This window comes from Lucilia sericata, unplaced genomic scaffold (assembly GCF_015586225.1).
Source record: "Lucilia sericata isolate MDLA Ls3-8-SP2 unplaced genomic scaffold, ASM1558622v1 Contig000010F_arrow, whole genome shotgun sequence".
NCBI lineage: Eukaryota > Metazoa > Arthropoda > Insecta > Diptera > Calliphoridae > Lucilia > Lucilia sericata.
This window is the reverse complement of record NW_023994050.1, coordinates 339,419-627,776: the sequence shown is the minus strand read 5'-3', so window position 1 is coordinate 627,776 and position 288,358 is coordinate 339,419. Positions and strand designations below refer to the sequence as shown.

The following is a 288,358-nucleotide window of genomic DNA, read 5'->3' as shown; positions in this document are numbered from 1 at the left end:
TCTACTTCAGCCGCAGCTTCGGCTAATTTAAATCGTCAAGTCTTCCATATTTCATAAGTTCGTCTGTGTTATTGTTATTGCTGTCATATTCTACGAATGTAACGATTACCTTTGGTCTAAACTGCGCCCCATATTTGGCAATTAGAACTTTGTTACAATTGGCAGGTGATTGTGAACAGAACTTCACATTGGCTTCGAGGATTTTAAGGGAAGGAATGTATGTCGATGATGTACTGAGACCAATTGGTCACGGCGTTGTTGTCGGCTGGATTCGAACTGAGGAAATGGACTTCGAATGATAAGTCAATCTTGAACGGTTTGCCAACTGAACACTTAGTTGACGCCAAGCTATTAACATTTATGGAGTCAAGTTGTTCGGAAATGTTAGGCATATATTGGAACGCTCAGATAGACACTTTTTATTTTAAAGTATGTCCTTTAGCAGTGATAACCTCTTATACGGAAAGAGAGGTATTATCGACCATTGCTAAGTTTTTTGATTCAGTTGGTTAGTTAAGTCCAGTCATTGTCATAGCCAAGATAATAATGCAACGCATCTGGCTTGACAGAATAGGATGTGATGATGTACTACCAACCCCGACTAGGGAATAGTGGTTGAAATTTGTAAAGCTATTTGACCAGGTTAATCTTTTCAAGATTTCAAGAATGGTTACCTATTTCAAAGATTCGGCTGCAGAACTTCATATATTCTCTGATTCCTCCGAAAGGGATTACACTTAAGTAATATATATTCGTATAGAGTCATCTTATGGCGAAATTAGTACTAATTTATTATGCTCCAAGACTAAGGTAGCCCCATTGAAATCTATTTCATTACCTCGAATTGAATTGTGTGGATCAGTATTAGCGTCGGAATTGTTTAAGAATATTGTTAGTGACATTCACATCCCCATTAAACGCCTTTATTGTTGGACTCACTCAACAATAGTATTGGCATGGTTAGGAAAACCCCCTTGTATATGGAGCCATTGTCGAATCCAGGAAACAACTGGTAATCATAATTGGTTTCACGTTCGTTTGGAGGATAATCCGTAGGTAGTAGATCCCCTTTCTTTGCCTCGAAGCGAATTGTGGTGGCATGGTCCTTCGTGGTTAAATCAGGATAAATCCAAATGGGAATCAATATGAATATGAATACTGATCTAGAAGCACGAAAGGTGAACGTGAATGTTACCTTCTTTATACAATATCAAGACGTCTTGGAAAGGTTCTCATCGCTTACTAGAGCTTTACGTGTTATAGCCTACATAATGAGATTTTCCAACTCATGTTATCCTGTAAAAAAAAGGACAATTTACTTATGAAACAAGACAAATTTAAACAAAATAAATGGTGAAGCTTTGTTTAGTTATTGTAGCTCAGAAGGCTTTTAATGCCGAAGAATATGGTTGTCTCTTGGAAAGAAACCCTTACCTTCAAAGAGTTCATTGAATACATTCGTCGATGAAAAGTAGGTGATGCGATTAAATGGTAGATTAGTCAAATCGCCTTAATTATCTTATCGGGAGCAATACCCCATTATTCTACCTTACGGGTGTCGGTTTGCGAGACTTAACGCAGAACTAGTTCATCAGATAACGATTCATGGCAGAAACGAGTTGATGCTAAGAATATACCGACGTGAATATTCGGTCCTCGATTGCGAACTTTGATACGCACAGTAGTTCATCATTGCAAACGCTTTATGATTGATCGAAAACGTTCATGCAGTCAAATTACGCCGGCGGTCCCTCAGGAGCGTACTAATATCGATAGACCATTTACAACCACTGGGGTTGATTTTGCAGGTCCGTTCGATGTAAAAGCCTTTACGGGTATATCTAGGCTATCCACTTTTACGGAGAGGTTATCCTCAAACAATATTTTCGGATAACGGAACTAACTTCGTTGGGGCATCAAATGAGATTTTAAGAAATTTTAAGACTTTTCTGAAGGAATGCACAGTGGGGCAGAATGGAAATTTTTTGGAAATAAATCTGGCATTTCTAAACGGCTGATCCGATCGGGATAAAATTTGGCGTGAGCGTAGCCAAGGAGTATTCGAGTTTAAGTTTTGAAGATGAACCCTGCAGATGCCCCAGGGACGGCGCTGTGGCGGCTCAAAGTAGGGTACCTACGACATGTAAAATTTTTAAACTCGTGCCATTTTTTTGTTTTTCACCTAAATACAAAGATTTTTATATTTTGTGAAAGCGCTCGTCGAGATCTTGAAAAAACATGCTTGGACATACTACTTATCTCTTATAATATCCGAGTTATAGGCATTTAAAAATTTAGTGATACAAAATTTACCATACCTTGGTCCGCCTTTTTTTGAATACCGGGCGTAATTTTGGACCAAATGGACTCAATTTTTTCTTGTTAGTTAGACAACAAAATTTCCAATAATATACAAAAAATTTCAGATCAATATCATTTACTGATCCAAAAATATACGTTTTTTAATTTAAAAATTCAAAAAATTTTAGATTTTTGGCGTTTTTTTTGCCAAAAATGTGTCTTAACTCTTTTATTAATAAAATAAAATTTTCTTTAAGAACATATAACAATTTTATAGTTTCCTAAAAGGTATCTTTACGCAGAACGCTTTGGCGTAAAAAACTTGTCCTATTTTTTGAAAATGTTGCCACTGCGTCCTTCCGAATGTGACCTATTTTTTATCAAAACTTCAACTTTGGGCGACATGTTCTAAAATCCCAAAGCTGGGATCAGAAAACTGAAAGCACTTTTGGAAACCTCAATATGTTTTCTATTTACTCCAAAAGTATTTTCCCAGCCCTGAAAGAAATGTGGACCCTATGGGCAAAAAAGTAAAAAATCCCATTTTTGGGATTTTCATTCCTATTTTTGGGAATTGCGGGATGCCCTTTGACCTTATCAATTTTTTTTTTGCATTTTCTTATTTTAAATGACAAATTTAACAAGCGTTGAAAATTTCATTGAGTTTTGTTCATAAATAAAGATTTTGTCATATATTACATATTTGTTTAATTTCTAAAACTATGATTTATATCAAAATTTTAATAGGATCGCAGATAGCTACAACAATTTAGTCCATATTTATCCCTTAATATCATTTTTTAGTTAGATATGGAAATTCTCGACCCTTTACAAAAAATTTCAAGCCAATATCTCAATTACATTCAAAAATATGTTCATTTAAACCTGTGTCCTTTAATTTCATCTTTTTCATATTTTAGTATTAAGTATGACAGAACATATTTAAATCTTATATTTACCTATTTTCTATTTGTTTGCTTATCCTTATAATTGAACTATTTTTTACCTAAATTTTTTCGACAGATCATTTCGTTCTGTTTCGTTTATGATCATGTAGGTAAAAGTATACAGGTAATGATAATTTCGATTCATTCACTAATAAGAAATATCAATGACTGAATTACAGGTTATAGTAATATAGTCCTAAATGTTAATAGGTAGACAATTTGTAATTTTTTACTTTGAAATACCTGTATCGGAAATGACAAGAATTGGTATATAAGTAAACTTCTTAGATTTTAAGTACCATATTTAATAAATCTACAATGAAGATTACATTAAACGAAGAGTTGTGTTCCGTTTTATGGAATGTATCTTCAAAAGGGCCAGAAAGAATTGAAGACATTTCAAATTATATAAAAACTACATATAGTAGAAAAGAAGACAAAACAGGCATATCAAAAATTGAAAACTTTTTGATGTAAAAAGTAAGTCTGTGGATGGAAATCAAAAGAAATTTCTATTAAAATTTTGTAGTTGGATGGAAACTACTACGGAAATCTCAACTTACAACACATCAACAGGAGCGCCTTGCAAGTCATACGAAGACTTATGTTCAAGGTCAAAAAAAAAAAAAAAGAGGGTCACACAAAAACTTTTTTCAATCTCAAATGAGGAAATTGCTGATACATTTAACGAAATGCTGAAAAAGGAAAACCAACCTATGGATGTCGTACATATTGCAACTATTCTTCCTAATGCATCACCAAAACGACTTAAGCGAATTGTGGAAAGTATACCAACTCCAACATCACAATCAAATTTTACTGAAGAGGAAGCAATAGCGCTTATGTTGGAACTGGGTCTCAGTCGAAATAAGTACCAAATATTAAGGAAAGCTCTGCATGAAAAAGGACACAATATATTACCATCATACAAGGCGATCCAGGAAAAAAAAAAACAAACTATCCTACTAAATCAACAAAAAATAATGAAGAATTGAAAGAACTGAGAGCTGCGGAAAAAAGCAGAATCCAAGAAGAATTTAAAGTTCAGATGGGATTAAACATCGACAAACCACTTTCAAGTTGCGGTAGTACAAATGATGGTAATACGGCGAGAAGGTTTTTTCGTGATTTTGAAATTACTTCAAAAATAACTGGAATCGACAAGGAGTTGCTTCGAAGAGTTAAAACTATTTTAATGGCACTGAATAGTAAACATAAAATTAATGAAAATCGATTTGGGTAATACACATCTGAAATTTCAAAATTACTTGTATCTCTGTATCCATGGAGGGAACTAACACCAACAGTACACAAAGTATTGTGTCATGGTCAAATAATAATTGAATCGAATATTCTTCCACTTGGAGAGTTAACAGAAGAAGCCCAGGAAGCGAGGAATCGAGATTTTAAGCATGTTCAACTATTCAGCTCAAGAAAATGCTCCAGGCAATCACAGAATGAAGATATTTTTAATAGTTTACTTCTATCTTCTGATCCTGTTCTTTCAACTATGCGAAAAAGATGGATTTGTTATGAAACTCTATCATCTCAAAACAAGGAAGATTTAAAGGACTTATATTACCTTCTGGATATGTATACCGATATGACAGATTATTTTATAGAAAATAAGTAGTGCTAGGAATTAACTATATAAGTAGGTTTAAGACAAACAGTTCAAATAAAAAAAGCTATTATACTAACTGATGATATTGTATTAAATTGTGTTTTATATTTCGGTGGGCGGGAAAGGTAATTTGTGTGGGGTGATTTAGGTGTTGTTGTGCGTGGCTCATAATACAATTATAATTTTTTTTATTTTATATACAATATTATAATAAAATAATTAACTAAATAATTTTTAAAAATTGTCCAAATATTTTATTCAACACCAAATGTATGTTCTGTCATACTTAATACTAAAATATGAAAAAGATGAAATTAAAGGACACAGGTTTAAATGAACATATTTTTGAATGTAATTGAGATATTGGCTTGAAATTTTTTGTAAAGGGTCGAGAATTTCCATATCTAACTAAAAAATGATATTAAGGGATAAATATGGACTAAATTGTTGTAGCTATCTGCGATCCTATTAAAATTTTGATATAAATCATAGTTTTAGAAATTAAACAAATATGTAATATATGACAAAATCTTTATTTATGAACAAAACTCAATGAAATTTTCAACGCTTGTTAAATTAGTCATTTAAAATAAGAAAATGCAAAAAAAAATTGAAAAGGTCAAAGGGCATCCCGCAATTCCCAAAAATAGGAATGAAAATCCCAAAAATGGGATTTTTTACTTTTTTGCCCATAGGGTCCACATTTCTTTCAGGGCTGGGAAAATACTTTTGGAGTAAATAGAAAACATATTGAGGTTTCCAAAAGTGCTTTCAGTTTTCTGATCCCAGCTTTGGGATTTTAGAACATGTCGCCCAAAGTTGAAGTTTTGATAAAAAATAGGTCACATTCGGAAGGACGCAGTGGCAACATTTTCAAAAAATAGGACAAGTTTTTTACGCCAAAGCGTTCTGCGTAAAGATACCTTTTAGGAAACTATAAAATTGTTATATGTTCTTAAAGAAAATTTTATTTTATTAATAAAAGAGTTAAGACACATTTTTGGCAAAAAAACGCCAAAAATCTAAAATTTTTTGAATTTTTAAATTAAAAAACGTATATTTTTGGATCAGTAAATGATATTGATCTGAAATTTTTTGTATATTATTGGAAATTTAGTTGTCTAACTAACAAGAAAAAATTGAGTCCATTTGGTCCAAAATTACGCCCGGTATTCAAAAAAAGGCGGACCAAGGTATGGTAAATTTTGTATCACTAAATTTTTAAATGCCTATAACTCGGATATTATAAGAGATAAGTAGTATGTTTTTTCAAGATCTCGACGAGCGCTTTCACAAAATATAAAAATCTTTGTATTTGGGTGAAAAACAAAAAAATGGCACGAGTTTAAAAATTTTACATGTCGTAGGTACCCTACTTTGAGCCGCCACAGCGCCGTCCCTGGGGCATCTGCAGGGTTCATCTTCAAAACTTAAACTCGAATACTCCTTGGCTACGCTCACGCCAAATTTTATCCAGATCGGATCAGCCGTTTAGAAATGCCAGATTTATTTCCAAAAAATTTCCATTCTGCCCCACTGTGGAATGTCAAGCTAGCTTGCGTCCCATGCCAGACAATCCAAGCGAACCCATTGCGCTCACATCGGGCCATTTTTAATAGGTTCCGCAATATTGGCACCGCAAGAACCGACTATTCATGAAAGTTTGATTAGTATTGTAAATCGATATCGGAAACTGAAAGCACTTATTTAACAATTTTGCAAAAGATGGAAAGAAGAATATTTAGTGACTTTACACATGATTTAGTGGTTTTGAGAAATGTACAATTACCTGCTACTGCATGGAAAATAGGTAAAGTAGTAAAAGTTTACAATGGTACTGATGGTCACGTTCGCGTCGTCGACGTTTGGACGTCGAATGGAATTCTTAATAGACCAATAACCAAACTTGTTGTTTTGCCAAATTAATTACTTATCACTTTATGTCAATTTCTTTTTACAAACTTTTCTTTTTCCTAGAATAATGGACTCTGTTAGACAACTTAACGATTTGTTAGAAGATCGACTTCTTAATGAAGACCTAAAAGATGTCACCAGCTCATTGTTTTTAAATGTTGATGCTCTAAAAAAAATCAGTGATAAATTTGAGCACGCCGTCTAAACCCACTGAGTCCATTATTTCAACGGTAAGCGTACCGCCAGTCGTGAATGATGTAGCAGCTATGGAGATTGCTGAAGTGCCATCCATAGTACCACCGCCCACTACAAAAACAAATAAAGAAATGGAAGCTTCGGGTTCGAATCAGGAAATTCATCAAACACGCCAAAAATGTCCGATATGCAAAAACAAGAATCACACCTTGAGATTCTCTCGGAAATTTGAGAAATTGAATTTGGAAAATAGATTTCATAAAAAATGCTATCGATGTTTGTCTAGTGACCGCATTAGTAAAAATTGCAAAAGTGGGGGAACCTGCAAATATTGCAAAGAAACCCACCATTTCCTTCTGCTTCCCATTGCAAAGGCTACGAAGCCTAGAGAGCATTAGGCCATGTTCATTCACAAATGCGACAAGCCGTAACCTTTTTCCCAGTACTGCAATTACACCTCTGTTTGCACAGGAAAATTTTGGTGAGATCAGTTTTGGACCTGTGTTGCAAAAATAGCTGCATTTGTGTGGAATTAATCTCTAAACTAAAGATTCCTGTTGTGAAAATCGGTAACCATGAATATGGCAGGTTGGAGATCGAGTCGCGGTTCGAAAGTTCTCATAGCCTTGTTATCATGGTTAGAGTCCACAAAATGGATCTGATAAAAACTCCGCCGATTTCCGTGTCGGATTTAGTTTTGGAACCTCTGAAGGGTTCCAATTGGCCGATCCAACGTTTCATCTTTCCGGTCAGGTTGCGTTGGTTCTGGGGCCAGAAGTTGCTCCGATGATGATGAAAGGAAGGATTTTGCAGAGCCCTCAGAAGCATTTGCCCAACATACCATTTTCGGGTGGATTATATCGGGATTGTTACTATATTAGATTAAAACGTTAATCAAAAACATCATTAAGTCTGTATGTTTTAACCCGATACTACAATGTATAGTCGTGCTTGACCGAACATTTAAAGAAGTTATAAGTGGTTTATAAAATAAAAGGATTTATCCATAAAGTCCTCAATTTATACGATAGATGCTGATGGTGGATATACATATATGATTCGTCATAGCCGAATATAATACTATCACAATTTTCTCGGGAATGATTTTGGTACAAATTTTGTCGAAAACAGCAATTATGTATTTCATAACTATATAGTACAAAGTATTTGGAAATTTTGTCTAATTACGGGTAATTCCAAAATAAATCGACCAAAAACGCTGTTTTAAATTTTTGTCTCCTTCGATTTTTTTCAAATCGGGAGCATATATTCTATTCATGAATGCGGTTTCTATGGCGTATAAATTGGATCCTTAACTCATTCAGTTCATGTTTTATGGGTCTTTAAAGTAGGGCATCTCGGGTATTTTTGTTCAAAATTAGAAATGTTGATGACTGAATAACTTTGGAACCAGTTATCCGATTTTAACAAATGATGCTTCGTTCGACAGGTCTTCTATTACTCGTTTTTGGCATTTCATTAAAATTACATGAAGTCCTGGCGCAAGAACCATATAGTGAAATTATTTATAACTCCAAAACTGCTAATAATAGGGAAACATTTTTTGAAACCAAAATGCCGTAAATTTGATTTTCTACAAATTTTTAATGACTCCTAAATCCGTAGGATGTATGAAAAAGGAGATATTTCAAAAAATTGATTATTTTGACCTATGACCTCCAATATTTCAATTATATAAGACATGATTTCATATATTATTCACCATCATAATTGTAACATTAATTTGATGGTCTGTGGTAATTTTTACTTTATTCGGCATTAAAACCTCAATTTACTAGACTATAAATGTGTTAAAATGTATAAAAAGCACTCATTTACTACGGAAATTGTAAATGTAGCTAAATAAAAATTCCTATAACTTCCAAACCTCTTGAGATCCCATTATAAAATTTTTACACAGCAATAAGAATAATTTTGCCTATTTGTCATTAAAAAATTAAGAAAAACAAAATAACCTTTTTTATGATATTCAAGGATAAAGGACATTTTCCACTATATGGTCCTTGCGCCAGGACTTCATGTAATTTTAATGAAATGTTAAAAACGAGCAATCGAAGACCTGTCGAACGAAGCATCATTTGTTAAAATCGGATAACTGGTTATAAAGTTATTCAGTCATCAACATTTCTAATTTTGAACAAAAATACCCGAGGTGCCCTACTTTAGAGGCCCATAAAATATGAACCGAATGATGTAAGGGTCAAATTTATACGCCATAGAAACCGCAATTAAGAGTAGATTGTATGTTTCGAGTTATAACTAAATCGAAAGGGATGAAAATTTGAAGTGGTCGAAATGTCTGTGAAATTACACTTACGTAAATGTAAACCATTGATTCTTTGGAACAAATCATTGTTATTACATATTAGTTTTAAAATTAGTGGAACTCTAAACAGAAGCAATTGTCCCTAAGAAAAAATTTGGTAGTTTTTGTAACGTTTTGGTAGTTTCTTGTCGGAACTTTGGGAAGAAAAATAAATTGTGAGTGGCATCGCTGTTTATATATCAGCCGATGTTGCTAGTGCTTCAACTTTAAGATGTATTATAATTTTAATTGTAATAATATCTAAATAAATAAATAAATAAATAATATATTTTATATATAAACTATTTTATATGTATGTCACAAAAATATTGACTGCCGGTTTCTCTAAATACAAAAGAACATTTTCATTCCTTCAAATATATTGTATGGGGACTATTCGAAAACGTGGACTGATATTGCCCGTTTTCAATACCAAACAAACTTTACCTATATGAAATATTTCTGGAAAATTTCAACTCTCTATCGTGTTTTCAACGGACAGACAGACATACAGACGAACGGATAGACATGGCTGGATCATCTTAGAATTTAATAAGGACCCAGAATATATATACTTTTGTGGGTCTATGATCAATATTTCGATGTGTTACAAACGGAATGACAAAATCAATATAACCCCCCCATCTTTTTTGATGATGGGTATAAAAAGTGCGTTAAGAAAGTCCTATATCATTGACTTTTTTTGAGTTCATTGTCAGGTTCCCAAAAGAGGCACAAGCACCCCAATTAAAACCTATTTTTCTTAAAATTTTGACATATTAAAATTTTTGTAAGTGTATTTCTGGTCCGCAAATCGACTTTTATTGGATATAAAATCTTTAAAAATTCTGAGTTTTTGAGACCCATTTTGAAAAAAATTAAAATATTTTATTTTCAAAAATTATACTGGGGTCAGGATTTTCAATCTCTGGTATGCAACTGAGGACGATTTCAAAAAAAAAAGAAATATTTTTTATTTTTCTCTTGTTCCGTACATTAACGCGCATCGATTGAGAGGTATTTCTACATGAAATACTTAAAAATGCTGTTCCTCGGGATACTCTAAATAAATAAATATGCAAAAATATATGAACCTATTAATCTATGTGAAATTGTTGAAGATATTGGAATACGCTGCCTCAGTACTTCAAAAGAAGTCGAATTTTTACTTTGTGGTGTTGTAAGTAGAACGGCGACCAGCAATCGCGGGATATTCGGCAGACACATATGTGCCAAATTTCACTGCAAAAACAGTGCTACTAAATGAATTGCGGATATTCAAGTCACTTTCTGAAGGGGGCTTTGTCTGGGGGCTAGAGTCAAATGAAGTCCGATCATTTCGAAATTCGGCAGGGTCATCAAGGCTTGTATCAAAATTAGTTGTGTGAACTTTCATCGAGATACATTTATATTATACATGATTATGAGCTCTTTTCTGGGGGTTCAGTTGTATGGTGGCTAGGTGAAATAATGGACCGATTTTAACCATTTTCAATAGGTCTTTGGGTCAAAACAAACGTGTATTCCAAATTTCATCAAATTATCTTGAAAATTGCGACCTGTACTTTGATAACAACGTTTACATGGACACACGGACGGTCGGACGGACGGACATCGTTAAATCGACTCAGAAAGTGATTCTGAGTCGATCGGTATACTTTAAGGTGGGTATAGTACTAATATTTTAATGCGTTACAAACATCAGCACAAACGCATAATATCCTTCCCACTATAGTGTTGTAGGCTATACAAATGTTACCGGCAATGCATAATGGATTTCTATTTACTGATTTTTTCAGTATTCAGTAAAAATTTACTGATTACTGCATTTTTTCATTAATCAATAAAAATTTCTACGTTTTACGATGCAGCCAGCAACTTCTGAATTCGTTCCAGAGATAAGAAGAAATAAATATCATTCTTCCTTATTCTCTCTCATGCAAAATCAAAAAAATGCTTCACAAAAGTTTCTGAGTGTGAACCTTGTCTACGTAACACTGACATGGAAAACACAGATAAGTTGTAGAGTTTTGTTGCAGGCTCTTATTAAAAGGACCTCGTATATCTGAAAAGACTCCCTAGTATACTGTTTAATATCGGGGGATATTTCTAAAACTCGGACAACCTCATGTAGAGCTGGCTCTATAGATCGACCTTTAAGGTAGGCATGTTGACTAGTTGAATACCGCGATGAGCCTAATATGTGTGTTGATTAGTTTTTCCTGCGTTTTGTGCTGAAAAGATAAAAGTCTAATTGGACTTCTTTTGGCAGCTTTGGCAATAAAAACGACCTTAGTATTTCTCCAATTGATCGGAACATGGTTGATAGAGAGTCTGAGCGTGAACATTCTATGAATCCTGTGATTCTACTTTAACATAATAGAAATTTCCGCGACAGCATCATTGCAGCCTGTGAATTAAATATGCAGTAGAATATAAAGAGATTCTGCTGATGATTCCGATCAACTGTCGTCCATCCTTTTAATAAAAGTTGGATTATGTTGGTCTTAAGCAAGAATTTAGCTAAGTTTAGCAGAGTCCTTTGTGTTGTCTATATATAAGTTTCTCCATGAGGTTTATTTGCAAGTGTTATAGCTTTGTTATACGCTTTTAATTTGTCACGATATCGCTTCTATTTCTATTTATTATTGCAGCATGTGTTTACGGCTCTACGTTTTCTTTACGCATCTTTCTTTGCTGAATTCCTCCATGGAGGAAAGATTTTCTTTACCTTAGTGATTGTTATCTTTTGTAAAGTTTTCCTCTACTTTTTCTTAAGTTTAGGTCTGGGGATCCCTTTGTACTTGCACCAATCGGTTCTTTTTGTTATCTAATATCGAAGAGAATTCAATTATGGAAGAGAATTCAAATATGGAAAATGTTTGTTGTTAAAAACAAAAATATTATGTAGTATTCACTGAATGTATTATCGTCCGATGTTCAGAAACTCAGTGGCCTGGAAGTAATTCCTATGAATTTTCCAATCAGGGTTCGTGAGGAATATGTGGAATAATATCACTCCCATGATATTTGGATTTAATTTCGGCGAAAGCCTGACAATGGCAAAAAAAGTTATCTAGAGTTTCACCTCACTTTAACTTTTTGCATAGAGAATGTTGTACGTGGAGGCTGGGAACCCTTTAACTTTTGAGTCCATGATCCAGTGTTTTAAAATCAGGCCAATGCATTGCCATATCTTCATCAGCTAGGAGTACTTGTTGGTTGTCTGAAGCACATTTTGATTGCCTCAGGTTAATGTGCTCTACCATTAGCATCAGTGTCGAAGTTTTCAGGAGGCTTGGTGAGCTTCATGCTAGTGGGCAGACATATGTATATGTGCCCAGCAAAGAAAGAATTTCCAAAAAAGCGAAAAAGAATTAGAAAGACCTGCAGAAGTGATGATTTTAACACAGGCTTGTCATGGGAGGGATGTTCTTTTACATTACAAGATAATGAAAAATGCATTGGTTTTTCACCAAAATTGGAAGTATGTACTTCAAGCACGTTATATGTGGTGAAAGTTCTTTATTTTTAATATACAGTGGACGTCCAATAGTACGTATACTCTTTATTACGAATATCCAATAATACGAATGGCAAAATTGTTGCATTGTCTACTCTATAGTACGAATAAAGTCACAATTTTTCTGTTCGATAGTACGAATAACGCATTTTTTATGGGAATTTTTTTTTTTTTATTTACGTATGAATGAAGTTTTTATTATGTTTTTATTTTATTATTTCGTATCATTCACCTTAAGCTCAGTAATTTTGAAGTTTTTTTGTATTTATTACAAGTGTTTTGTATTTTTAAAAATCCTATACACACAATTTATTGCATGTATATTTACAAATCAACAATTATTTAGTGTTATTAATTTATTTTATTGGAATTTTGATGACCCAAGAGAAGAAATTAAATTGGATGATAACGCCAATGAGGAAAGTATTTTATTAGTTCCCGACAATAACTCTGCTGAGAACAATATTGAAGCCTCAAAAGCGCTGTTATTGAAAAAGCCCTAAGAATCATTTTACAATGTAATAAACATCGATGTTAAATGATGGATTTTTTAATAAGTAAAATGATATTTATATACATATGTATGTATGAACTGTTAATTTTGAAAGTAGTGTGACTCCACATTCCAAACAACGGGTTTAAGGATAACTATTCTGATTTTTAATAGAAAATTATAAATTAGAGAATTGTGATATATTCCATTCAAGTTTCTAATAAAAGTTTTATGTAATCTGAGCATTTTAATACATTTTAGAACACATACATATGTAAATTGCAAATTGTCTTTGGCACACATCTTTTTAAAAACATTAAAAATTTAAAACCTTCTACATATACATATCTCATTTCAACCATTGGACTCACGATACTTTCAAAATTAACAATTCATATACGTAAATATGTTCCTTTTATGCCTGTTTATGTACAAGAAATTTATTTAAAATAATACACATTTATTATATTTTGCTCCGTTATGTAATTTTTCATAAAAAATAAAACAAAAATAAATAAAATCCAATATTTTATGTGTATTATTTGAATTTAAACATACGAAATGTGTTGTTCAATAATACGAATTTTTCGGTATTACGAAAGGGCCTGACACTATATAATTCGTACTAGTGGACGTCCACTGTATATGTATAACTAAAAGTTTAGAGGGTCCAAAGTTTGTTTTCTTCTGATAAGATTAAAGTTGGAAAATCATTAATAAATCATTACAAATTTCTGATATCAGACATGTCTGAAGTTGTTAACTGGAACCTTATTTACTCAGATATGTATAAGAAATGTAATCTGTGTGTTTGCTAAAAAGGCCTTTTTGGAGAGATTTCTGATAATTTAAACCCTATGAATTGATGCTTTTTTAGTGGTGGTAAATGTTATACAGCAGCTGTCAACAGAACACAAAAATTTCGCAAAAATCGTTAGTGTTACCACAAATATTTTAATATTCAGGCATTCGTCGATAACATACATACATATGTATATGTGTAGTTGTTACAAATTTATATCTCAAAGAAGGGAGAATATATAGAAGAGGTAAAATCTTAATTCTCAAATTCGATAGATTGAATTTTTAGATGTCTTTGAACAGTTATAAACTCTCAAATATGGGCATATTCAAGATTTTTCAAGCTTTAGAAACAATGTCCTGATGTGATAAACATTTTTTGACAGCTTGTTGATTGAGAGCAGCTCAATCCTTTAGAAAAGTACATCTTGTTCTCTGGGTTTTAAATTTTTGTTGACCTGTGTTACAGTTGCTGTTGACAGTTCCTACAATTTTAGATGCTTGGTAACACTGACCGAAGGAAGAGTCGATATGACTCCGTGTGGGTGAGAACTATTGAAGCAAAAATACTCCGGATGAGAATGATGACGAAGTGTGTATATGATAATGGCAAAAGAACAAACTGTTAGTCGGTCAGTCGGTCGATGTACTGGTTAGTCGAATGGGTTAGTAGCTGGTTTCACCAAGTTCATTTATTTATACTCAACGTGACCGTTGTTTCTAGAAATAAAATACGAAATAATATTTATTTACATTCGGAAAGAATTTTCCCTTAACGAATGTATGTATGTATGTATGTATGTATGTATGTATGTATGTATGTATGTATGTATGTATGTATGTATGTATGTATGTATGTATGTATGTGTGTATGTATGTATGTATGTATGTATGTATGTATGTATGTATGTATGTATGTATGTATGTATGTATGTATGTATGTATGTATGTATGTATGTATGTATGTATGTATGTATGTATGTATGTATGTATGTATGTATGTATGTATTATGTATGTATAATACATATAAAAATGAGTCGATAATTGCTTTAGAATGTCAGTTGTTCAACATATTTCTTTTCATAAAAAATGATTGATTTTCTTTCCTTTTTTCGTTATGGTCACGTTAAATATAATACTATAATATGTATACTATAAATAAAATATTTAAAATACCGTAAACGTAATATTGTGTCGTAACGCATGGCTGAAATGCTCAACTGGAATAAATGTTTCATGCATGTTTAACAGGAAAAAGAAAAGTTTGTGTGTCAGCAGAGTGACAATAATAAGTGGCAACAATACATATGAAAATTGTCCTTTTATTCATGGACCACAAAGATATTGACCATTTAAGCGAAAACACACATTTCCCTCAAAAAAAAAAACAACAACAACAACAAAATGATTCGAATGTGACGAAAATAAAAAAGTATATAAAATAAGAGAATAAAAAAGGACACCACCTGCATTCCATTTGACATACAATTTACATACTCTGTGTGAGTCTGTTTGTGTTACATTATATATATATATTCGTATGTGAATGATGTGAAGGAATTTTATAAAGGATAATACGATAAAAGTGTTGAAGCTTATTAAGGTAATTAAGGATGGCCTTAAATCTGTCCACATCATTCACAGAGTTCATTTTGTTGTGTTCAGTTCATATCATTATTGAAATTTAATCAACCATCCATTGACTGTCTGGTGACATTTTGATTTGGCATTTAGACGAAAAGAAAAATTAATATAAGTATTAAATCCAATATACTTTCATTTAAAAAATACTAAATTCAACTAAATACTGCCGCTAATAATATAAAATAAAGAGTTGCCGTTTCTGGGTATCTTTATAGATTATTCATTTGAGTTATAGATCACAAACGTTTATATTTTTTTAAATTTTTCTATGTATTTTATTTTTATTTCACCCTGAAACATTATGTAATTACTCACGTAATATATTATTCGTAAGTAATTACTAGACTCCATTTAAGTAATGCAGACAGTATGTAGTAGTCATTGAAAAGTAAGTTGTCATTACCCAGTTTTTGCTGGGTAATAAAATAATGAGTTAAAATGCTAATGAATAAGTAGCGAAAAGCGGCATCTTAAGCTTTTTAACTCATTACTTTTCAATTTAAGTTTTTGCTAAATCTTAAATGTTTTATTACGGCTTTTGCTTCTTCCAATTCGAGTGGCTCAAAGCAGGCTAAGCGCCGCAGCCGCTTTTTTAAAGATTTTAGCCGCCATCAGTGATAGCAGTTTTAATCGGCTATTATTTAGCCGCCGTATTTATTTAATTAATTTTAAATGTTGGTTTTTCGAAAACCTCCTTTAGTTCAAACATTCTAAATCATTTACGTTCGGTGCACGAGAATAATTTGAAATCAATAAATTGCAACAAAAACAGTTCAATGACTTAGAAGACGTTAAACTCAAAGTTCAATAAGCCTAATAAATTTCAAAATGCAAGACGTCTTGCCGATATTTGCTGCATTGATTTGCAGTCGTTTTCAACAGTAGAACGTGATAATGTGTACTACAATCATGTACAAACAATTTTAAAAACATCACCAAAATATATGACATTAGTTTTGGATATGTGGTACATTAACTTCAAAGTAGCGGTTTGTTGTCGGAGATGGCAATTTTGACAACGAAGTCGAAAAATAACCCATGTTTAACTAACACTCATCTCTCAAAAATTCGGTACCAACACGGTGGAAAAATGTTAAAAAGTTTTTCGAAAAATATTGATATTATTAATATAGCATTACTTTGAGTAAAAAAGGATCCATTGATAATTTTAAAAATTTTTGAGGATGCCACCAAATCTCTCGAAGGCCAGAAATATCCAACGGTATTAAATCCTCATTGGAAAAACTTGAAGAAGAATCATGTTTCGACTTAGCAATTAAATTATGCAGATTTTCAAAAGTAAATCTTCGAAAGCGATTAAAGCTAATGAAAATTCACTTAATACCGGCGATTTTGGATCCTTGTCAAAAAAATAGCCAGTTTTAGACAATTATGTAAGAAAAATTTAAAAATTTGATAATGTACATAACAACGGCTGTTTTGGATGAAGAATCAGATTTTCCTATTTCAAAAGAAGATTTACTTATAAACGAAATTAAAAGGCAAAATCAGATGATGAAAAGACATGCAGTAGTTCCAGTATGGAACCTTGCCGAAAGCGAAATGTGATTCTGCAAAACTTCTTTTAAAACAAGTAGGAAAGTATAGTTGGACATGGCCGACTATATGAACCCAACACCATGGGTATATTTTAAAAATTATTTATTTTTCATAAAAAATTTTTTGAATTTTTACCTTAATTCCGATGTATTTAAGCAATTTATTGATGAAAAACTATATTTCTAAAAGAGGCTTGATATGGGAGCTAGGGTCAAATATGGGCCGATCCTCAAAAAATTGGGAAGAGGGATGTAATTTTATATAAAGGTTAGTTATGCTGAATTTCACTCATTTCATTTAAGATATTTTTTAAAGGGGGTTTGTGTGGGGGCTAGGGTCAAACGACGGCCGATTATTTTAAAATAATATAAATCTATATATACATATATAAATGAATGTGTGTTTGTATGTATGTTTGTTTGTGCTTTATAGACAGCTAAACGGCTGAACCGATTTCCTTGAAATTTTCAGAGTGTCTTCAGCTATGTCCGGAAGGAACTATAGGCTACCTTTTGTTTTGGAATTTCAAGTAGGCGAGGTGCCACGCCCACCTACAAAATAAGTTTTAAAAGTCGCATATCTCAGAAATTGCAACAGCTAGAGTCCTCAAATTTTGTATGAACTTTGACATTCATGACAAAATTGACACATGTTGACAAAATTGGCAGCATAGCTACAGTGGGCGTGCCATATATGAGAAAATATAACAGCTAGAGTCCTCAAATTTTTTCGGAGCCACTGTAGTATCGACATGAATATTTAGGACGGACTACCAATAGGGGGCGTGGCATCTCCCATATTAATTAAATACCAAAATTCGTCGGAAAACTATTGGATTTATAATCTTAAAATTTTTCACGAAGACCTTTAACATCCATATGAATATTTGCGATAAAAATGGGCGGACTTTCATAAGCGGGGCTTGGCACCTCCCATATGAATCTATCTATCTTCTATATATATATATATATGTAGGTATATAAAAACTAGCTAAAACCCGGCGTGCTTTGCTACTCCTGTCGATATAAAATAAAAAATTTTCAAAATATATTGATATACATTTTTTGTTTATAAAAATTTTATTTTTATTTGTTTGTCGCTATCCAAAACCATAAAGTAACAAGTAAGAAATTATAGTCGGGCGAGGCCGACCATATAATACCCTACACCATTGACAAAAATATAATGTGATTTAGTTGCCATAATAAAGCATTTAAGTTGAATTGTACCTTGCCTTAGATATACATACATACTTAAGCCGTTTATTGTTGAATAAAATTGTGGACATTTAAGTGAAATTTTGATGGGGGCTTTTCATAGGGGCTAGGGTCATATGAGAACCTATTATTATGGAATTCGTGGGGGTCATCAAGTCTTGTATACAACTTGGTTATTGCTGCTTTTTGTCGAGATATGAGTATATTAAACATAATTATGAACTTAAAAGCCCTATTCGGCGGGTTCAGTTGTATGGGGGCTAGGTGAAATAATGGACCGATGTAAACCATTTTCAACAGGCTTCATCTACGGTACCATAAAAGATCATGTGCCAAATTTCATTGAATTATCTCCAAAATTGCAACCTGTGGTTTGATTACAAATTTTAAAAGCCCTATTCGGGGGTTCAGTTGTATGGGGGCTAGGTGAAATAATGGACCGATGGTAATTATTTTCAATAGGCTTCGTCTACGGTACCATAAAATATCATGTGCCAAATTTCATTGAATTATCTCCAAAATTGCGACCTGTAGTTTGATTACAAGTTTTAAAAGCCCTATTGGAGGGGTTCAGTTGTATGGGGGCTAGGTGAAATAATGGACCGATCTTAACCATTTTCAATAGGCTTCGTCCCTGGGACAATAGAAGATCATGTACCAAACTTCATTGAAATATCTTCAAAATTGCGACCTGTAGTTTGATTACAAGGATTACAAGCCCTATTGGGGGGTTCAGTTGTATGGGGGCTAGGTGAAATAATGGACCGATCTTAACCATTTTCAATAGGCTTCGTTCCTGGGATAGAAGATCATGTACCAAATTTCATTGAAATATCTTCAAAATTGCGACCTGTAGTTTGATTACAAGGTTTACATGGACGGACGGACGGACGGACATAGCTAAATCGACTCAGAAAATGATTCTGAGCCGATTGGTATACTTTAAGGTGGGTATAGGACCAATATTATTGTGCGTTACAAACATCAGCACAAACCCAATATACCCTCCCCACTAAAGTGGTGTAGGGTATAATAAGACAAAGAAAGTTTGATATTTAAAGTATTTTATTAATTAATGATATTTATGTACATATATTATTTCTTAATAATTATTTCTTACAAGGAGGATTTTATTTCATTGATGCGCCAGGAGGAACCGGAAAAACCTTTCTCATCTTATGAACTGATGATGGCTGATGAACTCAATGCTTGTCTGAAATCATCATATCTCTGGCAACTTGTTCACACAGCCGCCGCGAATTATTGAACGACTTGATCTGATCAGAATATTTAAAGCGTAGTAACATCTAAAGCGTTAATGATAGAATTTCTCAGCAAAAAGCTTATATTTCGTCAAGATTACATAAAAGTAGTCTATTTAACGACTTATTAATAATGTGTTATATAAATTCTTTCTAATTCATTAGTCATCGTCTGAGTGAAGCTATTGATGCTGTATATAATTTTTCATACCATTTACATTGACTACTTTTTCTGATTACTTGTTAGCGATTGTGGTAAGTACTTGCCTCCAATGACATCACCATGTTAAAATAATGACTTAAAATTCTATTGTGTAAGTAAATTTAAGCATTTTATCCCCTTACATAGTAATGCAATTTTTGCTGGGTACATATTAGGGTGATCGACTCGGTTTTTCAACCGGTTGTTTCTGCTTTACCAGTGTCGGTTTTTTAAATGTTTATTTTTCGAGTATCGAATAACACGGTTTTTTAATTTAAAAAAAAAACGGTTTCGAATACTTTTATTTGCTTTGTATTCAAAGATTACTTAAATTTTGAAGTACATGAAAATACTGTCCGTCTAACTTTAAAAAATGTTGAAGTCCAGGAACTAAAGAATATTTTTCTAACGCATCTTTGGTTAAACTTTTTTGATTTTCCTAATTAATTAAACAAATTTTATTTATAAAATTTATTGAAATAACTGTTTGATAAAATTTTATCAATGTTAAGATTATGTTTCAATTACAATAATTTATTTGCGTATAAACTATTATGGAAGTGTTGGAATGCCTATGAGAATTGTCTAAACCGGGATTTTAGAATAAGCTAGGATTACATAGTTCCTAATTTTAACAGAAGTGTCACACTTTTTTCTTTTTCAAACTTTTTGAAAAAGGTAACTTAGTTGAATCTGAACCGATTTTAAGTTTCTACACGTATTTAGAAAGCAGAAGCTGAGGCCTTTATAATGACATACAATAACATACTAAATAATAAATGTATTTTTGGTACGTTTTTTTGTATAATAAATGGGATTTCATTTACTGGTGAATGAAAATATTAGTTCAATATTTTTTTTTATAAGATCTATCTTATACCTCATTTACACTGCATCGAAATCTAGTAGATTTCAATCGAAATCTTTCTAAAATCTAGACCGTTTACACTTCGTATTTTTGACGTTTAGGAAGATTTAATTTTTTTCTAATATTTCTCCAAATTGTGTTTGATATGAAAAATTAGAAGGAAATATGGAAAATTTACTAAAGTTTCATTTAGAATAAAAAAAATAGATATTTAAATATTACATTACCTTCTATTTTAAATAAACTTTTCATTCATGTTTTCCAATTTATTAAAATTTTGTCGACATTTTGATTTTTATTTATTTGTTTGTTTGTTTTTCTCTTTTTTTTCTTGTGCAGCGTCGTATTTTTTAGTATTATTTAGGGAAAAACAGAGTTGCATTTATTTTTTTTACTAGATTTTGATTAGATTTTGCCGAAATCTACTAATGAAGTAGATTTTGTTTTGTATATGTATGAAATCTAGTCAAAATCAGCTAGATTTTCTCGAAATCTCTTAAGTACTAGATTTCGCTGTAGAGTAAATGGGGTGTTAAACCTATAATAACACGACTTTTTATTTTTATAGCTTTGTCAATGAATACTTGAAAAACTTTTTTCATTTACAATTCGAAAATTTACAACTTTTCTTTTTCACAGTTTTAATTAAAATCAAATGCCAAAGAACAAAAAATATATTTTTTCGTTTGAAAAATATAAATTATTTTCGGGTTTTTTGTAGAAAAAAAATATTATATATTATGTTAAGTGATAAGACATTAAGTGAGAAGACATTTGTTATTTATTAAGACGAATAAATAACTTTGATTATAAAATGCAGGATGCACTTACTTGTTTACTGCGTGAGTATAATAAAAATCGAGAAGTTTCTCACACGTTCTCAAAACGGACTTTATTTATCGAAACATAAGGGTTGTTGTCGCTGTCCGATAATTCATGCTGCTGGGGTTCTTCACAAACTGTAATGGCGCTTAGGTTGATTGACAGGAAGTCAGAATGACACCTGTCAATATTCCTAAGCGTCATTCACAGTAATTTGAACAACCACATACGTAGCGAGCGGAGGGAGGTCACAATTAAAGCAGGGGCTCAATGTCTATGTCGAGACAGTCGTCGTCTACTTCCGTTCCCGATGAATCGTAGCGAGCCTGAACACAATTTATACTTGATAGTCCTGGACATAAAATTTTTTATTGATATATATGCCTTATATATTTAAAGGTCAATTTATCCCTCCTATGGCAAGTGCCATATACCTAACGAATCAATAATATCTTCAGTACCGCAATTCAGTAACTTTTTAACTACTAAATTTTGTCGTATAAATTCGTAAGTTAACATTAATTGTCGTTATGTGGTATTCTGAATTTTATTTCACCGATTTTTTTCGTTAAACAAAATCATTAGTTAACGAAAAGTTTGGACAATGTAACGACAAATAAAAACTTACCGTTAATAATTTTATATTTTAAAAATATTTCAATACAAAACTTCTGACATTCTCATATTTTTCCGACCTTTGGCGTTAAAATATTCTAAGTTCGTTAAAAAATTACAGAATTGAAAATTCGTTAATGCAACCGATATTTGTTGTTACTTTACAATATCGGTAGTTAAAATTAAAAAATTACAGAATTGCGGTACATATGTTTGTTTTTTTTTATGATATATTAATGTACATATCTATTCTTAAAAATTCAAATATCTTATTAAGTAATTCATAATATTTCGCAAAATTAAAATTTTCAATATAATATGTAGTATAATATTTTAAACATTTCCAAAGATTTCGATTAACCGGTTTAACCGATTTTTTATACTCGGTTAACCGACAGACCGGTTTTCTAGAAATGGTCAATTTTCGGTTAACCGAAAAACCGATTTTTCCAAAAGTCGATTTTTTATAAACACTACTTGCAAGAAAGTTATGAAGTAATGCGAAAAAGTTTTGTGAGAGAAGTGAACTCTCACAAATGTGTTGAATTACACAGAACTCGTCTGTAAAGAGAGGGAAATGTTATTGTTGTAAAATAATGTCATACTTCTTTATATTCTTTATTTTAGTCGTTTAAAGGAGAACGCAAGAATTCAGATCTGGTCATTTTGGTTTCACTATGATAAGAAATATGTATGTTAATGTTACTTAGTTGTGCCGTTTTTTATCAATATACAGGTATATTTATCATAATTATGAGCCCAGAAACCCTTTTCGGGGGGTTCTGTTGTATGGGGCATAAGTGAAATAATGAACCGATTTTAACCATTTTCAATAGGCTTCCTTGGGTCGAAAAAAGAGTGCCAAATTTCATCCAATTATATTGAAAATTGCGACCTGTACCTTGCGCATCCAATATACCCTCCACACTAAAGTGGTGTAGGGTATAATAAGGCTGATAGGATACCGCAACGGCTCTGAACATAGGATACCGCAACGGCTCTGAAGTTTTAAAGTGCATTTACAAGGGGAAAATATCGATTTTTTCAGTTTTTGCTCAAATTTGGCCAATTAGTAATAAATTTTAAACTTTATTATAAAGGAATCGTAATGTACACAGAGTAAGCATTTCGGAAAGATATAAAACACAAAAATTGCGTGAAAACTTTAAAAGTTATAGCAAATTCCCCGTGTCCCACAGCTAGAGTTTGAGGTTCGGGAGATCCTGTCCGGGAATTCCCAGTAATTCTCGGTAAAAGTTTGTCGGGGAAATTTTAAGTAAACGTATTTGTAACATATTTTGGAAAAATAAGCGATTTTGTAATTAATCGTAGATTTTTTTTGAAGACAAATTACAAAACATCATCAATGGTGCAGAAGGAAATGAAAAAATCCTTAATTAAAAACTATCAATCTATATAAAAGTTTAACTTGAAGCAAGTACAAACAGAACAAAATATTTTGACATGAATGAATTTCTAAAGCCAACGTATATGGAAAGCTATAAAGTAGCTGCCAAAAAACAGTTTCTCTTAGTGGCTAGAGGAGGACATTCACAGAGAAGATGGAAAACTGTTTCTTTCTTTTCAGAGTAGCCCAAGCCGACTTGCATATCTGCCTAGCACTCAGTGTATTGTTATTACTTCTATCAATCGCGTAATTCGGGTTATATTGTATATATTGAAAGAAGGCCACAATTCCTTCTATCTATCTTCAACATTCTGAAGAAAGAATGTGAGTATACTGCTCTTTATAACACTTAACGGAGTTGTTATTGAAACGGCGTTGGAGATATCAAGAGCTATAATATAAAAGCCGATATGCAAAGGGATCCAAACAAAGACAACTTTTTACATATTGGGGATGTCACGCAAATTATAGCAAGTTCGCCAATTTTTCCAATTTTTTGAATAATATAATAGTTTCCCATATATACGAAATGCTGTTTTTAATTCATATGGGAGATGCCTAGGTCCTATTGAAAGTCCGCCAATTTTTCTCGAAATATTCACATGAATGTCAAAGTTTTTAATGCAAAATTTTTGCTTTTAATTCATATGGGAGGTTCCAATTTGCTAGTTCGCCAATTTATTACCAAAATGTTCACAGTATTTTTGCTCTAATAGTTTCCCAGATTTAGTTCCTATGGGAAGTTCGACCCCCCCCCCTTAATAAAAGTAAGCCCATTTTCCTCAAAATGTTCACATAAATGTTAAATTTCTTCGTGCAAAATTTGAAGATTTTAGGTTTATTAGTATTCCAGACAAACGACAACGACAAATTATTACCCAAATTTTCACATGGATGTCAAAGTTGTTATTGCAAAATTTAAGGATTTTATCTATTTATTTATCTATTTAATTCATATGGAGCGTTCCAAGCCCCCTTGATGAAAGTCCGCCCTTTTTCGCAAAAATATTCATATGAATATTAAAGTTGTTCGTGCAAAATTTTAAGAAGTTAGCTCTATTAGTTTCCCAGATAAACGAATTTTTGTATATTTTATTCAGCAATGTCTCCCATTGGTAGTCCGCCATATTATTACCCAAAATGTTTACATGGATGTTAAAGTTCTTCATGCAATTTGAAGATTCTAACTCTAAAAGTTTCTCAGATAAGCGATTTTTTGTATTTAATTCATATGGGAGGTGCCACGCCTCTAATGCTAGACCGTCCCCTTTTTCCTTAAATAATAATATTGACTCTATAGTGGTTTCACGCCCACTATAGGCATTCCGCCCATTTTGTCCAAAAATTTTGTTATGGATGCAGAGGAGTTGCGGGAATGTTTTTTGATTTCTCTAAGGCATTTGATCTTGTTGATCATAACATAATGCTACAGAAGCTGGAATATTATGGTGTTCAAGGTCGTGAACTGTCTTTGTTCAGAAATTACTTTATTAATAGAAAACAATTTATGCAAATTAACCATTCCAAAAGTAGTCTTAGCACTGTTGAACATGGTTTGCCACAAGGAATTGGTCTTGGACCGTTACTTTTTTCGATTTATTTAAATGATTTAAAAAATGATTTAAATCTTACAGGTCAATTGTTTATGTTTGCTGACGATGTCTGCTTTTTTTACCCATTCAACCACGATTTAGTTTTGAAAACAAATATTGAAAGAGACTCATCTTTAATATTTGAATTTGCTCGTTTAAATCGTTTGCTACTTAATTCCGACAAAACCAAATTAGTTCGTTTTAGAGCCTATTCCACTAGTTCTAACAGTAATTTTTCAGTATGTGTTGATGGAACGTCTGTATGTGAAAGTTACTCAGTTAAATATTTAGGAATGTCAAAGCTTCTGAGATATGCAACTTTTAATACTAATTTTTAAAGTGGGCGTGACGTGCCACGTGCCCACTTGAAAGATTGAAGTAAAAAGTAGCCTATAGTTCCTTCCAGCTATACTGGAAGACACTGTGAAAATTTCAGAAAAATCGGTCCAGCCGTTTAGCTGCCGAGGAAATCTAAAAGCCAGAACATTTCTACAAATTCGCAATTTAAATTTAATTAACACTGCATACATGAAGTTTATATACGTACAAAGGGTAACGTAAAAAATGTATACATATGTACGGATGGGATCATTTAAACGTAATATGCATGGATCTCTTCATTTTTTGAAATTATAAAACAAACAAGCAAGTCGCATTAGATCAGAGATTTATTTCTATGTAAACACGAGAAATGTTCTGCCTTTTAGATTTCCTCGCATGGCCCCTATCGTAATTTCAACAGACGACCGTACGAACATGGCTAGATCATCTAAGAAACTAAAAAGGACTGAGAATGTTTATGTTCAATAAATCGATATGTGACAACAAATTTAAATTAAAGTATTTTTTAGTTAACAAGAAAATAACATAATCCATTTAAAATCACATAGTTCAAAACATAAAAAATAAATAAATAAATTACAAAATCACATCCTGTTTAATCTTCGAATGCTAGCTAACTTTGCGTAAGCTTAATTGTAAAAGTATTATGTTTAAGGTGACCACTTGTCCAATGTAAAAATTCTCGTTTTCACCAAAATAATGCAGGGATTTGCATATACAAATTCTATTTCGCCAGAGTTAATAGAGTACGAATATACTTTTAGTTTTTCCCAATTACTTTGTTGAATCATTTTTTGTAGTAAAAGGAGGCAAAGCTTCGTCATTGCAACTTATATATATGTATATTTGTATTCAAAGGTCATACTATGAAAGAAGTTGTAGCCTCCGTCCAAGTTCTAAGATGAAATTTAGACAGGTGAATATCTTACTATTGTTTCGAGAGATGTCCGTCAATATTATACAACTTTCGACTTACACATTCTCCTAGGATTTATTACAAGATATACTATAATACTGTATATGTTTAATAGCAATTTCTATGTTTATTACAAAGTCCGTATCGAAGGTCGGCTCAGATATAGCACAGTCGAAAGTTATATTGATTTGATTTGAGATTGTTGCTTGACTCATTTACCATATATTTGGATTAGTTTTGAACCAGTCCTAGTTCCGTGAGGAGTACTCTTTACACGCGATTGCGGAGTAGTCTCAATTTTTGTATGGTGTATTTATTATGCTTTTTTGCTTCAAGTTTTATCACAGAGTTCGCAGCAATTAAATTTGCCGAAATGTTCGAAATATTCGCTATTTGATGCGTTCAAATTTTCTCCGATGATTTTTTTCAAAGCTATCCACCGGACAGTTGAACCATAGAAAACAATCGCTTTAATGACTGTTTTATAAATCCAATCTACATTTTTTGAGCGCACTAGTAACTAATCTACTATCGGCGCTTCCACCCTAACCAGTAAAGAAAGTTGTAGCTATTACAATTCTAACCGAAAAAATGGAACAAGATATTCTTCCTTTGTTCAAAATATATATGCACAGAAATCTAGAAATGAATAATATAGGAAACACGGCTGGACCATATAAATGTTTTTATTCAAAACGCATAAAAATAGGAACACGTATAAAAGTACTTTTTTAACATCTTTCACTCTTTCCTGTTTTTAACGATCTCAATAAATGCGGTCGCCTTATGAGTTCACAATAGATGTGGTAACCTTATAAGTTCACATGAACATATAGTAATTTGCCAAAGCAAAAACATCACCAACAATATGGAAAATTGCATATGCAGCCAATTTGCAGTAATAATTTTTCGCTTTGTCAAAAATTCGCATACGCGACAAAATCCTATAACTAGCAAATGGACCAATGAACAACAAAAACAAAATAAAAATCAAAGAAAATGAAAATGTCCATACTGACTGAATTGAGTTAAATAACTACTACGAGTATGCATAAAAAAATATCATCCGATTTTTAGTATTATCTGCCCACACACATACATATATTTCTACTAACATACACATACATACTACATACATATTTATATATACACATACACGTGTACATTACGTTCATAGACAAACTGATAAAGACTGGGTCTGGTTAAAAAAAAGCCGCTCAGCCGGAAAATTGCTTAAACAAATTGTCAATTTTCATTTCAACGGATGTTTGCATATCACTTACCAATTGTCGCCATATGTGATTTGTGTATGTTTGAATGTGTGTATGTGTTTATGGTTATTTTTTCTGTGGAATTTGTACATATTTGTACGAACATAAAGTGTATTTGTGTATGTATGTAAGTATCGGAGCATCACAGCTCAATAAAACCGATTAAAAAAGGAATGCATGCGTATGTCATGACACAACGAATCCTATTCAAACATCATTTTACAAATATACAAACTTACATTTACTTATGTTACCTTTACACTATCTGCGTTATATCTTAAAAATAACTTCTATGTAATAAAAATGTTCAAGAACTATGTTTGCATTTATTCCAGATCCAAAAAGCTTTTCTCGAAACGTATTGATAAACTTTAATTCAAAGTTTACGTGTCTAAGTTACATACGTATATTAATTTATATAAGAAACCATATGGTGTGAATGCAGCCTTACACTTGTATCTACATACAATCGAAAAACAACAACAAATCCATTCAACGTTTTTTAAATCGTTTCGATTGTTATTTTTTATCAAATTTTTCCTTTTTTTGTACAATAATGTTAACTTTACTTCCGTCACACTCTGGCTATACATTGTATTTGCGCAAGTACACATTCACATATACACAAAAAAGGTCAGAAATTGGTGGATAAATTGACTCAATTATAAATTGTTGGATTTGACTTTATTTGTTAATTTGAATTCTGTTCTAAACTTCACTTTATTTAAGCTATTCAACTTTAATTGATGTGAATGATTTACATTTTTGAGGGGAATTCATAATAAAAATTTATGAATATTAAAAGAAAATATTAATAGATGTCATCTTCCGTCATATAGCGTGGGGTAGTGTTAATACTACGGGAATTCCCGGGACGGTAAATCCCGTGTATTCCGCAGAAATTTCAATCCCGAATTCTATGGAAATTGTGCTCAAATTCCCTTGAATTCCTTTATGTGATATTTTTGACAAGAAATGTTTACAATTAATATATTGATTCGAAATGTTAAATTCAGAGAAGATATAATAAAAGATGCTAAAAACTAGGAAACAAATTACTAATACATTATTATTTTTAAGCAATTTATTGAAGAAAAACTGATTTTCTGAAATTTGTAAGATACTAATATATTTGATATAATAACCAAATCGGTGGAGACACCTGTAGTTTGATTACAAGGTTTATATAGACGGGCAAATAGACAGAACCGGTTGGTATACTTTCTATTTATTACAAATATCAGCAAAAATTTATTATAGAATCCTCACTAAAACGATTAAATTTTTATTCAAAATTTGTTCTATAAACCTTTGATAAATTGTTATGATTAGGGCAGTAACTATTTATACAATTTCACTAAAAGGATTTTTTTGTTTTTTTTTTTAATTTCCACATTGTTAGCACTGCGGTTCCAAATCAGAATATAGGTGAACAAAATTAGAAAACCTGTATCTTCCGAATTTGGATAAATAACGCAGAGAACTATAAAATGTTCTTCAGTATGTGGAGACTGATCTACATTTTTAAAAATAAAGCTGACATTTCGAAACGGTTAGTTCGATCGGTATAAACATACTCATATTTAAGAAACATTAAAATTTAAGTTATGAAAATAGACCCCACAACTCCTCCTCCTCAAAATAGGGTACCTTTACATGTAAATTTTTTAAACGGGTGACATTTCTTTGTTTCCCATTCTATTTGAATTATTATAAATTTACTAATATCTTATAGTTTTCGAGTTGAAAATTTAAATTTAAATATAACCTGCCGTTTTTTTTGGTATTACCTCGAAAATAATTACGTTTTTTCCCAATTCTTAAGTAGTTTTCTCAGAAAATACCAAAGATATTTCGATGAATTTTGCCACACGTTTTTGATCCAATATTTTCCATAGCCCCCATACAAAGGTATATCATGAATTCCAGGAAAGAACACAGAAAACTGTCAATTTTTGACCTCATGTCTTCCAATTTCCTTCATATTATCAATATATGTTCTTTAAGTAGAAAATAGAACAACTCCGTTGTTTATTTTGAAAATTTTCAAGAAACGCGATTTTTATGGCGATTTTAATTTGTTCGAATACTACAAAAAATCAAAAAGGTATAAAACTTTGAACCTTTATATCTTTAAGAGTGTATATCGGATTTTTTTGATTTAGAATCCAATCTATTACTATGGATGAGCTCTTTCATTCTAATATAATTTTTATATTAAAAAGTTTTAGATAGTGCATTTTTTAAAGAAATGCACTTTTTGAATGCATTTTTAAAATCGTTCTCCCTGTTTAAAATGTTTTAAAAGTGCATAAGTCGATTACTTGAAGCTTTTTATGCAATATATAAAAATATTTTTTTTTGTGACGTCCTTATTGGAAAATTTTTAAATATTATTGATATTTTAAGAATTTATCAGATTTTAAAACTACTTAAAATACATTTATGATCACAATTGGGATGCAAATATTTAAATTCGATTACTACTAATGTACACATTCATAAAAATGCATTTCTAAATAATATTTTTTTAGATAAATGCATTTTTGATGCAAGTGCACCTTGAGAGCGTTTTCCAAATTGTTCTCCCTGTTGAAAGTATTTTAAAATATCATAAATCAAAACTTGTTATTTTTTATATTATATAAAATTATTTTTTTTTTATTAAACGAATATGCAATCATAATTTTTCGCGATATTTTGAAAATTTATTTTTTTTTAATTTAAGTTAGTTCAAATGCCCATAAAAAATATATAATTTTTTATTTTATATGAATTTATCAATAATGCACTTACCAGATATATTAAACATGGAGTAAAATGTAGAAAATGCATCCAATATGCATTTGCAATAAAAATGCATTTATATTAACAAATATTATTTAGAAATGCATTTTTATGAAAGTGTACATTAGTTGTAATCGAATTTAAAAATTTGCATCCCAATTGTGATCAGTAATGTATTTTAAACAGTTTTACATTATGTTAAATGCATAAAATATCAATCAAATTTAAAAAATTTTCAATATAAAACATTTAAAAAAACCGACAAAAATATATGTAATGCACGTCACAACAAAATATTTTTATATTTTGCATAAAAAGCTTCAAATAATCGACTTATGCACTTTTAAAAAATTTTAAACAGGGAGAACGATTTCAAAAATGCATTCAAAAAGTGCATTTCTTTAAAAAATGCACTATCTTAACTTTTAAATATAAAAATTATATTAGAATGAAAGAGCTCATCCATAGTAATAGATTGGGTTCTAAATCAAAAAAATCCGATATAAACTCTCAAAGATATAGACGTTCAAAGTCTTATACCTTTTTGATTTTTTGTAGTTTTCGAACAAATTAAAATGGTCATAAAAATCGCGTTTCTTGAAATTTTTAAGAATTTGACGTTGATATGTCTTATGCGTCTAATAGATTATGTGTTAACAAAAAATTAAAGAAATCTGAAGACCATCGGTCAATTCTTAATTGATTTCTCATGGAATTCATGATATATTCCCGGAAAGTTTTTTATTCTTAATAACTCCCTCAAATATATCGATATCAACACAAAATTTTGTACACGCAAATATAATGTGAACAGAAATCATACAATCAACGTAGATCTCCGTCGGTCCATAATTGGTCATAGCTCCAATATAAGGCCCACTTTCGAAAATCTCCCAAACGCATATATTTCATTGATAACTAAGGCTATTGTGATAAAATACGAGTTGAATATGTTTTGTGTACATACAAATGATTCTATCAAATTTTTTTCGGATCGCTCCATTATTTGTCATAGCTCCCATATGAGGCCTACTTCCGAAAGTCATTTAAACGCACATATTTGATTGTCAAATAAAGCTATTTCGATAAAATTCGACACAAATATGTTTTGTCTAAATATGTATGAATCACTCTACCAAATTTTTCCGGAAAATTTTTAAATTGTTTTTTTTTTTTTTTTTTTTAATTTTACTGCGAGTTACAATTGAAAAAAATTCAAATCCTAAATAAAGCATTTTTGTCGATTAATTTTTATAGCATATATTTTAAATTTTTAAAGCATATTTGTTTAGTTATTTACGGTGTCATTTTTGCAAAAAAGTGATTATTTTCCCAGGCTCAAATATTGAAATCAATTCGGAATTTTGATTTAATCTCTGAGGTTGTAGCTCTTGTAATAAAGCTACATATTTCGTTATTGTACATGTTAAAATAATATTTCAATTGTTTCTGAATTAGGCGTATACTTAATATTTGTAATATCAATAAATCATTAACACGTATACGCACAGGTGTTGTTGAAAAATCGGTTCAATTTCACAATGTAAAATTTACACTTGAAATGAAGAAATGGAGATGAAAGAACGATATTCATGGGAGATTTTAGCACAAATGTGTTTGAGTAGAGTACAATTGTTCAAAATTTCTGTCAAACCCGTAATCTTTATTTAGTTCACACAACGAAACTGATTGACTTTTTCCTCATATCTGATAATTGATCATTAAAAAATACTGACCAAGTTCAAATCCCTGACTTAAATTCCCACCACGCTTTGATATACCTCTCATTAAAATGTTCGGTGCACAGACGACATGATTTATAGGGATTACAGGAATATTGATTTTTCTGCTTGTGAGAGGTATCTAAGAGTACAGAATTTTTATGTCATATATAGTACAATTGATAGTAATCAACAGGTATTTAACTCAATAATGAATTATCTTTTTGACAGACACGTTCTAGTTAAGAGAAGAGTGATAAGAGAATGAAGAAACTGGTTTAATTGTCGTGAAATTAGGGAAGCTAGGGAACTAGACATGGCTATTAGGGCTTATAAAGAAGGCATGATAAAGTACGTTGGAGAACATTTTGCAGGTATCGAAACAGGTTAAAATCTATTATTAGAAAAGTTAATAAGAAGGATTGTGAATACTATTTTAATAATTACGTGCCAGGAAATATATGGGATTAACTTAAAAAACTGGTATTATTCAAACGGAGGCGAATGAATTGATTAGGGATCTAGAGCTCTGAATTTGAACATTGTCGTGAAATTAGGGAATCTAGGGAACTTAGAGATATGGCTATTAGGGCTTATAAAGAAGGCATGATAAAATACGTTTTACAGTTATCGAAACAGGTTAAAATCTATTATTATAAAAGTTAGTAAGAAGGATTGTGAATACTATTTTAATAATGACGTGCCAGTAAATATATGGGATAAACTTAAAAAACTGGTATTATTCAAACGGAGGCGAATGAATGAGGGATCTAGATGAACTGAATGACAGTTTTGTACTTCCTCCTGATCGGGGATTTCAGAACACTTAGCAATAGAGCTTAGAAATTGAACAGCGGTTTAATTTTGGGAGAGTTGAGGAAATTGATGTAGCTAAGGCCTTCGATAGTATTAAAACAACATCTTTCGGCTATGATGGACTGAGCATAAAATTTATGCGTATTATTTCACCGTTTATCTTGAGACCACTAATACATATTTTTAATACTATACTAATGACCAATGAATATACCATTAACTTTATTGCAAGAATAGTACCAATTCCAAAAGTAAAGAACCCTACCAATGTAGCGGATTATAGACCAATAAGTATATTGCTAGTATGTTAGAAATCATTATGAATAGCCAGATAATAAACTTTATAGAGCGCAATAATCTTCTATCTCCATACCAATCAGGATTTACCTTAATACTTGATGTAATGGAGAAAATTAGAAGAAATGTGGATGATGGCAAGTAATCGGTGCTAGTCTTCTTAGATTTCAATAAAGCTATTGATTCAATAAATCACACACTACTAATACGGAAACTTAATTTACAGTTTGGATTGTTATCGCTATCGTGCAAACTAATCTCGTCGTTTTTACACGAAAGAACGCAATATGTAAAAATAGGTGATAGGGCATCAGAGTGTTTACCATTGTTAAAGGAGTCCTTTAATGTTCCGTTGCCCTTTTATTTATGTTATATATAAATGACATATTTGAGCATTTAAATTTTTGTAATGCTTGCATATGATGATGGATCTTTTAATTGTAACATGTCAATTTAAATTTTTTTACCGCGTTTAATAATGATTTGAATGTTATTTCTAATTAGTCAGTTGAGAACAGATCATCTTTAAATTCTCAAAAAACATATGCAATGATCTTTGGAAGGAATAATATTAATTATGAATACTTAAATATGAACGGTAATGTTATTACTTAAGCTAAAGGTACTTTACATTAAGTTATTTTGTATTAATACAAAGTATTATTTGAAAATGTCTGAAAAACTAAAACATTTTCTAGTTTGAAATATCGTTAGCTTAGTACGCAAAAGTAACATGTCAACTTTTTATAGAAATTGAAATTTTAATGCAGAATGGTAGTATATCTTGAAATACACATGCTACAATCAAGAAATTACCTTATTTTTACTTTAAACATGTATTTTTGCTGTGGTACGCAAACGAGCTAAGTCCTTAAAACAATAAAAATATACAAAGAAAAAGTGCTAAGTCCTTTTCAATATGCTATTATAAAGGCATTGATTAGTCATGTAAAAAGAAGTATCAAACATTTTGTACATCAACGTCTAGAAAAAAGTTGCAGTATGTAAAATCTTCGATTGAGTAAGAAATCATGGATACTTTTTTAAATAAAATAAAACAAGTAAATATTGACAAAAAACTGATTTTATTTAAGAGGGATGATGTAGAGAATAGCGTAAATTATGGACCGAATCTCATAGTAGTTAGTAAAGAAATTTTGGTTCGTTTAAAACTTGTTAAAGTTGAATTGCATCGCTATACTGCTATTTTATTTATGTATAGTTTTCTTTTGGATTTGAATTTGTAAATTAATTTTCTTTTATTTTAAATCATAATATTCTTTATAATCCATTTGAAATTGAAAATAGACCAAAAAAGAAATAGTTTCATAATATGTACATGAAAATTGTTCAATACAGTTTGAAAACAAATTTGATTTTGTATTAAAGACAATGAAACTCTGATATTACTACAAAGCCTCGATCGGCAACTCCTATACACTGTGTATTTTGGCCGTTACTAAATTTACACAGACTACTCACACGCATAGAAAACACAATTCAGTCTCATATGAGCTGTCTTTGAAGGAGGTTGTGTCGTCGCTCGTTTCTTGCTTTTGCAATGTAAATTAACGAAAATATATTAATGCATGGATATATAATTCTAATTATTCTTGTACTTTTTTAGCATCTACACTACATATTAAGTAGTTTTTAAAATTATAAACTTTTTTAAATGTTTTTTCTTACAACTAAAGTAGCAAATTACAATAATTTACTAAAATATATATGCAATTATGTTAAATCTTTTCCCTTAATAGGTATGTATTTTATTAAAAATTTAGTTAAAAAGCTCATATTTCTATTTCAATATTTAAAATAAATATGTGCAAATAAGCCCAAAAAATATTTGCTACTTTTAAACTAAAAAAATATTAGTTTTGTTTTAGATAAATATTATTTTTAAATTTCAGTTTTCCAAGCATGACTTGTTGTGAGGATGAGAGTACAATAATTTCTCATTTCTTGTTTTTTTCGCTCTTACACTTTTACAAGTGCAAAATGTGGTAGTAGGGTAGAAGGGGGATCATACGCCACAGGGGCACATCTGCGAATAGCGAATAACTTGAAAACCGAGTAATCGATTTTATCGCATTATCGAATTTTGTTTTCGTTTATCGATTATCTATCATCCCTGAAAGTTTGAAAGATTAACTTTATATATGATGGGAGGCAGACGAGATTAATTGTTTTTCAAAGGGCTGTGAAAATATTTCACTGTGTGCATTTTTTGTGCTAACTTTTTTAGTTTTTGTGATAGAAAAAATATATTGATCAGTGATAGAACGTCAATAATAGTGAACAATAAGACATAATAATTTTTTCGATAATATAATCTGAAGCCCGAAAAAATTGAAACTAAACCCCAGAACTGCCCGTGGGGCACATTCGCCAAATATATGTAATGCTTGTGATGTAGAACAAAATTTGGTTAAAATATAGAAAAAATCAATAATAATTTGTTTTAATTTTTTTTGTTAAGTTATGTGAAATAAACAATAAATATCTGGTTTATTATACTTTGTTAAATGAATTAAAATATAAAACAGCGAAATTAGTTTTTATTTTTTAAATTTTTTGGTTGATTTTACTAATGACAAATCTGCCCCATCCTCTTGGCGTATTTACCCCATGGATGGGGTGGTATCGCCGTTTTTGGTCAGTTCAGAAAAGTTAAAAAATATGTACATTATGATGACTTAGGAAAGATTGAAAGGGATAAAACTAAAGCCAACATATCTAAGTATCCGAACCAAGAAAATAATAAAGAACATGTATTGTGGTTTTAATTTGAGGCCGCCTCAAAAAAAAAGTGGCGTATGATCCCCCTTCTACCCTATATGTCTGCCGATCGCGGCTGCAAAGTATTGTAATGTAAAACCCCCTTTAATGACTACAAATCTTTAGGATTCTACTTAGACAAGAAATTCTCATTTGAAAATCATATTAACATGATTATTTCTAAAGTTTCATTAACTTTAATGAAAATAACTAATATAGGGTGTTATTTGCCTTTACATGTGCGGAAATTAGTGGCAAAATCATTGATAATGCCAATATTTTTAGGTAGCTCTAAGGAGTTAAAATAAATAGAATAAATTTATTGTAATAAATAAGAAAATATTTGTGAACCTGCTCATAGATTTACTATGTAATTACCTAAGCCAATAGGCTACTGTCATAGGAAAAATTGTCCACAGTATATTAAATAGCTATTTTTGCAAAATTTTTTATTTATTTTTTATTTATATATTTTAAGTTGGGTCATTTGACACGAAATAGCCCGTTCATTCAAATTTGTAGAATTTTTTTTACTTCGAGTTTATCGAATTCCAAAACATATGAAGTTTCGTCTTTGGAAAGCATGCTTGTTTTTGACACCCTCATCATGAGTGATGTCTAGCCTCTTTTCGACTATGTATTAGAAGCTTTTTGTATTCCTAGGGTTTTTGTTACCAACTTATATAATAATATGCTTCTATTTTAATGAAAAAAAAAAAAACTTAAAAGTAAATGTTTGTAAACCCGAAAGCATTACATTTTTAACATAAACATTGATAAAAAAAAGTCAAAAAAAGTCAAAAAAGTCGAGAAGTCGTAAAAACAATATAAAAGAAAAAATGATCAGAAAGTCGAAACAAATATTTTGGTTCGAACACGATATCACTAACAAATGACCCCTTTAGTTGGTCGTCAAGCCACTTCAGGCTTAGGTGAAATACATAATAATAATCCAAAAGTATTAAACAAAATTTTAAATTTACTTACCTCGATTCTTTTGAAACAAAAGCACATACATAAATAAATGAAAGGCGTTTTTTTTTTGTATTTAATGTATATTTTTTATTTTTTCATTTCATTTGTTTGTTATATAATTAATTGTAATGGTTTGTTAAACGTTTAATTATATAAATTTATTATTAATTGTTAGTATTATTGTTATTAGAGATATAATTATAATAATTACGTACGATATTATCATTGTTTGCATATTTTCAATTTATTGTCCTGTATTTCATTACGAGTTAACGTTAAACGTGTGTATGTGTATATCTATGTGATCTTGTATTTGTTGTTTATTTTTTTTATTTTTAATTTTTCAATTTTATTTTTATTCATTGTTTTTTAATTTTGGTTATTGTATTTGTTTAATATATATATATATATTTTTTTAATTTTTTGTTTAATGTAGTAAATTAGTAATATTAAATGTAATGTTATGTTATATTCATTAATGTATTTGTGTGTGTAATCGCTATATGTGTGTATTTATTTTCGACATTATCTATATTTATGTATATTTAACTTTTGTTTTTATTTTATTATGATTTTCGTTTTTTTTTGTTTTCTTTTTTTCATAATTAAAAAATCATTGTTGTAATAATAATAAAAAATTAAACAACAATTAAAATTTGTTGTTGTATGCTCTTTGGTGTTAGGATTATATTTTTAATTTTATGTAATCATTATCTATGCATATACGAGTTAATACAATGTAGTATTCCGTTACATATCGCTCATTTACTTCAAGAGTGTCCTAAGTTTATTAAATTTAAAAAAAAAAATGTATTAATCTCTTCTACATATCAAATGTAATTTTTAATAAATTATGATTTATCACCTAAATAATTTAATGAATGCTAAATTATTAAAAATATCCGAAATAACGTTTTTGGGTTACAACATTTTTGAAGAAAATCAGCGATGGTAATTTTTACACACATATATAAACCCACGAGTATGTTGTGTATACTTGTTTATGCATTTATGTTCTATGAAATATGTATATATATATAATATGTAAATATACAAAAATATGAGTTAATTTATAAAAAACTAAATAAATATCTAGTTAAAAATAGAAATTTTTAGAAAAAAATGTTAAATTGTTTTACCCATGATATGCCTGTTTCATATGTTTTAGTTTTTTTATGATTAAATTTCCTTCTTTTTTATTTTTAAAAGTTTTTCGTGTGATTTAAAAATATATATATTAAAGATTAAAAGTTTGATAAAAAGTATTGAACAATTTACTTTGAAAAAATATCTGCAATTGTTGTTTTTTATTTTATTTGTTTGTCTAAACCATTTGGGTATTTATAATCTCATTGCATTCGAAGTAATGGTTTTTTATTTAAAACTTTTTAAAATTTATTACTATATTTTAAATAAACCAAATTTCTTTTTATTGCATTTTTTCGAATTATACAATTTTATGTAATATCTGAATATTAAACTCAATAGAATTATTAATTTAATTGAGAATTTAGAAGTGTCTTTATAAATATTTAATATAGAAAAATTTTTTAAATCCTCAAAAATGCGGGAAAACTGTTTTTTCAATACTAAAATTTTATTATATCTAATAATAAGGGTTTTTTTATATAAATGTTAGATATGTATGTTAAAATCTCAGAAAAATTTAATATTAAGTAATAATTATTAACAAATCTTAACTTTGTTACATAAAACTTTAATTTTTTGTCTTTAGAAGAAAGAGACAATTTGGCATGTAATTGATGATATGGGATTTTGACGGAATAATACATCATTTTACACAGCCGCAGAAACCCTGCTGTTACATATACAAGTTATTAACAAGTTACAATACTATATTCGGCTATGCCGAATCTGAAATACCCTCCACCTGTAAGCTATACGTATTAAATTCTGCTTCCGTGATGAGGGTGCTATCATTTAGTAATTGCTTTACATATAATTTTTCAATTGCCATAACTAATTTATGGACTTTTTATGGAGATACGGCCAATTATTGGCCAATCTGAACAAAATTTCGAAGAATGATTTATCGATAAAAAAAACACACTATGTCGAATTTTATCCTTATATACTTATATTTCAATGAAATATATTGGAAAAAGTGAATTAAAGAAGTGGACCTTATACGAGAGCTATGGGTAATTATGCATTGATCCAATTTTTTTCAGATTTTTATGTATACATCAAATATACTCATGTACATTTTTTTATTTGTGTGGAATTTTATTCCGATGTGAGTTTTTCTAAAGTGGATCTTATATGACAGATACGACCAATTATGGGCTGATCCGGAAAGAATTTCGCAGGGTTATTGTATTTGTTTAATATATATATATATATATATATATATATATATATATATATATATATATATATATATATATATATATATATATATATATATATATATATATATATATATATATATATATATATATATATGTATTTTTTTAATATATATGTGTGGTGGTTTATATGTACTTTAAACACATTCGTGTCGAATTTTATAATATTATCTTTATTTCGTAATGAAATAGGTGCGTTTACGTGGTTATCGGAAGTGGACCTTATATTGGAGTTATGCCCAATTATTGACCGATCCGAAAATTTATTTCAAAGTGATATATGTTCTATTCTTAATTAGTTATGTGAATTTAAGTGATTTTTGGAAGTGGACCTTATATGGGAGCTGTGACCAATTATGGACCGAAGCGGAAAAAATTTCGCAGGGTGTTTCATATCTACTTTAAACACATTTATAATGAATTTTATACGGATATCTTCATTTAGTTATGAAATATACTGTTATATATGGAGCTATACTCAATTATGGAAATTTTGAATCGATTGTTTTAAGTTTGAATATAATTGATCACTAGGAAAAAAAGTCCAATTAGCTTTGGCAGTTTATGAGAAAATTGCTCAAGAATTAGGAAAAAAACGTAATTTTTTTCGAGATAGTCTGAAATTTTTACTCATAATTTTTTACGTTGTGCAACGATTTGGCTGATTTTCAATACTAAACTAGTTAGGATAGTTTTAACGAGAGCTTGTTTAAGGCAGACAGACGGACATAGCTAAATCGATTCAGAATTTAATAAAGGTCAAGAATATATATACTTTGTTGGGTCTCAGATGAATATTTCTTGGTGTTGCACACGGAATGACAAACTTATATATACCCTCTATCACTACTGATGGTGGTGGAGGGTATAAAAACTGTGTTCAATACAGGTTCTAAAAACGTTGTTCAATAAACCTAAAAAAGGCCTTAAAATCAAATAAAACATGTTGCGTACCAACGATTGTCTACCACTGTATACCTTCATGTAGTTGAAGCCCCGAATAGAGTTTAATTCAAAAGCATTATTTGGTCTCGACCAGCAAAAACTAGCTTGATGGTAACTTTTACAAAATGTACTATAAAAGTATCAAAGTTCAAATGCTTTAGTATCAAAACCAAACCAGTAATATCCAAAAACAACCAAATAGTTTTGTCGGATTGGATTTCGAAATATGTAGTATGTAATATATTCGGTAGTTGACGACGCGTCGTCATAGATGTGTATGCATGTATGTGTGTACATGAAAATGAATTAAACCAAAAATGTATTTTTCGGTATTTTAAAAATTTTTACGATATTATCAATGCATAGTGTCTGGGAATACAAAATTTGTGAATTTTTATTCAAATTAAAATCTCACCTAAAACAATAAGAGATTTAATTTAATAACAAATATTTTATTTGCATTGTCTTTCGGATTTCCTATTTTTATTGTTGTTATCGATGTCGATATTTAAACCAAATGATTAAGTAGATATGTGTTGGTATGATTGTGGCTGCATACGAATATATCTGTTTATCGGTCTGCGTACAAAAACAAACATGATATTAATTGACCAAAGAATATTTATTACAACCGCAATGTTTCCAATACCAACCAGTAAGAAGTACAAACAAATACGAATAAGTATCTACTAGTGAGTATTTATAAAATACAATTTTTACTTACTTACTAGTATTGTTAGTTAGAAATGCAGACAATACTTACATATCTACAGATATAGTTTTATGTATGCATATAAAAAAAATTTATATAAATATGTAAGTGCATACATATGTAGTAGAATTGATACTGCTGCAGATTTACTATTTACATCGGTACATATCCAGTAGTTTTGCCAAGAGTCAATGTATACCTTTCGCATAGTATTTTTCAAAAATATCGAACTGTTTATGAAATCTACTTGGCTCTGTTTATACATAATCCGAAACTAATACTTATGGAACACTAATTTGTTGCAGTCAGCCCGAACTGCAGGGTTTACACAAACGTGCATATGTATGTAAATGTAATCATGAATTTACAAACAAAAAATACAAAACTTTAATTTTACCAAAATTGTATCTGATGCAGTTTCCCGATTTAATAAAACATTTTTAACAAATGATATTTAGTATTTGGTTGTATGCGTGCTTGTGTCCTTTTTGTTGTTTTCTGTTTATGTTTTCGATGTAATGTTATCTGTTGTTGTAAGTACTACTACTACTGCTGCTGTTTTAGTTGTTTTTGCTGTACTGTTGTTTTTGTTGCTCTTTTGTATCAAAATTCAAGAGGAGGATACATTCAATAAACCCATACATACGTATGTATGTATGGAAATTAGCATAGTCCAAAAAAAGTTGCTCTACTGCTAACTAAAAAATATAATTTACTTTGAATATTTGGAACTGGAACGCATTTGAAAAAATTAATAATAAGAAATAAAAAGTCATAGAAATCTTAAAAAAGATGATTTGTAATAATTGTCGGAAGAAAAATTTTGATAAACGAATTCCTTTTAATGTACACATACATACATTATTGAATGCGTATGTTTCTATGATATAAAACTCTTGTATGTTGGTTTTAATGTTAATATAATGTAAGTATGTATGTATGTAGATTTGAGTGTTTGTAATTTTCTTTCTAAATTCAAGGACTGAAAATATAAGTAAAATCGGATTATATTTATTAACCCGTACATCGCCTTTAATGCTTACAAGAGTGTTTACAATGGATAAAGTTGATACAATACGAATTTATTAAAACTTTTCCTACTTTTGAATCCAGGTACAAAAGAACTGTCCTTCTTTAAGGCTAAGAACAAAATAAGCGAATTTTGGATAACTTGTTCTTAAGTTAGGCGTATTGCGGTGAGAGCAATCTGTATCCGTCGCAATAAATACACAGTAGTAGTGCCAGGCAACGTCAACCTATATTATCTTAATAATTTTTAACTAACCTTGCATCATGTTCCCGTGCATTGTCATGATGGAATATTACTACAAAATATTTAGAGATACTTTACAGTCATTGATATTCAGATGGTTGGTCGGACTTCAAATACGATTTCTTGCGCTTTGAGTTATCGTAATTTTCCTTGCTAGTAATGAATCGATACATTTCGGATACAGCTCTAAAACATAACGGTGCATTAAAATGAGGTGTATTCTAATTTCTAATGTTGTCAGGACTGGTTTAAAGTAATTTTGAAAAATTTTTATTTTGTTTACATTTATAATAAGTGTAAGAATAATGCCAGTACTAAAGATCATATCAAAATCAAAGAATTAATAATTTAAATGAGTAATGAAGCAACATTTTTTGCAAAATATTCTCAAATTGTATCTAGACTACTATCATCTGTTTAATATATTGTAGAAAAGTACAAAATTACCGGGAAATTAGAAATGTCTATATATAGAAAATTTATTGGTTTCCAGTTGGAACGAAAATTTGAACGGATATGAGACATGATTCAGAAGTTACTGTCATTGAAATAGCTAAGAGTTGTACAAAAATTACACAAACTGGAAAACTATATTTTGTCACAGGTGAAAGTAAGTACAACATTTTCGGATCAGAAAGCCAAAGATTTGTGTGGCGTAAACAAAATGCCGCTTATGAATTCAAAAAATCATAAAGCAAGTGTGAAACCCGATGGTGGTATAGTGATGGTGTGGGGTATAATGTCTCTAGAATATTTATTAGGACAATATCCCCTATTATAAAAAACAAACAATTTGAATCGGCCCGTTTCGCCGAAGTACTATATATGGTATTAAGTTTTTTCCATTATATGGTCAATTTTAATTTTTTACTTGTTGAACCATTAGGAACTTATTGATCATTGATTTTTATTTCATATATATTTATGTAAGTATATGTGCATGTACATTTATTAACGCATGAAGTCTACGTAGTATGTATCTATAAACAAGTTGTTGTTACAATGCAGCATCTAGGCAATTGCAGAACATATGTATGTATGCATACAGTATAAATTATCGTGATTTTTATCCGAGATGTCCAAATGTACAATTGAGGAAACATTTCAGATTTTGATAAAAACTTTGTCTGCAATGAAGCGTTTGTGAAAATTATTTATTCCATACATTAAATTGTATGTAATTGTTTTAAATGTTCCCACACACAACAGCAAATATATATTTAACATAATACTTTGTTATGTGTACCTACAACAATTACAGTATTTGGTAGTAGAAATAGTGTTAAAAGCAAACACCAACAACAGTAATATTTGAATGCTCAATCAACTCATACATAACTAAGTACCAATAATGTTATTTCAGAGTCTAACGCTGTACTGATTATTTCTAAACTTTTAGAACAAATTCTAGAGACTTTTCTTTTCTATTATCCAAAATATGGTGGATATATCGACAAAAATATGTCTAATGCATCGAAATATCGGTCGTATATTACATTGTATAATTCTAAGAAGATCTGGCTATGTGCAATCTTATAGCTTTTGCATATAAGAAGAAGAACTATAAAATTACAATTGTCCACATACATATCGCTCATTTATTACAAGACTGACATAATCCAAAATATATTTTTGAGAAAAACATTTTCATATATCTGAAATAACTTTAAAAAAAGCTAAAGCCTGTTATATAATTTAACTCAGTTTTCTGGAGAGGCACTCTAAGTTTAACATTTTCGTATATTAATATGTGTATGATATGTAAATTGTTTTCCTAAAACTTCTGAATGGATCAGCGGATATAAACCAAATTTTAACAGTAAATGCATTCTAAGTATAATTATATTGTTATAGTTTGGAGGCATCGATATGTACACGTAAAACTGCTGGGATATTTGCGTTCCTATCAACATGCGGACATGGAAATACATAAATACATTTATTTTTGTTACTTTAATTCTTTATATTTGTATGATTTTGTTGTTGTCTGCATTATTTTTTCATTATTATTGAAAGCGGTTGAGCTGATGCTGCTGTTTTGCTGCTACAGTATCTGGTGCTGTTCTTATTTCCGACACAATTTTGTTGTTGACGACCAACTTAAGTAGATGCTTGTATATCGTGCATAATTGCGCATTTATGTATCTTTTTTGTTTGTTTGTAGGAGTTTTCTTTTTTTTCGTTTGCATTTAAAGGCACCACATATTCATCATTTCCTTTACAACTCATTCCTTTTTGGAACAAACGTTCCAGCTCATTATCTCACCCATGAATGGTTTGTGCCACTTTTGGCGACCACCATAATTCTTTTTACATTCGTACTAGAGATGCCAAACGGAACTGGCTTTTACAAATCCCGGGATTCGGGATTTTGAAAACTGCAATCCCGGAATTCCGGGTTTTTTTTTGGGATTTCGGTGTTACATACATATCATTATTTTATATATGAAAATCTTTAATTACCCTCTCATATGTTAAAAATCTTCATTTTTGTAAAGACAATTTCCATGTATTAAAATGAGCATCAATCTAGCTCATCCCATTTAGTCCTGTTAACAGACAGACGAAAATGCCCAAAATATACATACTTATATCCATTTTGGGTCTATGACCAATATTTCGATGTGTTACACACGAAATAAAAGGATAAAAATTATGTACAACTATATTTTGTATGAGTCAAAAAATAAGATCATAATTTTCAAGTAAATTTGTTGAAATTATGGCCCAAAGAAGAATTTTTTAGAAAAAATGTTTTAGAAAAAATCCCGGGATTTATTTTGGCAAATTCCGGAATTACGCAATCCTAGGGATTGTCAGGATCAGGATTTCTGGATTGGCATCTCTAATTCATACTCAGTAATAGTCAGAATAACAAAAAATAAAATAAATTGTATGCATAATATTCTAACACGAATTAAAAGTGTTGCGAAATATGTATGTATGTTAGGGTGGCCCGGTTTGTATGGAGGGAAAAAGTGTGTCAATGCTCCCAACTAAAATTAAAGTTTAATTGATTCTAAGATACCATTTCTCAAAATTTTTGTCTTGACGTCAATATTTGGTGAGCTGGATAAAACGGTCCCTTTTTGAGGATTTTATAATTTCTTCCAAAGGAAAGATGTAAAATATTGGTATCATTAGAAAGGTACTTGAGAGATGCTTTAAATTCTATATCGGGAAATTTTCAGACGCTACCAAAACATTGCAAAATAATGTAAACAACAATATACAAACCGTTGTTAAGAAAGCAAACATAACAAACAAATAGATGTTAGGATTAATTGTGTTCAAAATTTATCGAACGTACATACGTTAGATAAATATAGCTAGCACAATACCGGGAGAAAATAGGATTAAAAATATTTAAATAAAATGCAAAACATATCGAATTTCGAAAACAGAAAAAGCCATTTCGGTGAAATTATATGAGGTTTATTATAATGAAATAATTTTAATTAATTACATTAAATAATTCTATTTAAAAATTTGAAAAACTTAAAAATTTTCCGAAAAATTACGAAATTTGTAATAATTTTGGAGTTGTATACAAAAATTGTGTTATGTCATTGAAATCGTCTCCCAAAGACCTTTCATATGATACTAAATTTGTATATGGTTTATTTGCAAGATAAAAATAATAAAACCTTAAAAAAGCTACCTTTTTATCCTTTGATCCAGCTCAACAAATATTGACGTCAGGACAAAAATTTTGAGAAATGGTATCTTAGAATGAACTAAATTTTAATTTATTGGTGGGAACATCAGCAACTTCCATTTTGTTGTATGTACATTAGGGTGGCCCCGTGGACCACTTTTTAGGAGGAATACCTCTAAAACGATGCGTTTCAATGTACTAAATACGAGAAAAATAAAAAAACAATTTTTTTTGAAAAGGTCTTCAGTTCCTTACCTGCGATTGAAAATCTTTATCTCAGTACAATACGTTCAAAAAAATTTTCGAACTGGGTTTCAAAAATTCCGTAATTTTGAGCGGAAAAATAATTAAAATTATTGTTAGTGTATTTCTGGTCCGAAAAAATCGATTTTTATTGTATTTAAGGGGCATATAAATTAAAAAAAAAATTAAAAAATTCTAAAATGGAATACTCCAAATGTCATACTATTTTTTAAATATTTTTTGGACCAAAAATATTCTATAAAAATTTTAAAATTATTTTTCCGTAATCAGCTCAAAATTACAGATTTCGAAAAAATCGAAAATATTTTATTTTTCAAAAATTATACTGAGGTCAGTATTTTCAATCGCTGGTAGGGAACTGAGGACCATTCTAAAAAAATTATTATGTATTTTTCTCGTGTTCAGTACATTAATACGCATCGATTGATTGGTACACAGAAAAAACTGAAAATGTGTTTTAATTATCAAATTTATTGTATCAAGTAAGTTTTGCACCTATCAACAAAATGATGCCTAAAATATTATTGACTATTCGAGAATTATAAACATTCTTTCCATTATAAATAATGAAATTATTTAAATAAAACATCAAAACAAAAAACCAAAATAAAAAAGTAGGCTGGAAAAACTTTTTCAGCCAATTAAAAAATTTATTGATTCAATTAAAAGTTTAATCAAATTTGTATACATAAGATCAAAACAATGAGATAATTATTGGAATTAAAAAATTGTTTAAATAAAAGTTAAATAAAGAGAAAAACATGTTAATTGAAAATAAACTACCGATAATTTTTTTCTGTGTATTCCTACATGAAATTCTTAAAAAGGCTGTTCGAAGAGTTGCAGAGTTCATTATAATATATAATAAAGTTACGAAAAGGTTTTTATATTTTACCTCGTGTTTCGCCTTTTCATGAAATATTCACATTCTTCACTGAGCTTCACGCCAAAAACAGATAAAATGCAGTGGAGACTAAGTAAAGAAGGATACAATTTTCAAAATTAGTTTCCGTTGATTTACAATTGGGAATAATTGATATGATTCAACATGAAGGGGCTTAAAATGACAAAATGTTACAATCAATTCCTTCTTTTTAGGTCCAAATAGTATGTAGTTTAAATCATTTTTCGTTCCATTACCCGACTAATTATTTTTCGAAGGACAAGCCTGGTGTTTATAAGTTCATTAGGTTGCCCCAAAATGGAAATTGCTGATGTTCCCGCCGAAAATTTTTCGCAAGGTTTGTTCTGACTCGAATATCTCGTGAGCTGAATCATGGGATAAAGAGGACCTTTTTTGAGGTTTTCATTATTTAATTTATATTTCTGGCAAGGAAAATATACGAAAATTTAGTATCACATGAAAGGTCTTAAACAGAATTTCTATTTACAATCTGAGGCAAAGTTGTAGCTCTTGTCATTAAAAACTAAAATTGTAAAAATATTAAATCAAAAAAATTTGATCTTCATTTTTTCATTTCAAGTGGAAAGTTTTACATTGTGGAATTGCACTGCTTTTATTAACGACACCAGTACGTATACGTATTAACGATTTATTGATATTACAAATATTATGTATTTCATATATTTTTAACACGTAAAACATCGAATTTGATCTTAAATATGATTTTTTTTACAGCTACAACTTTGCCTCATCTTTGGGGGCCCATAAAAAAAGTACATGACTTTGGGCAAAACTGGGAGACACAGGTCTTTGTTTTCGGTATTTTGTCATGTAGTGGAGTCCGTATATGGTTACATTTCTTTTTTAATGTAAATCTCATATAATTTCGCCGAAATAGTTTTTTCTGCTTTTCATAATTTTCATAATTCTTTTTAGTTTTTAATTCAGTATCTTATTTCTTCTTCCTACAAACGGGGCCACTCTAATTAACATATATATGTATGTATGTATGTATGTATGTATGTATGTATGTATGTATGTATGTATGTATGTATGTATGTATGTATGTATGTATGTATGTATGTATGTATGTATGTATGTATGTATGTATGTATGTATGTATGTATGTATGTATGTATGTATGTATGTATGTATGTATGTATGTATGTATGTATGTATGTATGTATGTATGTATGTATGTATGTATGTATGTATGTATGTATGTATCTGTGAAGTATTATTCTTTGTTGTTGAGGTATTCATTTGTAAATTGTTGCAATTAATTTCACTGACTGACAATCCTCTAGCAAAATTATGCTGAATATTAATAATAAATGTCCGTGTTTATGTATATGAGCGTTTATACAGCAGACTCACAGACGGATATTTTTGTATGTTTTTAAGCGAACATACATTAGACTGCCTCAAATATGAAATATTGTATACATTGATTACACATTAAAAATAAAAAATAAGATCGAATTAATGAGATAATTCAAGCTTAGATAATAGTGATAGAATATGGGTTTCTGAGTCCAATACTAGGGGGCCGTTGGCTTTAATTCTATACAATTTTGAAGCACTCTAATGCTTAACCATACAGATGGTTGTACATTTATAAATGTGTTGAATTCTTTACACTTGTATGCTGATAAAAATTACATAAAACAAAAAAGATTTAATTCTAAATCACAAGCAAACAGAATAATTTAATTTTAATGCGTTTAGAATGAAAAATAACATTTGCAGAGAATTTTCATGGTTGCAAATACTTTTGATGCTAGTAAGTGTTATACTACTACTCATTTACTACAAGACTGGCATAACTCAAATATCTTTCATATATTTTTATTTATTTTCAAAAATATCTATTATTTTCAGTGTGATTCTTTGCTGTAAAGTTAAAATCTAAAACTCTCGATTTTTCATGCATTTGATTAGTAAAAACTTTGTTTAAATTTTTAAAATTCGATTATTCATATAAATGTTATTTAAGAATATGTAAAATGTCATATGTAAACAGTCAAAGCCGTTTTATGAATTATCTCAGTATTGTAGTAAATGAGCGATTAATTTAAGTTTATAAGCGTAAGACTGCACTTTAGAATAGGAAATCAACTAGTAATAATTCTTTACTAGTTTCTCAGTTTTTTTTTGTTTAATTTTTAGGTTCATTAATAGGTAATTTTAAAATTATGTAGAATTTGACAAAAATATTAATAATGTTAAGTAGTAATAGGTTAAACCGGTAGCACTTAGATGTGAAAACTAAATTGGTAAAAATATAATTTTAAGAATTTCAACAATTTCTCAACAAAAAACTATTAAATTTTAAGGAGTCCGAACATTTCTTATTTTTTGTTATCTGATTGGCAACAAAATTTTGAATTCATTAGTTATGTATACTAGTGAAAAAACTACGACACATCTAAGGCATTTTTTAAGGGCAGGTCTAATATATGTGCATAGATTTTATTGATTCGTTGTTTTATATTATTGTCTATGTTATTCGTTTTTTCTCGCTTTTGTTGTTTTATGGAATTGTATTTCTATTTTACATGAAAGTAATATTTGAGTTAAACTATAATGGGTATTTAAAGGCTTAAAACTAATTTAAATTACACTTAACTTTTTACACTAGTATTAAATACAACTAAATTTACAGGTATTAGTTCAATTCTCTTTCTTCATTGTTGAATTGTATATTAAATTAAATTTATTTTTCGACTCTTTGTCAACCGATATGACAGGGATAGAATGAGATATTTTTAGTAACATAAAAACTGCAAATTAATACATTTTGTTTATAATCATTTTAACATTTTTTTAACTTGATCTTATACACATTACCATCCCTGATATACATACATATTTATGTGACATTTAAGAAAAACTTTTCAACATTCCCAACTACATATTGTAAAATCAGATGACATACAAGTCCAATAATTGGTTGTGGAATTTAATAATTCATTTACTCGTTAACTGTTGTACAATTTACATCTTTTTTACATCCAAAACTATTTGAATCGATTTTAAAAATGTGCAATTGAAAATTAAATTATTTACAGGTGTTTTAAAAATTTCAAATACATGTACATACATTAGAGGTGTTCAAAAAATTTCGATATTTTTCGGATGATTCTTATTTGGTGCATTAGTGTCTAAAACTAACTGCTGTAAAATTTTAGTAAAATAGAATGACAAGAACCCGTATCAGCAGTCGATTAAAAAGTGTAAAATTTTGTAAATATATGTATGACTTACATTTGAAATAAATCTCAACTTCTAGAGAAAATGTTCTTCCAAAATTTAACACCAGTGTGTTTTGGACACTAATGAACAAAATAAGACAAAATCCAAGGAAAGGCATATATTTGGGCACCTTTACATAAATAATTACAAAAAATATTGTGTACTCTTCTACAGACATATGTACATTAATTGTACAAATAATTTAAAATTGCAATATTTCAATAACAAATTAATTACAGAATTTATTTCAATTAACCCATTAGCCAGAATTTACTTTCTTACAGAAAAAATTATTATATTTTTCGTTCAAATTGTATATGTTTAAAATTTTTAACCCCGAGTTTCTACTTAACAAAAATTTATCATAACACTTAACAAATCGTCGGCAGAACAACTGTCAACTTTTTGTTAATACCATTGTACTATACTTCAAACTACCAGTTTTTCTGTGCGAAATTCAAATTTTGGAACAGTGAATATAATTTATTTTTTGATATGATCCTATTATCAATATACCATTGTATTCAAATTCACAATAAATTTTTGTCAAATGCTAAACACTGTTCTACTGCACGCAGTCCAAGTCATCATTTCAAAAAAATTTTGTATTGAAACTGATTTATTATTTCGGGCATCATTAGTTCTAAAATACTTTCGCGAGTCCGACAAGACCTTCCAAAATGAAAAAAGTTGTGTTATATAAGACATCTTAATTGTAGACAATGGGTTAATAACCACCAAAGGTTTAATTTTCGCTTAAATTTGTTTTAATATACCTATTTATGCCTATCTTAGACTTTAAAGAGTTTCATTATTTTGTCGATCTTAATTTCGCACTGAAAAAGTGATGATTTGAATCAATTTGGATTGTTTGTTTTATATCCTTGTGAATACTTAGTAGAATAATGGGCGGATTTTCATAAAAGGGTCTTTGTACCTCCCATACGGATTGAATATAAAAATTCGTGTAGCTGAGAAACTATTGGAGTTAAAATTTTCAAAATTGCACGAACTACATTGACATCCATGTGAACATTTGGGTAATAAATTGGCGGATTAGATTTTATGGGCGGGGAACCTCCTATATAAAAAATCGTTTATCTAGGCAACTATTGGAGCTAGAATTTTGTACGAAGAACTCCAACATCCATTTGAACATTGAACAGAAAATGGGTGGACTTTTATTAGGGAGGCATTATTAGAGCTAGAATTCTCAATTTTGCACGAAGAACTCTGACATTCATGTCAATAATATTTGGGTAATAAATTAACGGACTGTCAATAATAGCTTGGCACCTCCCATATGAATTACAAAAACTCGTATATTTGGGAAACTGTTAGAGCTAGAAAGTGTATATGTTCTCTAAAATTTCTTTACAACTAGTTTCTAGGGTGAGAAATTCGAATAAAAAATATTGATAAAAGAACTGGTTCCAATAGAACGAGTCCCGTAGAACGAGTATCGACTCCATAACGCTTCGAACTAACCTAATGCTTAGCTAGTTTATTATTAATTAAACTCACCTGAACAAAAATCCAAAAAGATGTGGAATGTTACAAAAAACAACTTCAGATAGTTTTTGTTGTAAAGTTTATTTTAATCTACATTTCATTATTAGGAGATGAATTGAAATAAATAAAATAAATAATATGTATGTATGTTTGAAAGTAGATAAAAAATGTAAACATATTTTTCTATTGAAATAAAGTATCCATTAAACTTTAAGGTCCTTTTAAATATAATTAAGATCTGATTGCTCGAATTAAATTCAAATTAAGTTGCCTTATTACCAAGATGTTAAATATCTATTATCAATAAATATCCCTTATTTTTTCGCTATATAAACAAACACCATATTGCAACGATGTATAATTGGAAACAAATTGTCATACACGGAATGATTGACAATATGTATCTTTTAAAATATGAAAAATATCAAAGAGGTTTATAAAGATGTTTTAAACTTATTCTTAATATTTATAACTATTTTGTTACAATGTCATTTAGTAAACCTTTTCTAAACAAGTGTTATACACAGCTATGCCGCTACACCATAAAAACAATAATAACTTAATAGGGCCTAATGTAGGACACAGTTTATATAACAAACTTATCCTTACAGAATTTATTCAAGTAAATAACGGTGTTAATATTTATATATAACTTAATGCCAATATCGATGTTATTAAGAGATTTATGATGTCGGGATTATCACCATACATGGAGTCTTACATAAACTGAGACATTTCCAAAAATAATTTTAACCCTAAAATAAAAAGATACTAATAGTAAAGCTTCTATTAGACATTTAAAGTTATGTATCTCTACAATATAATCTGTTAGAGTTTGATGTATATCTGGTTTCCATATGATGTGCCTAGGTTAAGTTTACTCTTAGGTTAAGTGTACTGTTATTATCAGTACTTATGGGACACTAATTTTTAATGTTACTCCCACCATCAAAATAGATGGGCGGTACATCGAAATATTGATCGTATGATCCTCTATCCGTTCGTCTGTCTGTTGATATCACGATAGCGATCTCACGGGAGGAGCTAGACAGTTTGAAATTATGCATAAAAATTCTATATTAACAAGGTTTGCTTTGCTTAATTTAGTTTAATGCAACCAAAAATTATATTGAAATGTATGGCGGACGTCGGTCTATAATTGTCGCTACACGTCATATAAGGCCCCCTAGAGAAAATGACTTTATGTTTCATATAAATACATAACGAAGAATTTCAACACAAACAAGTTTCGTAGGACATACTACATACTACTACTACATTTTGAGAGGATCAGTCCATACTTGATCATATTCCGAAATGAGGTTCCCTTTTAAAAATTAATTGAACGCACATAACTAGCTTAAAAATACCAGTATAGCGATGAATTTCCTTCAAGAAACAGAAATATTTTTATAAGAACCGAAACTTCTCTCCAACATTTTATGATAACGGTACATAACTAACTCTATTTCCTATATAAACCCTCAGTTTATTGTCAGTTAATCGTTCATAAACGTTAGCAGCAGTATAAAATTCAAAAATTTTTTTAGCTCTCTAAAGAACAAGGCAGAAATTAAAATCATTGTTTTGATACGTCACGTCATAAGGACCAAGTGAAAATATTGTTGAGGAATAATATTAAGACGATTTATGTTTTGATGGCGGATATATGCACATATAATACTATATTTTTCAAAAATCATGTTTTCATAATATTTTTATCAAAATACCTTATTTTATACACCATAAAAACATCAGATCAGTTAAATTTGGTAGACTTATGATATGCCCGATCTAAATTTCCGAACAGTCTGAGAAACTTTTAAATTATTAATTTAGAATGTACACAAGTATTTTTTGTATTATAAATGTATCTTAAGTTCTGAATATTAGGAAAAATGTAAATAATAATAATTTCCACACAATAATTTAAATATTTAAATTTCTTTGTATATTTGTAACGAGTATGAATTATTTAAATAAATTTAACTTGTTTGTTTTAAATACATATAAAATAAAAATGTTTAATTTATTTTCTAAATAACAATCCTTAAAACTATTCATTCTTAGTGACACTGTTTTACGTCATTACTGTATCGGAAGACATAATTTATTATTTAGATTTTAATTTTGAATATGTAGTAATTATGATTAATTGGTTTAATTTGTATTTATTTGGAAATGAAACAATAAACAAATAATAATCATAATAATGTAATATACATAAATTTTGACTTATTGTTATTGCATAAATATTTAATAATGTATGTATTTTAATATCTATGATTAATACGTATATAAATATTTAATTGTTTATTTTATTTATTTGTTTTATCAATTTGTTTGTTTGTATTTTCGTTCGTTTATTTACTTAATTTTTACAGTGTATGTAACATTTGATATTTGATAGTTTTTCATTTCAACTTTAACGTTATACATAATTTGAATTTTAATATTTTTTGTTAATTTCTTTTAATTTAAGCCAAAATTGTAATAAATATATTTTATACAAATACATACAATCATGTGTAGAATCATTCGTCCTTTTTTATGTTCTTGTTCGCATTATTTAATAGTTGTTGTAATTATGTATATGTTTTTTTTTGTTAATAAATTGTTTTATTTATAACGTTTGAAATTTATCACCAAAACAGAAAAACTTATTTTACAATGGGATTTATCTCGGTCATTTAATATTCGAACACAATGTCATTGAAATATGTAATCATCGTCATTTTTTATCTTCATCATCATTAAGCATTATGATAATTACCATTTTATAAATACAAAAATACTTCTAATAAATATTATAACTATTATTAAAATTGTTTTTCTTGTTGCTGATTTTGGAATTGTTATTATTATTATTATTCAAATAAATATATAAATGCATATGTACTAGGATGACTCCTTTTGTATGGAGATGATGTTTCCATCAAAAATTAAAAGTTTAGTTCCTTTTAAAATATTGTTTCTCAAAAATTTTGTACTGGAGTCAGCATTTGGTGAACTGGGTCAATGGACAAAAATTTAATTTTTAAGGGTTTTTATTAAATTTCACCGAAGCGTTTTTTTCGTTTTTTGAAATTAAATTTTATTTAAAAAATTTTCAAAAAATACGTTCTTCCCAAAACGTATTAACGTAAATAATAAAATTTAAAATATTTGTTCTATAATCCAATTAAATCATGAAAATGTTATTATACATTTTACAATATTACGTATACGTATTGATATGCATATTATGTACATCTTGATTTAATTGCTGATACCAGTTCGGGGAGAAAGTGGGTTTCGAAAAAATTCCAAAAAACCCTCAAAAAATTACTTGTTATCTTCTGATTCAGCTCACCAAATATATACGCCAGGGCGAATATTTAGAGAAACGGTTTCCAACTAAATTTTATTTTTTGCAGTGAACATTAGAAACTTTTATTTTGGACCCACCCTAACATACATACATACATATGTACAAACATAAATAAATAATTCATATTTGTATTTAGGGGTTTTGTTGGCATTATTTAAAATAAAAAATTCTTAACAATAATTTTTGTTTAATAATTTACAATTTATACAAATATTAAAATTCATATTTATAAACACTTTAACAAACACATATGCCTACATAGCCACTCGTGCCCAGCAAAACAAACGATTACAACGAATTGATAATGAAGTAAACTGAATAAATTTCGTAATTCAGACAATATCAAAACAAAAAAAAAAAAAAAACCTATAAATCCAAAGCACATTCAAGTTCTAATTTAGAAGAAACTATGTTAGGCCATATTGCTTAACTGATAGGGTCCGAAATTATTTGAATCCAAATTTGAATTTATAAAAATGCAATATATCTGTTCTATAAATAAAATTGCTTAAAATAAAATTCAGATATTGCAGACCTAGCGATGTAATTTTGAAGATCACTTAAAGTTTAGTCTTTTATACTTACTATGTAGTAACGTTATGGAAGTAACAATTGAAATATTTTTGAAGCCATTTTTAGACCAAATTTTGTTACATAAATTCTCTGCTTAGTGTGCGGCACTTATCTCCTAGCAATTGTTCCATATAAGCGGACAAGATCCGTTCGTCCCGGGAATCCCCCGGCGGGGATATTATTATCTATATATATATAATTCTAACGTTACTGACTCACTCATTGAAAAGATCCACTAAGTCGGGATTTTTGGAAATTGGAATGTTTAGGGGGTAAAGAAGGGTAACAACGGGTAAATTCGGTAACCTCATATCTCCTAAACTAGAAAAGATACAAAAACATTTAAAAGCTTACATATATTCGTTCATTTAAAAAATAAGCAGACAGGTGTTTGGTACTTTTTTCAAATTCGGCCCCTTTAGGGAATAAATGGGTAAAAACTGTATTTTGGTACATTTTTTGCACCCCATGTATCTTTTAAACCAATGAACATACAAAATACATTTTTGACTCCTTCATAACTTAACGAAAAAATAAAAATACGAATTTAGTACTTTTTGGATATTCGGTCGTTTAAGGGCTAAGAAATGTACCCATTTTTGGTACTTTTTGCATAAAACATTGTCTCCTATGTATTGATTTGTACATGTAAATGAATACTTAATGATGGGCTCCCACTATGATATTGCAACTTTTCGGAATGAAATTTTTATAAAATTGGAGAAATTAGTAGATTCAGTAACACTAAATTTTTGGTACTTTTTAATTTTTTTTAGCATGTAGAGACCGGATTAAGTGAGAACCTTTAAAAGGGTACTTTTTGGTACTTTTTCGCTCTTCAAACGGTACTTCCGAATTTTTTGTAATATTGAAAGAAACATGAAATCTCTATAGAAGGACTTTTTGATATTGCAGATATACGATCAGGGTAGCGAAGCACACTGGGTATAGCTAGTATAATATGTTTGTTTGAAAAATGTTTGTTGGTAAAAACAAAATTCTTATAATATTTACTGAATGTATTACAGCTCGATGTTCAGAATCTCAGTTTCCTGGACGTAATTTCTAAGAATTTTCCAATCAATGTTCCTGAAAGATGTTATATCCGGAATAATAGCATTCCCAAGATATTTGGATCTAATTTCGGCGAAAGCCTTACAATGACAAAAAAGTGCTCCAGAGTTTAACTGTCCACTCTATATGCTCTAAGGGTAAGGGTTTGAAAAGTTAAAAGTTACTTACACAATTGCATTTTAAGTCATTATTTTAACACGGTAGTGACATTTGAGGGAAGCACATAACATGCTCGCCTAAAAGTAGGGAGTTAGGTAAGTACTTAATACGATCGCCTACAAATAAGGAGTTAAATAAGTAGTTCATTTTTGAGAAAATAAAAATAACCACTGCTTTTTGACAAAAAAAAACTTTATTTGTAAGTCATTACTACCCCTAAGTAATGCAGGCGGTATCATAATATAAATATATCTGGATCTGATTCACATTGAAAACGAAACTTTTAATAGAATAATCCTATCCTAATTGATTTTAAAGTATAATTTTCATAATTTTTACGCTTTAAGATTTGAATCAAAATGTTTGCCTTTGTGAAGTTAAGTTTTACAATAAACTTCGTAGAATTGCAGAAAAATTAATCAAAATAAATAAAGTTGCAATGTTGAATTATGTAAAAAATCGGTATATCGGCTTTTCACTATTTTTGTGGCAAAAAAAAAAATCGACAAATTTGGCAGACCTGAACTAAACATAATATTTCCAAATAGACAATATTTCCTTCATTTTTACTTTTGATGTCATGAGATTGTGATTCGATTCGAAAATATTGATTGCTGGTCGTAAATGTCTAAATTTAATTCTGAGTGGGCCAATATATATGTGTGTGTGTGCATGTGAATAAATAAATATATGTATAAATAAATAAATTTGCTGATATTTAATAGTTGTTGTTTGTTTTTAAAAATATACACAGTTACATATTTTTCTTATTATTTATTTTTATTGTAATAAAATTTTCAATTTGTTCACAAAATATTCATAATTATTTGTATGGTTAGTATTTGTATTTGTTTGCATGAAATGTATTTGTATTTGTTTCTATTAACATTAAAGGATATGTTCTATATATGATATAAGTATGTATATTTTTTGTATGTGTAAATGTGTTTAGTACACCTGCCCCTAAAAACAGATTTGTCTTAAATAAATTATAAAAATTTGTTATATTTCTTCAGAAGATACTATTCAAATTCTTTTTTCTGTTTTTTAAATAATTTAGCATTATGAAATTGCAAATAACTTTTAAGGGAGGGTTTGGCAATATGTTTTTAAAAATATTTATATTGTATGTGTGAATTAGATTAGAATAGTTAAAAACAAAAAATAATATTTATTAATACGAAATAAATCAAAATTTCAGGCTCATCTGAATCGGATAGAAAATATATTAAATCCAAGTTTTCATGATTTAAAAATTTTTAAATAAGAAGTATTGCTTGTCGTGTTCGATGAATTCTCAACAAAAAATAACTCCCAAAGAAGCGAAAAGAATGTAGAATTTACTCTATGGAAGTACTGAAAAAGACCTGCAGAAGTGACACAGGCTTATCATAGGTCATAAGAGGGATGTATTTTTTAATTCTGAAGTCATGATAAATAACATTTTCTAATTCATAACAAGTAAGAAAGTATAGTCGGGCGTGACCGACCATATGATACCCTACAGCAGTTATGAATATTAAATGTGATTTATTTTTCATAATAAAGCATTTATCTTCTATTACCTTGTTCCGATACATATAAGCAGTTTATGGATGAAAAGCTAAAAAAAGCGTGTGTGCCAAATTTCATGCAATTATCTTGAAAATTGCGACCTGTTCCGTGAGCACAAGGTTTACTTGGACAGCCAGCCAGACGGACGGACATAGCTTAATCGACTCAGAAAACGATTCTAAGCCGATTACTATACTTTAAGGTGCGAATAGGACGAATATTTTTGTATGTTACAAATCCAATAAAGTGGTGTAGGGTATACAAATGTAAGAATAAAAAATACATCTTCAGCATTGAAAAAATATTATTTTCGCTTCTTCAGAAGTCATTAAAAATCACTTCCACAGAAGGTAAACAAAATTTACTTAGTGCTACTTTAGAAGTGGTGATAAATGTTATTCTTTCGGAAGTACTTCGTTTTATATTTGCTGGGTATGAAAACGCAGTGTAATTTGTATGAGTTGTTCGAAAGAAATCGTGAAAATTCTTTTTGCATTTGTCGTAGGAAACTGTGTTTTACCCAAAAAGAAAATAAATTTGAATTTATATATTTTGAAGCGCAATAAAATGGCTAAGTAATGGTGCACTGCGTAGAACAATTGACTAAAAAACACAAAGCCCCTGGTTTGTATTCTCGCTGGCTGTTTTTATAAAAAAAAAACTTCTTCCTGAACTACCTCCTTGCAAGCTAGCGTGGTAAGTACTTCTTTATCACTCTCTTTGTAAGAGAGCGTGTAAGTACTTGCCTCCAATGACATCATCGTGTTTAAATAATGACTTAAAATGTCAATGAGTAAGTAGTGAGAAGTGGTTTTATTAGCTTTTTGACTAATTACTTTTCAATGCAAGTTTTTCCTGCAATGTTCTATTTTCTACGAATGCTTGTGTATTAGACCTTACCCAATAAAAAACACAATTGCTATAGCACAACTCAACGAAATTGAACTTTATCGATCACAGTAGTAATTCGCTCCCTGATTTATGATTCTCAAATCTTACATTAGTTATTTTTAGATAGAAAAACTCATTCAAAGTTACAATATTTTTAAAGCGCAGGTCTAATGTGTACTTTACATTCTAAATCTGTGAGTGCATATGTATGTATATACATTGTATCGATGTATAGTATGTATGAATATGTTAAAATATGAAATGCATTAGATTATGTTGAATATGTATGTATGATAGCATTTCTGTGTACGTGTTTGTTCCTTTGTTAGCATTGTATAAAATTTGATATGATTATAATGATATGGGATATTCATATATACATACATACATACATACATACATATGTATGTGCAACTTTTTTTGAAATGTTATCTACTTGTGTTTATTTGGGAATTTAATCTCACATTTTTTGTTTGTCATTTAATGCCTGATAAGGAGCACGTTAATAATGATAATAGATTCAGCATAATTTTATTATTAATAAATTAATTAGCTATTTGATTGCATTTTGAGCGATTTTTTACTTCGGGAATATATTCCTTTTACGAATTGATATACATTTTTGTGAAACAGTCATTGCTAAATTCAAAATATTTTTGAATATAATACTTTTGGATATTTTTTCAAATCGGTCTCTATAGAAATTATAATAACATTAAAACGCGTACGACACATAATAAGCGAGATAATCGGTAAAAACTTATTTTTGTAACCTTTGACATCCAATATCTCGCTTAGCGCACACGATATTTTCGGTGACTTTTAATCCTTTACTAACTATGTTAAGGAGAAGCTATGTGCTAATTTTCATTTAGCTATCTAAAAATCCACAGCAAAACCCTTATTTTTCCGGGCTAAATGGTGATTTAAAATGTTTCTTGCCCAAATGTTTTAGTTTGCATTTGAGGTGCTAAAGAAGAATGATATTTATTTTTTCTTGACTTTCTTGAATTCAGTATTGCCATTCTACAAATGTAACCACACTATTAGCTTAATTTGTTAAAAATATGTATAACTAACTTTGTTTCTAAAATTGTTTGATAAATTTGGTTTTAAGATTTAATTAAGTAAGAATTCAATAAATTCGAATAGCAGATGAATATTAAATATCTTTAAGACAAATGCCGCAACTTTTAAAACAGTAAATAAGCAGAAATCTGCAATTTTATGATTTTTAAAATTTTTTTAATAGAATAATCTTTGTCGTTTAAGTTCCAAAAAAATATACTAAAAAAGGGAAAGAAGTAGTAAACATATGTATGTACATGTAAAAATGCATAAAAAGAGACGGAATGTAATTAATCCATGAACAAGAACAAAAATTACTGGCGGCCAAAGCAAAGATAAATTTAACATACATAGATGCAGCTGAGTCAAAAATTCACAGTTACCAGTTGGTCATATGAAACTCCCAGCAAAAAAAGACATGCAAAAAAAGTAGTAAATGCATGGGTTGAACTGATAATGAACTGGTTCATTTTAACATTAGCGTGTCATTGGCATGCATGGGTTCGTATTTGCAAAAATAGTTCGTCATTTAAATGAGTTCTTATAACCAATGAATATTCGATGATTCTCAAGCGAATTTTCATTGGTGCACTATATTTATTTAAAAATGTCGATTTAATTATCAATATTTAAATAATTTTTTTGAGTGATATTGACAAAAATGGAATAAGATAAAACATAACTAACTGATTTTGATTGGATTTAAATTCATGCAGAGGAAAAATACCCATTGTGTTTTAAAATCCGTTAAGCAGTCTTGGTTTTTTCCTTCTCTTATTAATGGACTTAATATTACTAATTTTAATGGACTTAATATTACTAATTTTAACAAAAATCTAATAAAAAAAATAATGTCATTTTTAATCTTTATTGTATGAAATGCACGTTTTCGTTAAATCTCCTAAGAGAATACCAAATTACAGTAAAATATTACAATTCCTATAGCGGAGTTACATGAGTGAATTTGGGTGCATTTTTCATGCCTTCACTGATGACAAATTTATTAGAATTTAGGCATGTATTTAAAACGCATTAAATAGAATACTTACTAAAGAAATCATGAAAATATCCCTTCTTCTTTAACAACTTCAAAATTTTTTTGCTGGGCTACAATACCTACATATGTATGTATATAAAAGCAAAGATTTTATAGAAATAATATATTTATCACATTTCCTTAGTTCGAAAGACGAGTAATTTTAGGACAAGTCCTTCAAAAGCAAGGAACAAACAATGCTTGGACATAGTTAAAGCACCTTTTTATCATTCAAATCACTGCCATAATGTGTATTTTTATCCCAAACATATTTCTGATTGAAATCTATGCGTAGATTTTCGCATAGATTTCAATTAGATAAAATCGTATTTGGTGTTTTCATATTGACTCTTCAAAAGCATCAACAAGTTAGTCAAGTTCATGAAAAAATGGGAATTACTCACTTGTTGTTTCAACACCCTTTTAGGGAATTATAAAAGTTAAATTCATTTTCTAAATAGGATCTTATATGAGAGTTAGGGTCAAATGTTATCCCGAATCGATTTTGAACATTTATTAAAGAAATACTTATTGTGTTCATATTTCCCTGAAATTTTAGTTCAAACTTTCTTAATTTGATTATACTCCAATATGATCAAATTAAAGAAAATTGGCCTGTTTAAAAGTAACAAAAAGCGACATCTGATACAATCGGTTATGAAGACTGTATATTGGTATATATATATATATGTATGTCTTTGATTCATAATAGGCTCTACGAATAGTTACAGTTACACTTGTGGAACGCCGAAGATCATGCGAATAAAATACTGTTAGATAGATCATCCGGTATGTTAAACATTCCGCGTTAGCAAATGTGGTTTTCACTCGAACTGACGAATCCATCCAAAATAAACTTAATTAATTTGCTCTAAACCATAATTTAGCCTCAGAATTTCTCACGTCAGGTTTCCGAAATATCGTGTCCTAAGTTTTGAAAAACTCCGTTTTTTACCATTGTGATTTATTTATATTTGACACAAAAACTTAAGGGACTCAGTCAGTGATTCTTTTACTTTAGAGTAGGTGTAGGATCAATATTATTATGTGTTACGAACATAAACACAAACGCATAATACCCTCCTCTATAGCGATAAAAAACACCCAAAAACACTCATACTCGAACTCACACCAAGTGGTTTATCTCATTTTCATTCAATCTGCAGATTTTATCACTGCTTTGCTTTCTGACATCATGAAAATGGAATATTGAAGCAGAAAATGGAAGATAGCAGCTATTTTTCGGAAAATTTAAAAATATGAACACTGTAATGTAAGTATGTATGTATATATGATAAAGGGAAATAGTGTTGTTGTGTATGCATTCTACAACTAATATATATTATAGTAGTTGGAATGGAGTTAGTCATAATATCCCTTTAGCTGGGTTTGTTTTGTGTTTATGATCTAAACGGATGAGCGGGTTGTGAACGATTTACTTAACGTACGTGTGGGTGGGTGGGTGTATGTTTGTGTGTAGCCAAAAAACTGTATAAATGCTATATATATATATATAATATGTATGTAGCAATATCAAAAGCAACAGCATCAGCAATAATATCAACGAAAACAACAAAAACAACAATGTCAAAATCAACAGCAGCAGCAGCAACAACGAAATAAAAAAACAAATGTGAGAAGCGAAAAGAATTTTGAAATGTAAAAGATGCGTATGTTTGATATATTGCAACCAAAAAACTGGTGGATACTAAAGAGGAAAGTGGGGCTTTAAGTGGATGCAACAGAAAATAATCAAAAATAGTTTCAACTTTACCATAAAAAAGAAAGAAATAAAGCAAATAATATTCCATGTTTTTTTTTTGTGTCTGAAAGACTGTTCGTCTCTGTGTATGTTTTTTTTGTTTATTTATGTGTAGATGTCTGTGAATACAACGCTTATTTATTTAAAGAGTGTCAAAACTCAAAATTCATACAAATTATCCTAAGTCTAAATTCAAATAAGATAAACCTATATTCATTTTTTGCTATACATGTATAAATATCAGTTTCCAACTCCTTGATTAGTTAAAAAAAAACTGATAAAATTACTTTAAAAATTTTTAAGCCATTATATTGAAAATATATTTCTTGAGTTAAGACATTCTTAAACTAAACGAGCGATATGTACATATGTATTTTTGTATATGTGTAAATTTAACATTTATTTTTGAGTTTTCTTCTTTCCATATTATTTTCATTTTCTTTCATTTATATCTTCCATTTTTTTGTATGTTATTTGATAAAAGGAAATTTCGTTTCGTTATTATTGTATTATTGTTTTGTTTGGTTTGTTTTTTTTTTCGTTAATATTTATTTGTTTGTTTGTGCGATTTTATTTAGCCTTTGTAAGGAATAAGGACACTGACTCCACTCACCAAATTCTTTTTCCTAGAATCCTTTTTTTGTTTTCTTTTTTTTATACATTTAACAATAATAACAACAGCAATATAATGCAACAGCAAAGAAAAATAGTTTCATTTTCCACTTCCATTTCAACTCCTGCTAGTGCTTTGTGGTTAGTTAGTTCGTCCGTAATGCTGCGTGCAAGACGAATAATGCCACTAATAAATTCGCTTGAATTCTCATTACTTTAAAGGTACCCACATCTCTTGTCTGTCTAGTACCACTGTGTGTGGTTGTGATAACCCATGGTGTTCGTAGTGTTGGCATGGCTTGTGGGGTTTTATGTGTCTTCTCGTAGCCATTTCGAGCGGGAAGTTGTGTATGAACTGAAATTGTAATAAAAAATAATTTTGTTTTAAAAATTGAATTTTGAAGTGTGCGTACATGTGTGTGACCCGTACAGCAATCAGGAATAACTACTGATACATATTGAAGATCCAGTCAACATTTAAGTGAACTCTATCAAAGATTAACCCTTAACCACCACCACGGGTCACGTTTTTAATTAAAAAAGTATTAAACAACAATAAAATACACACAAAAACCTATCACATATTAATTTACTATATTTTCTTTAACTAAGAATTATAACAAAAAATTGACTTATTACCATAGTTCCATATTCATTTACAAAGTAAACGACGGTTGGTTGTTAAGGGTTAAAAGTTACATTTTTTATTATTTCATTTGAATAGGTCTTAAACGGCGTCATGAAATAACACAACACAAAAATGAAATATCTTCCTAAAAGTTTGGGCGTCATGAAATAACACTCCAAAACAAAAATGAAATAACTCCCTTAAAATTTGTTCAGAAAGCAAAGACAACGTAATTTGGGATTTAATTCGCTTTTTGGGGCATTATTTCAAATTTAAAATGGGGAGTTATTACATTATGAAATAATTCCTCCAAATTGAAATAAATCCCTAAAAATATTTTTGGGTAGTTATTTCATTATATTACTTTTATCACACGAAATAAAAAATACATGTTTGATAACTGGCCTTCGGACGGGAGCAAAGTTTTATCCTCTGTCCTATATACACACCTGCTTCGCTAAGAGTACACTTTCCCTGTATCAATAACGAAATCTTTGCTAAGTGAAGCCGGTGTTGGACATATGATAGAGCGATAAATTAGGCCGGCTATTTAGGAAGTATTTATTTGAAGCCCAACTCGAAAGTATGAGCTATCTACTTTTTTTAGAAACGGCTTCGCTTAATAAACATTAACTAAATAGCTGGCCTACGGCCGGATGCAAGGATTGGCACTCTATAATATGTTCAACACCTGCTTCGCTTAGTAAAGGATTCCTGACTAGCCGGCCTAGGTAGGTTGGTAGGTCGATAGGAGGATGTATACTACATCAAATCCGAAGAAATGCACCTAGGCCACTATTGGGCGAGTTGTGCGCTCCTTATCATGAAAAAAATCTGAAAGAATTATTTTTCAGTGTTCAGAAACTCAGTTTCCTGAACGTAATTCCTAAGAATCTTCCAATCAGTGTTAGTCAGGAATGTTATTTCGGGAATAACATCACTTCCAAGATACTTGGATCTAACTTCGACGAATGCCTGGCAGTGGCAAAGAAAGTTTCACTGTCCTCTCCACATGCTCTACATTCGTCTGAATCCGCACGTCCAATTTTGCATAGATGTGCTCGTAGTCCTGTGTGTCCACTCAGAATACGTACCATCATACTAACTTCAGACTTGCTCATTTTGAGGAGATTTTTTGTCTTGCTCTCATCAGGGTCACCCCATAGGATCTTCGTGGTTCTACCCACTGTTTCATTATTCCAAGAGGCCTTATGGGATTCTCTCACCCATATTTTTATTATTTTTTTTATTATTTTTATTATTTCATTATGAAATAATTCCCCAATTTAAAAATGAAAAAAAGCCCCAACGAATTGAAATAACTTCCTAAATTAAAATGAAATAACACCCCATTTTTGGGGATTTATTTCATATGAAACAAATCTCTAATTTTAAAATGAAATTAGTTCCCATTTAAAAATAACAAATTATGGAACAAGTCGGTTTTAGTGACATTTCTAAAAAAAATAGGTCGCTCATACTTTCGAGTGGGGCTTCAAAGTTTAATACATTTCACTTTAATCACTTAATAAAGATTCTCTTAATAGCCGGCCTGTGGCCGGGCGCAAGGACTTTCTACTCTATGGTATGTCTAACAACTGCTTCGCTTGTTAAATATTTCCTAAATAGCCGGTCTACGGCCGGACGTATGGATTTATCACTCTATAATATGACCAACACCGGCTTCGCTTAGTAAGGATTTTCTAAATAGCCGGCCTAAAGCCGAACACTCTTGATACAGGGAGAATGTATTCTTAACGTAGCTGGTGTCCAATATACCCCAGAGGATAAAACCCTTGCGCCGGGCCGAAGACCGGCTATCAGATATATATTTTTTATTTCGTGTGGAAAATGTAATATAATGAAATAACTCCCCAAAAATATTTTTAGGGATTTATTTCATTTTTGAATTTTAAGGAATTATTTCATAATGAAAAAACTCCCCATTTTAAATGTGAAATAATGCCCCAAAGAACGAATTAAATCCCCAAATTTCGTTGTTTTTGCTTTCTGACGACGTATTTTTAGTTATTTTTCTATATTATATGGACTATTTACAGATATATGTAGATCTGCTTTGGTGATATGATTCCTATTTATAATATAAGTATACTATATACAAAATTTTGTGTTGATACCAATATATTTAAGGGATTTATTCATGATAAACTCATTTCCGGGAATACGTAACTTTTGTAGGGTGGCTATGGTAAATTTTGGATCGATTGTTATGATATTAAACATGATATATCCCTGGCTGAAAAAATAAGGTGTAACAAAATTCATCAGGTCTTAGATGGATATTTTTTGGTGTTACACACGGATTGACAAACTTATATACATATACCCTCTATCACCACTGATGCTGGTGAAGGGTATAAAAATACATGCAGACATACTACATTTTCATTTGATTTCGTTTTAACGATGTCATTACACCCTGTAACAATTTTGAAAAAAGCTTTCACACATAGAAAATTTGATATGCATGTGAAACTAGAGTCCATTTATAGTAATTCTTATAAAAGGTCTTTAAAGTTCCAAGGGCTTACAAATTCAAACAAATATTTTAAATATTTTTATGTGTTATTATATGCTAATATTGGCATCAAATGAAAGCTTGGAATCTGTACATTTTATTAATATTATTTATTAGACTCATTTAGACAAAAAATCTAAAAAGAAATTAAAATTAAAAAAGGTCTCATTTTCGATATCAAAATTTTTAGAACATTTTTTGTCATAAATTTTCTTTCAACTTCCATTTCTTTTTTAATCCTGATGAATTGAAATAAACAATATTATTTTGTAGCAGAGATTCTCAGCTTCATTTGATATTAATATTTATACTAAATTTTTTATATAAATTTAGAATTTCATCTTTTGAAATCGTATGTCCTTTAAAATTTAAGTTCCTTTTACAGGGGCGGAAAAGATGATTATGAAAAACTGAGTACACAGAGTTAATACATATGGTCCACAGTTTCCTGTACACATAGATTTTTTCATGTGTGAAAATGACTGTTGTACGGTGTTATATGTCAATATGGGTTAGTATTATTATACCCTCCACCACTATCAGTGGTGACAGAGGGTATATATAACTTTGTCATTGCATGTGTAACACCAAGAAATATTCATCTGAGACCCAACAAAGTATATATATTCTGGGTCCATATCAAATTCTGAGTCGATTTAGCTATGTCCGTTTGTCTGTGTAAAACACGCTCACGATAAAACGGAATTCACACAAAATGTTCTTCATTTTCCAAGTTGTTTGGTATTGAAAATGGACAAAATCGGTTCACACCGGGAAAAGTTATGAATCAAAATTTAAAACAATCTCGAAAAAATAAGCATTTTTTAAACATTCTGATGTATTTTTCTCGAAAACTGTGCAAGATAATTCCATGAAAATCACCATACATTCGATTCTACAGAAGAGCTTGATCCCTGCTGAAAATTTCCTGAATCGGTCCACAATTTCATATACCTCCCATACAAAAGTACATATTCCCGGAAAATGGGTTTTTGTTAATAACTTCCGTCACAATGTCGATATCTTCACAAAATTTTACAAATTAAAATCTGTCAATAGAATTCACAAGTATTGCCCATATGCATAGAAATATTACTGTGAAAGTTTTTTCCGATCGGTCCATAATTGGTCATAGCTCCCATACAAGGTCCCCTCCCGAAAATCACTTAAACGCGCATAACTCATTACTAAAAAAAGATATCCATATAAAATTTGGTACAAGTATTGCTTATATGCACATAATCACTTAAACGCATATAACTCATTACTAAATTAAGATATCCATAGAACAACACTTAAAGGCACATAACTCATTTTACGATCGGTCCATATTTGGTCATAGCTCTCATACTAGGTCCCCTTCAGAAAATCACTTAAATGCACAATATTCATTACCAAATAATGATATAGATACAGAAAAGAAGGTCATAGCTGCCATACAAGGTCCTTTTTCGAAAATCTCTTAAACACACATTACTCATTACCAAATAAAGCTATTGATACAAAATTTGGCACAAATATTAGTTTTGTATACAAAAATTCTATTTCAAGATTTTTTCACGATCGGTTCATAACAAGGGTGCGGTCGGTCCCATACAAGTGCCCTTCAGAAAACCGTATTTAACTAGTTGCATTATCATTATGTGTGGAACAAAATTATATATATGTATTTTGAAAATCCTTAAATCTTTCACACACATACATACATGCAAATTGCTAAATATTGCTAAGCGCTATAAAAATATAAAAGAAAATGGCGTTTGTAATGTTTCATAAATGGAATTATAATAGATTTAAATTGTTTAAATCTTGGCATTGTTCAATTTAAGACATGAGAGAACTTATTTCTACAAATATTTGATCAATTAGAAAAGTATTAATATAAAAGTAGCTGGTGGAGGGTATTTAAGATTCGGCTCAGCCGAATATAGCACTCTAACTTGTTTTGAGTTAAGTTTTTTACAAACAATATTTTCACTTATAAACAATTCAGGTTTTAAAGTCCACCTAAAAGAAGACTTTTGAGGCCGACCCCTGCCAGAGTCAAAATCGATTTTTTTAAGAGTTTGACCAATTATGAGTCTTACTAATATTTTTTACAGAATTGTGGATTTTTTGGTTTTTAATATTTTATCGTCTTAGATACGTTTAAAATGCTTAATAAATCTTAAAAACAAAAATACAAATATGAAATCCTTCTAGATATTTCTATTGGGATTAAAATAAAACCTTGTTGTTTGTACTTTGCAATAAGATTTGAGGAAAAATATCTTTAAATAAACCGCTAATGGGTATAAACCTAGCAAAATTTTAATTTTCGTGGTTGAATTATTTAGCATTCATGTATAAATGTAAATGGGTTAAAGAACATAAATATTACTTTGTATATTAGTTGCAGTACATATGGGGTTCTTATTTTACTACTTTTTCATTCCATTTTACACCAGCAATGATTGTTGTGGTAAATCAAAAATGTCAACTAAATACCAAAGTTACAAATATATGTACGTATATACATTTATACACTTAAACATTTTTACGCTCATACATTTGTAAATACACATGCATGTTTTTCTGTAAAGGAGTTGGACAACTATTTCTGAACCAATGAAATTTACAATACGAACTTCTAGTTCGAGTTATTCATTACTTCATATTTCAATCCAATTTTATGTTTTTAAACGGTACTACCGTTCAGACCCTTCCACATTTAAAAAAGTTAATCTGAGTTTATTTTTGAAGAAAGTTATTTTTAGTCAATTTTATTTCTAATAAAATGTGATATACTTTTTTGTTAAGTAATTAAAAATGCTCATATGCTTAAGTGAAAAAACAACACAATGGTGCAGGATTAAAATATGTTGGAAATAAATGGTCAACATTAAAAAAATCAGGGTATCTCAATAGGTTAAATGCTCTTGAGTACACACTAAATTGGAAGAAACCCAAATACTGAATACTAAAAGTGTTCTATATTTAGAAATATTCACAGATATGTGGGCAGGCCCTGTTTGCAGCATTTGTGATATGAAAAATACAAAAGAAATCATGTTGTCACATTTGGTTTGCAATTTATACGTTCGAATGTGTATACTACAAACATACATACAAACACAAGTACAAACGTAAAAACAGACGTATGGATGTGGGACACTTGGCGGTTTCTTGTTACTTTGACTGCATGACATATATATTTAACGGAACACCACACAGAGATCTGGTCCCTTGGTTAAGAAAAACGTTTATTGTTTTATGGAATAAAAAAATGAACACATAACCACATTCGAACACAGGGGCGGGGGTGTTTGAATAAAAATATACTTGTACGAATAGACTTCTTAAGAAGTTGAGTAAATAATTTTTTCGCACATAAGCATTCAAACTTACATACATACGTGTACATATATGTATGAACATTTTTATAGATGTTGCAATGGTTTGGTCTTGTGCGATTTACTACACGCCTGAATTGCTTAATTTCTTTATGTTGTAAGTCGTATGTAGGTACTTCTTGTGTGTAACTGTATTACACATTCACTTACATAGGTCCATATGTATAAATATTTGTAACTATGTTTGTAGGTAGTTGTACTTAAAGAATTTATTCAATCGTAACTTACCTTCCGCTCCGTTAGACAAGCCATTTGCGACATTGATGCTGTTACCAGGTCCCACAACAATACCATTGATGATGTTGACTCCTTGTGCACTGTTGCCACTTAGAATTTCGTTTTCCTGCATTTGATTGGTAAAATGCGTTTCTTTGGCTCTAACCACCTCGTTGAGGCCTTTGTTCATATTTGAAGATTGCTTGCGACGGGGCTTTTGTGTTGTGTACACGTACGGTGTTGGTGTTGTGGTTGGTTTTGGTGGCAACCGAAGCTCTGCAACAAATTGAGACAATTATCACAATTTAATATACTTGATTAAAATACCTACATACACACATACATAGAAAATACAATAAAAAATTAAATCATATTTGCTTCCATTCAGGTGAATCGCACAAAATCACAGCGAAACATAAATCCCTTACTAAAGAACAGATGTGACTCAATGGCTGATTGACTAAATGACTGACATACAACGAGATTGTGTACCACCCGCACGGCTTTCTGACAAATTCATTTAATGCTTACAAACATCACTCTTATTATTATTATTATTTGTATTTTCTTCAATTGTATACAGATCTATTTAAAATGTCAACAAATTTAAATAAACCCACCATTTATCTCAACAACAAACAAGAGTAGTTGGAGTATTCGACTGCTTTGACATTCGGTCCCAGCTGCCCACCACTACTGCCTGCTAAAGTACGAATATTTAGTTACTTACTTACTACAAGTCAATAAAATCAAATATGTTTAACATTCGATTGAATTGATTTTTATTGCGCTTAAATTGAAGAAGATCCAACTGAATAAAGACATTTTTCTTCTACATACTTTTTCAACCATTATAATGGCAATAATAATGGAATCGATAAAAACTTATTAGGAGCTTGGCATGATACCGTTTGGGGTTTTTCTACGACAACATTAACCAAATAGTACTAATATTTCTTCGAAGATGACTACTTTTTTATATTTTTCATTTTGCAATGTGACAACTACAGTGAACAGTGTAAGGATTTAAGTAAAGTTTGCTTATAATTAAGTTAGCAAATTTTAAATAAAACGCCAACATTATCTATGCGATTCTGGATTTATTTGTAAATTTTTATCTGTATTGTTATTTTGATTCGATTTAATCAAGATTAGTATTTCCAAATTTCTAAAATTTGTAAGGCCAACACAGTACAACAAAAGTTGAAAAAAGCACGAACCCTGAGACCATAGTATACGTTTCTAAAGAATATTGAATCGCTAAATCGGAATTTCTGAATTACTCCATCGCCTCAGGTTTTTGAAAAAACCCGTTTTTGGCCATATTAGAGAAGACACCTTTTTTATGCAAACTCTCGAATTATCGATGCTATAAAATATGTATTAGAAAACTGTTTCACAACACTGTGCATGGGATAAATTGTGGAATACTTCTTTCTTGGCTTAGACAAAAAATTTAAATTGTGTTGTTTTATTTCACTTATTCTTCGAAAACGTATGTATATATGCCAGTAAGTTAGAGTAAATATGTACCAGTAACTACGGGTGCGAGTATTTTAACAGCAGTCTGGCTCTAGTCTTCTGTTATTGCCGGTGCTAGTGATGTTGCTGCGAATGGTTAGTGTAATTCATGTGATTTCTTACTTAACTTGGCAGTTTGTGGCAATAACTTTGGCCCTGCACAACTGTGATAAAAATATATTATTGACTTGTGTCTATGAATGGGTTCGACACAAACCAAATTGAGATGGTTTGAATAAAACGTACACATACATATACGTAATTTTGTACTACAAACACATACGCTTTGGTTTATTGTATTCCCTCTGTTGACTTCCGAAATACCAATTGATTTATCGTACATGATTAGAATGGATGAATGACACCACTAGCTACTCGTATCTAACACTAGATATCAGGCAAAGAGTTCTTTCGTTTATTCGTTCGTTCGTACATTCTTTATTTAGTTACCCAGTACAATTTGGGATCAATTCAAAGCTTTTACGTAATTTTAAGAAATAGAACAACGACAAAAAGCAAGAGAGAATAGAAGTCTGTCTGCTATGCGATGCATGTGTAAGTGTGTTTGTGTGTATGTAGATGAAAAATCGCTCTTGTTTTTGGTGTGGGAGGTAGAAGGCTGAAAACGAATGAATGAATAAGTAGTAAAACATACCTTGTAGTCGTATTCGGGCCTCACTTTTGCCTAAAGCATTCACACTGGAGCAGCTGTAAGCGCCAAAGTCCGCTTTAGTCAGATGACGTATTGTCAGATTAAGATGCCAAGTGTACATGTTAATCATGCTCTCGGATATATTGTACTTGTTGCCATTGTGCAGCTTAAGGTTTCCTTTATAGATAGATAGATGGTAACGACGATAATAAAGATGGCGCATAGACGATGGTTGCAGGGGTGTTGCGATGTCGGGTGAATTACAGCATTAAAAAGACGCAAAATGATAAAATATATACAATAAAATTAACTTTAGTTTAATAATATAAATAAATATGTCTGTCCGTTCGTCCTTCCACACATACATTATTCTACGAATATTAAAATCAAATAAAATATAAAAATAACCATACATACATTCGACTTACTCGTAAATAAATATAAACGTTCAAAAATATATTCGAATGATAAGAGTGTCTCGTAAAAATTTATACTTTTCCTGTACAAATGGTTGCACATTACAAGGGAAACTAAAATATGAAAATGCATGTTTTTGTTACCACATAGTTTTGCTTATTATTTTGAAGCGATTAGATTTTTCCTTTTTATTAGAGTTTAATTTTTATTTAAACACATACAAAATTAAACCCAGAATCAAAATAAAATTTAAATTGAAAATTTATGCTATTTTTTCTGTTAGAATTTTTTGATATATATTTTTATTTAATTTTACTTTGGCAGTTTAATATAAAAATCTAACGACTTGTGCAATATTAAGAAGGTACCTCTATTGGCATAGAATAGGTTAACAATTGATATGTTTGGCTTCATTAAAAATCTAGCCCGATCCGAAAACTATTTCTTTTGATCACGCTCTCACTGCTTCAGCTAAGAAATTGGTCCTAATTCCTGCTTGGCCTTAAAAAATAGCAATTTTTTGCCAAGCAATCCATAACGATGCAAATGAGTCATTTTTTTTCTCATTTTTAACTGTATTTTTTGAATTTCAAACGAAAAATCTCGATTTCAAATATTCATTCCTGAATTTCAAATTAAAGAGCGTTTTCTGAATTCGAAATGAAAAATCCGAATTTTCATTTGTTCTTTATCTCAGTTTTATGTTGACCGGGTGCTCCGTAACAGGATCAACTACATGCTAAGGAACAGATGCATAAGCTGCGAGATGTACGATATAACTATTAGGAAAAAGGTATTTCTCAACTCAGAAGTAGTCGGCAACGAAAGGGCAAATGTAATAGCTTTAAAGGGAGGGAATCACGAGGTAGTTAACCTGACAAACGCAATACCATTCGTCGCAACAAAAGCTGAATTAAAAATATGGGTGAAAGAATCCTATAATGAAACGGTGGGTAGAACCACAAAGATCCTATGAGATGACCCTGATGAGAACAAGACGAGAAATCTCCTCAAAATGATCAAGTCTGAAGTTAGTATGAGTGGACACACAGGATTACGAGCACATTCATTCAAAATTGCACGTGCGGGTTGAGACGAATGTAGAGCATGTGGAGAGGACAGTGAAACTCTGGAGCACTTTTTTGCCACATTCAGGCATTCGTCGAAGTTAGATCCAAGTATCTTGGAAGTAATTGTTATTCCGGAAATAATATTCCAGATTACTACTGATTGGAAATTTCTAAGGAATTACGTCCAGGAAACTGAGTTTCCTAACATTGGAAAATAATACAAAAGGAGCGCACAACAGGCCCGATAGTGGCCTAGGTGTATTTCTTCGGATTTGATGTAGTATACATCCTCCTATCAACCTAATCTAGCCTAACCTAATTATCTTTTCTGAATTACTTTTGAAAATTATGTAGTCAAAATGGGATGAAAGGCCATGAAAATTATGATGTTGTAATCAAAATCTTATAGAAATATTCAAATATGTCCTATTATTTAATTATTACTTCGCAATTTGAGTTTATAATAAAAAAACACCTATTTTATAATAAAAACACCTATTGTTCAATAACTGAAAGTTGTTACTAGTTAGTACAAATTAGTAACAATTGTTACTAGAAAAGCGTTCATTACCTCAAAAAACTTGCAAGAAGATAAGAAAACAAGAGCGTAAACATTTTCTCTCGTTGCAAACTTTTAAAAGATCAATTTTGTACTAGTAATAACTATCTTATAGAAAATTGAACAGCTGTCTTTTGTTTACCTTCTTGTCAGCCAACGATTTTGTGTTTGTTTAAAAATAAAAATGTTTGGAAGTGAATTATTTCGATATTACGTAAAAATTTAGATGCTTTTACCTATTTTGGCAGTTTTAATAATACCCTACACCACTTTAGTGGGGAAGGTATATTGGTTTTGTGCTGATGTTTGTAACGCACAATAATATATATACCCACCTTAAAGTATACCTATCGGCTTAGAATCATTTTCTGAGTCGATTTAGCTATATCCGTCCGTCTGTCCGTCGTAATTTTGAAGATAATTCAATGAAATTTGGTACATGATATTCTATTGTCCCAGGGACAAAGCCTATTGAATATGGATCGGTCCATTATTTCACTTAGCCCAAATATAACTGAACTGCTGAGTAGGGCTTGTAAACCTTGTAATCAAACTACAGGTCGCAATTTTGATGATAATTCAATGAAATTTTTCACATGATCTTCTATGGTACCGGAGACGAAGCACATTGAAAATGGTTAACATAGGTCCATTATTTCACCTAGCTCCCACTAAATCACATTTTATTTTTGTAACAGGTGTAGGGTATTGTATACTCGACCTCGCCAGACTATAATTTCTTACTTGTTCTAATTTGAAACCAAATTTTGTAAACATATCAACGGTTTAAAAATTACATATCTGTTTTCTTGAACGTTTTTACAAGTAAAGCGTTCATTTACTTTTTAGTAATTTTTAGAGTAATTTTGTACATTTTAATTTTACTCTCTTGTTGCAAGTATTTACTGGAAAGTAAATGAACGACATAATATAATAACCAATTTCATATGACTTAATGTGTTCTTTCTTAATCATCTTGTAAAGCGTTTCGATAATCCCATTCGTATTGTATACAATATATTCGCAAATCTGAGATGTATTTCATTTATAGGATTTTAAAAAACTTTTTAGGATTTTAAAAACTTTTTAATGGAATTGTAGGATTTCAATAAATACAGAATTGGGATCTTTTACAATTTTTCACATACTCGATGTACATTATTTTCGAGAACTGCGAATTAAAACTAATCAACGCAACCTCGCTAAACATGTGAAATAAAAGAAATTACTGAACACTCTTACATTCTCGTAGATACATTTTGATCCCAACATACACATGATGCTAACTTAAAGGATACAAAATCAAGTTAAATTGTTAGAGATGGTATAGAGACATGCTGTTGTTTTGTCTTTTATTTGTATGAGAAAAACAATAATAATCAGATGTAGAAGGGTAGAGAATTCATTGAACTTGGTGGTTGGTGTTCGGTCGGTTTATGTTTCTTTCGTCTTTTATTTGTTTTAATTTTCTACTTACCCTCATTGCGATACCAGCCATTCAATGGTTTTGGGTAGACTTCCACAATGCATTCCAAAGTAACTTCTCGCTCGACTGGGGCACCCACTAACTGATTTACGGCCTTGATGGATGGCGGAACTGTGTAGCGGTTTTAAAACAGTATACCAAGCGTATGCGAATAAAAATAAGTAAAAGAAAAAAGAAGAATACAATTAAAGAGCAAACAAAAGCGTGCACACACACTCACTCACTCCCAAAAAGATGGAATAAGTAAATGTAGAGTAAAAGGAGAGCATAACAAATTGCTGGATTAAGTGCAATGTAAAATGTCTGTTTTTATTTTGTTTTGCTTTATTTCATTCTTTTCCGTTTTCCTACTAGAGTCTTGCGAAAGTATTTGTAAAATTTAAAACTTAATTTAATTTTATGCTCACATGTAACAGTTTTGATAATTTAAGAAATACTCTTGCAGAAAAACTGAAGAAATTCCACAAACTGTATAAAACACAAACATTCATACATACATACATACATACATACATACATACATACATACATACATACATACATACTACATACATACATACATACATACATACATACATACATACATACATACATACATACATACATACATACATACATACATACATACATACATACATACATACATACATACATACATACATACATACATACATACATACATACATACATACATACATACATACATACATACATACATACATACATACATACATACATACATACATACATACATACATACATACATACATACATACATACATACATACATACATACATACATACATACATACATACATACATACATACATACATACATACATACATACATACATACATACATACATACATACATACATACATACATACATACATACATACATACATACATACATACATACATACATACATACATACATACATACATACATACATACATACATACATACATACATACATACATACATACATACATACTACATACATACATACATACATACATACATACATACATACATACATACATACATACATACATACATACATACATACATACATACATACATACATACATACATACATACATACATACATACATACATACATACATACATACATACATACATACATACATACATACATACATACATACATACATACATACATACATACATACATACATACATACATACATACATACATACATACATACATACATACATACATACATACATACATATAAATAAATAAAGGACTTTTAAAAGATTGGTTAAACATATTCATTGAAAATCTTAAAAGGAATTGTCAATTACAAACGTTTCAAACACTGAATGAAATATAAAGAAGTCTTTATTTCTACACTGTTAAGAAGGCTCCTTTGTCATTTTGTCTAAATCGGAGGTTTGAAAATTTTTAAAAAAAATTAGGAAATATCTAATTTTTAGAATCAAGAAAACAATAAAAATGCAATTTTTTTTTGTTGTTTGACACAGAATTTTATTCCGATCGAAAGTGAAATTGTGTATTTCGTATTTTGCTTATTTAGGAAAAGTGAAACGAATTTTTTTGTAATGATGTTTAGCCCCAGTAAATTATTTAAAAATGAGCAAACTGGGGGATTTTACCTTGGGGTCTCAATTAACGAACGGATGTCAAAGTTACAAAAATTAGTTTATTACAAATATCTTGCTTATTTTGCATCCTACAGCTTCAGAAGCTTTTACAATTTTGTAGATAACACCGGCCAATTATGATAAAGCTTTTTAATAATTCTCACTAATTTCGGTATTAATTGGTGTGATAATTCCGAAGTGGCAATAAAATAGTTAAGCCATACGTCCTTAATTACCTAAACCCTTGGCACGGATAGTCGATTGCATGGTTATAAGCAGTATACCAGGCAAAGGTGAATCCTTCGATAGCAAACTGTGGATAAACACCATGCTAGGAAACATATAGATATGCTGAGAGACTTACAATATAACTATCAGGAAAGTGGTATTTTCCATATTGTCCCCTTTACTCTGGGTAACCACGATTAATAGCCTCTTAATAACACTAACCTAGCAAGGACTTAGACCTGTCTGCTATTCAGACGATGTTGTAATACTTCTAAGAGAAAGGATCCAATTTACTTGTGTAAAAGAGCTGAAGACACTTAAAATAGGGACTTGAGCTTTGGTCAACAAAGAGGCCTCAATGTTAACCCGGCGAAGACGGAAATCTGTCTCTTCACAAGAAAGACAAAAATGTCTAAGAACTCTATTTCCTGGGCAAGAAAATTACCGGTGACAGACAGAGTTAAGTACTTAGGTGTAATGCTTGACTGGAAATTAAAATGGAGACACCACATACAGGATAGGATCAACAAGGCACATTGGTGCTGGGCGTTATGTAGGAGAACCATGACACATTGGTTCTATAAAAGTGTAATTAGACCTATTCTAACTTCATTAATCAGGTGGCCTTTATGGACAAAAGTGTAATATCAAAGTAGACTACTCGGGAGTAGTCGGCAACGAAAGAGCTTTAAAGGGAATAGAGATCGTGATAGTTAACCTATCGAACGGCATCGAGGGCAGATTTATGAAACGGAGGGTAGATCATATGGGGTGACCATAACGAGAGCAGAACGAGAAGCCTCCTAAAAATGAGAAAGTTTGAGGTTAGTATGATGGTACGTATTCTAAGTGGACGAAATTTAACGCGAGGATTCAGACGAATGTACCGCATGTAGAGAGGACAGTGAAACTCTAGATCACTTTATTTTCCATTGCCGAAATTAAATCCAAATACCTTGGGAGTGATATTATTCCTGATATAACATTCCTCACGAACACTGAACTACGTCCAGAAAACTGAGTTTATGAATATCGGACAATAATACATTCAGTGAATATTATATGAGATTTTTGTTTTTTAACAACAAACATTTTCCATGAAAAGGAGCGCACAACCGGCCCGGTAATGGCCTAGATGTATTTTTTCGGATTTGACACATCCTCCTATAAAACTAACCTCTTATTTGTGGGTTACTGTTTAGACGTATATACTTTTTTATGTGTTTTTTAATGTTTATGTATTGTTAACACATTTTAATCATTGAGTTTGTTTTTGACTTGTTTAAAACTTAGATGAATGCATCTGATGTTTCTGGTCAAAAACAAAATCGCAACAGCAATTAATATTGTTAAGTGTTTTTAGCAATTAAACATTGTTTCAGTTATGGAAATTTATGCTTTCACCAATGTGTTTGTCAGCAAGTGATACGAGCAGACAAATCTTTCGCGAACAATGACAAAACTTGTAAAACTGTATCATATACATATATGTACATACATATGTATGTATGTATGTAAGTATGTATGTATGTATGTATGTATGTATGTATGTATGTATGTATGTATGTATGTATGTATGTATGTATGTATGTATGTATGTATGTATGTATGTATGTATGTATGTATGTATGTATGTATGTATGTATGTATGTATGTATGTATGTATGTATGTATGTATGTATGTATGTATGTATGTATGTATGTATGTATGTATGTATGTATGTATGTATGTACATATTATTGCGAATATGCACTTAAATGGCGTTAATGTCAAAGTTCACTTCAATTTTGTTCGTATGAATAGATATTGTGAAATAGTGAACAAGTCTGGTAAGGTCGAACATCCCAGGAAAAACTTTGCTTACAAGGGCTTTCATTAACTATTTTTTAATGACGTACTGTGTAGTTAAAGTCTGAAAAAAAAAAAAAATAAATCAATTTGTTTCTGTGTATAGTAAAAGCAACGGTGAACTTGCAGACGGAAGCTTGTGAGTTCAAACCCTGTCTGCTTCGACTTTTAATTTTGTATTTTTAATAAATATTCTCTAAATAAATCTACTAACAAAACAACTTATTTCCGGCCAAATAATAAAGACATACATACTTTTGGAACTTCTCTAACAAAAATAAGTACTTTTTTAGAAGAATTGTAAACACTTTACTTGATGTGTTCTGGTGAATTTTTAAGCAAAGATTTAGCTGGGACCTTTGAGATGAAGGATGTAATTTTCGGAATATAAAAGTGTTTCGTACTATACTGTTGTACTGTCATGTATGTATAGTTATTTTCAGGGTTACTACTACATATGAAATTACATTATACATTCATATGTAGTAGTAAGTACATTGTACCTACTACTTATATAAAAAATTCCCTTTTTTCGGAAATGTATTTACCGTTAATATGTGTTTAACGTACATATAAACCACCTTGCGAAATTTTTTTCGGATCGGTCAACAATTGGTCATATCTGTTATATATATATTTTTAATTGATATGTAATCGGAATAAAATTTTTCATAAATAAGTTTTTGTACATACAATTTATTTTTTCCAACACTACCATAAAAGTTTCAGTCCCAAATTTTAAGTATTCTTCTATTAAGTTAAGAAAGTAGTTTTGTTTTGAGCCAGCGAGGATACGAACCAGGAACTTCGTATTTGTTTATTTTATTTTATTGCGTGTCAAATAAGTAGCAATGTGTGGCTCTGGCACTTTAGTTATTTTTCTATATTACTGTTTACTATTCAATATCATAAAAATCGTTTTGCGGTATCAAGCAATTCATTTGTTATTATTTAATATTCTATTGTTATTAAAACATTTTAATAAAACTAATTTATATTACTTACAATTTACGTGAACGTCGAATCGTTTGCTAACTGATGGTGGAACTCCATTCGAAGCGATACATAGGTATCCACCCATATCAGTTCGATGAACATTCCCCAGGACAAGTTTTTCACCTTCCACATTTTTCACAACTGAAATAAGACAAAAAAATTATAATTAACAGGGAAACCAAAATATGAAAATGTATGTTTTTTATGTTGCGTTATTTGATCTCAAGTGCTAAATATTTACACGTTTCAGAACAATTTCAGATAATTTTGATGACTTGATTTGAATAGCTTATTTAAGTCATATTTTTAGAGCATATATTACGTTTTTAGTGCATTTTGATGAAAAAAATTATTTAAAAATACAGATAAGTAAAAAAACAAATAATAAAGTTTTTTTTACTTATCTGTATTTTTAAAATTTTTTTAAAAAATTTTTCATCAAAATTTTACAGCCTATTCAAAATTTGCCTATTGAAAATGGTTAATATCGGTCCATTATTTCACCTAGCCCCCATACAACTGAACTGAAAATTCATAATTATGTGTAATATAATCGCATCTCGACAAAAAGCTGCAAAACCAAGTTCTATACTAGCCTTGATAACCCTCATGAATTTTATAATTATAGGGTCTCATTTGCCCATAGCCCCCTTCAAAATTTGACTTAAATGTCCACAACTTTATTCAACAATAAATGGCTTAAGTATATCTGAGGCAAGGTACAATACAATTTAAATGCTTTATTACGAAAACTAAACAACATTTTATTTTTGTAACAGGTGTACTTGTTTTTAGAGCATGATTTTTAAATTTCCCTGATAATTATACATAGTCGATATAAGTATGTACACTTAAATATCAATAGAAAAGAAGTTGGGAAATATGAAATGCTCGAAAAATTAGTCCGAAATAAATTTGAAATCTTTCGAAATAAATTTTGACAAAAGAATTTGATATTTTAGGCTTATCTTAGCTAACTTTAAAAATTTTATATATCTATGTTATAGTTCTCTACCAACCTTGTCTTTCTCTGGACTCAGTTCTTAAAATAATATCCTTTCCTCCTTCACGCTTCCATTGTACTGTTGGCATCGGCACTCCAGTTGCACTACAGATAAGTGTAATGGTACCACCTTCATTGGTTATACTTTCCTCTAGATTTTGATCTGGATGATTCAAGATATCAGGCGGCACTACGACATCCAAGTAGCCAGACTGAAATAACAACAAAGTACATAAGTATAAATTAAAGAAAATACAGAAAATTGTTTACAATTAGTCAGAAAGACTAAAAGATGGAAATGTGAAAAATTGGTGGGTGATACGACTTTTTCATGTCCATATTCCGAATCAGCTTAACAAATAATACTGGGATTAATGAAAATTATTTAAGTAGTTTTTTCATCGTTGCACAGTGGGAGAAAACCCCAATTTAGCGGAATTTAATTCATATCTTCTTTATTTGTGATCTGATCCATTAGAGAATATAGTGATATTATAGACAAAGATGTGGTCTATCGAAATAGTATACTTTGGAATATCCGGTTTTCATACAGGGTGTGCTATAACTTGTTGTATTGGGCAACCTTATTTGAAAATATATTATAATTATACACCAATTTGGTAATACCAATAATTGCTGGAGTATATATTATTGAATAAACTACATAAATTTCGTTAGCCTTTTAACTAATATTTTATTTACATTTGCTTTACAAAAATGTATCTTTAATAGAATAAAAATTGGAATATATTATATTATATAATACTATCTTTATGTTATACTAACTGTAGGGTAAAAGTCAAAAAGTTTTTATAATCCTAGGTTTAATATTATATATATACCCAGATTTCTATAAAATTAAAAATTATAATACTACATATAATTGTAGACAGTTTAAATGATATAAAATACATATGCCAAGATTGGACTGATATAATGTCCTGTTGAGGACGATTTGTCCAGAGTGGGTGTATAAATATTTATTGTTTTGAGAAAAGACAACACTTTTTTACACCCACCATAAAAAAAGATGGGGGTATATTGTTTTTGTCATTTCGTTTGTAACACATCAAAATATTGGTCACTGACCCACAAAACTATATATATTCTGGGTCCTTATTAAATTCTAAGACGATCTAGCCATGTCCGTCCGTCTGTCTGTTGAAAGCACGATAGAGTCCGAACGAGAAGAGCTAAGGAGCTGAAATTTTGCATAAATTTGTTTATTGATGCAGTTTGTTTGGTATTGAAAACGGGTCATACAGGGTTCATATTTTCGCAAAGCCCCATACAAGCTGCCCCCCGAAAAACAATGTAAACATAGATGGTTTAAAAACATAAGAATGTCAATAAAATTCTAAAGTTTTATATGAGTCAAAATCACCCTACCGAATTTTACGAGAATCGGTCCATAATTGACCCTACCCCCCATATAAGGTCCCTCTCAGAAAACGACTATAACGGTCATAACTTGCTCCAAAATGATAGCAATGCGACCCTACCCCCCATATAAGCTCCCCTTCAGTAAATTACCTTAATTCTTGGAGCTCGGCCCATAATTAACCTTAAGGCTTAGAATGCATTGATATTCGACATAACAAGTTTTACTGAAAATCTTTGTAAATTCTTAGGAGGATCAGTCCTGACTATATTACTATTTATATATGATAACTCAGTTCAGAAAAAATCTAATAAATGTTTAAATTGTGGTAGCAAAAACATCAATTTATACAGTATACATAGGTCCATTTTCCCTTAAAATTTGATGGTGGGTATATAAATTTCGGCAGAGCCGAATATAGCACTGCTCTATAGTTTAAACTACCAGTTTTCCTGTGCGAAATTCAAATTTCAAATTTATTTTTTGATATCATCATATTAACAATACAGCAATATATTCAAATTCGCAATAAATTTTTGCGAAATGCTAAACACTGTTCTACTGCACGCAGTCAAAGTCGTTATTTCAAAATATTAAAAAAAATTCTTTTGTAGAGTCTACATTTTATCATTATTTTTAAACGTTAATTCTGGAAAGTGTGTAAATAATTTTCAATAACCGTCAAATGGATAGCACTTAGAGGTGTCAGTAGTTTATATATATTCTTGTAAATGGTTGGAAGTAATATTCCTTCACTTCGAAAAAGACAATATTTAAATTTTAAAATAACCTTGAAAAAATTGAATTTGATTTTAAAATTTTAAATTCGTGAAAGCTTTTAAGAAATTGTTAACGTGTGTTAAACCTGAAATATTGTGAATTAGTTTCACTTTACCAGAAATTCCGAGTTTCTGCGCGTTTTGGGTAATTTAATATTTTCTAGGGTGCTACTTTATAAGCATTTTCAAATTTGATTAAAGGACTACGCAAAGGATGTTGTCCTTATCAGACATGTGTTTTTGCCATCCTGTTATCCATGGTGTTAGCATGGAATTACTGTATTTAAACGTCCGAATTTTCGTAATTTCTTAGCAACAAATTGCAGTAGGAAGGAAGAAAAAAATTTTGTATTAAAACTGATTTATTATTTCGGGCAGTAGCAACCGCTGCTTGGAAGCAAAGACTCTCACGCTGGAAATTAGTTGTAAAAAACTTTCGCAAGTCCGAAAAGTCCTTCCAAAATGAAAAAAGTTGTGTTATATAACACATCTTAATTGTAGACAATGGGTTGATAACCATGCCGAAGCCTATTAAAAATAGTTAAAATCGGTCCATTATTTCACCTAGCCCCCATAGAACAGAACCCCCGAAAAGGGCTTCTGAGCTCATAATTATGTTAAATATACAGTTATATCGATAAAATGCGGCACAACTAAGTTTTATAGAAGTCTTAAATAAATCACATTTAATATTCATAACTGGTGTAGGGTATCATATGGTCGGCCACGCCCGACTATACTTTCTTACTTGTTGTCGCTTAAATTTGTTCTAATATACCTATTTATGCCTATGCTCCATCTTAGACTTTAAAGAGTTTCATTATTTTGTCGATCTTAATTTCGGACTGAAAAAGTGATGTTTTGAACCAATGTGCACTGTTACTTGTTTATTTTGCTATGCATTTGTTATGATTTTTGTGAGATTTAATTAACTTCCGCCATATTTATATTTTTGTCCCACTGTGATGCATTATCCATTTTTTGGAATTTATTCTACTTCATAACTAAATGAAGCTACACGATGAAGTATTACATATATGTATCTAAAGGATCTAATATTTTGCAAAAACTTCATTTATTTGACTGAAAACCAGAAATTAATTGTCTTCCATAGTCGACATATTTTCTAAAAAAAATTAATAAAAAACCAGCACTTTTCCGCAGCTGAAATTTTCACCAATTATACTATACAGTATATACTAAAAGCACAAACCCATATCTAAACTGCATTTCACTGCACCGATAACTAATAGCTTTTTAAAGATGAACTATTTGAAAAAAAAATTATTACCAAATATTTCGCATGGCTGTAGCTAAGAACAGCAAGTACAACCTATTACCTAATTTGCCTCGAATAGTTCCCGAGTATATGAAAGCTATAAACTATCCACTACATACGAACAGTGGACATAAATATTCAATGATATAAAAACTATTCCGAAATATTGAAATTTTAAATATAAAAAAATGTTCTCATTCAACTTAGTGTTAACCCGTTATGGGTGATGCTATTTAATTATGTTGTATACATATATTTGAGCTCATTGACAACCTAAAACTTATAATTTTTTAAAAATCTGAAAGTTTTTTTTTATTTCGCGCCACTGAATTGTATATTTCTCCCACAGTGCGTTGGCCTGTGTTTTTCCATTAAAATTTTTTTAGCTGTATATTTGGATTTAGCTGTATATTTGGGTTTAAATTACTAGAACTCTTTTAAATTTAAAAAATTGAGTAAATACTATGTATGTATACATATGTATGTACCCAATAATTATCTACTTACATACATATAATATCGAAATATGTATACTGTAAGTAAATTACCCTGAAAATGTAGTACAAAAGAATCCAAAATATCTAAACCTTTATTGTCATTATTTTCATTAAAATCTGTAATTACAACATTTAATATTGTAACTAATTGAAATTAAATAACATAGAATCAAAATGTTCTTGACCAATTTAAATTGTACTAATTGGATTTTTTATTCTGCTGTGGTTGATTAAACTAAATATTTACAAAAGGACATATACTAAAATTTTTACTTTTTTATTTCTTACTTTTAATTATATGAGGATAGGCAAATGTGAACAACAAAATCGAAATGGCTCAAGACAAATGAATAAAATGTGTATGTACGTTTGAATGTGCATAATAAAGGATAACAAATGTTTAGATATGTATATACAATTAATATTGTTGGATGGACATGTAAATTACATAAAGGTCCAAATTTCACAGATCTTTCCCGACCACATTAAAAAATATACATATATAATGAATTAATTTCATTTTTTAATACATATAATATAAAATGTACGGATTTTATATATTGTCAATGTCAATATTGAACTTAGACCGATTTCGCAAGTTTCAAAAAATAATTTATTGAAATACGAATTTGTAAATGCCTCAGATACTGCGTACTCAAGTTATGTTCTACCTGTTTGTAACTGAACACAATATTATCATTGTAATGCCAATTCAATGCAACTATAATATATTTAAGTATGAAATAGTATCCTAAATATGTATGTATATATTAACAAAACATATGGTTATTTGTAGAAAACATTATCGTTGAATATGATGTTGTTTCAGAAAGGATTTTCTTAAAATCAACCAACGGTTTACAAAATAGTTTATTGTATTTTCTTGTGTTTTTTCTCATCTTTTAAATGAAAATATTTTTGTTTTCTATTAGTATTTCTAGTATCTATCTAGGGCAGTCTAAAAAGTTTTCCATAGGTTGTGTAGTTATTAACTGCTGTTCTAGCTGCAATTGGCTCATTACGCGGTAACGAAACACAGTGGGACAGGCAAATAAAATTGTCATTCCTTAACGGTTGGTCTGATAGGTATGCAGTTCCCTCTGATCACTCTAAGATAACAAACACTACTTCATTGCTTAGATTAAATTATTTTTTTTTTAACAAAAAATAATTATTTTCAAAAGACTTTCAATCCTGTCCTCATATACTGTACACTTTTCTTTTGTATGGGTTAGTCACTACATGCAAGCATAAGTATTCATGTATGTACATTAGAGGCGCTCAAAAAATATCGATTTTGTTTTATTTGTATCTTATTTTGTATATTAGTGTCTAAAAATAAGTGGTGTTAAATTTAAGTCCAATCGGATAAAAGGAATGAACCAGTAGAGGAAATCGATTGAAAGGTGTAAAATTGAGTAATTAATAGGACTGAGCTATTAAAATTTAAAAATTGATTATCTTGTAGCGATATTTTCGATCCAACGGGGTATAAAACATATTAATTTCTTTAAAAGATTAAATTGGGCCGAAAGAATATATACAGGCCTGTCACAGAATTCAATTATAAATAAATCGATAAAAACTTAAAAAAATAATAGCTTTAAACAATTGTCAACTCCACATTGAAAATTTGAGGTGGTTTCATTTCGAAAAACTTGTCATTTTCCGTTTTTGAAGAAGAAAATTAGGAAAAATAATTCCATTTTCGATCGGAATGGAATTTTGTGACAGGCCCCATAATTTTAATGGCAAAAATTTCGAAGAAATCAAAAAAAGTTCTATTATTTATCCAATTATACAATTTTTCAATCGATTTCCGGCACGTGTTTCCGTTAACTGATTGAGCTAAAATTTTACATCAGTTAGTTTAGATACTAATGAACAAAATAAGAGCTATCCAAACAAACTCGATATATTTGGGCGCCTCTAATATACATACATATGTATAATCTTCAATGGTCAGATTTATTCCCACACAAACACAGTACCTACCTATATACATATATATGAACTCGTATAATGTACGATTATGTACATAGGGTAAACAACAGAAGAAAAACATTTGTTAAAACTTTAAATCCCCAATTACTCGAAATGTGTTTATTATTTTTTACTTATTTCTGATTTCATTTGTTGTTGATTCTGATTCTGATCCTGTTCTTGTTATTCTTGTTTTTGTTTACTCATTTTTCTTACGAAAGGGGATGAGTCGAACTCTGGAAAACCGGTATACCAAAAATAATAAGATGAGATTGAGGATTATAATAAACAAAAATAATACAAGTAAATATCATGACATTAGTATTTGTATGGATTAAGAGTAATTGCCGTCAATGTGTAGCATAAGAATAAAAAATTGAAACACATAAACACTCGTTTTTACAGTTTCATTTGTTTTGTCAACAGTACAATTCGTGCAATCGTGGCGGCAATATAGCATGATGAAGCACAGGAAAATGAAATTCATAGATACCGAGGCATGTCCCCACCACAAAATCTAAATTACAAACATTTTGCAAAAAAAAAATTAGAAAGAAACATTTTGTTTGTGTGACTTTAAAAACGCAAATAAACTCGTTAAATAAAGAGAAGAAAAAAATCAACTACAAGTGTTAAAGTATGAGACTGACTGACCATGATGTCTGTTGAGGTATGTATATAAGCGTCTATGTATATGTGAGTGTGTGAAAGTTCCGGTATTAGTGATAGAAAACGGAAGGACATGGCCATTTGAAAGTGTTGGACAGTAACACTCACACAGCAAAAAAATACACATATGTATTTGTATGTAGTCATTCATTTATGGTGTAATGGAAAATTTATAAACAAGCTTAAAAGGATTGAATGAAAACCGAGACAAGACAGACTAAATGGCCAGGTGGTAGCTTAGAATGACTATTTATGTGAATGTCATACATGCACACATGGACAAATCATGGATGTACAAATGTAGTTGTAGTTTAGTAAGTGTATAAGTATGTGTGTGTTTTAAAGGCTTTTTATGGGGATACACTGATAAGCACATACCTGACTCTTCATGGGGTCTGTATTCACTTGGCACATATAACTACCCGAATCATTTAGCTGTACATGGGATATGTGAAGTTTCCAGGTGTTGTGACCATTGTGTGTCACTGATAATCTTGGATTTAGAGACACCATATGGGTGTGAATACCGAGTATTGCTTTAGAATCGGATTTAATCCAGGCAACCTAAAAATATACAAACAAACAAATAATTATATATACATATATGTACACACATACAAAAACAAAACAAACATACATAAATGATTTAGTTAACCACACTTACACATAAACACACTCTCCTACATAAAATCGTTTCAAAAATCTCTTCTTAAAAACATATTTATTCGTATTATATGAGGGTAATAAGTAGACACTCGACCACATATTGTTTACATGTACAAACTTTATATATATGTATGTACATATACATATAAAATAATATATACATACTTACATCTTCTATGTTCGAAATATGTCTCACTAACTGTCTTCATATGTACATACTTACACCGAGAAAAGTAATTAAGTAATCGTTGAATTATCAGTTTATTGAAGTATAAATGTTTGTTAGATGTCTCCATTTGGACTTCAATGTTAGAATTCTCAAATAGTTAAGAATATTTTGTGTAGTAAGTAGAATTCGTCAATGGATGACATATGTATGTATGAACAAAGGATGAATAACAGTTTCCTACTCCCATGATTATAAGGTATACCAAGCGTGTACCCCGAAACTAATAAACTACCCGTACTAATAAACTAAAAGCATCTAGCTTAGTAATTTTAAATATATATTTTCCGCAAACTTTTCATCTTCTAAAGAATTAAAACCACAATTGGTTCAGAATGAAAACAGAAAGTGGAAAACTGCTTATAAAAAGTATGTATATAAAAGTTTTTATCGAATGACGTCTTAAAAATTAATAACTCTTTATGAACTATAACAACTACACAAGAACATTAAATCTCAATCATAATTCACTGTCCAATTAAGGTCAATAGTGCCAAATTGTTTTCTCTGCGTGTATGAATGAGTGTTGATTTACTAACTAAATTTAAACTCTTAGCTAACGCATAAACTAACAATTGCAAGTGCCAACAATAGTATTTTTCACACTCATACAATTGGAAATATTCAGGTAGTGCTTGGAACTTCTTTGAGAAATGAGATAACTATTAAAAAACAACAATTATTGCTTAAACAATAAACTACTTGCAATGTTCCTGTGGTGACAATTTACATCCTCCACATAAATGATGAAAAAGGGCGTAAGTAAGTAAGTAAGTACATACTTACAAGAAGTCAATAATGACTTACAACTAACTATATCGTCACCTGAAATGCAAAAGGGGGAGACAAAAACTAAATAAAATTAAAACTATTTTTGTTATAAAAACGAAATTTACAAGTATTGTATCACAACATCGATAAAGACGTTTGAATATAGCTGTACCGTCAGACATTGTCTATTATGTTGCTTTTTAGGACTTTCTTACTTGTGGAAATGACTAATTTGTTGTTACGCTCTTTTGAATTTCACTTTATCAAAGTCGGTATTTGTTACAAAAGGATTCTAAAAATTTGCAACAACATGTATTTTGATGCAGTGGACCATTTTCAATCAAAAAGTCGATTTTAAATTTTGTTGGTGGTTAAGCCTTTTTGCATTTCAGGTGACGATATACGTTTGAACTTATTTTTTAAATGCCAATATTACCATTTTATGTATGTAAATTTTAACATTATGTACATTTTTGCTGCGGACTTAAGTATTCTAATGTTGACAATTGCTACATTAAAAACTACTGGGGTACATTCGTACCTATTTACAATAGGGTTGACCAAAACCTATAGATTTTGCTCAGATGGGTCTTATTTTGTCTATTAGTGTCTGAAACTTACTGGTGTAAAATTGAATGGCAATTTTATTGAAGAAATCAAAAAAGATCTTATTATTTACCCAATTTAATAATTATCAATCGATTTCCGACACGGGTTCCCGTTATACTCAAGTAACACTAACAAATAAGACCGATATGGGAAAAATGGATTTTTTTGAACACCTCTAATGTATGTACATCGTATTATGTATCTACATATACATATACCAAGATACATGCACTATAGCACACACATACATACATATGTAGATTAATTATTCACAATAAATAGGGGGAAGAGATGTTAATTTTATTGCATGATGAACTCATTCTTAATTAATAAACAGATTCAATTTAACTCTTTCACACACACTTATATACATTTGTATGTAAGTACATTATTAAAAATCTTAGAAAATTAGAGCCTAAGTATATATTAGGGTTATAACCAAAATTAGGACCTATTACTACGTGATAGGCATTATTGTTCTAATAATAAAAACCAGTTTTTCTGGTCATTTTGGTGCAAGAACCTTCCGCGCAGCTATATTCATGTCAACAACTTATGGGAAAAACATGGGGACTCAAACCACGATTGATATACTGAATATACAAGGCTATAGTTAGACCAATTCTGGCGCGCGGTTCCATTGTCTGGTGGCTAATATGAACACACGTAGTCATACAAAATTTATTAAGAGTAAATGGAGTAGTGGTACTGAGTATATCAGGAGCACGTAGACGCACAGCCACTAAGGCAATGTGTAGAATCTTAGGAATAGATCCTCTACATTTACACATTAAAGAATACGCTTAAAAAACGCAAATTAGGCTTATACAAAATGGCCAGCTGAACACTCTTCGCTTATCAGAGATTTTCATTATACATACATACTAATATAAGTACGGATTATCAAGCATCTCAGATATGTTGGGATAAGAATATTACTACAATTTCCCCATCTAGGGAAAACTGGAAAGTAATAAATCAAGAAGGCATTGAGGTATACAAGGATGGCTCAAAGAAGGAAAAGTGGGACAGGCGGTTGTATTTTCTGTGAAATACAAGGCATTCGACACAGCTTTAGACTAAATGATGCATGTAGCATATTTCAAGCTGAAATATTCGCAGTGGCTGAAGCAGCAAAGCTAATATCTATGAAACCAATATTTACATGCGATATTACGATTTGCATAGATAGTAAAGATACCATAAAGGCACTGGCAAACAGATGTGTTAGATTTAAAGTAATCAGACGTTGTAGCAGAGACCTACAGGTTCTCAAAGAACAAGACGCATTCAATCTGCGCTGGGTACCGGGTCACAATAACATACATGGAAACGAAATCGCGGATGAATTGGCAAGATCCGGAGCAGACATGAACAGGAGCACAGCATGTCGAGAAGTTTTTCCTGGCCTTGACTTCTTATATAAAAATATAAGATTAATCTTATTTGTTTGTCTTTCGTCTGTTCGTGTAGTCATTATAAACAAATTACTGATAGTAAAATATGTATGTATGTACATATACAATAAAATAATTTACTTGTATAATCTTTGGTCCAAGGACGAACCCTATTGATTTCGGTTAAAATCATAAGGATTTCTCAAACTTCTGTAAATATGTTAATTATAAGCAAATATTCAACAGAACAATATTGTGTCCAAAACCTAATATTTGCTGAATATCGGTCCCACACGCTCTATATAAGGACTCCTATGGCAATGAAATTCGATACAAATATGTATAATGTTTCATAACCTTAATGCCTAATGCTATATCGACTTTTCTATGTGGGAAATATAAAACAAGTAAGAAATTATAGTCGGGCGAGGCCGACCATATAATACCCTACACAAAATTCAAATGTGATTTAGTTTTCATAATAAAGCATTTAAGTTGAATTGTACCTTGCCTTAAATTATATTTAAGCCATTTATTGTTGAATAAAATTGTGGACATTTTATTATTTGTGGACATTCAAATTTTGAGGGGGGCTTTGTATAGGGGCTATGGTCAAATGAGACCCTATAACTATAAAATTTTTGAGTTGTATGGGTGCTAGGTGAAATAATGGACCAATATTAACCATTTTCAATAGGCTTCGTCTTCGGTACCATAGAATATCATGTGCCAAATTTCATTGAATTATCTTCAAAATTGCGACCTGTAGTTTGATTACAAAGTTCACAAGCCCTATTCGGGGGTTCAGTTGTATGGGGGCTAGGTGAAATAATGGACCGATGTTAACTATTTGTAATAGGCTTTGTCTCCGGTACCATAGAATATCATTGAAATTTCATTGAATTATCTTCAAAATTGCGACCTGTAGTTTGATTACAAGGTTTACAAGGCTTATTCGGGGGTTCAGTTGTATGGGGGCTAGGTGAAATAATGGACCGATATTAACCATTTTCAATAGGCTTCGTCCCTGTGACAATAGAAGATTACGTACCAAATTTCATTGAATTATCTTTAAAATTGCGACCTGTAGTTTGATTACAAGGTTTACATGGACGGACAGACAGACGGCTATGTCCGATTCTAAGCCGATTGGTATAATTTAAGGTGGGTATAGAACCAATATTATTGTGCGTTACAAACATCAGCACAACCCCAATATACTCTCCCCGCTAAAGTGGTGTAGGGTATAAAAATATACTAAAAACTTACTTTGTATTGTCCTAAATTGTTGACGACACATGTGAATGAAACGTCACGACCCTGAGGTACTGTTATATTAGGAAGTAGCGATAAAAATTCTGGTTCTGGTTCATCTGGTTGGTTATGACCTGTAAAAAAAATAATGTATATATTTGTTAGTTTTATTGTATGCGACACATGTGTTCACAAGAGTTAAAAGTAATTATAAAACAAATTTTTTAGTAAATACTACAGGTGTTAATTATACGAGTTTAGTTTTGTTCGAATAAAAGTTCACTATAAATTCATTATTCGAGATATCGAATAATTTCTAAAATTTCCTCGATTATTCAAACGAATAAGAAATACAAATTTTAAATCGAATTATTTTATAAAATTCTTTAAATCAGATCCACTGTAGGAGTTTGTGTACACTTATTGAAGCGTCGACACTCCTGTATGGTGAAAATATGGTCGCTGACGAAAATGAAATTGACCGCTACAGAGCCTTAATTACTTTTGTGTACTAAAATGAAGATATTGAACTCTAGGTTTAAACAAGATGGCGCGTATAATTCGTAGAACGGTTGATGTGTCGCCTGTTTTGTTTGTAGATGGGATATCATAAAAGTAAATCTGAATAACCATTTACCCCACAAATAACTTGCTACATAACAAGAAACGGATTATAATTTATTATTTATTTTTAGGTATGAGTAGACGTGCAACAACAATTTAAATTTTAGATATTTTAATTTTTTTAATTTCTATCATGATAAAGGAATTTTACATTTGACTTGTAATTAAAGTTTTCCGTTTTTCAAGAAAATGCTCATATACATACATATGTATATCCCCGAAGAGTTATATTCCTGGAAGTTCCCATTTTTAATACATATATACACATATGATAAAATCCTACTATATATTAAAAATCCCACGATAGAAAAATTTAATTCAAATACAACTACATTAAAAGCCAAACAAAAAATTATAGAAATATGTATATATGTATGTATGTATATTAGGGTATTCATGTTCTAGAAGTTATGCAGTTTTCAAATCGGATTCAACAATAAAGAATCTTATAAATATATATCTAGAAAACTTTATCAGACATAATAACTGAGATCACTAGGTATGTTGCGAAAGCGAATAATACATTTTATTTTTTCCGAATGCAAATGCGAAAGCAAATGCAAAAAGTATAATTCAAGTAAATTTTAATAGAAAAGTGAGAATGACAGAAATTCGTTATATATTTCGATAAAAAAATCTAGTTGTAACGACATTTCATTTTTAAAACAAAAACACAGAGCCGGGAATGTTTAAAGTAAGCGAATATGCGAATGCGAGCATCCCTAGAGATCACTACATAATCTAACATTTTTTTACCAGAATACTTTTTGTTTAAATGCGACTTTTAAAATTATAATTTTTACTTCAACTAATGTTTAATGAGATAAATAGAAGACAAACAAGTCCCAGTTCCATCAACAATTCTATAAGATTTTGTTTTTAAACTCTAAAACCAACTAAAATGGCTAAATCGAATTTTATATATTTTTATCTAGAATCATTATTCTAGTGTGTCCAAGTACTTATCTAGTTATAAAAAATATATTTTTATAATCTTCTCCCTAATGTGCATAAAAATACTTTTCTTTGAGACAAAAAAACAAAAAACATACCTTGGGCAAACACCTGCATACTGTTTCTCCTGCTATCACCACCATCTCCAAAACCCATCAGTAAGAGTATGAAGACCAGTAATACGCTTATGCAGCATTTAACTTGCTCCATTGCAGTCTGTATATAACACACACGTTATTTGAATCCACCAGAGCGTAATGTTAAATTAGTTGCTTCTTAGGCGCCGCGGATGAATAGGTACTTCTGTATCAACCTTAGTTTCAGCTTAAAAGTTGCACCAGCTGTTTTTGATATTGCTGTTGTTCTATATACACGTAATAGTAGTAGAGAAGCAGTAAGTGTGAGTACTTCAAGACATTGAAATAAATGCTAAATGTGGCTTCCGGTAGTGTCAGTTGTGGTGTGGTTAATTTTAATGATGTCAACGTAACTCCCTCCATCCATAGAGAAAATGAAGTGCGTCTATAGAATATGTGAATGAATTTTAATATGCCTGAACGTCGGCATAATAACTTTTTTCACTTCAGTGAAATAAAATCTGCAAAAGAATTTTAAAAGTAAACAAAGTATAAGTATTTTTATATTTTTAATATTGTTGATATCTTAATAGCTTAATAAAATAAAAAATGTACAAAAATTATTCATTACTGAAGTACAACTTTAGTACTAAACTAAGTACTATAGTGATGTGTCTGGCTGCTTTCCTAAACGCCAGAAATTCATCGTCAATGTTTTGTAAAATTCAAACAAAAAAAAGTACATGACTATAAATCAAAGATCATTATTGAAATGAAAATTAATTACTTTACCAAGCCCCCTTACAAATGTTTTGCCGAAATAGAACTTTGATGTTCACTGTTTACCTGTAACCCATCTCAAAATCCATTCAAAATATTTTCATTTTTGGATCAAAATAGTTTTTTTGTAACCGATCAAATATTTGTAGAAATAAGTTTTCTCATGTCTTAAATAGAAAAAACCACAAGATTTAAACAGCTTAAATCTGTTACAATTGCAAGATTGATTAAACATTGCAAACGCCATTTTCTTTTATATTTTTAAAGCGCCCTAAGATATGCTTTAGCGATATTACATAACTTTTGTGAAAGATTAAAGGAAATTCATATTTTCGTGGCAGGACCTACTATGGGAGATATGACTAAAAAATCTTTAAGTAACATTTCTTTATATAAAAGCTATATTTCAGTCAAATTTTGTATCTATTTATATCGTAATTTAGTAATAAGTAATGTTTGTTTAAGTGATTTTCGGTAGGGAACCTTGTATGGGACCGATCGTGAAATAATCTTAAAATATAATTACTATATATATAAACTATATAAAACTAATATATAAAACTAATATTTGTTCAAAATTTTGTATCAATAGCTTTATTTGGTAATGAGTAATGTGTGTTTAAGAGATTTTCGTATGGGAGCTATGACCAATTATGGTCCGATCGTAAAAAATTACACAGTAACATTAATGTATACAAAGACAAAATTTTGGCTAAGTTCTGTGTCCATATCATTATTTAGTAATGAATATTGTATACTCAAGTGATTTTCTCGATTTGTAGTAAGGAGTTATGTGTGTTTAAGTGATTTTCGGAAGGGAACCTTGTATGGAAGATATGACCAAATATGAACCCATCGTGAAAAATTTTTAAATAACATTTCTGTGTACAAAAATAGTATTTATGACATTTTTTTATGGATATCACTATTTGGTAATAAGTTGTGTGCCTTTAAGTGTTTATCTGAAGGGGGCCTTGTATGGGAACTGTGACCAAATATGGACCGATCGGAAAAAATTTCACAGTAATATTTTTATGTACAACAGCAATACCTGTACCAAATTTAATATGGATATCTTAATTTAGAAATTAGTTATTTTCTTTTAAGTGATTTTCGGGAGGGGACCTTGTATGGAAGCTATGACCAATTATGGACCGATCCTATTTTTTTTTTGTGAAGATATCAACATTCTGACGGAAGTTATTAACAATAAACTCAATTTCCGGGAATATGTAATTTTGTATGGGAGGTATATGAAATTGTGGACTCTGCCAATTTTCAACAGGAATAAAGTTCTCGTGTAGAAACGAATGTATGATGATTTTCATGCAATTATATTGCATAGTTTCCGTGAAAATTACATCAGAATGTGTAAAAAATGCTTTTTTTCAGAGTTGTTTTAAATTTTGATTCATAACTTTTCCCGATGTGAACCGATTTTGCTCATTTTCAATACCAAACTGCCTAGGACAATAGGAAATATTCTGGCCAAATTTCAATAATTTATTACACAGACGGACATAGCTAAATCGACTCGGAATTTCATAAGGACCAAGAATATATTCTTTGTTGGGTCTCAGATGAATATTTCTTGGTGTTACATATGGGATGACAAAGTTATATATACCCTCTATCACCACTGCAATGTATAAAAATAGTTTATTTTTCGAAATACTTGTTTAAATTGCATAAAAATAAAAGTTCATTTTTGTAATTTAAGAATTGGAATGGTACATTTTCAAAAAATGCCTTTATTTTTACCGTATTCAGTACATAAATTCCCCAGGAAAATAAGAGTTTTACTGCGTAATTTTAGATAGCTAAAAAAATTGGCACATATCAAAACTTAATATTTTTAACGCCAATACAGATTATGTGTACATTGTTCTTCCAATCTTATCTAAAGATACAAAATTAATTTCTATTCTCTCTTGGCCCATAGTGCAATATCCTTCTATTCAAAAGCCTCGATAGAGTCACAGTTCATAATTATAAATATAATAAAAAAAACAAGTTAGAGTGCTATATTCGGCTGAGCCGAATCTTAAATACACTCCACTAGCTACTTTTATATTAATACTTTTCTAATTGATCAAATATTTGTAGAAATAAGTTTTCTCATGTCTTAAATAGAAAAACCCCAAGATTTAAACAGCTTAAATCTGTTACAATTCCATGATTTATTGAACATTACATTCTTTTATATTTTTATAGCGCCCTAAGATATGCTTTAACGATATTTAATAATGTGCATGTATGCATGTGTGTGAAAGATTTAAGGATTTTCAAAATACATATATAATTTTGTTCTACATAAATTGATAACGCAACTAGTTAAATACGGTTAAATTGCTTTTAGGGACAGACAAAATTTCTATACATAAAAGCTATATTTCAGTCAAATTTTGTATCTATATCGTAATTTAGTAATAAGAAATGTGTGTTCAAGTGATTTTCTGAAGTCGGCACCCATGTTATGAACCGATCGTGAAAAAATCTTGAAATAGAATTTTTTTATACAAAACTAATATTTGGCACAAATCAATAGCTTTATTTGGTAATGAGTAATGTGTGTTTAAGATATTTTCGTAAAAAGACCTTGTATGGGAGCTATGACCAATTATGTATATAAAGACAAAATTTCAAAATTCTGTATCTATATCTATCACAGTAATTTTTCTCTGTGTATGAGCAATACTTCTGCCAAACTTTATATGGACATCTTAATTTAGTAATGAGTTATATGCGTTTAAGTGATTTTCGGAAGGGAACTTTGCATGGGAGCTATGACCAGTTATGGACCGATAGGAATTTCTCAGTAATATTTATGTGCATATAAGCAATACTTGTACTAAATTTTATATGGATATCTTGATTTAGTAATGAGTTATGCGCGTTTAAGTGATTTTCGGGAAGGGTCCTTGTATGGGAGCTATGACCAGTTATGAACCGATTGGAAAAAATGTCATAGCAATATTTCTGTATGTGAGAGAAATACTTGTGCCAAATTTTATATGGATATCTTAATTTAGTAATGAGTTATGTGCGTTTAAGTGATTTTCGGGAGGGGACCTTGTATGGGAGCTATGACTAGGCTTGCCAGATTTGAAATCAACAAAAAACGTACATCGTAGTTAAAAAAGCAGTACAATTGAATAAAAAAAGTACAATAGTTTATTTCAAAAAAATTTAATTAAATTGTTCTAAAAACGCTATATTTACATTGGTTGTTACGATTTTTCACAAAAAAACTTATATAAAACCAATTTATGACAGTAAAATTAATCCAATTACAAATCATTTTTTTAATATTAATGTGCTATTAATTTATATATTTTCTTTAAAAGGTGTAAAATTCCCTAAATTTTAGTTTCGTTTGGTTTGTTTACATTTTCAAATATCAACCATTTGTTGTGAACATATGTTTGATATCTTTTTATGGAGAAAAAATGTCCAGTAAAATATAAAAATTCTCTATCTCTAACTGTTACAAAAACGTTACAACTTTTACTCTGTTATTAAATTTGTCATTCTTCAAACATCCTCAGATACCTAATTTTCGAAAAATTAGCCACCCTGCTACGAAAAATAAGAATGGCAGTATAATTTTTTAAAAATCGTTCCACAGCGGGACTGGATAAAGCTATCGAATAGGTACCAAACATGTCCTTCACATTTGCAGTCTTTTTTATGCCGAAAATTCATTAAAAACTTTCATTACAGTGATATCTTAATCAAAATTTAACAATTTAAAGCATTTTGAATAAACGCACTATTTCATGCATGACAAATGCATCGAAACCTCTTATAGTTGAATTTGCCTTTCTGAGCTTAGTAAATCCACTTTCAAACTATGTATCTCTGAAGTCCTTAAATAGCGATTCTATAGAATATTTGTATATGGTCATGATTACATCTATAAAATTATGGTAAAATTCAAAAAAGAAGTACAAAAAGAAGTACAAAAAGAAGTACAAATACTAAAAAGAAGTACATTTGCGTACTTCTTTAGGGGTTATGCAGTTAAAAGTACAATTACAAAAAAGAAGTACGCGTACTGCTGAAAACAGTACTTCTGGCAAGCCTAGCTATGACCAATTATGGACCGATCGGAAAAAACTTTCACAGTAATATTTCTGTGCATATGAGCAATACTTATTCTAAATTTTATATGGATATCTTAATTTAGTAATGAGTTATGCGCGTTCAAGTGATTTTCGGGAGGGGACCTTGTATGGGAACTATGTCCAATGAATTCTATTCTATTGTGAAGATATCAACATTCTGACGGAAGTTATTAACAAAAAACCCATTTTCCGGGAATATGTACTTTTGTATGGGAGGTATATGAAATTATGGACCGATGCTGGCAGTTTTCAGCAGGAATCAATATCTTGTGTAGAAACGAATGTATGATGACTTTCATGAAATTAGCTTGCATAGTTTTCGAAAAAATTACATCAGAATGTGTAAAAAATGCTTATTTTTTTCGAGGTTGTTTTAAATTTTGATTCATAACTTTTCCCGATGTGAACCGATTTTGCTCATTTTCAATACCAAACTGTACCGGATAATAATGAATGTTTTGGGTGAATTTGGTTAAATTATATTGCTTCGTTTTAACGTGAGCGTGTTTTACACAGACAGACAGACGGACATAGCTAAATCGACTCAGAATTTCATAAGGACCCAGAATATATATACTTTGTTGGGTCTCAGATGAATATTTCTTGGTGTTACACACGGAATGACAAACTTATATATACCCTCTATCATCACTGATGGTGGTTGAGGGTATAAAAATACAATATAGTGGACATAATTTACAAAGTTATGCGACAATTTCAATTAAAATTCAATGAAGTCAGAGAACGGCTTTAACTAGGTCTAATATATGGGGAATTTCGTGTCAAGTGACCCAACTTTAAAAATCGATGTTTTCCGATTTGGATGAAATCTAGTACTTATGATTTCGAGCCAAATCTACTTGATTTTAACTAGATTTCCCATACAAAACAAAATCTACTTCGTAACTAGATTTCGTTAAAATCTACTCAAAATCTAATAGTTTTTAGTGATGCAACTCTGTTTTTTCCTAAATAATACTAAAAAATACGACACTACACAAGAAAAAAGAGGAAAACAAAACAAACAAAAAAAATTAAAATGTCGACAAAATTTTTATAAATTGAAAACATGAATGAAAAGTTAATCTAAAATAAAAGGTAATGTTATATTTAAATATCTATTTTTTTATTTTAAATGGAATTTTGATAAATATCCCATTTTTTCTTCTTATTTTTCATATCACACACTTTTTCAAGAAATATTAGAAAAAATTAAATCTTCCTAAATGTCAAGAATAGTAAGTGTAAACGGACTAGATTTGGAAAAAGATTTTAAATGAAATCTACTAGATTTCGTGTATGTGTAAATGGGGTATTAAACATACTTAGTTATAATTAAAAATGCATTTTAATAATAAAAAAACAAAAGAAGAAGTTTTTTCAACAACCTACATATTTTAAAAAGGTTTCTTTGTATTTATTAAAAAACTAGCTATACCCAGTGTGCTTTGCTACCCTAAAAGCAATATAAATAAAAAATCACTTAACGATTTTGAAGATTCTAACTACAATAGCTTTCCACATATACAATTTGTTACATATGAGAGATGCCACGCAAATTATTGCAAGTACGCCAATTTTCCCGAACGTTAATTAAGATTTTAGTGTAATCTAGATAAATAAAAATTTTAATAATCTAATAGTTTACCAGATATACGAAATTTTGTATTTAATTCATATGGGAGGTGTCAAGCCCCCCATTGAAAGTCCGCCCGTTATTCTATAATTGTTCACATGAATGACAAAGTTCTTCATGTAAAATTTTAAGATTCTAGCTCTTATAGTTTCCGCCTTTTTTCTCACAAATATTCAGATGAATATTAAAGTTCTTCGCGCAAAATTTGAAGAATCTAGTTCTATGAGTTTCCCAGATAAACCAAATTTTGTATTTAATTCATATGGGAGGTGCCAAGCACGCCATTGAAAGTCCGCCCGTTATTATCTAGATGTTTAGATGAATGTCAAAATTCTTCATGTAAAATTTTAAGATTCTAGTCCTAATAGTTTCTCAGATATACGAATTTTTCTATTTCATTCATATGGGGGCTCCAAGCCCCTCCGCCCTTTTGTCTCCAAAATGTTCTGATGAATATTAAAGTTCTTCGCGCAAAATTTGAAGAATCTAGTTCTATTAGTTTCCCAGATAAACGAAATTATATTTAATTAATAAGGGAGGTGCCAAGCCCCCATTGAAAATCCACCCGTTATTCTCAAAATTTTCATATGAATATCTATTTCTATTTAAATTATATGGGGGCTCCAAGCTCCCAGATTAAAATCTGCACTGCTTTTTACAAAATGTTCAGATAAATATTAAAGTTCTTCGTGCAAAATTTCAAGAATTTAGTTCTATTAGTTTACCAGATAAACGAATTTTTGTATTTAAATCATATGGCAGGTACCGCTCCCCTCATTGATAGTCCGCCAATTTATAACCCAAAATGTTTACATGGATGTTAAAGTTCTTCGTGCAAAATTTTAAGATTCTAATTGTAATAGTTTCCAATATAAAATATTTTTTCTATTTAATTTATATGGGAGGTGCCACGTCCTCTGCTGCGCCTACTTTTTGTCCTAATTAACCATATTCACACTTAAGTGGCTCCTCCTACAAAATTTGAGGACTCTAACTGTTATATTATCTCAGATATACTGACTTAATATTTTCTTAATAGGGGCGTGGCTCCTCGCCCACTTCAATTTTCAAAATAAAAAGTAGCCTATAACCTCTTCCAGACATACAGAAATACACTGTGAAAATTTCAAGTAAATCGGTTCAGCCGTTTAGTAGTCATAAACTTTAAATACACAATCATACAAATATACAAACACACATTCATTTTTATATATATATATTATAATATTTAAAAAATGTAATTTCGTTTTTGTTGATGTATGGAGTTTAGTTCTTAATTTCTTTGTTTCAAAGAATGTTTTAAAACTATTAAGATAAATTAGGAATATTTAAAAAATCTATATAATATTAAAAAAAAATCAATTATAAATAAAAGATATAAAATCTCTAATTTTATTTTTTAAATAGTACTTTTCCGATTCATCTCGTATTTCTGTAAAACTAATGCGGTTTTTCTGTATATTGATAAATAAACGATTGTGGTTTCTATTCACAAAATTGTAATCAGAAACTGTTAAAGAGTTATAAAATAAGCCCAATCTGTACTTACTCATACAATGGGATTCATTCACATGTATAAAAAGCAGTGGCAAAAATGACAGCAGAAATTGGTTTATTTGTACTGCATATGAAAATGCTGTATTTACATTAAGGCGGTATTCATAAAATTGATATTAATTTCATAATGTTTTGATTAAATTTTAACATCATACGTTAACATGTAATGTAAAAGACAACATAAAATCTTATCCATAAAAATGTAATTTGAGGCACTCTAATGTGTATAAGTACATACATATACATATGTATGTATATGTATGTATAGTGAACAGTGTAAGTAAATACTACGATACAATAACAAAATATGTACATATATGCAAATACAAAACTTTATATGTATATTCAAATACATAACTTCAAATAATAAGTGAACATCATTTTAAAAAAAATATCTGGTAAATATTTTTGGAGTTTTCCATTTGTAATCCATTCCTATTTACCGGACTATTATGTACATTAGACCGACTCACTCTGCATGGAAAGCTAAAACGTGTTTTTGTTACCCCACTCAAAATTTACATTGCTTTGTTTTATGATGATTCCCAAAATATTTTAAGTCTAGCGATGACCGTGCGTGAGCTGGACGACATTAAAAAAGGTATTTTGAAATTATTTTTTTTAAATTTTAGTTTTGTTTTGAAACAAAATATTCAATATGGGGTATCGTTTGAAAGGAGTTTCAAAGCCGCGTCCAATGATGTATTAATCATAAATAATTGGTCATAATTGTTATATTCTAAAATATTTGAAATTGTTAGGTTTTTCACCAATAAAAATAAAATGTATGCACAATTTTGCAAATTTTGCGCACTAATAGGCTTCAAAAAACCTTTCAAATGATACCACATATTGTATATTTTGTTTAAGAAAAAACTGTAAAAAATTTTTTGTAACCGGTCCAGCTCACGAACGTCCATCGATAGACTAGAAATATTTTGGGAACCATCATAAAACAAAACAAAGATTTTTTGAAGCTGGGTAAAATATTGAATTGAAGATGAAAAATAGTACATTGTATATATATATATATATATATATATATATATATTTTTTTTTTTTTAATTCGACACAATTGCTAAATGAAAATACATTATTTAAAATTTTTTAACAGACGTGTATAGCGCTTTTAGCTAAAGTATATGAAAATTAATAAGAAAATCGCCGATACAAGTAAACTGTTAGATGAAAACAAGGAGATATTGCAATTTGAAATTTGCAATATCTCTGAAGCAATTTTTGACATTTCAAAGAAAAGACTCGAAATCCTACTTTATACTTAATTTGTTGTCCATTTGTAATTCTAAAATTATTTCTCAGTCCTTTCTGTTTTTATAATTTTTTTTTACTGAAAAATAAGTTAAAAATAATTCTTACACTGAACCCTGCTTCCTGGGCAAGAAGATACCAGTGACAGACAAAGTTAAGTACTTAGATGTAGTCCTTGACCGGAAATTAAAATGGAGACACCACATAGAGGATAGGATCAACAAGGCACATCGGTGCTGGGCGATATGTAGGAGAACTATAGGTATGAAATGGGCTCTTAGTCCTACTATCACAAATTGGATTTATAAAAGTGTAATTAGACCAATTTTAGCTTATGCTTCAATAATATGGTGAACTGCTTTAGACAAAAAGTGCAATATCAAACTACTACAGGGAGTTCAGCGTACATGCTGCTAAGGTCTAAGTGGTGCCATGTAAACCAGATCGTAAACCAGACACAGAATATGTCGGAAACTTTGAAACACTAGAGCAAATACCATTAGGAATCCGTTGTTACACGGATGGCTATAAATTGGGGTACAAAGTGGGGCTGGGGTTCTATATTGAAGACCCAGAAACAGAAATATACCACCGTTTACCTAGTCATGACACAAGCTTCCAGGCAGAAGTACGAGCAATAACGGATTGCGTAAATTGGATTATAATAAATATGGCACTTAATATATCTACCGACAGCCAGAAGGCAATTAGGGCGATATCAGGCGATAGAACTAAATCTAAGACCGTATTGGGTTGTAAGAAAGCTTTAACTGAATACTCTCTCTAAGTGGTGCCATGTGCACTACTTCAACCCGTTGAAAGTGGACACACAGGATTACGAGCACGCGCGGATTCAGACGAATGTAGAGTATGTGGAGAGGACAGTGAAACTCTGGAGCACTTTCTTTGCCACTGTCAGGCATTCATCGAAGTAAGATCCAATCATCTTGGAAGTGATATTATTCAGGAAATAACATTCCTAACTAACACTGATTGGAATATTCTTAGGAATTACGTCCAGGAAACTGAGTTTCTGAACATTGAAAAGTAATACATTCAGTGAATTTGTTTTTTTTCATGAAAAGGAGCGTACAGATGTATTTCTTCGGATTTGATGTAGTATACATCCTCCTATCAACCTAACCTAACCTTATTCTTACTTATATGTATGTATTTTGGTTCTAAAATTTTAGCATTTTGAGTTTGTTATAAGGAAACCTTGTTGCGTTTCATCCAAAATTTTTTTTGGGGAATTAAGAGTGAAAATTTGTACATATCAAAATTCATGACACTTTGACGCATAGGCTTCGGGATTCAATATTTTAAATGTTTTTAGATTTAAAAGCTACACGCTGTCAAACTTAAAATTTCTTAAGAAAAACCTTGTGACAAATCAAAATTTGGACTTTCTTTGAAGTATTATAATCGCATACCTCAATTGTTTGATAAAGTTTCGTCTATAATTTGTTTAGATCTTCAGAGAGTTATGCAAAACTTATGCAAAATCACCCACTGCTTTTATATGGTGCTAAAGTCGTGAGTACGATTTTTTAATTTTTTATTAATCAAAATTTTGTACGCATGACAAAGGCTGACGTAAATGTGCGTCGTTTGAGATATGTCACGATGATGTGCCCTAAATGGAGTAGATGCAGGAGGGCGACAAAAACTGCTAGAGAAAACGTAAAACTTTTGAAAATACTACCTTTTGCAAGGCACACACATTATGTATATTTAAAGTTCTAGAACATTGCGTGAACGTAATATTTTTAATTTCCAACTTTAATATAGTAGGCAGATGTTTCAAATCCCCTTGGTTGGGCGACATTATGTCGGGGTAGATTGAGCTTGCTCATGACACCTGTCTTTCCCCAACGTGACTACTTCGGCAAGAGATTAGATAGCTCGATTACTCCAGCAAAGTACTTGTGCATGGACCGGTCAAAGCCAATGTACAAAAATTGCCACCTGAGTTCTTCATTGAAGAAAAAGGGGCGATGGTAGACCGTTCTCAAGTCCCAGTGGATGAAAAAGACAACCGTGAGATAAGGCCGTCAAGGTAGGTGCTCACGTTAAAACTCTCGACAGTCTGTACATCGGAACAGGGCCCCCTGGTATGTTTCCTTGATGATAGACCGCATCTTGGTGTATTGCAATCCGGGGGAAGAGAGGTGCTACCAGTACCTTTAGTCTGCCGGGACTATAAATTGGTGTTTACAATTCACTGCCTGGTCTAGTCCTTGCATGAATTGAAAAGAGGTCTAACCAGAGCACCACATAATCTGATACTACTGGTGGCCAGTTGGCCGCAGGACTTGTCCTGGGTCAGTTGGTTGAGGTTCCTTCGGGATCAAAGTAGTGGCTGTGTTTTAAAACCATATCCGCAGCTTGGTTAAAAGACTGATACACGGTGAAATATAATTTTCATGATACATTTCTGTTATCGCTCCCAGATGCTAGGAGCGGTACAAACTACAGAGCATGATTGTGGATTAATAAAATTTTGGATTTGAGCTGATAATGCAAAGATTGGGTTATACGATGGTGTTGATTGTTGTTGTATTCGAGATTCGATTTAGTCGGATGGATTTGACGGATGATGCTAATGTATTCTGATTCGATTTGGTTGGATGGAGTAATTGATGGATGTGGCGGAGAGATGTGCTGAACTGAGGTTTGGAAAAACGGATGATGCGAGGTCGTCACTACTCTTTCTTTAATTTATCAGCGATTATCCTTCATGGTCGAGTGTGTTAGTGTTTAGTCTAAAACATGCTCAACTTATCACAGTGGGTCTCTGTGGCCACTTAAAACTTATATTTTTCAACCAATTTTTGTGTTTTATATCTTTTTGAAATACTAAATCTACTATGTGCAGTAGATTCTTGAACATTAATATTTACCTAATAGCAATATACATATATCACATAATATCAAAATATACGAAGTATGCTCCTACCGCGACCAGGTCACGTTTTTGGGGATAAAAGCTGTTGAAACTCAGTTTGACTTAAATTAACAAGAATTATGTATATAATATAAATTTTAAAGATAGCTTTGTTTTGAGATATTAAGCGCGTTTATATTATTTACCGTTTTGGAGTTATAGCTACATATGTTAGCTTTTAGACAAAAAAAAAATTGGATTTTTTCACCCTTTGAGCGACGATCAACACGTGTTAACGTCGTTCAATAGATATCTGGAAAGGTTTTGTGGGTTTGAAAGTTGAACAAGTATGAGTTTTATATTCGACTATGTCATCAAAAGATATACCATAATATTTTAAATTTCGGAATGTGCCTGATTTTGTATATCCTTGAAATGAACTAAAATTTCTTGTTTCAGACTGATAATGTTCCAATGCACAATAATGCCGAAGTGCTTTTCGTGAGTACCTGCCGTGTTGGCCTATCTCACGGTGGTCTTTTTCATCCAATGGGTAGCCTTGAGAACCGTCTACCATCGCCCCTTCAATCTTCAATGAAGAAATCAGGTGGCAATTTTTGTACATGGCTAAGCCATGGGACGTAAGGGGACGTAATTGGTAGTCCGAAACACGGATCATTTTAATAAACAAGAATTCCCCAGGCCACACTAACGAATTGAATTCTGCGAATTTGGCGAAAAACTAATTTTTTGTAACATTTTAGAAAATATGTCCAAAATCTTTACTATTATACATTTAAAACAAATTATTTACAAAATATTATTCCCCAGATAATATAAAATATGTCCCTGAAGTTATATATAAATCGGGAAAACCTGAGCCGCAAACAATGGATGTCAAATTTTACAATATTTGGAAATTCTCATTTGACGAACAAGATTCCCACATAGACTTTTTGTGGACCTCTATTACATACATACAGTATGTCCATTGGACCCGTTACTTTAAAAAAAGGTTAAGGAGCAATACATACATACTTTGAAATGTATAACATTCATAGTATCAATACAGCCGTATATTTTTGTGTTGGCTTTAATTAAACACAACTAGATAAATTACTTTTAACTTCTTGAAAGTAGAGCAGTAAATATAAATAAATTTTATTGGTACTTAATTTGTTTACTGGGTTTAAATAAGTTTAAATTGATTTCACTACAATTCATCTTACGTCCATAAGCATGTATACATACTTATATATGTACTGTATTTATATGTACATGTGTACATTAATAGTTATTTATGTGCTATATGTATGTGTTTCATATTTATGTACAAATGTGAATATGTAGCATGTATATAAATTCAATGAAACTATGAAATTTGAATAAATGAATGCCTGAATGTATGAACGAATGAATGACTATTTGACTGACTGTATGAATAAGATAAAACTATGTTTGTATGTATGTGTTTTTATGTATAGTATGTATGTACTTATGTGTAGACAAAAATACAAAGAACGTATAATATGATTGACATACAAGTTGTCGAGTGCTGCGGATACGATATGGCAGATGCTTTGCGACAAATAATCGCATTTGTATATATACACAAATTATATAGTTTCATTGTTGCAACTCAAAAATACTTATATCAAACCAATTCAAAAATACAACATGCAGAAATCAAAAGACAAAAACGAAACTGAAATGAACGGATGGGAACCAAACAAAATAAAAGCAATACTGGACGAATTTGATTTCTTTTTTTTTCTGTTTTGTCATTTGGCTGAAAAGTGACAAACAAAAATGTAGAAAGAATTGATAGTGGCAGTCAGGCACACTGACAATATGACTGACTAACTGGCCGGTCGGCTTTCCGATTGATAAGGATGGCATAAATTTTAACATCAAGAAATACGTACATATGTTTGTATGTTTGTATATACGAGTATATTTTTGTACATCAAAGTTTGTGTGCATGAACTCATGCATATTTCAGTCTTAGACTTAGTCAATTGAAAACCATATTCAAAATAGTCAAATTTGCAAAAACAATAATCATTTATGAATAAACTTTACGAGTATGTATTGAGCAAATTCCAAGCAAACTGCTAAGTAGATAAAGGCTGATACATATATCAACAAAAACTTGGAATTGACAACTAAATACTTACTTTTAAAAAAGATTAAGTTAATTGATTCCGTGGTTGAACTCGTATCTTGCGATTTGTAGTCAGACGTTCTTATCATGAAGCTGCTGATCTCTTGTTTATACAAAGTTCTAATGTATTCAGAAATGTGCCATGCGGCCATTCTAAACACTACATGTGGCTATCCAATCTTTATGGGAACATTTAACTATTGATTACAATAGTGATATGTAGTGGAGGTTTCGGCAAAATGTCGACCACTTTAGTTACCAGAGGTAACTAGTTAGTTGGATATGCGGTAATATATATACAAAGGTCAAAGGTAGCAAACGTTTTTTACACACACAGAATAAAACAAGTAAGTGGTGTATTATACCCTACACCAGTTATTAATATGAAATGAGATTTATTTTTATATCCAACACTACCATAGTTGGGAGGGTATTATACGTTTGTGCTGATGTTTGTAACGCACCTTAAAGTATACCGATCGACTCAGAATCACTTTCTGAACCCTACCCCCCGGATAGGGCTTTTGAGTTCATAATAATTTTAAATATTGTAGTAACTCTACAAAAATCGGCAAAACTTAGTTCTATAATACTACCAATTTTTATAATTATCGGACTTCATACGGACATACAAAGTCCATTTCAGAAAATGACTTGAAGGTCAATAATTCACTAATAAACACTAGTATCACGATGAAATCCAGCATACATAATTCTAATGTAAACGTAAAGCCATGTACTAACATTTATAAGGATGGCCCATATTTACCCTTCCCCCATATAACCTCTCTTTTAGAAAATCACTTTTTTCAACAAACTGTCAAAATATTTCGGAATTAAGGTAAACAACTTAAATGCTTTGTTATTAAATATAATCTACATTTTTAACATACTCAGTGGTGTAGGGTATCATATGGTCGGCCATGCCCGACTATACTTTCCTACTTGTTTAATAAAGCATTTATTTTGAATATTACCCTGTTTAAACAATTTATGGACAAAAAATAATTTTCTGAAAGAGCCTTTATATGAAAGCTAGAGGCAAATACATATGTACCAATCCCCATAAAATTCGGTGCATTGCTATAATTATGAGACCAAAAGCCCTACTCGGAGAGTACGGCTGTATGGGGCCTAGGTGAAATAATATACCGATTTTTACCATTTTCAATAGGCTTCGTCCTTAAGTATGTTCCAAATTTCATTTAATTATCTTGAAAATTGTGACTTGTAACGTGCGCTTAAGGTTTACATGGGTATACAGGTGGACGGACAGACGGGCATTGCAAAATACACGCAGAAAGTGATTCTTAGCGGATTGGTATACTTTGATGTGTGTGTCAACTTCCAAAAACATATAACTACATTTAAATGCATTTTGATGTCACTAAAATGTTTTAGTATTAACAGGTAAAAACTCGACTACACTGAGCTATATATACATATACATATGTAAATATACAAACATACATATGTACCAATCAGTATTACCAATAAACAGAAGTGTTATTCAGAGCAATAAAAATTACCCAAAAAATCTGTTACCAACAATAATTGTTTCAAAATAGATATTAAAGAGAAATTCGTGTCACAGGACTGAATGTATTAAAAAACTAAAAAAATACTTAAATACGTTTTTAGGAATTTTTCGGAATTGTAATATTTTTACAACGGAGTTAATTTGTATCTTCCCAATAGAATTTTGATTAAAAATATCATAATAATTGTAGACTCAATTTCAAAAATATTCACAACCAAAAATTTATGTGTTGCGCATCAACACACTCGTTCAATGGAACGGTTTTGGAACTAGTTCTTTAATCAATGATTTAAGTTCGACCTTGTTATCCTTAGAACTAGATCTTTTTCCAGCTATTTATGATTCAAATTGTTTTGATTATGATCAATTTTGGGAAACAGTCAATTATATATAAATTTTTTTTTTCGATAAATTCAAGATATTTCTCTATTGGTTTTAAGTAGATGTTTTTAAAATCTGGACTAGTATTGTACCAATATTGAAATAAATTATCTCATCGAAATTTTCTAGAAGTCCTTTGTAATCACAAATTTTTCGACAGAACTGTTTCGAGAATTAATGGCGACATTACTAGTTCCAATGTAATAGTTACAGAATCTAGTTCTGTTTACTTCCGATCTAAAAAATTCAAACAATTTTATTGAATAAGCATTTTTAACTCCGTATTAAAATCATCCCATAATAAGTGGACTTGGTACATTATTTATGCAGTTAAAAAAAATACAGCAATTTTATAAAAAATTTAGGAGACCGATTTCAAAAATCTGCTTTTTGGGATAGATAAAGTAAGAATCGAAACTAGTTATAAAAAAATTTTATTCTATATTAAAATCGTCCCATAATAAAGGTAAAGGGAGTTGGTACGTTTGTGTACTAAGCTAAACTATTATTTATGTAGTTTATTTTAAAAAATTAAATTCAAAAATTTTACAATTAAAAAAAACATTATTTTTGTTAGCACTTTTTACTAGCATTTTTTCTTTATTTTTAGCACTTTCTAGCATTTTTTTTCAAAAAAATCTAGCACTTTTTCCCAATTAGGTTTTGGCAACACTGTTACCAATTATCTAAACAAATGTGCATTTCGATTAACATACATATTATGTCGATATTCATATGAACATCAAGGATATGTTCAAGGCATATGTTCAGAAGATTATAAACAATATTCAGAATTGGATAGAAACACAAAGACCGTAATGAGAGAAGTCTCCTAAGAATAAGCAAGTCTGAGGTTAGTAAGATGGCACGTATTCGGTGTGAACACACAGGATTACAACTAATTTGGACGTGCCGATTTAACCGAATATAGAGCCTGTTGTTTATCATTGTCTGACAATTTAGCCTTTAAGTTAGTAACTAAAATTCACAAAAAAAAAAAACAATTGATTTTTTATTATGTGTCTACGTATGTAAATTGTTTAAGTATTTAAATTTCCTCGACTATAAATTCAAAATAAAATGTTTTTTTTTAACAATAAATATTACTACATCCTATTGTTAAAAGTTTTTAAGCTTTTTTTTTTGTCAGTGTAAAATTTTTAGATTTACGTCAAATGCCTTCACTCTGCAAAATGTTCAAAAATATTAAAATTTTTTGGTTTTTGTTTACATAGAGAAAGAAATATACGAAAGGGAATACAAAAGGCAATGAAGGAGGGTTGAATGAGCGAAAGTGTATAGAAAGTTAACAAAATGCATTATTATTTTTGTCCAATGTTGTCGATGATAATATGAAATGTTCAGAAAAGCACACTAGTACCATATGGAAGCGAACCCATGTGGTTATTATTGCCTCAATTTTTATGCATATATGTATGTATGTAGATACACACACATCCACATACAAAAGCATTTACATCTTACGTTTAAGTTGCAATCGACATAACTCAAAAACCACAGTTTCTAATAAAATATTAACATTTATTTAAAGTATCTTGTAAAAAAATTACTTCAAAAAAGTATAAAATATTATTTTAAATTTTTCTCTCATCTTATAATGATTATTTTGATAAATTCGTTTAGAGAACAGTTTTTATAGCAAAAAAATATACTTTTTCAGTTAATACAGTTTTGCATTAACTGCATGATATATACAAACAAAGATATATGATACATTTATGAATGTTTGTGCTGTTTGCAACAATTTTTTTTAGTGCTGACAATGCGATTTCCGAACCGGAAGACAACATAGGAGGTAAGAGGAAAAATGGACGTCTACTAGTTTCACTCATACATACATATGCGCAATATTTGTCTGCTTCAGTTTCGATTTCGTCGTTTTTTGTGAATTTTTTGTCTAGCTATTGTTTTCGCTGAATGTGTGCAATTCTGTTAAATAGATCTTGTCGTGGAGCGTACCATACGAGTGCGATGCCTTGCAGTTATTCCCTTTTATTCCAGCATAATTATGAACCGTATGTTTTAGCAACGTCAAGCAGCAGCTCATGCGTGTTGGCCATTCTTCACACTAGTGCAAAGGGTTTTGGCACGTTGCCAATAAATTGATTTGTCGCAAAAATCGCAAAACAAAAAGTGAAATAAAAGCAACCTACTTGCGGAAGCCGCAAAACTAAAATCGTTTATAGTGTGCCACAGAAAAAAAAGTGTTTTAAAAAAAATTTAAAATCATTTCATATTCCAGACACGGTTCATAGGAGTTCCCCTCTCGAGTCAAGGTTTTTATCAAGTATGCGGTAAAGTGCTGACATACATACAATTAGATGTATATATTCCAGTAAATGTCTGTGTAAGTGCCGAGTTGGCTTGTTTGTGGGCGTTTGGGTGTTTAGTTATGAACTTGTTCAATAATACTTGTGAATGAAGTACTAAATCTTTTTAAAATCGCTTCTTTTTTGTCCTTTTTTTGTCGTTGATCCTGATATATTTATGTGTGTTAAGTAAAATACACATACAAAGTGTTCTTTAACACAGTTACACACACACACACTTAGTGACTCATTCATACATACATACATACATACATACATTCATAAATAAAATTTCATTTTGGATGATTTTTTCTGGTAAGTACAACTGCTGATTCGATTTAATGTTATTTTCTACTATAAACTTATATATGAAGTAAGAAAATGTGTCATGTGAGAGTGAAAGAACAAAAACATTATAAACTCATATAAAACGAACATCGTATATTGATATTACGTCTAAAATGCATTAAATTGAACATTTATGTTTCACTTCTATTTCATTTTTATTCTTCTTCAATATTACTTATTTTTTACAATAAACAGTATAAACTTATAAAAATGAGATTCGTCTTATAAATGTTCTTGTAATAATCCACTTTTTGTTTCAATATGTATGGTCCTATTCATGGTTAGATTTTAAAAAATATGTATGTACATAGAGCTAAAAATTTTGCAAATAATTTTTTTTAAACTTAATAACTTAAGTACTAGGTACGTGCATCAAATTTATTAATATGAATTAAAATAATGAAAGTCATTAAAAATGTATAATTCAGATGAACGTGTTAAATTTGTGTAATTCTGTTGTGTTAATATACAAGTCGTCTAATAGGTCTTAATAATTAGTCATCTTGCCAGTAATTACTTGTAATCATTTGTGGTATGTATGAACTTACCTCCAATGACATCACCGTGTTAAAATAATGACTTAAAATGTTATTGTCTAAGTAAATTTTAGAATTTTAAATTAGCATTTAATGAATGTTTTTGCTGGGATAATAATAAAATTTCTTTACTTCAAACAAAAATATAAAAATTATTTTTTGAGCATGACTTTAGATGTAGTAAATTTGGTATTAAAAAATTATATCTCTCCAATGACAAGCATATGTTAACATCATTGCTTCTACAGGTCTTTCTAAGTCTTTCCATGGAGTAAATTCTACTTCTCTTCTTTGGAGTTATATTTTTGCTAGGAAGTGACAAGTAACGTTTATGTATCATTTGATCTATGCCAGAAAAAAAATAAGAAAAAATATATAGAATTTTAACCACTTTAGATAATCATTAGAGGGATGAACTTTGAACTAGATTTAATCTTATTTATAGAAGAAGTAAAAATCGCATATTTGAATGTCAAAAGTAAACCACATTCATTCAATGAAGCTTGTCATTGTACAATACTTCGAATATGTTAAACATATGGAGTGAATTTTCTATATCCTTTTCCTGATTAATAACTGCGTTTTTATTTTTAAGGAATATTTTGGTTTATGAAAGCAAAAAATGCGTAATATGGATTTTTTATGTGAATAAGATGCTGATTGATGTAATTAATATGTTGTCCATTATAATTTGCAGTCCACAATTGTCATAACGGAAATACATTAATTATGAATTAAATTGTGCATCCAATATTTTAGATTATGTCGGCCCAATACAGGTTCCGAGAGTATATCAATTTTGTATTAATTTTTTTCATAAAATGAGATTAATAGATTCCTACATAATATCTGCAAACTTGTGAATTTTGTGGTCCAATAGAGAACCAATCCCTACTTCTAAGAAATTTAATCAGATTCGTTAGTGACAAATCATTTAGTGATGGCAAAATGGATAAGATCGTACTTTTTTGATATTATTTGTTTAAAAGTACCGTGGTACCCCAAAAATTTGCAACTAAATTACTATTTTGGCACAGAAAAAGCATAGGGAATCTACCAAGGTCTGTTCCTTGGTGTAATCAGGGAGTCTGGCCTGATAACTTGACGGTCACTTATAGGAGTAGCACGAATTATGAAAATTGCAATGATCAGGATCTCATATAAAATAAAATATGTATCTCAAGGGGTTCGTAATGCAAAGATCGGGGAAATCTCTGTCATGTACCATTATAGAATGGTATGGTAATTATAAATGTCATCCAATTGTAAATGGTTGTGTTTTACATTTTGAACGGTATTTGTTAAACACTTCAACACTATTTAACAGTAATATTACGTATGTAAGAGCATTTAAGGTAGAAATCAAAGTTGAATACATATAAATAGATACAAATCTGAGTACACCTTTTCTTATTTTATTTTAATCATAGTATTATATGAAATGCATTTTTATAAATATAACCAAATATCAAATTTTAACTTCTTCTCTAGTTATTTATGTTTTTTTCTTATTTTGTGACTACGTTACAGGTAATCACAACATTAACAAGCATTTTATTTACACAAGAGACTCCACTTAAAAGGAATAAACTTTTCTATTTGTTAACTACTTACTGACGACTACGTGCGTACTACTTAGTTTCTTATAAATACTTTTCCACAAGTAGACAGTTTACGTTCTATAAGTAAAATGTTTTATAAGAATTCTTTTGTTTCTTAAATCTTCTTTCAACTTGTCTCTTATTGTTTAATTTTTATATTTTGCTTTTGTATTTCTTTATCATTTCCTAAAGGGGTATACATAGACGAATGAATGCTGGCTGGTACTTGTTTTAAGTAGAAATGTAAATGAATATTCAAATAAAATATTTCATAAGATTTTACTCATAATTTCTTGGGCTGTATTGTTGCAAGTAATTGTGCATTTTGAAAATATTCTTTAAACAGATTCTCTGGCTTTTGTTTTATTTTCTACCTTAGAAGATGGTATTTACGTTCACAGACAACATAAATCCTTTTGAATAATTTCATGATAATTCCCCAAAAAAAGTGCATTATAATAACAAATACAAATACATATGTATATACACATGCAACTCTTTTTGGACACATAGAAAAAAGCATATGAAATGCCTATATTCAGGTTTTGCAAAAATTATATAAAAAACATAAAAAATTTCTTTAATCGTGAACCATTTTTTTTGGAAGAGGCTTGTCGTCGACTCAAAATCTTGATCTCACTACAATCATTAAAAATTGTTCGAAATTTGAATGAACCAATGACCAAACACTTTTTCAAATTTAACATATTTACATTTGGCTCTTTTCAAAAAAATACATATTTTTTAATTATCTCGTGTTCAGTGCTATAATACGCATAGATTTAGATGAATATCTAAATGTGATTCTGAAAAGGCCCCCAGCGGTAAAAATACATATTATGTAATCGCTTATCTAAACCAGCGGTTCCCACAGATTTTTACTTCGCGGACCCCTTGAAGAACTTATTTAATTTCGCGGACCCCCATACATATTTTGATATCTTATTGTTCTAAATAATTGTCCATCCGAAAATTGACCTAGTCCATTATTCCCTAGGTCTAATAAATGTAGAGATGTCATATCTATAAAATATTCCCGTACATTGAGAATATATAATATTTCAGATAGGTTTTCAATTGCATGTTTTGAAGATAGAATGACTTCTTTGTTGATATGTTAACATGATGTTTAATTTTATGATCGTGAGATCTTTCATGTTCATTTTTCTTCAAGGTAGCGAAAAGGTTTCTTTATCAAATATTGTCACATGTGCTTAAGGAGTCACGTTTCAAAAATTTGTTGCGATTGCAAAGGGTGAACTGAGTAAGTGAGCTAAGTTTTCGGGAAAATAATATAAGAAAGTTGGACTTCTTCTATGTTGTTGCGGAATGCGTTATCCGCATAATATATGATTTGAACTCTTTGTTAAAGTACTGTGAATTTGGAACTTAAATTTGAATTTTAAAATACCAACGAATTATTTTACTTCATGGTTTTTGGCTACATATTTACGCGAAACGCTATGGATTTTCTGATGTTAATTTAATAATATGTATTGGTCGACAAAATCAAGTTAAAATCTGTGTATCACGTCGGATTGGAATATTTATAAAGAGATGCATAAAGAGTCACCTCTGTTTTGGAAATATATAATTTTAGTCCTTTCAAACGAGAACACTTTTGCTTACAATTTGATAAACTTAAATCTGTAATAAGCTTGTCTTTGAATTGAACTTCATACTCCGGAATACCTGTATCCCTAATTTAATTGTAAGGCAGAGTATTATTTGTCTGAAATAAAAACCATTATTTCAGTACATATACAGGAAATAAAAATTACAAATCACGCAGTACTTTACTTTATAAAAGTTATACAATAAATTTGTAGGGCCTAGCTTCTTCCTGATAAACAACAGAAAAAATAAAATTCAAAAAGTCACCAAAAAATTTGGGATTATTGCACAAAAATTGGAGATATTTGTACATACATATAAAAGCAGAATATTGTTTATTCATGGCTTTTTTCGTTCGTCTTCGCGGACCCCCTAGGATTTTACTACGGACCACTAGGGGTCCGCGGACCCCCATTTGGGAACCGTTGATCTAAACGATATTTCGTGCTAGTCAATGGCGATGCTTCCACTTATTCTTCCACTTAGATTTAAGGCTAATTTTGTTATAGAAACAATTTATTTTTGTTTTATATTTATTTTAAAATTATGCAAGTTTATTTAAAATTTATCATCAAATAATACATATTTATTATACACATATTTTATATTATCTAGATTTTAATACACTGAATAAAATGCACATCAGTAAAGAATTAATGCGTATTCTCTGAAATATTCCAAAATATGCGATTTTCTCGAAATCCGCCGAGATCAAATCGCAGAACTGTGATCTCAATCTAGCCGGATAAAAGTCATTTTTCAAATGATTCGAAAGTTAATTTTTTGTATATGTCTTGTCAAGTGTCCATAGCTCATAACGCTAAATTTTAAATATTTCAATTGACATTTAATAGTACAAGTAAATTAATTGTAAAAAAATAATAAGAAAAGAAAAAAAATTTTGGTGTAATTATTTCAACAAGGGTATGAGTAAAAATTGCTGTTTATATTTTTCTTAAAAAATGTTTTGTTTAGAAAAAATATTAAATTTGTACAGGTGTGTTTTAAATGTGAAAGTTTTGTTTAATATCCAAGGATTCTTGCCGTTAGAATTTTAAATGGCCGTGTTTTTTTTTTGTTGTCGTCTTCTATGAATATGTAGCTTTAAAATGTTACCAACACTAGCTGCCGGTCTAGCTGCAGTCTAAAGAGTTGTAAAAAAATATCTATTTAATGATATATATAAAGAATATCGTCAATATAAAAAAACTTTAAGCTGTTCTCTGTATATCTGGAATGCGTTATAGCCTACTTTTTGTCATGAAATTTGAAGTGGGCAAACATTCTATATCTGGCAAACATTCTATATCTGGGAAATTATAAGTTAGGGGTCCCAAATATTGTAAGGAAAACTCTGAAATTCGTATGAACATTTGGAAAAACTGGGCGGATTAAAATAAGTGGGCGTGGAACCACCCATATTAAGTAAATATTAAATTTCGTGTATTTGGGAAAATATAACCGCAAGAATCCTTCGATTTTCGTACGCATAACTTTACTGTCAATACAAATATTTAAAACACATAAAGAAAAAATTAATTTTGTATAAATGGAAAACTAAAAGAAACAGAACCTTGAAAATAGTAACATTACTATCCATTGAACTATTTAGGACCAAAAAGGCGTAGTGGGCGTGGCCTCCCATAATATTGAATTAAAGGAATTTTATCAGAAACTACTGCATAGCCAGTATAGCATAAAAATATATGTATTACTTATTATCATTGAATTGTCAACAAATATGCCACGCCCATTTAACAGATTTTTCCCAATTTTTATGTAACTGTTTATATTGCATGCACAGTTTTATTTCGATGCGGTTTGCAAAAGCGAGTTATGACTTTTGTCCGTCTAGATGGAGCATTTGGACCACTGTGCGCAGATACAGCTAAACTGTAAGAAATATTGATCTAATTTTTTTAGCGTTTTATTTCCTTATTTTTATTGTCCACAAATTCCCATAAGATCTCCTAACAATTTTAAAATTTGTTTATCAAAGTTCCAAAAAAATGAAATTGGAGATTTGTAACAAGTCGAAAAATTAAAAAGGATTACAAAATTATGGTATTTTAAAGGCCATATTCTTACTATTAATTATGGCAAAAAAGTGAGCGGATTTTTTGTTCCTTCTAAAGAAATTAATATATTTTTTTTTGCCATATACAAATGAACCACCCGAAAAGGGCTTTTGTGCTCATAATATGTATAATATAAATGTATCTCGATGAAAGTTCGCACAACTAAGTTTTGTTCAAGCCTTGATGACCATGATGAATTTCGAAATGATCGGACTTCATTTGACCCTAGCCCCAATACAAAGCTCCCTTTATTAGCATTTTTATTGCAATGAAATTTAGCCCATTTTATCGGGATCGGTCCACATTTGCTCCTATCCCCCATATAAAGTCTCTTTTAGAAAATAAGTTTTTCGTCAATAAATTGCTTAAATAAATCGGAATCAAGGTAATATTCAAGATAAATGCTTTATTATGAAAAATAAATCATTTGTTTTAATTTAAAATACTACTGTTTAATATTTAAGGCATTTTAACATTTATCGATATAAATTACCAAATTCCACCTAGTTTCTATAAAATATAAAAATTCCTTATTCAAGTGATGCATAATAAACCCTTATTTTATTATAGGTAAATAGAAAAAACTAAATTTCCAAGAAACAATAAAATCCGCTCACTTTTTTCACATATGTAACTAATATTAAGACTATGGCCTGTAAAAGTCCATAATTTTGTAATACTCCAATATTTAGTTTACAAGATATTTTCGTTCAAAGTTAACAAAATTGAATCCTTATTTAAGTGATTCGCAGTGTAAGTATATGTATTTTAAGTAACAAAATTGTTTTTTAGAATATCCCAGCAAAATCTTTGCTTACAATGATTACCATTAAGTACTTCATTAATGACTTACTTTGTAGGCAAAGTCTAAAATAAATCAAAATAAAGAAACAAACAAACAAAAATAAAACAGTTAGTTTTTCTGTTTTTTTCCTTTTTTTGTGCACACGATATCAAATGTCTATTTTTAGACAAACAGAAAATAAAATAGTATTTGTGTGTGAAAACTATTATTTGACGCACAATAAAACAACAAAGCAGTGGTGTAGTAAGTGTAGCATTCAACTGGTAGACGGAAGGTACTGAGTTCAACCCCAGTCTGTGTCGACTTTTTATTTTTATTTTTTCATAAATATTCTATAAATAACTCTACTAAAAAACAACTTATTTCCAACCAAATAATATTGACTTACTTTTGGAACATCTCAAACAAAAATAAGTACTTTTTCTAGTAGAATTGTAAGCACTTTACTCGATGAGTTCTGGTGATTTTTCTAGTGAATTTGTAAGCAAATATTTTGGTGGTATATCCAAAAAAGTTAATTTTTTTTTACATTTCGAATTCATGTGTTGACAAGCTTGGAGCATGAACGAAGAAATTTGGCCAAAGCGACCGTTAATTCAAGTAACATTGTTTACATTTTCTACATAATGTTGTAAAACTAAAAAAATTTTAACTGGTTCTCAAAAACGATAAAAGTAGTAGTTAAAAAAAAAATAAGAAAAATTGCCTTAATTAACTTTTTACAGTCAAAGAATTAAGTATTACAGACTCTTTGTCCTTACCATCTCACAGTGGGGCAGAATGGAAATTTTTTGGAAATAAATCTGGCATTTCTAAACGGCTGATCCGATCGGGATAAAATTTGGCGTGAGCGTAGCCAAGGAGTATTCGAGTTTAAGTTTTGAAGATGAACCCTGCAGATGCCCCAGGGACGGCGCTGTGGCGGCTCAAAGTAGGGTACCTACGACATGTAAAATTTTTAAACTCGTGCCATTTTTTTGTTTTTCACCCAAATACAAAGATTTTTATATTTTGTGAAAGCGCTCGACGAGATCTTGAAAAAACATGCTTGGACATACTACTTATCTCTTATAATATCCGAGTTATAGGCATTTAAAAATTTAGTGATACAAAATTTACCATACCTTGGTCCGCCTTTTTTGAATACCGGGCGTAATTTTGGACCAAATGGACTCAATTTTTTCTTGTTAGTTAGACAACAAAATTTCCAATAATATACAAAAAATTTCAGATCAATATCATTTACAGATCCAAAAATATACGTTTTTTAATTTAAAAATTCAAAAAATTTTAGATTTTTGGCGTTTTTTTGCCAAAAATGTGTCTTAACTCTTTTATTAATAAAATAAAATTTTTATTAAGAACATATAACAATTTTATAGTTTTCTAAAAGGTATCTTTACGCAGAACGCTTTGGCGTAAAATACTTGTCCTATTTTTTGAAAATGTTGCCACTGCGTCCTTCCGAATATGACCTATTTTTTATCAAAACTTCAACTTTGGGCGACATGTTCTAAAATCCCAAAGCTGGGATCAGAAAACTAAAAGCAGTTTTGGAAACCTCAATATGTTTTCTATTTACTCCAAAAGTATTTTCCCAGCCCTAAGAGAAATGTGGACCCTATGGGCAAAAAAGTAAAAAATCCCATTTTTGGGATTTTCATTCCTATTTTTGGGAATTGCGGGATGCCCTTTGACCTTTTCAATTTTTTTTTTGCATATTCATATTTGAAATGACAAATTTAACAAGCGTTGAAAATTTCATTGAGTTTTGTTCATAAATAAAGATTTTGTCATATATTACATATTTGTTTAATTTCTAAAACTATGATTTATATCAAAATTTTAATAGGATCGCAGATAGCTACAACAATTTAGTCCATATTTATCCCTTAATATCATTTTTTAGTTAGATATGGAAATTCTCGACCCTTTACAAAAAATTTCAAGCCAATATCTCAATTACATTCAAAAATATGTTCATTTAAACCTGTGTCCTTTAATTTCATCTTTTTCATATTTTAGTATTAAGTATGACAGCACATATTTAAATCTTATATTTACCTATTTTCTATTTGTTTGCTTATCCTTATAATTGAAAGGTCCTATTATGCTTAAATTTTCAAAAATTTATAACTATTTTTTACCTAAATTTTTTCGACAGATCATTTCGTTCTGTTTCGTTTATGATCATGTAGGTAAAAATATACAGGTAATGATAATTTCGATTCATTCACTAATAAGAAATATCAATGACTGAATTACAGGTTATAGTAATATAGTCCTAAATGTTAATAGGTAGACAATTCGTAATTTTTTACTTTGGAATACCTGTATCGGAAATGACAAGAATTGGTATATAAGTAAACTTCTCAGATTTTAAGTACCATATTTAATAAATCTACAATGAAGATTACATTAAAGTACGAAGAGTTGTGTTCCGTTTTATGGAGTATATCTTCAAAAGAGCCAGAAAGAATTGAAGACATTTCAAATTATATAAAAACTACATATAGTAGAAAAGTAGACAAAACAGGCATATCAAAAATTGAAAACTTTTTGATGTAAAAAGTAAGTCTGTGGATGGAAATCAAAAGAAATTTCGATTAAAATTTTGTAGTTGGATGGAAACTACTACGGAAATCTCAACTTACAACACATCAATAGGAGCGCCTTGCAAGTCATACGAAGACTTATGTTCAAGGTAAAAAAAAGAGGGTCACACAAAAACTTTTTTCAATCTCAAATGAGGAAATTGCTGATACATTTAACGAAATGCTGAAAAAGGAAAACCAACATATGGATGTCGTACATATTGCAACTATTCTTCCTAATGCATCACCAAAACGACTTAAGCGAATTGTGGAAAGTATACCAACTCCAACAACATAATCAAATTTTACTGAAGAGGAAGCAATAGCGCTTATGTTGGAACTGGGTCTCAGTCGAATAAGTACCAAATATTAAGGAAAGCTCTGCATGAAAAAGGACACAATATATTACCATCATACAAGGCGATCCAGGAAAAAAAAAAACAAACTATCCTACTAAATCAACAAAAAATAATGAAGAATTGAATGAAATGAGAGCTGCGGAAAAAAGCAGAATCCAAGAAGAATTTAAAGTTCAGATGGGATTAAACATCGACAAACCACTTTCAAGTTGCGGTAGTACAAATGACGGTAATACGTCGAGAAGGTTTTTTCGTGATTTTGAAATTACTTCAAAAATAACTGGAATCGACAAGGAGTTGCTTCGAAGAGTTAAAACTATTTTAATGGCACTGAATAGTAAACATAAAATTAATGAAAATCGATTTGGGGAATACACATCTGAAATTTCTAAATTACTTGTATCTCTGTATCCATGGAGGGAACTAACACCAACAGTACACAAAGTATTGTGTCATGGTCAAATAATAATTGAATCGAATATTCTTCCACTTGGAGAGTTAACAGAAGAAGCCCAGGAAGCGAGGAATCGAGATTTTAAGCATGTTCAACTATTCAGCTCAAGAAAATGCTCCAGGCAATCACAGAATGAAGATATTTTTAATAGTTTACTTCTATCTTCTGATCCTGTTCTTTCAACTATGCGAAAAAGATGGATTTGTTATGAAACTCGATCATCTCAAAACAAGGAAGATTTAAAGGACTTATATTACCTTCTGGATATGTATACCGATATGACAGATTATTTTATAGAAAATAAGTAGTGTTAGGAATTAACTATATAAGTAGGTTGTAAGAATTAATTGTATTATGTTTAAGATAAACAGTTCAAATAAAAAAAGCTATTATACTAACTGATGATATTGTATTAAATTGTGTTTTATATTTCGGTGGGCGGGAAAGGTAATTTGTGTGGGGTGATTTAGGTGTTGTTGTGCGTGGCTCATAATAAAATTATAATTTTTTTTATTTTATATATAATATTATAATAAAATAATTAACTAAATAATTTTTAAAAATTGTCCAAATATTTTATTCAACACCAAATGTATGTTCTGTCATACTTAATACTAAAATATGAAAAAGATGAAATTAAAGGACACAGGTTTAAATGAACATATTTTTGAATGTAATTGAGATATTGGCTTGAAATTTTTTGTAAAGGATCGAGAATTTCCATATCTAACTAAAAAATGATATTAAGGGATAAATATGGACTAAATTGTTGTAGCTATCTGCGATCCTATTAAAATTTTGATATAAATCATAGTTTTAGAAATTAAACAAATATGTAATATATGACAAAATCTTTATTTATGAACAAAACTCAATAAAATTTTCAACGCTTGTTAAATTTGTCATTTCAAATATGAATATGCAAAAAAAAAATTGAAAAGGTCAAAGGGCATCCCGCAATTCCCAAAAATAGGAATGAAAATCCCAAAAATGGGATTTTTTACTTTTTTGCCCATAGGGTCCACATTTCATTTAGGGCTGGGAAAATACTTTTGGAGTAAATAGAAAACATATTGAGGTTTCCAAAACTGCTTTTAGTTTTCTGATCCCAGCTTTGGGATTTTAGAACATGTCGCCCAAAGTTGAAGTTTTGATAAAAAATAGGTCATATTCGGAAGGAATGTTCTTAATAAAAATTTTATTTTATTAATAAAAGAGTTAAGACACATTTTTGGCAAAAAAACGCCAAAAATCTAAAATTTTTTGAATTTTTAAATTAAAAAACGTATATTTTTGGATCTGTAAATGATATTGATCTGAAATTTTTTGTATATTATTGGAAATTTTGTTGTCTAACTAACAAGAAAAAATTGAGTCCATTTGGTCCAAAATTACGCCCGGTATTCAAAAAAGGCGGACCAAGGTATGGTAAATTTTGTATCACTAAATTTTTAAATGCCTATAACTCGGATATTATAAGAGATAAGTAGTATGTCCATGTTTTTTCAAGATCTCGTCGAGCGCTTTCACAAAATATAAAAATCTTTGTATTTGGGTGAAAAACAAAAAAATGGCACGAGTTTAAAAATTTTACATGTCGTATGTACCCTACTTTGAGCCGCCACAGCGCCGTCCCTGGGGCATCTGCAGGGTTCATCTTCAAAACTTAAACTCGAATACTCCTTGGCTACGCTCACGCCAAATTTTATCCCGATCGGATCAGCCGTTTAGAAATGCCAGATTTATTTCCAAAAAATTTCCATTCTGCCCCACTGTGCATCTCAAGATCAAAAATTTTCAATTTAAACATAGCAATGAGCAAGAAATTAGGCAAGATCCAGATGTATATCCAATTTTCAAAAATTCAAAAATTTCATTCTAACTACCATTGTAAGTTAATTAACTTTGAAATATTTTGACAGCGAATTATTTTCATTATGTTGAATGTTTTGCTATTAGGTTTTAATAGCACAATTTGGTGACTAAAACTATCGTTATCATTATTTTCATATTTGCTGCAATTTTTCGAAACAATTTTACTATGAACACTAACTATTTACCATTACCACATAATAAAGGTAAAATTTTATATTCAATGTCTCGAACTTCATAAAAAGAACACATTGTCAGTGCAAAGAATGTTATGAATTTAGACGCTTTAATGATATTATTAACATTTAAAATTCTTAAATGTTTTTATTCCAACATGCATGGAGGTGTGTGTCTATTTTATGCATGAACATAGTACTACGAGCATGTTTAAAAAAAACCCTGCAATTTAAAATGGCTATTCCGGAACCAAAAACGATCTCACAAAAAAATTATTATTAGGGTGGCGATAAGCATACGCCCGTTGTAGTGAAACGGTTGGTGGAATTCAAACGATTCACAGACTAGCACACATCCAACTAGCCTAAGGAAGCAACCTACAGATCTAAAGGATTCTTATTTCAATATCATTTGGTAATAAATAATAAATAATCGCTAAAGAAAATCTAAATTTTAAAGCTGGTTCCAGTGGAACTATGATTTACTAAAGTTTTAAGCAAACTAAAATTCCGATTAGCGTTGTCAATACCTATCGCCGAAATTCAAATAGGACATTTTTTACACAATTACATATTTATAGTAATTGGTTGTGGTCTGTGATTCCCACCTGTGGCACTGGTTATGGAGCGCACAACAGTTCCGATAGAGGTGTATTTCTTCGGAATTGATGTATATATGTATGTACAAACTTTAAACTAACTAACTAGTTATTGGTTGCAGAGTAAAACCTGAATCCTAGGAAATTCGAATAGAGAAAAAGATACATACATGTACATATACACCCCTAATAAATTTACATAGATACAACATACAACTTAGCTGGAATATATGTAAGTATTTATAAACATGTGTTTATGAATTTACAATATAATGTACATGTGCTCATAATACTACCAAATTTTCTATATTTGTATATAATCATTTACATACATATCGTCCCCTGAAATGCAAAAAGGCGTATCAACCAAAAAATTTGATTGAAAATGGTCCACTGCATCAAAATACATGTTGTTACAAATTTTTAGAATCCTATTGTCAAAAATATCGTCTTTATTGAAGTGGAATTCAAAAGGGCGTAACAGCAAATTAGTCATTTCACATTTAAGAAAGTCCTAAAGCAACATATAGAAATTGTCTGACGGTACAGTTATATTCAAACGTGTTTATAGATGTTGCGATACAATACTTGTAAGAAAATGTCGTTTTATAACAAAACAAGTAAGAAATTATAGTCGGGCGAGGCCGACCATATAATACCCTACACCTTTGACAAAAATATAATGTGATTTAGTTGCCATAATAAAGGATTTAAGTTAAATTGTACCTTGCCTTTGATATACATACTTAAGCCGTTTATTGTTGAATATAATTGTTGACATTTAAGTGAAATTTTGATGGGGGGCTTTTCATAGGGGCTAGGGTCATATGAGAACCTATTATTATGGAATTCATGGGGGTCATCAAGTCTTGTATACAACTTGGTTATTGCAGCTTTTTGTCGAGATATGAGTATATTAAACATAATTATGAACTTAAAAGCCCTATTCGGCGGGTTCAGTTGTATGGGGGCTAGGTGAAATAATGGACCGATGTAAACCATTTTCAACAGGCTTCATCTACGGTACCATAAAAGATCATGTGCCAAATTTCATTGAATTATCTCCAAAATTGCGACCTGTAGTTTGATTACAAGTTTTAAAAGCCCTATTCGAAGGGTTCAGTTGTATGGGGGCTAGGTGAAATAATGGACCGATGTTAACCATTTTCAAAATGTGCCAAATTTCATTCAATTATCTCCAAAATTGCGACCTGTAGTTTCATTACAATGATTACAAGCCCTATTGGGGGGTTCAGTTGTATGGGGGCTAGGTGAAATAATGGACCGATCTTAACCATTTTCAATAGGCTTCGTCCCTGCGACAATGGAAGATCTCGTACCAAATTTCATTGAATTATCTTCAAAATTGCGACCTGTAGTTTGATTACAAAGTTTACATGGACGGACTGACAGACGGACGGACATAGCTAAATCGACTCAGAAAATGATTCTGAGCCGAGTGGTATACTTTAAGGTGGGTATAGGACCAATATTATTGTGCGTTACAAACATCAGCACAAACCCAATATACCCTCCCCACTAAAGTGGTGTAGGGTAGAAATAGCTTTCATTTTATTTAGTTTTTTGTCTCTCCTATAAAATTTTTAAAAGTGTTGATACGCCCTTTTGCATTTTAGGTGACGATATGTTCATTGCACACATGTTCATTACATACCCTGCAGTTTTCAAAGTATAGTTGCAAATGCATATGTAACTATAATTGAGTAAAAGTGTCAAGCTTATTAAATTCCTTAGTATACTTCGGTTATTTTCAAATTAATTAAATTAATTAATTAAAAACAAAGTATCCACTTTGTTTTTATAAGGTTAATTGCAGTGATCACCATTTAAAATTGTCTTTTTGCAGTTTATCACTGAGAGAAACTTTTATGTTCGATTTTTTTGATAAGTGGTTGAGAAAAACAGAAGAGAAAAATAAGTGAGTGTGTTATATTCGGCTGTGCCGAATCTCATATACCCACCATCAAACCGTATGCCGTAAAAGGAATGCCGCGAGCGTATGAGTAATTTTCTGAAGAGGACCTTATATTATAAAGCGATACTCATAAAATTTTGTACATGATTTTATTTTGTATAGAACTTGTTTATGTCAAATTTCATCGCTGTACTCGTATTTTTAAATAAGGAAAACTCTTTCCTGAAGGGAACCTTTTTTAGGGGCTAGTGTCAATTATAGATCAGTCCTCATTAAATTCGGAATGAAAAATTATGTTCTAAGTATAAACTTTTTATACAAATTTCTGAATCTTCCTCATCAAATTTTTTGAAGCGGACCTTATATGAGGGGTACGGTCAATTATTGACATAACTTTTTGTTGACCGATTTTGGTTCATATAAAACTTGTTTACATTGAATATCATCGCTGTATTCGCATTTTTATGCCAGTAATTAGCGTTAAAGTAATTTTCTGAAGGGGGCTTATATCGGGGGTAGGGTGAGTTACCAACACATTCCGCATGAAATTCGGTAGCAAGATTAACGTTCGTATAAAAGTTTCTTATGTTGAATTTCATAACCGTATTTCATAGCTCGTATTTTTAAGCCAGAAAAGATCGTTTAAGTAATTTTCTGAAGGGAACCTTATATGGGGGGTAGGGTCAATTATGGACCGATCCTCAAAAAATGTTGTAGAAAGATTTTGGCTCATATGAAACTTATTTATGTCGAATTTCATCGCTACACTCATGTTTCTAAAAGAGTTATGCCCGTTAAAGCTGTTTTTGGAGGTCCACTTGTATGGGGCTATGCGAAAACGTGGACCGATATTGCCCATTTTCAATACCAAACAAACCTTGTAATAGATAATATTTATGCAGAATTTCAGTTGTCTGTCTCATCCCGTGTGGTCCCTATCGTGATTTCAACAGACGGCTAGATCTAAGAATTTAATAAGAACCCAGAATATATATACTTTTGTGGGTCTATGACCAATATTTCGATGTGTTACAAACGGAATGACAAAATAAATATACCCCTTTTTTGATGGTGGGTATAACAATATAACTCGCTTAAATTTTTTCAAACTCCTGAACTTAGTTATTTATATCCCGTTAATTTATTGGAATGTTTGGTTTTTAGAATTTTAGTGATTACATGTATGTAAATAAACATTGTACATGTTTTATTTTTGCACTAGTACAAACATAAGTTATAATATGTGCATTGCACATATGTATGTAGATATGTGAGTAGAATAAATACAAATGACAAGTTTTATTACGAACATCTTTGTTTAAATACAATATGCACACCTTTGGAAACAGCGCAAATATTTAAATATAAATACATACGACATACATTTTTTGGTTTGCCGATCTCAAAAATCTTACAGTGGTTTAAGAAAGATGGCTAAATATGGGTCTTAAGGACAATTTATAAATTGAGATTGCTACTTGATGTAATGTGACAAATGACTATCAAAATAAGTTAACTTTGAATATGAAAAAAAAAAACGTTCGTGACTATTTATTTTAAATATCTAAGAAAATATTAGAAATTCTTCTTAGTCTCTGTTTTGGTAGATTATAGTCAGATACATGACTGATACAGACACATGAAAATAATATGAATATATTAATTAAAATTTAATTAAATATTTCAAAATAAATAATATTAACTAATACATACATACATATATTTATCATCAATGTACATATTGTTAGTTTGGTACGCAAACGTAACAAGTAATCTTTAGGATAAATAAGGATTCTTATTTTTAAATTCTGTAAACGCAGTTTCCTTTTTTGATTTCCTTTTTTTCAATACCAGTTATGAAACGTTTACGTTTTTTATTTTTTGTCTAAAAAATTTGAAAATCAAGAAAAGTTATACAATTTTTTGTTTATCCTGTAAAAGGACTTGTGACGTTTAAGTACTAAGCTAAAATGATATGTATATTATTATATAATACATATTTATTTTTTGTAAAAAAACTAGTTCTGGTTTTATGTCACGATTTGCTGTGAAATCCACTTACACAGCAAATCGCTTTAATAAGAAAAAGTTATGGTTATTCATTTCAATAACCTTTAAAATTTTAAGCTGTTCATTATATGTCCTTGGGTAATCTAACCTGGAATCGCGTATTTCTGTGTGAAAACCATTATTTAAAGCAAAATAAAATAACTTAGCACTGGTGTTGTTAGTACAACAGCGAACTTAAGACCACCGGGCCCACCTGTGTCGATTTTCTAAAGCACAAAATGATCAAACAAATCTACAATTACTTTAAATTATCTTGTTTATGAGATAATTCAAAAAGGGCAATTTTCCTAAAATAGTCAATCAACGTAATTTTATGCACATCTCTACGTTTAATAAAAAATTAAATTAATTTTTTGGATAAGTCTAATCTACGTAAGTAGATACGTATGTTTGTAGTATATATTTATAACTACATAAACATATGTATGTACATTTATTGTACGAATGGTTCTGTTAAAGTTTTTTAGTAGCACTTTACCAAGTGTATTATTTACAAATGTATAAAAAGTACAAGTGTGAATGTTTGTATGTTTCAATGTTCATTGCAACCGTGAACACTCTCACATAATCATGAATCAGTGAAAAGAACAAAAAATATTCCAAATGAAATAAAATTAAATAACATGCTGCATATTTTTAAACATACAAACGAAAAGTACAGAAAGAAGACAACTAAAAATACTTTTAATAATATAGATACTTACATACTTATGTTCAAAATTTTTATTAGGGTATTCCAGTTTTCGGAGAGCAATTGAAAAATAATTTTCTGTGAATTTCTAACATATGTAAACTTAATGCTACATTGTAACATTGTTATAACTTTTATTTTAGTTCGAATCATCGATATTTATTTTGTTTTGAGCAGCCTAATAGAAATACATAGATGCACATTATATATGTATATATGTATATATACTGTACAATAACAACTTCCGTTATATTATACAATATTATTCTTTTAATTTTTACTCATACACATATTCGCACAAACAATTACATACACAAAATACTTGTACTCTTTTTATTTGCTGTTGTGTTTGATAGCAAATGCCCCTGCAGTTCGGAATGTCTATCAGGAACTAGTTATCTTTTATGTCTGGCCTGCTTACATGATATATGTATATGAGTAAGAATTTCCAATTACAAATTAAAAAAATATTTTTATTATAGATTACATTTGATGGACTAAATAACTACTTTCTCCGCTTTGCATAGATGTGAAATGATCCAGAAATGTGTATATATTTACATATTCGGAAAATCAAAGGTGTTGGACATTTGCTAAAAATAATGTCAAACACAAAACATTGAAACCTTATAAAACTGCTGGGATATATACCCATATAATACACAATATGTATGTAAGATGTGTGTGTCTATGTATTTGGATAATAATTGCAACATTGTTTTAAATTTTACTATGTATGTATGTGTGTTTGTTTTTTATATCTGTATTTATGCTAGTAATGGCGTTTGTTGCATTTCACACAAATAGTTGTACGAAATGTACAATGGAGGTGGGGAGGGGGATAGAAAGTGAATGTTTATTATTTCTGCATAAAATTCTTAATGAGAATTTTCGAAATTGTTTTCACATTATGAAAAAGCGAAATTTAATTGAACCGAACATTGTTTTTATTATTATTTCTTTCTTTCTTTTTTATCATTATTATTTTTTTTTATTTTTCATTATAATTGTTGCACATCCTTGTGTGCACATTGCCTTCACAATCACACATTCTTACAGCAATATTAACAAATACATATACAATAACAATTTATATACACATTTAAGAAAGCACTGTGGGACCAATTATAAAATTACTATTGCTATAATTAAGTAGTTATTTTGTATGGTATTGTTTTTAATATTATCCTTGATTAAATTTAATAATGTTCTGATGTTTGCAGAATCCTAGAATAACATCAACCTTAAAGTATACGTACGAATCCTTAAGTGCGTGATTTCACATAGTCTTATTTCGCAGGGTGTAAACTATGGTATGTACTAAATTTCGGGAATCATTCAACTCTTTCTTCGAAAATTACTTTAAATGAACTCCTGGCTGGTTTAGGCTTGGACATGTTCGACTATAAAGAAAAAATGTGGGCCGATTTTCAAAGGGATACTATTATGTATAAGTCAATTATGGACGTGAATGAATGTGAAATGTGTGAAAGAAGGTTTCTATCGCCCTGGATTCCAGCTTTGGAATTAAGAAATAATCAAGCACCTTAAGACATTCGCTGAAGCTACGCTGACAATATTTGTTTTGTGCACATACATATGTAGAAAAACCATGCAGGGACGCCTGACGGAAAATTAAGCTAAAGTTGGTCTGAAGATAAACATTGGAAAGATCAAGCTTATGAGGCACAATAAATGTAAATCCGGTTATTATAAATGGGCAGGTCTTTAAAAACGTCTACAGCTTTTGCTAATATAGTGGTGTAGGGTAAAATAACCAAATTGATAAAAATTATGTTTATTTATTTTGATTTTATTTAGAGTTTACATTAAAAAATTCTTGTTGGATTGTAAAAGAATAATACCAATAATTTCCAGATTGTGCTCAGCTCATTCCAACAACAATAAAACAGATAGAGCTAGAGCATGCTATTTTTCTAATAATAATAATTTTCAAATCAGTTTCACTGTAAAACCTACGAATATTAATATTTGTGTATAACTACATATTTATTTAAATACATAAAATTTTGGTTTGTAAGTAAGTATTTGTTTGTATGCATGTAGTACATAATATTAAATGAAGCATGAACAGTTTTTGCTGCAATAACAATTGTAGAAGCGGCTGTGGCTGTTGTATTTTCTTATGCATTTGCAAAAACATACTTAAACAAACATACACAGTACGGGTTTACTATCGCAAAGTACACTCTCATATTCAAATATTTCACTTCATTTATATGAAAATATTTGGAGCAGTCATTGTAAATGCTGCTTCACTTCTTGTACTTATTCTTCTTTTATAGTAAACTTGAAATTTTCGTTGGAATTTTGATATTCTGCTAATTCAAAGTCAAAATGCCACAAGTTTTAGTATATTTTCAGTATATTAAAGGCATTCATTGTCTTAGCCCACTCCACTGAGTGAAGCAGTAGCACCATGGTTTAGAAGGTACAAGATTTCAAAGGGAAGGCGTCAGTTTGTGATTACATATATTCTCAATTTGGTATGTTTATATATATAAATGCATGTTCATGGTTTTATCTACTCATTAAACAGTCCATTAGAACAATATGTTTTATTTTCTTGTTGAAAATTTGAAACATTGACGTGCACTTTTCTGCTTTTCGCAACAGCAAAGTGACATTAATGGTGAAACGTTAAATAAGTAAATGACATTATTCACCCATTTAAATATTAAAATCTAAATTCTAGGTCAAATACACAGTTTAATGGATGACCATGATTGAGGTTATCCAAATAAACCTCCATCGGAGCGAGACAGCTACCAACGCTCTGATGGCTAAAATCAACACAGGTAAAATACATATAGCTTTAATCCAGGAACCTTGGACGATTCGCAACAAGGTTTCTGGATTAAATCACGTAAATTTCCAACTTTTCTACGCTGATACAGGATCTCGCCCGAGAACATGTATCTTATGTCACAAGAACTTATGTTTTCTCCTCTCAACAGGATTATCAACATCGGATGCAACGGTGCTGAAGCAAGGTCGAGGCAACATATACCTTGCATCTATTTACCTGCCTTTCGATTCTCCGACCCTACCACCAACGTCGGATCTGATGAAACTGGTTGAAGAGGCACAAAGGAAAAATAAGAAAATTGTAATAGGTTGTGATGCCAACTCGCATCATGTAGCTTGGGGTAGTACAAACACCAATCGCAGGGGACAAGCCCTCATGGATTTCTTTAATACTAAAGACTTGATAACATTGAACTTAGGTAATAAAGCTACCTTCGTCAATAGAATCAGAGAAGAAGTATTAGATATAACTATATGTTCAGAAGAGCTTATAAACGAAATTCAGGATTGGAGAGTTTCGGACGAGCACTCCTTTTCTGATCATCGGTACATAAGATTCAAAATACTAAGGCCACCACCAAAGCCGATAAAGTTTCGGAATAAGTCTAAAACTAATTGGACAATGTTCGGGGCCTTACTAAAGAACCGTTTAGGTCAGGACACTTTTCAATGTCGAAATAAAGAGGATATAGATGCCAAAGTGGAAACGTTCACAAGTGCCCTGGTTGAATCGTTCGAGGACAGCTGCCCTCTGCGAGAGCGGAGATCTGCCCAGGAAAAACCCTGGGTAACTGGGGAGATCCGGAACCTTGGGAAGACTCTTCGCAAACTATTTAACCGGGCACGGCGTAAAAAGACCGCAGTATACTGGGATGAGTATCGTAATAAACTTGGTGAATATAAGAAAATCGTTCGAAGAGCCAAACGAGACTCCTGGAAACTTTTCTGTGAACAGGTAGATAGCGTAAATGAGGTATCGAAGATAAAAAAATTCCTATCCAAAACTCATGTCCAACCGGAATCTATGATCGATGACACGGGCAGGAGGCTTGAGGATATGGAGGAGACAATGAAACTCCTAATGGATTCTCATTTCCCACCCGGTATATCGAATAACATAGATGAACCGATATTGGAGGAAGGGGAGGGTAACACGGAAATAGTTATTACAACTGACATGGTTAAAGGGGCAATCAAGAGCTTTGCTCCCTATAAAGCTGCAGGGCCGGATGGAATTTTCCCGGCACTTTTGCAGATGGAGGCGGGACTGGTTTCCGTACATCTGTCACAGATATTCACTGCATGCTTAAAATTGGCATATACCCCAGTTAAATGGCAGGATGCAAGGGTAATATTTATACCCAAACCAGGGAAACCTAGCTATGCGACACCTAAGTCCTATCGACCGATAAGTCTTACGTCCTTCCTACTTAAAACCTTGGAACGGATAGTCGATAGCATGGTTAAAAGCAGCATACCATACAATGACCTTAAATATAAGCAGCATGCTTATGTAAAGGGACGATCGGTGGAGACCGCTTTAAATGAAGTTGTCCACTACATAAGTGAATCTTTCGATAGCAAACTGTATACACTGGCAGTATGCATTGACATCGAAGGCGCTTTCAATAACGTGCACACTGATACCCTTATCCAATCCCTAGACCAGTTTTATGTTGACCGGGTGCTCCGTAACTGGATCAACTACATGCTAAGGAACAGATGGATAAGCTGCGAGATGTACGATATAACTATCAGGAAAAAGGTATTTCGCGGTATACCACAGGGTGGCATTTTGTCACCTTTACTCTGGGTCACCACGATTAATAGCCTCCTAAGGACCCTAACCGAGAAAGGACTTAGACCTGTCTGCTATGCAGACGATGTCGTAATACTTTTAAAGGGAAAGGATCCAAATTACTTGTGTAGAAGAGCTGAGGAGGCTCTGAATACGGCCTTGAGCTGGGCTCAACCGAGAGGCCTCAATGTTAACCCGGCGAAGACGGAAATCTGTCTTTTCACAAGAAAGACAAAAATTTCTACATATACTGAACCTTGCTTCTTGGGCAAGAAGATACCGGTGACAGACAAAGTTAAGTACTTAGGTGTAATACTTGACCGGAAATTAAAATGGAGACACCACATAGAGGATAGGATCAACAAGGCACATCGGTGCTGGGCGATATGTAGGAGAACCATAGGCATGAAATGGGGTCTTAGTCCTACTATGACAAATTGGCTTTATAAAAGTGTAATTAGACCAATTCTAGCTTATGCTTCAATAATCTGGTGGACTGCTTTGGACAAAAAGTGTAATATCAAACTACTACAGGGAGTTCAGCGTACATGCTGCTTGGGTATAAGTGGTGCCATGTGTACTACTTCAACCAAGGCTCTGGAAACGTTGCTAGATATTCCACCCATTGAAACATATATAAGATATGAGGCGGCGCTTACAGCCGAACGGCTCTTTACTTTAGGCGAACTGGCCAAAAACGGTTATAGGACACGTCATCAATGTATACTGGACACATTGGAAGGTTATACACATTCATCGGACGTGCCTGATCGCATACCAGACACTGAATATGTCGGAAACTTTGAAACGCTAATCCCAGATAGAATGTCTTGGTCAAGCGGAACATTAGAGCAAATACCAGTAGGAATCCGTTGCTACACGGATGGCTCTAAATTAGGGGACAAAGTGGGTCTGGGGTTCTATATTGAAGACCCAGAAACAGAAATATACCACCGTTTACCTAATCATAACACAAGCTTCCAGGCAGAAGTACGAGCAATAACGGAATGTGTAAATTGGATTAGAATAAATATGGCGCCCACAGGGCTTAATATATTTACCGACAGCCAGAAGGCAATTTGTGCGATATCAGGTGATAGAATTAAATCTAAGACCGTATTGGATTGTAAGAAAGCTTTAACTGAATACTCTCCCAGAGGTAAGGTTCACATCATATGGGTACCAGGCCACTCGGGAGTAGCCGGCAACGAAAGGGCGAATGTAATAGCTTTAAAGGGAAGGGAGCTCGATGTAGTTAACCTGACAAACGCAAAACCATTCGACGCAACAAAAGCTGAATTAAAAATATGGATGAGAGGATCCCATAAGGCCTCTTGGAATAATGAAACGGTGGGTAGAACCACAAAGATTCTATGGGGTGACCCTGATGAGAGCAAGACGAGAAATCTTCTCAAAATGAGCAAGTCTGAGGTTAGTATGATGGTACGTATTCTCAGTGGACACACAGGATTACGAGCACATCTATACAAAATTGGACGTGCGAATTCAGACGAATGTAGAGCATGTGGAGAGGACAGTGAAACTCTGGAGCACTTTCTTTGCCATTGTCAGGCATTCGTCGAAGTTAGATCCAAGTATCTTGGAAGTGATGTTATTCCAGAAATAACATTCTTAACCAACACCGATTGGAAGATTCTTAGGAATTACGTCCAGGAAACTGAGTTTCTGAACATGGAAAAATAATACATTCAGTGAACAATTTTTTTTTTTTTTTTTTTTTTTTTTTCTTGAATTGGAGCGCACAACAGGCCCGATAGTGGCCTAGGTGTATTTCTTTCTACCTACCTACCTACCTAGGTCAAATACATAGTTCAAGTCATTGTTTTTATTAGACAATTCTTTTTATTAGTTATTTTTGTTAGAAAAATGATTCAGAGATAATTAAAAATATATTATTCTAATTAACCTAGAAACTAAAACAATGTATTTATAATAATGGAGTTTTTATTTTAAATCAATGGGAAATATTTTAAAAGTATAACAATTTTATAAGATTTCATATGTGTGTAAATAGTGGGTTACTCAAATAATTACATAGTTAATTAAACGTGTAGTTATTTCTTCCACTAGACAACGTATACTTGTTTTTATTAATCCATATTACCCATTCGCCCCATGTAGTTATATCTTTTACAAGACAACGTATACTTGTTTTTATTAATCTATATTACACATACGTCCTATGGTTTAGTGCAAGAGATACTATACATGTTGTTAATTCTAGAAGAGATCAAATTAACATTCATATAAGATAAAATAAATTAATTCTTAAAAAATGTTGTAAAATTTGTATGGAAGTTAGCATTTATTTTCTTCAATAAAAACTCTAATTAAAAATCTATTGGATATAATATTAAAAAAAATTATGTTGGATGATCATATAAGATCAGTGATGATGAAATTCTGTTAGAAATTAGAAAAATGGGGATTGGTACGGTGGCTTATGTCGATGATCTAGTGCTAGTAACTAGAAGGAAATTTCCAAATACTTTAGCTGAGGTGATGGAAGGTTCTTTAACGACACAGAATAAATGGACAAATAAATGCGGACTTGGCATAAATCCACAGAAAACAGAGTAGGGGCTCTTTACAAGGAAAAGAATACCTACTTTCAACTGCCCAAAAATGTGTGGTATAACTCTGAAATTATTAAAGCAGGCCAAATACCTTGGAGTTAATGAAAGGGTTAAGAAAGCGTATGCTGATATGTACTCATGTCAACAACTTATAGGAAAAACATAGGACTAAAACCACCACTGATATACTGGATATACAAAGCTATAGTTAGACCGATTCTGGCGCATGGTTCTATTGTCTGCAGCATTTATTAAGAGAGTAAATAGAGTAGTGGCACTGAGTATATCAGGAGCACGTAGAAGCACAGCCACTGATGCAATGTGTAGAATCTTTGGAATATATCCTCTACATCTACACATTAAAGAATACGCTTTAAGAACGCAAATTAGACTTAACAAAATGCTCAGCTAAATGTTAATGAAACTGGATATTTTTCTGGACTGGCAAGAGCCGGAGCAGACATGAGCAGGAGCACAGCATGTCGGGAAGTTTTCCCTGGGCTTGACTTGGTATATTGAAATATAAGAGAAAATTTTAAAATCGGACACACTCTTTGGAAAGCAGAAAATAGAAATACACTGAAAAAACTTTTGGATTTTGATAAATATGAACTAAGAATGTATGTAGATATTATCACGGGACACAATGAACTTTAATAATAAAATAAAAGTTTGCAATGATGACACTTGCCGTTGGTGCTTTGAGTCTTATTTTTTTCAGAGTCTCGAGGAGCTTAGAGGAATTAGTCCAGTGAAGATAAGACAGTAATACATAAAACTTACAAACTGTATGAAGGGCAGCAACTTGAGCAAATAGCATGGTAGCGTATCATTACGACAGTGGATGCTATGGCACAGTACAATCCTAACACTGAGGACATACTATGGATCAGCAATTTGGTCTTGTAAACTCAGACAACTAGTGCGGTCTTCCCTTAACCTAGGTTAGGTTAGGTTGATAGGAGGATGTATACTACATCAAATCCGAAGAAATACACCTAGGCCACTATCGGGCCTGTTGTGCGCTCCAATTCAAGAAAGAAAAAAAAAACAAAAAAATTGTTCACTGAATGCATTATTTTTCCATGTTCAGAAACTCAGTTTCCTGGACGTAATTCCTAAGAATCTTCCAATCGGTGTTGGTTAAGAATGTTATTTCCGGAATAACATCACTTCCAAGATACTTGGATCTAACTTCGACGAATGCCTGACAATGGCAAAGAAAGTGCTCCAGAGTTTCACTGTCCTCTCCACATGCTCTACATTCGTCTGAATCCGCACGTCCAATTTTGTATAGGTGTGCTCGTAATCCTGTGTGTCCACTCAGAATACGTACCATCATACTAACCTCAGACTTGCTCGTTTTGAGAAGATTTCTCGTCTTGCTCTCATCAGGGTCACCCCATAGAATCTTTGTGGTTCTACCCACCGTTTCATTATTCCAAGAGGCCTTATGGGATTCTCTCATCCATATTTTTAATTCAGCTTTTGTTGCGTCGAATGGTTTTGCGTTTGTCAGGTTAACTACATCGAGCTCCCTTCCCTTTAAAGCTATTACATTCGCCCTTTCGTTGCCGACTACTCCCGAGTGGCCTGGTACCCATATGATATGAACCTTACCTCTGGGAGAGTATTCAGTTAAAGCTTTCTTACAATCCAATACGGTCTTAGATTTAATTCTATCACCTGATATCGCACAAATTGCCTTCTGGCTGTCGGTAAATATAATAAGCCCTGTGGGCGCCATATTTACTCTAATCCAATTTTCACATTCCGTTATTGCTCGTACTTCTGCCTGGAAGCTTGTGTTATGATTAGGTAAACGGTGGTATATTTCTGTTTCTGGGTCTTCAATATAGAACTCCAGGACCACTTTGTCCCCTAATTTAGAGCCATCCGTGTAGCAACGGATTCCTACTGGTATTTGCTCTAATGTTCCGCTTGACCAAGACATTCTATCTGGGATTAGCGTTTCAAAGTTTCCGACATATTCAGTGTCTGGTATGCGATCAGGCACGTCCGGTGAATGTGTATAACCTTCCAATGTGTCCAGTATACATTGATGACGTGTCCTATAACCGTTTTTGGCCAGTTCGCCTAAAGTAGAGAGCCGTTCGGCTGTAAGCGCCGCCTCATATCTTATATATGTTTCAATGGGTGGAATATCTAGCAACGTTTCCAGAGCCTTGGTTGAAGTAGTACACATGGCACCACTTATACCCAAGCAGCATGTACGCTGAACTCCCTGTAGTAGTTTGATATTACACTTTTTGTCCAAAGCAGTCCACCAGATTATTGAAGCATAAGCTAGAATTGGTCTAATTACACTTTTATAAAGCCAATTTGTCATAGTAGGACTAAGACCCCATTTCATGCCTATGGTTCTCCTACATATCGCCCAGCACCGATGTGCCTTGTTGATCCTATCTTCTATGTGGTGTCTCCATCTTAATTTCCGGTCAAGTATTACACCTAAGTACTTAACTTTGTCTGTCACCGGTATCTTCTTGCCCAGGAAGCAAGGTTCAGTATATGTAGAAATTTTTGTCTTTCTTGTGAAAAGACAGATTTCCGTCTTCGCTGGGTTAACATTCAGGCCTCTCGGTTGAGCCCAGCTCAAGGCCGTATTCAGAGCTTCCTCAGCTCTTCTACACAAGTAATTTGGATCCTTTCCCTTTAAAAGTATTACGACATCGTCTGCATAGCAGACAGGTCTAAGTCCTTTCTCGGTTAGGGTCCTTAGGAGGCTATTAATCGTGGTAACCCAGAGTAAAGGTGACAAAATGCCACCCTGTGGTATACCGCGAAATACCTTTTTCCTGATAGTTATATCGTACATCTCGCAGCTTATCCATCTGTTCCTTAGCATGTAGTTGATCCAGTTACGGAGCACCCGGTCAACATAAAACTGGTCTAGGGATTGGATAAGGGTATCAGTGTGCACGTTATTGAAAGCGCCTTCGATGTCAATGCATACCGCCAGTGTATACAGTTTGCTATCGAAAGATTCACCTATGTAGTGGACAACTTCATTTAAAGCGGTTTCCACCGATCCCTTTACATAAACATGCTGCTTATATTTAAGGTCTTTGTATGGTATGCTGCTTTTAACCATGCTATCGACTATCCGTTCCAAGGTTTTAAGTAGGAAGGACGTAAGACTTATCGGTCGATAGGACTTAGGTGTCGCATAGCTAGGTTTCCCTGGTTTGGGTATAAATATTACCCTTGCATCCTGCCATTTAACTGGGGTATATGCCAATTTTAAGCATGCAGTGAATATCTGTGACAGATTACGGAAACCAGTCCCGCCTCCATCTGCAAAAGTGCCGGGAAAATTCCATACGGCCCTGCAGCTTTATAGGGAGCAAAGCTCTTGATTGCCCCTTTAACCATGTCAGTTGTAATAACTATTTCCGTGTTACCCTCCCCTTCCTCCAATATCGGTTCATCTATGTTATTCGATATACCGGGTGGGAAATGAGAATCCATTAGGAGTTTCATTGTCTCCTCCATATCCTCAAGCCTCCTGCCCGTCTCATCGATCATAGATTCCGGTTGGACATGAGTTTTGGATAGGAATTTTTTTATCTTCGATACGTCATTTACGCTATCTACCTGTTCACAGAAAAGTTTCCAGGAGTCTCGTTTGACTTTTCGAACGATTTTCTTATATTTACCAAGTTTATTACGATACTCATCCCAGTATACTGCGGTCTTTTTACGCCGTACCCGGTTAAATAGTTTGCGAAGAGTCTTCCCAAGGTTCCGGATCTCCCCAGTTACCCAGGGTTTTTCCTGGGCAGATCTCCGCTCTCGCAGAGGGCAGCTGTCCTCGAACGATTCAACCAGGGCACTTGTGAACGTTTCCACTTTGGCATCTATATCCTCTTTATTTCGACATTGAAAAGTGTCCTGACGTAAACGGTTCTTTAGTAAGGTCCCGAACATTGTTTAATTCGTTTTAGACTTATTCCGAAACTTTATCGGCTTTGGTGGTGGCCTTAGTATTTTGAATCTTATGTACCGATGATCAGAAAAGGAGTGCTCGTCCGAAACTCTCCAATCCTGAATTTCGTTTATAAGCTCTTCTGAACATATAGTTATATCTAATACTTCTTCTCTGATTCTATTGACGAAGGTAGCTTTATTACCTAAGTTCAATGTTATCAAGTCTTTAGTATTAAGGAAATCCATGAGGGCTTGTCCCCTGCGATTGGTGTTTGTACTACCCCAAGCTACATGGTGCGAGTTGGCATCACAACCTATTACAATTTTCTTATTTTTTCTTTGTGCCTCTTCAACCAGTTTCATCAGATCCGACGTTGGTGGTAGTGTCGGAGAATCGAAAGGCAGGTAAATAGATGCAAGGAATATGTTGCCACGACCTTGCTTCAGCACCGTTGCATCCGATGTTGATAATCCTGTTGAGAGGAGAAAACATAAGTTCTTGTGACATAAGATACATGTTCTCGGGCGAGATCCTGTATCAGCGTAGAAAAGTTGGAAATTTACGTGATTTAATCCAGAAACCTTGTTGCGAATCGTCCTATGTTCCTGGATTAAAGCTATATGTATTTTACCTGTGTTGATTTTAGCCATCAGAGCGTTGGTAGCTGTCTCGCTCCGATGGAGGTTTATTTGGATAACCTCAATCATGGTCATCCATTAAACTGTCTTCCAGCGAGTTGGTGGTCACCTCCTCGCTCTTTGGATTTGACTCCTCCGGATAGCCTGAAGTGGCTATTAATGCAGTGGGTACTGTTGATGGCACTGCGGTGTCCTTATCAGGAATAGGAATAGCAGTATTTTTAATAGACACATTCCCAATTCTGGAGAGCACTGCTGTTCTGTCTTCTGGCGGGTGAGTGATTTCCTCCTCGCTTTTAGGATTTGACTCCTCAACATTGCTAGTACTTGCTAATGATGCTTTGGGTACTGTCTTAGGTGTTTTAGTGTCCTTGTCGGGGCCGGTTTTGACAGCCTTTTCAATCGGCGCCTTCCCAATTTTGGAAAGGGCAACTACACTTTCTTCTGGCGAGTTAATGGTAAATTCCTCGATTTTAGGATTTGACTCCTCCCTTAACCTAACAGAGCAAAATTTAATTTTATATTTTCAATTTATACCATACATGATTAATACGATGAAAAGACATCTCAATTCGACCACTCTCACTTTTTGAATACAGCTTCTGGAAAAGTATTTAAAAAAAGCTCTTCATGAAAGGAAGGACAAACATTCTTACGTGTTACAAACACGCAGAATGGTGTTCCCAGTAATGTGATGTATTCTTGCTACAGCAATGATTAAATAATTCTGTCTAAAAATGCTTATTATATTTAAAATGAACATTATAACCATCCGGATTATGCTGATAATTTAGGAATTTTTATTGTTTTTTCAGAAATATGACGTAACGACCATCAGCGTGAATATTAATATTTCTGCCAATTATGTTTTTTCTTCTGATTACCAATAGTTTCAATTTTGTGAAACATTTAAATGTTTAACGAATGTTAAACCGATTTTCTTTTAACCACTATGTATGTTAAAATTTTAAACAACAAAAAATACGAATTTATTTTTCGCTCCAAATGTGTAACCAGTTTTTTAATATCCCTAATTTAATATAATTTTTAGGTAAGTGCAGAGAGTATATAAACATGTTACAGTGGACCTATAACTTCATATAATTTATTAGAACTAAAACTAGTTTTACATTCCCAAAAATTTAATCAAGTTTTGTGTTATATTAATAAACAATATTTTTGAAGTGTGACATGCCAACACCGCGTATACGTATTTTACATTTATTATACACAAATTGTTCAGTAAAAATACTATTTTAGGTTTTTAAGCATTTTATTTTAAAAATTAATGAAGTTCTAGTATATATACCATCATAATTGTTATTATTACATAATGGTATTTAAAAACTTACTTAATGGTAAAAATGATAAGTTCCTATCGAATTAATTACTCGACAAAAAAGTTATAAATGCAAAATGAAATGTAAAAATCATCTTAATATTTAAATCACTTTAATTGCCCATCAATTGACATTTCCGCTTATTATTATTTTTTTTTTTTTTGTTCGCCTCTTTATTACATTTTTAATAAAAGAATTTGCAATTTGTTAAGGTCGAAAATACTCGTAATAAAATTTCGAAGAAAAAAAAACAGAACATAAACATGTACGAATTTTAAACCTCAATTGTTGAAGGGACCACAAACATACTGGTGGTAGAATTCAACATGTTCGTTCGTACATTCATTTATTCTTTTATACTATTTGCGTACTTTTCTTATAATCCCCTGCAACAACAAACAGCTGCAAGAGTGTAAAATTAAAGAGCAGATAAAGGGCAACAATTTACATATCTTTTGCCGCTTTTTTTCATTTTTCTTGAATTTTTTACCGTTTTCATTTGGCGGAATGTATGAATGATTTAATTCTTTAGCCGCGAAAAGTACCACTTTTATATGTTGTTGCACATTACAAACCAACAAACATGTACAAATACAACTATGGCTAACAGACAGACAGACACACTGACTGGCTGACAGACTGACTGGTTGGTTGGTTGGTTTTTTTCGTTTGTTGTATGATTCCATTGCTAGAGCATAGAAAGGAATGTATGTTTAAGGTAGAGAAAGTAAAGGATGCTTACTGCAAATGAATTCACAATTCATAGATGTTTGCTCTTTTCTTGTTGTTGTTGGTCTTGTTGTAGTTGTATTTTTAATGTATGTGATGATAATGACGATGGCACTGTTGAGGAGGATGCTGATGATGATGACGGCGACGATGATGATTACAAATGAATTAACATTCAAATGTGAACACAAAACTAGGGGTGAGTGCATTACTTTTTATTTAAAGTTATATACATATATGTACATTGTTGAAAAATTGCTCCAGCATAATATCTTTTAAATCTGGAAACTATTGTTAAATAAAAACCAAGGATTTCCACTGGTTGAAATGTGTAAAGTAAAAATTTTGGCATCTAGATTTAGACAGTACTATCATATTCTGTAAAAATCAGATACTTTGAAAAATGTAGCATAAAAATTTTAATTTTTATCTTTTTTTTTCAATAACAATAACTGAAAAATATAAAAAACTTCACACCTATTTTTCTGCTCACGAGTGCAGTCGCTTCTTTCTACGTTCCTATATTTAACGTTTGTATATTTGTTGAATTTATATCAACATCAGTTCGTATTGTGTGGTATTATTCTACAAACAATTGCAAAATTCCATGGGCATGACCCCGGGAGTTTTTTCTCACCACAAACATACAGTATTAAATGAACGGATAAATGAATGAATTGAAAACGTGCTCACATGTATAAATATGCCCACACACAATCACATTAATTAGTTCCCAGTAGTTATTGGGTCTTGACTATCGGAAAGTTCTTATCAACACTATTAAGATTATTATATAATTTTCATTGGGCTATATTTTATAAAAAAACAGTAGTATGGAAGTATAGCCACGTATTCATGTCCAACATTTCAGCTATAAGGTAATAGACTCATAGAATTACAACAATATTTATATATCAACATTTTTAATAGTATTCTAATTTGAATTTTTGAAGGTCTATTATGGGATGAGATACCAATCAAAATGTTGTTTAATTTCCGATTTACATACAAAAAGTTTATAATTTTTTATAATAAAATGATTGCTTTTCTACTGTAACAATTAACTATACAAAAGATAACTTGATACCAAAAATGTATAAAACTGTCATGTCAAAGTAGTACAATATCCAACTAGTAAAACAAATTCGCAAAAGATAATTATGATGAGTTCCAGCTAATCATGTCTTCATTCTCTTGTGAAAAGTACTGACACAAAGAGGTCCATTGTCACATTTAATATAAACGGGTTTTACTAATATTCAGAATACATGTAAATGTTTGCATATGTATCTATTATTTGGTTGAATGTATTAAATCTACCCTTCTATGAACATGGACTGGTTATAAGGACGTGCTGGTATAGCAACTGAACTCGGCTTGTTGCGGCTCATAGGAATATAATTTCATATTTGAATATGGGCTGGGAGTTTAACTAGCCATTCAGTCAACAATCCTAGAATCCAACTAACCGAACACTGTTCCCACCAGTCATCTATTTTGGCTCGATGGCTGGCTGACTGGTAGGTTAGCTGGTCGGTAGGCGAGCAGTAACCATTTAAACGAACAACCAAACACATATTCATCCTCTTTCAATTCCATGGATATTAATGTATATTTTATCTACATTTAGGTAAAAACTCCTTTTTTAATTTTCTCTATTTGCTTTTGTCATTGTTGTTGTTGTTGCTGTTGATTTTTTGCTGCTTGTTTGTACGAGGAGGATGTAGCCTCTGAGTGAAGTTTTTTATGCAAATGGCAGCAAAAGTAGCAGCAATAATTGCAATTGTTTTACCACACATACCAACATTAGTGGATCATGTTTTATATGAATTCGAGAACATAAATAAATGTATATTTAATCATGTATGCACATGTGAGCATCTGCATGTGTATGTATCTATGAATGTTTTTTTATGTAGAATGTATGAACAGGATTTTTTTTAATTTCTTGATTTTTTACGCAACGTCACGTACTTTTACCAATCAACTAGTGCATCCATCAACATCGTTCGTACATACACCCTTCACATATTTAATACCACTATAAGGAGTTCAACGTACATGTTTCTTGTGTATAATTGAGGCTATGAGCACTATGTCTACCAAAGTTTTTGAAACATTGTCCAGATCGAAACTCAATATTAGGCAAATTGACTGGCCAAAGCCGGTTACAGGGCACGATCTCAATATTTATTTGCTATAATGGACGGTTATAAAAAACTCAATAACTCTTAAGTGAAATGAGTCTCCACCGAAAAATTTGTAGATGGATACGGAAGAGGGTTCAGTTATCCTTATATAATGTTCTTTATTTTAATTTTAATCATTTTATATATTTGACAATGAACTATTTACTCCTATTTTGAACTTTAAACTTTTGGAAATAAACCACTTTATTTAGGACATTTTAAAGACAATATCTTTAGGATAAAAACGAAATCAAATATTATGTTGGATATTGTAGTATTTTAAATTTATTATATGGAAAATATTAGCATATTTTTCAATAGCTATATATAGAAAATACATTAGATATTTAATATGATAAATTTCATCAAAAGTTTAGGAAATGATATAAAGTATGTATGTATATTTTGAATTGTTTAAATAAGGCAATTTGTCTGTTTTATGTACATATGTTAAAATCAATTTTATGAATTCTTCAGATATCTTTTGTATATTCTATCAGAAATGTGGAAGATATGAGCAAAATTCTAAAAAACCAATGATTTTTCAGAATTTTGAATATGTGCGATATGTGTAGGAGATAAATACTGTATATCAAAAGAAAGACATTCGAAAGGTCTTTCATACGATATGAAAATATTTCGGAAAAGAATTAAATTTTTGAGATACGTATATCGGAAAATATGGTCAAAAATATTGGTTTCTTGGGGAATTTTACATAAATAACCATTTATTCAAATAAAATAAAAAAAACTGAAAATTAAAAGAATATTTTTTTAGCTATGAGTCGACAATAATAACACTTGTGTGCAAAAAAGATTTTTTGATTTCCTTTAAATTTAAATGGCTGATTGGGATAGATTTAGTGGTCCTGAATCCAGGAGTGGTAACAAAAACGTCTGCTTTTTACGCAAAAGTTTTTAGAAAATATCAACTTGTTTGTAAGAAATTTAAAGTAAAATTGAACAAATGTGGACAAAATTGACAAAGCCAATAACAATAGAAACTTTTAAAATTGGCTTTAGGCATGTCTGAATCTATATATGTATGTATGTATCTAAATATATAATTTACTTTGTAGTTGTGTTTCTATTCCTCGATATTTTACGACAATTAGACCAACACAAATCTACAATCATTACTTATGGCCATTTTCCTTTGTATCTTCCTTCTATTTGTAATATATCTTGGTGAAACCTTACGTCATGTTCATCTGATACCAGTCTAAAATATCAATAAATGCCTAAACATTTTTAGCTACTGAATAGTAAGTGTTAAATTTCAGAAACCAATGGGATTAACTTCAAATTTTAATGTTTTTAAAGATTTCTAGGTAACATTTAATTAAAAATTTTTCTACATTGCAAACATCAACAGAATGTTTATAAATGGTGATTACATAAAATAACATAATAAAACTATATTCTAAAAAAATCAATTTGTTACATTTCCCAAAGTTTTTGATCCGGAATTTTATACTTCTGATTACGTTTTATTAAATTTTTTGTTTGAGTAAGTTAAAGGTTTGTACTTGGTCCACATTTGACCATAGCTCAGAAAGAAATAAAATTTATTTTTATCGATTTTGTTAAAGTTTTTGAATTATTTATTTTGTTACAAATTTTAAATTTTAACTTTTTATCAACGTTTTTCTTTGACAAGCTGTTGTTTATAGTTATTTTTAAGCAAAAATTTGTTTATGTTTTTGTCCATGTTCTGAAATGAACTTCTAGCAACATTTAAAATTGATCCAACCCAGTAAAAAAATTTTAGACTTTAGGAAGCTAAAAAGGGAACTAACTGCATCTGTATTCGCTTACTATTAAGCCTTACTGAGAAGCAGGAAATAAGGGAATACCAATGATAGGAGTAATTCTACAATGTATGCTGAAAAAAATTAAAAGCTTGAAGTGAAGTATTTAAATAATATTTAAGCTTACTCTTGTCCCTTACAAGGAAGCAGGTTGTATTGCAAAGACTATTGAAATCGGCAGTTTTACCGAGTCTTTTCCGACAAAAAAAAAAAAAAAACATATTCGCTTACTATTAAGCCTTACTGAGAAGCAGGAAATAAGGGAATACCAATGATAGGAGTAATTCTACAATGTATGCTGAAAAAAATTAAAAGCTTGAAGTGAAGTATTTAAATAATATTTAAGCTTACTCTTGTCCCTTACAAGGAAGCAGGTTGTATTGCAAAGACTATTGAAATCGGCAGTTTTACCGAGTCTTTTCCGACAAAAAAAAAAAAAAAAAACACATTTTAAATTACATAATATAAAATGTTTAGTCATCGAGTTGCATTTGTTTAGATAAGACGTGAATAAAAGTGTAAAAAATATTCTTAGAAAATATAAAAAGATTTTTATTATAAATATAAATCTATAAAGTGATTTTAATTAATTAATACATTTTCAATGTAAGAAATATCTTCTTTTTAAATTTATTAAAGTGTGTGTTTATTATAGAGTATGAACAGAATTTAAATAATTTTTTGAACGTAATATTTTCAATTATTTGCTTTTTCTTGTTTCTGTTTTTTAATACTTCTGCTTTTGTCCATGTACAGTTTGTGTTGTTTTGTTTTGTGTTTATGTTTTGATTTGTAGAAAAGTTAACGGAGTTTTGTTTTTTCTTTTTGAAATAGTTAGTTCTGTTGTTGTTAAATAATAAATTTAATAAATTAAAAATAAAAGAGGTAAATAAAAATTTATTTAATCTCTTGAAGGCAACAGAAAATAGTCCCGAAGAAATTCCAAATATCGAAATTGTTTTTAATTTTGAGAATTCAGAAGTAGATGTAATAGCTGATGATAAAAATGGGACATTAAGAGAAAATATAAGGGAATGGTATATAAAATATCGCCCATCTGCGGCAAGCATATCAGCCATTTTACATATTTTAAATAGTATACATTCAGAAATACCATTGAGTGTAGAATCCCATGAAGAAAGGGTTTCATATAAGCAATACTGTAATAGCTTCACATCAGCTATGAATTCACGTCTTCTGGAAAAGCATTAGGGAAGAGCTTTTTGTAAACAATGAAAGAAGTAATGCCATAGAAACATGAAATAAGTACTTACTTATAGCTGTTACTCACAACTGAATGTAATGAGTGAAAACACGCTTCATTTTTTAAAAAGTAATGCTTCCAAGTGGGAATTCGCTATATAAAAATCATGCCTTATCGAAGCAGGTTTGTAAGGGAGAAAATAGCTTCGTTCCCTTACAAACCTGATTGCACGTAAGCTCCAATTTTTACTGGGAACTTTCAAAAAACATGAAAAGAAGTTGTATAGAGCACAGCGGCTATTGTGAATTCAACAAATATAAATTTGGTGATAAAATTCGAATGAGGAAATATTATTAATTTCGTGAGAAATGGTCCATGATGGATCGTTCGGGATCGCCAGTATACAATCAATACATACCAATAGCATTTGTAGGGTATCCTATTGTCATGATCTAACTTGTTTTATTTAATTATTGTTCAATATATGTATATATTTTTTTAATTATTATCTTTAACTATTTAAAAACTATCGCACATACCTTCCCCTAAAATGCAAATGGGTGTAACAATCTCAAACTTGAAAAATAACTTGGTTGAAAATTGTACATTACAGGGTAATTCCATAGACATTTCGACCACTTCAAATGTTCAACCCTTTCGATTTAGTTATAACTCGAAACATACATTCTACTTTAATTGCGGTTTCTTTGGCGTATAAATCCTTAACTCATTCGGTTCATATTTTATGGGTCTCCAAAGTAGAGCATCTCAGGTATTTTTGTTCAAAATTAGAAATGTTGATGACTGAATAACTTTGGAACCATTTATTCGATTTTAACAAATGATGTTTCATTCGACAGGACTTCGATTACTTCTTTTTTAACATTTCGTTAAAATTACATGAAGTCCTGGCGTAAGGACCATAAAGTGAAAAATTTCCTTTATCCTTGAATATCTTAAAAAAGGATATTTTGTTTTTCTTAATTTTTTATGACAAATAGACAAAATTATTGTTATTGCTATGTAAAAATTGTATACACCCAATAGTAATAACCTCATATAATTATCTAATTATACTTCTCGCGTCAGAATTGCTCTCTGACCCATAGTGCGATCTCTTATAATGTAAATTTTTAAATTAAATTAGATGCTGTAATGATGAATCGAAACTAATGAAAATCGAAATTATATAGAGCATTATTCAAATAGATAGTGTTATTTCGAATTTTTAAAATTTAGTGTTAAATTGTTCCCAAGTGCCTCAAAGGGTTAATTTAGCTTTTTTCACTATATTATAAATATTGGACTATATACGATAAATTCCAGTCATTTTTGGTAAATATGGCCGACAAAAAATATTATTTCGATATGGTACACTAAGAATTCCCAAATATTGCAAAATTTGAGCTTTGAACTCCACAGTTTATGGGTTAAGAATGTCCGATTTTAATAAAACTTCGTATATATATTTTATAATATCTGGAATATAATACTCTGAAAATACTTTATTTAAAATGTACATTAGTAAAGAATTAATACGTATTTTTTAAAATAGTACAAAACAAGTAGGTACGTATAGTCGGGCATGGCCGACCATATGATACCCTACACCACTGAGTATATTAAAAACATGGATTATTTTTAATAACATAGCATTTAAGTTGTTTACTTTAATTCCGAAACATTTTAACAATTTGTTGGAAAAAGTGATTTTCTAAAAGAGGGGTATATGGGGACAAGGGTAAATATGGGCTTATATTATAAATTTTAGTACATGGTTTTACGTTTACATTAGAGTGGATTTCATCGTGATACTAGTGTTTATTAGTGAATTATGGACTTTCAAGTCATTTTCTGAAGGAGACTTTGTATGGGGGCTAGGGTCAAAAAACGGGTTGTATGGGGGCTAGGTGAAACAATGTATAAAGAATAAATAATTTTATCAAAATATCTTGAAAGTTGCGACCTGTACCTTGCGCACAATGTTTACATGGACAGCCAGCCGGACGGACGGACATGGCTTAATCTATTCGGAAAGTGATTCTGAATCGATCGGTATATTGGGCGTAGGACCAATATTTTTGTGCGTTACAAACATCAGCACAAACGTATAATACCCTCCTTACTATGGTGGTGTAGGGTATAAAAATGCGATTTTCCCGAAATCCATCGAGTTCAAATCACGGATACAGCTAAACTGTAAGAAATATTGATCTAATTTTTTTACCGTTTAATATTTCTATCTATTGTCCATAAATCCCTATGAGATCTCCTATTATTATTTTAAAATTTGTTTAACAAAGTTTCAAAAATACTGAAATTGAAGAATTGAAACGGCCGTTGAAAAAATCAAACTTTTTTGACCATAGCTGAGAACAAGTTTGCGTTATCTTATAAGGACAAAAACTAATATTCGAGTAATTATAGATATGTTTTAAGTAACAAAATGTTTTTTTAGAATATATCCCAAAAAAAGTAAATTTGTTTGTCATATTTCCAATTCATGTGTTGTGAAACACGTTAATGGCCTGGAGAATTTGCAATAACATTTAAAAATTTCAAGCAATTTTTTTGTTTTTTATCTTTCTGAAATACGATTCCTTTACAGTAAAGTGCAAAATGTATTACTTAATGGCCAAATTTGAGCAAAAACTAAAAAAAACTACATTTTCCCCTTGTAAATGCACTTGGTAACTTCAGAGCCGTTGCTGCACCTTTTTACGTTATCCATCAGCCTAATTTTTTGTATGACATAGTTTGAAAAGCCAAAGAACAATTCTAGAGGGGCTGTCAGACAAAGTTTTTTTTCCCTTAAATCACTCTAGTATGTCATACACAAATGTGCTTTTTTATTTAATTAAGCCTGTTTGCATTTCAGGGGACGATATACATATATCTTGGATAACTTTTTGAATACTACTCGTGTTAACATATTTATAAAAATTTAAATCAACATACAACAAAACACCCTACTAATTATAACATACAAATAGTAAAATCCTTTCTTTTATTTATTAAAACGATATAACAAGAAAGTATTTAAATAACACATCATTAGTAAGACGTTATTAGACTACTTCTATGAAATCCAAGCGATATGTAGTAATCATTGAAAACTATGTTGTTAGGTAAGTCATTGAAATCCATTACCTAGTTTTTGCTGGGTTGTTATTATGATATAAATCGATATAACAATTACTATTCACAAAAGACTAAAGTTAATATTTTGATAATAATATGTTAATAAAAAATCTCTTAAAATATGGACTCTTAGGTAGTGTAAGGTGTGACATGTTCGGTCTTGCCCGACTATTCGGTCTTACATGTTTTTCAATACATTTGTATTTATTTTATTGGCATTACAGATGCTATATGCGTTGATTGAATTATTCGGCCACTAACAGACTGTTGGCGATCATGTTGTTGTGTTCAATCATTTTATTCCATTTTAACAATATTTTGATTGAAAATAAATCACACAAATTGCGGTTTGTTGTTTCAGTAATTTTACATGATTCAATATTTTCGTTGCTGTTGTTGGTTTATTTTCCCTTTTTCTGTTTACTTTTTTTTTGCTTTTTAACACACGCATATTTTAAATAAATAAATTGTTGATTGAAATTAAGTGTTTTTTTAATTGGTATACATATATTTTTAAAGGACTAATTATATTTTTACTACAATTATAGTTGTAATATTTGGGAATATCGAGTATGTATGTGTGTAAAACGGTTTCTAAGTTTCTTTGGCAAATTAATAAATTACTACAATAATCTGTCCTTTAGCATTTTAACATCCTTGTCAAAATATTTCAAATAGTCATTCCCAAAAGATATGACTTTCTTGGCCACAAAAAGGCAAGCTTTGGTATTTTTTAATAAATATTGTACAATAGTTATATTCTTATGAAACTTGCCAACCGCAGACGAATTACTTGGTCTTATATCGTATAGTTTTATTCAAAGCATTTTCTAATAAAAACTAATCTCATATTTTCATAAAAGTTTATTTTTAAACTATTTTTAACAGATTTAAATCAAACTGTGTAGTAAAATAAATAGTTTTTCAATATTAGAAAAATAAGTTTATTGCTTAAAGTTTTAAAAGGAATAGTAAAATTATTTAATTCTAGTTAAGATGACATGTCTAGTATGCAGATTTAAATCCTATTAAAGAAATTGTATGACACTGTTCCGTTTGGTGTTTTTTTATTTTGTTTGTTTTTTTGTACTTGAAACAAATTCCAGAAATATATATTTAAGTTTTTGAATATTTTTCTGTTTTAATAAAGAAATAAATTTGAACATGTGATGTTTCTTATTTTGTTTGCTTTTACAAATATAGAAGATGTCATTCTGTATAAGTTTTTATTATTGCCGCATTTGGAAAATAAATATCAAAATTTTAAGGGTAAATAAATAAAAAAAGTTTTCTTAAAATTTATCTGTCAGTTTTAGTGAATGAGTGTCTGACATATAATTTTACGAGCAGAAGAATGAATGAAAGAGCAATTATGTTACACTAACCTAGTAAAACAATACAAATAACAAAAAACAATACATACATATGTATGTACATTGTACATATGTTATTAGTTACAGACATATGTATATTCCCGAGTAACCTCCCTGCAGTTCGACAAAGAGTCAATGCATAGGAAAAAGACAGTGATTTCCACTTATGTTAAACCACCTGATGGGCTCTAATTCGTCCTTCGTCACGGTTGTACTCTTTGTAAACGAGGGTGAAGGTAATCGTCACTTTAGTGTTCCCTTTGTAAGCGAGAGGGGACACTGTCTCTTTGTAACCTATGGGGTGACGATTGACTTCCTCGTAGGACAAGCACATGTTAAAATAGCTAGTCACCTTGACAGCCGGTGGCTAGGGGTAACCCTATGTGGAACTGCTGGGCTCTCTACTTTATTCAAAGAAAAAACCAACAAGTAAAAGTGTTATATTCCACGATGCTGATTCTTATATAACCACCATGAAAACATTTAACGTGTTAAAATATTTCGGAAAAACGATTTTCATATATTTTATTCCAAACACCTTTCCATTTATTCCATTCTATTCACACAAGTGAAACATTATTGGGTCCATATATTCTAGATCCTTATAGATACCGGACTCGATGTCCGTCTGTCTGTTAAAATAAATTTTCTGAAGACCCCAGATATCTTCGAGATACAAATCTTCAATAATTCTGTCACTCATGCTTTCGAGAAGTTTCCTATTTAAAATCAGCCATATCCAACCATAAATAACTGAGATATGAGCAAAAATCCGAGACAACCACTGAAAATTTCATCAAAAAAAGAAAATTGCTGGCATGCTTTGACTAAAAAGCAACAACAATACAGCTTATTTGAAAAAAAAACGCATGTTTGGATGTGTGTTGGTTTCATTGCTTTGCGAATTTAGTTTTCTTTTGTTTTTTGGTGTTTTGTTTCGTTTGGCGTTGTTGTTGATGTTTTTGGTTTTGTTATTGCTAATGTAATGGTAAAGTCGGAAAAAATGAAAGAAATTGAAATTTTATAAAATTCATCTTCTTTAAAATAATTAAAGGTATAAAGAAAGGTGAATATAGACTTCTTACTTGTTATTTTTTCTTTTTTGTTGAAGTATTTGAACTGATGAAATTAATGGAAATATGTAATGCCTAAGGTGCCTATCGTCAACTCGCCATGACATCCTCATGTTGAATTCACCAGGTAATACTTAATGATTTCATTTTATTAAGATTTTAAAAAAATGTGTTGAAGTAATTAAAACAATTCTAATAACATAAATACAGAAATCCCCGATATTGCCCATTGTTTGAATGAAATTCCTACAAACAATTAATTACATGTTTATATTTAAATTTTAGTAAAAATTGTTACAGACACATAAATTAAATCAAAACACATCCTTCAAATACATACATAACGCATTTATATATACTAGAGTTCGCCCCGCGGCCGAAATTCGACCGGAACCATTGAAGAAAAGATTGCATACTTATGTTGCAAAATAAATCCTTACTTTTATAGTTCAAATGTCTTTAAAAAAATATTCCTATTACTATTATCAAAGTGTAAAACTTGCTTTGATCAACGTACTCTTTTAGAAAATGTGATAAAATTTGGTTAAATTCTGAAAGAAGTTTAAAATCTAAGTTCTAAAATTATTTATGCAACATACTTTTCAAAAATATTTCGATTTATTATCCTCTACATAAATGTTTATAAAATCTATGCAAAACTTACAATATGATATATGTATTCATTATTTACAATATGATATTTTCCTACGTTTAACAATCTGCCAATTCCTCCAGCAATCATCCATGCCCCTTGTTGTAAACAATGTCGAACCTGCCCAGCACTATTCCTTTGTAACCTGTAATAATATTCAAGCTATATCTCTATATCCCAGCAAAAAAAAAAGAAAAGACCTACAGAAGTGATGATTTTAACACAGATTATTTATAGGCGGAATGTCTCTTTTATTTGATTCCAAATTCATTACTCCTGAAGTCATTCTCAAGAATTTATTTTTATAATATATTTTTTATAGTTATTTGGAAGTGAAGTTGTAATTTTTTAAGAGGAATCAGAAAAGTACAAACCCCTAAAAATATTTTAAGCTGTAACAATTGAATTCGAAAAAATCATTATTTGTTTATGAAACTATCCAATTTTGTTTTTTGGTTTTTATAGCTGACAGATAACAAAAACAAAAATAGATTAATATACTCAAGAGCGCACAGAATCCAAACCTATAAGCTTTTTTTAAAACTGGACATAGATTTTAATGACCAAAATTCAACATATCTTCTGTGTTTTCATCTTTTGTAACTATTTTTTTGCTCAGAAGGTATACTTGAAGCAGTCCTTCAAAAGTACATTGCAAATTACGATCTAACAAAATTTCATTTAAAATTCAATTTTTAAATTATTGCTATCAGGATTGTAAAAGGATTTCATTCCGATCAAAAGTGGAATTATTTCCGGGTTTTTGTTTTTTGAATAAACCACTTTCAATTTTTAAAGTGGGATGTTTTATATTATTGTTTTTTTAAGTTTTAATAAATATCTTTACTTAAATAACTCCATATTAGATCGGAATGTGTTTTTGAAACAGGAGTATATATAGTATATATTATCTCTATAAGAAATAAATAAATTTTGCTGCCTTTTGTATAAAAAGTCCATTCTTCAGGTTTATGTTGTATAAATTCTCCCTTATAACACTCGATAAAGACTTCTTTCAGCTGACTTACTACTTATTTGGCTTAAATTTAAATGTATTTTAATCGAATTTAATAGTAGATATTCTATGAAGCTGTACTACTTATAGGCCTTTAAGCGAAGACCTTTTAATAGGCATTCTATTAGCTTTCGCATAGAAGTGCATAGGCAAGAGAGATTCTGCAACAGGGATATATTCCTGTATCTGGAGAATAAGACTTAAACGCCTCTTTACTTCAAGAGTTTGTCCATGATTTAGTTATTATTTAATTTTTCATAATTATTTAAGTACTTCTTAAGAAATGTTTGATAGAAAACGTTAATAAACTATAAATTCCAGCCTTATATTAACATATGTAAGTTTAATTGCAAGTAAAAGAATAGTAAACGATAAATTGCTAAAGGTGGTATTTGACGACATGTATTTTACTCTAATACCACCTTAAGAAAGGGCAGTCATCAACCATCTATTTTTATAAAACATATAAGTAACCATCGCCTACACAAACTACAGTTTTCACTTTACACTACTATTTCAACAACCGCCTTCTTCCTAATTGGTTAGAATAACCCGAAAAAGAAGAATATCATCAAATCCTCACTGTGCTAAACCTACGTATTAGCGATATACTGATTCATTTATTACGGTGTATCATGTACCGACATGACAAACTAAACTATCCTACTTATATTTTAAAAGGCTTTGTCCATCATTAAAATCTTTAAAATCAATAAAAACTAACATTTATGTAGAATTGTTGTCCCACCAATGTTTCCCAGGTCAAACATCATCATCCTCTTGTATCTTACATCATTAATATAATAATATATTTTAAAAAATAAAAAACAATAAAATCATATTTTCGCTTTGTCTAAGCCTGTCTGTATACTTATTAGTTTACAAAAATCTTATTAAAAACAACAACAAAAAATATCATTGCAATTTGCAAAATACAAAAATAAACCATCAACAGAGAAGTAACATGTTTTTACACTTTTATGAAAAAAACAGTGTTGTTGTTTTGCTTACTTATTTTGTTTTCTATTTTTTAATTCAAGCACATGTTTGTGTGATTGTGTATTGGTAGAAACTTTAAACGCTTATATTTCCGAAAATACTGAACCAATTTTGATCATATATAGATTCTGCAGTGAGGCTCGAGAATCTGCATTCATCAAAAAAAGAATCAAGAAAATCGGTCAAGTAATAGAACCGGAAAATGTTCCCAATCGTTTTGGCTTTGCGTATTTATATATACTAGAGTTCGCCCAGCGGTCGAAATTCGACCAGAACCAATGCTGGAAAAATTGTATAAATGTGTAAAATAAAACCATATTATTGTAGTTTAAATCTATGGTAAAAAATAACTTTATTGATATTATCAAAGTGTATAATTAGCTTTGATTAATGTTTTCTTTTAGAAAATGTGATGGGTTTTAGTAAAAGTCCCATCAGAAGTTTAAAACCTCAATTGTCAAAATTAGTTATACAACTTGTTTTACAAAAGTATTTCAAATATTTTAAAAATAAAAAATAACGAACATTTCTTCTATCGACTTATTATCCCCTGTTCAAACTACAGAGTGGAAATGTTCTAAATAATTTGTCAAATCAATAAAAATATTTAAAATAAATAATGTCTTATCTAATTATAAATAAATTTTATTTGGATGTCATTAGTAGTCCTTCCATCAAGTATATGCTGTATAAATTCTCCCCTATAACACTCGACAAAGACTTCAGCAGACCTACATTTATTAAATAAACGATAAATTGCTAAGTACGGTTAAACACTCTTCATCCCAAAAGACATGATTTATATTTAGCAGTTTTATCTATTTTTATATAGCATATAACCATCACCTATTCAACTTACAGTTTTCACTTTACACTACTATTTCCTAATTGGTTAGAATAACCCAAAAAAGAAGAATATCATCAAATCCTCGCTGTGCTAAACCTGCATATAAGCGATATACCTATCCATTTATTGCGGTGTATCATGTACCGGCATGACGAACTAAACTTTACTTATATTTTATACAGGCTTTTTTATTACTTACTGACACTGAATCAATTCGTTAATCCATCATTTAAATCTTCCAAATCAATCAAAACTAATAATTATGTATCGCAATTCAGTATTTTATTTCACCGATTTTCGTTAATCCATCATTTAAATCTTCCAAATCAATCAAAACTAATAATTATGTATCGCAATTCAGTATTTTATTTCACCGATTTTTTTCGTTAAACATAATCGAATAATGTAACGACCAATAAAAAGTTCACGTTAATAATTTTATAATTTAAAAATATTCCAATACATAACTTTTGGCATTCTTATAGTTTTCCGATCTTTGTCTTTAAAATATTCTACGGTCGTTAAAAAGTTAGGGAATTGAAAATTCGTTAATGTAACCGATATTTGTCATTACTTTACGATATTACTGAATTCCGGTACTGATGTCCTACCAATATTTTTCCAGGTCAAACACCAATATCAGTACATTTTTTGGCATATCTTGAGGTGTCCCCAAGCATTATTTACACATGTTTTTATATTCCCAGTTCGTTGTTTCCTCAGGAAAGTCCTTCAATTTAATTATTTTGAAAAGTTTAAATAACGAAAAACCTTCAATCGAAAACTCTGAATATAAAACTGAAGTCCTACTTCTTATAAAAATATTCGATTTGGTAACAATCGTAACGATGTTATAACAAAATAGATCATTATCTCATTCACAATTTAGCACTTTACATAAAAATATAAAACAATAAAATCCTATTTTCGCATTACCTGAGACTGTTTGCATACTTATTTGTTTACAAAAATCTTATTAAAAACGACAAAAACAAAACATCATGCAAAATACAAAAAGAAAACAGCAACAGAGAAGTTAAACGTTTCTGCACTCTCCTCTCTTTTTTCAAAAAGCCGTGTTGTTTACTTTTTTGTTTTGTTTCTTGCTTTGTTTGTTTGTTTTTAATTTCAAGAATACGTACGTGTGACTATTGTTTCTATGTATTAGTAACAACTTTAAACGTTTATAGCTCTTAAAATTCTGAACCGATCTCAGTAATATATATATTGTGCACATCTGTGAACAAATACCTTTAAAATGATATATTTTTTGCCAAGATCAGATGTATACTGTAAGAGTAAAAGGGGTCACAAAAAATCGTCTTGCCTATTAATTATATAGATGATGATGATGATGATTAGTTCAAATAACTTCGGAAATGTTCAACCAATTTCTCGGTTGAATTTGGGAGCATTAGGATGGCCCCGTTTGTATGAAGAAAAAATAACCATTATAAAGAAATATTTTTAACATGAAATGGATTCCCTTCCAAATATGTTTGTTACACCTCTAATATTTATTTTATTATTTTTGCAATAAATTGTTATTTATTCTTCGTGGCACCGAAAACTGCAAAATTGATTAAATAGATACAATGATTGGTTATGTGAAAATGGGCAACAGTGAATGAAGGTCTTTTTGTAAAATGGAAATTCTAATAAAAATAATTTGTTTGTGTTCGTTAGAATTTTTAGCATAAGGTCATTTAAAACTAAATATTTTTAATTTTAAATATATGTATGTATTATGTTTTATCATACAGTGATATTTTGGATCTACCGAAGGATCACAACTTTACATGTTCAATACAAAATTGTCAGCAACATACATTTTGCTAATGGTTAAAGGAAATATCCTTGGTCCTGAAAGAATCCAAAGTATCTAGCTATGCTGCTAAAATATTCTTTGTTAATGCAGGCTTTTTGATATTGAAATTTTTCACAATTTTCTAGAAATGAAATCAAAATACATATAAAAGACATTGGCTACCATATAAAGTCCCCTTGAGAAAATGACTTTAACGTTCATAACTGCTTTCATACTATCAGCATGGAAAATATCAAGATGTCTTAACAAATTGTCAAACTTTCAGGGAAGATAGATAATCGATAAACGAAAACAAAATTTGATAATGTGATCAAATTGATTACTCGGGTTTCAAGTTATTCACATTGGCAGATGTGCCTCCAAGGCAATGATCCTCCTTCTACCCTATCCCAAAACATGGCTTAATAATACAAACTACAACTTTGATATTTAAACAAGTTAGAGAGCTATATTCGGCTGAGCCGAATCTTAAATGCCCTCCACCAAATACTTTTAATTTATCAAATATTTGTAGAAATAAGTTTTCTCATGTCTTAAATAGAAAAACCCCAAGAGTTAAACAGCTTAAATCTGTTGCAATTGCAAGATTTATTGAACATTACAAACGTCATTTTCTTTTATATTTTATAGCGCCCTAAGATATGCTGTTAAAGTGATTTTCGGAGCAGGACCTAGTATGGGAGATATGACCAATTATAGACCGATCGGAAAAAAAATTCACAATAACATTTCATTATTTAAGAGCGATACTTGTACCACATTTTATATGGATTTAGTAATTTAGTAATGAGTTATGTGCGTTTAAGTAATTTTCGGGGGGGGGACCTTGTATGGGAGATATGACCAATTATGAAAAAATTTTATAGTGTCATTTCTGTATATAAGAGCAATATTTGTGCTAAATGTATGGATATTAATATTTGGTAATGAAATGTATGATGATTTTCATGGAATTATATTGCATAGTTTTTGTGAAAATTACATAAGAATATGTAAAAAATGCTTATTTTTTTCGGAGTTGTTTTAAATTTTGATTCATAACATTTCCCGATGTCAACCGATTTTGCTCATTTTCAATATTAAACTGCCTAGGATAATAATAAATATTTTTTGTTAATTTTGTTAATTTTTGTTGCTTCGTGTTAACATGAGAATGTTTTATACAGACAGACAGACAGACGGACATAGCTAGATCGACTCAGAATTTCATAAGGTCCAAGAATATATATACATACTTTGTTGGGTCTCAGATACCCTCTATCACCACTGATGGTGGTGGAGGGTATAAAATATGAGATCCGATATTAGACACTTTAAAAATTTTCAGATTTGTTAAAATTGAAATGCGGAATAGAATACGATAAATTTATTATACTTTAAATAATTGTAAGTATTTTATAAAAAATATCAATTTATGGAAGTTCAGTATTTAAATGATAAAAATTTATTTACAAATGTTGGTGCTTTTTATTAATTTAATTTATATGTTCTCGTATGGGCATTTATAATATATAAGTAACGATTTTCCTTTCAACGTAACTATTGAACAATTTGTGGTTATGGTATTGTATTATTTAAAATAATTTTTATACTTTTTTTAACAGGAATTTGCACTAAATTCCTTTGAAATTAAACTGATTAACACTTCTTAAATAATTATGCAAATACCAGTTAAAATATTTTTATTGCTTATTAAATATGTATGTTAAATAAATATAAATGTATTAACAGTGGCTTTCGCGGTTCTATAATTATTTTTTCACATACTCAAAATTTTCTAATTTACCCTTTTCCTGTATAACTTTAAGTTAAAAAAAAAGATTTAAAATCTATAATATTTCTTTTCTTGGCTTACAACGTTTGTTAAAATCGATTTTTATATAAAAACAAAATGATAGTGAAATAATTTGAATGCGTTTTATAAGCAAGTTTACTTAAAATTTCAAAAAATTCATTTTAAAATAACGTGATACTTAAAATAACGTGATACAAAACTGAAGCTCATGGAGAATGGTAACCCTAGTTAACTCAGATTTGAGAAAAAATCTAAAATTAAAAACAAAAGGAAAAAAATTTCATAAAATTCCATTTCTCCAGTAAATGTGAAAACATGCATCAAAAGGAAATATCAAGCATGAGTGTACATGTAGACATGTACCAACTATTGTATGTTTATGTATTTAGGGGTATCCCCTTATTACTTATTTTTCATAATAATCGTAATTAATTGTAGATATTAAAGAAATAATAAATTTTGTTTTACAGATTGTCAAATTTACCACGATGAGTTTAAAACGATATGATTTTTTGCATAATTTTGATTATGCACAATTATAGATAAGTGAATCTTAAAATAGGGAAACCCTTTCGTCTACATACACATGTATTAAAAGTTCCCCTTTGTTCGCTTGTCGGTTCGGAAAAACACATACAAATTTAACTTGGTGTTAGTTTTAAATTGTTGTTATTTTCAAAAGTTTTTTGTATGCATTTTTGGTGTTGGTATCATGTTTTTTATCATATTTTTTTAGACATGTGTACAAGTATTTTTTTGTGTGCTCTCCAATAAGAAATAAGGAAAATATTATTAAGTTTATCGTTTTATTTGCAACATCTCTAAGCACCCTACCCTAAGATCATGCACGGTACTAAAAGATATCAAGTGGAGTAGACTTCATAATAAAATAAAGCTAAATTTAATAATTTTTAATGAAATTAAAATTTCGCTTTTCCCCCCGTGGGTCCGCGCCTCATGTAAGTAGGTGAATTCTTCGATAGCAAACTATATTTATACGCTGTTGGAAGCAGTGATTACACTACTGCATAAGCACTACACTATCTTCCTGGCAGAAGTCCGAACAAAAACGGAATAGATAAATTGGATTAGAATAAATATGGCGCCAACAGGGGTTAACATATTTAACGACAGCCAGAATGCAATTAGGGCGATAGAAGGTGATAAGGTTAAATCTAAGACCGTATTAGATTGTAAGAAAGCTTTAACCGAATACTCTCCCAAAGGCAAGGTTTATATCATATGGGTACCAGACGAACTTACTAGTTTTAAATGGAAGGGAGGTCGAACTATTCGACGCAACGAGAGCTGAATTTAAAATATCGGTGAGAGAATCCCATTACTCCTTTTGCAATAATGAAGCTGTAGGTGGACCTACAATGATCCTATGGATTTGCCCTAATCAGACCAGGACGAAAAGTCTTCTCAAAATGAGCTGAGATTAGTACGTATTCTGAATGCGTAAACAGGATTACGGGCACAGCTATACAAAATTGATCGTGTGGATTCAGACGAATACAGATTTGTTTTAAACAGTCTAGACTAATTTATTGAGACCAGTATTTTGACCATTGTACGCTGTAGTTTTTACTGGGTGAACTAAATCCGTTATTTTGACTATTAAAATTTGTTTATAAAAAGTTTTTGAAGAAAAAAACATGGACATTATTAATATTAACACAAATACAAATTATTTTTTATTTTTATTCCCAAACTGTCCATAGAAAATTATTATTCGATAATACCGGAATAGTTATACTTGTGTATTTTTTTCTTAAAAACAATAAGAGGGAGTTTGCTGTCTGAAGCTATACACGTTCGTTAACTATATTGTTATATGCATGACTATGTATTGTGCATTCATAAACTTTTCTATAGATATGTACGTGTTTTCTAGGGATGCCAAAGGGAATTTGTTTTTATAAATTCCGGATTTCATAAATTAAAATTTCAAAATCCTGACATTGATCGGAACTAAATTTTTATATACATAATATGTATATGTATGTATGTATTATCTAAAGTATAAGTATTACAAAACGAATTGTATTTGAAGAAAACATAATTCAAATTAAAATTTTCGGTTTTGAAGCTACATATTGCCTAATCTAATTTATTTATTCTAATGTACATCAAAATTAATGTATATACAGCGGAACAACATTTGTGATTTTATTAACGATAAACAAACAGCCCTATCTGTCGTTATAGGATACAAAAGCTAACATACCTAACAATTTGTTTGTAATAGATTTAACATTATACAATAAATAGTTTTTTGAAGAACATAAAATCTTCTCCTGGAATAAAATATGGGGACTTTGAAAACTTTAAATCGGAGATTTTCAAACCCATAAAACTTTCTGTGATTTTCTGGTTTGATATTCCGAGTGTATACAAACACTTATTGAAACGAATATTCAACACAACACTAAGTTGCTCTCTATGGCACTTAAAACATATTCGAAAAACTTTTTACATTTATTTTTTCCAGATTTTTTATATTACTACTTTATATTCTTCATGTCCTGCAGATGTACTATATTTTTGTGTTTGTAAATATTAACTTCTAGTAGTGTGTACATTTATGCTCTCTAGACTAAAATTCACACTAAAATTGTTGTCAAGCAAATCCCATACACATTGAGACAGAATTGAATTTATTTCGGAAATAAACATCTGGATCGATAGGGACAAAATTTTACATGGGCCAAGAAGAGCTTAAGTTTTGAAAATGGACTCTATTGCTCGAGTTTAAGATTTGAAATGCTTCAGGGCGGCGCTATGGGGGCTAAAACTAGGACACATTCTAACCGTATGGAAATACCAGGAAAAAAGGCCATGAAAAATATTCCATTTTTATAAATATGTTAAAAAATATTATAGATTTATAAAAAGATTTGTACATCGTAAAACTTTTTGTTATCAGAGTTTCTTGTATTAATAAAATATCATATAATGTATAACCTTTTTAGGCTTTTCACGGAATATGGAACGGTTCTAGTTCTTAGAAGTAAGAAAAATAAGTACAATAGCCGATGAAGAACAAATGTACGCATAGCGAAGTAAGAAGAAGGTAGTGAAAGCTCAATCCAATTATGTGATATCCTTCGTGGAAATGTTAAATGGTCCATGTGATTTTCTCAAAATATCTTATTTTCAATTATTTTTTTTAATAGATGCTTCTGCGAATTTTTTAATTGTATATAGAAATTGCAAAAAAAGCATTAAATATAATAAAATATAATACTAAAAACACGTTGTTACATTTCGATCCATATACTTCTTAATTGAGTACTCTTACTGGTACACATCAACATTCATGAGTACTCCAATATGTTTGTATGGATGTAAAAAACATGGGAGTATTGAATTAAAATTAGATTTTAATAGATTATTAATAGATTTGATTATTAATAGATTTGAATAAAAAAACATGAAATTCGCTGTTCTTATATGTACCCAGGAAAAACTTCCATTGAAAAGTAATGAGTTAAAAAGCTAATAAAACCTCTTTTCACTACTTCTTCATTAGCATTTTAAGTCATTATTTCAACACGGTGATGTCATTGGAGGCAAGTACTTCTACGAACGCTTACAAATAGGGAGTTAAAGAAGTACTTGCAATTTCTTTAACAAAACCGTTGTTGAGTAAGTTGTTTTGTTTTTTAATAATAAAAAGTGCCAGCTAGAATACGAACCAGGTTTGTTAGTCAAATGTTCTACACACTGCACCACTGCTAATTTTGTTTTATTTTTTGTAAAACACAATTCTTAAAACGCAATTAACCGTTATGTTAATACCCACATACCCGGGTATGTTTTTCATTTTTGAAGTGATATATCTCGAGATCTATATATCGTATCGGCTTGAAATTTGGACTATGCTTTCAGAGTAATGTTTTATATACATTTTCCGATTTATGACCGATTTTCTATTTTTACCTCGTGTATCAATACCCAACATACCTGGGTATGTATACAAATTATATGTCAGTTATCGGACAAAAATTAAGTTTCATTATAAATTTTATGTTTTATTATTAGAATTATATATATTCTTGTATCTTATGAAAAAATTTAACTAAACAACAAATTCAGTTCCAAATACAGAGTCATGTGTCTTTATTCATAAATTTGAATGCGATATATTTGTGGACCCTGTAACATTAAAAAATATTGGCCGATTTTGATGAAATAAATTTTTTTATTGTATATGACTTAGTAAAGTAAAATTATGCTGATTATAATAATTTTATTCTCATATAAACAAAAATATTTAAGTTTAAATTTCAAAATTTTAATTTTTGACCATGACTTAGCAATCTTTTTTTGCAAAAAACTTCCCTACTTACGACAGCAAAAACAATTTCATTAATGCTAATTGATTTTATACACCTTAATAAATAATATATAAAAAGTTTTGTTCAATTATCTTTCCCGGTCACTGAGTAATAGCTTCTTGAAGTCAAAATTTTACAAAGTCAAATTCTGCATAATGTACATTATACGTAATGAAGGCGTTTTTCTTTAGGTTTTTTGCATATGATATTTTTGTTAATAGGAAAGCAATAAGAAAACTTTAAAAGAAATTGCTAAAATTTAATGGTTTATGATCAAAAACTATTTAATTTATATATACAGACGATTTATTAAATTTGTTTTAATAATTATCTGAATTATACACTAGAAATATATAAAAAGATGAAATAGCCATATAAATTGTATGACATACCCGGGTATGTTGGGTATTGATGTACGTAATTTTGCTCGGGTATAGACAAGACGGTTAAATACAATGTGCAAACAAAATGACAAAGCCGAAAATGAAGTACTTCTATATCAGATTATAAGAAAGTCATTACTAGAGTACTTCTAAGTAATGCAGACGGTAAGTAGTAGTCATTGAAAAATAAGTGGTTATGGAAGTACAACCCATTACCGAGTTTTTGCTGGGATATATTACTGTAACTATTTTAAACACATGCACTTATAGGTGCATAGCGGAATTTCATATGGTATAGTATTAACTTAAATGTTCCGTGGGATTTACAAATTTAATGTATGATTAATTATGTATTTATGCGCTCATAATGAAGTGCTGGAGATAAAATAATAAAAACTGTTGTCATTGCACAAAATGTAAAACCAAAAAATACATACATACATATGTGTGTAGATATATGTATATTTTTTAATGTTTATAGAGTAATATAGTATTTAGGAACAATTAAAAATACGTAAGCAATTCGTCGCAAATTAAAATTTTTATATGTCTTTAAGAGACCACGAAAACAAGTAGAAATGTATGATAAAACATTTTGATAACAATAAAAAAGTGTGATTTTTTTTAATAAAACAGTCATGTGAAAATTTTGATTTTTTTTTTTTATTTCACTTTTTAACGCCCCTATTGGTATATTATCATGGAATTTGGTCATATAAAGAACAAGTTTTCCGAACAAAATCAGTTATGTGTAATAAAAATTTCAAATTTAAAAATATTTTGCTCCAAAATTCTTGAAACAAAATCTGTTATGTGTAGCATTTATTAAATATTTATTTATAGATCAGAAATGGCGAATCATTTTGGAATATGTTTAAAACACTCTTGTAGTAAATGGACTTAGGTTCGTACAAAACATGTACATAACTTCAAATGTAAAACGCGATATTACAAAATAAAACAGTTGTTTTTGCTCTCCTGAAAATCTAACAAAAACACGTAACTCTTTTTGTCAGAGCAATGACGATAAAGCAATTTAAGGTGAAATTTGTAAAATATATCAAACGGTTTCTTTAATTTTATTTTTCGTTCAGAAAGTACTCATTATTTTTTGAATTTTATTTATCAAATGAGTAAATTTATTAAAAAATATAGCTTTACTGAAAATCAATTTTTTTCGACAAAAAGTCGAAAGACATTTTAAGTTTAATACAATTTTTTTTTATAAAATAATGGTAACAAGTAAGAAATTATAGTGGTGATAATGTGAATTATAGTTCATAATGAAACATTTTTGTTTTTGAATTTTACCTTGCATCTTATATACATATGTATTTAAGCAATTGGTTGATTAAAACTATAAAGAGGCTTTATATGGGGGCTGCGGAAACTATTGAGCGATCATCATTAAATTTGGCGGATGGATTTATGGGTGGCGTGTCATAATGCCCAGTGACATAATGTCCATGGACATTGTGACACTATTAAAACAGAAATGTATTGAAAATTTGTTTAAAATTTAAGAAAGGGACACCCTTATCCCGAAAAGAATTGCTCCTAAATTTGGTGTATGTTACATTTTGGACTCCTATTAAAAAGTGTCCTGGATAGCAGGCCTTCGGCCGGGCGCAGGGGTTTCAAACTGTGGGGTATTTCGAACACAGGCTTCGCAAAATTAAGCCTTTTTTTGATAAATGGACTCTTTGAAATCCATGGACTTTATGTCCCATTGCTCATGGACATTGTGACACTTTTGAAATTGTCATAACGTCCATGAACATTATGACTCAATATAGTGTGTCATAACGTCTATGGACATTATGACACGCTACCGGAATTATGTTATGGTTAAATGGGGCCTCATCACTACAAAATTCTGCAGGGTTATCACTACAAATCTGCAGGTAGTACAAAACTTAGTTGTGTCGCTTTTTGTAGAGATAGGAGTATATTAAACATAATTATGAGCTGAAAATCCAAAATTGGAGGACCCGTTTGTATGGAGGCTATGTGAAATAATGAACCGATCAAAAGGTTTAAAGCGGCCAAAAGTATTAAGCGTACCAAATTTCATTGAATTATCTATAAAATTGCGACCTGTACTTTGATTACAAAGTTAACATGGGACTGGCATGTTGCGTTACAAACATCAGCACAAACGTATAATATATATATATATATATATATATATATATATATATATATATATATATATATATATATATATATATATATATATATATATATATATTTATGCAAATATATATATATTTATGCAAATATATATATATATATATATATATATATATATATATATATATATATATATATATATATATATATATATATATATATATATATATATTTGCATAAATTGCATAAATATTCTCTATTGCTAAGTTTTCTTTGGTATTCAAAATAGCCAATATCGGTACACATTTTCGTATAGCCCCATACAAGTGGACCTCCAAAAAACTGCTTTAACGGTCATAACTGATTTAGAAGTAGTATAGCTATGAAATTCAACACAAATAAGTTTCATATGAGCCAAAATCTTTTTACTACATTTTTTGAGGATCGGTCCATAATTGACCCTTTCCCCCATATAAGGTCTCCTTTAGAAAATGACTTTAACACTCATTACTGGCCTATAAATATGAGTATAGCGATGAAAGTTTCTTACGAACCAAAACCTTTTAACCAATTTTTTTTTAGGATCGGCCCATAAATGGCCCTACCCCCCATATAAGGTCCCCATCTGAAATTAACTTCAACACTCATTACTGGCCCAAAAATGCAAGTATAGCGATGAAATTCGGTATAAGTAAGTTTCTTACGTACCAAAATCGCTGTACCAATTTTTTTAAGATCTGCCCATAAATGACCTTACCCCCCATATAAGATCCTCTTCTGAAAATAACTTTAACGCTCATTACTGGCTAAAAAATACTAATATACCAATAAAATTTTACACAATTAAGTTTCACGCGAGCCAAAATCTCTTTACTAACTTCTATGTAGATAGGTCCATAATTGACCCTACTCCCCCTATTGGGTCCACTTCAGGAAATGGCTTTAACGCTCATTACTGTCTTAAAAATATGAGTAAAGCGATGAAATGCGACACACGTAAAACCTCTGTACCAATTTTTTTGGATCGGCCAATAAATGATCTTTCCCCCATATAATTCGCTCCGAATTTCATGCGGAATGTGTCGGTAATTCACCCTCCCCCCCATGTAAGCCCCTTTATAAAATTACATTAACGCTAATTACTGGCATAAAAATGCGAGTACAGTGATGATATTCAACGTAAACATGTTTTATATGAACCAAAATCGGGCTAGAAAAAGTTATGAGGATAGGTCAACAATTGACCATACCCCTCATATAAGATCCCCTTTAAAAAATTTCAAGAAAATTCAGAAAATTACTAGTACAGCGATGAAAATCGACATTAAAATGTTTATACTTAGGAACATAATTCTTCATTCCGAATTTAATGAGGACTGATCTATAACTGACCTTAGCCCCTATAAAAGTTTCCCTTCAGGAAAGAATACGAGTTTTCCTTATTTATATTTATATATTATATTTTTATTTAAAATACGAGTATTGCGCTGAAATTTGGCATAACCAATTTCTATACAAACGAAATCTACATATGTACAAAATTTTATGAGTATCGGTTCATAATTGACGCATATAAAGGTCCTCTTCAGAAAATTACTCATACGCTCACGGTTCAAAAATTGAACAAAAATATTTTGTTTTTAAAAATTAATAATTTGTTAGTTCAAAAGAGTTCGGTCCATAATTTACTTAAGCCATATTCCAAATATCACCCTGATGTTTCAAGGGGAGCATTCCTTTTACGGCATACGGTTTGATGGTGGGTATATGAGATTCGGCACATCCGAATATAACACTCTTGTTAAAACTTATTTTTTTCTAACATATGTACATATGTATGTCAAATAAAAATTAGTCTGCAAGTGCCCTGAAACAACTTCTAGTACTAGTATTTTTCCATATAAATTCTAACCCCGTTTGTAATAGTGTCTGCTGTTCTAGTATTAGTACTAGTGGCATTAAGACAATTATCGCTTCATTTCCTGCAGTGTACTACAAAAAATTATCATACGAATTTGTTATAATTCTGTTTGATTGACTTTAAAAATGAGGTCAAGGTCAAAACATAACCATGCCAAGTGATTTTAAAGGTACGTTCAAATAACTATAAAATATTTTACGAAAAATACATAACAACTTTATTTTAAAATTATTTTTCTTACATGATTTTTGAAATTGCAAATAATGTCAAAAGAAATAACAAAGACGTTCTAAACACAGCAAAAAAAAACTTCCAAAGACGCTTCATGAAAGTACTGAAAAATACCGGAAGAAGTGATGATTTTACCACAAGCATTTTTATTTGATCCAAATTCACTATTTCTGAAGTTATTCTCAAGAATTCATTTTTAAGTTATTTTTTTACGTTAAATTGTAATACTGTAGAATACAACTAATTTCTTACATGATTTTTGAAATTGCAAATAATGTCGAAAGAAATAACAAAGACTTTCTAAACCCAGCAATAAAAGAACTACCAAAGAAGAGATGATTTTAACACAGGCATTTTTATTTGATTCCAAATTCACTACTTCTGAAGTTATTCTCAAGAATTAATTTTTATGTTATTTTTGTGGATGTTAAATTGTAAATAATACCAAAACATAATGCATTCTTTGTTATGTTTGACTTCTACAAACTGGTATCGAAGAGAATATATTTGTCCACGTCATATATGCTTTACTGCCCATTTGTCCAATGCTGAACCGTTTCGTGTATTCTATTTAGGCGTTTGCTTTTGTTGACTCTGTGATTCATGTAAAAAGCAAGTTTACTTTATGAAACCTTTTGCGAGATAATGCAAACATCAAATTGTCATATCTCATTATTTTCACATAACTGTTTAAAACGGAGTATGACATTAGATTCTACGACCCAAATTTTCATGTTCTGACGTTTTTTCGTGTCATTTCAAAAGTTTAAATTTTACTTACAGTGTAAAGTTTGTTTATAGCTCATTGCGTAAAATCGTTTACATCTTTTGATCATGACAGAATAAAATAAAAATAACACAAACTATTTAAGTACTCTTCTTGTTCGCTTGACATAAACATTAAGGTGGCCCCGTTTGTATGGAGGAAAAATAAGTTGTCAATGTTCCCAACTAAAAGGAAAGTTTAATTGATTTTATGATAACGTTCCTCAAAAGTTTTGTCCTGGATAAAAAGGTCCTTTTTTGAGGTTTTTACGATTTTTTTTATATTTCTTCCAAATGAATTATATAAAATTTTGGTATCATAAGAAAGGTCCTTGAGAGACGCATTCAATGGCATATAAAATAGTTAGATTTTTTACATTTTAACACAGATTAATTTAATATAACTCGTTAAAATTAATACATAATAATCCTCAATAAAATTTACCGAAAGGGGTTTTTCCGTTTGTCAAAATTCAAACCTATGTACGCTACCAAAATAATGTAAACAACAACATACAAACCTTTATCAACAAAGCAAAATTATGATAATATTTTATTAAACTGAAATTTTTGATTTATAGTAGAATGAAATTATGAAGTGTTATATACTAATGTAAAGCTAATACCAATGTAAAGCTAATAAAGCTTATACTGATATACATATTAAGTATGTCAGATAAATATAGCTGGCACAATACCGGGGAGAAAATAAGGTTTAAAATTTTAAATAAAATAGAAAACATACATATCGAATTTCGAAAAACTGAAAAAACCGTTTCGGTGAAATAAAATGATGTAACGTAATAATTTTAATTAATTACATTAAATAATTCTATGTAAAAATTTTAAAAATCAACAAATTTTCCGAAGAATTTCAACATTTGTAACTATTTAGTAGTCCTATACAAAATTATGTTATGTCATTGAAATTAAATATGGTTTATTTGCACAGAAATATGAACAAATCAGAAAAACCTTAAAAAAGGACCTTTTTATCCTTTGATCCAGCTCACCAAATATTGACGTCAGGACAAAAATTTTGAGAATTGGTATCTTAGAATAAACTAAATTTTAATTTTCGGTGGGAACATCAGCAACTTCAATTTTGGGCCACCCTAATAAACATGTTTAAATATACATATGGGCATTTCCACCGAAAAGTCTATTTTTTGTCACATCACGTCACGCACATTAATTGACAATATCTTAGGACCATTCTTTTTTATTGGTCGCACCTTTATCCTATGCATAGAGCTATTAGAACTCTACATAAAAATATAAACGAATTAAAAATATGTATATTGTTTCCCTAGATATAAGCAGTTAATTGTGCGTGACGTGATGTGACAAAAGTTGACTTTTCGGTGGAAATGACCATATGTAAATTGCCGCCAGACATTGTCTACTATGTTGCTTTTTCGGACTTTTTGACTTATGTTACGCCCTTTTGAATTTCATATTAATAAAGTCTAAAAATTTGCGACCATATATTTTGATACAGTGGACCATTTTCAATGAAAAAGTCGATTTAATATTTTTTGGTTGTTACGCCCTTCGCATTGCAGGTAACGAAATGCCTCTAGCTTCAGCAATCACGCAAAAGAAACCATTGATATCAAACAAAAATGTTATTGAGATTTTAGTAGTTTACCAACATGAATACATTTTTGCACTCCACAGTGTGTATGACCAGTAGATGTTTAAATTGCAGTAACAAACAATTTAAAAAAATCCACATAGGACTTTTTGTCAAAGATGGGAGCAACGTAATAAGCTCAAAATCCCTTTGCTTAGCCTTTACACTAACTGACCTGTAGTATAAAAACTTTTTATGATCAACACAGTCAATTTTATTAAAATATTTGTCCCTTTTTATTTTAATTACGATTTCGAATCCTGTAGGACTCATGTGTTATAAAATATAAACATAAAAATGTTCGGATTTAAAAAGCTTAGTATGGATTTTCAAATCTACTTTAATACTTACATATCTATGTACATTAGGGCTAGTTTTTTAATAGTACAATATATGTATGAATGTATGTATGCTTTTGAATAATTCTACAAGCCGTTATACCATGTATATACTCCTACTAGTTTGGCGTTGAGACCAATGATTTTTGTTAGAATCTTCGACTTCACTAGTTCCAAGGTTGTTCTATGACGTCACTAGTTCCAAGGTTGTTGTTTAAGAATCTGAAGTGGTTCTGTTTGCACTTATTATTTTTTTAGAACAAGTTCTAAAATTTTTCCTTTTTAGAACAAGTTCTAAAATTTTTCCTTTTTAGAACATGTTCTAAAATTTTTCCTGGGTTCTGGTATTATTTCAACAACTTAACTCCTATTTTCACAATATCTAGTTATACCCTACACCACTATAGTGGGAAGGGTATTATGCGTTTGTGCTGATGTTTGTAATGCACTATTTATTAGTACTATACCCACCTTAGAGTATACCGATTGATTCAAAATCACTTTCTGAGTCGATTTACCGTTGTCCGTCCGTCCGACCGTCCATGGAATACACGTTTCTTTTGACCCAAGAACGAAGCATATTGAAAATAGTTAAAATCGGTCCATTTTTTCCCCATACAACTGAACCTCCCAAAAAAGGCTTTTGAGCTCAAAATTATGTATAATATAAATGTGTCTCGATAAAAGTTCGCACAACTAAGTTTTATACAATCCTTGATGACCTTGCCGAAATGATTGAACCTTATTTGACCCTAGCCCCCATACAAAGCCCACCTCAGAAAGTGACTATTGCAATGAAATTTAGCACAGGCAAATATTATATAAATGCAGTCCATTTATCGCAGTCCATTTTATCGGGATCGGTCTACATTTTCTCCTATTTCCCATATAAAGCCTCTTTCAGAAAATTAGTTTTTTCAATAAATTGCTTAAATAAATCGGAACCAAGGTAATATTTAAGATAAATGCTTTATTATGAAAAATAAATCACATTCCATATTCATAACTGGTTTAGGGTATCATATCATACGCCCGACTATACTTTCTTACTTGTTATTTTTTAACTTTAAGATATATTGAATGTTATAATACAAAATTTGTGTTAACTGGAAGAATAACTACCGATTAAAATATAAAAACAATTTTTTTGGAACGATGCTTAAATGGAGTAGGAGCAAATATGGACCGATCTCCATAAAATTTGTTGAATTTTGTCGCGATATAAGTAAATTAATATTCTAGTAATTTTCGGAAGTCGGCTTTGGGTTTAAATAAGATCCGACCATTACGAAAAATGGCGGACTAATCAGTGCTTATAAAAACTAAACAAATTAGTTGGGGCGTTCAGTTGTATTAAGTCAAGGATTTCATCTCGCAAGCTCAACATGGCCATTTAGCTAGCAATTTAGGACAGAAAGACTTAATCGTCTCAGAAAATGATTCGAAGCCGATTGGTATACTTTAAGGTGATTATATGACAAATATAGTTTATCCTCCCTACTAAAGTGGTTTATGGTATAAATAGAAAAATTTTATTAAATTCTGCGATAATTGGTACTTTTAGATCTTGGGCCTATTCTAGGACTTTCGAGAACGCAAGACTATTGTTTTTCACTTGTTTTAATACAGATTTTTAAGGAAATAAATTATAATACAAATATAGAATGAAATGATTTGAATTAATAGGTTTCTCAGAATTTTGATCATATCTCGTTATTTATTTACAGATTTTGTTGATTTTAATTCGGAAACTTCTCGAAAGCAATATGTATTCGCTACTTATAAGGATTCAAAATATATAGTTACATCCCTAATGTAGATACACATATATATGTATGTGCACATATGTACTTAGGTATTCGTAAATACATATACTTATAGCTCACATAAACAAACCTACATACATACATATATTTGTATGTAAATAACATTTATTAAGTAGTATTGCGTATTAAAGTGATAATGGATGACATTAGTTAAATTGCAAATATATACAAACATACTTATGAACTCATAAAAATATACATACTTAATATTGTACAAAATACATTCCTACAAATATTTGTTTACAGTATTATTGAACATTGATGCTCATAAATAAATGGAATGTGATATCGCCTATTTACACCATCAGTGTCTTTTTTTGATTTTTTTTTTCACAAAACCCCATACTACCATTACCGCCGAAATAATTATTACAACTGGCATTGTCTAGGAGGCAATCAAGAGTTTTGCACCATATAAAGCTTCAGGATCGGATGGTATTTTTTCGTCTCATAGGTTTCGTATCATCTGTCAAAGATATTCATTGCATGATTGAAATTTGCATATACCGAAAAGAAAAGGCAGGATGCAAGGCTAATATTTATCCCCTAATTGGAAACCCCAGTTATGAGACATCAAGGTTTTATCGGCCTCTTATCCAATCCTTGGAATAGTTTCATATTGGCCGGGTGCTCCGTAACTTTATTAACTACATGATAAGGAATAAATAGATAAACCTTTTCTCAAGAAAGATGAAAATTGCAAAATATATTGAATGCTGTTTGCTGGACAAGAACATGCCGGTGACCAACAGTGTTCAGTAATAATGTAGGTGTAATCCTTGACCGGAAATTAAAATTGAGACTTCACATAAAAGATTGCAAGGCACATCGGTGCTGAGCGCTATGTAGATAATGTGTTGCACTTTTATAACCACTTACTTTTCAATGACTACTACATACCGTGGGTATTACTTTACAACTGTTTTTTACACACACAAAAGGAAAATTGTTTTTCTGTGTTAAAACCATTATTTGGTCCACAATAAAATAACTAAGCAGTGGTGTTGTGAGTAAGACAGCGAACTAACGAGCATGGAGTCCAGGTTCATATTCTCTGTGAGTATTTTTTTAAAAACAAAACAATTTTTAAATCCCTATTTATAAGTACTTATTTAAGATTATTTAAAAGTTTCCTAATAAATATTGGAACCATTGGGAAACATGTCAATAATATGATTTTAACTAGTTGTTTATACGGATACTCTAATATACATATCGTAGCATTAAACGTAAATGTAAACAAGGACCAACGGCTGTATAATACATATAAACATAATGCATAAAGTACCCAGCAAAAACATGGTAATGACTTGTACTTACTAAACAACTTATTTTTCAATGACTACTTCTACTACTTAGGTTCCTTAAAAGGAGTCTAATAATGACATACAAATAATATATTAAGTAAGTACTTACTTTCTAGCCTTGACATATTGTTGTCAAACTTTGTTTTTAACACAAACAAAAATAAATTATTTTTTGTGAAAACTAATATTAAACGCAGTGAACGTATACTCGTACGCAACTTTTTTTTCTAAAAATAAAACTACTTACTTAATTCCCTATTTGCAGGCTACCGTTGTAAGTACTTACCTAACTCCCTATTTGTAAGCGAGCGAAGTAAGTACTTGCTTCCAATGTCATCCCCGAAAGTAAATTTGAAATTTAAGTTTGTTTGATTTTCTGCAGACGATACTTAAAAGAAATTAACACTGACAAATTGTTGTGTTTGTGTGTTGAATGTTACTGTTTACATTTGTATTGAACAGTTGACAGCTTTTAAGACTTATATTGAGAACCATAATGTTGGTTTTGAAATCTAAGCACATTTGACACGAGTTAATGGAGCATCCAAGTATGACATTTACTGTGAAAACATTCATGTTAAACACAAAATATTTTTCCACATTTGTATCTAAATAATCATGTGTGTATATTTATGTACATATGTACATATTTCGGTGTGTAATAAAATTGTATCTGTATTAAATCCATAATAAGTATTACGGTATGTAGTATATAAAATATGTATGTTCAATAATATTTTATGTTGCCGTATATAAATTTATTTTACAAGTAGGATGTACGACTGAGTAAGTAAATGAATGAATGAATGAGTGAATATGACAAATACATCAAATAAATATTTATTATAAACAAATACATTAACAAACATTACAACATCTTCTGTTAAAACGTATATAGCTAACTTTTCGCATATTTGAACTTAACACACGTGTGAATAGAAAAATATGTGCATTCATTATTTTTATTGAAAATTGGGATTTTATTGAAAGTTGAATGGTATTCCTATATTATATACATACACAAAAAATTATAAATATGTTATGGTGATGTATGGTATGTATGTTACACCTATTTTTTCTTCAGATGTGTACATCCATTTATTTTTATGAAGTTTGTATGTAATACACACACAAGCACATTATATTAATACAATTATTTAGCATCTGGTACATTTGTAACTGGTGGAAGGGGTTGGTCAAATAGTAGGGATTTACTTTCAATTAATAAGTCAAAAAAATTAATACTCGTATATTGTCTACATTCTTTATAGTATTGTACACACATACATACATGCATATTTAAATACTCGTACTCATGTAAATATAAAGTACATAAAAAGCCATCTATTTTATGTTAAAGATCCCCCATTTAAAAATGATGAATGCGTTTTCACTGTTATAATCCAAACTGCCGCCATAAGTATGAACGAGAGGTAGCATTTGTACATATTTTTTCTGTTGTAAAATCAATGACATTGGCGGGCCATAAAAACCAACATTTTAAAATAAAATACAGACAGACAATTACCATAAATGGAAAAAAGAAAAAAATTAAAAACCAATTAATCATAATGCGTTCGTAAGTATTTTTTCCGGTTTTATTTATTTATTTGTATTATTTTTTCATTCGGTCAAGTTAATATTGATTGAAATCCATCGTTAAGGAAAACCAGTCAACAATGGTTTTTATGGTAAAATTATTTTAATTTATATTATTTTTTATACAAAAACCCCCTCCCCTATCTTTGACACTATAATATGTATGTAATTTTGATCTTCAATTTCATATATGTACGTACATATAAATATGTACATTGTACATATGTATATGTTCGTAAGTAAACTAATTGTTTAAATTTATTCACATACATAAATATAGTTTATTTACTACAAGACTGGCATATATACAAAAACATCGTTTCGAGAAAAACGGATTTGAATGTTTTATGAGATTTTACTATTTTTTAAATAACTTTTAAGCAAATCACGAATTTAAAAAATTTAAAAATGATTTAAAAAATATATGTTAAAATGTGGCCCGATCTTTGCGAAAATCCGCAGTTTCATTTAGACTTATATAAAACTATGATTTTTGTAGAGGTACAAGAACATTTAACATAATTATGAGCTCAAAAGCGCTATTCTTGGGGTCCGGTTGTATGGGGCTAGGTAAAATTATTGACAGATTTCAACTATTTTCAATAGCGTTCATCCTTAGACCAATAGAGGCTCTTGTGCCATATTTAATAAAATTATCTTGAAAATTGATGAAAGGTTTACATGGACACACGGACATAGATTATTTGACTCAAAAAATGATTCAAAAAATGATTTTAAGACCAATATTGATACTGGTGTTAAATATTTTTTACTTTTTATACCCTACACCACTTTAGTGGGGAGGATATATTGGGTTTCTGCTGATGATTGTAACATACAAAAATATTCGTCCTATACCCACCTTAAAATATACCAATCGGCTTAGAATCGTTTTCTGAGTCGATTAAGCTATGTACGTCTGTCCGTCCGTCCGTCTGGCTGGCTGGCTGTCCATGTAAACCTTACAGGTCGCAATTTTCAAGATAATTGGATGAAATTTGACACACACTCTTTTTTCGGCCCAAGGAAGAAGCCTATTGAAATTGGTTAAATCGGTCCATTATTTTACCTAGCCCAATATAGCCCAAATACCCAAAAGAGAAAAATCTCATACTGACTATTTAAAAACTGTTATGCATACTAACTAGGAATTTTTTTGTTGAACATGGTATTCATATGATTCCATTTTTGAATGATCATTCGCATTGTTTTAATTTCTTCTATTTATTACAAATTTAACGAAAGGAAAAATTAATTATATTTAAAAAACAAAAATTTTATTTCAAATTAAATTTATAATAGATTGAATTAAAAAAATCTTATGGAATTTAAGAAAAGTGGAATTTATTTTAATTAAATTTATAACAGATTGAGTAAAAACAAAATCTCTTCATTCAAAAGAAATTTAATATTTCAAAGGAATTAATTTAACCGGGACTTAATTCCACATCATGGAAAGCTTTAATAACTAATTTTTGGAAATAAAGCTTCTTAATGTTAATATCCAAATATGAATATTAAGTTCCAACAAAAAAATATGAAAATAATTATTTCGAAGCATTGCATGGAGGTCAATTCCGGCCGAAAATGATTTCTTGCAAAAATTTAATTCTGATAAATTTTTGATGGTTGATTATAGCCTAACACTTCATATCATACAATTTTAATCATATTTTGACCATTGCTTAACCAACCTCGTGACTGTTTATACATATGCAAAGTTGATAACACTTGCGTTAAAAATAAATACCAGGGAAGTTATACCATTTTATTGAAAGGTGGATCCGAGTAGAACAAGAATATGTTTTTGTAATTTGCCATACACCTCCAAAATCTTGACATAGGGAAAACCCCGGGTTTTCGTACTTTTAAGCACTTATAAGTCGGTATCTTAGTTGAATCTCAAGCGATTCCGAAAGAAGAGGCTGAGGCCTTTATAATGATATATTTGATGTTTAAGTAACTTAGAGAAATATGTATGTGTACATTTCATATTTTTATACCCACCATCAAAAAAGATGGGGGGTATATTGATTTTGTCACTGCGGTTGTAACACATCGAAATATTGGTCGTAGACCCACAAAAGTATATATATTCTGGATCCTTATTAAATTCTAAGACGATCTAGCCATGTCCGTCTGTCTGTTGAAGGCACGATAGGGTTCGAATGGAAAGAGCTAGAGACTTAAAATTTTCCACACAATTTCGCATAACATAAATAAATTTTATATGGGTCGCTACCAAATTATGTGAGAATCGGTCCATAATTGACCCTACCCCCCATATAAGGTCCCCTTCAGAAAATGACATTAACACTCATTACCGGCTTACAAATACTAATATAGCGATGAAATTCGACTTAAATATGTTTTATATAAGCCAAAATCTCTCTACCAAATTTTATGGGAATCGGTCCATAATCAACCCTACTCCCCATATAAAGTCCCCTTCAGAAAATGAATTCATCGCCCATTGCTGGCATAAAAATACTAGTACAGCTATAAAATTCGACATAAGTAAGTTTTATATAAGGCAAATTTGTAAGGATCGGTCCATAATTGACCCTACCCCCATAAAAGGTTCCCTTGAGAAATTTACTTTAACGCTAATTACTGGCTTAAAAAAACAATGAATTATGAACATCGGCCCACAATTGAACCAACCCCTGATATATAAAGACACCATTAGAAAATTACAAGTTCTTCATCGCTGTACTCGCCATAAAAAGATGTTTATTACAATTCTTCATTCCGAATTTTATGAGGATTGGTCTTAAGCTGACCATAGCCGTCAAAACATAATCTAAGTACAAAATCGGTCCATAATTGGTCATAGCTCCCATACAAGGTACCCTTCAGAAAATCACTTGAATGCACAATATTAAACACTTAAAGGCACACAACTCATTACCACATAGTGATATCTATAAAATAATTTTGTTATAAGTACTATTTTTGTACACAGAAATGTTATTTCAAAATTTTTTTACACTCGTTTCATATTTGGTCATAGATCCCATACAAGGTTCCCTTCCAAAAATCACTTAATTCATTACTAAATATTGATTTCGATACATTTAGCACAAATATTGCTCTTATATACATAAATCACACTATACAATTTTTTCACGATCGGTCCATATTTGGTCATAGCTCCCATACAAGGTCACCTCCAGAAAATCACTTGAATGCAAAATATTCATTACCAAATAGTGATATAGATACAGAATTTTGCCTTCGACGATCGGACCATAATTTGTCATAGCTCCCATACTAGGTCCTCTTACGAAAATCTCTTAAACGCACATTACTCATTACCAAATAAAGCTATTAATACAAAATTTTGCACAAATATTAGTTTTGTATACAAAAATTATATTTTAAGATTTTTTCACGATCGGTTCATAATATGGGTGCGATCGGTCCCATTCAAGGTTCCCCTCCGAAAATCACTTAAACACACATTATTTATTACTAAAGATATAGATACAAAATTTGACTGAAATATAGCGTTTATATAAAGAAATGTTACTTAAAGATTTTTTACGATCGGTCCCTAATTGGTCATATCTCCCATACTAGGTCCTGCCCCGAAAATTTGAATTTCCTTAAATCTTTCATACAAATTATTAAATATGGCGTTTGTAATGTTCAATAAATGTTGCAATTGTAACAAATTTAAACTGTCTAAATCTTGGGGTTTTTCTATTAAACACATGAAAAAACTTATTTCTGCAAATATTTGATCAATTAAAAAAATATTAATTTAAAAGTAGCTGGTGGAGGGTATTTAAGATTCGGCTCAGCCGAATATAGCACTCTAACTTGTTAAAAATTATTATTTTGTTAAATCGAAGGTCACGTACATAATTGACTTAAGCCTGATCTCCCTGATGTTTACAGTAAAACATTCCATTTACGGCATACGATTTGATGATGATGATGATGATATAAGATTCGGCATAGCCGAATATAATACTCTTACTTGTTGATTTTAGCTTTGCAGCATTTTTCTAGTTTGTAGATGTTTTTACAAAGTATTTTATATAGGAAACGTACTATTTATTAATGAACTAGCAAACGTAACTTTTTTTTTTTTTTTTGCTTTTAAGGTAGGGTCAATTATTGACCGTTTGTCAAAAAATTTAGTTGAGAATTAGGCCCTACAAAAATATTTTTTTTCAAATTACATTGCTTTACTAGCATTTTTAACCGAGTTATCAGCATTTAAGAACCTTATACGAGGGTTAGGGTCAAATATGACCCGATGTCCGCCATACTATACAGTAAAATGTCTGGGTACTGAGCTTCATATTTAACGTAATTATAAGTATTTAAGGAATTTTCTTTGAGGGCCACTTGTATGGGGGCTAAGCAAAATCTTCAACCGGTATTGCCCTTTGTCAGTACCAAAGAAACCTTACATATAAAAAATATTTGTGGAAAATTTCAGCTATTTATTTAAAAATATAAAGAAGTTATATACAACCGTGCATTGTTTTCATGTTTCTATAAAATATTTAAAAGTCGAAAATTTATTTAAATGTTTGTATTTCCTATAATATTTTTGTTCGGTAATTCTTTGTTTCATTACTTTCCTATTGTTTGGTCAAGCGGTATATGTATATAATATTTTAATTTTGTTTAAATATTTAAATCACTTTAATGGAGAATGGTTTTATTTATTTATTTACTTTTTATTTATTTTTTTTTTTGGTACATTCAAACATATATTTTATTTTTGCATTAAATTTAAAAACAAAAGCAAACAAGAAAAAATCTTCAGATGAAATGCATTTTATGCTGTTTCACTGAAATACCAAAGTGTAAACTTTCTTTGGATTCTTATATTTTTCATTTCTTATTCTTTTAGCACTAGACGATAAAATTAGTTTATCATGACGTTTGTAACAAATCGATTTTGTTAGGATGAGTCTTATTTCATTTATTAGAGTCTAAAACTTACTTGTGTAAAATTTTAGACTTTATTGGAAAACGGGGCAATTCTGGTCAAAGATTTGGTCAAATTTTAATGGTATAATTTTTGAAGAAATCAATAACAATCCTATTCTTTACGCAATTTTACACTTTTCATTTGATTACCGGCACGGGATCCCGTAATTCAATAGGGCCTCAATTTTAAACCAGTTAATTTAAGACAATATGAGATCCATCCAAGCAAAATTCATATTTTTGTGGCCTTCTAATGTACATATAAAGCAACATATGTATGTAGAAGAGCTATACATATTGTAATAAGTACATACATACATATACTGTAGAATACATATGTATAATATTATATTATTTAATTACACATATTATGTTATATTCTGTTTTTTTTCTCAAAGGGACTTAATCGTTTTGACAAGTGGAGCATCCATATAATGATTAGAAAATTAAAAATGTATATGTATATAAACCTTGTTATCAAATAGACTGTATATGTATGTATATGTACACACATATTTGTATGGGTACTTTAAATTCGACCCAGCGGTATGCAAATTTTATACTTGTTTTTCTTTTCGAAATTTTTTCATACATTTATGTTCTTGTCGAACTTGAGTAAAATTCTTTTAGCAACTTCTTGTTTTCATTTTTTGTTCATTCTTCTTGTTGCAAAGTTTTAACTGAAAAATTTGTTTAATTTTTTTTTTTTGCATTCGTTCCTTATTTGGATTTTTTTGTCTAAAATTCGAGTTAAATTTGTTTGTAATAAAAGCAAAAAATAGATTGAAATGAATGACGATTTATGCAAAGTTTTTGATAAATTCATTTTTGTTTATTGACGTTATGTAGTGACATTCAAAAAATTGATTTGTCATGTTTAAATTGCCTTTATAATAACTTGCGACACACGTGGATACTTGTATGTTTTAGAAATAACTAAAACTGTAGAAAATGATATATTTTTAGTTTTTTATTACAAATATAAATTGAAAGTTGAATTCTGAAGAGTTTGGTTCATAATTATCTCAAGAAATCCTAATAGGAAGACTTCTGAAAAATCACTCTAATGAAAATCATATTAATATGGATACATGACAATGTTTTGAAAGTAGCCTACACCACTATAGCAGGGATGGTATTGTGCATTTGTGCTGACTTAAAAATATTGGTCCTACACCCACCTTAATGTATACCAATCGGCTCATAATCACATTCTGAGTATATTAAGTTATGTCCTTCCGTCTGTGTGTCCATGTAAACTTTGTGCGCACTCGACATGTCACAATTCTCAAGATTATTTGAATCAACCGTACTTTCGAATAGGGCTTTAACATATTCACTGGTGTAGACTATCATATGGTCGGCCATGCCCGACTATACATTCTTTCAATATATGTAAATGCTTGAAGGGTTCAAATTGTTTCAGTCTTAATTGTATGTAGTCAATTAAGACTGATTTTGACTCCATAAAAAACGAAGAGACAGTCAGAAAACTAGTCCAAAGGAGCCTATGCACGGCAATAAAATGTTTCCTTAAGTTTGTTTTTTAAGTGTCCTCTCTTTAGATAACTTGGGAACTGTAAGGTGACGACTGTGTTCACTCTCTCGATAATGTCTCGGCTGTCTTCATTCTCGTTTACAAAGAGTACATTTGTGACAAATTACGGCCAACCAGGTGGATAGACGTTGGTGGAAATAAGTGTCCTTTTCGAATGCTTTGACTCCTTATCGAACTGCTGGGTATTTGCAGATAAATATAGTTTTTGTATTCCAATTCCAACAAAATTAAAAAAAGTGTCTCAAGATATATAAAACTCATGCACATTTTTTTTATTAAAGAAAAAATAGCAATGGTAATTTTCCGTGAAAAACAGGGCCATAGAACTACTGTTCCCATGATTTTATTATAGCCGTTCGGATTTTTTGTTTGAAAGCTTTGAAGTTAAATTTCTCAAACCTACTACGAAATTAGACTTTTTAAGCCGCAATATTATATGTGGCCTCTGTGATTTTGAGGCAATATTTGACACAAGTATTTTTAGATTTTGAAACATTCCATTACCTCAAGACGAATTCTATTTAGTTTGATCCGAAATATTGAGATATATTGTACAATGTACATTGTTAATGGCTAAATTTAATAAAATATTTTCACGGAAACCTATTTGGGGTTAATTCATTATACATTTTTGGAACAAAAAAAATCTGTATTCGTAGTAAAAACCAACTTAATATTCCCAAACAACAAAATGAAAAGCTAGAGTAAAAACACAAAGAAAAACAAACAACGAAAATAAAAAACGACAAAAGTTTTCCTTTTGCATTATTAATGCATTTAAACATATAAATACAAAATAGTAAATACGAGTATAAAAAACTTTTAAACATTTAAACCAATTTAAAACTATTATTGGTCTGGTAAAAAATGCATACACACACGCATACATAACCCAGCAGTACGTGGTGAGTGTGAAATTACCAAATCAGCTATATGACTAGTAATTTTGTATATATGTTTGTATGTACATGGAATAGGTAAAAGTCATTTGAAAAGTCACTTCGATTATAAATAGACAAACCTTTGATGGGTTAAATAACTACGTTCTAAGGGGATAATACTAAAATGGATACACATTGACTCCTTGTAAATCTGGTAGGAAACAACAAAGTTGTCGAAATTAAAAACCAGTGGGATGAGATGAATGAGATGGAAATTATACAAATGATGGTGGTGGTGGCAAAAGTAATGACAACAAGAACAAACATAGTTAAATGCATCGAAATTTTCTAAGAAGAAGAGAGGAAAAGTGAACTCTTTTCCACTTATTTTTGTTTGTTTGCTCTTGTTTTTATTATTTTTTGTTAAGTCCGTAATGCCAAAATGAATGAGTTTTTTTTTTTGTTTTCCTTTTTTGGCTGGTGAAAAGATAAAATGTGATTTGACCCAATTTACGCATGCATGAAGTATCCGAGAGAAATTCTACAATCTACAAATTTAAGGTGAATGTGTGTAAAAGGGAGTAGGACCACCCCAAAAGTTTAAAATAATAACAAACATCGGCGCATATTTGAGGAATAAAAAAAAACAAACACAAATTTTATTTCATTGTGTTTTTGATGAGTAGATTCCCAAATGACTTTCTGAGTCGATTAACACGAGTTACTCCTTTTGTCCGACGGGCTGGCTGGCTGTCCATTCAAGCCTTGTTAGATATTTTGATGAAATTTGTGCCCTATTGAAATCGTCCCATTATTTCACCTTGCCTCATACAATCGCACCTTTCGATTTTGGTAATGATCGATTTTCTTTTGACCCTAGCCCCTATACAAACTTCACTTTATAAAATGACGTAAAAGGTTATAATTAACTTATTACTATTGCGATGAAATTCAACAGAATTAACTATGACCCTAAATCCCATACAAAGTCTCTTTTAAAAAAACATTTTTTCATCAATAAATCGGAATTAAAAATTTTGGAAAGTCACGCAAATAATGGCAAAAAGAGACAACACAAATATCGTTATATCTGCAATTGAATGGTATAAATAGCTTAAGAATCAAAACAAATTTAATTTTGATTAAATTAACAAATTGGAAGATTTAGTGCTTTTTGGTACTGGGATTGCAAGCCCCACACAGGACCAAATTCGGGTTAATATTTTGATATTTTTATTAAAACGTATTTTTGTACAAATTAATATTACTTCCCAGCAAAAAAAAAAAAAAACTTCCAAAGAAGTAGAATTTATTCCATGGAAGTACTGAAAAAGACCTGAAGAAGTGATGTTTTAACACAGGTTTGTCACAGGAGGGACGTCTTTTTTATTTGATTCCAAATTCACTACTTCTGAAGTCATTCTTAAGAAGTAATTTTTATGCTCTTTTTTTGAAGTTATTCGAAAGTGAAATTTTATTATTATAGAATACAACTAATTTGACTTAAATAATATTAACATTAATTAGGGTAATAGACACATTTAATACAAAAGCCCAAATATAACATTTTTTATCTCATAAAAATTTAAGAAAAAAAAATATATCTTCAACATTGAAAAAATAGAATTATTTTCGCTTCTTCGGAAGTCTTTAAACATCACTTCCTCGGAAGGTACAAAAATTCATTTAGTGCTACTTTTGAAGCGGTAGTAAATGTTATTCTTTTGGAAGTACTTCGTTTTATTTTGCTAAACTTTCCATATCATTAATAAAGATTGAACCCACCATAATCGAAACATTTTTAACATTTATATTTTAAAAACTAATTGACCAATTAAAATAAAATTTTGGATTTTAATGGCCTATAGTCTCCTATAGGCCAGTAAATAGATTTGTAATTGTTACTATTATTGTAGGAGAAAACTTGTTTTGCACGGATGTGATAAAAATTAACAACTAAAAATCTATTTATTGATATGAAATTAGAAGACTATATGCTAATCAAATCCAAAATTTAATTTTGATTGTGCTATTAGATTTGGAGATATCAACGATTAAAAATTGTTCGATTTTGGTGGGTTTAACCTTTATCTTTAAGGGCCAATCTTTAGGTGAAAGATTAGCGATTAAATTAAAATTAATCCTCGAAAGTTGTTTTTGAGTACTCAATTAGTTAATTTTGTTTGCAAGTTTAAGCGCCCAATGGAGGTGGTTTAAACTTAAGCATGAAATGCAAAAGTGTAAACAGCTGATGCAAAAGAATTAATACAATTTTTATAGATATAAACATTAAAGTGTTATATTTATTGATTAGTATAAATTACGCAAATTTAAAATAATTTTTTTTTGTTTTAAAGTCTTCTTCTTTTTTATAAAACATTCATTGTTTTGATAACAAACAGTTACATTTTCTCTTGTTTTGTATTGCAACAGTGCAAAGTTTAATCTTGTACTCAAAAACATCAAAGGGGATTAACATTAAATTTAATTTTAGATTAACTAATCTGATTATTAATTGGCATTTGATTGCCAACTCAAAAACCCGCTCTAAGTGTGTTGAGTTGTTATTTAAAACTAAAATAAGAAATATACACTCATATCGTCAATAGAAGTCAAACTCGTGTTATGCATTCAGTCACCTCGAAATTAAATTTGCTATTGTAAAAAGGGAACATATTTGGAGTGATAATTTGATTGACGCTAGAGGAGATACGGTAAATTAACTTATTTAATTAAAAAATCTACATTGATTCATTCGCAAAAAATTTCCTAAAAATTAAGCATTTTGCAAAGGAGCAGTTGTGTTTTTTATTTTTGTTTTTGTTGTTGTACCTAATTCTTTTTAACTAATTATGTATTGAGATCTCGATTTTCTATGGTGGGAATTGGATAAGAAAATCGTAAATACATACATATGTATTTGTATTAACCTGAATTATTGACATGTTTTAGATTTTTCTAAAATGTCATTACCAGATTAAAATTCCAAAAGTGGAGTAATCTTTGTTTTTTAATAAGAAAAATTTTAGGTAAATACTATATAAATATAGAAATTTAAATTTGTTTGATATTTATTTTAAAAAATAAACACAAAAATTCTAGGTTCCATATCTGAGACTTTCCATCTCTGTGTTCATATAAACTGATAACTTGACGAAAATTGACACACACACTCTCTAACTCTAGCCCCATACAAAATATCCTTCAGAAAAAGCCTTTAACGTCCATTCACTTGGAGACATTACCCCACGATAAAATTCAGAATAAATATAATTTATACAAAAATATGTACATCCGTTCACCAAATTTTATGAGGATCGGGCCATTTTTTACCCTCGCCTCCATATAAACCCTCTTTCAGAAAATCAATTTTTAATGATTTTTTTTTTTTAATATTTTAAAGAAACATTTTAAATATTTTTAATATACTCGAAATTGGTGTAGGGTGTCATATGGACGATCATGTCCGACTATAATTTCTTGTTTTAATTCGCACATATTCGTTGTTTGAATGGAGCTACCCAGCAAAATCTTTACTTACCTGTTAAGTAGGGTAGAAGGGGGATCATTCGCCATAGGGGCACATCTGCCAAAGCGAATTACTTGAAAACCGAGAAATCGATTTTATCGCATTATCAAATTTTGTTTGCGTTTATCGATTATCTATCATCCCTGAAAGTTTGAAAGATTAACTTTACATATGATGGGAGGCAGACGTGATTAATTGTTTTTCAAAGGGCTGTGAAAATATTTCACTGTGTGAATTTTTTTGTGCTAACTTTTTTAATTTTTGTGATAGAAAAAATATATTGGTCAGTGATAGAACGTCAATAATAGTGAATAATAAGACATAATAATATTTTCGATAATATAATTTGAAGCCCGAAAAAAATTGAAACTAAACCACAGAACTGCCCGTGGGGCACATTCGCCAAATATATGTAATGCTTTTGATGTAGAACAAAATTTGGTTAAAATATAGAAAAAAAGTCAGTAATAATTTGTTTAAATTTTTTGTTAATTTATGTGAAATAAACAATAAATATCTAGTTTATTATACTTTGTTTAGTGAATTAAAATATAAAAAAGCAAAATAAGTTTTTATTTTTTAATTTTTTTGGCTTATTTTACTAATGACAAATCTGCCCCATCCCCTTGGCGTATTTACCCCATGGATGGGGCGGTATCGCCGATTTTGGTCAGTGCGGAAAAGTTAAAAAAATATGTGCATGAGGATGACTTAGGAAAGATTGAAAGGGATAAAACTGAAGCCAACATATCTAAGTATCTGAACCAAGACAAAAATTAAGAATATGTATTGTGGTTTTAATTTGAGGCCGCCTCAAAAAAAGTGGCTACGGTCCCCCTTCTACCCTACTTAGGCATGTAATATTGGAGAAAAATGTAAGTACTTAACTACTTAACAACGACGAACAAAAAATAACTGGTTACAGATGTGCTTACCCGACTTTCCCGTATTTAAAACCGGCTTTACAGTAATTTTCTATCTCTACTCAATGCTCCATAGAAAAGTTATGTTATCATTCTATCTAGAATTGTTTTAACACAAATGTAAAAACCAACATTTCTTAAAAAAAAACTTCTAATATTGACTAGGGTTAGAACTACTAACTAAATCCTAATTAGATATACACTGAAAAAAATCCATGCCTAATATATACGAAAATATATATTTATGTAAACATTTTTGTTCATTTTAAAATAATTTTTCTAATTTTAGTTAAAAATTATTCTTCACACGAATTTTTCATTATTTTTTATGAAAATAGTTCGAATTATATAATACTTTTTCTTAAATTTTATAAAAATGTTGTAGTTTTATTTATTGATAATATAATTAATATCATTATGTTTAATTTCGCTACAATTAAAAAAAAAAATAATACGAATAGCTTTCCTACTTTCGTAAAAATAGAAAAGGATTTTATTAAATAACATTTCGTATTATACACGAAATTTTTGTAAATATTACGAAATGGATTATTTTCAGTGTACGCTATAGACAATTCACTACAAATCCTATTGAAAAAATTAATTAATGTTACGAAATTTTTTTTTCGTAAAGTTGAGCATGGATTATTCTCAGTATACGCTATAGACAATTGATTACAAATCATTTATTTTGAATATTATAAGCGCACATTTTTAATTTCTTAGTGTAAGGTAAATCTTGCATTATTTTGTTAAGTAAAAAATAAAAACTACAAAATTATTCTGAAGTATTAAATGAAATACACCGAAAAAACTATATAAATATCCGAAATATTTACGAAAATGTACGCATTGAAAATTAATATGCCATTTCAGGAATTTTGCAAGAAAATATATTGCTATATTGCTATATTTTAAGTTATTATTTTTATATTATGTAAAACTGTTTTCTGTTAACTGTAATAACCAGTAAATATCACACTGTACAATTGATAGAGATCAATTCCAATTTTCCATTCAGTTTTTCTTAATAATGATTTCAACGCTGAAATCTATTGATTGTTAATAAGATAGGAATTTTTTAATTAAAAAGAGACATGTTAACATTTTTATAAATTGCCCTATAATATATAAATCAAATTTTCCGGAATATAGCCAAATTTAAAACGCCTTTGATATACTTATTGTGTTTTTTAATTTTCCGTTGGATTGAGTTTATAAAAAAATCTAGTAAAAGTATTTTTAATTTTCCTATTTTTTCCTAACGAGCTGGATTGAGCAACCAGCGAAATGGGATTCGGAACCAGCTTATCCCCCAATTATAATTTTTATATCCACCATCAAAAAAGATGGGGGTATATCGATTTTGTCATTCCGTTTGTAACACGTCGAAATATTGGTCATAGACCCACAAAAGTATATATATATTCTGGGTCCTTATTAAATTCTAAACTATCGAGCCATGTCCGTCCGTCTGTCTGCCTTTGAAAACACGATAGAGTCCACAAATATTCTCTATAGGTAAGGTTTGTTTGGTATTGAAAATGGGCAATATCGGTCCACGTTTTCGGATAACTGTTTTAAAAGTACGAGTATAGCAATGAAATTCGACATAAATAAGTTTTATATGATCCAAAATCTCCCTACCAAATAATTGACCCTACCCTTATATAAGGTCCCCTTCAGAAAATGACTTTAACGCTCAATGCTGGCTTAAAAATACGAGTATAGTGATGAAATTCGACACACATAAGTTTCAATGAAGCCAAAATCTCTCTATCAAGTTTTATGTGGATCGGTCCATAGTTGACTCTACCCCCCTTATAAGGTCGGTATTCAAAAAATGAGTTTAACGCTCATTACTGGCTTAAAAATACTAGTATAACTATGAAATTTGACATAAGTAAGTCTCTTATGATCCAAAATCACCCTACCAAATTTTATGAGGATCGGTCCATAATTGACCCTACTCACCATTAAAGGTCCCCTTCAGAAAATAACTTTAACGCTAATTACTGGCTTAAAAATACGAGTTATAGTGATGAAATTCGACAAAGTTTCAATAAAGATAAAATCTCTCTATCAAACTTTATGTGGATCGGTCCATAATTGAACCTACCTCTCATATAAGGTCCCCTTCAAAAATTACTTAAACGCATGGTATAAAGAAAACAAGGTAACTCCGTTCTCTCTTAATGAAAAATTTTTTGACGTAAATAAGATTTTTTGATATTTAGTTTTTGAAACAAATAAATAAAAACGTTGCCACACAGTTTAAAAGGGAAATTATATTTAGGAAATCAGAATTAAAAAATGTGTAATTTTGTTTACTACAAAAGTGTAACTGTTGTGAATTGCATATATAAACGATTATAAATACGTTTTAATAAATGTTTTATTATTGTTTTATATTTTTATATAAACTAACACTTTACAAAGAACGAATGAAGGTGATTAACCATAAATTCGCTGGAATTTCTTCTACTCAATGGTAATTTCTTGGTGGCGTATCATAATTTCCAGTGACACAATGTCCATGGACATTATGACACTTTTAAAAAAGAAAAGTTTTGGAAATTTTATTTAGATTTAAAGGGACACTCTCATCCCGAAAAGAGTTGCTCCTAAATTTGGTGTCTGTTGCATTTTGAATTGGATTAAAAAAGTGTCCTCGTAAGGGGGTTTTAAATTCTAGGGTATTTCGAATACCGGTTTCGCTATATTAAGACATTTTTGATAAATGTACTTTTTTATGTCCTTTTGCTCGTAGACATTGTGACACTTTTAAAATTGTCAACGTCCATAGACACTATGACTTAATTTAGTGTGTCATATCGTCCATAGACATTATGACACGCCACCTAATTTCTTTATTTGGTTTTTAAGGGACTTCAGGACGTGCTTCTGAATTGCTAAAAGGTACTGGTTGATTTACTGGTATTCCTAGATCTTGTCGCCTGTGTGCAATGAAAATCGAAAATAGAATAAACTGGCATATTCCGCTTTAAAGTCAGGTCAAAATAAGGATATTTTCCTTCTTGTAAAACGTAGTATGCCACTGGATTAAAAGGGATATTATTAGACTTTACAGTGTAAATAAATGGCCTACCGGACATACACACACACAATATATACGATGGTCCTGAAGAAGTAAAACTATCAAATATCGTGAGCGCTGCAAGATTAGTACGATATAAAATTGATCAGAACATTTTCGATATTTATTAAACAAAATTATATTCTCTAGAACAACGGTTCCCAAATGGGGGTCCGCGGACCCCTAGTGGTCCGTAGTAAAATCCTAGGGGGTCCGCGAAGACGAACGAAAAAAGCCATGAATAAACAATATTCTGCTTTTATATGTATGTACAAATATCTCCAATTTTTGTGCAATAATCCCAAATTTTTTGGTGACTTTTTGAATTTTATTTTTTCTGTTGTTTATCAGGAAGAAGCTAGGCCCTACAAATTTATTGTATAACTTTTATAAAGTAAAGTACTGCGTGATTTGTAATTTTTATTTCCTGTATATGTACTGAAATAATGGTTTTTATTTCAGACAAATAATACTCTGCCTTACAATTAAATTAGGGATACAGGTATTCCGGAGTATGAAGTTCAATTCAAAGACAAGCTTATTACAGATTTAAGTTTATCAAATTGTAAGCAAAAGTGTTCTCGTTTGAAAGGACTAAAATTATATATTTCCAAAACAGAGGTGACTCTTTATGCATCTCTTTATAAATATTCCAATCCGACGTGATACACAGATTTTAACTTGATTTTGTCGACCAATACATATTATTAAATTAACATCAGAAAATCCATAGCGTTTCGCGTAAATATGTAGCCAAAAACCATGAAGTAAAATAATTCGTTGGTATTTTAAAATTCAAATTTAAGTTCCAAATTCACAGTACTTTAACAAAGAGTTCAAATCATATATTATGCGGATAACGCATTCCGCAACAACATAGAAGAAGTCCAACTTTCTTATATTATTTTCCCGAAAACTTAGCTCACTTACTCAGTTCACCCTTTGCAATCGCAACAAATTTTTGAAACGTGACTCCTTAAGCACATGTGACAATATTTGATAAAGAAACCTTTTCGCTACCTTGAAGAAAAATGAACATGAAAGATCTCACGATCATAAAATTAAACATCATGTTAACATATCAACAAAGAAGTCATTCTATCTTCAAAACATGCAATTGAAAACCTATCTGAAATATTATATATTCTCAATGTACGGGAATATTTTATAGATATGACATCTCTACATTTATTAGACCTAGGGAATAATGGACTAGGTCAATTTTCGGATGGACAATTATTTAGAACAATAAGATATCAAAATATGTATGGGGGTCCGCGAAATTAAATAAGTTCTTCAAGGGGTCCGCGAAGTAAAAATCTGTGGGAACCGCTGCTCTAGAACAAAGACGTCAGCAACTTTCTTCTTTGATGGTATGTTGAAACTCCCATATAATGCTGGCCAGTGAGACTGGCCAACATCTCCCGACACACAAATTTGGAAGCAACAGACTTTGGTGGATAGTATTATTTGATTTATATTTTGTAATCTCACGGATTATTTGTTTTATTTATAATATTTTTTAATTTATGTTTGAAAAAATATTTTTTACAGACATTTGAAAAAGAAATATAAAAGTAAACAAAAAACATAGGTTTTTAAGGTAGATATGGTAGCACGATTTTAAGCAATAAAATAATAATTCGCCCAAACGTCAGAAGTTTAATATGGCTACAAAAAGAGAGAACGGCTATACCTTTATTTTTTTCTACTATGCTTAAACGATAACTTAAATACGAGCAAAGCGATGAAATTCGACCCAAGTAAGTTCCTTGCGAACCAAAATCTCTTAACCAAATTGTATGTGGATCGGTCCAGAATTGACCTGACCCCCCTATAAGATCCCCTTCAGATAATTAATTTAATGCTCATTACTGCCTTAAAAGTAAGAGTATAGACATGAAATTGGTCATAAGTAAGTTTCTTGCGAGCCAGAACCTCTCTACTGACTTTTATGAGAATCTGCATATGATTGACCCCCATATAAGCTCCCCTTGAGAAAATGACTCTCATATAAGGTCCTCTTCAGTTAATTTGATGAGTAATATCACCCTGATGTTTTTAGGGGAGCATTCCTTTTAAGGCATACGGTTTGATGGTGGGTATATGAGATTCGCCACAGCCGAATATAACACTCTTACTTGTTTCTATTCAAAATGTAACTTTAATTAGAGGTTTGGAATTTTTACCACAATATACATTAAGTTACTCATAACATCATTTTATTGATAAAAACTTATTTTTCACAATTACATAGTCGAAAGTATTAATACTTCCAAAAGACTATTCTTACATAAAAGATGTAAGTACAAAAGGAAAACATATAGCTTTTCAGATATAAGGCTCTTTCTTTACAATGATATGTTTCAGACTGACACTATTCGATCGTTTGAGATTGGTAATCAACAGTAATCGCTTTTCATACCAATTAGTTAGATACTATCGGCTTTGAATGAACAACTTATATTAGGCCACATTTATAAATTCAATAAAATCCGTGACTGAAATGATTGGATTCCTTTTAAGGATGCTAATTACTCATTGCTCTTGTTTAAGAATCTCTGATATAACATTGAAATGGTTTATATCTATTTTCTCTTAATTATTATTATTATTTTTTTTTTTTTTGTTAAATGTAACTTTAAGTAGTGTGTACTTACTCTTAATTACCCAACGAAAAGTATTATACTTTGAATATGTATAAAAATATTTTGTTGATATGCTGCCGTTGTAGTTTTTGTAGTAAGTAGTAATGCATAGCAGAAGTATGTAGTAGCAGTTGTTTCTGTTTTTTTTACAGTAGTTTTGTTAACCGTGTGATCACTGTTTCAGATAGAGAAGAGACGAAGCTGTAGTAGAGTTTTTGCAGATATTTTCATTAAATATGTATGAATATTCAACTATACAAGGTGTGCATGTAAGTAGAGGTAAGTAGTGAGTATTCGCATGCATGACATGCCATTTTTGCTGATGCGTTTATTTTTGTTTTTAATCTTTTAACGCTTATTTAAGTTGTTTTACTCCTTTTATTCAGTTGTTGCTGTTGTTTATTTATTATCTGTTTTTTTGTTGTAAGTTTTTTATGTTTTATTCATACAAACTACATATTTATTTTGAAGACATGGTGTTGTACTAATTAATGATGGCATGTTTAACATACACAAACAAATACAAATACGAATCCAAGAGCATACAAAAATTTAAGAAAAAAGAAATAATAAGTACAGTGAATAATATCTAGTATTATAAATTATTAGACTTTCCCGAATTAAATTTATGACTTAAAACTTTTTCACAAAAATGTAACACAAACTTATTAAACTGGGCCAAAGGTTAAATAATAATTGAATAAAACTCGAAACTATTTCGAACAAATATAAAACTTTACTATATGACCGGTTGCGATCCCCGGAAAACATACATATTTGGATTTTGGTCCTATTATTTCTTGGGCTTCGATTGTGAATAAACATTATATTTTTATTAATATATGTATATTTAAAGTTATATATGGGAGGATCGTCACAATTGTATATTAATTAAACAAATATCTAATACACTCTCACCAGTTAGGTCTTTGACAGGGGACTTAGGTCTTTGACAATCCCTTTCGCCTATATACGACTATATGCTATAATACTTTTTTTCGACGGATTTTATTTTTTTAATGTTGCTACATACATATAGTACGTATATTTTTTGACTCGATTTTTTGATTTTGCTTATACATACCTATATGGGAGAATAAAACAGTAGTAAATAAGTTTAATTTCGCTCATAGTTTACGGATTCTGAAATGGAAACTTTGAGGCCTAATGCTTTTCAGATTATTATAGAAAATAAAACCGGCAAAATAATTAAGAAAAATATAATAAAGAAAAATATCTTCTTTAGTTTTTTTCCTACAATAATGTTTTAAACATTATCGAGTCCTTAGGCTTATTATCTTGTCGAGATATAAAGTTGCCCAAAACCATTTCGAAGGTGCTGCTATACATTTTTTAATTAATTTCCACAACATGTTTGAGTCATGATGAGTCTAAATTTGTATCAAAAAATCAAAATGAGTGAGGATTAAGCCTTTCAATATAAAAAAGAAATATGAAGAGTACCCCGGCTTTTAAATATTATGATATATGACTCATGGCATGGGTACATAATTTAACCCTAGGAGCGGATAGCTTACTAAAAATTTTCGAATAACTGGTAAGCAATATACCAGCATATTTAATAAACATTTTGAAATTCATTAAAAATAGCCTCGGGACACTTCATTCCTCAACATATTAATGACACCAAGCACACAACAAAGATAAAAACATTGTTGGAAGAAGAAAAAATCCTGAAAAATTGAATTGTTATACTAGTCGGATCACCGCCCTATATTTAATAATTTTGGACATAAAATTACACTAGTTTACAACGATTTTGCTCATGATATAAAACCTATATGTATTTCTTTATTTTGGCCGTCTAAGTCCAAAAAATGGGTTAATGAAGACCTAAATTTTATATTATTGAATATTTTCTGAGTTGATAGTTAGGTTCACAAAACATTTGCAAGCATCCAAAAATCAATTCTCATTTTCAAATATTTTTCATCACTACTGAAGAAGGATGCTTAACAGAAACCACTTTATTTCAAAATTTCGACGTACCTACAGGAAAAAAATAAAAATTGTTAATTAACCACCGGACAAAGACCTTTCCAAAAATATATGTTTCATTCCATGAGCAAACAAAAAATATTGAGTCAAAATCGCTTAAAGAGATCCAAAAATGATGATTTTAAATAATGATATATAAAATGTATACTTGATTTTGCCCGACAAAAAATAAAATAAAAAAAGTCGAATCACCCACCAATTTTCCACATTTTTATCTTTTAGTCTTTCTGACTTTATACTTCAGTCCCAAATATAAAATTCTATAATAGTGGCCTTTATTTTTAACAGCAAATAATTGGTATATGTATGCAATTATGATTTTAATAATAAATTTAATAAAAAATCGTTTAAAAATTGTTTAAGTTATTAAAAATTCTTCCGAATTTTTAGTGTCACAAAACACTTAAATGAGAAATATTAAAAAAATTACCAAATATTGGAAAATATTCTAATAAAGCTATGTCATTACATTAAATATATTCGTATTAACTTCAATGTGAGTTTTTATCCTCATTAGATAGTGTAGGCGGTATTTGGGGTATAGTAATAAATGGGAAACCCTTCAAACTCCAGTTTTAAACTTTTAACAATTTTATTAAGCAAATTGTAAAATATTAAGAAAATCTCCATGTGACTTATGAACAATAAAGAAGGGAATAAAATAGTAAATAAATTAGTTCGATATCTCTCACATATTAGCGATACCTGCGATTAGAATTTTGAGGATAATTGAGAAAGTGCAGAGAAAAAATTCATAATAAAATGGAATATAGAGTTCCTTGAACTTATGCACCAGAGACTTCAATTAGGCGATTTAGGATGATCTTTTTAAATTTAGATATGGAGTATGAAAATATCTTGAGTCTAGATGGATGTTTGTTCCAAATTCTTCCAATTCTAACCAAAAAGGATTTTTCGTAAGAAGAACATGTTGTTCTTTGTAGCATTATCTGTGTATTTCTGGAACTGTGAACAAAGTTAAATAATTTATATAAATTCGGTGGTGGTGGTCAGAAATATTTTGTTGTGCATTTATGATCCATATTGTGAAATATATGCATATAATATATAATTTTAGATTAGAAAATTAAACACAAGAATAATTTTTAATATGAACTTATTTTCTATTATAAGGTCAAGTACTTTACAAAAACAATGGATCCATCTTCTCTAATGGGATAAATATAAATTCCAAAATTTGTAACGACATCTTTAAAATAATAATTTAAATTTGATCAAAATGGCATTTGCTAGAAATCAATAAATTTCGAAATTGGTCAAGAATAAAAAATAATTATTAACACAAACAATATATTAATTTGCTAAGAATTCACTTTACTTTTCAAAGATAAAAATTTGTAAAAAGTACAGCGCACTTCTCAGAATGTGTTTTTGAAAAATGTTTAAATAATAAAGTTAAACGTTGATAGCGGATGACAGATGCCCTCTTAAAAACGCATTGTTGGAATTCTATGAAAAACATTCAAATTTATTTTCGGGACATCCTATTGCAATGTTTGTATATATGTATGTATGTATGTAGATCTAATTGAAGGCGAATACATTTAAACTGAAGAGGATGAAGAATTCATAAATTCACTACAATTGGGTTGGGTATGTGCAGCAAGCACGTTTTACATTTTAGATATTTGTTTTTTTTATTAAATTTTTGTTGCTCTTGTTATTTTTTTTTTTCATATATTTTTGCTACTGCTGTTAACGACAACGACTTTTGCAATTTTTCTTTCCGTTTCCGGTTGTTAGGTTTGTTTTATTTTACTTTTCACTTGTTTATCTTTCTACGTTGACTGTAATGCGTAGCGCTGCTGTTATCTCGTTTGCAACAACACACATACATATACATACAACAATAACAAAAATATATAAAAAACAAAATAATAATGAAAATATTAAAAAATACAAAAAACTCTAGCACAAATGTTGAAAACAGAACTTGGTGACTTCTTTTGGGTATAAAATTATTTTCTATTTTAATATTTTATTTTTATTTTGTAGCTTTTTTTCTTTTTTGTTTTTTTTTTTTTTTTGTTCAACAAATATCAAAATAATTGAAGGACACTGCACAAACTATCTGTTCATGTGATTTTTCTTCTGTTCTCGTTCTATTAGCAGCAGACAGTCAAACAAATGTGCATACACACACACAGTATTACAGTTTCTAGTACTATCAACACATTCAAACACACAAACTCAGTTGGAAGGACAAACTGGTGCAACTCTGGCAATCTGTAGATGCCACACAGAATAATATTCAATTATAAGCGGCGAATGGCAAAATGAAAAAGTGCCATTGCAATAACAGCAACAACAACATTAAGCGATTACAAAAGCAACACATGCTACAATTCACTAGCGCCATCATCAACCAAACAACACCACACAAAAACCAACTAAAAGTAACAGTTACAACGAGAAAACGTACAAAAAAACTCATATAAATTTTCGCAAATATACGTACAGGCAACCCTTTGTTTACGCGATTATTTGGCTTTCGATAAACTTAAAGTGAATTGACATTAAAAAAGCGAGGTTTTATCAAGCTTATTTCAAAATATCGCTTTTTTATATTGGATCCATCTTTAAAAGGACAATTTATTTCTACCACTCCGAACAATATTGTTTGAGATTGACGCTTCAATTTCATCGTTTTGGATTTAAAAGAAATCCAAGTTAAATTTCATTTGTTAACAAAATGAAACCTAAAAACTATAAAGATTCGAAATTTGCGACATGACTCTAAAATACTCTATTTTGAATTTGTCATGTTAAAAGTTTTTGTAAATAATTAAATCACATAATTGGCGCTCTTAACATTTTTATTATAGCGTATTTTCTTCTGATCCAACATACCGTGCTGTTTGGGTGTTACCTGTACACAATGTGTGTATGTGTACACAGTCGTCGCTGAAATGAAAAGTTGAAAATCACCATGAAATGGAAATGCATTCTCTCTGTAATAGTTTTGGCCAAAAAGTGTTTGACAATTTTGCAGCAACATTTGTTTTCTTGTATTCTTTTGTTAAGCGATTGTCTTTGAACAAAATATACACGCATACATATATACAAACGTTTAAGCACGAATAAAAGCGTATAAATGCATACACACATACATATGTATGTATGCAAATAAGACTGTATACAGTCATAAATAGATTGATGTAGTTACACACGTTTATATGAATGTAAATATGTATGTGTGTAAAAATATATTTAGAGGTATTAGGAAAATGGATGCTGGGTGACCAAAATTGATGAGAAGGGGTTACCAGCAAGTTACAGTCAAGCTAACATCCGTTATGCGTTTCCGTATCCGTTCAGCTAAACACTCATTTAAGCAATTTGTTTGTATATAGACTCGTAGAAAATATGTACATATACATAAGAGTATTTGGTTTTGGAACAAAAAGCGCGCTTTTGAAACAAAAAAAAAGGAAAAATATTTATAATCCTTTCACGCTTATAATATATATCTGAGTGTATCTGAGCGTGTTTCAGAAGGAGTACATGCATAAAGTGTTTTGAATATTTATTTGTTTTTCTTTTTGTTTCTTTACAGAAAATTAATTGTTTTTCATTATTCATACGACCGGTAATTTTTCAAACGTTTAAAACACATATACGAATTGCTGCTGTATGTATGTATATTAGACAACCATCAAAGCAATGACTTTGACAGCAGCATAAAAACATCAGCTCCAATTTCAATTCGAAATAAAAATAAATAAAAAAAAACTAAAAGCATATTTGTTGAACAAAAACTGAAATGAAATAAATGCTGAAAGGTTTCCACATGTACATATATATTTTTTGCATCTTTTTACACTTTCTATAAATAAAAAATGTTTTAGTTTAAATTAAATTTAATTGCATTCAACGGACACATACATATATTGTTATATACAAACATTTACTTATTTAAATTTACTTTTGCTTTAAGAAACACTTGTTTTATGTAAAAATGAATTAAATTTATTTTTACGTTATTTTCAAAAGAACATTTAAAAACAGATTCTACTTCTAATTAAATATTATTATTGTCGTTATTTTCTTTTTTGGATGGTTTTTTGTTGTATTTTATTTTGTATATTATTTTTTTGATTTTTATTTTATTTTTGTTTTTTTATTATTATTTTCATCCGTTTAATTCTATTATTTTTGTTTATTTATTTGTTTATTTTTCTTTTATTATCCGTTATTTGTTTGACGTTTTAACTGTAACTCATAGGAGTCCTATTGTTACTGAATACAATTGCCAAAATGAACGCACATCCTTGTGTGTGTTCTTGTTCCCTATAGCTTCGTTAGCTGACTAACAAGTCGTGGCATTGCCTTCGTCTATATCGTTATACCACTACGACAGGCTGGCTGGCTGTTCGTTCGCTTGTCCCTAACGAAGTTTGGGTTTTGCAGCGAAATGCAATTCACCCATTGGTGGGTTGGGTACGTCCCCCCCTTAAGAGTCATTATGTTTTGGATAGCATTAGTGTTTGAAGCATGAGTCGTAATTTATCATCCACCACGTGGTGTTAGTTTGACCTACAACAAGAAACTTATACTCACTCTCCTTGATGTAACTCTCTCAGGCTTTCGTATATTTTCCCTAAAGGATTAAAATATGAATGGTTGCACTGCAAAAACATTGTTGTTTGAATCCACATTTCCCCTTTTTGGCGTTGGTGAATCCTGAAAATAAAGTACTGATGCGCATGTCCTTAGAATTTGTAGTTGTACTGTGGAGAATACATTAATTTGGTGTATAATTTCAACTAATCGATGTTTCTCTTCAGTTGTTCATGAATGCTGCTACAATGAACATATAATATCAAACAGTGTGTAGAAAGTTTTGATTGAAAAATTTGGAACACATGCAGTTGTAAGAATGATCGTTTTTTTAAAAAGGGAATTCAAATTTTCTAAGCAATATTTTTAACATGAGTCATTATGTGTTTTAGCAATATTCTAGTATATCAACGAAGAGTTCAGAAAAAAATCTGGATTATTATTTCTTCTGAATTAAATATATTTTTTTCATATTTAAAAATTTTAAAAATACTAGTCTCACTAAAAGTATAATATACTTTGAAAGTACAGTTAATCACAAAAATAAGTATACAGAATTACTGACGATTGGTTTTATTAAAAAAACATATTATTTTTTCAAAAAACAAGAAAGTAACATATTTATTTATTAAAAACAATTATGATAATTATTATTCACTACTTTTTTTCTTCATATTTTGGTTCTTTGAGTTCTCATTTAAGCTAAAGTTAAAAAGGTGCAAAATTTACGTCACAAAAGTAAGTATACAGATCATTTCAGTATATATTTGGTTTAATGATATTAACAAAATTTATGAAAATTTTACTTGTATTAATATAATTACTTTTTAATAAAATATTTTTTACACAATAACTTGGAAAAAATCTACTTTTAGTTCCGAAATCTTGAAATTTGGGCCGATTGGCTCCGGAATTAATTAGTAGAACAGTTTTTTCTCATTTCTCATTTTTTCCACTTTAGACCCCGGATTGTGGATTTGGTGGTCATTAAACCCTCCAAATGATGCATTGGAAATAGAATTTTTAACTTTTGAAAAGAGTTGTTATTTCGAAATTAATGTTATATGCATGGATTTGGCCATTTTGAACACAGTACGTTCTTAAAAACCCGAAATTTAACTCCGATTTCTTAAGACTTACAACATAAAATTTAAAATTTGGATAATTCTATATATTTTCTTTAATTTAAACAGGTTTTCCAAATACTCCGATTTCCAAAGCATACAATAATGCTACCAATCATATTTTGATATACTCGATACAATAACCATGTTTTATGGATCGGACATTTTATTTGTTCTAGCAACAAATTAAGATGTATCCGTGTTCAAAATTGTTCAATTCGTATTCATACCACCAATTGAGCCTGATTTAACATAAAAATCTTACTATTTTGGACAATAATCAATTTCAGAACCGATATGTAGTGTAAGTTATTGACATGGTCACCATTTGACGATTATTGGTAGTATTTAGGAGTGTTTAATGGATGATTGGAACCAAAAAACTTGTTTTAATTAATGGATACTAGTGCAAATATTATTAATATCGCATTTTAAGACATAAATTTTAGGAAATCGCCGTTAAATATCGAATATGTACGCTATACTATGTTAAAAACGGCAATGTTCCGCAATGGATTGTAATTATTGTAAAGAAACAATTAATTTAAAAGTTAAAATATCGTCTTCCAATGCATCATAATGAACAAACGAGGGATATTATTTAATGTTCTTAAATAGGAAAAAATGCTCCTATAAATAATATTCAGATCAGTTACCAAAAATTTCAATTTTTCGGAACAAAAAGTGAATTTTTTCCATGTTATAGTGTACAGAATATTTTATTATAAAATAATTACATTCAAACAGGTAAAATTTTCATGAATTTTGTTAATATCATTAAGCCAAATACATATTGAAATTATCTGTATACTTACTTTTGTGACATAAATTTAGTACCTATTTAACTACACCTTAAATGAGAACTCAAGTAACCAAAATAGCCCGGAAAAAAGTAGTGAATAATAATTATCATAATTGTTTTTAATAAATAAATGTGTTACTTTTTTGATTTTTGAAAAAATAATATCCTTTTTAAATAAACCAATTGTCAGTATTTCTGTATACTTATTTTTGAGATTAACTGTATACTCATATACGAAAATCTCGCAGTTTTTGACAACATCTTAAGCTCAAAGCACACACAAAGCGCTAATTAAAAACACTGCGTGTAATTGTTTAAGTTTGGGCCTCGGTGTAATTTTTTGCATAAAAGTGATACTTTGCTCATTCTCATACCTTACATACCTTTGATTTACTCTCTGAGGCAAGTTCTCAGAAGTAGTTCTTGTCATAAAGAACAAAAGTTGTAAACATATAAAACCCAAACAAAAGCTTCATCTCCATTTTTCATTCAAGCGGAAAGTTTTACATTGTGACTGTTTTTATTAACGACTCCTGTACGTATACGTGTTAATGATTTATTGATATTACAAATTTTAAGTATACGGCTAATTTAGTGATGAATTAGAAATAATTTTTAGAACGCGTAAAAAATCGAGTTTTTTAAAGTTTTTTGCGATTTTGATCTTTTATGTTCACAATTTTTGTTCTTATATACCTCAGAGAATAAATCAAAATTCCCACTGTTTTTGAACCGAAGACCTCGCGATATTCGCTCGCCGTACTTCTAACGGATTCGTATTTTGTTAATCTTATAAAATAAGTAAAAGTTTTGATACATTTCGGTATTATTTACCAAAACACGTGAATGACCAAAATTGCAGACCACTAGCTTATTATATCTCAACTTTATGAACATTTAAAATTTTAAAAATTGAAGGGCTTATTGCAGTAACTCGATAAGTCACCCACCATCATAATTCGTTTTTATGTACTTTTTGAGTTGCTAGGAACCATATCTATAGTCCCTAAAAAGATTTTTAGCATATTATGGTAAATTGGAGATATAATATATAAGTCATGAACCTTTTTCAATTTAAACTATTTGTAAGAATTCTTATTTGATATGCCACATATATATTTTACACTTTTTAAGAAAGTCCTTTATAATGATGAAGATAAAAGCGAAATTGATAATTTTTTATGTTGTTGTGATATAACAAGGTAAGACAAGTATCATTCTACTAAGAAAAAAATATTTTGGCCAAAATCTCGAGAGATGTAATTTTTTGAAATTAAAGTGGCTTACCATGTTACTGCAGGAAAATAATTTCATTTATAATTATGTGGCTTACCAAGTTTTTGCTGTTTGGAAAATGTTTGAATGTATCGAAAATGGTTCAGATGTTCAAAACGATGATCTTGAAGCAGAATAACAACTATGCTGAATAAACGCAAGATTATCTCAAATTTTAATCTGAATATTCAGTGCAAAACCTTAACCAATGTGTTTTGTCATTCAATTTAAAATACTTTTTGCCTATAAAGAATCATATTACAGGATCTGTCTTTTACTGCAGAATAATTTTGCTATATTTAGCCAAATTTATTATCATATGAAAAAGTAACTAAAATTATAACAAAATATAAATTTCATATTGAAAATTAAATTTATATATTTTTTTGTTGCAAGAACATGATAAGCCACTTTAAAAATGTACTAGAACTTGGTTTTTGAAAATAAAATGTATTCAATTATTGTTAGCCAAAAACTTGATAAGCCACAATTTTTTGCTAAAATAGTGGTTTTCACTTTATTTATGATGTCCATCTATTGGCATCCGATAGTTTTCGACCTTATATGTTTATTAAGCGTGTTTAAAGTACAAATTTAAAAAATCCTATTTTTTAAAAATTTTTTTAAACTTTACTGTCGATTTTCTCAAAATTTTATTTTTGTGGCAAAAAAACCTTGAAACTTACAGGAGTTTTTTCATTAATTTCAAAACTGTACTCTCAGTTGATTACTTGCAGAGCCATCCTTTAGTTTTTAATAGTCCATGTGCGCGCATTAATCAAACTAAGTTTAAGCAACGATATTTAATAGGTTTAGTAATTTCACGCAATTTAAGTTATATCTTGTTGATGTCAGAGATCTAAGGACAGAGCAGGCCCTTTACAACTTGCCAACAATTAATGTAATATTTATGAATGTGAGTGCTGTTGTAATACCGCGTATATTTAATCTCATTGTAATTAACACCTTCGTGCCAAATACGCATTAAAAAATTGGTAAACACGAACTTTTTATGATAATTTTAGAACGTTTGCAAAACTTAAATTTCTTTTTCTTTGTATTTTTGACTGAAGACGTGATGCAAAAATTTTGTAAATTATTTACAGTAAATTATATTGATGGATTAAATTGATATTGCGAAAGAAAAATCAAATTTCTTAATTTATAGTGGTTCTAGCAGCGTTTATCTGAAAAAATATTTTACTTTCAGACAACTATAGCGCTATATAATTTGCATAAATATATGTATCAAATAAATGCTTTCTCTTCGCATTATGCCAAAATTCGATGCGCATTAAAATATTTTAAGGATATAGAATTTTACGATCTGTGGAGACTTTAATTTAATTATTCTTATTGAAAATCACCTGCTAAATGACATGAGAGCTATTGGTCTTCAACCTATAAATACTTCGATGCCAACTCATTTTTCTTCAACCTTAACCTAGCTTTTGGATATTATTTTTGGCGGTTGTATGATGTTGTATGATCAGTTTCCTGTGCTTATTGTTTTTACTGATGACTTCAAACATAATGAGATTGCGAATTCGAATACATAATATGATTATAAAAATATTGATCATAATAGTCTTGCTTTTGAGTTGACGCTTATAGATTGGAAATATATTTACTATATGCCATCTATCTATGATCAACTAAAGTTTTTGGAAGTCAACTTTTACCAAAACTGTGCCTAGAAAAACAGTTAAAAGGAATTGTAGAAAGAAACCATGGTTCAATAATGATATCAGAAATGCAATCTTCCAAAGAGACAAACTGTATTCACACTGGAACCTTTTTAAACAGTACAATTACATAATGACTTCTGTACCGCTAGAAGACAAGTCAATAATAAGATGAAGAGTACAAAGATTGCATACTACAGTAGGATTATTCTACAAAATTCGAATATGTTTGTAAGGCAATTTATTGATTTTTTTAAAACACGTCGAAAATATATTTTTTTCGGTCAAATTTTTCTTTTACAACACTGCGTTGTGTCTAAGAGAAACAAATTCAACATTTCATTTCGAAGTAAAAAAAAATATAATTTTTAAATTAGTGACAGCATTTGTTTGAAAATCTAATGGAAATACCTTAATGAGGTATACGCAAAACTAGTAGACAGCATAAATCGTTTATTTGTAATTTATCAAATGTAGACTTAAGAAAATTCTGGAATAGTTTCAGACGGTTTTCCTTAAATAATCTACAAAATACTTCAAGGACGAACGGTTATGTACGAAAAACCTATATTTTTGAATTAAGGGAGAAATGAGATTGAATTAAGTAAGAAAAAAATTAAAAAAAAGCTAAAGAATTTTTCTATGGACTTGTTTAATTAATCCCGATGTGTAATTATTTTAAAATTTAGTAATTGTTTTAAGTAATTAAATCGTTCTTAGTAAGTTTAGGGCTAAAGTTGAGAAAAATAAAGTTAAATTTAGTATGCAATATTTTTGTCTTCAGAGAGTAAATTGACGTCCTTATAGGACAAGTGTATGTTAACATAACTTGTCAACATACTAATTCTGTGGCTTGTGGTAACCCAAAATCATGTGAAATTGTTAGTTTCGGACTATCACCTCTAACTGTTAGGTCTAAAAACATACATAAATATGTTTTTTTTTAACAAAAGATAATTGCGGCAATTATCGTCAGTATATTTTTGAGTATGTATTCTCATACTCTAAAATGTTTTTTATTATGATTTTCTAAAAAAACATGTTTAAAAAAAGTTTAGTTAGGTTGTGTCAATCTTTCATAATCGAAATATTGGTATAGTCATGTATTCTTATACTCTAAAATATTTATAACTTACACCAATATAGTGATGTTTGTAACACCCAAAAATATTGGTGCTACATCCACCTTAAAGTATCGCAAAGAATCGCATTCTGAGTTGATTAAGCTATGTCCGTCTGTGTGTCCATGTAAACCTTGTGCGCACGCTACAGGACGCAATTTTCAAGATAATTTGATTAAAATTAACACGTCCACCTCTTTCCAAGGACGAACGCTATTGAAAATGCTCATGAGCTCATAATTATGTAAAATGTTCTAGTATCTCTACAAAAATAGGCAAAACTTAGTTTTGTATAAGTCTTAATGTTACTGGCGAGTTTCGTAATGATCGGGCCTCATTTAACCCTAGCCCCCATACAAAGTCCCCTTCAGAAAATGACTTGAAGGTCAATAATGTACTTATAAACACTAGTATTACTATAAAATTCTGTATAAATAACTTTAATGTAAAGGTAAATCCCTCTATCAATATAACCCCTCTTTAAGTCACTTTCTAGTTAAATAAATTGTTAAAATATTTCGAAAATAAGGCAAAAAACAACTTAAATACTTAAAAGGCAAAAAACAAAAAAAAAAAAAAAACAAAAATACACAGTTTTTTATATGAATTTCACTGGTGTAGGACATCATGTGGTCGGCCAAGCCCGACTATGCATTCTTACTTGATTTTCTAAAATAAACAAAATGTTTACTTAAACTAACTAACTAAACAAGTGAGAGTGTTATATTCTCATACCCCCTTGAAACATCAGGGTGATATTTGGAATATGGCTTAAGTCAATAATGGACCGAACTCTTTTGAACTAACAAAATATTAATTTTTAAAAACTAAATATTTTTGTTCAATTTTTGAACCGTGAGCCTTTATATGCGTCAATTATGAACCGATACTCATAAAATTTTGTACATAGATTTCCTTTTGTTTAGAACTTGTTTATGTCAAATTTCATCACAATACTCTTATTTTAAATAAGGAAAACTCGTATTTTAATAATCAAAACTCTTTCCTGAAGGGAACCTTTTATAGGGGCTAGGGTCAGTTAAACATCAGTCCTCATTAAATTCGGAATGAAGAATTATGTTCCTAAGTATAAAGTTCTTTATGTCGATTTTCATCGCTGTACTGAATTTTCCTTATAAAATTTTCTAAAGAGGATCTTATATGAGGGGTATGGTCAATTATTAACCTATCCTCATAACTTTTTGTAGACCCATTGTGGTTCATATAAAACTTGTTTGCATTGATTATCATCGCTGTACTCGCATTTTTATGCCAGTAATTAGCGTTAATGTAATTTTCTAATGGAGGCTTATATGGGGGTAGGGTGAATTACCGACACATACCGCATGAAATTTGGTAGAGAATTTCATAACCGTATTTTTAAGCCAGTAATGATAGTTTAAGTAAATTTCTAAAGGGGACCTTATAAAAGATGGCGCAAATGTAATCCTCCTATCAGAAAATGCTATAAATTTTGCGAGGCCCCTAATGTCAGTTCTGTTTTGACATTTGTGTAGTAAACACATACACGTTAATAAATAACGTTTGGTTCGTAAGAAACTTACTCATACCGAATTTCATCGCTATACTCGAATTTTTAGCCCAGTAATGAGTTATAAAGTCATTTTCTGAAGGGGACCTTATATGGGCGGTAGGGTCAATTATGGACCGATCCTCAAAAAACTAAAAATAATTTTGGGGAGTTATTTCATTATATTACTTTTATCACATGAAATAAAAAATATATGTCTGATAGCCGGCCTTCGGCCGAGCGCAAGGGTTTTATCCTCTGGGGTACATTGGACACCGGCTTCGCTAAGAATACACTCTCCCCGTATGAAGCGAAGCCCTTGTGGTCCCTATCGTGATTTAAACAGACAGACGGACGGACATGGCTAGATCGCATAGTACGTTGTTTCCATACAATTAATGGACAAAAGTAGAAGGAGTCATCGTAGCAAAAATTTGGTACACAAGTACGCCTGTACCAAGTTAATATAAATTCAATTTTTCAGAAAAATCGGAGCAAGGATTTCGAATATGAAGGCTAAATTTGGTAATATCATATCTTCTAAACGAATGTAGATATCAAAAAAGAATATTTGTGTCGTCATATGTTTGAAAAGTTAGGAGACAGGTGTCCAATCCTTTTTTTAAACTCTCTTTGAATTTTTTGTTTATTTTCGATAAATTTGGGATTTTTTATCTATACGCCACGTTTTAAACGTAAGCCGATACGAAATATGTAGCAAACATTCGAAAAACTTTATTCAGCAATGTAATGTCGATATCCCATATTTATAATTTTCCTTATTAACACTTTTACAACATTAGTGTTGTTCATCTCACTGGGTTTTGCATTGCAAATAAAGCATCTGCTTGTGGAGTTTGGGTTGCTCAATCATCGTGCAATGCGTTTCAAATGATATTTCTATAATTTCGGTACCACTTTTTATAAACTGGGATTCAAGGTGCGTAATTTGTTTCGTTATATCGCTGTAACATTTGCGAACTAGTGCTGCATTCTCTTTCTCCATAATGAATTTGATCGGACGACAATAAAAGGTTGATGAATGTGTTTCATTAATCCATAAAACTTTTTGTGAGAGATCAACCAATATTGAAAAGAGATATTGATAAAGATAAAAATGTATTTACTGTTGTCACCTTTTAGTCGATATGCGAAATCATTGTCCAACTATATAAATCCTACTACAGTAGCGAGCACAAAAATTGCAACGCGGGGTCATATGATCTTTGATTTTGTCTGATTCGAAACAACGGTAATCAATCCATCTCTTCTTTTTGCTGTTTATTCTCTTAACTCAGAGCTTCCAAATAAGCGACATTTTATTTCAATTTCTATTACGCAAAGTGAAATATTTTATATTTGCTGGAAAAAGTGAACTTTTTTCGCGAGCACAAAAAATGCAATGCAATGAAATAACAGTAAATTTATGATTTTTATTGCGTTTTGAATGAAAGTTTCTTGAAGAAATTAAACAATACGAATATTATAATAGTAGTAATTATTATCTAATCAAAAAATAACTATTATTAAAGCTCTATAGGATAAGAATTCATGCTTGAAATTGGTTTGTTTTTTGAGTGAAAAATTTGACGTAAATCGATCTGTATTACGATTTCACCTGAGAGAAAGCGTGGAAAGGTAACAGATAGTGGTCATTTTTGGAAAACTACCACTTTTAGAGACCGTCACATGATTAAATTGTTCAAAATCGCCTCACGAAAGATGTCAGTGGACGTTGCTGGTTTCACAAAGGAGCATATGGGTGACTCTATTGGAGTTCAAATTGCCCGCAGAAGGTTTAACAAAGTGTAATTTGCTTGGAAAATGATTCACAAAGAAATCCCAGATTAGTAGAGTCAATAAAAAGTACCGCTTTGAGTTTGAGAAATGTGTTAAGCATTGGTCAGGTGGTACTGTAAATGCTTGACATATAATCAGTGATTTCATTGCGAAAATCTCGCTTCTTGAACCACTCCAAAATGGATTTTTCGACATATGTGACTATTAGACGAATATATTGTATTTGTCTAGGCCATTTAGTAAGAAATTTATGGTATCGGAGCCAAATAAATTTTATTTGCTCACGTCGTCACATAAGACCTTAACCCGCTGTTCACTTGACCAATGCTGATACGTTTCGCAAAATAACGGTTCTTGTTTTTCTTGACTCTACTGATGAATGGTTCCTTAGTAAAATGTTTTCCAAGCAAATTACACTTTATTAAAACGTCCGCGAGCAATGTGAACTCCAATAGAGTCACCCATATGCTCCTTTGTGAAACTAGCAACGTCCACTATCTTCTTTCGTGAGCCGATTTTAAACAATTTAATCACCTGACGGTCTTTAAAAGTGGAAGTTTTCCATAGACAACCACTATCTGTTAACTTTCCATGCATTTTCTGAAGTGAAATCGTGATTCATATCGATTTACGCCAAATTTTTCACTCAAAAGAACGAACCAATTTCAAGCATGGATTCTTATTCTCTAGAGCTTTAATAATAGTTCTTTTTGATTAGATAATAATTACTACTATTATAATATTCGTATTGTTTAATTTCTTCAAGAAACTTTCATTCAAAACGCAATAAAAATCATAAATTTACTGTTATTTTATTGCGTTGCATTTTTTGTGCTCGCGAAAAAAGTTCACTTTTTTCAGCATATATAAAATATTTCACTTTGCGTAATAGAAATTGAAACAAAATTTCGCTTGTTTGGAAGCCCAGAGTTAAGAGAATAAACAGCAAAAAGAAGAGATGGATTCATTACCGTTATTTCGAAACAGACGAAATCGAAGATCATATCGTCACGCGTTGCATATTTTGTGCTCGCTACTGTATATTTAGTCTAAAATCATGTTTAAAGAATCCTATTTTGTGAGGGTTAAATTAAATTTGGGACAAACAGAAGGACAGAAAGTTATAAATGCTATATAAACTCTAAATTGTGGTTAGGATAAACAACTTTAGTTATATAACTTAATATTTACCGATAATTGTTAATATACTTATATTTGAAATACGAAAATTTACGACTCACAATGTACATTAATTAGGGCTGTTCAACATTTTTTTAGGAGCAAGTGTTTAACTTTTTGTATGTATTTTTTTTTTTTTAAACGATCAATATTTTTATTAGAACTTACTTAAGTGGTACGAATGCAATGAAGAATAAAAATTCATTTGTGTTATCAACGTTGTCGAATTTTTGCTTGTATCGACTGTGGCCGGAACTACCATTAGAGTTAATTTAATAACTACATCTTTTTCAACGCAAATTTCAATTAACCTTTCTGCGTTTTTTCTTTTTCATTATAGTTTGGAGACTTAATTCTGCTGGACTTTCAGTTGCTTCAACTGGTGGTATAATTTTTTGTTTTTCTAATTTAATAGAATGTAAAGATAGTAAGCAATTCTCATGTATACTTTTAATTGTTTTTAACAAAACTGTATATTTTTGCTCAGATAAATCCTAAGTCTAAGTAGAGGGATAGAGCTCTTGCGGGTATTATCTCTGGTTTAGTGGTAGTCTTTAATTGCCTTTTAATTTTTTGGACAGCATACTCCAGTTCATCAATAGAATAATTTTTCATCAGTTTATTTACATTATTCGTGTTATAAAATTCCCAATTTAATTACCCATGCCTTATATTTCTTTTTAAAATATGTTTTGTTATATTTACACTATTTGTAATATTTAGTCATAAGACTATTAAAATGTTTCACTACCTCAAATATCAGAAATTTTTTATTTTAGAAAATTAAATGTTGTTATTATTTTCTGACTTGAAGATGCTGAAAACTAACAATCTATCAAATCTAAATTTTTTAAAGCGATCATAACGATTAAATAACAATTTTTTTTTGACATTAGTTCAATGACATTAAATGCAACTGATTTCTATAAAGTTATAACACAAGAACAATCATTATCTATATATATATATAATTCTAACGTTACTGACTGACTGACTGATTCATCATCGCTCAGCCTAAACGGCTGATGCTAAAGAGCTGAAATTCGGACAGGAGGTTGGTCTCCCACCAAATAAATCCACTAAGATGGGATTTTTAGAAATTCGAATGTTTAGGGAGTAAGAAAGTGTAAAAACGGGTAAATTAAGTAACCTCATATCTCCTAAACTATAAAAGATACAAAAACAGTTTAAAGCTTTTCGTCGTTCATTTAAAAAATAAGCGGACAGGTGCCTGGTACTTTTTTCAAATTCGGCCCATTTTGGGAATAAACGGGTAAAAACTGTATTTTGGTACTTTTTTTGCACTCCATGTATCTTTTAAACCAGATAACATTCAAAAAAATATTTTTGACTCCTTCATAACTTGACGAAATAAAAATATAAATTTAGTACTTTTTGGATATTCGGACGTTTAAGGGGTGAAAATTGTACCTATTTTTGGTACTGGAAATTTGATTTTATTCAAACACAATGATCCAATTTATATAACATTTTTAGATCTATAAACATTATATATGCTAAAGGGGTGTTATTTGGAACACCGGTACCAAGTGATATTTTTTGGTACTTTTTCATTCTCCAACTGGTACTTTTTGAGTTTTCTATGATATTGAAATCGAAACATGAAATTAATAATAAAGGAACTTTTCGGTACTTTTTCTTTCTACAAAGGTACTTTTTTGAGTTTTCTTTAAAATTTAAATGAAAATCTATAAAAAGAAACTTTTTGATACTTTTTTGTTCTTCAAAAGGAACTTTTTTGAATTTTCTATAATATTAAACCTAGAAACATGAAATTAAGCATGTAGAGCCCGGATTAAGTGAGATCCTATAAAAGGGGACTTTTTGATACTTTTTGGTTCTTCAAAAGGTACATTTAAAGTTTTTGTATAATATTGAACCTAGAAACGTGAAATTAAGCACGTAGAGCCCGGATTAAGTGAGGACCTGCAAAAGGGAACTTTTTGGTATTTTTTCGATCTTCAAGATGTACTTTTTGAGTTTTCTATTAAATTGAACCTAGGTTAGTTTGATGGATGTGTACTACATCAAATGTGTACTACATCAAATCCGTAGAAATACACCTAGGCCGCTATCGGGCCTGTTGTGCGCTCCAATTAGGGATGCCAATCGGGACTGGTTTTTAGAAATCCCGGGATTCGGGATTTTTAAATAAATCCCGGAATCCCGATATCGGGATCCCGGGATTTTCGGGATTTCTAAATCCCGAAAAATATAAAAAAAAATTCAAAAAATCTTAATAATTTACCGACAAAAATAAAATGTTTTATTTCATATTGCAATATGAATACTCTTAGTAGGTGTTTACTTTCCAATAAGCATTTTGTGAAAAGAAAAACAAATTAATTCAAAGTACATACTTAGAATAAAAATCTTTCCATCCCAGGCACTGAATAGTAGAATAAAAACCTGAAATAATACCCATGATATCCAAATTTACAATGGTTTCCAAATAATATTTAAATAGTATGTGTAATGGGGATCCATACGAGGCTACATAGAGCACCTGTACTGCACCTATATCTCCTCCACCTTATATCCCGTGTTCACTAACCAAGGGAATTATCTTCTCGCCATCTTATTGACAGGTTGACTTCCATTATAGATATCCGATAGTATCAATGCCTATTTATTGCCCTTTTTATACCCTTAGTAGGGATGGTATATTGGGTTTCTCCGGAGTAGTGCTTTTGTTTTATACTGTCCTAAAATACGCTGATGAAATTTGAAATGATCGGGCTTTTGATCCGAGCCCCCATCCAAAACACAGCTTTAAAAAAGAATTAGTGTCCACAATTCGCTTAAAAAGAGAACTGTCGCAATGAAATTCAGCATAAAACATTTTATGTAACCGTAAATTCGCCCTCCAAATTTTATGAGGATCGACTCATATGATGGCGTCCTTCCCCCAAGCATATTTCAGAAAAATAGTTTTTTAACAATAAAGTGCTAGGATATATCGGAGGCGAGGTATACTTTTATTATGAAAACTAAATTACATTTTACTCTCATAACTGGTGTATGGGGTTATATGGTCGGCCTCGCCCGCCTATAATTTCGTACTTGTTATTTTTATATATCCGATAGTATCTATGCCTATTTAGTATAGCAATGAAATTTGATATTCGTAAATCCCTGACGAGCCAAAACCTCTCTACCAAATTTTATGTGGGTCGGTTCATAATTGACCCTACCCCCATATAAGGTCCCGTTAAAAAAATGACTTTAACGCTCATTACTGGCTTAAAAATACGAGTATAGCGATGAAATTCGATACACATATGTTTCATGCGAGTCAAAATCTCTCTACCAAGTTTTATGTGTTTCGGTCCATAATTGACCCTACCCCTACATAAGGTCCCATCCAGATAAATACTTTAACGCTCATTACTGGCTTACAAGTACGAGTGTAGAGATGAAATTTGAGATAAGTAAGTTTCTTACTCGCCAAAAGCTAAGAAACTTTTATAGGAACGTAAATCTTCCTACCGGAAAGTGTATGAACCAAAATTGGTCTAAAAAAATTATGAAAAATTTTATAAAAACGGTCAATGATTCACCCTACCTCTCATATAAGGTCCTATCAGTAAATTTGATGAGTAATATAATTTTGATATTTCAGCTTGTAAGTTAGTAGAGTCATCTTAAGTCCAAAAACTTTTTAAATTCTCTTATTTAGTACTTTATAATGTATAAAATAGCGGAAAAATACTTAAAAATTCGGGATTTTAAAATCCCGAAATTTCCCGGGATTACATTTTTTAAAATCCTGGTTTTCGGTACTTTCAAATCCCGAAAATCCCGGGATTTTCGGGAATCGGGAATTCCCGTTTGGCATCCCTAGCTCCAATTCATGAAAAAAAATTGTTCACTGAATGTATTATTTTTCCATGTTCAGAAACTCAGTTTCCTGGACGTAATTCCTAAGAATTTTCCAATCAGTGTTAGTTAGGAATGTTATTTCCGGAATAACATCACTTCCAAGATACTTGGATCTAACTTCGACGAATGCCTGACAGTGGCAAAGAAAGTGCTCCAGAGTTTCACTGTCCTCTCTACATGCTCTACATTCGTCAGAATCCGCACGTCCAATTTTGTATAGATGTGAACGTAATCCTGTGTGTCCACTCAGAATACGTACCATCATACTAACCTCAGACTTGCTCATTTTGAGGAGATTTCTAGTCTTGCTCTCATCAGGAATGGTTTTGCGTTTGTCAGGTTAACTACATCGAGCTCCCTTCCCTTTAAAGCTATTACATTCGCCCTTTCGTTGCCGACTACTCCCGAGTGGCCTGGTACCCATATGATGTAAACCTTACATCTGGGAGAGTATTCAGTTAAAGTTTTCTTACAATCCAATACGGTCTTAGATTTAATTCTATCACATGATATCGCCCTAATTGCCTTCTGGCTGTCGGTAAATATATTAAGCCCTGTGGTACCGCCATATTTATTCTAATCCAATTTACACATTCCGTTATTGCTCGGACTTCTGCCTGGAAGCTTGTGTTATGATTAGGTAAACGGTGGTATATTTCTGTTTCTGGGTCTTCAATATAGAACCCCAGGCCCACTTTGTCCCCTAATTTAGAGCCATCCGTGTAGCAACGGATTCCTACTGATATTTGCTCCAAAGTCCGCTTGACCAAGACATTCTATCTGGGATTAGCGTTTCAAAGTTTCCGACATATTCTGTGTCTGGTATGCGATCAGGCACGTCCGATGAATGTGTATAACCTTCCAATGTGTCCAGTATACATTGATGACGTGTCCTATAACCGATTTTGGCCAGTTCGCCTAAAGTAAAGAGCCGTTCGGCTGTAAGCGCCGCCTCATATCTTAAATATGCTTCAATGGGTGGAATATCTAGAAACGTTTCCAGAGCCTTGGTTGAAGTAGTACACACGGCACCACTTATACAGAAGCAGCATGTATGCTGAACTCCCTGTAGTAGTTTGATATTACACTTTTTGTCCAAAGCAGTCCACCAGATTATTGAAGCATAAGCTAGAATTGGTCTAATTACACTTTTATAAAGTCAATTTGTCATAGTAGAACTAAGACCCCATTTCATGCCTATGGTTCTCCTACATATCGCCCAGCACCGATGTGCCTTGTTGATCCTATCCTCAAATTGAACCTAGAAACATGAAATTATGCACGTAGAGCCTGGAATAGATAAAAATCTGTAAAAGGACACTTTTTGGTACTTTTTCGGTCTTTGACTGCTACTTTTTGAGTTTTCTACAAAATTTGAACCTAGAAACATGAAATTAAGCACTTAGAGCCTGGAGTAAATAAGAATCTATAAAAGGGGACTTTTTGGAACTTTATCGTAATTCGACTGGTACTTTTTGAGTTTTCTATAAAATTAAACCTATAAATATTAAAATAAACATGTAAAGCCCGGAGTAAATTATAATCTATAAAAGGGGACTTTTTAGTTCTTCGACTGGTACTTTTTGAATTTTTTATAATATTGAATCTAGAAACATTAAATTAAGCATATACAGCCCGTATTAAGTGATAAACTATAAAAGAGGACTTTATTGAACCTAGAAACAGAAAATTAAGCATGTAGGGCCCTGAGTAAGTGAATTTTCTATAATATTGAACTTAGAAACATGAAATTAAATAATAGAGGTATTTTGGTACTTCATCTGGTATTTTTTGAGTTTTCTAAAATATTGAATATATAAACATAAAATTAAACACGCAGTATCCTGGTTGAACGAAAATTTAAAAAGGTTACTTTCTGGTACTTTTTTTTCTTTTACTAATACTTTTCGAATTTTCTATAATATTGAACCTAAAACATAAACCCAGCTTCCTGATTGTATAAAAATCTGTACGAGAGGAATTTGTGGTTGAAAATCAAAAATGCATCATCCTGACTTAATTAAAAACTATAAAAAGGCACTGTCTGGTACTTTTTCGTTCTTCAACTGTTTTTTAAATTGTCTGTAATATTGAGACTAGAATCATAAAATCAAACTTATATAAGAGGGGACTTTTTGACGATGAGGGTAGCCAAGCACACTGGATATAGCTAGTTCCAAATAAATATTATTCATAACAAAAACAAGAAAGAGTATTCCAATGATTTGCAGTTAATTTTTTAATGATGAAAATATAAATCAGTGTCTCTACAGTCAGTCCACTGAAATGCAAATTGACATAAATCTTTACGTTTTAAATGAGAGGCTATTTTTTTATCAAAATAACTTGCCAACACGCCCGACGATACCTATTGAACGAGTTTGACACCACAATCAACGATAACCATGTCGACAAGCTACTTTCTTTAGTTAATTATATCATAGCATACTGAGACGAGATTTTTCTCATGCTTCTTAAAGTAGATTCACAACAAGTGTTGTTGAAACTAATCTTACATTATTTTCGAGCCTCTTTATTGCGTATTTCATGCTCTTTAATTTTTAACACAAATTGGATCCATTTATAATATCTGTCTATACAAGATAATCTACATATTTAAGATACTATTTATAATTAAGTAATTTTTAAGTATTTTTAATTAAAGTAATGTTTTAATTTGTTTCCAATATTAATGTAATCCATAGGACAATGTTTTCTATTTTAATAAAATAAATAAATAAATATTAGTTTGTGGCCATGCCTAATAAATGAAAGAACATGCTAATTTTTTTTTTTTTTTTTTGTTAATTTAGTTTTTATTAAAAATATTTCATTTATATTTTACTATCTATTCAATTTAAATTAAATTTTCAACTTCTGAAAACATTAATTTTCTAATAAAATTATCAAAAAATTTAATTTCCAAAAAAGATTTTTTTTCAAGGTTGTGGCAAAAAAATTTGTAAATTTCATTTTTAATTTCAATAAATAACTGTATTAACTTTAAAAACAAAAGAAAAAATACTACATTTTACACACTTTTGTTATATCGTCCATCAAAATTAGAAAATTTTTAAATTTTATAAAGGAATTTTCATAGCTATGTAAAAATCTTAAGCAAGAGTATTTTACAAAAATATTTTTTTTTTTTCAAATTAAAACATATACTTGGTTATTAGAAACACAAAACAATAATACATTTTTCCAAAATTCTGATTTTTAATAATTATTTTACTAAACCTATCTGTAATCAACGTTTTTCATCTTACAAAAATTTATTGACTTTAGAGTCATATCATAAAAATTTTTGCACATATATTTTAGCTGCTTTATTACCTTTCCAACGATATATGTATATTTTATTAATATTCTTTACAAGTAATTTTTTTGACTTTTGTCTATTGGACAACGTACTGTGGATCGTCTTAGAATTTAAAAAGGTCCCAGAATATATATACTTTTATGGGTCTATGACCAATATTTCGATGTGTTACAAACGGAATCACAAAATCAATATATCCCCCTACTTTTTTGATTGTTAGTATAAAATTAATATTTTATATGTTTTAGAACCCTACTCAATTGGTTATTTTTACTGAAAGACGACATCCAAGATACCAGACTTCCATTCCCCCATTTTTAAAACCATTTATTTTCGAATTATGTAAAATTTCTTAATTTGCCCACTAGTGCCGAAAAAATATTTTATGTAGTTCGATTCTTTATCTATTCTAAAAAAAGGTTTTTATATACTTATAACAATCCTACAATTTTTTTGAATTTGTTCAATTTTTTAATATTTTTTCTACCTATTTGGAGTTAATGGTTTAAGATTCTACTGTTGATTAGAGGATAATTAGACGTTTGAAAAAATGTATCGTACTTTTTTGGCGATAGGTTCAAAATTTTTGATAACTCTTAAGTAGTATGATTTTACGAAAAATAAATATTTTAAAATTAACAAATCTCTTAAAATTTGGTAGAGACTGCTTTATACATAATATAAAAATAAAAATATATAAAATGTTTAAACGAGTAAGTAGTAACTGTAATATTGCTGGGATGTTTAGTTTGTTAATGCTACATTTAGCTACTTATTTACAAACAAAGCTACCAGATTTCAAGATTTATTGTTATTTTCCGACTTTATATCTTAAATATTTAATACTTATATTTTGATTCCAAAGGTTGATCGAAAAGATACGTATATCACATTCATGTAGTATACGGGGGATTTCATGTGACCCATTCAAAAAACCGATTTTGATGAAATTTACACCAAGGTTAGTACTATTGGATAGTAGGCCAGACACAAATTTTCTGTGTCGGTCAAGAACTGCCTATTATCCAATAGTACTAACCTGGGTGCAAATTTCATCCAAATCGAAAGACATCGATTTTAATAGTTGGATCACTTGACACGAAATTCCCCATATGAATTTGTCAAGTTCATTTAATATATTAGAAAATCATACTTTTTTTAAATGTGGAATATAATAACACAACCAGTTCATCTGGCAAGTATAAAACGAGTATGAAGTATCTACTCGTATAAGCAACCATAAGCAAAAGAAATTTTTAGTAAAATATTTACTTTACCATTATTGCAAGCAAAATAACTAAGATACCTTTTTGTGGAGAGCTGTAAAATTGTTACAGTTGATGAATGGTATTTTGTTATTTAAATTATTTTTCGTCATATTCCCTTTTGCTTACATTATATTCGTACACTATGGCTGGTATAGCCGCAGTCACTGTAAGTCCCACTAGTGACAATATTATCACCATTTTGCTTACCATTCGTATACTTTAGGGTGGTCGTCAATCGAAAATTTCAAACTAAGTTAAATATAGAAAAATTAACAAACTATCCTGTTTTTAGTGAAACATATGAAGTAGACCAAATGGTGAAACAGGTGTGTGATAACATAGCTATCCTTAGCACAGAGGAGGAAGTTGAAAAAGATGCTTCAGGAAATCATAGTTAGTCAATCCAACGACATTCCAAAGGAAAAATCGGAGGAGTTGACAACTGAGAATAAACCTAAGAAGAACAAGTTAGAGTGCTATATTCGGCTGAGCCGAATCTTAAATACCCTCCACCAGCTACTTTTATATTAATACTTTTTTAATTGATCAAATATTTGTAGAAATAAGTTTTCTCATGTCTTAAATAGAAAAACCCCAAGATTTAAACAGCTTAAATCTGTTACAATTCCAAGATTTGTTGAACATTACAAACCCCATTTTCTTTTATATTTTTATAGCGCCCTTAGATATGCTTTAACGATATTTAATAATGTGCATGTATGCATGTGTGTGAAAGATTTAAGGATTTTCAAAATACATACATATAATTTTGTTCTACACAAATTGTTATTAGGGGCAGGACCTAGTATGGGAAGCTAAATTTCTGTACATAAAAGCTATATTTCAGTCAAATTTTGTATCTATATCGTAATTTAGTAATAAGTAATGTGTGTTCAAGTGATTTTCTAAAGGGACACTTGCATGGGACCGACCGCACCCATGTTATGGACCGATCGTGAAAAAATCTTGAAATAGAATTTTTGTATACCAAACTAATATTTGTGCCAAATTTTTAATCAATAGCTTTACTTGGTAATGAGTATTGTGCGTTTAAGGGATTTTCGTAAAAGGACCTTGTATGGGAGCTATGACCAATTATGTATATAAAGACAAAATTTCAAAATTCTGTATCTATATCATTATTTGGTTATGAATATTGTGCATTTAAGTGATATTCTGGAGGGGACCTAGTATGAGACCTATGACCAAATATGGACCGATTGCAAAGCAATTTTATAATTTTTATGTATATAAGAGCAATATTTGTGCTAAATGTATGGATATCAATATTATGTAATGAGTTATGTGCGTTTAAGTGATTTTTGGGAGGTGACCTTGTATGGGAGCTATGACCAATTATGGACCGATCGGAAAAAACTTCCATAATAATATCTCTGTATATGTGAGCAATACTTGTACCAAATTTTATATGGATATCTTAATTTAGTAATGAGTAATGTGCGTTTAAGTGATTTTCGGGAGGGGACCTTGTACGGGAGCTATGACCAATTATGGACCGATCGGGAAAAAAATTCATAGTAATATTTTTATATGTGAGAGCTATACTTGTACCAAACTTTATATGGATATTTTAATTTAGTAATGAGTTATGTGCGTTTAAGTAATTTTCGGGAAGGGACCTTGTATGGGAGCTATGACCAATTATGGACCGATCGGAAAAAAATTTCATAGTAATATTTCTGTGCATATTGGCAATACCTATTCCAAATTTTATATGGATATCTTAATTTAGTAATGAGTTATGCGCGTTTAAGTGATTTTCGGGAAGGGTCCTTGTATGGGAGCTATGACGGTGGTGGAGGGTATAAAAAGAGCTCCCCGACCTGTCTGCTATATAGACGATGTCGTAATACTCTTAAAGGGAAAGGATCCAAATTACTTGTGTAGAAGAGCTGAGGAGGCTCTAAATACGGCATTGAGCTCGGCTCAACCGACAGGCTTCAATGTTAACCCGGCGAAGACAGAAATCTGTCTCTTCACAAGAAAGACAAAGATTTCTACGTATACTGAACCTTGCTTCCTGGGCAAGAAGATACCGGTGAAGACAAAGTTAAGTACTTAGGTGTAATTCTCGACCGGAAATTAAAATGGAGACACCACATAGAGGATAAGATCAACAAGGCACATCGGTGCTGGGCGATATGTAGGAGAACTATATTCATGAAATGGGGTCTTAGTCCTACTATGACAGATTGACTTTATAAAAGTGTAATTAGACCAATTCTAGCTTATGCTTCAATAATCTGGTGGACTGCTCTGGACAATAAGTGTAATATCAAACTACTACAGGGAGTTCAGCGTACATGCTGCTTGGGTATAAGTGATTCCATGTGTACTACTTCAACCAAAGCCCTGGAAACGTTGCTAGATATTCCACCCAAAGAAACATATTTAAGATATGAGGCGGCGCTTACAGCCGAACGGCTCTTTACTTTAGGCGAATTGTTCAAAAGCGGTTATAGGACACGTCATCAATGTATACTGGACACATTGGAAGGTTATACACAATCATCAGACGAGCCTGATCGTATACCAGACACAGAATATGTCGGAAACTTTGAAACGCTGATCCCAGATAGAATGTTTGGTCAAGCGGAACATTAGAGCAAATACCAGTAGGAATCCGTTGTTACACGGATGGCTCTAAATTGGGGAACAAAGTGGGCCTGGGGTTCTATATTGAAGACCCAGAAACAGAAATATACCACCGTTTACCTAATCATAACAAGCTTCCAGGCAGAAGTCCGAGCAATAACAGAATGCGTAAATTGGATTAGAATAAATTTGGCGCCCACGGCCCTTAATATATTCACCGACAGCTAGAAGGCAATTAGGGCGATATCAGGTGATAGAATTAAATCTAAGACCGTATTGGATTGTAAGAAAGCTTTAACTGAATACTCTCCCAGAGGTAAGGTCTACATCATATGGGTACCAGGACACTCGGGAGTAGTCGGCAACGAAAGGGCGAATGTAATAGCTTTAAAGGGAAGAGAGTTCGAGGTAGTTAACCTGACGAACGCAAAACCATTCGACGCAACAAAAGCTGAATTAAAAATATGGGTGAGAGAATCAAATAAGGCCTCCTGGAATAATGAAACGGTGGGTAGAACCACAAAGATCCTATGGGGTGACCCTAATGACAACAAGACGAGAAATCTCCTCAAAATGAGGAAATCTGAAGTTAGTATGATGGTACGTATTCTGAGTGGACACACAGGATTACGAGAACATCTATAAAAATTTGGTCGTACGGATTCAGAAGAATGTAGAGCATGTGGAGCACTGTCTTTGCCACTGTCAAGCATTCGTCGAAGTCAGATCCAAGTTTCTTGGAAATAGTGTTATTCCGGAAATAACATTCCTTACTAACACTGATTGGAAAATTCTTAGGAATTAAGTCCAGGAAACTGAGTTTCTGAACACTGAAAATTAATATACTCAGTGAACAAATTTTTTTTCATGGTTTTCAATATTCTTCGTCCTTGGGCCAAAAGAGACCTGCACCTTGCGCACAAGGTTTACATGAATAGCCAGCCAGCCAGACGGACATAGCTTAATCGACTCAGAAAACTATTCTAAACCGATTGGTATACTTTATATGTATGTTACAAACATCAGCACAAACCCAATATACCCTCCCACTAAAGTGGTGTAGGGTATAAAGAGAATTTTCTATATATTTATACAGGTTTGTATTTGTATGTTTATTAAAATATTTTGAATAATCGATTTTTCGGTATATTTCCACATATTTAAATATATTGAAAAATTTTAATTTTAGGAGTTTTCTATCCCCTTGTGGCGGATAGGAGGTGGTGATGGACCATTGGTCCTCTGACAGCTAAAGGTTCACTTAAGCTGACAAGGGGAGATTGTCTACCACCTGGGAATCATGTATTCCCAGCGAACCAAAAAAAAACAATAATGGAAAATAAAAAGGCAAAAGTTACGGTGCAGGGCCTAAATAACTCAGTATCGGCGGCAAGTGTTGATCTGCTCGCGAGTCACGTCTCGTCGTCTTTCTGCAATCGTGAACAAAAGACTACTACGGAGGTGGGTACTTTGGCCTCAATGCGTCAATAGCGTGGCGGCCAATGAGTCAAGTGTACAGCATAGTGATTTTGGCAAAAACATAGGTGTAAAAGAGAAGAATGTACTCGGAAAGAGCTTAGTTACAATTTTTTGAATAAAGAATTTTGTTTATAAACTATGGATTTTGTATTTTTATTCAAAGTACAAACTATTTTTATGCTTCTTATTTTCAAACTAAAAATTAAGAATTTTATTTTCTATAAAATATTATCGTTAAAAAGTTAATTAATTGTGATACTGACAACGCTATTTATGAACTACATATTTGCATCAGCTTTTGGTGAGCCATTTATTTAAAGTTTTTATTCTTGTAATGTTATTTAACATAAATAGTATTTTTTAAGTCAAAACCATAAAATTACGTCTGCATTCTCTATTGTCTGTCGTCATTTCAAAAAAGATTTAAAAGCGAGTATTCCTTGCCAACACTTCTCAAAATTGTGGTTCTTGTAAAATAGTTTGATAAATTAGTATCAATTCAGTTTACTGTACACGCACATAAATCAGCAGCTAAACCCTTCAGCGTTTGGTATCGCGTACGAATTCATTTTAATTAATAGAATAGATATTTGTGGCAGCAGTATTTACTCGTACTCGCTCCCTCTTCCTCTAAATAAGTATGATTATTTTAGTGGTTTTAATAGATTTTTCTTGAACTTTTACTTTTCGTCTTCTTTCTTAGTTCGTTGAAGGATGAGGCAAGATGTGTAAACCAATTAAGTGTGGATTACGAAATAACAACTGTTTGGATTAAAGACTTTCATCTCGTTAATAATAAATGGCAAGAAGGATATATACACAAACTTTGTTCTTTTTTTATTGTTATTTTTTGAATGATTATAAATCTTTAAGATTTTGGGTGATATGAATAAAACCTATATATTTAATTTAGCATATTCATTAAAAAACAAAATTAAAATTTTTTTCAGTATAAATATAGTCGATTATATGTATAATTCTTTATACTCATATCATAAAGTCTTGCATCATATACCATATTCAGAATTAATAGAATATGGAGGCTAGGGCAAAATATGGGCAGATCCAAATAAAATTTGGTGGATGCATTTATGTTCATATAAAAGATAGTTATATAAGATTTAGTTCTGCCAATTTTGGTGGAGGTATTAGTATGTTTAACATAATAGTGAGTTCAAAAGCTACAATCGGAGAGTCCGGTTGAATGGGGGCAAATGTACAAATTTAATCAAACTAAATTATTGTATGCAAAAAATTTACGGTATAACAATATATATTTTTAGTCTTCGTTTAAAAGAATCCCGGAAATAGATAATAACTGAATAACATTTCAGAGGGATCGGAGTAACCATAATGAAAACGAAGGATATATTTGTCTATCATATAAAGTTGCTCAACGTATCATTATTGGATCTAAGCTGAGAGTTATTATTGTTTGATAAGGGTGAACTTAGAATAAGAGTTTAACAAAAATGGTTGTAATAATTTAGCTATCTGTAACTTAGGACTTGCTTTGCGATGTTGACTCTCTTTTCCTAATACTATTAATTTGCTTAAGATAAATCTTGATAAAAATTTATTAAAAGCAAATATTTAAAAACTTTGACGCCAATGAATAAAGACTTTAAATCAGCAGAAAGGCTTAATTTAACGTTCATGATTCTACGCTTAAGCTCCTCATGTCAGAAATACCGAAAAGAGAAGTGGAAGAGAAGTAGGGATAATTATTATCTGTTGAAAACACGATAGACTCCGAACGGAATGGGCTAGAGGGTTGAAATTTCCCAGAAACATTCTCTATAGGTAAGGTTTGTTTCGTATTGAAAATCGGCCATATCGGTCCACGTTTTCGGATAGCCCCCATACAAGTGGACCCCCCAAAAAACAGCCTTAACGGGCATATATGTTTTAAAAGTGCAACTATAGCGATGAAATTCAACATAAATACGTTTTATATGAGCCAAAAACTCTCTGAGAAATTTTTTAAGGTCGGTCCATAATTGACCCTACCTCCCATACAAGGTCCCCTTCAGAAAGTGACTTTAACGCTCATTACTCGCTTCAAAATACGACTATAACGATAAAATGTGACGTAAGTAAGTGACTTACTATTAAAAATCTCTCTACCACATTTTTTTGTGGATCCGTCCATAATTGACCCTACCCCCATATAAGATCCCCATCAGAAAATGACTTAAACTCTCATTACAGGCTTAAAAATACGAGTATAGCGATGAAATTTAACATAAGTAAGTTACTTTCAAGCCAAAACCTTTCTACCAAATTTTATGTGGATCGGTCCATAATTGACCCCATAATTACCCCCTATATAAGATCCCGTTCAGAAAATTACTTTAACGCTCATTACGATGAAATTTGACATAAGCAAATCTCTTATGAATCAAAATCTCTCCACCGAATTTTATGTGGATCGGTCCATAATTGACCCTACCCCCCATAGAGGTCCTCTTCAGAAAACGATTTTAATGCTCATTACTGGATTCAAAATACAAGTATAGCGATGAAATTTGACATAAGTAAGTCTTTTATGACCAAAAATTTCTCTACCAAATTTTGTGTGGATCGGTCCATAATTGACACTAACACCATATAAGATCACCTTCAGAAAATAATAGTAACGCTCATTAATGGATTCAAAATACAGGTATATCGATGAAATTCGTTCATTATTGGCTTAAAAATACGAGTAAAGCGATGAAATTCGATACACATAAGTTTTATACGAGTTAAAATCTGTCTTCCAAATTTAGTATGGATCGGTCCACAATTGACCCTACCCCACTTTAACGATTATTTCAGGCTTAAAAATACGTGTACAGTTATGAAATTTGATAACATAAATTTTTATAGAAACTTAAATTTTCCTTTCGAATTTCATGCGGAACTTCCCTACCCGCCCGTATAAGCCTGCCTACAGAAAATAACTTTAGCGCTAATTACTGACATAAAAATGTGAGTACAGTGATGCTATTCGATGTAAACATGTTTATATAAACCAAAATCGGTCTAAAAAATTGTATGAAAAACGGTCAGTTAATTTAATGAGTGATCACGATGTTAGGGGAGTATTCCTTTTATGGCATACGATTTGATGCTGGGTATATGAGATTCGGCACAGCCGAATATAACACTCTTACTTGTTTAAATTGTCCTAACATCTTCTAGTTTAGATACTCTGAAAATCATCCATGCTTTACTTTAGGAAAAAAATCTTGACTACTTTTTAGTAATATTTACGAAAAATTAGTGAATAATACGAAATATTATTTCAATAAAATAACTCCCTAAATTAAAATGAAATAACTCCCATTTTTTGGGGATTTATATCATATGAAACAAAACCCTAACTTTAAAATGAAATAAGTTCCCATTTACAAATTCGACATATGGAGATTAAAACAAGTTAGAGTGCTATATTCGGCTATGCCGAATCTTAAATACCCTCCACCAGCAAGCTACTTTTTATTGAAACCCATTTAACTATCTAATTTTTGCAAAATTTTTGTTTCCTTATTGAGGGTACTAACATTTATGCATATGTCAAACTAATTTTAATTAGGTCGAGAAAAATGTATATTAATAGGCCAGTTTGAAAACATTTTAATATAATGATTTATCTGTACACAGAACATACTCATTTTGAATTTTATCCGGATATAATCATTTAATTACGAATTAAGTGGTATTAAGTGATTTTCAGAAGTATACCTTATTTGGAAGCTAAGACAACCTATGGACCGATCCGGAAGAAAAAATACGTAGAATGATTTATATATACAAAATACACATTTATGTCGAATTTTATCCCGATAACTTTGATTGTTAATGTGCATTTAAGTAATTTTCGGAAATGGTCCTTATATGGGAATTGTGACCAATTATCAACCGATAAGGAAAAAATTTCGTATAATGATTTATATGTTTAATATGTGCGTTTAGGTGATTTTCGGAAGTGGACTTTATATGTATAGGAGCTATGACCTTACACAAAACATATTTGTGTCGAATTTTATCAAGATATCTTTATCTTGATAAAATTCATTATCTTTTGATAATGATATATGTGCGTTTAAGTGATTTTTTTGAAGGAGCTATTACCATATATGGAACAATCCGGAAAAAAATTGGTAGAATGATTTATGTGCTCACAAAACATATTCAAGTCGTACTTTATACAGATAGCTTTATTATTCAAAGAAATATGTGCTTTTAAGTGATTTTCGTAAGTGGACCCTCTATGGGAGCCTATCCGGAAATAATTTCGTATAGTGATTCATAATAAAATAATTTGTATGTATACAAAACATATTTGTGTCGAATTTTATCCCGATAGCTTTATAATTCATTGAAATATATGAGTTTAAGTGATTTTTGGAAGTGGACTTTATATGGGAGCTATGACCAATTATGGGCCTATCCGGAAAAAATTTTGTAGAGTGATTCATATTTAGACTAAACCTATTTGTGTCGGATGTGGGCCTTAAATGGGAGCTATGACCAATAATGGACCGATCCTTAAAAAATTTCGTAGAATTATTTGTATGTACACAAAACATATTTAACTCGAATTTTATCACAATAGCTTTATTCATCAATAAAATATTTTCGGAAGTGGACCTTGTATGGGAGCTATGGCCAATTGTGGACCGACTGCGATCTACGTTGACAGTATGATTTCTGTTCATATTATATTTGCATGTACAAAATTTTGTGTTGATACCGATATATTTGAGGGAGTTATTAACGATAAACTAATTTCCGGGAATATATACCTTTGTATGGGGGCTATGGGAAATATTGGATCGATTGTAAAGATTTTGAACATAATTGATCACTGCCATGAAAAAATAATGTGTGACAAAATTCATCGCAATATCTTTGGTAGTTTCTGAGAAAGCTTTAAAAGAATTATGAAAAAAACGTAATTTTTTTCGAGGTAGTCTGAAATTTTTACTCATAACTTTTTACATTGTGAACCGATTTTGCTGATTTTCAATACCAAACTGCTTAGGATAATAATAAATATTTTGGGTGAATTTGGTTGATTTCCTTTGCTTAGTTTTAACGTGAGCGTGTTTTACACAGACAGACAGATGGACATAGCTAAATCGACTCAGAATTTCATAAGGACCCAGAATATATATACTTTGTTGGGTGTTAGATGAATATTTCTTGGTGTTACACACGGAACGACAAACTTATATATACCCTCTATCACCACTGATGGTGGTGGAGGGTATAAAAATAACCAATTATTTTATAAAAAGTAGGTCGCGCATAGTTTCGAGTGGTGCTCCAAAGTTAAAAACAATCGCTTAATAAAAATATCCTAAATAGACGGCCTACTTTCTTCTTTATGGTATGTCCAATGACGGTTTCGCTTAATAAATATTTCCTAAATAGCCGGCCTACGGCCGGACGCAAGATTTACCACTTTATATTATGTCCAACACCGGCTTCGCTTAGTAAAGATAGCCGGAATAAGGCCGAATGCTCTTGTTACACGGATAGTGTATTTTTAGCAAAGCCGGTGTCCAATATACCTCAGAGGAGAAAGCCCTTGCGCCCGGCCGAAGGCCTGTTATCAAACATATATTTTTTATATCCTGTAATAAATGTAATACAATGAAATAACTCCTGAAACAATGCCACAAAAAACGAATTAAATCCCCAAATTTCGTTATTTTTGCTTTCTGAACAAATTTTTAGAGAGATATTTCATTTTTGTTTTTGGGAGTTATTTCATAACGCCTCTTGTAACACAAGAAACACCGAGTTTTCAGCTAAAGAGAAATTTTGATGAAATTTCTTTTGCAGTTAACATAACCCTTCTTATCTACAATTAACTGCTTTTTTCATTCATTTTTAAATTTAAATGAAATATTAATCAAAAAACCGTTAAATTGAAAACCAGTTTGGTTAATTTACATTTTGTAAAGAAATTTTATATTTACATGAATGAACTTTTTTAATGCAAAAACGTACTTTTTTCGAACGGCTTATCGATTTTCCTATAAGCATCATTACCAGCTACCGATTGATGTTTAATGTTACCAATTTAAATTAGCGACTTGGGTGTGCTTCATCGATTTTTGTTGCGAAATAATAATGCGAAATATTTTATCGCGGCTTAATGATTTAAACATGTAAAATTTAAAAATATTTCGATCATGCGATATTTTGGGTATATTGAAATTACGCTGTTAGTGTGCTTCGCGAAAAAGCCTTTTCTTAAACTTTCACGTTTATTTTTCCAATATTTAAGATTCTTCCACGGTGATAACTTCTAGAGCACATTTTGGAGACATACATCAAAGGGCGCGTAATTGCAATGTCTATTTTTTCTTATTTCAAAATTTTAAATAAAAGAAGAGCCGCAAATATTCTATTCAAAAAACTTTCAAACTTTGCGACCACGTAATTCTTTACTTATGATTGTCACAACATTTAAATAAAGACTATAATCATCCAAAAAGTGTATACAGCCTACATTAGTAGAATTGACTTTATCATTTGCAAGTCGCCCTCATAATATCAAAAAGTTTAAAAAAAACAAATTGGTTACAATCAGTTTTTGAGAAATTTTAACTTTAAGTGTTTATTTCTACAACAGGGAACTCTTCACCAAAAGTCTTGTGCATAAAAACTCGTCATCACTTAACCTTCAAGATATTAAACGAAAGAAATATTTAATACATAAAGTTTATTTTTTAAAATCTAAAACAAACAAGTTAGAGTGCTATATTCGGCTGAGCCGAATCTTAAATACCCTCCACCAGCTACTTTTATATTAATACTTTTTTAATTGATCAAATATTTGTAGAAATAAGTTTTCTCATGTCTTAAATAGAAAAACCCCAAGATTTAAACAGCTTAAATCTGTTACAATTCCAAGATTTGTTGAACATTACAAACCCCATTTTCTTTTATATTTTTATAGCGCCCTTAGATATGCTTTAACGATATTTAATAATGTGCATGTATGCATGTGTGTGAAAGATTTAAGGATTTTCAAAATACATACATATAATTTTGTTCTACACAAATTGTTATTAGGGGCAGGACCTAGTATGGGAAGCTAAATTTCTGTACATAAAAGCTATATTTCAGTCAAATTTTGTATCTATATCGTAATTTAGTAATAAGTAATGTGTGTTCAAGTGATTTTCTAAAGGGACACTTGCATGGGACCGACCGCACCCATGTTATGGACCGATCGTGAAAAAATCTTGAAATAGAATTTTTGTATACCAAACTAATATTTGTGCCAAATTTTGAATCATTAGCTTTACTTGGTAATGAGTATTGTGCGTTTAAGGGATTTTCGTAAAAGGACCTTGTATGGGAGCTATGACCAATTATGTATATAAAGACAAAATTTCAAAATTCTGTATCTATATCATTATTTGGTTATGAATATTGTGCATTTAAGTGATATTCTGGAGGGGACCTAGTATGAGACCTATGACCAAATATGGACCGATTGCAAAGCAATTTTATAATTTTTATGTATATAAGAGCAATATTTGTGCTAAATGTATGGATATCAATATTATGTAATGAGTTATGTGCGTTTAAGTGATTTTTGGGAGGTGACCTTGTATGGGAGCTATGACCAATTATGGACCGATCGGAAAAAACTTCCATAATAATATCTCTGTATATGTGAGCAATACTTGTACCAAATTTTATATGGATATCTTAATTTAGTAATGAGTAATGTGCGTTTAAGTGATTTTCGGGAGGGGACCTTGTACGGGAGCTATGACCAATTATGGACCGATCGGGAAAAAAATTCATAGTAATATTTTTATATGTGAGAGCTATACTTGTACCAAACTTTATATGGATATTTTAATTTAGTAATGAGTTATGTGCGTTTAAGTAATTTTCGGGAAGGGACCTTGTATGGGAGCTATGACCAATTATGGACCGATCGGAAAAAAATTTCATAGTAATATTTCTGTGCATATTGGCAATACCTATTCCAAATTTTATATGGATATCTTAATTTAGTAATGAGTTATGCGCGTTTAAGTGATTTTCGGGAAGGGTCCTTGTATGGGAGCTATGACCAATTATGGACCGATCGCAAAAAAGTTGCACAGAAATATTTTTGTATATGAGAGCAATACTTGTACCAAATTTTATATGGATATCTTAATTTAGTAATGAGGTATGTGCGTTTAAGTGATTTTCGGGAGGGGACCTTGTATGGGAGCTATGACCAATTATGGACCGATCGGAAAAAACATTCACAGTAATATTTCTGTGCATATGAGCAATACTTATTCCAAATTTTATATGGATATCTTAATTTAGTAATGAGTTATGCGCGTTTAAGTGATTTTCGGGAGGGGACCTTGTATGGGAGCTATGTCCAATTATGGACCGATCCAGAAAATTTTTTCTTTAGATGAATTCTATTGACATAAGATTTTAATTTGTAAAGATATCAACATTCTGACGGAAGTTATTAACAAAAAACTCATTTTCCGGGAATATGTACTTTTGTATGGGAGGTATATGAAATTATGGACCGATTCTGGAAATTTTCAGCAGAAATAAATGTCTTGTGTAGAAACGAATGTATGAAGACTTTCATGAAATTATCTTGCATAGTTTTCGAGAAAATTACATCAGAATGTGTAAAAAATGCTTATTTTTTTCGGAGTTGTTTTAAATTTTGATTCATAACTTTTCCCGATGTGAACCGATTTTGCTCATTTTCAATACCAAACTGTACCGGATAATAATGAATGTTTTGGGTGAATTTGGTTATAATTATATTGCTTCGTTTTAACATGAGCGTGTTTTACACAGACAGACGGACGGACGGACGGACAGACGGACATAGCTAAATCGACTCAGAATTTCATAAGGACCCAGAATATATATACTTTGTTGGGTCTCAGATGAATATTTCTTGGTGTTACACACGGAATGACAAAGTTATATATACCCTCTATCACCACTGATGGTGGTGGAGGGTATAAAAACGTAGTATGTTAGAAAAAAAATTATTAAAAATCTGCTATTAGGTATTGCGCTAATTTTTGTCTCACTAGTGATACCTAAGACATCATGTTATTATTTAAAATTTTAATGTTACTAATTAGTCCATTATTATTTGCAAAAAATTAATTTGAATGTAAACAAAACAGTGAACCTATTTAAGTGAGCGGGAGTGTACATATATTCATAAAATTCAATTACATTTGATTTTTCTCAAAAAAAAGCATTAAGATTTTAGTTAGATTTTTATAAGTTTTTTCGTTAATCGCAGATAGTCGCAGCTGAATTTCATATTTATTGTTTATAATAGGTGATGCTATATATCATCTAAAGGATTTAACCGGGCACTTAGTTAATTCTTTTTCAAAGTTGATATTTAATTTAGAACAATTCCGCATTTTTAAGTTCTCAAAATATACAACGGATAAGATATTATCTAGAAAATGTTAATTAATTTCGTATATATCCCCTATATAAAAATCTATAACGCATATATATATACAAAAAATGCATTCAACTTTGAGCTTCAACATACTTTTCAATTTCTAATGTAAAAATGCCTAATTTCAAACTTTATTTGGTTGTACTTATTATCGATGCGTTAAAAAACTTTGTCTTTATTAGTGTAGTACATTGTCTCAGCTTCACGGAAATATAATTTTTTTATCAATAATCCAAACTTCGCAAAAACCATTTTCGATACGGAAATCTTGCATTTTGAGCGAAATTTTTTTGAGAGCAGAAACTACAGAATTTATAGGTAATGTTTTAATCATTGATTTTATAGGAAATATCAAGAAAGAAAAAATACTTTAAAAGTGCATTTCAGTGCAAAAAACAAAAATTCTTTCATTAATCCTTTATGTAATTTATGTAATGATACTTTAAATTTTCAGATTTTAAACTTTAGAACGCTATATTACGAAATCCACGAAAGTTATAAGTCACACAATTTGTCATTATACAAGTTATATATCTGGTGAAGTTTTAATAAATTCATGGATGATGATGGAAGAAACCTTTGTTAGAAGGAAAATTATTAACCCAAAAATTAATATTATTAACATCATAACTCCCAAACGTATCACAATAAAGAAATATTTTGAACACTATGTATTTGATCGATAAAATCAAGTTTTTAAATTTAATTTTTTTCTCTTGCTCTTATGCATTTTAAGTGCATCCAAATTCTGTCAAATAAACTTCATATATCTTAAAATTTCCTGTAGAATCATATACGGAAGTCAGATTTGAAATTTATTGAGCAATTTTTGGTCTATAGAAAATGTCGCCCAAAATCAGTGTTTTGGCCGCAGATATGTGTTGGAATTTTAACTAACTAATTACACCGATATTATTATAGATCGAAAAACTTTCTATGTGATCAGAATTGAATTCTAAAATTAAAAAAAAAAATATATCATAAAGAAAACTTTGAAATGCACGGGGATGTGTTTTACTATAAGGATGTATCATTTCCTCGATGTTTATTTATTTCATCAGGTAGGTATCTAGTACCATCTAATGTATTAAATAAATTTCTTGAAGACATGATATTTAAATGAAGCACCAAAAGTACAATCTCGCCACCAAATCTTCAAGTGTCAGTAACATCATAACCAATAGCCATCTATTTATTAATTAATATATTCTTTGATGAAATATGTATGTTCATACAATTCTTTCATACGCCATGGGGTCAACCTTTACTCAACATTATAGTAATTTCTTCTATTGATACTTTAGTCCTGTTAATTTAATAAATATTTTAACTAAAAAATCAGTAATCAAATCATATTTATAACCCACCGACAAAATGCGATTGGTAACCAATTTCTTTGCCACAATGAATTTATTTTCTGTGTACACTTACGCACCAACACTTGCATATGTAAAATAAGGAGGTTCATTTTATAAATTTTAATATATAAAAGTTTTCTTAATTTATTTAAGAGTCATGAGTCATTTTACCGAGTTTTCGATTTTGTCATATCAGAAAGCAAAAATAAATATTTAAAATTAAATCTCTAACTGAGGACGAGAAAAATTAAATTTTTCTGAAAATATTAATTAAATAATAGAGAACCCCCATTAATGAAAATTTGGATTGGAAATTTGCCGTGAAATACACACACTTACATATAGTAGATGTGAGGCTAAAAGTACCACAACGAAGATATTGTTGTTTCAATTGTTTTCATTCATTAAGATGGCTATTGTATTATGCTATTAGTGGTAACACACACAAATATCCTTGCAAATATACATACATACATACATATGTACTTATAAATGTACATACACACATGCTCTGATGGATACACATTCGTACATTCATCCAAGTACATGTTAAACATAACAAAACGAATAATAATACACACCAACATAAACGTTAACACACTTGAATATAAATACTTTTATACCCTCAAGTACTCGTAGATAGAGGCACTTAACCCTCATGCCTTTTTGACTTGACTCGACTTGTATGATATTCATCATGGTGATAAAGATGATGATGATGGAATGAATAAAGCAGAAAAATGAAATTTATTGTTTGAAAAGAAGGAAAACAAACAACAACAACAATGAAGAAAAGTGGTACGAGAAAAAGTAAAATGATACCTAAACACTTACGAACTGAACAACCAAACAAACCAATATAAGGAACATACAATCACACATGACCCATGTATAAGCATGCATATCGCTACCAAAAACTAAAACCACCTTAACAAAATAGCGCAATAAAAACAGTTTTATGGTAAATAATGCTGATTTTTTTTAATAGTTAACAAGTTGCTTGTTATACATATTATTAAATAATTTATACCAGCGGTTTCCGCCATTTTTTACTTAGATATAATTACTTCTTCGATGAAATGTTAACATAATGTTTAATTTTATAAGAAATTTCTCGTGCATTTCTGTCTAAGTAGCAAAATGGTTTCTTTATCAAGTATTATCGATTGGTGCTTAAAGGGTCTCGTTTTTACAATATGTTGCGATTGTAGAGTGGTGCGCTGCTTATATTGTTGATTTACTGTTGATTTATACTATGTATGATACTAGTCAATATGCCCATGCCCACCTTTATAACCCTTTCTAAAAACCACGCAAACAAATTAGCGAACATGGACTTATTTTTCCTTCGAAATTAAAGGGGATGGCGAAGTAACAAAAGAATTTTTGATCACAGGGCACAATGGTCCAAATTAATGATCTGGCATCATTAAATTCAAAATTTCAAACATCGAAATCGATATTCCACTAAGCAACTTTATGTCCTCAATTTGGTTTTACATTTAATATTCGCATAGCTATTAGCAGACACATATATTATTTGTTGCGTATTTTTCTAAATTTACAAATTTTTTCAGTTTTGCTTAAACTAAAAGTTTTGTTTATGTAGAAAGTTCGTATGTACTTACGAAATAATTTTTGTGGACTTACTTATGCCCCTATTATGGTTTACAACTCAACTCAGTTGAATTGAAATTGAAACAACTCAACTTTAGAACAACTCAACTTATATTTGGTATTATGAATTACAACCAATTTCAGTTGTAATTGTGTTGATGTTGCCAACCTAAAAAGTGCTTTTTTGTCATAAAATTAAGTGAAAAGTTTATGAATTTCTGTTTTTCGTAAATGACAAATGTATTGAACATCTTTTTATTGTAAATTCGCTTGAAATCAGTGATTAATGAAATTTAAGAAAATTAAAAAAAAAAAAAACTTTACTTTGTTTTATTTTAAAAATTTATTCTAAACAATTGAGTTGTAATTTGTTACAACTGCTTTTGATAAGTTGTAATTTTTTTCAAAAAAGTTGTAATAAATTTCAACTTTAAATTTTAAGTTGTTATCGATAATACCAAAGAGCAAAATTTCAACTAAAGAAGAGTTGAGTTGTAAACCATAATAGGGGCATTAATCTAATTCAATACAAATCTACTCTAAATAAACTCGGGTTTTTTGGACTGATTAATTCGTTCAGTTTTAACTATTTCTACTTTTTTCGATGTATGAGCGATTTTTTAAATATGTTTTTACAAATATTTGATAATCATAAATCTAATTTACATTTAGTTCAAAAATATATTAACGTTTTCTATCTATCAAAGCTGAGAGACACGGGACTTTTTTGGTCTTTTGTTACGTACTGGTGTCCGTATATGGTTTTATTTCCATGACTTAAGAAATTACACACAGTGTTATTGTACTTTTTAGATCACATTATAAGGGAATTATAATGTGATCTAAAATTTTAAATAGTACAAATGAAAATTCAAATTAACTCGTTAATGACGCTCAAAAGCGTAATAGTAACATTTAAAACAGAAACATCATAACACAAGCTTCCAGGCAGAAGTCCGATCAATAACGGAATGTGTTAATTGGATTAGAATAAATATGGCGCCCACAGGGCTTAATATATTTACCGACAACCAGATGGCAATTAGTGCGATATCAGGTGATAGAATTAAATCTAAGACGGTATTGGATTGTAAGAAAGCTTCAACTGATTATTCTCCCAGAGATAAGGTTTACATCTTATGGGTACCAGCCCACTCGGGAGTAGTCGGCAACGCAAGGGTGAATGTAATAGTTTTAAAGGGAAGGGAGCTGGAGGACTTAACCTGACGAACGCAAAAAATATGGGTGAGAGAATCCCATAAGGTCTCTTGGAATAATGAAACGGTGGGTAAAACCACAAAGATCCTATGGGGTGATCCTGATAACAACAAGAGGAGAAATCTCCTCAAAATGAGCAAGTCTGAGGTTAATATGATGGTACGTATTCTGAGTGGACACACATGATTACGAGCACATCTATACAACATTGGACGTGCGGAATCAGTCGAATTTAGAGCATGTGGAGAGGATAGTGGAACTCTGGAGCACTTTATTTGACACAGTCAGGCATTCTTCGAAATTAGATCTAAGTATCTTGGACGTGATGTTATTTAAGTTTTAAATTTAATTGTTGGAAAATGCAGAGAAAAACTCAATGAATTTTGTTTTAATATTTAGCTATCACTCTTAAACCAAAATTTTGCAATGGAAAATTGTGGAAGTATTAATTTGCAAAATTATTGGGAGCTACTCAAGCAGCAATTTCAAAGGTTAGGGCTAAAGAATTCATCCAAATGAAGAAAATTGGGTCGAGAGACTTTGAAAGTTGATTATACCGATATGTATGTCCAAAAGCAGTTTGAACGCAGCAAATGTATCCATTATATAGAATGTGAAACCGGCCAACCTGCCAAATCGATACCAAAGATGGTCTTATCTATTAGGAGCTGACTAGAGCAATTCTTTCGACGAATCAATATAATGTCAGAACTATTGGAAAAGGTCATAGGTAACGATGGCCATTACTACTTTCTGTATAGTAAAATTTATATGTTTAAAACTTAAAAATCAGAAAAAATATCCCTCCATCATAATTTATCATTTACTGTTATTTTAAGATATTTTCGGCCTTATGCATAATGAAAAACGAGCTGATAACTATCTTGCTGCTAACTTCTCTGTGTGTAAATTCCCATAAGGGAAATTTAGCAGCTTGATAGTCAGCAGTCAGTTTTTTATTAGGCATAAGACCGTTTGTATTTTAGGTAACGATATGTTAACATTCACATGTGAATGTTGGTATATGTGGCATGCATTATGTGTTGCAGGGGAAATAAAATAAACCGTGTAAATTAGATGTTATGTTAACAAAATACGTGACACTAAATTATGATTATGTTTTGAATTTAGTCAGTTGTACTCTAGTATCACTTACTTGATATAAATTTATGTATGTATATATTTTAATGTACATACATATATATGTATGTATGTACAATTACAGTGTAAATACGTCAGGCGAGTGGTCGGCCACAGACTGGCCAACTAAGAAGTAAACAAACATATTCCAATTACCCATATGGGTTCACTTTTGTGGTTTTTCTTTTCAATTCAACATTTTTCTCATTTTTTTATTTCTTGTGTATTATTATTATTTTATTTTGTTTGCAAGTTGTAGTCAAAGTTTTTAATTCAGTGTTTCAAAAGTAAAAAAACAAGACAAGAAACAAAATGATACTAATCATAAAGTACTTTTGTTCCTCTTGTTGTATCTCCCATCTTTCTGACATTAAAATGCGCCATAATGAAGGCATACAATCCAACAACCTCAATTTCACTTAAATCTCTACGACAAACTAACTCAAAGAATTTCGTTCCGTACTTTCTTAATACGAGTTTGAAAAAAAAAAAATAAGAAAAAAAGTTCAGCTGGTTGTTACAAAGATTCAATTTAACTAAAAAAACAAGAAGTGTAGCAAAAGAAATGAATGTACACAAATAAAAACATAATTTAATTTTATGGGGACTAAAAGTTTTATTTCTTGGTGAAGAAAATAAAAATATATGAAAAAAAAAAAACGAAAACATTTAAAAGGATTTCATAAATTTTCTTTCTGTGGTCCAATTTATTGAATGAAGTTTTCTATTAGAATTTATAGAAATTTGCTTTTATTAACACACTCATCCAAACATATGTACATACATACATACACACGTATGTATGAATTTGTATAACTTTAATGATTCATAGTAAAAAATACTACTCGTATGAATGAAGTATAATTTGTATGGGACTTAAGAACTAGTGTGCAGAAATAATAAAATTAAATTGTGAAAAATATAAAAAGATGTGAAATACCAGAATTACGATCGTCATATTATAATTCTATTTTACAAATTATATTCAAATATCCATTCAGAAAATCAAATGCTCTTTAAATCATTATGTAAGCACGAAATCTGGAAATGTATTTAGAGCTGGAGGTCCAGCTTTACTTTGGCGGCTGTCAAAAAAAAAAAAAAAAAAAAAACACGCACAAAAGCGTAGGATAAGGCATACAATCTTTGTAAGCGGCGCGCGAACAAAACAGCTGATTTTGATAACTTGTTTTGTTTTAATTTGTTTAAATTTTATGATGAACAACGGAGGAAAATTAATTGGATCTTTTAAAAAATATGAAGTTCTTTATATAAAGGCTAGCATTCTTTATAGAAGTAAATTTAAAAGAGCAGCTGCTTGGAAATCCATTACCGTCGAATTAAATGTACCAGGTAATAACATATACATACATGCTTACATACACACACTAAAAAATATTTGTGGACATTTGTGATGGTATTTTCTATTGTTTTTTATAGCGAACGTTTTCCAATCTTGTTGAAAAACTCTGAGGGCCCGTATTGTATTGCTGCAGAATTCGAAGAAAACCATTGGCTATATCAACAGCAAATAAAGTTTATGTTTATATATTAAAAAGGGAATAAAACACTTTTTTCTTCTCCATTACAGAACAATAACAAGCTTGACTTCAACGTGAACAATTCATGAGAAAAGTGCAGATGCATCAGACGTCGTTTTTAAATGTGGAGCTGACTACTTCACCGAAAGTTAGCGTACCAACTTTGAATCCAGCTCCTGTCCAGTCGATGTGTCACATATCAGCCGAAAGAAGCCAAAATGGGAGAATGAACCCGGTTTGCCATCATCTCAGAAAGGAGTGGGCCGTATGAAGGTTTTTTTCTATGATGCGAGAAATTTTCGATGATTTATCCAGTGATGTCGTTAAGGAAGCCAATTATTTTTTCATAAATTATTTGCGTGATCAAGTGGCAGAAATTTCAAACCTCTTTCTACTTGTACCTAAATTTAAAAAATATTAATATATTTGAATTTTTTTCTTTGAAAAACAAAAAAATTTAAAAATTAAACAAAAAGCAATTTGCATATTTTTTATTAGTTTAAAAAATTTGGGTGTGTGCTAAACAGTAACAAAGTCCTATTGCAGAAAAAATTTCCTATGGTGGAAAAATTTTTCAATTTTGCTGAGCCAAATGAAATCTTTTTGAGTGTTGTAAATTTTGACAATTGCTTCAAAACTAAACTTGAAAATCATCAATGAAAATCATATTTTTCACGCTTTTATTATATTTGAACTATTTTATTAATAATTTTTTGATGAAATAAATGTAATTCCAATTCACATTTTAAAATATTTTATTTTTTGTAATTTCCATTTTTATTTTATGCAAGGACCCAAAAACTTTTTTAATTTTTTTATCATATAAATATCATTTTTGTTGAAAAAAAATCATATGATGAAAAAAATTATCAAACAATTTTTACTTTTAAACATAAAAATCTTTCACAATTGAAATTAAAAAATATCTTTTTCAATCAATATAGAAATTGTTTTTTTTTTTAAATGATGTTTTTTTTCAAACTCAAATACTACATACATACATATTTAAAATTTGAGAATATTTCATAATGAGAACGAAATTTAATTTGCTGTAGAGAAAATAAGGTAAGACTTAAAAATGGGTCGTGCAAAAAAAAAACAATCGCTGAAGATCTCGTCAATTATAAGGATTTTGTTATGCTAGATTCGGATATCCTTCCATCATCGTCAAAGAAAAGAAAAATAGTATCGGTACCTTTACAAATGGATAGGGAGGAATACCTTAAAATTATAGGCAAAACAGTTTCACAACTACATATGCCTTTTAGGTTCTTTGACGATGAAGTATTTCAAAAAACTATGAAATAATGGTTTATACCATTGGAATGATCGAATTATTTGATTTGACATTCTGCTTTATATCTAAAACAAAAAGTTTTAGATGCACTTCAGCAATACAACATTAATATTAGCCGAGTGTATTTTATTACTACTGATAATGATGCCAACGATATTGCGAAAATGATATAAATGATGATGAGAATGCCCAGGAGTTGTTCTTTAGTCCCAAGTGACATCAGATACCTGGTAGTAGTTTTCCATCCCAGTGCACGCAAACAGCCTCGTTTTGGGGTTTCTTAAGTCTGTCCAATACATTTTTAAACTAGTTTGGTTTTACCTGTTTGGGGTCTCCATTGATACAGTATGAGTCTTAAATTAACGGTATACCATGGCAAACATATTTAAATGAAATGAGATTCCAAAGTAAAAGTATTTGTCCCTAATAAGCAATAATAATACAAATGACGCATCTTCGCTCTCAGGGGTACTAGTCACGTTTTTAGGATCATTAGCTCTTCTTTTCAGTTTCCGTACTAGTTGCGAATTTATTGCGTAGAATATAAAATATTACAACAGTATGGCCTTTAATTTGATGTACGACATGGGCAAATAGCTTTAGCAGTTCCAGAGATATGGGTCGTCGAAGTCGTCAAACTGCCAAAAAATCGAGATTTTCAAAACTTTGAGGCCCCAGTGGCACGGGTTAACATCTTCCAATTATGCTCAAATTTTGACAATCCTAAAATCTGACAGAAAAAACAAAAATTCACACATTTATTTTACCATATGAGATAAAACCACCCTAATGTACATCGAAAACTAATGTTTGTGAAATGTAAGGTCTACGAAATATATTTTCTTATATTAAGAAATATTACAAAAATCGTGTTTTTTCCCGAACTTTAATCTCCGATATTTATGGGGCTATAAGGATAGTTGAAAATAGAAATGTCAAAAGAATGGATGGTAGGATTTTTTTTTAAATTAGTCATATCCCTAATATTCATTCATACAAAGAGACTCGATTGAATTATTTGCAATTATTGTACATATATGATACTTTTGTTTGTTGGTATAAGTAAAAGAGCTTCATTATAAAACCTCTTGTAATCTTTACCTTAAAGATGAATCAAAAATTACTACTAAATACTCTACTCTCACCCCCTTTTTCTTATTAAAACCCAACACATCACATACTTACAAGCACTGTTGCCAGATTTGCAGTGTTTGGCAATAAAATGGGAAATTGTGATTTGTCGATTTTCGCCAAAAAAGGACGATCTTATGAAAATATCACTGCGATGCACAATGGTCGAAATAAATGATTTGGCGTCATTAAATTCAAAATTACAAATACCGAAATCGTTAAATATTCTTATATCTTAAGGATTATAGATATTTCAAATTGATGTTTTCATGTTGGCTTTACCTTAAATATTCGCATAGCTATTAGTCATTAAAAATATAATTTGTTGCAGTATGTAAATTTAAGGAAAATGGCGACAATTTTGTAAATACGTATTTTTCTCAAGATAATCGCAATTTTTTATATTTTTTTTAAACTACACATTTCAGTTAATGTTTCGTGAAATTTAACTTTCGGGATTTGACAAGATTCATCCCAATTTTAACTTTATCATATTTTTATTTCAATTACTTAGTGTAATATTGAATAATATTCATTTTGCCGATTTTAAAGTTCAGTATTGCAGTTTTGTGCAAATATCATCTGGCAACATTGTTTACAAAGTAGGTAGAAAGAAGCATTTCTTATTTTCATTCTACCAAATAACTTTTTGATTATTTTGGCAATTGTTCTGCTTGAAACAACACATTGTGAAAGAATTGAAACATAAGCCGGATTAAATATTTTTATACAAGTAGTATAAGTATTTTTATGCGTATTAACTTGCATATACGTATGTATACTACTAAATTTTATATTATAACTACTCTTATCAGATATTTCTATGAGATAATTTATTAAATAGCTACGTTATATAATTAAAATCAGGAATCGATGTTTCTTAAACATATTGCAAGGTTTATATAAGAATTTTTTTATTTTCGATGATGCACTAGAAATTATTTTACAGTTAGAGTATAATTAAAGAACAAGGGCTTGGGATCTTTGTGGGTTGAAAGATGGCCATATGATCCTCGCCTGTCTGCAAGTGGCCTCAGTCGACAATCTGCATTGCGCAACTTCATATAGTTTTTCACGTATAGAGCGTTTTCAGATTGAGATCGGTATGCTGGCGAAAGGGTCGGTGGGCTCTCTTGGTATTACCAGGAATTTGTTGATGTCCTGGAATCCATTGCAATCATATTGTATAATGTTTCGTCATCTCGTTTAGGGATGCCCGGCATTCTAGGACTAAGTTTGATGTTGTGTAAACACCACTTAGAGTCCCAAGGACTGCCTGGCTATCTTTTTGTACAGACTTCCACCAGACGAGTGCACCATATAATAATATGAACTTAACTACCATGTCAAAGAGCCATTTGGTATTCTTGAGCTTTATGCCCCATGACTTACATACCTATAGCTCTCCTACAGGAGTATAAGGCCGCAGCCGCTTTTGACACCCTAGATTGAGTGTTCAAATGCCATGATAGTTTTGAATCCAGGGTGACTTCCAAATATTTAGCACTATCGAATAACTTCAACTCTATCCCATTCAACCGTGGAAGAGTGAAGATGGGTACCTTGTACTTCTTAGTGAAGAGAACAAGTTCCGTTTTCGATGGATTTACACCAAGGCCATTACTAGTGATCCATGTGCTAAAAGACTTGAGTGCAATCTTTTCGACATAGTATCCAGATATTTGCCAGATACGACTACAGACACATCGTCCGCATACGCAATGACCCTAAAACCCATGGACCTAAGATTCATGAGAAGTAGGTTCAGCGTTAGGTTCCACAAAAGTGGAGATAAGACTCCACCTTGTGGGGTACCGCGATTTGCCACTTTTGTGACATTTGCTACTTCTATTTCTGAGATAATAATCCGCTGGGTCAATAATCTCTTAATGAAAGCTGTTATTAGTTGGTTTATGCCCAAACCCGTTAGAGCCGTTATTATCATTATTGAACATTACTGAAAGCCTCAATGTTCAAAGAGGCAACAAGTGTATATTTCCCTTGCGCTAGGGTCTTTTCAATGTGACTTACTAGCGAGTGTACTGCAGTCTCGACAGATTTACCCTTCATATCAGCATGCTGAGACGCTGATAGAAGGACAGTTTGATATGCATCCTAAGATGTAGATCAATAATCCTTTCCAACCTTTTAAGAAAAAGGAAGATAGAGTAATTGGTCTAAAATTCTTTGGCATGGTGTGAGAGGTCTTTAATCCCTTGGGAATGAAGACCACTGTGCACTTGGTCCAAGGTTCGGGTATATAAGACCATTTTAGGCAAGCATTATATATCCGTGTTAGCCAAGGCATGAGATGGACAAATCTGTAAGTGGCCATTAAAAATTATAAGGTTTCTCGGCTACTGGTCGTCCAACTGCCACATGGTTTCTGAATGAACTTGGGACAGGATTCCCAAGATAAGATTCTGAGAAGGCCACTAGTCGCAGAGGAACCTTCCAAGCCGCTACAGAAGTTCTCCAAGATTTACGCTTTGCATTTATTGGTTTTCAATGGGGTTTTCTCCAATCGGTTTAGCTCCACTTGCATTTCCCAATCTGTTCTTCTCCTGTCTCTAAAGGGCTTTGGGGCCTCCTTGTTTACTACGATTTCAAAATCGATGTGTTGATGGTCAGAGAAAGAGCAGTCTATTTAAGTAACAAACACAAAAGTTATACAGGCGCTCCTTGGGTTGAAATGAGTCAAAACTGGTGTTTAATTGATATTTTAAAATTAAGTTTTTGCCATTATATTTGGTATCGACAAACTAGATACAATTTTACATCATACTTTTCATACTTATAACATGTCAACTGTCTTCATAGTCAGCTGTCAAAGTAAGCTAAATATTGTTATTTTTATGTAAAGTGGTAAAAATTCATATTTGGTGTTAAAAGAGTACTTAATACTTCATTATAAACTTAATAAAGTTAGATTTTAAGAATGGAACGTTTTACTTCAGGTTTTTAAGTATGTACATTAGAGTGCTCCAAAAAAAAACGAAGTTGCGAATTTTTCCCGTCCCCCCTCTAGAATTGTTCTATGGGTTGTAAAACTATGTCATACAAAAAATTAGGTTAACAGGTGCCGCAACGGATCTGAAGTTTTCAAGTGCATTTACAAGGGGGAAAAAATATATTTTTTCTTCAGTTTTTATACCCTCCACCACTATCAGTGGTGATAGAGGGTATATATAACTTTATAATTCCGTGTGTAACACCAAGAAATATTCATCTGACCCCCAAACAGAGTATATATATTCTTGGTCCTTATGAAATTCTGAGTCGATTTAGCTATGTCCGTCCTTCCGTCTGTCTGTGTAAAACACGCTCACGTTAAAACGAAGCAATAGAAATTCACGAAATTCACAAAACATTCTTTATTATCCGGTACAGTTTTGTATTGAAAATAAGTAAAATCGGCTTACGACGTAAAGAGTTATGAGTAAAAATTTCAGACTACCTCGAAAAAAATAGAGTTTTTTTCTCAATTCTTAGGTAGTTTTCTAAGAAACTACCAAAGATATTTCGATGAATGTTGTCACACATTATTTTTTTGTGCGGGATCAAGTATGTTCAAACTCATAGCAATTGATTCAATATTTCCCATAACCCCCATACAAAGGTATATTCCCGGAAATTAGTTTATCGTTAATAACTCCCTCAAATATATCGTTATCAACACAAAATTTTGTACATACAAATATAATATGTCGGTCAGTCGGTCCACAATTGGTCATAGCTCCCATATAAGGTCCACCTCCAAAAATCACCTAAACGCACATATTTTGTGATAAAATTCGAGCTGAATATGTTTTGTGTACATACAAATCATTCTACCATTTTCGAATCGGTCCATTATTATTCGTAGCTACTTCCGAAAATCACTTAAACGCACATATTTCATTGTCATATAAAGCTATCTTGATAAAATTCGACACAAATATGTTTTGTGTACATACATATGAATCACTCTACGAAATTTTTCTGGAGAGGCCCGTATAAAGTCCAATTCCGAAAATCACTTAAACGCACATATTTTATTAATTAATAAGTCTATTGGAGTAATATTCGACTTGAATTTCTTTCTTTGCATATAAATCATTAAACGAAATTGTTTCTTGATCGGTCCATAATTGGTCGCAACTCCCATATAAGGATCATTTCCGAAAATTGCTTAAACACACATTGACAATCAAAGTCATCGGGATATATATTGTATATGTATATATATTGTATTGTTATTTGTATATATAAATCGTTATACGGAATTTTACTTCTGAAAATCACTTAATACCACTTAATTCATTATTAAATGATTATATCCAGATAAAATTCGACATGAGTATGTTTGTGTATAGATAAATCATTATATTAAAAGGTCATTATATTAAAACTGGCCTATTAATATAAAGTTTTACGAACCTAATCAAAATTAGTTCCACATATGCATAAATGTTAGTACCCTCACGACGGAAACAACGATTTTGTCAAGTTATCTAAAAATTAGATAGTTAAATGGGTTTTAATAAAAAGTAGCTTGCTGGTGGAGGTTATTTAAGATTCGGCACAGCCGAATATAGCACTCTAACTTGTTTTCTCAAAATCTGCCATTTAATAATAAACTTTGCACTTTTTTGTGAAGGAATAGTAATGTACACATAATTTCGGAAAGATATAAAACAAGAATATTGGTTGAAAAATTTTAAAGTCATTGCAAATTCCCCAGAACATTAACGTGTCTCACACATGAACGTGAGCACATGAATTCAAAATGTGACAAAAACATTAAAATTGTTTAGGATATATTGTAAAAAAACTATTTTGTTACTTAAAATATATCTATAATTACTCGAATATTAGCCTTTGTCCTTATACGATAACGCAAACTTGTTCTTAGCTATGATCAAAAAAGTTGTATTTTTCAATTTTAATTTTTTTAAACTTTGTTAAACAAATTTAAAAATTTTTAGGAGATCTCATAGGGATTTATGAACAATAGATAAGAGAATTAAACGGTAAAAAAATTAATCAATACTTCTTATCGTTTAGCTGTACCTGCGATTTGAAATCGGCGGATTTCGGGAAAATCGCACTTTTTTGTAATATTTTAGAGAATACGTATTAATTCTTTTCTGTTGTACATTTTAAACAAAGTATGTGAAGAGTATTATAGACATGATAATATAAAATATATATTCCAAGTTTTATACAAATCGGACATTCTTAACCCATAAAATGTGGAGTTCAAAAGTCAAATTTTGCAATATTTGTGAATTCTCAGTGTACCATATCGAAATATTATTTATTTGTTGGCCATATTTAATAAAGATGACTGAAATTTTTAGTATGAAGTCTTCTGTTTAAAATAACAGCGAAAAAAGTAAAATTAACCCTTTAAAACACTATATAATTAGAGGAATAATAGAAATACAACAATAAATTATTATTAAGTAAAAAAACTTACGAATTAACCTTTTTTGAGCATATAAAGTTTGTATTTTTAGACATATTATTCGGAAATCTACCGAAAAATGGACTACATAAATGATCAGTTTTAAAAACAAAATTTATCTTTTAAAAATGTACACTAGAGTATGTCGGTCTCTATGGACAAAAAAAGTTGAGTCAGTCACCCCCTAGGATTAAAGATATATTAACAATATTTCCAAAAATATAAAAATAATTTTTTTCCACGCCTAGAAGTACCGCCCTTTTTATTTTTTATATACTACGTCGACATTTTAGGTCCGATCGTAATATATAATATATATGTATTTGTGGCTTGACGGCAGCTACATTTCACTCTTAAATGACTTTTTAATTCGACGTCATATTCTATGCGAGACTTCCGATATATATTTCGGATTCTTCCCAAAAATCAGTAATTGCGGCTATGCAGGATTAAAGAGCATTTAATAATATAAAATATTGGCTTTTAAAATGTTCACTTTTATGCATTAACAGCTATTTTACGGATATTTTAAAAAGTTCAAATATTCATACGCAACATTCCAAAAATTTATTTCAATATGTGAAGTTTTATTTTAATTCTATTAAGTAATAATGTTTTAATGGAAAATTTATTATTTATATTAATTGTCTGTATTATTAAACTACACTATTGTTCCTTAGAGTACTATAAAAAATTAAATCAATAAATTATAAAGTTCACTTTGCATTTTAAATCATTGGTATGTGCTGTTATTAATTCTAATAAGTTCAAATTTGAAGTTACAAAATGCATTTCGAAGCCCGTGATATTGAAAAAACTAAATTACCAACAATCCGCCAAGTTATTCAGTTTTTTTATATTTAAAGTCAACCGGCACCGCTATTGTTAATAAAAGTCAAAGTTTGCCGAGATATATTCAAGAAGTGATAAAGGTGATGAGTTATTTATGGAAGAAGGCAAACATTCCTATTATCAGTAATACATCAATAAGGAAATTGTTTGTCCGACTTCTAGATTTTTACTATGAAATTATAAAAAAAAACCTTCAAAATTTTGTGAAAGTAACTGGAACGCTTTATTTCGAATTTCAAAACGCAAGTGTGTATTAGAAACAACTCCGGAATGCAGATGCAATGAAGAATTTAAAATACCTAGCAATAAGTTATGTTTTTTTTTATTGACCAGTGTGGACCAAGATCTTTAAACATTGATTTTGCTGAAAATAATCACACGGACAATGACATCATTGATCATGACTAGAGTTTGAGAATTCCCGAACTTTTCAATTTCCCGGGAAACGGGAATGAAAAAATTCATTTCCCGCGAATTTATATAAAACTTGATTTATAACTATAATAACAACATTTTAAACAAAAACAGACAAATTTTTTTATAAATTTAGCGATACCTAAAATATCCTTCTTTTTAGAACAAATCAAACCATTTCTTTAATTTTGCCACGGAAAATTTTAAACATAATAATTTGTGTCTATTTTTAGACAAACAGAAAATAAAATAGTATTTGTGTGTGAAAACTATTATTTGACGCACAATAAAACAGCAAAGCAGTGGTGTAGTAAGAGTAGCATTCAACTGGTAGACGGAAGGTACTGAGTTCAACCCCAGTCTGTGTCGACTTTTTATTTTTATTTTTTCATAAATATTCTATAAATAAATCTACTAAAAAACAACTTATTTCCAACCAAATAATATTGACTTACTTTTGGAACATCTCAAACAAAAATAAGTACTTTTTCTAGTAGAATTGTAAGCACTTTACTCGATGAGTTCTGGTGATTTTTCTAGTGAATTTGTAAGCAAATATTTTGCTGGGACTGATCCATCTCATTGCACAGTTTCGTATGAGCCATGCACCAGCGAAGAAGAATATTTCATTAATGACACTATTGATATTTCGGCAGAGGTGGAGCCAATTAAAGTCTCCGAAATATCATTACAAAACTTTTCATTGGCGCTGGATCGCCCAAACACTTCTGATCGTTATGGATCTCTTTTGGCAACAACCCTTATAAAGGATCTAAAAATTTCTATATGTAGAAAAACAAAAGAATTAGGCGACACTAGTCAACTAATTTTTAAATACTTGGATAGCCTTATTGTTGATAATAACACAATCCAAAGGGAGCGATGCAAGTTCAGGGCGGAATCCAAAGAAGTATCTACCAACAAATCCATTTTAAAATGTATTTCCTACGACGGAAAAATGGATTCAACATTAAAAAAACAGATATATGGAAAACATGTTCTGTAAAAAAACGGAAGAACACGTCACAATTGTACAAGAACCTCTTTTTAGATTTGTGGGATATACAACTTCAGAAATTGGTAGCGGGATTGGGATTCAGAAAGCAATTGTAGAATTTTTAAATTCTGAATCTTATTCACTAAATTATTTAGTTGCAATAAATTGCGATGGAACCGTTGTAAATACTGGTTACAAATCAGGTGTAAATGCATATATGGAAAATTATTTGCAATGAGCTGCTACTTAACTGATGTAATGTTTTCCAGAGATGCATTTTTTCGGAACGTTACTTAAGATTTTAATGTAATCGATGGCAAATAAAAAAAAAAAAAAACTAATATTTTCCCAGATATACGAAATTTTGTATTTAATTCATATAGTGGATGCCAAGACCCCATTGAAAGTCCGCCCGTTATTCTCTAAATGTTCACATTAATGTCAAAGATCTTCATGTAGAATTTGAAGATTCTAGCTCTAATAGTTTCTCAGATATACGAATTTTGCTCCCCTCATGGGTAGTCCGCCAATTTATTTCCCAAAATGTTTACATGGATGTTAAAGTTACTATGCAAATTTTTAATATGCTAACTATAATAGTTTCCAAGATAAACAAATTTTTGTATTTAATTTATATGGGTGGTGCCACGCCCCCTAATGCTAATCCGCCCACTTTTTGTCTTAAATAATTATATTGATACTAAAGTTGCTCCGACAAAATTTGCAGACTCTAACTATTATATTATCTCAGATATACTAATTTAATATTTTCTTAATATGGGCGTGGCACGTCGCCCACATGAAATTTCAACATAAAAAGTAGCCTATAGTTCCTTCCAGACATACAGGAAGAAACTGTGAAAATTTAAGGAAAATCGGTCCAGCCGTTTAGCAGTCTATAAAGCACAAACATACATACATACAAACACACTTTCATTTTTATATATGTATATAGATGATTTCCCAGATATAGAAGTTTTAAATTTAATTCATATAGGGAGTACCACGCCCCCTTTTCTTAGCCAGCCCATTTTTGTCTAAAATATTCATATTGACACTTTAGTGGATTCGACAAAATTTTGGGACTCTAACTTTTATATTTTGTTAGACATATTTATTTAATATTTTTATGGAAGGTGACACGCCCATTACAGCGAGTCTGCCCATTTTTTCATATAGATGTCAAAGTGTTCCATACACAATCTGAGGAATCTACCTGTTGCAGTTTATTAGATATGCGACATTAAATACTTATTGGGTATGTGGGCGTGGCAACTCGCCTACTTGAAATTTTAAAATAAAAAGTAGCCTATAGTTCCTTCCAGACATACAGGAAAGTACTGTAAAAATTTCAAGAAAATCCGTCCAGCCATTTTTAAATACATAGATTCATATATTCATATGGGAGTTGTCACGCCCCCTATCGCTAGTCAGTCCATTTTTGTCTAAAATATTCACATTGATACTAAAGTGGCTTCGACAAAATTTTAGGAGTCTAACTGTTATATATTCTTAGATATAACAATTTAATATTTTTTATATGGGAGGTGACACGCCCACTATAGCCAATCCCATTTTGTTCATATATACGTCAAAGTCGTCCATACAAAATTTGAGGACTCTAGCTGTTGCAGTTTATGAGATATGCGACATTAAATACTTATTAGGTATGTCGGCGTGGCACGTCACCTACTTGAAATTTTAAAATAAAAAGTAGCCTACGGTTCCTTCCAGATATAGAGGAAGGTACTGTAAAAATTTCAAGAAAATCGATCCAGCCGTTTAGCCGTCTATAGACTTCAAACAAACAAATAAACACACATTCATTTTTATAAATATAGAAGAAGGAAAATTAATGCATTAATTTTATTACTTATTATTTAATGTTAATGTAAAATTAATGCATTAAATTCAAAAATATTTAATGTTAATGCAAATTTAATGCATAAATATTCACATTTATGCCAAAGTTATTCGTGCAAAATTTGAGTATTTCAGCTCTAATAGTTTCTGATATATACAAATTTTTGCATTTAATTCATATGGGAGGTACCAAGCCCCCCTAAAGAATGTCCGCCCGTTTTTCCCCCACATGTTCACATGGATTTTAAAGTTCTTCCTGCAAAATTTGAAAATTCTAGCTCTAATTGTTTCTCAGATAAACTAATTTTTTTATTTAATTCATATGGGAGGTGCCTCGCCCCCTATTGCTAGTCCGCCTATTTTTGTCCTAAATATTCATGTTGTTAATAAAGTAGCTTCGAAAAATTTGAGAACTCTGTTATATTTTCTCAGATATACTAATTTAAGATTTTATTATATGGGAGGTATCACGCCCACTATAGATAGGCCGCCCATTTTTTCCACATATGTTCATATGGATGTCAAAGTTGTCCATACAAAATCTAGCTGTTGCAGTTTCTGAGATATGCAACTTTTAATTATTATTTTGGATGTAGGCGTGGCACCTCGCCCACTCAAAATTTCTAAATAAAAAGTAGCCTATAGTTCCTTCCAGACATACAGGAAGGCACTGTGAAAATTTCAAGAAAATCAGTCCAGCAGTCTAGCCGTCTATAGACTTCAAACAAACAAACCCACAAACAAATAAACACACATTCATTTTTATATACATATATAGATTTTAAACGTAGTCCATGCAATATATAAAAAGAAATTAAAACAAGTTAGAGTGCTATATTCGGCTGAGCCGAATCTTAAATACCCTCCACCAGCTACTTTTATATTAACCCATTAAACGCCAAGGCAATTAAAAATAAAAAAAATTGAAATTCATTTATTTATTTGTAGTTAAATAGAGTTAAAGATTACAGAAAAAAACAAAAAAGTAAAAAAAAATTTTTGGAAATGTGTTTTTGGGGCTGTACTCGGACGGGTACAGTGGCGTCATGAGTATGCAATTTTTTCAAGTATGAAAATTTTTGAAGCATACTTTTTCAACACATAGAGCGACATCGCATTGCTCACATAACCATCTTATTCTGTTATGACATTCACGACATCGTAACGGATTTTTTATCCTTTTCGGAAAGTGGCTTCCGCCACTATTTGCAACACCAGGAGCCAGCGATCGTTTGGAAATATTTACTTTCTGGGTATAGTTTCGCAAATAAAATCTAACAATGTTGCGTTGAAACTCTAGCAAGTCCATTTCAGATTTGTTTGCAGTTCTAAACAATTTCCAGGCATTTACCACAGTGGAACTCAACATTGCGGTAAAAAGCGGCCACCACCATTTCTTTCCTCGGAACTTTATCCTGTAGTTATTTACAGCTTGATCATGGAGGTCAACACCGCCCATTCCTGCATTATATTCTGAGATCAAGCTCGGTTGGCTTACACTAATTTTAGCTTTTTCAGTTGAACACCATCTGTTTACCATATGCATTGGCTCAACACATTCAAAATTCGACCCCACAGTTACTGCACTATTGTCGTTCCATTTAACAAATATTATTTGGTTGTTAGTGTCAAATTTGCAATCAAAATATCCTCTCTTTTTCTTCTTGAAAATTGCATTTGATTCTAGTGGACATTTTTTTGTTCTCGATTCACGAACAGTGCCGATAGCTCGAAATCCTCTTCTTTTTAATTCTACTAGAAGATCATATGACGTAAAGAAATTGTCAAAAAATACTACATGATCTGTAGGATTAGGAACGTTGTCTAAAAACTCAAGCACGACCCGGGATCCAAGCGGGAGTTTTGATCTTTCTGCACTTACACCTTTGGCTCCACAGTACGTATCGAACTGGTATAAATAACCGGAGCTGCTTGTTAGCATCCAATTCTTAAAACCAAATCTCACTGGTTTACCTCTGATGAATTGTTTAGAAGAATGACTACCAAAGTATCGCACCATGGATTCATCAACTGACAGCTTTTCATGCATATAACCATACTGGCAAAAATTCTTTGAAAGAAGTTTTGACAAGGGTCTCACTTTGGCCATTTTGTCAGTAGCGTCTAATTTGGTGTTATCAGATAAATGAATAAAACGTTTTATTTCTCTAAATCTATTTCGCGACATATTTTGGGAAACTAGCGGGGTGTGCGTGTCTTCGCAAAGCTGCCAATACATATCCTCTCTAGGCATTGAGTGATAACCACTGTACAGCAAAATTCCGATGAATACTTTCAAGTCGTCTGCGTTGACGCATAAATGCACGTCCATTTAGGAACTATTTTATTTGATTTTGAAGACATCATTGTCTGTCGCAACTGCTCAAGTGGTATATCATCTTCGCTATCACTGCCGAAAAATACTTCGACTTCACCTGGTATATCATTTGGCATGCCATCAAAAAGAATATCATCAGCATTCCCTTCCTCTTCATCTGTGTTATAGTCTGGATCTGGTGGAATAATCGCTATATCGAAATGTTCGTGATCATAATTTTCCACAAAATCAAGAGCGCTATTTAAATTTTTAAAAGCTTTGCCATAAAAACTTGACGGTTTGATGGCTTGAAATTCCATTTTTATCCAAGGAAAACTCTAAAAAAAATTATACATATCAAGCCATTGTACTCAATTGGGTACAGCGATTTTACTACTCACATAACTTTGTGCAAAAAAACTATTTTTCTTGTAACTATTTATTAAATATACACACGATCACTTTTCTTCAGAAAACTATAAAAAACACTCATTTGAACAAAGCAGTACTTACTCTACGCAGCACAGTGGGGCAGAATGGAAATTTTTTGGAAATAAATCTGGCATTTCTAAACGGCTGATCCGATCGGGATAAAATTTGGCGTGAGCGTAGCCAAGGAGTATTCGAGTTTAAGTTTTGAAGATGAACCCTGCAGATGCCCCAGGGACGGCGCTGTGGCGGCTCAAAGTAGGGTACCTACGACATGTAAAATTTTTAAACTCGTGCCATTTTTTTGTTTTTCACCCAAATACAAAGATTTTTATATTTTGTGAAAGCGCTCGACGAGATCTTGAAAAAACATGCTTGGACATACTACTTATCTTTTATAATATCCGAGTTATAGGCATTTAAAAATTTAGTGATACAAAATTTACCATACCTTGGTCCGCCTTTTTTTTGAATACCGGGCGTAATTTTGGACCAAATGGACTCAATTTTTTCTTGTTAGTTAGACAACAAAATTTCCAATAATATACAAAAAATTTCAGATCAATATTGTTTACAGATCCAAAAACATACGTTTTTTAATCTAAAAATTCAAAAAATTTTAGATTTTTGGCGTTTTTTTGCCAAAAATGTGTCTTAACTCTTTTATTAATAAAATAAAATTTTTATTAAGAACATATAACAATTTTATAGTTTTCTAAAAGGTATCTTTACGCAGAACGCTTTGGCGTAAAAAACTTGTCCTATTTTTTGAAAATGTTGCCACTGCGTCCTTCCGAATATGACCTATTTTTTATCAAAACTTCAACTTTGGGCGACATGTTCTAAAATCCCAAAGCTGGGATCAGAAAACTGAAAGCAGTTTTGGAAACCTCAATATGTTTTCTATTTACTCCAAAAGTATTTTCCCAGCCCTGAAAGAAATGTGGACCCTATGGGCAAAAAAGTAAAAAATCCCATTTTTGGGATTATCATTCCTATTTTTGGGAATTGCGGGATGCCCTTTGACCTTTTCAATTTTTTTTTTGCATATTCTTATTTGAAATGACAAATTTAACAAGCGTTGAAAATTTCATTGAGTTTTGTTCATAAATAAAGATTTTGTCATATATTACATATTTGTTTAATTTCTAAAACTATGATTTATATTAAAATTTTAATAGGATCGCAGATAGCTACAACAATTTAGTCCATATTTATCCCTTAATATCATTTTTTAGTTAGATATGGAAATTCTCGACCCTTTACAAAAAATTTCAAGCCAATATCTCAATTACATTCAAAAATATGTTCATTTAAACCTGTGTCCTTTAATTTCATCTTTTTCATATTTTAGTATTAAGTATGACAGAACATACATTTGGTGTTGAATAAAATATTTGGACAATTTTTAAAAATTATTTAGTTAATTATTTTATTATAATATTGTATATAAAATAAAAAAAATTATAATTTTATTATGAGCCACGCACAACAACACCTAAATCACCCCACACAAATTACCTTTCCCGCCCACCGAAATATAAAACACAATTTAATACAATATCATCAGTTAGTATAATAGCTTTTTTTTATTTGAACTGTTTATCTTAAACATGATACAATTAATTCTTACAACCTACTTATATAGTTAATTCCTAACACTACTTATTTTCTATAAAATAATCTGTCATATCGGTATACATATCCAGAAGGTAATATAAGTCCTTTAAATCTTCCTTGTTTTGAGATGATAGAGTTTCATAACAAATCCATCTTTTTCGCATAGTTGAAAGAACAGGATCAGAAGATAGAAGTAAACTATTAAAAATATCTTCATTCTGTGATTGCCTGGAGCATTTTCTTGAGCTGAATAGTTGAACATGCTTAAAATCTCGATTCCTCGCTTCCTGGGCTTCTTCTGTTAACTCTCCAAGTGGAAGAATATTCGATTCAATTATTATTTGACCATGACACAATACTTTGTGTACTGTTGGTGTTAGTTCCCTCCATGGATACAGAGATACAAGTAATTTATAAATTTCAGATGTGTATTCCCCAAATCGATTTTCATTAATTTTATGTTTACTATTCAGTGCCATTAAAATAGTTTTAACTCTTCGAAGCAACTCCTTGTCGATTCCAGTTATTTTTGAAGTAATTTCAAAATCACGAAAAAACCTTCTCGACGTATTACCGTCATTTGTACTACCGCAACTTGAAAGTGGTTTGTCGATGTTTAATCCCATCTGAACTTTAAATTCTTCTTGGATTCTGCTTTTTTCCGCAGCTCTCAGTTCTTTCAATTCTTCATTATTTTTTGTTGATTTAGTAGGATAGTTTGTTTTTTTTTTTTTTCCTGGATCGCCTTGTATGATGGTAATATATTGTGTCCTTTTTCATGCAGAGCTTTCCTTAATATTTGGTACTAATTTCGACTGAGACCCAGTTCCAACATAAGCGCTATTGCTTCCTCTTCAGTAAAATTTGATTATGATGTTGGAGTTGGTATACTTTCCACAATTCGCTTAAGTCGTTTTGGTGATGCATTAGGAAGAATAGTTGCAATATGTACGACATCCATATGTTGGTTTTGCTTTTTCAGCATTTCGTTAAATGTATCAGCAATTTCCTCATTTGAGATTGAAAAAAGTTTTTGTGTGACCCTCTTTTTTTTACCTTGAACATAAGTCTTCGTATGACTTGCAAGGCGCTCCTATTGATGTGTTGTAAGTTGAGATTTCCGTAGTAGTTTCCATCCAACTACAAAATTTTAATCGAAATTTCTTTTGATTTCCATCCACAGACTTACTTTTTACATCAAAAAATTTTAAAAAGTTTTCAATTTTTGATATGCCTGTTTTGTCTACTTTTCTACTATATGTAGTTATACCCTACACCACTTTAGTGGGGAGGGTATATTGGATTTGTGCTGATGTTTGTAACATACAAAAATATTCGTCCTAGACCCACCTTAAAGTATACCAATCGGCTTAGAATCGTTTTCTGAGTCGATTAAGCTATGTCCGTCGTCCGTCCGTCTGGCTGGCTGGCTGGCTGTCCATGTAAACCTTGTGCGCAAGCTACAGGTCGCAATTTTCAAGATAATTGAATGAAATTTGGCACGCACGCAAGGACGAAGCCTATTGAAAATGGTTAAAATCGGTCCATTATTTCACCTAGCCCCCATAGAACAGAACCCCCCGAAAAGGGCTTCTGAGCTCATAATTATGTTAAATATACAGATATATCGATAAAATACGGCACAACTAAGTTTTATAGAAGTCTTGATGACCCTGCCAAATTTCATAAAGATCGGGCCCCATTTGACCCTAGCTCCCATACGAAGTCCCCTTCAGAAAATTACTTGAATGTCCCAAATTAACTTATAAACACAAATATCGCGATGAAATTCAGCACAATAAAATATTATGTAAATATAAATATATTCACAAAATTTTATCGGGCTTGGTCCATATTTGCCCCTAGCCCCCATATAAAGCCTCTTTCAGAAAATTAGTTTTTCATCCATAAATTGCTTAAATGCTTCGGAACAAGAGAATATTGAAGATAAATGCGATATTATGAAAAATAAATCACATTTAATATTCATAACTGGTGTAGGGTATCATATGGTCGGCCACGCCCGACTATACTTTCTTACTTGTTTTTATATAATTTGAAATGTCTTCAATTCTTTCTGGCCCTTTTGAAGATATACTCCATAAAACGGAACACAACTCTTCGTACTTTAATGTAATCTTCATTGTAGATTTATTAAATATGGTACTTAAAATCTGAGAAGTTTACTTATATACCAATTCTTGTCATTTCCGATACAGGTATTCCAAAGTAAAAAATTACGAATTGTCTACCTATTAACATTTAGGACTATATTACTATAACCTGTAATGCAGTCCTTGATATTTCTTATTAGTGAATGAATCGAAATTATCATTACCTGTATATTTTTACCTACATGATCATAAACGAAACAGAACGAAATGATCTGTCGAAAAAAATTAGGTAAAAAATAGTTATAAATTTTTGAAAATTTAAGCATAATAGGACCTTTCAATTATAAGGATAAGCAAACAAATAGAAAATAGGTAAATATAAGATTTAAATATGTGCTATCATACTTAATACTAAAATATGAAAAAGATGAAATTAAAAGACCACGCTTGTTAAATTTGTCATTTTAAATAAGAATATGCAAAAAAAATTGAAAAGGTCAAAGGGCATCCCGCAATTCCCAAAAATAGGAATGAAAATCCCAAAAATGGGATTTTTTACTTTTTTGCCCATAGGGTCCACATTTCTTTCAGGGCTGGGAAAATACTTTTGGAGTAAATAGAAAACATATTGAGGTTTCCAAAACTGCTTTCAGTTGTCTGATCCCAGCTTTGGGATTTTAGAACATGTCGCCCAAAGTTGAAGTTTTGATAAAAAAATAGGTCATATTCGGAAGGACGCAGTGGCAACATTTTCAAAAAATAGGACAAGTTTTTTACGCCAAAGCGTTCTGCGTAAAGATACCTTTTAGAAAACTATAAAATTGTTATATGTTCTTAATAAAAATTTTATTTTATTAATAAAAGAGTTAAGACACATTTTTGGCAAAAAAAACGCCAAAAATCTAAAATTTTTTGAATTTTTAGATTAAAAAACGTATATTTTTGGATCTGTAAACAATATTGATCTGAAATTTTTTGTATATTATTGGAAATTTTGTTGTCTAACTAACAAGAAAAAATTGAGTCCATTTGGTCCAAAATTACGCCCGGTATTCAAAAAAAGGCGGACCAAGGTATGGTAAATTTTGTATCACTAAATTTTTAAATGCCTATAACTCGGATATTATAAGAGATAAGTAGTATGTCCAAGCATGTTTTTTCAAGATCTCGTCCAGCGCTTTCACAAAATATAAAAATCTTTGTATTTGGGTGAAAAACAAAAAAATGGCACGAGTTTAAAAATTTTACATGTCGTAGGTACCCTACTTTGAGCCGCCACAGCGCCGTCCCTGGGGCATCTGCAGGGTTCATCTTCAAAACTTAAACTCGAATACTCCTTGGCTACGCTCACGCCAAATTTTATCCCGATCGGATCAGCCGTTTAGAAATGCCAGATTTATTTCCAAAAAATTTCCATTCTGCCCCACTGTGCGCAGCTCGATTGTTACTGACCTAGCTAAAAATCACAAAAATGAAAAAGTGTTACAAAAACATAACAAAATACACAATAACGGTATATTTTTCTTTACATTTTTTTATGTGTGTCTTTAAACTACAATGTGTTGAATGCAAAACCACAAGACACGTTGCATAATTTCATGTATTAAAAAATTTACGCGTTCTTAAATATTGCCTTTTTTCTGTACTCAAGCGAGTACAATGGCTGGGAATGGGTTAATACTTTTCTAATTGATCAAATATTTGTAGAAATAAGTTTTCTCATGTCTTAAATAGAAAAAATCTCAAGATTTATTTAATTTTGTAATAAGTTATAAGTGATTTTCTGAAGGGAAACATGTATAGGACCGACCGCACCCATGTTATGAACCGATCGTGAAAAAATCTTGAAATATAATTTTTGTATACAAAACTAATATTTGTGCCAAATTTTGTATCAATAGCTTTATTTGGTAATGAGTAATGTGAGTTTAAGAGATTTTCGTAAAAGGACTTTGTGTGTGAGCTATGACCAATTAGGTATATAAAGACAAAATTTCAAAATACTGTATCTATATCATTATTTGGTAATGAATATTGTGCATATAAGTGATTTTCTGGAGAGGACCTAGTATTGGAGCTATGACCAATTATGGACCGATCGGAAAAAATTCCATAGTAATATTCTATATGTGAGAGCAATACTTGTACCAAACTTTATATGGATATTTTATTTTAGTAATGAGTTATGTGTGTTTAAGTGATTTTCGGGATTGGACCTTGTACGGAGCTATGACCAATTATGGACCGATCGGAAAAAAAGTTCATAGTAATATTTCTGTGCATATGAGCAATACTTGTACCAAACTTTATATGGATATTTTAATTTAGTAATGAGTTATGTGTGTTTAAGTGATTTTCGGGAGGGGACCTCGTATGGGAGCTATGACCAATTATGGACCGATCGGAAAAAAATTTCATAGTAACATTTCTGTGCATATGAGCAATACTTATTCCAAATTTTATATGAATATCTTAATTTAGTAATGAGTTATGCACGTTTAAGTGATTTTCGGGAAGGGTCCTTGTATGGGAGCTATGACCAATTATGGACCGATCGGAAAACAATTTCACAGTAATATTTCTGTGCATATGAGTAATACTTATTCCAAATTTTACATGGATATCTTATTTTAGTAATGAGTTATGCACGTTTAAGTGATTTTCGGGAGGGGACCTTGTATGGGAGCTATGTCCAATTATGGACCGATCCAGAAAATTTTTTCTGTCAATGAATTCTATTAACATAAGATTTTAATTTGTAAAATTTTGTGGAGATATCAACATTCTGACGGAAGTTATTAACAAAATACTCATTTTCCGGGAATATGCACTTTTGTATGGTAGGTATATGAAATTATGGACCGATGCTGGCAATTTTCAGCAGAAATAAATACCTTGTATAGAAACGAATGTATGATGACTTTCATGAAATTATCTTGCATAGTTTTCGAGAAAATTACATCAGAATGTGTAAAAAATGCTTATTTTTTTCGAGGTTGTTTTAAATTTTGATTCATAACTTTTCCCAATGTGAACCGATTTTGCTCATTTTCAATACCAAACTGTATCGGATAATAATGAATGTTTTGGGTGAATTTGGTTAAATTACATTGCTTCGTTTTAACGTGAGCGTGTTTTACACAGACAGACAGACAGACGGACGGACAGACGGACATAGCTAAATCGACTCAGAATTTCATAAGGACCCAGGATATATATATACTTTGTTGGGTCTCAGATGAATATTTCTTGGTGTTACACCCGGAATGACAAAGTTATATATACCCTCTATCACCACTGATGGTGGTGGAGGGTATAAAAATAAATGTATTATTTGTAAATATTTATTAATAAAATTTTTCTTACTTATTAACAACTACTACTGGATAAAATGGCCTTTGTTGTTTTTGATAATGGACTTAAGGATCCGAAGATCCAATTTGGTTTGTAACGGAAAAATAAATACAAATTTTTTTTAGAAATTTATTTAATGATGTTTTCGATTAATGGCAATGCAACGCATATTTGATCATTTTTAAATAACATAATATAGGTGTTCATGCATAAAAGTGAAAATTTCAAAAGCAAATATTTTATATTATTAAATGCTCTTTAATCCTGCATAGCCGCAATTACTGAATTTGGGGAAAGATCCGAGATATCAGAAGTCGCGCATAGAATATGGCGTCGAATTAAAAAGTCGTCTAAGAGTGAAATGTAGCTGCCGTCTAGCCACAAACAGTGATATATGATATGTTATTATCGGAACTAAACTGGCGGCGTAGTATATGAAAAACAAAAAGGGCGGTATTTCTAGGCGTGGTAAAAAAATATTTTTTTATGGTTTTGGAAACGTTATTAACATATCTTTAATCCTAGGGGGTGACTGGCTCAACTTTTTTTTCGACCCACACTAATGTACACCTCAAGTTTACTCCATAGTCAAAAAGGATTAAAGTATAATTTTTTATGCTTAATATATAAGTTTTTCTTATATTTCAGCTATTTCTCTAATTATATAGAGCTTTATCGAGCTAATGGATAGTGCTTTTTCGAATTTTTGAACTTTGGTGCTAAATTGTTCCCAAGTACATCAGCCTTAAAGGGCTAATTTTACTTTTTTTCACTCTATTATAAACATCGGACTTTATAAGATAAATTCCAGTAATTTTTGGTAAATATGGTAAACAAATAAATAATATTTCGATACGGCGCACTGAGAATTTGCAAATATAGCAAAATTTGACCTTTGAACTCCACATTTTATGGGTTAAGAATGTCCGATTTGATTATAACTTGAAATATATATTTTATATTATCTTGTCTGTAATACTCTAGAAATACTTTGTTTAAATTGTTCAACCGAAAAGAATTAATACGTATTCTGTAAAATATTACAAAAAATGCGAAATATTTTTATTTTTTACACAATTTTATTGCATTTAACAATCCGAAATATTTTTATTTTTCACAAACTAAAAAAATATTTTTTTAATTTTTTTGACAATTAATTTTTGTGTGTTGAAATTAAAATTGACAAAACAAAGTTGTATATTTTCGTATTGAAAATGAAAAAATTATTTAAAATAAACTTATTTTTTTGCAAAAAAAGAGATTTTAAGTCCGAAAAATATATTTATTAAATGTTTACTGATTAGATGTGGGCAAAATAAATTAAAAAATCTGCGAATGTAGAAATTTAAATGTTATTTATTTTTCCTAAAATTTTTATGTACGATTTTATGCAAGCATGTATGTTTGGAAAGTCTAGTGAAAGTGGTTGGAGCTGCAATACTAATACAAAAATTCTACCAATACATACTTAGAGTTAGGTACCGAATGACAACTCCTTTACGTACCAACTGACAAGCCCCAATTTCTTTATATTCTTTGGTTCTCACCTTTCAGTTTCTTAACACACGACTTAATATCTTCCATTTTTTCAAATTAATTATTTCACACAATTCTCTATCACTAACGAACTAATGGCCCATAACCTACATATTGGATATTAAAATCTTAGTTATATATCCTTTCGGGCTAAATAATTGCAATGTTTGTGATTTTTAATAATTGTAAATGGAAAATTTTTTAATTGATTTATTGATGAGAAAAACTGAATAGAAAAAAATATTTTTTCTATAAACATAAAATTCAATTGTAAAATGATTTTATAAAATAATGTTTTACAAAATGTAATTTAATAGAGTGTAAACAACATTTTGTTTCAACACTTATTGAACCTACACCTATTTGTTATGAATTTCATCCAAAAATGTAATTTCCTAAAGTGGACCGTATGTAGGGGTAGGAATTTTTGCTCGTATAATAATAATTTGAAAAAAATCGGTATTTTTGATAATAGAGGATAAAACTAATGTTTTATAAGTAATAAACATAATTTTATAGGTTATTGGAATCAAAAATTACATAAACCAACACCAATTTCTAATACATATGTATAAACCATATCGGGTTTATTACACTTTGTTTAATGAATTAAAATAAAAAACAGCGAAATAAGTTTTTATTTTTTAAATTTTTTGGTTTATTTTACTAAGAACAAATCTGGCCCATCCTCTTGGTGTATTTACCCCATGGATGGGGCGGTATCGTCGTTTTTGGTCTTCATATATTTATATTTGGTTTCTCATTTTTATATCCTCCACCACCATCAGTGGTGATAGGGGGTATATATAAGATTGTCATTCCGTGTGTAACACCAAGAAATATTCATCTGAGACCCAACAAAGTATATATATTCTGGATTCTTATGAAATTCTGAGTCGATTTAGCTGTGTCCGTCTGTCTGCCTCAAACACTCTCACGTTAAAACCAAGCAAAATAAATCAGCCAAATTCACTGAAAATATTCGCTATTGTCCTAAGCAGTTTGGTATTGAAAATCAGACAAATCGGTCCACAATGTAAAAAGTTATGAGTAAAAATTTCAGACTACCTCGAAAAAAATTAAGTTTTTTCCTAATTCTTGAGTAGTTTTCTCAGAAACTACTAAAGATAATAGAATGAATTTTGTCACACGTTATTTTGTTTATCCAGGGATCAAAAATGTTCAAACTCAAAACAATCGATTAAAAATTTCTCATAGCCCCCATACAAAGGCACATATTCTCGGAAATAGATTTATCGTTAATAACTTCGGCAAAAATATCGGTATCACTACGAAATTCTGCACATATGTATATAATAGGTACAGAAATCGTATTAGCAACGTAAATCAGTATAGGTCGATTATTGGTCAAAACTCCCATATATGGTCCACTTTCGAAAAATACTTAAATACAAATAACTAATTAAGAAATAAAGATATTGGAATAATATTCAACATAAATATGTTTTGTGTATACATATATCACTTTGCAAAATATTTTTCGTATTGGTCCATAATTGGGCATAGCTCCCATATAAGGCCCATTTCCGATAACCACGTAATCGCATATTACATAACAGAATGAAGATATGGGTATAAAATTCATCATGAATGTGTTTCAAGTAGATATAAAACACCCTGCGAAATTTTTTCCGGATCGGCCCATAATTGGTCACAGCTCCCATGTAAGGTCCACTTCCGAAAATTACTTAAATGCACATAACTAATTTAGAAATAAAGATATTGAAATAATATTTAACATAAATATGTATTGTGTATACATATGTATATCACTCTGCAAAATATATTTTGGACATATTTCACATTTCATAACTGAATGAAGATATAGGTTTAAAATTAGTCATGAATGTGTTTAAAGTAGATATGAAACACCCTGCGAAATATTTTCCGGATCGGTCCATAATTAGTCACAGCTCCCATATAAGGACCACTTCCGAAAATCGCTTAAATGCAAATATCCAATTAAGAAATAAAGATATTTTAAAAATAGGCTATATAAATAAGTTTTTTTCGGATCGGTCCATCATATCCACTGCAGAAAATCGCATATTTCATTGATAAATAAAGATATCGGAATAAGTATATTTTGTGTATATAAGAAATCTTTCAAAAAAATAGGATCAATGCATGATTGGTCTTAGTTCTCATATAAGGCCCATTTCCGTAAGTCACTTTTTCCAATATATTTCATTCATAGTGTGTTTTTTTATTGATAAATCATTTTGCGAAATTTTACTTTGGATTGGCCAATAATTGGCCATATCTCCACAAAAGGTATATATGATTTCTAAATGATAGCACCCTCATCACGGAAGCACAATCTAAACTTTCAGAATTTATTAAATACGTATCTAGTAATATTTATAAGGGTTTTCATAAAAAGTAGCTTACAGGTGGAGGTACAGGTATGGCACTCTGACTTGTTTTAATGTTCTATTTGACTACGCTATGCCAACATGCATATTTGCAAAAATTGTCAATATTATTTTTTTTTTGCTTTTTGGGCATTTATTTTATTTTTATAGTATCCCATAGTGGGGAGGGTATTATGCATTTGTGGTTATGTTTGTAACGTATTGGTGCTACATCAGACTCAGAATCAATTTCATCAATAAATTGCTTCCATACATTGGAATAAAAGTAAAATTCAACAAAAATGTATAATAATTGGTATGGGGCATCATATGGTGGACATGCCCGACTTTATTTTCCCATTATTTTTTTTATTTTTTATATAAAATGAGATACTGACTGTTTCAATCGAATTCAAATTGGCAATGAAATATAGTAGTATGAGGCTATTATTACATATTCATCTAGATTGTGTGCCAAACGGTAGCAAAGTTCTATGGTAAAATAAATGTTCAGCCCTTTATAATTCGGTCTCTGAATTGCAATAGAAAATTAACCCATTTTCACGATACATTAGTAATTCGTTTTGACAGTTCATCGACATGTTGTTTTTTTCCATTCATTATTTTGATATTTTTTGGAATGCCAGTATAGCAGCGAAATTAGGAGTTGGGTATAACATGTTCGGCCAGGATCGACTATACTTTCTTAAATTTGTTTAATATTTTTATTTTATTGCTTATCGAGTAATTTCAACATGCTTTTCGTTTAAACATACATACAAACATAAATGAGAATTAAATATAAGCTAACTTATTAATTAGAGCATTTAAAATAATTTATCAAAGAAGCAAGATTAAGCAGCAACACCCTTTATGTAAAAATTTATCGTTGTTGTATGTATTACTTATGTATATTCATACCTATACACATTGTGTATGCATACATACATACATACGTACATACATACATATTTACAACATTTATTGTTTGTACAAATTAATTCCTACCAAAAATATTAAAAAAGCAAGAAGAACAAAAGGGAAAAAAATAAACATTTCAGCTTGAATTCGATGGTACACTAATTTAAGACACCGAAGTACAATGGATTTGGTTTGTGTTGCGTTGGAATTGCGTGTGTGTGCGTACACGTTATCTACTCGAAGTCTACTTTGTCGCTAGGATATTTCTAAAAACGCTTTACATAGAATGGAGGGGTGAATAGATGGGAGTGTGTGTTCATACTCAGTGTAAGTACAAGTAAATCTTCTTAAGGCAGATGATGGTAATAGGAGGAATGAAGATGTAGTTTTTGATGATGATACTACTGCTACCATTGCCAAAGTACACAACTACTTCAAGGAGTAATAGCAGCAACGAGCAAGTATATGAATAATAAGAGGAGGCAAAAGCAAAAGTTAATAAAGAAGCAAACAATAGCTACAAGGATAATTCAATCGCATTAAATAATAAAGCTCAAAAAACGCTTACAGATTAACTGAAGTGATTGTATAGAATTAGTTAGAATCACAAAGATTAGTGAGCATTCCAAAGAAAAACAAAATCTTTACAAAGCAAGCAAACAATCAAACCAACCAATCCAGCAAAGACTAACAAACAAAAAGTATATTAAATATCATTCACACACTCAGACGCATATAAGAATTTAGTAAAATAAAATGTCACCATGGGCGTAGGAAGTTAAGAACAGAAGAAGAACAAATCTTTGATAAAAATTCGTTATAAGCAAAGCACTAAATCCCTTAAAAACGCAGGGAAGCAGCTAGACACTGAAAATATAAAAGAGTCGCCATCTCACGCCAAAGTACCTAGGACAAAACATACAATAGACTAGTACAATGAGGTTTAGAACTCGGTCAATATTGGAAGAGCTGTTACCACTACAAAGACACCGAAATACCTACGACAACAACATTAACCACTACAAGCAATATGGAAGAGTTAAATTCTAAAAGCGAGAACGTGATCACCTACTCGACAGAAATCTGTATATATGTTTCATTTAATATCACTAATCTGATAAGGACACTAGTAAATATTTACAGACTGAAGGTTAGGTGTTAAGGTTAAATCCAAAACCAAATTGGACTGTAAGATAGCCTTAACCCAATGCTCTTCAAGAGGTAAGCTTTGCATCATATGGGTACTTCCTATAAAATCAACTAATAAATGCAAAACGCAACGAAAGCTGAATCCTATAAGTCCATTTGGAATAATAAGACAGTGAACGTGGTCAATTCCGGCCAAAATTGATTTCTTTCAATTATCTAATTCTGATAAATTTTTGATGGTAGATTGAAAGTTGACAATTTTTGCCTGTCGTTTTAAGGTCTTTAAATTCGATTTTAGACACTTTTACATAAATGAAGGCTATGATTTTTCGTTAAAGTTTTTCTTTGTAAATTAGCACGTGTTTTAATATAGTCATATTTAGTAATTATTCCATGTGGTTATTGCGATTGCGGTTTAATTTTTTGGATAAATTAAGTGATTTTGTCCTACTTTAAAAACTATGAGAAATTTTGAATCGATTGTTTTGAGTTTGAACATTTTGATCCCTGGATAAACAAAATAACGTGTGAAAAAATTCATTCCATTATCTTTAGTAGTTTCTGAGAAAACTACTCAGGAATTAGGAGAAAAACTTAATTTTTTTCGAGGTAGTCTGAAATTTTTACTCATAACTTTTTACGTTGTGGACCGATTTGGCTGATTTTCAATACCAAACTGCTTAGGACAATAGTGAATATTTTCAGTGAATTTGGCTGATTTATTTTGCTTAGTTTTAATGGACACAGCTAAATCGGCTCAGAATTTCATAAGGATCCAGAATATATATACTTTGTTGGCTCTCAGATGAATATTTCTTGGTGTTACACACGGAATGACAAACTTATATATACCCTCTATCACCACTGATGGTGGTGGAGGGCATAAAAAAAGCTATACAAATCCAAATTTTGAAAGACCGTACAAAAGGAAAAAGGGCTATAAGAGGTTGGGTGAACATTGTATCAACTACTGCTATATATCAGGAGTAAGTATTATAAATTTCAGCTGCAAATCTAGTAACTAGAGCATTTTTAATGACTTCGTCTATTACAAATGCTGAACTTTTCCATATATTTCAACTTCATAAAAATAGAGAACAGGACGACATATTATCAATAGTTCAAAATCAAATGGAGGAGGAAAGGGCCAATTATGGACTGAACTAAATAAAATTTGACAGAAGGATTTTACCGCCTATAAAACTTGTTTATGTTGATATTTATGTTTATGCATATATTAATCACTCAGTTAAATACTTTTTCTTAAGGGGCCTTATATAGGGGATAGGGTAAATTTTGGACCAATTCTCATAAATTTTGATACACATACTTAGCTTCATATAAAACATGATTGTGTCGAATTTCATTGCTAGACAGTTATTTTAAGCCAGTAATGAGTGGAAAAGTAATTTATTATACGGGGACTAGGGTCAAATATGATCCGATGTCCGCCTTACTATACCGTAAAATTTCTAGGTGCAACCGATATTGCCCTTTGTCAGTACCAAACAAACCTTACCTGTAAGAAATATTTGTGGAAAATTTCAGCTATTTATTTAAAGAAATAAAGAAGTTATCGATTTTTGGCCGGAATTTACCACCGTGCAGTGGAGGAACCGCAATCTATGTATGTATACATATGTATATCTTTGGAGCAATGTTATTCCTGATTTAATATCCCTCACCATTGGAAAATTTTAAGAAACTATGTTCAGAAAATTGAGCTATTTGACGATAACACCTTCATAATGCATTATATAAATTAATTAAATGTTTCATATTTAAATTACGGTAAACTAATAGCACTTGATGTCATAATTTTCCCATACAAATGCAATTTAAATCGATAACTTCTCATAAACAATATCTCAGAGAATAATCAATTCAAAAAGAATGGAAAAAATAATAACGAGATTCTTATAAATTTTTGAGATATCTTAAAATGTTGGAGAAATTGTGATCCAGATTTTGAGCAACTTACATAAAAAGATAAATAATGAAAATGCCTCCCACACATACCTACATATCTACGCCATTGAGTGTCACCAATGGATATTATCGCTTTTTTTGCTTTACAACAAATAGTATATTGTGTTCTTTTGTTGAACAAATAACAAGTTATAAATAAATACGAGTACTTGTTTCTATTTCTATTAACTGGGTTAAAACATTTAATAGACAATTCTTGAATAATACGAAGACAATACATAAAGTCTTTTATGATTTTACAAACAACAGCAAATGATGATGACAATTTTCTTTAAGTATATACATATGTATGTAGGTTAAACTGCCACACAAAACAGTCGCTCCTCAAAATATTTCTTTTTATGCCATAAGATGTTACCCAAGAAATTGTGGGTTTTATATTCCAATCGTGAGCTAGACCATTTTATTTTAATGAAAACTCTTATAAATTATTTTTTTATACTATTACTATTATATTATTTATGTTTTATACACCAATGGAAACCTCTTTCAAATTATATACCATATTAAATATATTGTTTAAAAAAATACTAAAATTAAAAAAAAACCTTTTTTGAATATGGTCCAGCTTACGAGCGGTCATCGCTACACTGAAATATTTTTGGCACCATCATAAAACAAAGCAATCTAAATTATGAGAGGTGTAACAAAAACTCAACTCTGCTCTACATACCGAGTGAGTCGGTCTAATGTAGATACTTTTTGTTGATACTTGAATTAAATAACACAGGCCAACGATACCCACTATTATTTGGTGTGCTTATTCCGAAAATGACAATAAAAATGTCCTCGCGACTGTATACTTGTGTACCAAATATTCCATTCTATAAGTTTAGCAAAAAAAAAAATCCTATTTTTTCTATTATTAAGTGATACGATACGCTTAATTTTACTTAAGGTTAACAAAAAACAAACCAAAAAAAATATCAAGACCAGCATCGCAGCTCGAGTTTAGTTTATTAACAAGTTAGAGTGCTATATTCGGCTGAGCCGAATCTTATATACCCTCCACCAGCTACTTTTATATTAATACTTTTTTAATTGATCATATATTTGTAGAAATAAGTTTTCTCATGCCTTAAGTAGAAAAACCCCAAGATTTAAACAGCTTAAATCTGTTACAATTCCAAGATTTATTGAACATTACAAACCCCATTTTCTCTTATATTTTTATAGCGCCCTATGATATGCTTTAACGATATTTAATAATGTGCATGTATGCATGTGTGTGAAAGATTTAAGGATTTTCAAAATACATATATATAATTTTGTTCTACACACATTGATAATGCAACTAGTTAAATACAGTTAAATTGCTTTTAGGAGCAGGACCTAGATCGTAAAAAATTCTTTAAGCTAAATTTCTGTATATAAAAGCTATATTTCAGTCAAATTTTAAATCTATATTGTAATTTAGTAATAAGTAATGTGTGTTCAAGTGATTTTCTGAAGGGAAACTTGCATGGGACCTACCGCACCTATGTTATGGACCGATCGTGAAAAAATCTTTTAGCATACCAAACTAATATTTGTGCCAAATTTTGTATCAATAGCTTTATTTGGCAATGAGTAATGTGCGTTTGACAGATTTTCGTAAAAGGACCTTGTATGGGAGCTATATAAGAGCAATATTTGTGCTAAATGTATGGGCATCAATATTTTGTAATGAGTTATGTGCGTTTAAGTGATTTTCGGGAGGGAGCTATGACCAAAGATGAACAGATCGTGAAAAAATTTTTAAATAACATTTCTGTGTACAAAAATAGTATGGCGCAATTTACATGAAGACTTTTCAGACGTCTGTTTTTTCCAATTCTCTTTTGAGAATCTTCCAAAAAATCATGAACATTTATACGGTGATTTTTTACATGCAACTATGCATGTCTTTTTTTGATGTTTAATTGTATAATCCTTTTTAATTACTTATTCGTAATAAAAATAAAATGAAATTTTTAACATAAAAACCATTTAATTTGATTTAAAAAAATTTAATTACACGCTATAGTATTTTTTTAATGCAAATTTAAATGTTTTCATGTAAAAAAAAGACATAATTATTTTTTTACATGAGCATAATATCAACAGTACGAATGAGTTTAAAGAGGAATGTCAAAAACAATCATGAAAATCCCAAATCATGTTTGTTTTCTTACCCCCCATTCTCCTCTACCCCGCTCACCACCAATCATCGACAAACATGAAAACAGACGTCTGGGCAAACATGAAAAAAATCATCGTGTAAATTGGGTGTATGTATTCCAAATTTTTTATGGGTATGACTATTTGAGTTACGTGCCTTTAAGTATTTCTGAAAGGGACCTTGCATGGGAGCTATGATCAATTATAGACCGATATGAAAACAATTTCACAGTAATATTTCTGTGTATATGAGCAATTTTGTGCCAAACTTTATATGGATATCTTAATTTAGTAATGTGTTATGTGCGTTTAAGTGATTTTCGGGAGGGGACCTTGTATGGGAGCTATGACCAATTATGGACCGTTCGGAAAAAAATTTCTTAGTAATATTTCCGTGCATATGAGCGATACTTATTCCAAATTTTATATGGATATCTTAATTTAGTAATGAGTTATGCGCGTTTAAGTGATTTTCGGGAGGGGACCTTGTATGGGAGCTATGTCCAATTATGGACCGATCCAGAAAATTTTTTCTCTCAATGAATTCTATTGACATAAGATTTTAATTTGTAAAATTTTGTGAAGATATCAATATTCTGACGGAAGTTATTAACAAAAAACTCATTTTCCGGGAATATGTACTTTTGCAATTTGCAGCAGGAATCAAGAATCATGAAATTATCTTTCATAGTTTTCGAGAAAATTACATCAGAATGTGTAAAAAAATGCTTATTTTTTTCGGAGTTGTTTTAAATTTTGATTCATATCTTTTCCCGATGTGAACCGATTTTGCTCAATACCAAACTGTACCGGATAATAATGAATACTTTGACTGAATTTCGTTAATTTCCATTGCTTCGTTTTAACGTGAGCGTGTTTTACACAGACAGACAGATGGACATAGCTAAATCGACTCAGAATTTCATAAGGACCCAGAATATATATACTTTGTTTGGTCTCAGATGAATATTTCTCGGTGTTACACACGGAATGACAAACTTATACATACCCTCTATCACCACTGATGGTGGTGGAGGGTATAAAAAGGGATATTGCGTAAAACTTCTACGTGCTGGAAATATTTTAAAACCTCATCTCGATACAAGAGCACTTAAGTTGTTATAATCATGCACTATAATTCAAAGTAGAAAAAAAATATTTTTTTGCCGATCAGTGTTTAGTGTTGCCAAATCATCAAAGAACAAAAGCACTGTGAGTAGGTCAAAAACGGGTAAAACGATAATCGGGGCAAATAATTCATGACTGATTAAAAAGTATTAAACGAAGTTGTAAAAAATTAAGATTAATTTAAAAAATTCACATTATTTTTAAAAAACACAGTGAGAAATTGCTAAAAACACTATAAATACCCATTTCATTTTTCCAGGTATTTTTAAAAAATTTCCGGTTATCCGTAGCTAAAAGGCATCAAAAAATACCCGAAAAGCACCGAAATGGCAACACTGCCAATGTTATAGTATTATTAGGTCCATATTTAATTGAATCTACTTCAAAATTCATTTCTGTGTAATTTTAAAGACCTAAAAAAGTCTATTATTTTTTAGATAGAACATGTTATATCCTTAGATATATGATTTTATGAGGACTAATAAAACTACGAAGACAATTCGCAATATGTAGTAACAATTGCAATCCTTTAATAATTTTTATTCAATTACTCAAGTAAATATTTATTTGAACTTTTCAAACTGCTCTCGGACATGGGTGTAAGAAGAATAGAGGTTTAATGTTTAATTCAAGATTACGTATTGTTTTTAATTCCTATTAATACCACTTTTCTTCTATTTTATTTTATTCTTGAAAAATTATTGTTCATGATTTTTTATGTATTTTTTCGAAGTAAATTAAGCTCATCATATTCGGTTCATATAATTTTATACACTTGGAATTTATGTGTTCTCCATATCCTAAACAACATACATATGTATGTATGTTTGTTTGTATCTACATACTTATTGCTACAAAGTACAGGGTTTAACACTAATGACACTAGTATATCATATACATTTATATATTTCAATTGATTATACACGAGATTATTAGTCGTATAACAACAAAACATATAAAATAATACACAATGAGAACTTTTCCCCTTGTAACATACTACATATCAAAATCATCTTGGAATTGCCGTAGAAAGAATTAAAAATGATTTTAAGTTAAGTATACGTATTTGAGTATATTTAAAAAAAAATTGCTTTAGTTCTTATTACGTATATTTTTAAAAAATTCTAAATCCTTCTAATTGGAATCTATTCACTGATGCTAATGATTACATTAAAATAAAATTACAGGTCAATTACCAATTAAAAATAATTGTAATATTCTATTGTTTAAATATAATTACAAATAACTATTATTCAAAATTCGAAAATTCCATGAACATACCTTCATTTTTAATTTTATAAATGTAATTTAATTTCTTTTGTTTACCACTTATAATAGAAATAATTCTAATCGGTAAATTATTACACCGTTCGACAAAAGAAGAAAAAAATCATTAGACACATTAGAAATATCTTAGACTATGGACTAAATGGCATTTGATTTGCGCTATTGATCCCAAGCTGATGACTTATACCATGTTTCCACGAAGAGTTGAATTACTTAATTCGGCCTCTGAATTACAATAACCAATTAACCCGTTTCCATGATACATTCGTAATTCGTTTTGACAGTTCAATACCATGTAATGTTGTTCATTCATTATTTTGTTATTTTTTAGAATTTTATTTCGTGTTTTTGGACAATATTATAGAGGCCTTCGGTGTAATCAACATTTCAAATTTGATTTAAATCCATTTGGCTGTTCTTTGGAAATTTTTTAACCAATTGTCCAAAATTGGCCAGTTACGTTGGCAGGATCCAGTAACGCGCCAACAACATGCATTTTTTTATTTTAAAACGTTTCTTAAAGTTTTGTTTCTTAAAATTATACAGCGAAATGAAAATACCAAATTCAGTCACGCTCTGCAATTTCATTGGTTCCTATAAGTTTATTAATTAAATGATCGTCCTTGTAATCTTTATACCCTACACCACTTTAGTGGGGAGGGTATATTGGATTTACTACAGGTCGCAATTTTGAAGATAATTCAATGAAATTTGGCACATGATCTTCTATTGTCCCAGGGACGAAGCCTATTGAAAATGGTTAATATCGGTCCATTATTTCACCTAGCCCCCATACAACTGAGGCCACGAATAGGGCTTGTAAACCTTGTAATCAAACTACAGGTCGCAATTTTGAAGATAATTCAATGAAATTTGGCACATGATCTTCTACTGTCCCAGAGACGAAGCCTATTGAAAATGGTTAACATCGGTCCATTTTCTCATCTAGCCCCCATACAACTGAACCCCCGAATAGGGCTGTATACCTTTTAATCAAACTACAGGTCGCTATTTTGAAGATAATTCAATGAAATTTGGCACATGATCTTCTATTGTCACAGAGACGAAGTCTATTGAAAATGGTTAATATCGGTCCATTTTCTCATCTAGCCCCCATACAACTGAACCCCCGAATAGGGCTTGTAAACCTTTTAATCAAACTACAGGTCACAATTTTGAAGATAATTCAATGAAATTTGGCACATAATCTTCTATTGTCCCAGAGACGAAGCCTATTGAAAATGGTTAACATCGGTACATTTTCTCATCTAGCCCCCATACAACTGAACCCCCGAATAGGGCTTGTAAACCTTTTAATCAAACTACAGGTCGCAATTTTGAAGATAATTCAATGAAATTTGGCACATGATCTTCTATTGTCCCAGAGACGAAGCTTATTGAAAATGGTTAACATCGGTCCATTTTCTCATCTAGCCCCCATACAACTGAACCCCCGAATAGGGCTTGTAAACCTTGTAATTAAACTACAGGTCGCAATTTTGAAGATAATTCAATGAAATTTGACAGATGATCTTATATGGTACCGGAGACGAAGCTTATTGAAAATGGTTATCATCGGTCCATTATTTCACCAAGACCCCATACAACTGAACCCGACGAATAGGGATTTTAAGTTTATAATTATGTTTAATATACTCGTATCTCGACAAAAAGCTGCAAAACCAAGTTCTATACTAGCCTTGATGACTCTCATGAATTTTATAATTATAGGGTCTCATTTGAGCATAGCTCCTATACAAATCCCCCTTCAAAATTTGACTTAAATGTCCACAATTTTATTCAACAATAAATGGCTTAAGTATATCTGAGGCAAGGTACAATTCAACTTAAATGCTTTATTATGAAAACTAAATCACATTTTTTTGTAACAGGTGTAGGGTATTATATGGTCGGCCTCGCCCGATTATAATTTCTTACTTGTTTTGAATTAAAACCAACTCCTCTGTGGCATAGGATAATTTTTTAATAAACTTCTTACTATTTGAGTCGAATTCAGAATCCTCCAGAATGTTGTGGACGAAGAAACGATGAAGAGTGCGCCATGCATTCGTATCGTATATTTACAATCCAGAAATAATATTAGAGCCTCCATCGCTTACAGCATGAATTACTATATCAATTAAATAAAATTTAGTTAATGTAGTTTCTACTGTAACGGCAATGCGTGAGCTAATATGAGAGTGGGAAAAAACATTCAGTAGTTAATGATGCATAAACCATTTCAAAACTTTTAGCAATAATGAACCCTATTTTTGATATATGTATTATTTATAATTGTCTGTCCATCTAATATAATTGTCTGTCCATCTAATCTAAAACTAATGAAATTTGCTTTGGAGCACCACTCAAAATATTTTTACCTGCGACTAGGTTAGGTTATGTTGATAGGAGGATGTATACTACATGAAATCCGAAGAAATACACCTACGCCGCTTCGGGCCTGTTGTGCGCTCCTTTCATGAAAAAAATCACAGAATGTACTATTTTTCAATGTTCAGAAACTCAGTTTCTTGAACGTAGTTCCTATGAGTTTCCAATGAGTGTTAGTCAGCAATGTTATTTCCGGAATAATATCTAACTTCGACGAATGCCTGACAGTGTCAAAGAAAATGCTCCAGAGTTTCACTGTCCTCTCGACATGCTCTACATTCGTCTGAATACGCACGTCCAATTTTGTATAGATGTGCTCTTAATCCTGTGTTTCCACTCAGAATACGTACCATCATAACTAACTTCAGACTTGCTCTTTTTGAGGAGATTTCTCGTCTTGTTCTCATCAGGGTCACCCTATAGGATCTTTGTGGTTCTACCCACCGTTTCATTATTCCAAGAGGCCTATGGGATCTCTCACCCATATTTTTAATTCAGCTTTTGTTGCGTCGAATGGTTTTGCTTCTGTCAAGTTAACTGCTTCGAGCTCCCTTCCCTTTAAAGCTATTACATTCGCCGACTACTCCCGAGAGGCCTGGTACCCATATGATGTAAACCAGGGGTGCCCAAAAGTTCCTTATGGAAAAGTAAATACCAATACATTTAAAGAAAAACATATTTTTATACAATATTTTTTGTTGCAAAAACCCACACATTCATACAAGGAAAAAGAAAAAAATTAATTCATATTCTTGCACGGCAAAAAATCTGATTTGCATTTTCTGTAAAAATGAAATATTTTGTAAAGAATACAAAAAAATAACTGAAACGTTTTCAATAATATCACAGTGGGGCAGAATGGAAATTTTTTGGAAATAAATCTGGCATTTCTAAACGGCTGATCCGATCGGGATAAAATTTGGCGTGAGCGTAGCCAAGGAGTATTCGAGTTTAAGTTTTGAAGATGAACCCTGCAGATGCCCCAGGGACGGCGCTGTGGCGGCTCAAAGTAGGGTACCTACGACATGTAAAATTTTTAAACTCGTGCCATTTTTTTGTTTTTCACCCAAATACAAAGATTTTTATATTTTGTGAAAGCGCTCGACGAGATCTTGAAAAAATATGCTTGGACATACTACTTATCTCTTATAATATCCGAGTTATAGGCATTTAAAAATTTAGTGATACAAAATTTACCATACCTTGGTCCGCCTTTTTTTTGAATACCGGGCGTAATTTTGGACCAAATGGACTCAATTTTTTCTTGTTAGTTAGACAACAAAATTTCCAATAATATACAAAAAATTTCAGATCAATATTGTTTACAGATCCAAAAATATACGTTTTTTAATTTAAAAATTCAAAAAATTTTAGATTTTTGGCGTTTTTTTGCCAAAAATGTGTCTTAACTCTTTTATTAATAAAATAAAATTTTTATTAAGAACATATAACAATTTTATAGTTTTCTAAAAGGTATCTTTACGCAGAACGCTTTGGCGTAAAAAACTTGTCCTATTTTTTGAAAATGTTGCCACCGCGTCCTTCCGAATATGACCTATTTTTTATCAAAACTTCAACTTTGGGCGACATGTTCTAAAATCCCAAAGCTGGGATCAGAAAACTGAAAGCAGTTTTGGAAACCTCAATATGTTTTCTATTTACTCCAAAAGTATTTTCCCAGCCCTGAAAGAAATGTGGACCCTATGGGCAAAAAAGTAAAAAATCCCATTTTTGGGATTTTCATTCCTATTTTTGGGATTTGCGGGATGCCCTTTGACCTTTTCAATTTTTTTTTGCATATTCTTATTTGAAATGACAAATTTAACAAGCGTTGAAAATTTCATTGAGTTTTGTTCATAAATAAAGATTTTGTCATATATTACATATTTGTTTTATTTCTAAAACTATGATTTATATCAAAATTTTAATAGGATCGCAGATAGCTACAACAATTTAGTCCATATTTATCCCTTAATATCATTTTTTAGTTAGATATGGAAATTCTCGACCCTTTACAAAAAATTTCAAGCCAATATCTCAATTACATTCAAAAATATGTTCATTTAAACCTGTGTCCTTTAATTTCATCTTTTTCATATTTTAGTATTAAGTATGACAGCACATATTTAAATCTTATATTTGCCTATTTTCTATTTGTTTGCTTATCCTTATAATTGAAAGGTCCTATTATGCTTAAATTTTCAAAAATGTATAACTATTTTTTACCTAAATTTTTTCGACAGATCATTTCGTTCTGTTTCGTTTATGATCATGTAGGTAAAAATATACAGGTAATGATAATTTCGATTCATTCACTAATAAGAAATATCAATGACTGAATTACAGGTTATAGTAATATAGTCCTAAATGTTAATAGGTAGACAATTCGTAATTTTTTACTTTGGAATACCTGTATCGGAAATGACAAGAATTGGTATATAAGTAAACTTCTCAGATTTTAAGTACCATATTTAATAAATCTACAATGAAGATTACATTAAAGTACGAAGAGTTGTGTTCCGTTTTATGGAGTATATCTTCAAAAGGGCCAGAAAGAATTGAAGACATTTCAAATTATATAAAAACTACATATAGTAGAAAAGTAGACAAAACAGGCATATCAAAAATTTAAAACTTTTTGATGTAAAAAGTAAGTCTGTGGATGGAAATCAAAAGAAATTTCGATTAAAATTTTGTAGTTGGATGGAAACTACTACGGAAATCTCAACTTACAACACATCAATAGGAGCGCCTTGCAAGTCATACGAAGACTTATGTTCAAGGTAAAAAAAAGAGGGTCACACAAAAACTTTTTTCAATCTCAAATGAGGAAATTGCTGATACATTTAACGAAATGCTGAAAAAGGAAAACCAACATATGGATGTCGTACATATTGCAACTATTCTTCCTAATGCATCACCAAAACGACTTAAGCGAATTGTGGAAAGTATACCAACTCCAACATCATAATCAAATTTTACTGAAGAGGAAGCAATAGCGCTTATGTTGGAACTGGGTCTCAGTCGAAATAAGTACCAAATATTAAGGAAAGCTCTGCATGAAAAAGGACACAATATATTACCATCATACAAGGCGATCTAGGAAAAAAAAAACAAACTATCCTACTAAATCAACAAAAAATAATGAAGAATTGAAAGAACTGAGAACTGCGGAAAAAAGCAGAATCCAAGAAGAATTTAAAGTTCAGATGGGATTAAACATCGACAAACCACTTTCAAGTTGCGGTAGTACAAATGACGGTAATACGTCGAGAAGGTTTTTTCGTGATTTTGAAATTACTTCAAAAATAACTGGAATCGACAAGGAGTTGCTTCGAAGAGTTAAAACTATTTTAATGGCACTGAATAGTAAACATAAAATTAATGAAAATCGATTTGGGGAATACACATCTGAAATTTCTAAATTACTTGTATCTCTGTATCCATGGAGGGAACTAACACCAACAGTACACAAAGTATTGTGTCATGGTCAAATAATAATTGAATCGAATATTCTTCCACTTGGAGAGTTAACAGAAGAAGCCCAGGAAGCGAGGAATCGAGATTTTAAGCATGTTCAACTATTCAGCTCAAGAAAATGCTCCAGGCAATCACAGAATGAAGATATTTTTAATAGTTTACTTCTATCTTCTGATCCTGTTCTTTCAACTATGCGAAAAAGATGGATTTGTTATGAAACTCTATCATCTCAAAACAAGGAAGATTTAAAGGACTTATATTACCTTCTGGATATGTATACCGATATGACAGATTATTTTATAGAAAATAAGTAGTGTTAGGAATTAACTATATAAGTAGGTTGTAAGAATTAATTGTATTATGTTTAAGATAAACAGTTCAAATAAAAAAAGCTATTATACTAACTGATGATATTGTATTAAATTGTGTTTTATATTTCGGTGGGAGGGAAAGGTAATTTGTGTGGGGTGATTTAGGTGTTGTTGTGCGTGGCTCATAATAAAATTATAATTTTTTTTATTTTATATACAATATTATAATAAAATAATTAACTAAATAATTTTTAAAAATTGTCCAAATATTTTATTCAACACCAAATGTATGTTCTGTCATACTTAATACTAAAATATGAAAAAGATGAAATTAAAGGACACAGGTTTAAATGAACATATTTTTGAATGTAATTGAGATATTGGCTTGAAATTTTTTGTAAAGGGTCGAGAATTTCCATATCTAACTAAAAAATGATATTAAGGGATAAATATGGACTAAATTGTTGTAGCTATCTGCGATCCTATTAAAATTTTGATATAAATCATAGTTTTAGAAATAAAACAAATATGTAATATATGACAAAATCTTTATTTATGAACAAAACTCAATGAAATTTTCAACGCTTGTTAAATTTGTCATTTCAAATAAGAATATGCAAAAAAAAAATTGAAAAGGTCAAAGGGCATCCCGCAAATCCCAAAAATAGGAATGAAAATCCCAAAAATGGGATTTTTTACTTTTTTGCCCATAGGGTCCACATTTCTTTCAGGGCTGGGAAAATACTTTTGGAGTAAATAGAAAACATATTGAGGTTTCCAAAACTGCTTTCAGTTTTCTGATCCCAGCTTTGGGATTTTAGAACATGTCGCCCAAAGTTGAAGTTTTGATAAAAAATAGGTCATATTCGGAAGGACGCGGTGGCAACATTTTCAAAAAATAGGACAAGTTTTTTACGCCAAAGCGTTCTGCGTAAAGATACCTTTTAGAAAACTATAAAATTGTTATATGTTCTTAATAAAAATTTTATTTTATTAATAAAAGAGTTAAGACACATTTTTGGCAAAAAAACGCCAAAAATCTAAAATTTTTTGAATTTTTAAATTAAAAAACGTATATTTTTGGATCTGTAAACAATATTGATCTGAAATTTTTTGTATATTATTGGAAATTTTGTTGTCTAACTAACAAGAAAAAATTGAGTCCATTTGGTCCAAAATTACGCCCGGTATTCAAAAAAAGGCGGACCAAGGTATGGTAAATTTTGTATCACTAAATTTTTAAATGCCTATAACTCGGATATTATAAGAGATAAGTAGTATGTCCAAGCATATTTTTTCAAGATCTCGTCGAGCGCTTTCACAAAATATAAAAATCTTTGTATTTGGGTGAAAAACAAAAAAATGGCACGAGTTTAAAAATTTTACATGTCGTAGGTACCCTACTTTGAGCCGCCACAGCGCCGTCCCTGGGGCATCTGCAGGGTTCATCTTCAAAACTTAAACTCGAATACTCCTTGGCTACGCTCACGCCAAATTTTATCCCGATCGGATCAGCCGTTTAGAAATGCCAGATTTATTTCCAAAAAATTTCCATTCTGCCCCACTGTGTAATATGAGAGTAGATTGTGAGTGGTCATACAATAATTCTTCTGTGAATAATGTAAGTTTAGTGTTTATAAAAAACCGACTTTTGAAAAAACCGGTTTTTCGATTAACCGAAAATTGACCATTTCTAGAAAACCGCTTTGTCGGTTAACCGAGTATAAAAAACCGGTTAACCGAAATGTTTGGAAATCTTTAAAATATTATAGCATTTAGTTGAAAAATGTCATTTTGCGAAATATTATGAATTACTTAATAAGATATTTGCACTTTATAGTCTATATATGTACATTAATACATTAATATATCATAAGAAAACAAACTTATACAGATCTGAAGATATTATTGATTCGTTAGGTATATGGAAGTTGCCATAGGAGGGATAAAGTGACCTTTGAATATATAATGCATCTATATCAATAAAAAAATTTATGTCCGGGACTATCAAGTATAAATAGTGTTCAGGCTCGCGACGATTCATCGGGAACGGAAGTAGACGACGACTGTCTCGACATAGACATTGAGCCGCTGCTTTGTTTGTGACCTCCCTCCGTTCGCTACGCCTGTGGTTGTTCAAATTACTGAGAATGACGCTTAGGAATATTGACAGGTGTCATTCTGACTTCCTGTCAATCAATCTAAGTGCCATTACAGTTTGTGAAAACCCCAGCAGCATAAATTCTCGGACAGCGACAATAACCCTTATGTTTCGATAAATAAAGTCCGTTTTGAGAACGTTTGAGAAAATTCTAGATTTTTATTATACTCACGCAGTAAACAAGTATTTTATCATCGTCTTAATAAATAACAAATTTCTTCATATCGTGACCCTATATTCAAAAAGTGCGAACTCAATTTTGGGCAAAGTGAGTTTTTGATGCAAAAGAATTCCTCAATGCATGGTATAAATTTGAAACCAAAAAAGTAATTTTTGCACTTTTAACAACAATTTTATTTAATATGCTATCTCAAAGTTAAATTTTTATTGAAGAAAATAGTTGCTAACTTCCATACAAATTTTACATACATACATTTTTTAAAACTTCAAATTTATTTAAAATTTATTTTGTATATTAACAAAATGAACATGCTGAACACAAAACAGGTGAAGATTAATAAATTGAATGTATAGTTTTTAAGATATGATCATTTATATATTTGTATATAAAGCCAGTTTTATACTTTAAATAATGTTTTTCCGAAAATTGTAAAGTTATTTCAGAAATCGTTTATAACACTAAGATCTACAATATTCTATGGTTCCAATTTAGAATTTTGATTATAAAAAAGTCTTTAAATGTGCAAATTATGGAGTATTATTCAAAAAATATTAGTACTTTTTATATTCAAAAACTTTTCATAATTTAAAATATTTGTACTGAGAATAAGGAATAGTAACCAAGCAGATATGCCATGAGTTTTTCTACTTAAATGGTGTAAATTCATCTTATTGGACTTACTGGTTTGACTTATATCCCTTAAAAAAAAACATTTCATAAAATTATAAAATAACGCATATTATTAGAAGAATTTTTGTTCTATTCTTTGAACAAAACATGCTAACTTAGAACAAATATTTGTTTTTTTTTTTGTCGACCAAAAAGTGCTATCACGAATTAAATAGTTTTTTTGCTTTCCTGAAAACTAGACTTTATCGATTTAGCACTTTTTGAATCGATATAATGGCTGGAATTTGTTTAAATAGTTAATTTTTTATTGGTTTAAATGCCAACTTTTTACTAATTTCCTGATTGTATGGAATTGTAAATCTAAAATTTTTAAAAATCACAATAAAAAATCAAAGAAAACATACAATTTTGTACTAAAAATTAGATTTTTTTTGAAACCGGTTAACCAAGACTTAAAAACCGGATAACCCGGTTAACCGAAAACCAATATTTTAAAAAAACCGGTTTGCGAAAAACCGAAATATGCAATAAAAACCGGTTTTTCGGTTAACCGGTTTATAAACACTATGTAAGTTTGAAATTTAAAACTAACACCAATTTTTCAAAACAAACTTTTTTACGATAAACAAAAACAAAATCTACTTTGATGATCGCTGTCGTCAATGTTTACCAGCTAAGAATACGAAAGTGTTGTTGTTTTCCTCTTGCTTGCATACAGTGAGAACAACAACAAAAAATAACACTATGCGACAAAAATAAATACCTGGGAAGTGATATTATTTTTCTCAAAGGTGGATCCGAGTAGAACAAGAATCTGTTTTTGAAATTTCCCAGACACCTCCAAAATCTTGAAATACGGGTAAAACCCGGGTTTTCATATATTTAAGCACTTAAAAGCAATAACTTGAATCTCTACCGATTTTAAGTTTCTGAACG

At 30.6% G+C, this 288,358-nt stretch overlaps 1 protein-coding gene across 3 annotated transcripts; it reads right to left on the bottom strand.

Annotated features, from left to right (window-relative positions):
* Positions 1-63,976: 63,976 nt before the first annotated feature.
* Positions 63,977-203,951, bottom strand: LOC119603919 (lachesin). 3 transcript variants are annotated; one of them, XM_037956217.1, is made up of 12 exons: positions 203,816-203,951; positions 203,157-203,301; positions 197,863-198,334; positions 95,587-96,086; positions 93,926-94,044; positions 89,366-89,551; positions 82,416-82,611; positions 81,406-81,537; positions 76,684-76,803; positions 73,164-73,337; positions 71,000-71,263; positions 63,977-64,567 (listed from the first exon to the last, which is right to left on the bottom strand). In XM_037956217.1, exons 4-12 carry the CDS (start codon positions 95,696-95,698, stop codon positions 64,359-64,361), a joined length of 1,512 nt encoding a protein of 503 aa, XP_037812145.1. In that variant the 5' UTR covers positions 95,699-96,086; positions 197,863-198,334; positions 203,157-203,301; positions 203,816-203,951; the 3' UTR covers positions 63,977-64,358. The 3 variants fall into 3 exon arrangements, with proteins under 3 accessions (XP_037812145.1, XP_037812155.1, XP_037812137.1); XM_037956227.1 differs by lacking the exon at positions 203,157-203,301; XM_037956209.1 differs by lacking the exon at positions 203,816-203,951 and having other exon boundaries at positions 203,157-203,608.
* Positions 203,952-288,358: the final 84,407 nt, after the last annotated feature.

What these genes read in the sequence shown, in the direction of transcription:
- LOC119603919 (XM_037956217.1), bottom strand. Translation starts at nt 95,698, where the DNA reads ATGGAGCAAGTTAAATGCTGCATAAGCGTATTACTGGTCTTCATACTC. An exon ending in ACAATTTAGGACAATACAAA is followed by an intron (nt 89,552 to 93,925) that starts GTAAGTTTTTAG and finishes GTATATTTTTAG; the next exon opens with GTTGCCTGGATTAAATCCGA. An exon ending in GGCCCGAATACGACTACAAG is followed by an intron (nt 71,264 to 73,163) that starts GTATGTTTTACT and finishes AATTTGTTGCAG; the next exon opens with AGCTTCGGTTGCCACCAAAA.